We start from the raw sequence: 243,793 nt of genomic DNA, 5'->3' as shown, positions 1-243,793 counted from the left end.
TGCGCGCGGGCGACGAAGCGCGCGCGAGTTCCTCAACTCGCAGGGAGGCGACGAGCGATTGGCTGCGAGGCGCGGCAGGAGGGCGGAGTCCGAGCGCCGGGCGTGGGGGGCTGGGAGCGCATCCCCCGGAGCGGACCCGGCTGGACCGTTGTGGCCTGAGGCGGCTGCGGCGGTCCCGGGGGTGCGGGGGGCGGGAGGGGGAAGCCTCTGTCCAGCCTAGTTTTAGAGCTGAAGGCGAGGAAAGCAGCGCCGCGGCCCGGAAGGAAGGGCAGGGCAGCTGCCGCCGCCGCCGCCGCCGCAGGCCTGGGTTACCTGAGCAACTGCGTGTCAGGGGCCCGTCCGCCGGCCGGTGGCTGCGCGGGCCACCCCGGGGCGCGGAGGAGAGGCCCGGGCCTGACCGTTGGCGCAGGAGGGGCGTCCTGGCCAAGAACCAGGGCGGACCGGGGGACGCCGGCAGAGCCCGCCGGGGACGGGGCGGTGGGGTGGGCGCCCCAACAGGTTATTCCGGGCTAACCCCAGGGCCCTGGGGCGGGCCCGGGCGGCGTGGGGCGGGCCCGCGGGAGAGCACGCCTCCGCCTGCCCCGGGTCCGCCCCGCGCCGCCCGCCCGCCCGCCCGCAGGGAGCCGCTGTCCCGGGCCTGGCCCGTGCGCGCCCGCCTGCTGGACCAGGGCTCCGCCGGCCGCCGCCTGGGCACCGGGCTGGCCGAGGGCGCTGACCTCAGCCTAGAAGGCCTTAGGATCCTGGAGAGGCTCGCGCGTCCGGGGGCGGCCCTGCGAGTCGCACGTCCTCGGGGCGCGCTGGTGTCCCTCGCTGCTCGGCGGGGCGAGGTCAGGTGTCCTCCGCCTTCTGTTTCTCTCCTCCCTGCTCTCCTCTCCCTCCCCCGACTCCTGTGACCGTGGGAGTTCCCGCCCGCCCCCTCCTGCAGGGGTGTAGCAGGCTGCGGAGCTGACAGCGGCCCCCGCAGCCACCCTTGCCCAAACTCTCCGGAAGCGGCCCGCGCTCAGGCCGCCACCGCTGCCTCGGCGGACCCACCGGTTGGACCCCGAGACGCCGGCCCTTCTCCCCGCATCCAAACTTGGAGCACTTGACCTTTTGGCTGTCGGAGGAGGAGGAGGCAGGTCTGCAGGTGGCTGGGGCAGCTGCGACGAGGTGGCGAGGGCATCCTGCCTGGAGATCGGCTGCTCTCCCGGACTCGCGGCTTTTTGCCTCCGGGATCCCAAGGTGTACTGTCATAGGCGCATGTTTGACTGAGACCTCGAGTCATGGATGTGAGCGCCCGTCTGGCCCTGTGGCTCCTCTGGGGGCTCCTGGTGCATCAGGGCCAGAGCCTCAGCCACAGTCACAGCGAAAAGGCGACGGGAGCCGGTCCCGGGGCGCCTTCGGAGGAGTCCACTGCAGCAGGTAAGGCTGGCCTGACCCGACCGATCGTGCCGCCCCGAAGTGGGCAACTTGGAAGCCAAGTTTGGATGGGAGAAATTGGCAGAGTATCTGCACATGGCACTGCCTGTTCCCAGTAGGCCAAGAAGTTGTTTGTGGTGGAGAGTCTTGGCGAATGCCTCCATCTCTGCTGAACAACTCCCCCCTCATTCCTTCTTAAGATGTCTTTAGGGGCACTTTGACCTTTGAGAGCCGCAAGGCGAGGGAGGTCCCGGCTCAGGACGACTTGTGTGGAAGCATGGCCTAGCCGGATGAGGAGTCCTTTGCCGTTAGCCAGCCAGTTTCAGCAGTGTGCAGCGTAGCCAGGGGAGGGGGCTGGGGAGGGGAGACAGAGCTGGCCACCTCCTGTTGCCTGGCAGTGTGGGGTTCAGGTGTGCCGCCTCTTGCTAAAGCCGTGGGAACGCTCGGCCCGCGTCCCTCCCTTCCCTAAGGTGAACTGTCTCCCGGCTGTGGCCGCTGAGATAGCAAGGCAGCTCCTTAGATGGAATTCTTATTTACCACCAGGGAATGAAATGGCCTTTTCTTGACATAGGCATGATGCGATTCTGACCACACATTGACCCGTTTCTTCCGACTGATGATGTTAAGATTCCACGGTATTTCTGGTGCGTCCTGCTGCTCCCCCGCCCACCGCGCTCTGGTGGAACCTTGTCACAGAGCAGTAAGAAAGTTACACTTTTCAAATCAGGCTGTTTTAGGTAAGGCTTAGAAGGAACTCAGTTCTCTTCTGCTGTTTCCCTCGTTGATCCTGACCCTGACCTGCCCAAAGCCGTGGGCTTGCAGAGTGGGGGGCGAGTTTCTAGCTGAGCGCTCTCTGAGGATAGGGAGCCCCGAGGAGGGTTGGGCTCAGTGATACCTGCTGATACAAGTTGGAAAAGGAAAGGCAGGTCAGCTGTGAGTTCCACAAGGGGCTAGTTTCCAAGTGTGGCCAAGGTTTCCCTGTATACAAGATTGGCCTCAGAGCTGTTGCTCCGAGGGAATAGTCAGTCTTTTAGCGTTGAATCCAGTCTCTCTGAGGGGAGGCTCCTGAGCCCTGAAGCTTGCTTCCCTTTGGCCTGCGATTGCAAAGACTGAGTTGCCAAGTGTGCCCGAGGGGGCATCTCTGCTATTCCAGGGATATTCCTGTTTATAAGGGAATGTGTGTGTGTGTGTTTAATTCTAAAATACGAGTAACAAAAAATACACATTATGAGGTGACATATTCTGTGTTTCAGACACAAGGCAAAAAGCATGACATTTCAGATTTTAAGCTTGAATGTATGTGTGTGTGTGCATGTGTGCATGCTTGTGCCTGAGGTAAAAGGGGTCCAGCACCTTCAAGACCATGCCGTGACTTGAGCTGAGGGAGACAGAACTGCACAGCGCCTGCGAGTGTTTCAGATGACGGGCCACAATGATTGAGGCCTCTCTTTCTCAGTCTTTTTCTCCTCTCAGTTCATAAATTGGTTTCTGTTATTATAATGGATTCCACTGCGGAGAGGCTCACGGAGGGACAGACCCCGTGTACTGTGATTTGGTATGCTTTGTGAGAACTCAGGGGTTCCCCTATCATTATTCTGCTACATTGTCCTCTTGAGTCTCTTTGCATCTTTTTCTCTGACTCACACGCATTTATTTTTGCAAAGAAGCAGCTGACAGATTGGCCTCTGCAAAACAGGCTTTGGAGAGAAACTTTCTGTGCAAGCAGGAACTCGAGCAGCCTTTGTGGTACCTCTGTATCCCCAGAACTCGGGAGTTTTACTTCTTTATTTTTTGCTCTTCTTGTTGTTGCTTTTTATGATCAGATTCAACATGCCTGGTCAGTTTACGTCTTCTCTACAGTTTATGTTGTATGGCTAGAGCTATCTGACTTTTTCCTGTGGAGTTGTACAGCCCAGGTGGCGTTGCCCCTGTGGCTCCTGTGCCCAGCCTCCCAGGCAGGCCCTGCTGACGCTGGAGCTGAGAGCCAAGAAGAGGGCTGCCCTTTCTCCTCTGGCAGTGTTTTGCAGGAGTGTAGGGGTTTGTATCTATCTATCTTTCTTTCTTTTTTTTCCTTTTTTAAAAATTTTTTAATATAAACACCTCTCTCTCAGCTCATTAAGGAATTTGATTCTAAGATTTAATTCAAATGTGCATGGCTTTCTCCTGCACATGCTGAGCAGTCCTGAGTGCCTTACCTTGCAGTAAAGGCAAGTGCTGTGCTAGGAGGCTCGTCTGTGGGCAGTGGGGAGGCCATTCCTGTCACCTTTTGACTCCTTAATACCTGCACGCTCAGCCTCGCCAAGTTACTTTTTAGTAAAGATCTCTGCTGTTGTAGGGCCTGCCTTGCTTAAAGCTGGCCTGAAACGGGTGCTTGGAACCTCCCTTAGCTGCTGGACTACCTGCCTGCAGACACTCATAATGAGTTTTTGTAGAACATGTGAGGAACTTCAAGTGGGCCTAGAAATGTGCCTACCAGTGTTGGAGACATTGAGGGTCTCTAATCAGGAACTGTGGTTTGTTCAGTACAACTGGCACAGGGCCCTGGGAGATAGACATATAGACAGTGAACAGCGTGCACACGGTTTTCAGTCAACCCCCGATGGAGTGGCAGGCTAGAGCCCTTCCTGACCACCCAGCTAGTTGCTGCTGCCTCCAAGGCTATAAATGGCCTGGCCATCTTGGTAGCTATGCTAATTTTAGCTGAGGGTGGCTCCCGGAACTGGGCTGGGACCAAGAGCAGGTGGGTGGGGTTTGGCTGAAGCTGATACTGGAGACTTGGGGAGAGGGACATGCTAATCCTAGGGCAGCCAGGGCAACATCTGCTGTGAAGCCTCAGTTCTGACAATCAACCTTAGCTAGGATAATTGATTCAGCAAACACAGAACAGTGACAGCTCATGTACTATTTATTCAGCAAGTATTTGAGTGCCTGGGTCAGGTACCATGTAGGCTTCCTATGCGGATTTAGAGAACTTCCTTATGGAGGTTATACTCTCCCTGGGGAGAGAAAAAATAAGCAAATAAGTATATTCCCTTCCGGTGAGTGCCGTGGAAACAAACCCACAGTGCTCTGATGGAGAGCGAGAGGGGCATAGATTGCTAGTTAAAACTAAAACTTGGTGTCTAATAAGGCAGATTAATGTAGTAACTATTATGAATAGTAATAATAGTAATGAGCTTGAAAAAAATTGTAGTTCTGAGGTATTTGCTCATATATATATGCTAACATGGATTGGCAATATATATGCTTTATTTTTTAGCTTGACCTTCTAGTAAATCTTTAGCTTTATTGAATTTGGCTACTATATAAGAAGATTCTACTTTGGGTGACTTAAGAGTGTAATTTGTGATTGTGCTTTTATTTTTCCTTTCCTGGCAGTAGGGCTTATACCTAATTTAATGCTGCTTCTTGCTTTGTCATTTTGTGTGAATGAATAATAGCCAGCACTGAAGGCTTTCCCCATGCGTATGCTTTCCTGTGTGTGTGGTAGACTTGGAAAAGCTTGCTTTACTGGAGGTTCCATATGCTTCATGACTTGGAACACCTAAGAGACTACAAATTCTGCAGCAGTCCAACTGCTACCACTGGACTGGCTATGGCTTGGCCTTAGCTCTCCTGCCTTCACTGGGAGGGCGGTGCATCCCGGTCCAGCGGCCAGACCACCCAGCAGGTGCCTTTTCCAGAAAGTGAAGGGAAAGAGTTGCCAGCAGCAAGCATAAGTAGCCCAAGTACAGGCATCCAGTGGCAACAGTGAACCTTTCTCATGCTTACTCTGTGGCAGGAGCTATTCTAATCATTTTGTTTCAGTTAATTCTTAGAATTATCTTGTGTGATAAATATTATTATCACCCTTTTATAGGTAGGGAAGTTAAGTCATAAAGACGTTAAACAACTTGCCTGAGATTACACAGATAGTAAGAAGAGCCAGTGTTGGACTCGGACAGTCTCATTCTGCTTTCTTGAACTTCAGCTGCTGAGCTATACACTCCCTGAAAACTTTGTTATAGATGCTGAAATGGAGGTATAATATATACATATGTGGGAATTCCAAGGGAGCAGGTGACTAATCCAGCTGCCTGGGAGAGTTGGGGGAGGCTTCAGAGTTTCCTCCATACCTTGTCTCAGACCTGGGGAAGATGAAAAGTGGCTGTGTAATTCAAAAATGAAGAGAGCGGGGCACATTATTTGGTTTAATCTGCTTACTTTTACAAATGAGAAAACTTATGATGGTGGAGAGGCATTAAGTAGAGGTTTCATAGTAGGTTATTGATAAAACTAGACAAGGATATTTGAGTCATAGGTCCTAACTTAATCAGTTGCTCAATTTATAAGTTAGAAGAAGGAATACTTACTGCTAGCTTTGCATTATGGAGCGGATTTAGGACTGCCAAAGAAGTTAAGTCTAGTAGGGCTCCATACAAGGGTATTTCAGAAAGTTTGTGGAAAATGTCTGTTATGAAAAAGCTGAAACTGGATTTGACATATTTTTTGCACGGGGAGGACTTTGGGTCTGGATGTTAAGATGCCAATCAGGATGCCTGGGTTTTGCTATAGAGTACCTGACTGCAGCCGTTGCCTTCAGCTTCCTGCTAGTGTGGGCTCTGGAAGGTAGTGGTGATGGCTCTCATCGGCGCGTTCCTGCCACCCGTATGGACATCTGGCTTGTGTCTCTGTCTCCTGGTTTTGGCTCTGCCCCAGTTCCAGCTGATGTGAATGTGAGTGAACCAGCGGGAAATTTCTGTCTATCTCTGTATGTCTCTTTGCCTCTCAGATACATTTTTTTTTAAAGATTTATTTTTATTATTTTTTGATTGGAAAGGCGTATATACAGAGAGGAAGATCTTCCGTCCGATGATTCACTCCCCAAGTGAGCGCAACGGGCTGATACTATGCCGATCCGAAGCCAGGAGCCTCTTCTGGGTCTCCCACGCGGGTGCAGGTTCCCCAAGCTTTGGGCTGTCCTCTACTGCTTTCCCAGGCCACAGGCAGGGAGCTGGAAGGGAAGCAGGGCTGCTGGGATTAGAACCAGCGCCCATATGGGATCCCGGGCGTGCAAGGCGAGGACCTTTAACCACTTGCGCCACCGCGCCGGGCCCCATTTTTTTTTTTTTTTTTTTTGCACAAAACAAGCTTGTCTTTTAAAAAAAAATATTTATTTTGATTGGAAAGGCAGATTTACAGAGAGAAGGAGGCACAGAGAAAAAGATCTTCCATCCTGTGATTCACTCCCAAAGTGATCATAATAGCTGGAGCTGAGCTGATCCAAAGCCAGGATCCAGGAACCTTCTCCAGGTCTCCCACACGGGTGCTGCATCCCAAGGCTTTGGGTCATCCTCCACGGCTTTCCCAAGCCACAAACAGGGAGTTGGATGGGAAGTGGAGCAGCCAGGACACAAACTGGTGTCCGTATAGGATCCTGGTGCATGCAAGGGCGAGGACTTTAGCCACTAGGCTACCTCACCGGATCCAACAAGCTTGTCTTAATTCTGTTTTTCACAAACTTTTTGAAGTTATCTCTTATATCTATGTAATGTTAAATACAGTATTAATGTACAAGTCTAATTGATGTGAAACTCAAACAGTATAGATTCTATAACCTAAGAGTGTGTGAGTTGGAATAAACCAAGGTGCTTGGGGAGGGGCTTTCTGGAAAAAAGAGTTGGGTGGAGGTAGGAGTGAATCAGCATCTGTGGGAGAGCAGAGAAAAGGGAGTGTTGTGGAGGTCCAGGTGGCTTGTGTGAACGCGTGGGGTCGCTCCCACTGTTGACCGGACGTTAAGTAGGCAGTTGCCTCACTGCGGGCCGCTCCCTCCCATCAGCACATGTGAAAGGAAGATTGCAGTCATGTGTGGTCTAGCAGTGGTTCTAATCATCACTATCATTTTGAAGCCATGATAGGTATAAATAATATTTTGAGATATTTAGAGAGATATAATTGATATGAAAATATCTATGAGTTATGTTGATGAGAAAATCACAAGTGCTAGTAGTAATTTTATGGTTGGTTTTCTACATATATAGTTGAAATAGATGCTAACTTTTAGTAACAGAATGTTGAAAATAAGGATACAGTCTCTTTTCTAAAGTTCACAGGCTGCTTAAAGTAAAGGCGTTACAGGGACGTGTGGTGAATTCCTGCTCTTTAGCCGGGAGGGGATGAGTTCTTGTTGAGGGGAGTGGTTTCCTAGGTCTCCACAGGGCTCAGCTCTGAGGGGCCCTTTTGGTTTCCTGCTGTGTGGCTTTGAGGTACATCTCTGAAGGCCTTTGTGGGCTTGCTCCGAACGTTTCCCTCTGTGGAAGATGATTCTTCAGGAAACCCAGTAGCTCTGGCTGTCAGGCTTTTAGGGAGAGAAAAAGATACAAAACTGGACCTCCGACAAGGCTTTCTTTCTTGTTGTTACTGATAGGAAAAAAAAATAATGAAACATTAAGATGTACAACAGAGGATAAAGAATAATAAATTGACTACCCATGTGCTTGCAACACAGTTTAAGAAGTGAAGTAAAAACAATACAGCGCTGCTTTCTTTATTTCTTCTTGGATACTTGTAAATTTCTAATGTAACACATGCACATTGTATCTGTGTTTGCTCCCTCACAAATATAAGATCTTTGCAGAGGAAGGGAGAAATTGTACTTTTATTTATCTCTGTTTTTATTTTATCCAGCCTTCTTCTTTTTTTTTTTTTTTTTAAGATCCAACTGATTTTTATTTTAAAAGCAGATACAGCGAGCAGGAGAGACAGAAAGATCTTTCACCCGTTGGTTCACTCTCCAAATGGCCACAATTGGCTGGAGCTGAGCCAGTCTGAAGCCAGAAGCCAAGAGCCAGCAGTTTCTTCATGGTATCCCACATGGGTGCAGGACTTGAGCTATGTTCTGCTGCTTTCCTAGGCCATAAGAGAAGCTGGGTGCGAAGTGGAACAGTTGGAACACAAACTGGTGCCCATTTGGGATGCTGACAGTTCAGATGGAGGCTTAACTTACTATGCAGTGGCACTGACCTCTGTGGTCATACTTAAAAAAAATTATTTACTTTTATTTGAAAGGCAGAGTTGCAGAGGAAAAGAGAAACATAGAGAGAGATCTCCCATCTACTAATTTTTTTTTAAAAGATATATTTTTTTTAAAGATTTATTTTTATTATGTTTTTCTTGGAAAGGCGGATATACAGAGAGGAGAGACAGAGAGGAAGATCTTCCGTCCAATGATTCACTCCCCAAGTGAGCGCAACGGTTGATGCTATGCCGATCCGAAGCCAGGAGCCTCTTCCGGGTCTCCCACGTGGGTGCAGGGTCCCAAAGCTTTGGGCTGTCCTCAACTGCTTTCCTGGGCCACAGGCAGGGAGCTGGAAGGGAAGGGGGGCTGCTGGGATAGAACCGGCGCCAATATGGGATCCCGGGTGTGCAAGGCGAGGACTTAACCACTTGCGCCACCGTGCTGAGCCCTACTAATTTACTCCCCAAATGACTGTAACAGTTGGAGGTGGGCCAGTCTGAAGCCAGGATCCAGGAGTTTCTTTCCAAGTCTCCCAGGTGGGTGCAGGGGCCCAAGTACTTGGGCCGTCCTCTGCTGCTTTCCCGTGCCAGTAGTTAGTATGGAGCTGGATTGGCTGTGGAGCATCCAGGTCTCAATCTGGCACCTAAGTAGGATTCTGGAACTGCAGGCAGAAGTTTAACTTGTTAGTTATGGTGCTGGCCCCAACCATCTAATGTTGAAGAGTTTTGGAAGAGCTGACTCAGGAAGGCCTTGATTCAGGGCCTTTTTGAATGTATCTCACTTTTTTCCCCTTCCTTTCAGACTGTCACATATGTCTTGGTTCCCATTCTGGGTCTTCCCTCAGTCCTTGAAGGTATTGCTTCTCCCAAGAACTTCCTCCCTCCCTGCCTTTTTTTTTTTTAACCTCAAAATGAAGTTTCATTTAAGTTCAGATCTCTTTCTGTTTTAATTCTCTTAGTTGAACTTTTCCTTACTTTGTTCATTTGAAAAAGATGAGGAAAATGTAGGTAAGAAATTTGTGTTCTAGATCACATTGCTAAAAAAGTGGCAGCATCAGAATTATAATTCTGGGGATCTGTGTGCTAAGCATGCACATACTCAGTCCACGTTACCTGTTGGCATGTCCCAAAGGGACGGAACATGTCACTGATGTAATACTGTATCCTCAGAGGCCTGGTTACAGCCATATTAACAAAGATGTTTAGTAGTCACCCATTACAGAGTGGTGCTGCTCTGCAGTGTAATAGGGGCTATGGTGTTAACAACCATTTCACGGTCAGAATTACTTCTTTATGTGCTTGTCTCCATTACTGTGTGTATGTACCATAAGCTCCTACTGGATTAAGGTTCAGATATTCAACTTTTTACTCCAGCTCCTAGCAAAAAGCTGTATATGTAGTATCCTTCAAATGCTTTAAAGTTTGTAGAACTGAGCTGAAGGGGATTTATTGTCTGGTTCTGATTCTACTGTACTTTACCTGGGTACCTGACTGGCTTTAATTAATTAATTAAAAATTTTTTTTTTGCTATTGTTGGAAGGGACTAGATAAAGTTAGGGTCCTGGTACAGTGACTCAACTGGCTAATCCTCCCTCTTCAAGTCCCAGGACCCCATATGGGCACTGGTTTGTGTCCTGGTGGCCCCATTTCCCTTCCAGCTCTCTGCTTATGGCCTGGGAGAGCAATCAGGCACAGCCCAAAGCCTTGGGATCCTGCATCCACACGGGAGACCCAGAAGAAGCTCCTGGCTTTGGATTGGCTCAGCTCCAATTGTTGTGGTTACTTGGGGAGTGAACCAGTGGATAGAGAATCTTTTACTCTGGCCCTACTTCTCTCTGTAAAAATCTGCTTTTCAGTAGGGGGTTAAAAACAGAACCAACCCAGCAATTGCAACCACCAGCTGATCGGGGCAGTGGACTGTGCCCCGCCCTGTACTTGCTACCACATACAAGAATCTGGTTTGAGAACACCTCAGGCAAAGTTTCTTTGGAGATCTCCCCAATCGAAATGCCGAACTCAGAACCCACACCAAGAAAAGTGAGAAGACAGAACAGGGCAACCAACCATCTCAGCTATATCTTGGCAGTGAAATACGGGGCAAACAGAGACTCTATGATGGATTAGGTCAATCAGTGGATTCTTCAAAGACCTCATAGTGCTTGGAGTGGCAAGATTGGCAGCTATTCATAACTGTTGAAATACCAAAACCTCTTGAGCAAGAACCTCAGAGCATACCCTACATCCGGGACCTGGGGAGGGTGGGAAATTGGGTGGTCCTTCTCCCTTAATACCCCCCTTTAAACATGAAGGAAACAATATGGGAAAAATAATAGGCTTACCCACGTTCCTGTAGCCCTTGAACCTTTTTACCCTAATTAACTATGTAACGATTGTCAAAATACAATAAAAAAAAAAGATAAAAAAAAAGAATGAAAAAAAAAAAAAAAGAATCTGGCCTGGGAACACCTCAGACAAAGTTTCTTTGGGGATCTCCCCAATTGACCTGCCTGACTCAGAACCCTAACCAAGAAAAGAGAGGAGACAGAACAGGTCAATCAACCACCTCAGCTATATGTTTGCAGCAAAATACTGGGCAAATGGAGATGCTATAATGGACAGTGTCAATCGGTGGATTCTTCAACGACCTCATCGTGTTTGGAGAGGCGAGATTGGCAGCGATTCATAACTGGTGAACTATTGAAACTACTTGAGTGAGTGTCTCAGAGCATGCCCCACATCAGGGACTTGGGGTGGGTGGGAAACTGGGTGGTGCTTTTCCCTTAATATCCCCATTTACCTCAGATACATGAAGGAAACAATATGGAAATAATAATGTTACCCACTTTCCTATAGCCCTTGAACCTTTTTACCCAAATTAACTATGTAAAGATTGTCAAAATAAAAAAGTGAAAAAAAATCTGCTTTTCAATTAAAACAAACATTTTAATAATATAAGTTAAAAGAATAAATTTAGAGGCTTATGTTGTGGTGTAGCCAGTAAAACTGTTGCTTGCAATACTTGCAACACATATGGGTGTCGTTTATATCTTGGATGCTCTACTTTGGATCCAGCTGCTTTCTAATGGCCTGGAAAAGCAGTCAAAGATGGTCCAAGTGCTTGGGCCCCTGCTGTCTGTGTGGAAGACTGGAAGAAGCTCCTGTCTCCTGACTTTGGCTTGACCCAGTCTGGGTATTGTGGCTGTCTGGGCAGTAGCCAATCCAAAGCCAGGTCTCCCATGAGGGTCCCAAAATCTTGGGCTGTCCTTGACTGCTTTCCCAGGCCACAGGCAGGGAGCTGGATGGGAAGCGGGGCTGCCAGAATTAGAACTGGCACCCATATGGGATCCCAGTGCGTTCAAGGCGAGGACCTTAACCACTGTTGCACTGAGAAGCTTAGATTTATTTTTATTTATTTATTTATTTATTTTTTTTTTTTTAAAGATTTATTTTTATTATTTTTTCATTGGAAAGGCGGATATACAGAGAGGAGAGACAGAGAGGAAGATCTTCCATCCGATGATTCACTCCCCAAGTGAGCGCAACGGGCCGATACTATGCCGATCCGAAGCCAGGAGCCTCTTCCGGGTCTCCCACGCGGGTGCAGGTTCCCAAAGCTTTGGGCCGTCCTCGACTGCTTTCCCAGGCCACAGGCAGGGAGCTGGAAGGGAAGGGGGGCTGCTGGGATAGAACCGGCACCAATATGGGATCCCGGGCGTGCAAGGCGAGGACTTAACCACTTGCGCCATTGCGCCGGGCCCGAGAAGCTTAGATTTAAAGGGGGATTGTTGGCTTTGAGTTGACCACAGTTAAGAGACCTAAGGGTCTGATTAGTATCAAGGTTTAGGGTCTGGTGTGGTAGCCTAGTGGCTAAGTCCTCACTTTGTATGTGCTGGGATCCCATATGGGCATTGGTTTGTATTTCAGCTGCTCTACGTCCTTCCTAGCTCTCTGCTTGTGGCCTGAGAAGGCAGTGGAGGACGGCCCAGAGCCTTGGGACTCTGCACCCGCATGGGAGACATGGAGGAAGTTCCTGGCTCCTGGCTTCAGATTAGTTCAGCTCTGGCCGTTGCGGCCGCATGGGCAGTGAACCAGCAGATGGAAGATCTTTCTGTCTCCCCTTCTTTCTGTGAATTTGCCTTTCTAATGAAAAATAAATAAGTCTTTAAAAAACAAAGTATATCGGTTTAGAGGAGGCTTTATTTATTTATAAATACTTGGGTTATAATACTTGGGTATTATAAATACTTGGTTATCCTCTGTTGCTTTCTCAGGTGTATTAGTAGGGAGCTGGATCAAAGTGGGTCATGGGGACTGGAACTGTTGCTCACATGGGATATTGGCATTTAAAAGATAACCTAAGTTGCTACTGTATAATATTGGCCCCGTGGAGGAGGCTTAGAGTTCTAGCTCCTTTCCTTAACTAGTGTGTACCTAGTGGAGGCTAAGTCTCTTAAGTTGCCTCATCTCTTTAAACCTTGCTTTTTTTTTTTAATTTGTTGAAGTTTAGTAATCTTAATGAATAACTCTGTGTTGAGGATAAAGTGAGATAACACTTGAAAGGACTTTATAAAATATAAAATGCTGCATAATTTGGAGTAGTTGATTGCTCTTAGAGTTTGCTCTTTGCGGGTCTGAGAAACCTCTGTCACAGTCTGAGTATCTGTTTATGACAGCACCACTGTTAGGGCGGTTGCATCTCTCAGTTGGCTCTAATTCCATAGACTTATTATTTCCCATGTACCTTTCCAACATGTACAGTCTAGGTGTGGCCAGACCAGGCTTTTATTCAAGGCATACTCTAGGCCTTGGGGAAGATGTTAATGAAGAATGGATAGTAATATATATCTTATTTCCAGCATGCACTCCCTTCCTTTTTCTGGGTATAACCACTTCCCCAGACACACCTGCAGTCTTGAAACATTTGAGCAGATGGGCCTGTCCCCCATCTATATTGGTTATTTACTAGTGCATAACAAATTATGCCCAAACTTAGAGGTTTAAATTAGTAAGCGGTTATTATCTCACAGTTTCTGTGGGTCAGGAGTCTGGGTGCAGCTTAGCATAGTGTGTCATGCTCAAGGTCTCTTAGAAGATTGTAGTTAAGTTGTTGACCAGGGCTGAGGGTACAGTCAGGAAAAGATTGTATGCTTTTAAGCAGATTTACATGATTGTTGGCAAAATTTGGTCCCTTGTCACTTGGGCCTTTAGGCTAGGCCACCTCAAGACATGATGGTTGGCTTCTGTCAGAACATGTGATCTGAGGGGGCCCAAGATGGGCAACAATCTTTTCATCAACTGATCTTAGAGTTGATATTACTTCTCCCGTATTCTCAAGTCAGGAGAGGAGATTATACAAGGATGTGAATGCTAAGGTGGCAAGGATCAGCTATGGGAGGCAATCATCTTATTTTTTTTAAATATTTTATTTTTGGGCTTGGTGTGATAGCTCAGTGGCTCAATCCTTGCTTTGCAACTGCTTGGATCCAATGTCGGTGCTGGTTCATGTTCTAACTGCTCCGCTTCCTATCCAGCTCCCTGCTTGTGGCCTGGGAAAGCAGTCGAGGATGGCCCTGGGACTATCCTTGATACCCTTACCTGCATGGGAGACCCAGAAGAAGCTCCAGGTTCCTGGCTTCTGATTGGCTCAGCTCTGGCTATTGTGGCCACTTGGGGAGTGAACCCTAGACAGAAGATCTTTCTTTCTGTATTGCCTTCTCTCTGGAAATCTTCCTTTCAATAAAAATAAATAAATCTTATTTATTTATTTATTTTTAGAAAAGCAGATTTACAGGTAAAAGGAGACAGGGAGAAAGATCTTGTGTCTGGTGGTTTGTTCCCCAAATGACTGTAATGCTTGGAAGTGAGCTGATCTGAAGCCAGGAGCCATGGGCTTCTTCTGGGACTCTAACATGGATTTGGGGGCCAATCCTCTGCTGCTTTCCCAGGCCATAGCAGAATGCTGTATTGAAAGTAGAGTAGCTAGGGCACAAACTGGTGCCTGTAAGGGATGCCAGTGCATGGAGGTGGAGGATTAGCCTATTGAGCCAGGGCATGAGCTCCTGTTGGGGGCATCTTTAAGGATAAGGATGTCTCTGACGTCACTCTTAAGTGATAACTTTCAGGTGCTGTGTCTTTTCAGCTTTCCGTTGACTTCCTTTTTCTTTTTAAACAAAGATTCTTTACTTAATTATTTTATTGGAAAGGCAGATTTTACAGAGAGCAGAGACAGAAAGATCTTCCGTCTGCTGGTTCACTTCCCAAATGGCTGCAATGGTTGGTACTGAGCCAATCTGAAGTCAGGAGCCAGGAACCTCTTCCTGGTCTTCCACACGGGTGCAGTGCCCAAGGGTTTGGGTCATCCTCTGCTGCTTTGCCAGGGCACAATCAGGGAGCTGGATGGGAAGTAGAGCATCTCGCACACAAACAGGTGTTCATATGGGATCCTAGTGCTTACAAGGGAAAGATTAGTCAATTGAGCCATTTTGCTGGGTCCATTGACTTCCTTGTTTATTTCCTGGAGTCCTTTTTTATTTATTTATTTATTTATTTATTTATTTATTTATTTTTGTTAAGGTTCATTTATTTTTTGTATTGGAAAGAAATTTTACAGAGAAGGAGAGACAGATTTTGCATCCGTTGGTTCATTTCCCAAGTGGCTACAACAGCCAGAGCTGAGCTGATCTGAAGCCAGGAATCTGGAGCTTCCTCTGTGTCTCCCACGTGGGTGCAGGGTCCCAAGGCTTTGGGCCATTTTCCACTGCTTTCCCAGGCCATAAACAGGGAGCTGTATGTGACATGGGGCCACTGACACATGAACTGGTACCCGTATGGGATCCTGCGCATTCAAGGCGAGGAATTTAGCCACTAGGCTACTGTGCCAGACCTGATACCTTCGATTTTGGGGCATCTTGTACAGCCATTAAGTTTGAGTCCTTTAGCACTACAACTTTTGAAAGTGGTATTTGTCTCACACAAGAAATGAAAATCACTTTGACTTTTTTAGGCCTTTTTGTTAGGTGATGGAACTTGGCCATCTCATATGTTGCAGCTGCTTGATGAGAAGAGCAAGTTTATCAGTTTATATATATATATATACCAGCTTATATACATATACATACATATATATATATATAGAGAGAGAGAGAGAGAACGAGAACGTTCTTGAGAGACAGAGACAGCGATCTTCCATGTTCTGGTTCACTCTCCAGATAGCTGCAATGACCAAGACTGGGCCAGGCTGAAGCCAGGAGCTCATCCAGGTCTCCCACATGGGTGGCAGGACCCCAACCACTTGGGTTATCTACTTTTTCTAGGCACATTACCAGGGAACTGGATTCGAAGTGGAGCACCTGGTCACAAACCAGTGCCCATATGGGGTACTAGCTTTGCAGCCAGTGGCTCTATCAGCTACACCACAATGCCAGCCCCTTTTGTGACCTTTAGAACACACTGTTATTTAGATTGCTTCTCATTAGCTTTGGCTTATTTATTTTCCTCTAAGAATGTTTTTTTTTTTTTTGCTGTTTTCCTTTATTTCTGCTTAATCTTTCAGTCCTCTGTGAAGTCTTCCGTGACCCCGATACGAGCCATAAGATACCTTTCATCTCAACCAGACTCTGGTAGCATTCACTATCTGCAATGCTCTGTGTACTTGTCACTCTACTGACACCTCTCACAGTGAGAGGAAACTTGATAGAGTATCAAGAGCACTGGGCACTGGCTTGAGTCCTGGCTGACAGGATGACTCAACTGCAGGTCTCTCACTTGAAATGTAAAGTCAGTGTTTTGAAAGTTCTGTGTAGATCCTAAGGCCTTTATGATTACTATTTTCTGTTCAAATTTTCCTCTCTTGAGGCAGAAGCAGTGTCTGGTTTGTATTGTTCTCACTGTCACAGTGCTGGTTACTCAGCATGTGTCCAGTAGATACTGGCTGAGTAAGTGAATCAGTAACAATGGCTTGATCCTTGGATTGAGTAAATAGGGAGGGAAGGTGTCAAGTAAATTGACGTCAGTTCCAATGAAAAGCTTAAGCAATTGTGCTTTTAAATTAAGAGTAGAGTACACATGGTGGGTTTTCTGAGGGGTTTTGTAGGCATGATTTTTCTGCCTGGCGTCGTAAATTCTATCTATTTCTTGAACATCTGGTGAAGCCATGTTCAGTGATAATCAGTCAGTGATCTGGAAATGACTTAAGCTATTGGTTTTTGTTTGCTGTGGCAATGGATACTGTAAGCAGGCGGCTTGTACTTTGCTTGTGGAAGTCTTGAGACCTGTGGACAAGGCTTAACATGGGTTCTGCTGTGTCTTATATTTAATTCTATGGCTTTACATGCTTACTTCATGTAAAACTTGAGGCAACTGAATGAACATTAAATGCTTTTCTTAGCCTGCCTGTGGGATGTAGGAGAGAACTGCTGGGCTTGTTGTGCGTGCAGCAGGGAGATGGGGTGATGCTGTGCAGACTGCTGACTTTGAAAATGTTATCTCTGATGTGGAGAGCTCCAGCCTGAGTAGCCATTACACCAGCTTTCCTTCAAGCACTTGGGAGGGGAAATTGGTGGAGGCAAAAGTTAGAAGTGACTTAACTATGTTCTGTGTGTCAGGGCAGCCAGGATAAACCTGTCCCATTGCTCTGTTCGTCATATTTACAGAGCTCCTGCTTTATGTTGAACTCTGGCCTAAGAAATTACCAGAAACTCACTGGTAAGCAGGCAGGAGGCAGGCAAGCGGGCAGGTTGGCAGGCTTCTAAATCTCAGGTGCCTCAGATTTTTCTAAGTGTGATTCAGTAGCTCTGCTGCTGTTTGGCCTCTCTGAGTTATCTCAGGTCTCTCAGGAAGCTCTCAGAACTCTCATCACCACAGTGTATGCTGAAACAAATGTGCTTCCGTTTGCCAAGTTGCCAGAGTCAGCTTCTCAAACACAGTGGGCAGGAGATATGGGTGCCCTTCAGTTTTACTATCTACACGCCCTTTATGCTTTGTATTTGTTGCTGAGTGGTCAAACTTGCTTCAAGAAACTTGCTGGGAAAGAGAAATGTTGCTTGAACTTGTACTTTGTATCTCTGAAAAAATGTATGTATAATTAAGACAACTCAAATAACTTAAATGATAAGAATTATAATGGTAGCTATTATTTGTTGGACAACCCAGTAGGTGTTTTATAACTGCAGATGGATATTATTTCTTTTGGCACATGAGAAATTTTTAAAAAGATTTATTTATTTTTATTAGAAAATCAGATTTACAGAAAGAAGGAGAGACAGAGAAAAAGATTTTCTATCCACTGGCTCACTCCCCAAGTGGCTGAAAAGGCTAGAACTGAACCAACCTGAAGCTAGGAGCCAGGAGCCTCTTATGGGCCTCCCACATGGGTGCAGGGTCCCAAATCTTCGGGCCGACCTCTACTGCTTTCACAGGCCACAAGCAGGGAGCTACATAGGAAGATGAGCTGCTAGGATACAAACCTGTGCCCATATGGGATCCCGCTGCATGCAAGGTAAGGATTTAGTTACTAGGCTGCTGTGCCAGGCCCTGGAGGAGTAACAATTTTTTAAAAGATCTATTGGGCCTGGTGCATTAGCCTAAAGGCTAAAATCCTTACCTCGCACACACTGGGATCCCATATGGGTGCTGGTTCTAATCCCGACAGCCCTGCTTCCCATATAGCTCCCTGCTTGTGGCCTGGGAAAGCAGTTAAGGATGTGGCAAGGCCTTGGGACCCTGCACCCTTGTGAGAGACCCAGAGGAAGCTCCGTACTCCTGGCATCAGATCGACTCAGCTCCAGCCATTGCAGCCACTTGGGGAGTTAATCAGCGGATGGAAGATCTTCCTCTCTGTCTCTCCTCCTCTCTGTGTATCTGACTTTCCAATCAAGAAAAAATAAATCTTAAAAAAAATCTATTTGTTTGAAAGGGTGAGTTACAGAGAGTTACAAAGAGAGAAGGGATATATACAGATCATACATCTGCTGGTTTATTCCCTGTATGGCTACAACAGCCAGGGTTAAGTTAGGTTGGAGCCAGAAGCTTTTCCCAATGGGTGCAGGGGTCCAAGTACTTGTACCATCTTCTGCTGCTTTCCCAGTTACCTTAGCAGAGAACTAGATTGAAAATGGAACATCTGAGAATTTAACCAGTGCCCATAGGAGATGCAGGTGGTGGCTTGACCTATAATTCCATATTGGAACTATACCATAATGCGTGTCCTAGATGAAGAAGAAACTTTTTTTAAAAAAGATTTATTTATTGTTATTGTTAAGGCAGATTTTACAGACCAGGGGCTGGCTGGGAAGCTGGGCTGCCAGGATTAGGACTGGTGCCCATATGAGATCCTGGTGCAGGGAAGGTACACCAGGACTTGAGCTGCTAAGCTGCTGTACTGGGCCCCTATTGTTTGTATTGTCAATGACTTCTGGGGAGGAAAAGAAGAACTATCTGAGGTTAGGTAGAGATATGCATCTTGATGAAAGGAGAAGTGTGCAGTTTATAGGAATATTAGTTGTGTTTGTGTGTTTGCTCACTTAAAGGATCTCAAATTTAGCAGGTTGAAGGGAAGTCAAGAAGGCTGGATTTCACTAAGGAATTCTAAGTGGGTAGCACCACATTAAGTGAAGTGTCTAGCTGAAGAGTGGTGTATATTCAGTTTGTATCTTCCAAAAACAGAGCCTGGGTAAGTTGTTCTGGATATAAGTTTACAAAAGCTATACCTGTGTTGTATTCTTTGTTCCCAAATATTTAACATATTTGTTATGGGCTATTTGACAATTCTTTCTTGGTAGAAAGACTCAGTATGAGAGTTAAGATGTATATCTAATATTTCTTATTGTAAGAACTCCTCTATCTATTGAGTATCTATTCTGCATCAGAATGGAGCTAGTTACTTTCCAATATATAATCTTACTTAATCCTGATTAAATAAGATTTAAATTTAATAATAATAATTTAAATTAAATAATAAATTATAAATTGGCAATGCTTATGCCACTATATAATTGTTGTTTCAGGGCCAGTGTTGTGCCATAATGGATGGGTAAAGCTGCTTCCTGCAATACAGGCATCCCATATGGGTGCAGGTTGTGTCCTGACTATAATATTTTTGATCCATCTTCCTTGTTAATAGCTTGGTAAAAGCAATAGAAGTTGCTCAGAACAAGTGGGGCCCTGTCACCAACCTAGGAGACCTGGAATAAACTTCGGCCTGGTCTAGCCTTGGCCATTGTTGCTCTCTGGGGAGTGAACCAGCAATGAAAGCTCTTATTGTCTCTCCCTCTTTGTAATCCTGATTTTTAAATGCATAAATAACTTAAATAATTTTTTCTGTATTGTTTGTAGACTATATTTAGACACTGTATCATTCAAGAAATGTATTTTGTTTGAAAGCCAAGGAGATAGAAAGAGAAACAGAGACACAGAGAGGTCTGTCATCTGCTGGTTCATTCCCCAAATGCCCACAATAGTCAGAGCTGGGCAGAGCCCATATAGGAACCCAAAAGGCATTCTGGCACTGCTGCACGGTAACCAGGCACTTAGCTACTCAGGTCGTCACCTGCTGCCTCCCAGAGCGCACATCAGCAGGAAGCTGGAATCAGGAGCAGAGCTGAGACTCCCAACTTAGGAACCCGACTGCAATGCCAGACCCCTGCCCATTTTTAAAAAGTATGTATTGATTTTATTATTTGAAAGGCGGAGCTTGGGAGAGAATAAAGAGAGAGGAGAGAAATAGATCCCACTTGCTGGTTTATCCCTCAAATACCTTCAACAGTTAGGATTGGTCCAGCTGGAAGACAGGAGACTGGAATAGGTGGTAGGTACTCAACTATGTGATTGTCACCTACTGCTTCCTGGTTGTGCATTAGCAGGAAGCTGAAATTAGGAGATCGGTCTGGACTCCAGCCTGAGATGTGCGTGTCTTAACTGTTGTGCTAGTGGCTTTATAATTAATTATACAAGCAGTCTCGTCTCCTTTGTGCTGTTATGGCTACTGATGATTCTACTGGGATATGATATGTCTCAGCTTGGAGAGATAAGAACCTTGTGGAGAAGGTAGCTGTCTAGTCTTCAGGTAGTTCAGGCAGAAATGGAAGGGTGAGGGGAAGTATTCTAGTGAGAGAAAATGTCATAAGTAAAGGTATGGAGTGACAGGGAGTGTTCATGCAGGAGAGCACTAGAAAGTAAGGTCAAAGAGATGAATTAGACACGATCATCTAACGCTTACATGTCAGGCTAGAATTTAGACGTCTGTAGGTAATAGGTAGTTCTCACATGTTTGGAGCAGGGGAGACTTTGACCTGAGTTTCACTTTAGGAAGATTCATCTCACAGAACATGTATAATGCCTGTTGGTGATGATGAAATTATAAGCAGGGAACCTGCAATTGTTCATGAACAGAGATCAGGGTCTGTTGTGAGAGCAGAGTTAGTAGGACTTAGTGTTTGTAGAAAGGGAATAAAAGAACAAGAATAGAAGATACACCAGTATTTTAAATGTGAGTAATGAGACTGGTGGTGCTACTAATGGAAAATATATGGTGATCAGAAGGAGGGGAACTGCTCAGGGGAGATGAGTGGTGGCATAGGTGATTGTTTGAAGTGATATACCCATAGTATTCCAGGAACCAAACAGTTTGTCCTATGCTTGTCTCACATCATTTTTTTTCTTTTAAAGATTTTTCTTTAAAGATTTATTTATTTGAGAGAGAGAGAGAGATATCCTCTATCCTTTGGTTCACTTCCCAGAGGGCCATAACGGTCAGGAGGAGGTCAGGCTGAAGCCAGGATCTTGCGGTGGGTGGCAGAGGCCCAGGTGCTTGGAATATCTGCTTCTGCTTTCCTCAAGCCATTAGCAGTGAAGTGGATCACAGTGGAACAGTTGGAACATACACTGATGCCCATACTGGAATGTTGGCATTACAGGCGGTAGCTTCACCTGCAGTGCCAGCTCCACATCACTTTTTTTTACAAATGAGTTTTTGGTGGCTCACAGAGATGAAGTGCTTTGCTTAGGCTTACACAGTAACTCTGTAGCGGGAGGTAAGGCTGAGCATCCAAATGTTTTCGGTTTTTAGTTGTGAAGCTTCCCAAGAAAGCTGAGCCTTCAGTCTAAGAAAGTCAGTCTTGGGAACAAATGAACCTGAGATTAACTGTAAGTTTTGTCATTTTCTGTTTGTGGGACCTTGAACAGCTTGCTTTTTTTCTCTAAGCCTCAATTTTCATATTTGTAAAAAAGAGAATATTAATTTCTACTTCATGAAGGCAATGGAGGCAAAAGTACTTTGTAAAAAAGTGCAGTGCTAGGATGAGGATGTTATTCCAGGAATGTGGCTTGGGTTGCAGTCATTGTATATTGGGGGTAGTTTGATCAAATAAAAGTGGGCTTATTAATCTCACCATTTTTTCTTTTCCTTTTTAAAAAGATTTATTTATTTTTATTGGAAAGGCAGATATACAGAGAGAAGGAAGGACAGAGAAGAAGAGCTTCCATCTGATGGTTCACTCTCCAAGTGGCTGCAACGGCTGGAGCTGAGCCAATCTGAAGCCAGGAGCCTGGAGCTTCTTCCAGGTCTCCCACACAGATGCAGGGTCCCAAAGCTTTGGGCCATCCTCGACTGCTTTCCTAGGCCACAAGCAGGGAGCTGGATGGGAAGCGGGGCTGCTGGGTTAGAACTGGTGCCCATATGGGATCCTGGCATATGCACTGAGACAACTTTAGCTGGTAGGCTATCGCACTGGGCCTAACCTCACCATTTTTAGTATATGTGCTGCCGAAGCGAGCACCTAACCTCACCATTTTTTAAAAAGGATATGTTTATTTTTTATTGGAAAGTCAGATGTACAGAGAGAAGGAGAGACAGAGAGAAATATTGGTGGTTCACTCCCCAAGTGGCTGCAGCGGCCAGAACTGAGCAGATCCAAAGCTAGGTCTCCCATGCAGGTGCAGGGTCCCAAGGCTTTGTGCCATCTCTGTTTTCTCATGCCATTGGCAGGGATCTATCTGGAAGGGAAGTGGAACAGCCAGGGTATGAACCAGCATGCATCTGGGATCCTGGCACATGCAAGGCAAGGACTTTAGCTACTAGGCTACGTACCAGGTCCACTGTTTTTTGTTTTGTTTTGTTTTTTAAATAGATGCTTTCTATACTTTAAGCTGTCTTAGGGTACTCACTCATCTGCAGCTGAGGGTTTCTGGTCTGGGAACATATTCAAGTTTTTCGTAGTCACACATCTCCAGTTTTCTAATGGGATATGACGTTGCTGATGCAACATCATATTTCAGCTCCTACTCCTGACCTGAAAAAATGAAACTAATATTTCCCCCCAGGTCTTCTCTCAACTGTCATGTTACTTTCTGCCACATAACCTTAAGATGTGGGGGCAGAGTCATAGCTGAATTGTGTAGATTGGGGTTGTTCTTCCTTCTAGACCATGGCTTGGGAAAGAAGAACTGGAATTTGAGCTGCTGGTCAAAGCTAGTGCTTGGAGTCCTCCTGGGGTCATCTTTTTGGTTTGTAAGTTCACACAGTTCCACCCTTGGCAGGGAGGAGAGGGGGAGAGTGATTTGCTTAGACAGGTGTATTGTCAGGTAGCAGAGCTGTGGTTGTGCCAGTTCTCTCATGGAGCATGCCTGGCTTAATGTTGGGCTTAATGTCCAGTCACGTAGGAGGAGTATGAGCAGATTTTCTGATTGATAACATAGCTGCCCATTGTTTTGTAACATCTGTTTTTAAGCATTTTCCCCCATACATTTGTTTGAAACTTGTTTTCCTTTTCTCTGCCTAGCTGGGTTCTCTTGAGTCTTCACAGCTTTCCTTGTAGACTATCTAGCTTAATACATCATAAAATACAAGTGTTACTGTGTGGAGTTAACTCCTGAGCTAAGGAGCAGAGTTCACTTTTTGTAGCTTTTTCCTATAAATTAGGTTAGGATATAGCCACTGGGAGAAAGGTGGAAATAGGACCCTCAGTTGGGAGTTGGAGCCTGGCAAGAGGCAGTTCTGTCAGCTCCTTTTAATTCTGTGGGAAGGGTGTCAGGGCCTCAGGGCATACTCTTGTGACCCATACCCAGCTGCTCTTCCTGAGTTGAGCATGTGCCTGTACTCAGCCAGAAGTCAGAACCTGGAGAGCCTGGAGAGCCTGGAGAGCTTGATTCTCCAAAGAATTCTGTGATAAAAATTAGGGCACTTGAACAGGTCTAATTGGCTAGAGTATGAAGGGCAGAAGTTTTCCCTTAGGGTTCTTTTTAATCTCCTATGGTTATAGACTTTTAAGGTTGGACTAATTAAAGTATGTTGGCAGCTGGACTCTGTATTTTGCCTGCTCTGGGTCTTGATCCAGAGAGCTCTAGTACTAGAAGTTGGCATGGGCTTGTCTTTCCTGGCTGAGGAGTGGGTTTCTATTTCCTCATCCTCTAAAGGCACAAATGATGTGATATTTATGTAGAGTGTGCTGCCAAACATCTCATGGTGTAGGAAATGTATGCTAAGACCTGCATATGGCCTGGATTTGATACTCTCCAGGATCATAAGGTGCCTTTTAATGTTGATCTTTTTGTTGTTGTTGTTGTCATTAAATTTTTTTTAATGATACTGCTCCATAGGTTCAGAGATTCTCCCTCCCACCCCCTGTCCCTCCACATTATTACAATAGTATAGTCCTTCAGCAACAGTTACAATTCAATATTCTGTTATTTAAGTATATATCAAGGCAAGTATCCTATTGTCAAGATACATTTAACAGCTTTGTTGGGAGTCCTTTTATTAGTGTATCTTTACTTCCTGGTATGCTAGTTTCCATTTGATGGTTTATTTGTGAGAATATATGTTCATATGTGTTTATTTATATATTTATTTCTATTGTTCTTGGGTGTCCTTCCTGCTGAAGAAATAATATTTAGTAGGTGTCCCTGTGTGGCAGGTCTGGGCAGTGTTTTACACAGCTGTCTTTTGAGATGTGTATCATAAGGCCCATTTTACAGGTGAGGAGACACATGTACATGTAGATTCAGAGTACGAAATAACTTGTTTGTCATTTTGGCAAAAAGCAAGTGAATGAGAATTGAAATCTAGGCCTCTCCCAAGATGCTGGCTACTTTCCTAAAGGAGTACAAATGATATGTCATTTTATGCTGCTAACTCTAACCAAGTTCCCACCTCTAGAAAATCTTCTCTAGTCCCCTCGGCCAGATTTCATTTTGTCCTTGGTTTTCACAGCACTCTGTCCTGTCTAATCTATCTGATACTCAAGTCAGTGAGGCATTGATCTACCTTCCTCAAGTAGCTACTTCTCTTGCAAGGTGTGCTCCTAAGGGTATGTTTGTTAAAGAACTGAATGGAACTGTAATGTTGAAATTTTAAGTGTCATGATAGACTAGCAAAGGTAAGGGTTTTGGGCAGAGTCTTGGCCAGCTCTTTGAGTAAAGCTGGGTCTAGGGGTGGCTTGCGCAATGGCCAAAATCCTTACCTTGCATGCACTGGGATCCCATATGGGTGCTGGTTCGTATTCTGGCTGCTCCACTTCCCTTCCAGCTCTCTGCTGGTGGCCTGGGAAGGCAATGGAGGAAGGCCCAAAGCCTTGGGACCCTGCATCCATGTGGGAGACCTAGAGGAGGCTCCTGGCTTTGGATCAGCCCAACTCCTGCCATAGCGACCACATGGGGAGTGAATCATTGAAAGGAAGATCTTCTCTGTCTCTCCTTTTCTCTGTAAATCTGTCTTTCAATAAAAATAAAAAAAATTTTTTAAAGCTTGGTCTGTGTCTCCCTAATGTTCAGTGTGTTGGTTAAATTGCTGACAAAGAACTGTCTAGGCCAGATTTTTTTTGGTTCCCCAGGAGCAGCTGTCTCTTTCATTAAGCCATTTTTTTTTCATATCTGCTTTAGAATTTTTTTGCTTTTGGTCTCTTTGTAATCAGACTGGAATAGAGTGATGTGACAAAACCCTCATCCTGACCTTGGTTGCTAGAGTATTGCTGTTGACTGTGACACCTGTTTGTTTTGTTTTTTCTAGGAACACATTGAGTTATTAACTTTTCACGTGGAGCTTATACTCTCTGCAGCCTCTTCCTGCTGCTAGGTGTCATTGCATGAGAGAAAAATATTTTCAGGCTTTTCTATTTCAGTCCTTTTTCTATGCATATAAATGAATATGTTTGATATCTGACATAAAAATTTTGCTGCTTTGGGAATAAATGACAAATTAGAAAATAATGAAATGCAATTAAAATATATTTATGGGAAAATGTGATAAAATAGTAATAATCAAAATAAACTCCATAGTAGGCTGAAGCAGAATGATTTGTTTGATACAATGGGAATTCTAAAATACCTTGATCAATCAGAATGAAGGAGCTAGTGATATACACTCCTTTTGGCTTCTCTGCTAGGAAGAATCTGCTATGAAATGTTCTTAGTACAAAGGGAGATGGATGCATTCTGAGACTAGCAGAATTGTGCTACAGCTCTTGTCTTCTATACAGTTATGTCCTTGGGAGTAGTAATTAGCTTTCTGGGCATCTGTTTCTGTACCTGGTAAGTAAGAATAATACATATTTTGTCCAATGTTCCGAGGATTAAATAAGATGATAAATGTGAGGGGCAGGCATTTGTGGCGCAGTGGGTTAAACTGTTGTTTGAGATGCTGCATCCCATATTAGGGATATTGGCTTGAGTCCTGCAATGGCCAGAGTTGTATCGATCCAAAGCCAGGAACCAGAAGCTTCCTCCAGGTCTCCCACATGGATGCAGGGTCCCAAGGCTTTGGGCCTTCCTCCTTTGCTTTCCTAGGCCACCACCACCAGCAGGGAGCTGGATGGGAAGTGGAGCAACCAGAGTAGGCAGTGATGCCCATGTGGGATCCTGGCACTTGCAAGGAGAGGATTTCGCTACTGAGCCATTGCCCTGGGCTCGACAGTTGGACACTTTGTGAGCAGCAACTGAAAAGGGATTTTTTGTGAGCTTCGGTGTGTATTTATTGAATCCTGCTTGGTGGAGTAGAAAGAAGCACCAGTAGCTGTCTATGGAATTATCTTGGTTTGGAATGGAAACAGCATAAAGACAAAAGTTCATGTGTATTTCATATGTTGCAGTCTATATATTTATCCAGGAGTGGTACCTGGTATGTTTGTTGAAAGAAAAGTTATTCTTTGGGCCAAAGAGTCTTGGTCCATATTTATATAAGTGAATATTTCTCCAGGTTGCTCAGTTTCTTCACTTACACTATTGGAGTAAGATTAGTTATCATACAGGGTTATTGGGGCAATTAAAAAAAAAGCTAAACACTTAGAAGCCTTTTTTTTTTTTTGCAATGTCTAACATATAGTTATTGCTCAGTGCAAGATGAAAGATAATCTTTTGCTTTGCTCCCTTTTGACAGTTCAATGGAAACACAAAGGAAGAAGCAGTTAAAGCAGTTTAGGGTGGCCTAGACTATGGCTTCACAGGTTTGAACTGAAATGTTTTCCTTATGTATAAAATTGGAATTATTGACATATTGATACTTTATTCCCATAAAAGGAACTTTTTGGAATTAAGCAAAGGTTTTGGAATTGTTATTTTTGCTTTTCTTCATTTTCCACAGTCTAGGTAGAAGAGCTGACTGTTGATTTTTTTTTAATATTTATTTTTATTTATTTGAAAAGGAGAGAAAGCTTATATTTGCTGGCCTGCTGCCCAAATGGACATAATGAACTAAGGCTGAGCCAGACCAGAGTCAGGAGCAAGGAACTGCTTCTGGGCCTTCCCCATGGGTTCAGGTTCCAAGGACTTGGGCCATCCTCTTCTGTCTTCCTAGACATAACAGCAAGGATGAACTCACCTGCCACACCACCAGCTTCTAGCTCTTGACTTTCTAGGCGGGATCACTGTTGCTCTAGAGCCCTGTGCAGAGATTGTTGCAGAAGAAGCATCTTCCACTGGAGCTGCTTTGGATTGGGCTTTTATAGCAGCCATTGCTCCCCACCCCCGGCCCTTCAAACGTCTCCATAATTGTTCATTATTGCTGTGAAAACAGGCACTCAACCTGACTTCTGTTCCGGATCAGTTGTAAATTCTCACAGGAGGTAGAGCAGAGTATGTTCACTTGAGTTAATCAGGTATTTATGAGTTGACCTTTAGTAACGAAAACCCAGTTTCCTCCTCATGCCTGAGTAGCTCTAGTAGACTGAGGGCCTTGTGTGCCAGCATTCTGGGAACTGTTGAAGTTGCAGCAGGTTTGCCTGCCATTGTCATAAATTCGCAAAGGTCAGTGGGATTTATCTACCTTTCAGCTAGAGTCCTCAGAAACTCTTCCTTGAAAAAAATTATGTATCTATGTATCTATCTATCTACCTACTTACCTAACTATTTATTTTTTATTGAAAAGTCAGACATACAGTGAGGAAGATCTTCTGTCTGATGATTCATTTTCCGAGCAGCCTCAATGGCTGGAGCTGAGTTGATCCAAAGCCAGGAGCCAGGACCTTCTTCTGGTCTCACATGCGGGTGCAGGGTCCCAAGGCTTTGGGCCATCTTTGACTGCTTTCCCCAGCCACAAGCAGGGAGCTGGATAGGAAGCGGGGCTGCTGGGTTAGAACTGGTGTCCATATGGGATCCTGGCTCATGCACTGAAAGAACTTTAGCTGAGCCCCAGAACCTCTTCCTTTTATCCTATGGTTTGAGATCTTGCAGCTTTATCTTCTAGTTTGGTTTCTTGAGAAAATAGCTAGGCAGAGAATTGTTTGGTGGTAAGTCAGGTAGAAGGAAGGCTTTTTGCTTCTGAATTGAAGCTATGTGACAAGAAGTGAGTAAAAAACATAATCCTGGATGGAGTGGTCAAGTACTGCATTAGTTTGAGTGAGGCCTGGTACGAGTAGAGTCAGTAAGAACTCTGTCATGGCCTCTGGGTCTTCCTTTCAGAGCTAAGCATTAATAAAGAGGAAGTCTCAAATATGGCCTGGGGAGTGGGAATGGAAGAGGCATAAAGAAAGGAGAGAAAAAGAAGACAGGGAAGCTTTACTGAACTGTTTCTCTAGTCTAGGTACGTTATTCCAGCTATTTCCTGTTTTTATTTTTAAATATGGAATGCCTCACAAATTTGCGTGTCATCCTTTAATCTTCACAACATCCTTGTGAGGTCAGTGTGTCTACTCAGAGGCAGAACCAGGATTAGATTTTCAGACCTGCTGATTTCTGGTTTGGTGTTTTGTGTATGGTTCCTGCTATATTTGTGTGTTTTGATGTTTTTTGCTTTCTTGCCTTCAAGGGACAAGACATCTCCATCGTGCCTTGCAAGTTTTCAGGAAGTGGCTTGGTCGGGGACCAGGGAATGGTGGAGTAACCCAGATAGGGATCTTAGAGGGCTCTCAGTGGTGTCAAGTGTTCTGCCATACTGTTGCCTGTGAGAGGTTCTGCCCTTGTGACTATGAGGAATAATGTGAATAATAATCATTGTCTCATGGGAATCAGGAATTAGGTAAGATCTATGGACCTAGACAGTTTTGTGCTGTCTCACTGTTTACAGCTTTGGAAGAAGTTAGATTAAGGTTTGAAATTTGTTTATTTGCCTCACGATCTTAGGTAAATAATCTGTCTAAATCCTATGGCTGTTGTGAGAATGTATTTAATGGCTCTTTAAAAAGAGGTGGTGTGGGCCCGGCACAGTGGCCTAGTGGCTAAAGTCCTTGCCTTGAATGCACTGGGATCCCACATGGGCACCAGTTCTAATCCTGGCAGCCCCTCTTCCCATTCAGTTCCCTGTTTGTGGCCTGGGAAAGCAGTCGAGGACGGCCCAAAGCCTAGGGACCCTGCACTCCTGTGGGAGACCCAGAAGAAGATAGATCCTGGCTCTTGGCTTCGGATCACCTCAGCTCCAGCTGCTGCGGCCATTTGGGGAGTGAATCATCAGATGGAAGATCTGCTCTCTGTCTCTCCTCCTCTCTGTATATCTGATTTTCCAATAAAATATAAACAATTATTTATAATAAATCAAAAAGAGATATTTGTGGGATTTTTTTTGGAGTGTGTCAGTATTAATTTAAGTACAGGGTGCCTGAAGGACAAGATAAACGGAATAAAGTTCTGATGCATGCTACAATATGAATGTACCTTCAAAACTCTGCTGAAGGAAAGAGGTGAAACACAAAACTCACATATCACATGATTCAATTTTTTCAGACACCCAGGATGTAGAAATCTAGAGACAAAATGCAGACTGCTGGCTGCCAGCAGAATGGAAAGATGGGAGGGAGGAGCAACTGCTTAACAGGTCTGGATTTCCTTGAGAGTGATGAAAGTGCTTTTGAACTAGAAAGAGGCGGTATTACCCATCACCATGAATGTACCAAATGCCACTGAACTATGCATTAAAATAATTTTTTTCATGATATAATTCCATAGGCCCAGGGATTTCCCCTTCCACCCTCCCTATTTGCCTTCCCCCACTCTGTTCCCTACACTGTTATACTAATATAGTCCTTCAGCAACAGTCACAAGTCCATCATTCTTCTGCTTAAGTGTATCATGCCAGGTATAGGCAATGGTAGAAAGTTTCACATCCTGTTGTCAAGATTTATCGAACAGTTTCATTGGGAGTCCTTCTTTTTTTGGGAGTAGAAATGCATACTTCAATGTGACTTCACTTCCTGGTATACTAGTCTTCCTTATACAGTTCCTCTGGCTGAATATATGTTCATGCATGTTTACCTGTATATCTGTTGATCTTGTATTTTGTGTGAAGGTTGCCTTATATCAGAGAAAACATATTTTGTCCTTTTGAGATTGGCTTATTTCACTGAGCATAATTAACTATGCATTTTTAGTTTGAAGGGCAGATTTTACAGAGAGAAGGAGAAATTGATATATGAGAATTATAAATATTTATGAGCTACCAAGTGATATGAGAAGGCAACAAAGCATGATTCAAGCATTTGGGCCCCTGCCACACACATGAGATACCCCGACAGAATTCCTGCCTCCTATCTGGCCTAATCCTGGCTACTTTCAGTATTTGGGAAGTAAACCAGAAGATGGAGGAGCTCCCTCTCTGTGTCTCTCCCTCTCTACCATTCTGCCTTTCAAATAAGTACATAAATATTAAAAACAATGAAAGATGACATAAAAATGTAAGAAAGATGCCTATAAGACCTTTAAAGCTGTTCAAATGGCTCTATAGCAATGTTCCAAACTATACAGCATCTCTGTTTACAACCTAGGTTGTAATAGGAAACTGAACACACACCATCATGTTTCCTGTAGTGCCGATAGCAAGGAAAAGGAAGTGCTCCTTCCTTTAAGCATTGCTTGTTTGGAAAAGTTGATCTCCTGGGACATGGCTGGACATACATCTGGCAAACAAGATCTAGCAAAAGCTTGAACCCCGCAAAAGCATCTCAATCATTCCACCTTGCTGGGTTCCAGGGCTGAAAATAGCCCCAAATGAAAAACAAGCTGTGTGGACTACTTATCCAGTTTCATGCAAAGGCAGGCCTTAAGCTAGAACAAACCCCTTATTCCTTAACAAGCAAGGCTTCAAGGCCTCACCTGTTTCTAGCCCCATAGCAACTAACATAGCTCTGGCACCTCACAAGCCTCATCTTTCCAAAACAGCAATTAAACAAGTGCAGAACCAGGAAGAGGCTTCTTCAGTCAGCCCAGTACTGCTTCATAGCATGGTGGGAAAAGACATTTCTAAGTCTGAATATGAAATGAAAGGTCCCCAGGCCAGTGCCATGACATAGTATACTAACCCTCAGCCTGTGAAGCCAGCATCCCATATTGGTGCCAGTTCATGTTCCAGTTTCTCTACTTCTGGTCCAGCTCTCTACTAATAGCCTGGAAAAGCATCAGAGGATGGCTCAAGGCTCTTGGGCCCCTATACCCATATGGAAGACCCCAAAGAAGCTCCCATCTCCTGGTTTTGGTTTGGTCCAGCCCCAGCCATTTGGGGAATGAACCAAAGTATAGAGGATCTCTCTCTCTCTCTCTATTTCTCTATTTCTCTATTTCTCTATTTCTCATTGTGGCCATTTGGGGAGTGAACCAGCAGGTAAAAGCTCCCTGTCTTTCTTTTCTGTGAATCTACCTTTCCATTAGAAATAAACAATTTTTTTTTTAAAAAAGGGAAGCAGACAGGACTCAAACTGGCACTGACATGAGATGCCAGCAGTACTGACTTAATTTAAGTTGCCCTAGTGCCATCCCCATGTAGTATTTTTGCTGTGCTGGGGTGAAACCTTTTAATTGTATCCAGAAGTGTTCTTGTAACCCTCCCTCTTTTATTTATTTATTTATTTTGGAAAGGCAGATTTCCAGAGAGAAAGAGAGACAGAGAAAAATCTTCTGTTCCACTGGTTCACTTCCCAAATGGCCACAATGGCTGGAACTGAGTCCATCTGAAGTCAGGAGTTAGAGGGCACAGGGTGCCAAGGCTTTGGGCAATCTTCTACTGCTTTCCCAGGCCATAAGCAGAGAGCTGGATGGGAGGTGGAGCAGCCGGGACACAAGCCAGTGCTCATATTGGATCTTGGCATTTGCAAGATGATTATATAGCCTTTGAGTCACTATGCTACTCCCTCCCCCTACCCTTTTAAAACATTTATTTATTTACTTGAACAGCAGTATGAGAGAAAGGAGAGGATGAGGGATAGAGAGAAAGAGAAAGAGATCTATTTGTTGGTTCACTTTCCAAATGAATGCAGGAGGTAGGACTTGCCCAGGTTGAAGCCAGGAGCCAGGGACTCTGTCCAGGTCTCCCACATGGATTATAGGGGCTCAAGTATTTGAGCCATCTCCTGCTGCTTTTCTAGGTACATTCTAATATGTACTGACATTCTAATATAGGATGCTGGTGTTTCAGGGAGCAGTTAAGCTGCTGGGCTGCAATACCAGATCCACATCTTTAATATTTAATGTGCAGACATTTAATTTTTTTTAATACAGAGACAATTACTGAAACATTGATAAATATTCTACATATGCTTCCATCATAATAGTTAAGATTATTAACTATCAGTGGTGGATTTACTTCTAATTCAGAGTTCTTGCTACTTCTTAATAGGTTCCTTGGAACTGCTAGTCTTACCAGGATTGATTATTTTACATGTTCAGAGCTCAAGCTGATAGATGCAATGCTCTGAGACAGTTTTTGTTACCAGTGTCCTAGAGATAAGCAACATCACTTTCTATTTGCCTTTATCAAGACTCTTGAGAGTTTGGTGCCTTGGTTTGACAGTCACCTAACCAGGTACATGTGCCTTGTTTTTAGTGTTTTGGGGGTGAGTGAGGCTAGTCTTGAGTTTTTTCCAAGTCAGCAAGGGGGTATCGTTATCTAGGCTGGGTGCTCATAATACAGATAAGGGTAAGGCAAGGTACATAACCTTGAAGAACTGTTGAGTGGAGTTATATATGAACAGGTGTTAACAGGACAGTAAGTGTTAAGGAAGCTGTAAAAGCAAGGAGGGACCCTTATACTTTGTCAGGGGTGTGTTGTTGGGTGGTGACTTTTACTGAGGCCTCAAGTCTTGTCTTCCTTGCTTTCCACAGCTGTAACTACTTGTTCGAGTCTCTCTTTCCATTTGACCATGAGTGCTGATTTGTGAGTCTTACCTTTTCATCAAGAATGCTAATCCTTGAGGTCAGATATTCCTTTTTTTGTACTTCTTTTGAGGTATCTTACTCAAGCCATATCACTTACCCCCTCTGGACCTCACTTGTTTTATATGTGTGAGATGAGGTTGGTGACAGGCAATTGCAATCTGAATGCAGGGGACCACTCAAGGTGGTGATGTCTGTGGGTCCACCTGGTTCTCTCAAAGCTGTGATTTTTGTGACCAGTCCCTGATAGTTTACATACAGGGTTATATGTCCAGGAGGCTTCAAGTTTGTGACAAGAATTTGTTGTAGGTATTTGATACCTCAGAAGTTTTTAGAGTTTTTCTACAGCAAAGCTGTACACCCACAAACCCTGACAAAAGCTTTGGCTTTTACTGGCTAGTCTCATGGACTGAATCAGTTATCCCAGCCTGGTAATGAGGGTTTAACTGATGTTTTCGGCTTAAGAGTATGTTGTATTTAAATGTATTTTCTGATGTGGTTTCTTTTATTAACAGCTAGGTCAATTAGAAAAACTGCTTCCTGATTTTGTTTCTGGAAGGCATTGTTTGAGCACTGGGATTGAACTCCACCTTTAGGACTTTTACCTGTCTAAGTGGTAATGCACCCTGTCAGCATGAGCTCTGAACCTGTAAAATCATCAACCTTGGAAGACCAGGGGTTCTATGGAACCTATTAGGAAGTAGCAGGAATTTTGAATTAGAAGTAAAAGCACCACTGATAGTTAATAATGTGAACTGTTATAATAGAAATGTACATAGAATACATATTGATCAGTGCTTCAGATATTATTTTTTTAAATTTTAGAATATTTGAAAACATGATGGAATATCTTGGGGATGGGCCATGATCTAAACATATTTTATATATACCTTATACACATAATCTGAAGATAATTTTATATAATATTTTTAGTGCAACTGTATTTTGATTATGACCAGTTGATTATGTCATAAGTATTCAAAAAATTTTAGGCTTTCAGTGTTTTATCTTTTGGGTTTTTCGATTAGGGAATGCTCAACTTATGCAGGTATAGCATGAAGTTAAGAACAAAGTTTAGTTCAAATGTTGATTCCTCTTTCAACTAGTTTTGTGATGTTGGCCAAGTTATCCAACTTTTTCAAAAAATATTTATTTCTACTGAAAGTCAGATTACAGAGAAGAAGGAGAGACAGATAGGAAGATCTTCCATCCGCTGATTCATTCCCCAAGTGGTGGCAACAGCCAGAGCTAAGCAATTCCAAAGCCAGGAGCCTGGAGCCTCTTCGGGTCTTCCATGTGAGTGCAGGGTACCAAGGCTTTGGGCCATCCTCAACTGCTTTCCCAGGCCATTAGCAGGGAGCTGGAAGGGAAGTGGGGCTGCCGGGATTAGAACTGGTGCCCCTATGGGATCCTGGTGTGTGAAAGTTGAGGACTTTAGCTTCTAGGCTACCGTGCCGGGCCCAAGTTATCCAACTTTTAAAATAAATATGTTTAAAGTTCTTAGAATAATAGTGTAGTGCCCAGCACAGTAGTCTATTGGCTGGGGTCCTTGCAGGGAACTGGGCCAGAAGTAGAGTAGCTTGGACTTGGACTGATGCCCACATGGGGTCCTGCCATTGGAGATTGTGGCTCTGCCTGCTATGAGATAATGCCAGCCCCATTTTAAACATTTTAACAGGTGTAGAAAATAGAACATTTACCTATAATAAAGGTATCCTTGCTTGTGGTTTCATTTATGCCAGTATTCTGGGTGAATACTAATTTGCTCATGCTAATTGGTTCTTTGACTAGAGTTGATAGCATCATAGGAGGTAAACCTGTCCAGTCAGTGAGTGACCTTGGACACAAGTATAGAGCCAACACAAACAAATGGCAGCAAGGTTTAGTGCTTTAATATCCGTGTGTTTGCTTTTACTTTCATGCTTACTGGTGATGTTGGCTCGTAGCAATGTTATGAAGCTTTGGTAATGGTATATGGTTGGTTAAATCCTGAATCAACATTTTGAAAAGAAGTAGTGGTAATAAACACAGCTGAAAATGTTGAATTATTTCTCAGTAAATTAATTTTGTTTATAGACAAAATCACTCAAAACATGAAGGATTGTGAAGGAAACAGTGTTAATAAAAAGGAAATGTTCCATTATTTCTGAGTACCTATTCTGAGTTCAGAATAGGTAGTGAAGATTTGCCACTTATATAAGCTTTCTCCCTTTTTATGGTTAGCTTTCATCACAAATGCCTTTTACTTACTGTTGTTACTTTTTTTTAAAATTTTTATTATTTTTTTATTGGAAAGGCGGATATACAGAGAGGAGAGACAGAGAGGAAGATCTTCCGTCCGATGATTCACTCCCCAAGTGAGCGCAATGGGCCGATACTATGCCCACGCGGGTGCAGGGTCCCAAAGCTTTGGGCTGTCCTCGACTGCTTTCCCGGGCCACAGGCAGGGAGCTGGAAGGGAAGCGGGGCTGCCAGGATTAGAACCGGCGCCCATATGGGATCCTGGGCATGCAAGGAGACTAATTTGGAGACTAATAGTCTGGGACTAATAGTTTAGAGTTCATGATTCTAGGTTGAGGGTACATTTTCAAATCAATTTCTATTTCAATCTTACCCCAAGCCCCCCAGCATAGACACTAGAGCTCATCAGGCATTCAGGAATTTCCTCCAGGTGAATTCTAATTATTGCTGTGTCTTATGTTTTCATAGCATATTTACATGTGTTTGTTAAATATTGGAAGATCTCCCCCTCGTACTCTTCAGTGGGAGCTGTGACCAAGTAGGGGAGTTGCCCAAGTCCCTCTAACCCGACCACTCTCAGCCCTGGATCTCATGCATGCGAGCAGGTGCTGTGCCCTAGCACAGCCTGGCCCACCCTGAGACCCAGTTCTCACATGTACCAGTGGGTACAACAGCCTTGCCCAGGCCAGTCTGCTCCTAGCTCCAACTCCTGTGAGTATCAGTTATGTGGTCATGCCTAGCTAGACTGATTACGACCCTAGCTCTTGTGCAAACTGTTGGGTGCTGCTGTCCCACTGGGGCGAACTCATAAATTCCCTATAGAATTCATCCCCAACTCTGGTTCTCTTGTGTTCTAGTGGGTGTTTCGGTCCAGATTGACGTGGCCCACGCCCTGCTCCAACACTCATGAGCAAGGTACTGTGGCCTAGCCCAGCCAGGCATGCCCACCAGTACCAGGTTTTGCATACTGGAGCGGGCAGTGGGTGATGTTATTTAGCCCAGCTCAGGTCTCACATGGATGGCTGATTTTCCCCAACCTGGACAGTTGATGTATACTTGGGTTATTTTTATTTTTTGGCTATTGTGAGTAGTGCATGGCAGTGCAGATTCCCTTTTTTGGGGGCTCTGCACAATGACTCAATGGCTAAATCCTCATCTTTCAAGTGCCAGGACCATATGGATGCTGGCTTGTTTTCTCGCTGCCCTACATCCCATCCAGCTCCTTGCTTATTGTCTGGGAAATCAGAGGAGAATGGCCCAAAGCATTGGGACCCTATACCCATTTGTGAGATTTGGAGGAAATTCCTGGCTCCTGGCTGAAGTAGCCATTTGGGGAGTGAACCAGCAGATGGAAGATCCTTTTTCTGTATCTCCTTCTCTCCGTAAATCTGATCTGCTTTCCCAATAAAAATAAATTTAAAAAAGTAAATTAAAAAAATTTTCTTTTCTCCACATTCTTTTCACGCTTAACCTTTTCATGATAGCTAATCTAACTGGAGTAAGATGAATTTGTTGTTGTTCTTTTTTTCCCCGAAGATTTATTTATTTTTATTGGAAAATCAGATTTACAGAGTGAAGGAAAGACAGAGAAAAAGATCCTGTATCCGGTGGTTCACTCCCCAAGTAGCTACAGATTTGAAGTAGCTAAACAGATCTGAAGCCAGGAGCCAGGAGCTCCTTCCAGGTCTCTTGCGTGGGTTTCGGGGTCCCAAGGCCGTAATTCCATCCTTGACTGCTTTCTCAGGCCACAAGCGGGGAGCTGGAAGGGAGGTGGAGCTGGGACACGAACTGGCATCCACATTGGATCCAGGGTGTGCAAGGCGAGGACGTCAGCCACTAGGCTACTGTGCTGGCCCCAAATGTGTTGTTTTGATTTGTATTTCTCTGATAATTCATTATGTTGAGTACATTTTTTCATGTACTCCTTGGCCATTTTTATGTCTTTGAACAATTTTGGTTCAGATACTACCCATTTTAAAATTAGGCTTTTAATTTTTTTCTGTTGATTTCTTTATGTGTTCTTTACCTAGATTACTAGGTTCCTTGTTCCTAGTATTAACCTGGCCCAACTCTGGATATTGTGGGTATTTGGGGAATGAACCAGTCTCCAGAGCCAGCTCTTACACTCGCCGATGGGAGCAGCGGTCTAGTAGAGGATTCTCTCTCTCACCAGGTCTACTCTCAGCCTCAGGTCTGTGTGTGCCAGTGGATGCTGAAACGCTGAAACTTGGTCTGAGATGACCTTCCCCCAGACTTGGCATTTACCAGCCAGTGCTACAGCCTAACAGCCTGGCCCACTCTTATTCGCAGCTGTTGCTTGTAGGTACAGCAGCCTAGCCCAGCCTGACCCATCTGCTGCCCCAGCCCTCATGTGAACTGGCAGATGTATTCCAACCAGGCCTGACCTGTACTCCATTCTGGCTCTTACTCATCCCAGTGTATGTGTGAGGACTGGTTCAGCTTACCCTAGCCTGGCCTACTCCCAACCCTGGTTCTTGCATTTGCCAGTGGAAGCTGTGACCTAGCCCAGGACTTCCCCAAGTTCCCCTATAAGACCCACACCTAGCTGCAGATCTCTCATGTGCCGGCAGATGCTGCAGGCCAGCCTGCTGTGGGTTAGTCTGATATGGCTGGCATGTAGTCCTGGCACTCAGTGGTGGCTACTGCGGCCTAGTTTGACTGGCCCACACTCATTCTGGCTCTTGCCTGTGTATGCTGCAGCATAGCCCAGCCTAGCCCACCACCAAATCTGGCTCTCATGTAAACTGGTGGGTGCTGCAGCCTAGCCTGGCCCACACTCATTCTGGCTCTGGAGTCTAGCCCAGTCTGACCCACCCTCAGACCTAGCTCACATGCACACTGATGAGTGCTGCAGCCTTGCTTAGTCTGTTCTGTCCACAGACTTGCCTCTTGCACTCCCCAGTGGGAGCTGCAGCCTAGCAAGGGAGTCCCTGAAGTTCTCCTACCAGGCCTGTATCGGCCCCAGATCTTGTGCATGCTAATGGGTACTTTAATCCAGGCTGACATGGTCCACCTGCAATCTCAGATCTCACTGGTGGGTGTTTGAGCCTAGCCCAGCTGGACATAGCCTACACCATGTCCTGGATCTCATGTGTGCCATGCTGATTAGTGCTCTGGCCTAGCAGGGGAGTTTACCATGTTCCCCTACCAGGCCCAGGATATCACATGAGCTGGTGGGTGCCACAGCCCTGCTTGGCTTGGTCTGTCCTCAGTCCCGGTCTTTGCATGTGCTGGTGGGTGCTGCAGCCTGGCTCAAGTTGGCCTCCTCTCAACCCTGGTTCCTGTGAGTATAGATGAATTCTGAGGTCCAGCCTGACTTGACCTGTCACCATCTCTAGCTGTCACACAGACTGGTAGGTGTTGCAGTCCCTCAGAGGTGCTGCAATTCCCCTACAGAATCTGTCTCCAGATCTGGTTCTGTTGCATTTTGGTGACATAGCCCACCACCTGTTCCAGTACTTTGCAGGTGGGTACTGCAGCCTAGCCCAGACAGGTATGTCCTCCAGTGCTAGCTTTTGTGTGTGCATCAACATGTAGCAGCTGGTGCTATTTGTCTTGGCTTGACCTAGATATATCCTCTGGTTGTCTTCCTCTAAACCACTCAGGCTCAGCTCCCTCACCTACATGCAGGTTCAGTGGCCAGGTTCATGGAAGCCCCCCAGAAGTCATTTCTCTCTTAAACATGCCCTCAATGCTTCCTACTCCAGTGTGTCCCCAAACCCCCTTCCTGGGATAGTCTGAAGCCCTCCACCTGGGAGCTGGGGTGGTGTGTCCTGGCCTGGCATTCCTGCCTTTTCCACATGTTGCAGAAAAAAAAAAGTAAGCAGATGTGCTGGCATACTGATATAGTTAACAAATTAGTCATTAACCACACTCAGAATGCTTTTTGAGCTATTGGCTGCTTTTCTCCCAACAGTGTAACACTCACCTAAATACAGGGCAAATTAGGCAGTTGCCTACAGCTGGAATATGCTTCTCAATAGATATAATTTGAAAAAGAGAATGTCACTATTTAAATATAAGTTTTGAGAGCCTGACGTGATAACCTAGTGGCTAAATCCTCTCCTTATATGTCCAGGATCCTATATGAGTGCTGGTTTGTGTCCTGGCTGCTCCATTTTCCATCCAGCTCCCTGCTTGTGGCCTTGAAAGCAGTCAAGGATGGCCTAAAGCCTTGGGACCCTGCACCCAAATGGGAGAAGCTCCTGGCTTCAAATCAGCTCAGCTCTGGCTCTTGCAGCCACTTGGGGAGTGAACCAGTGGACAGAAGATCTTTTTCTCAGTCTCTCCTTCTCTCTGTAAATCAGACTTTCCAATAAAAATAAATAAATATTTTTTATTTATTTATTTTTTTATGATTTATTTTTATTATTTTTTTATTGGAAAGGCGGATATACAGAGAGGAGAGACAGAGAGGAAGATCTTCCGTCCGATGATTCACTCCCTACGTGAGTGCAACAGTCGATGTTATGCCGATCTGAAGCCAGGAGCCTCTTCCTGGTCTTCCACGCGGGTGCAGGTTCCCAAAGCTTTGGGCCGTCCTCGACTGCTTTCCCAGGCCATAGGCAGAGAGCTGGAAGGGAAGCGGGGCTGCCGGGATTAGAACCAGCGCCCATATGGGATCCCGGGCGTGCAAGGCGAGGACCTTAACCACTTGGCGCCACCGCGCCGGGCCCAATAAATATTTTTTAAAAATAAGTTTTAAAAGTACTGGATTGTTGTGATTCTCCAAAAGTAGCAATTATGCCAGGAACCAGAAACTGTGAGTTAGGGACAGTGACGGTATCTTTTAAAGACTTTTAAAACCTCTTTGGGCCCAGCACAATAGCCTAGCGGCTAAAGTCCCTGGCTTGCGTGAGCCAGGATCCCATATGGGTGCTGGTTCTAATCCCAGAAGCCTCGCTTCCCATCCAGCTCCCTGGTTGTGGCCTGGGATAGTAGTCGAGGACGGCCCAAAGACTTGGGTCCCTGTACGCGAGTGGGAGACCTGGAGGAGCTCCAGACTCCTGGCTTTGGATCAACTCAGCTCCGGCCATTGTGGTCACTTGAAGAGTGAATCAGTGGATGGAAGATCTTCCTCTCTGTCTCTCTTCCTCTCTATATATCTGACTTTCCAATAAAAATAAAAAATAAATCTAAAAAAACAAAAAAACCCTGTTTTACTTTATGGTGTGAGTATGCATATTTTGATATATTTGTTTTTATTAGAAAGGCAGATTTACAGAGAGAAGGGGATACAGAGATAAAGGTCTTTCTTTTACCAGTTCACTCACCAAGTGGGTGCGACGGCCAGAGCTGAGCTGATCTGAAGCCAGGAGCCAGGAGCTTCCCATTGGTGTCCCACGTGAGTGCAGGGTCCCAAGGCTTTGGGTCATACTTCTTTGCTTTCCCAGGCCACAAGCAGGATGCCTTATGGGAAGCAAAACAGCTGGCACATGAACTGGCACCCATATGAGATCCTGGCAAGACATTGCCTCATGGACTAGTGGAGATGATTGTATGAGATGAACGTGTTGCAGGGTAAGACTTTAGTAGTCAAGAAAAGATAAACTCTACGGGTTCCTGTATTGTAGGAGACTTCTTGGAGATGATGTTATTTAACCAGTCTCTCAAACTTTGTTTAGTGTTTATGTAATGCAGAAGTTCAGGGGTGAAAATGACTTGAATGCAAATATGAGTGATCAGAGAGAATGGAATGCTCGGGAGAAGCTGGTATCCATGGGCCACTGCTGAGGGGGACATTTACTGCGCAGCTGAGTAGCGTTGCTCGGATAGGGGGTATGGGGAGAAAATTGTAAATAAGAACAGAGGGAGAAATTGAGCAGGTAGCTATTAATACTGTGGCTAGAGGTAAAGGATCATTACGTGATGAGATCTCTGGGAGCTGAGTTCCTGCCACCTTCACGGGAGACCTGGGTGGTGTTCTGGCTCCCAGTTTTGGTCCAGTTCAGATATGGCTATTATAGGTATTTGGGGGTGTGAACAGTGGATGGTAATGTATTATCTCTTTATTTTCCCCTCTGAAATAAATAAAAATTAAAATGAATAGCATGTTTGAAAGCTAATGGATTGAAGAATGTGAAATGGCAAAGGGAGGGGCAACAGTTTACATCAAAAGCTATAAGTGGTGGAAGAACTAAACATCTGGGTATGTTGACTTATGATAAATTTTTACCATGTGCCAGCTGCTGTGCTTAGCATTTTTAATACTAATCAGTCTAATGGTCCTTATTATTAACTTACTTTGTATTAGTTTATTTCCTTTTTTAAAAAAATTACTGAAATGGCAGATTTACAAAGAGAAGGAGAGATAGAGAGAAAGATCTTCCATCTACTGGTTCACTCCCCAAGGGCCTGCAATGGTCAGAGCTGAACCAATCTGAAGCCAGGAGCCAGGAGGTTCTTGCAGGTCTCCCATGTGGGTACTTGGGCCATCCTCTTCTGCTTTCCCAGACATTTGAAGTAATGTGTTAACCACTGTTCCAAACACCTGCACACTTGTTTAATCTTCCATTAATATTTTTTAAAAAGTCAGAGGGGAGAGAGAGAGAGAAAGAATAATTGTTCATCTGCTGTCATTCCATTCCCGATAGCGATGGCCAGTTCTGGCCCAGACTGATATCCGGAGCCATGAACTTCTACCAGGTCTCTCATGTGGGTGATGAGGGCCCAAAACCTTGATCCACTTTCTGCTGCTTTTCCCAGGTCACTAACAGGGAACTTGGTTGGAAGTGGTGCAGTTGGGACATACCTGTGGCCTATTTATTTAGGACATACCTGTTGCCCATGTAGAATGTCTGTGTTGTAGGTGATTGTTTTACCTTCTGTACCACAATGCTGGTCCCTTGTTTAATGTTTACATCTGATGAAAGTAGGTATTATTATTTTATCATTTTACAGAAAAGAAAACTGAGTACCAGAAAACAAAAATTACGTACTCAAACTTACTTGATTATCTTGTATTCAGACCTAGGTGATATGTTTCCAGTCTTTGTTCTTTATCACTGTGTAATAGATACAGTTTAAGGAGGAGAAGCAATCATGTATTTCTACATTTCACTATGTAGAAATTTTGTAAAAGATGAGTGCAGGGCAATTTCCCAAAGGGCAAATTGAGGGCAAGCAGATCAACCACAAGCTATTGTAGTAGCAGTCATTCTAGTTGCTTTTGAAGGTGTATAGAGGTCTTAGAATTATTTCACACATTCTTTCCTCTGATGGATTTGGCAGTTGCCAGTCTTCCTTGTAATCTCAAGCCATTTTAGAAATCACTTTCCAAAGAATTTTAATCTTAAGGAAGATCTCTCTCTATTGAACAGACTGTTCCAGGCAGAGAGGCCCCAGGAATCAGGTTAGGAATGGCTTCTCTAGGTTCCAGGTCCAAGCAGGATCTGGAAGCATTTTTAAGAGGAGTTCCTGAAGCCATTGAGACTCTGTATTGCTGTCAGAGTTAGACCTTCTGATTCAAGAATATTATTCCCTGTCAGGATGGAGAGCAGATGGGCTGGGTATAAAGTTGTAAAGGATTATAGTCTCTGTACATGAGCAACCCATAGATTATTGAGAAGATAACCATATAAGCAAGTCAGCACAATATAATATCACAGTGCTACAGTAGAGGGACACAAAAATGTCCTGGGAGATAGACAAAAGCAGTCCAACAGTTTAGCACTAGGTGGGCAGGGAAGGCATCGAAGCTGTTTAAATAGGATCTGTAAGTTTTACCAGAAGCGTACTTGCATTTCTGGGCAATATGAGTTTAGAAGTGCATTGTATATTCAGTGAATGGTGAGTTGTTCCTCAGGCTGGAATTGGTTGCTTGGAGGGAGAAACATAAATTTGGGAGTAGGGGACAGGTCAGAACCTGAATTTAAAGGCAAAGAGTTAAATCTTCTTGTGGCTGAGAACTTTACTATGGATATTTAAGGTAGGAAGTGTTATGATAGGAGTGATTTTTAAAAATTATTTATTGTTTTATTTTGCTTTTTTAAAAAAAAGATTTATTTTTATCAGGAAGGTGGATATACAGAGAAGAGGAGAGACAGAGAGGAAGATCTTCCATCTGATGGTTCACTCCCCAAGTGGCCACAATGGCTGGAGCTGAGTCAATCCAAAGCCAGGAGCGAGGAGCTTCTTCTGGGTCTCCCACGCAGGCGCAGGGTCCCAAGGCTTAGGGCCGTCCTCAACTGTTTTCCCAGGCCACAAGCAGGGAGCTAGATGGGAAGTGGAGCTGCCGGGATTAGAACCAGTGCCCATATGGGATCCTGGCAGGGGCAAGGTGAGGACTTTAACCACCATGCTATCGCACCGGGCCTTATTTTGCTTTTAAAAAAAAAGACTATGTATTTTATTTTTTTATTTTTAAAATTTAAAAAAAGATTTATTTTTATTGCAACATCAGATATACAGAGAGGAAGAGAGACAGAGAGAACGATCTTGCATGCAATGCTTCACTCCCCAAGTGACAGTAATGGCTGGAGCTGTGCCAGTCCGAAGCCAGGAGCCAGGAACCTCCTCCAGGTCTCCCACGTGGGTGCAGGGTCCCAAGAGTTTTGGGCCAAACTTGACTGCTTTTCTAGGCCACAAGCAGGGAGCTAGATGGATAGTGGAGTGAGCTGCCGGGACTGGAACTGGTGACCATATGGGATCGCAGCGCGTTCAAGGTAAGGACTTTAGCTGCTAGGCCACTTCACTGGGCCCAAGACTATGTATTTTTAAAAAAATTAAAAAAAATTTTAAAAGATTTATTTATTATTTTTATTGGAAAGTCAGGTATACAGAGAGGAGGAGAGACAGAGAAGAAGATCTTCCGTCCAATGATTCACTCCCCAAGTGGCTGCAACGGCCAGGGCTGAGCTGATTTGAAGCCAGGAGCCTCTCTGGGTCTTCCACTCAGGTGCAGGGTCCCAAGGCTTTGGGCCTCCTTCGTCTGCTTTCCCAGGCCACAAGCAGGGAGCTGGATGGGAAGTGGAGCTGCCGGGATTAGAACCAGTGCCCATATGGGATCCTGGGCGTTCAAGGCAAGAAGGACCTTACTACTGTGCTATTGTGCTGGGCCCAAGACTATATATTTTAAAAGCAGAGTTATACATACAAAGATAGAAGGGTAGAGAGAGAGCAAGAGAGATGTCTTCATCCATAGGCATTCTTCAAATAGCTCAGTGGCTGGAACTGGGGCTGCACCAGGATGAAGCTTCCCCACTTCTTCCCTTCGTTTGTCCCTCCTCCTCCCTACCTGCTTCCCTCCATCTATTCTTCCCCCCACCCTCTCCTTCCCTCCATCTGTCCCTCCCTTTCTAATTTCTTCCTAATCTCCTTCTCTTCTTTCTTTCCAATTTCTTTTTATAGATTTAATCCCCCCAATTTGGGGGGTTCACTCTCTAAATGAATGCAACAACCAGAGCTGAATTGATCTGAAGCTGGGATCCAGGGCTTCTTCCAGGTCTTGTATGTGCACAAAGGGGTTCAAAGACTTGGGCCATTTTTCACTGCTTTTCCAGACCATTAGCAGGTAGCTAGATTGAAAATGGAACAGCCAGGACACGAACAGGTATCCGAATGGGATGGCGATGTCACATACAGTGGCCTTAACGCACTATGCTACAAAGGCTGACCTAAATAGGGTGATTTTAGATCAGTGTGATTAGTGAAACAAAGGGAATTACGAAACATGATTAACTAGGTGACTTCAGGCAAGTCATTTTCCTTTGCATATTTACTTGGCATAAAATAGAATCTGTTTTACTCATTTCTCTATACCAGGTATCTAGCATGTGACCTGAATTCAAAGGTGTCCAGAAGAATTTGTAATGGATCCAGTTAATTTGGTAATTTTTTATATGAGGAAACTGGGCATTTTTATTTATTCATTTATTTAATTAGTTTTATTTGAAATGCATATTTAAAGAGAGAAGGACAGACAGAGATCTTTCATCTGGAGCTGAGCCAATCTGAAACCAGGAGCCAGCGCCCACATGGGTGCAGAATCCCAAGGACTTGGCCATTCTCTACTGCTTTCCCAGGCCATAAGTAAGCGGCTAGGTGGGAATTGGGGCAGCCGGGACATGAACCATACCCATAGGGAATATTTGCACTTGAAGATGGAAGATTAGTCTGTTTAGCCACAGCACTGGCTTTGACCTTTTGATTTCTAAGTATTTTTCTAGTCCAAAAGTTTTTTCTGAAGATATTTTAATTACATGATAGTAACTGCTGTCCCTTGTTTTATACCAACTATTTTCTGTTTTTAAAAATTGTATAAATTATATTTTTGATTTTTTTGCATATTGATTAGGATGATTAGGGTCAAGGACTGAGGAAAGTGGGTGAGAACATTGTTTTGATATTCTCTTTTTTCCTTTCTGCATCTGGGGGAGGGGCGAGACAAGGAAAGAAGCCACACGCAGCCTCTCAACCATCCAGGGCATCTGATATGGGGGGGCGTGCTTTGAGGGTCCTGCTCAAGTGGTTTTGATAGTTCTACAGTTCTGTTTTGTTGTTGATCTTGACACCACAATTGCAATGAAATCTCTCCAGACTCCACTGGCTGACATAGTCCAACTTAGAGTTTCCATTTGCCCAGGTATTGACTGCAAATACCTGGGGTTTTGGCTGGGGTGGTTGATCAGTTTGTTCTGTCCTCCGTCCTCTGTTGTGGTAACAGGTATCCTCTGCACAATCCAATGTACTGCCATATCCTCCACGTGCACTTGGATATGCTATCCAGTGCTCTAAGCCACTGCAGAGGCACAGCTTTGACATATGCACTGCACAGCCAGACCTGCAATTCTCTCCATGGTTGAGGTTCTGAGTCCAGTAATTCAGTTGAGGGAATCCCAATAGAAACTGCATATGAGGTGATCCCAGACCTGAATCTAGTATGTGCTTGCCAACACAAGGCCTGGCACAGTTTGTCACCCCGAACAGATTATGCACATGCTGGTGGTTGCAATTACTGGGTCAATTCTGTCTCTGGCTCTCTCTTACACAAACCAATGGATGCTGCAGCCCAGCCTGATCCTGCCTGCCACAACTCGACCTTCTCAAACGCTAGTGGGAGCTGCATCCTAGTCAGAGCAACCCACAGGAACCCCCACTAGGCCCGCCCCCAGCCCTAGTTCCCATTCTTGCCAGTATATACAGCACACTGGTCCAGTTTATCCCATATCCCATTCAGCTCTCATACATGTCAATAGTTCAACCCAACTAGCCCCGCTATCCATCTCACTCATGTGCTGGTGGGTGCCACTCTCTGTATAGTCATGTCTGCCTCAGTCCTGGTTCTCATGATTGCCGGTGAAAGTGGTAACCCAAGAGGGAGGTGCCCACGGTTTCCCTACTGGGCTCACTCCCAATCCTGGATCTTGCATTCTCCAGGTGGTTCTGCAGTTTAGCTTGACAGAGTTTCCCCCTGTGCCAGCATCTGCCAGCTGATGCTCTCTCAAAGCCCAACCAACCCACTCACTCTGACTTATGCATGCACTGGTAGGAAGAGTCAATCCAGCCTGGCTTTCCTCTGGTCCAGCTCGCGTGAGGCCAACAGGTGTTGTAGCCCTGCCCGACCTGGTCTGTCTGCAGTCCCAACTCATGCTCTCCAGTGGGAGTGGTGGTCTGGCAGGGGAGACCTCCACATCACCCCCTACTGGGTTTGTCCCTTACCCCTTGGGTCTTACATGTACTGTTTTGGTGCTGTGTCTCAGTCTGGCATGGGCCCACCTCTCCTTGACGTTTTCCAGTGGATGTGGTAGCCTGGCTGGACCCTGCCCACCCCCAGTTCCAGCTCCCACGGGTGGGGGCTATAGCCTAGTCCAGCCCATCTGGCCCCCCATGCTGGCCCTCATGTGAACTGGCTTGTATTGTGACCCAAGCTGGCCTAACCTACACCCCATTCTTGAGCTCAGCTTCACCAGTGGGTGATATGAACTGGCCCAGCCTGGTTTGCCCCTGACTTGCACCAAATGTATGCCAGTTGGTACCGTTCCCTGGCCTGGTCCATGCTGCTCCCTGTTGTGGTTCTTGTGCTCACCTGCAGGGACTGTGTCCTGACAGAGGAGTTGCCCAAGCTCTTCCATCAGAACTTCTTCCAGTGCCAGAAATCACACACTGTTGGGTCCATGGGTCAGCCCTACTTAGCCCATCTCCTGTGTTAGCAGGAACAGTGGCATTTCCTGACCTGCCCTTATGCATTCTGGTTCTTAACTGTTGCGTGCTATACCTAGACACAGCACACACATGTTTCAGCAGGGGCAGAGACCTAGCTTAGCCCAACCTACATGTACCTTGCTTCTCAATGATCAGCAGTGGGTGCTGTAATGTAGCTCAGCCTGTAGTGCCCCAAACCCAGTCCACACCTGTGCCGAGGACACTGTAGCCATGCCCAGCCTAGACAGCCACCCCCCACTCTGGCCTTCGCACTTACCAGTGGAACCCACATCCCAGCCAAGGTGCCCCTAGCTCCCCAACAAGGCCTGTTCCTAGCCACAGATCTTGTGTGTGCCAGTGGTTGCTTTGACCCAGTTTGGCATAGCCCCTCACCTGTCTTGGCCTTTGCCTTTGGATGCTGCAGCCTCACCTGGCCCAGCCTGCCCTCAGTTCCAACTCTAAAAGGCGGGTGCTGGAATCTGGCCCTGTTCAGTCTGCTCTCATCCCTGGCTCATAGGTGTGGCAGTCTAGCCCAGCATGAGTTACACTTCATACTGATTTCTGCACTTGCCAGTTGTTTGCTTGCCCCTGCCTGGTCTGCCCCCTTTCAATACCAACTCTCACACTTGCCAACGGATGGAGCTACCCTGCCCAACCTGCCCAACACCCAGGCCAGGACCATGTTCTCACCAGTTGGAGCTATGACCCACTAGGGGAGTTTCCCAGGTTTCCCCACTTGTGCCACTCACAGACCCAGATCTCACACATGCCAGCAGGTGCTTGGCCATTAAGCAACATGACCTGCTCCTTCCATCCTGGTTTTTGTATGAGCTGGTGCAGTCCTGCCCCCCTCCCCATCCCCTTTTTTAGAGTGCTCATGCAGGTGTTAGAGGCTGCACCTGCCCTACTTTTTTCCAGCCCCAGTATCCCTGAGCAATGGTGAGTTTCATGCTCATGCCTAGGTCAGCCCATCACCATCCCTACTCTCAAGCTAACCAGCAGGACTTGTAGTTCTGTAGGTTTGGGCCCACATATCCCCAACTGAATCCACCCTGAACCTGGTTCTCTTGTGTGCTGGTTAGTGTCATGGCCTAGTCTAATGTGACCCATCCCCTTATCCGATACTCACTGTCAGTTACTGGGATCCACCCCTGCCATTTGGGCCCCCAGACATATCTTGCATTTGCGTGGTATGTGGTGGTGGTCAGCCATGTGCCTTGCTAATAAGCCTGACCCAGGACTTCCATGTGGGCTGGTGCATCAGTCTGACTCAAAGATCTTCAGGTCTCTCCACTCTGAATCACCAGGTTCACAGAAGCCCTGTCATTGGGTGTTCCTCAGGATTCATTTGTTGCCTACATGTACAATGGCCTTATCCATGGATGTCCCTGTGCAGTAATTCTATACCCCCAGGGTCCCAGAGCTTGCTGCTGGTGGCCAGCAGGTGAAGCCCAGAAGCCCAGGACCCTCTCCATGCCTAGCAAGGTGGATGGGGAACTAGGATCCCCAGCAGGAAGCCTGAGCCAGTACGGATACCCCCAGCCACAGCTATGTGACTGACGGATACCCCCTGCCACAGCTACATGGCTGGCAGATCCAGACATCTGCCGCTGCTCAGACTTAACTAGACTCTGTCCACCAACGTGGCGGCATTGGGCAGAGCTTTCTGAGATCTGTCCCCAGCATGGTTGCTGTGGACCGAGGAAATTCTCTGACCTCGGGTTTGGACAAACCTAGGACCCTTCCCCAACCTAGCAGAGGTGGATGGGTAGCTAGAATCCCCAGCAGGAAGCCTCGGCTAGGGGTACGCCAACCATAGTGACATGACTGGGGGATCTGGACCCGCGTGCTGCTGCTCAGACTTAACTGGACTCTATATCAGCTCTTTTCTAGATACTATGTAAAGCTCTCTATGTGTTTTCTTAAATTTTATCTTGATTAGGTGATTAAAGTTTTAAATATTTATTTATTTTTATTTGAAATGTGGATTTTATATATAGAGGAGAGACACAGAGAGAGGTCTTCCATCTGGTTCATTCCCCAGATGGCTGCAACAGGCAGAACAGCTGATCTGAGGCAGGGAGCCAAGGTCTTGGGCCATCCTCTGCTGCTTTCCTAGGCTGTAAGCAGAGAGGCAGATTGGATTTTATCTAGATTGTCTAGAAATATTTTGTTCCTGTGGCTATCAATTCCAAGGGGACAGTACCTGCGATCCCTGCGATAGACCTTGTGTTGAACACAGTGTTTGGCTTGATGGACAAAGGGACAAATGCTTTACCATTCATAAAGTAATAGTTCTGTAGGTTTGGTATGCTTGGCCCATTCAGTGGGCAAGGAATTTCAGGTCTTAAGTTTGTGGGTTGAGTAAATAGCGGAGAATGAGATACAGATGCAATCTACCCTTAAAATTGGAGCCTTTACCAGTTAACACCACAGTGTCTTCACTTACTTGATATTCTCTTTAAAATTTGAAAGGAAGGGAGTGATGAGGAATGCAAGAACAGAAAGTAAAATTTTATTGATGGATGGGGCTTAATTTAGAAGTTGGGCCCTGAAATTTGATAGTTGGCAAGTGTCTCTAAAACTTAAGGAAAAACGAGAGTTATAATAGCAATTACTGTTCAGTCAGGATTTAATTTATTGAATATTTTATGGCATTCATAGACTACTTTCATGTTTCAAATTATCACCTATTAGCAGCTCTCAAATTTGTGTTTCTAGCTCAGACTTTTCCCTTAAATTTGATGTATATCTATATAACCTCTTCTTTGACATTTTGAATGTCAAATAGGTATTTTAAACTTAAATTTCATTTGTCAGCAGGTTCTGTTGAGTCTACCGTTAAAACATATCTAAATTTTTATATGTTTTTTTTTTTATCACCTGCACTCTTATGATTCCAATTACTACCATCTATTGCTTGGTGAGGTAATAGTCCCTTAACTGGTTTCCCTGCTTTCATTGTTGCTTGCTGACAGTTTGTTCTAAACAAAGCCACAGTGAGCCTTTCAACATGTAAACCTAAATTTTGTAGCTCTTTTTGCAGAATTATTCAATGGCTTCATGCATTTCTGAGAGAAAAAGATGAAGTCCTTTAGGTGGTCATATGTAATTTGACTTGTGGTTACCTTTATTTGATACGGTTTATTTAAAAGATGAAGAACTCAAAGACACATGGGCCATTTTCAGAAATAGAGTGGGCAGAGAGGGGCAAAGGTGAGAGAGATGTTTCTACTCATCTTGTGTTTGCAAGAGGAGAACATCTCTCCCCTTTGCTTGATTTCCTATGAGCCTGAAGGGAAAGTGGTTGCATGATACCGTCCCCAAGTATTAGGTGAGGAGGAGTACCTTCTGGAGAAGGGGTCATTTGATTGACAGTTGCGCAGAGTATTAGGTATTGTTGGGGAGCAATAACTCAGTAACTTCCAATTTGTGACTCTAAGCTAGCTACCTGTATGTCCCATTTTGTTCTCCACTCAGAGATTTCTGACCCTTATTCTGTTTTTATTTTATTTTTTATTGAAAAGTCAGATGCACAGAGAGAAGAAAAGACAGAGAGAAAGGTCTTCCAACCAATGGCACTCACCAAACGGCCACAATGGCCAGAGCTAAGCCGATCCAAAGCCAGAAGCCAGGGGTCTCTTCTGGGTCTCCCACGTGAGTGCAGGATCCCAAGACTTTGGACTATCCTTGACTGCTTTCCCAGGCCACAAGCAGGGACCTGGATGGGAAGCATGACTGCTGGAATTAGAACCCTGCAATCATATGGGATCCTGGTGCGTGCAAAGCGAGGACTTTAGCTGCTAGGCTACCATGCTGGGCCCTCACCTTTGTTCTTAATGGTTGCTGAGGGATGTGGATTTATTTCATTTCTGTAGCTACTTCCTGATGATAGGGATGTAGACCTTGCATATTTCCAGTTCAAAAATCATTCCCCATTTCATCTAATGGGTTACTCTCATGAGCCAGAAAAATTCTAGCTGGTGCCAGTGGCTGTGTGTCTTGCATTGCCATTGCCACTCTGAGAAGCTGTTGACCTCTTTGTCTTTTGAAGCAGAATCTGAAGCCTTGACTGATTCATAGGAACAGGCTGACTCATTGTTTGTGTGCACCTGGGCATGTTCCTCTCCCCTGCACAGGAGTCAGCACAACATGCTCTGTGTGTTTTGATTGCCAGGACACCTACTCTTGGACGCTTGTCCATGAGATTGTAGATCCTGTTGCATCTGAGACCAGCTGGACATGAAAGCCCTGACCTTAGCAATGCCAAAGGCCATCAGTATCTCCTTGCCTTTAGGACCCCAGCCTCAGGTCCTTGGCCTATTTGTGGAGGTGTCATGGGTGTGGCCTGCCTGGGACCTGTGAGGCCCCAGCATGCCTGTTCCTAGACTGGTGCATGGCACACTGCAGGTGCAACCTGTTTCTGTGGGGCAACACCCCATGACATGAACATCAGCATCCTGGTCTAGTGCTGTGTTATGCCACAGAGTGGCTGCTTGGGACTCCAGTGTGGGGTACCTGGCCTGCATGCTTCTAGAGTGGCACTCTGCCACTTGGAAGGGTTTCTTCCTGTTCAAGCTGTTGCAAATTTAACATGAAAGAATAAGCAACCATACTGGCTCATTGATATAGTTGATATAGAGATAGCATCAAATGATGCATAAGGCCAGCCAGTTATTGACTTCTTTTCTCCCAGCAGTGTAACACTTGCCTAGGTACAAGGCAACCTAGGTGGCTGCCAACAGCTGGGGGTTACCTGTCTCTGTTTTATTTCATTTTATATTGTTTGTTTTAATGTTTGCATAGTTGACAAGGATACACTGCATGCCCATGAGGACCACTGATAAGGATGGTGAAAATTGAGACGTGAAGGAGGGTGGGTGGGGCAAATGCTTCTACTTTTCCATTTCTTCCCTTTTTTCCTGTATCTGGGCAGGGGAGGTAAGGAGGAAGACCACTCCCAGCTGCCAAATTACGTCAGTATCTGGGGACAGGGAATATCTACTTAATGTCATCTTAGAAACCCCAATGTGGAGAAGAATGATCCAGGGGTATTGCATGAATTGTTTTGATGGTTTTAAGATACTGTTAGTTTCATTGCTACAAGGTTGAGAAACTGGTTGTCTACAATACTGACATAGCATATATTTAGTAGTAAGTATTTTTAAATGCACTAATGGGTGAATTAGGACAAACTTTGTGCCAAGTATTTGCTTAGGCACGATATATATATATTTGTTTCGTTTTCTTCACAGTGACCCTATGGGATACTAACTTGTCATCCAAGATTGCATGGTTAGACAGTTGTAAAGCCTTGGTCAGACAGCTTAATATATTGTCAAGCTTAAATAGAATGCTATAAAAGGATGACATCTAAGTGTTATTGCTTTGCTGCCAAATGGAGTGTGTAAATCAGAGGCTTGGGAACCAGAATAAACCTGAAATCTGAATATCATGAGTTGGATATTGCTTAGTCACTCACTTGGAAACACAGTAATATCCGTGACTTTGTCACATCTGGAAACCTAGAACACACTTGGAAAAAGGACTTTGTGTAAGATCTTCCTGTGCACTATGTAACACACATTTGGCTTTTATACGTAGAAAATAAGAGGAATTTCATGAAATTTTTATTTCCCTGCCCCTTTTACAAGAAACATTTTCCTGGTTTGGGAGGGATACTTTTAGGGTTGTTTCAGGCCAGTTGCTTTGTACGAGTTTTCTTTCCTCAGGCTTAGTGTTAATCAAGGCCAGAGTGTATACCATCCCCAGGAGATGGGGGTATGACTCTATCTGTGGCAGAGTGTAGTGACTGGTGAGGCCAAAGCCAGAGCTGTTCTCCAAGTCAGGCAAACTGATATCAGAGAAATTTCCTGGATTTAAATACAGGTAGGTCATTCCAGGATTCTGTCAGAAAGAAGAGGAAGAATGGGATCAGTTCCAACCCCTTGGATGAGTGCAATGTGAGTGAAATACATTTGCTTCCTAAGAGCCAGGTACCAGTAACTTTGGGGGTAAGATCCCTGATAAAGTCCAAGGATATATAAAATAATTCAGAGAAGAGAAGAAATAGATGTATTTAAGATAAGATCATTCCAGGGCAAGTGTGATAGCTAAATGGCTAAATCCTTACCTTGCAAATGCCGAGATCCTTTATGAATGCTGGTTTATGTACCAGCTGCTCCATTTACCATCCAACTCCCTGCTTATGGACTGGAAAGTTAGTAAGATGGCTCACAGCCTTGGGACCTGCATCCATGTGGATCTGAAGAAGCTTCAGGCTTCAGATCAGCACAGCTCCAGCTGTTGCGGACATTTGGGAAATGAATCAGTGGGTAGAAAATCTTTCTCTTTGTTTCTCTTTCTCACTGTAAAATCTGATCTACCTTTCCAATAAAAATAAATAAATTTTTTTTTAAAGATTTATTTTTATTATTTTTTATTGGAAAGGCGGATATACAGAGAGGAGAGACAGAGAGGAAGATCTTCCATCCGATGATTCACTCCCCAAGTGAGCGCAACGGGCCGATGCTATGCCGATCCGAAGCCAGGAGCCTCCTCCAGGTCTCCCACGCGGGTGCAGGTTCCCAAAGCTTTGGGCCGTCCTCGACTGCTTTCCCGGGCCACAGGCAGGGAGCTGGAAGGGAAGCGGGGCTGCTGGGATTAGAACCGGCGCCCATATGGGATCCCGGGCGTGCTAGGCGAGGACTTAACCACTTGCGCCACCGCGCCGGGCCCGAAAATAAATAAATTTTTAAAAAAGATCATTTGCACAAACCTAACAGAAGCATAAGATTAAGAGGTGAAAAAAAAATCATCCTGTGGTATTAGAAAGTCAGTGACACAGCCAGAGGATAATGAGTTATGAAGCCTGGATCAGAAAGGTCCCCAGAGTGAAATGAGAATGGGATCATGGCCATTCCCAGAGAATAATCAAAATAGACTGCAAACTTTCCCCAGTGTGAGTTAGGCCTTAGAGAAATGTGTATGGAATGATGATACCATTCTCAGGGTATGAGGAAGAACAATAGCCTGTTTGAGCAGCCATGCATAAGAAGGGAAGCATGAAAGGAAAGAGTTTTGTGGCAACCTGCTTAGGAGATGCGGCTGAGGAAACAAGCAGATGCTGGGTTAGAGACTTGTATATTTTGCTAAGGATTTGAGGCTTTATTTCAGTCTAATGTCCCTGGAGGCCTGTGATCTGTATTTTGCATATCATCTTTTCAGCAAAAATTTCTCTATGTTTTTACTTATGCTTTACATTTTGCTTTGAATGTCTTGCTATCTTTTTCTACCTGGTAAATGCCTCATCTTTCAGTGGTCAACTATAGTGTCACCATTTTTGAAAGATTTTTAAAGTTTCTCTGCCCATAGGCTATTATACTTTATATGTCCCTCTGTTGATTTTATCATTCCCTTGTGGTTGCTTAATGTGTGTATGATTGCCATGAGAGACTGGAAGGTTCTTCTTCTTTTTAAATGATTTATTTATTTTTATTTGAAATCAGATTTACAGAGAAAAGGAGAGACAAAGAGAAAGATCTTCCATTAGTTGGTTCATTCCCCAAATGGCTGAAATGGCCAGAGCTGAGGTGATCCAAAGCCAGGAACCAGGAAACTGTTCCAGGTCTCCCATATGAGTGCAAGGACCCAAGGACTTGAGCCGTCCTCTACTAATTTTCCAGGCCAAAAGTAGAGAAGCTGGATGGAAAGTGGAGCAGCTGGGACATGAACTGGAGCCCATATGGTATACAGGTGCTTGTTGGTACAGCATTAGAACAGTGACACTTCGCTCCAGCAAGATTTTTTTAATTTATTTACTTTTATGGAAAGTCAGATTTACGGAGAAAAGGGAGACAGAGAAAGATCTTCCATCTACTGGTTTACTCCCCAAGTTGTCGCAACAGCCGAAGCTGAGCCACTCTGAAGCCACTATCTTCTTCCAGGTCTCCCATTGGGAGATGCAGTGGCCACAGGCAGGGAGCTGGACATGAACCGGTGCCCATATGGGATTCTGATGTGTGCAAGGTGAGAATTTTGCCACTAGGGTACTGGGCCTGGCTCCCCAAGGGGCTTTTAAAGGCAAGGACCCATTTTTTCTTTCTTTATCCTTGGCCTACTGTTGCATAGATAAATCTTATTTTTTATTTTAAAAAATATGTATTTTAGGGCTTGGCACTGTAGCCTCATGTCAATGTCCTTGCCTTGACACGCCAGAATCCCATATGGGTGCTGGTTCTAATCCCAGCTGCTCCACTTCCCAACCAGCTCTGTGCTTGTGGCCTGGGAAAGCAGTCGAGGATGGCCCAAAGCCTTGGGCCCCTGCACCCATGTGGGAGACCTGAAGAAACTTCTGGCTCCTGCTTTCAGATCGGTTTAGCTCCAGCTGCTGCGGCTATTTGGGGAGCGAAGAATCATTAGATGGAAGATCTTCCTCTCTGTGTCTCCTCCTCTCTGTATATCTGACTATTCAATAAAAATAAATAAATATTTGAAAACAGTATAATTTAGTGGCATTTAGTACATTTATAGTATTGTACAACCAGCATATTTATTTAGTTTCCAAACATTTCCAACTTTCCAAATGAAAACTCCTAACCTACCAGATATTTTCTCATCATTTTTTCATTTTTCTGGCAACCACTAACTGGCCTTACTTATTCTGTATATTTCATGTAAATCATGTCATATGTGAATTTTTGTATTTGACTGCTTTTTTTTTTTAAAGATTTGTTTATTTGATAGGTCTTACATCTTCTGATTCACTTCCCAGGTAGCCATAATGGCCAGGGTTGTGACAGGCAAAATCTTCAGCTTGGTCTCTCATGTGGGCAGCAGGGGCCCAAACACTTGGACCACCTTCTGCTTTTTTTCTTAGGTAACCAGGTGATAGCTGGATCAGAAGCTGGGGCACAAACCACCACTCACGTAGGATCCCAGCTTTGTAGGAACTGGCTTAACTTGCTGTGCCATGACGCTGGCCTCTGTAGTTGAATCCTTGGTATAGTTTTTGGAACAATTATCTACATTTAGCACATATTAACACTTTATTTCCTTTAAAAATGTATGTATTTTAAGATTTATTTATTTTTATTGTTGGAAAGTCAGATATACAGGTGAGGAGAAACAGAGAGGAAGATCCTCCGTCCGATGGTTCACTCTCCAAGCGGCCACAACAGCCAGAGCTGAGCCAATCCGAAGCCAGGAGTCAGGAGCTTCTTTTAGGTCTCCCACGCAGGTGCATAGTACCAAGGCTTTAGGCTGTCGTCGACTGCTTTCCCAGGCCACAGGCAGGGAGCTGGATGGGAAGCGGGCTGCTGGAATTAGAACCTGGCAACCATATGGGATCCTGGCGCGTTCAAGGCGAGGACTTTAGCCGCTAGGCTACTATGCTGGACCCCAAAATATTTTTAAAAGATTTATTTTTACTGTAAAGGTGAATTTACAAGAGAAAGAGAAATAGGGAAAGATCTCTTGTCTGCTGGTTCATTCCTCAAATGGCTTAATGGCTGAAGCTGAGTTGATCTGAAGCCAGGAGCAAGGAGCCAGGAGCCAGAAACCTCTTCCATGTCTCCCACATTTCAAGGACTTGGGCTATCCATCTCTGTTTTTCCATGTCACAGTAGGGAGCTTAATTGGTGGATTGGAAGTGAAGCAGCTGGGACATATACTGGTGCCCAAATGAAATGACAGAGACTGCAGGGCCTGTCGAATTTTGGTGTTGGCCCCTTAAAATGATTTTTTAAAAAAGATTATTATTATTATTATTATTATTATTATTATTGGAAAGCAGAGAGTAAGAAAGGCAGAGACAAAGATCCTCTCATCTGCTTGTTCATTTCCCAAGTGGCCACCATGGCTGGAGCGGAGCCAATCTGAAGCCAGGAGCCGTGAGTTTCTTCCAGGCCGGCAAGGCTTAGCCTTGTAAAGATAAACACACACATACACGCATGCATAAAAGTATACACAATATACTGTATTCAGGCGTTCATCGATAGACGACGAGCTGCTTCTACATTTTAACTGTTGTAAATAGTTCTTTTATGGACATGCTTGTACTTGCACTTACTTGAATACGTGTTTTCAGTTCTTTTGAATCAATACCTAGAAGGGGAATTATAGGGTAGTCATGTGGTCACTAGGTAAAGGTTTTGATTTCTCCATTTCTTTGCTGATACTTGTAATTTTTCATTTTGTTTTGTTTATAATTATGGTCATCCTGGTGGGTGAAGTGGCATCTCATTGTGGTTTCCCTAGTGATTAATGATGTTGAGCATCTTTTCATTTGATTGTTGGCCATTTGTATGCTTTCTCTGGAGACATTTTAATTGAGGTTCTTTGCTCATTTAAAATTAGATTGTCTCTTTGTTTCTGAGATGGGAAAATAATGCATTTTGTTTTACTTAATGTTTTTAAATTATCTGGTTGTCTCTTCCATCCTATAGGTTGACTTTTCACATTCTTGATAATATTTTTTGATGCATAACAATTTAAACTTTATGGAGCAGAGTTTATCTTTTCTCTTGTTGCTCCTGCTTTTGGTATTATATCTAAGAAGGCATTGTCAAAGCCAAGGTTATATATGTTTTCCTTTAAGAATGTTAAGGTGTTAGCAAAAATATTTAGGCTGATGATTTATTTTGAATTAATTTTAGAGATTTTTTAGAAGTAATTCTAAAGATTTATTTATTATTTGAATGGCAGATTTGCAGAGAGAGAGAGAGAAAGAAAGAGGCAGAGAGAAACGTTCGTCCACTGATTCGCTCCCCAAATGGCTGCAACCGTAGGAACTGATCCAATCTGAAGGCAGGATCTGGGAGCTTCTGCTGGGTATCCCGTATGGATGCCAGGACCCAATGAGTTGAGTCATCCTTCATTGCTTTCCCAGTTCCTAAGCAGGGAGCTGAGTGGGAAGTGGAACAGCCAGGACTAGATAGAACTGGTGCCCCTATGGGATGCTGGCACTGACATGCAGAAATTATTAGCTTTTTGAACCACTGTGTTGGCCCCTGAATTACTTTTTTTAAAAGATTTATTTATTTTTATTGGAAAGTCAGATTTACAGAGAAAAGGAGTGATGGAAAGATCTTCCATCCACTGGTTCACTCTTCAAATAGCTGCAGTGGTGATCCAAAGCCAGTAGCCAGGAGCTTCTTCCAGCTCTCCTATGTGAGTGCAGGGGTCCAAGGCTTTGGGCCGTCCTCGACTGCTTTCCCAGGCCACAAGCAGGGAGCTGGATGGGAAGTAGGGCTGCCGGGATATGAGCCTGTGCCCATTTGGTATTCTGGCGCATGCAAGGCGATGACTTTAGCCACTAGGCTAATGTGCTGGACCCCGAATTAATTTTTTTTTTTTAAATGTAATGTGTTCTCATGGAGTTTTAAATCCTTGAAGAATCTGTTGTTGAAGTATTTCCACTCAGCAGTGATTTTTTAGGTGTTCAGATATACAACAGGCAGTTTGGCTGTTTTGGCTACTGTTCACTGAAGTCAAGATTCTTAATGTAAGTGTATCTTTAAGACATACTTTTTTCCTCAGACCCTAAGAACTTTATTGAGAGGAAGGCTGCTAATTTTCAGGACTGCCAGTCTGCTGAATGACATATTCTTTGTATTTACGTGGAATGCTATGTCATGCGCTTGTCTCTATCAGCCTATAAAGAAAGGCAACAGGGAGAGGCCTGAGTGAAACTGGGCAAAGCTGATAGGGGTCAGAGGAGCCATGTAGGCAGGTAGCACACCTGTCCTGAACCCAGCCAGTTGCCAGCTCTGCATGGCTTGCTGAGAAATACACAGAACAATAGCCAATAGTGAAAAGAAACAGTTTGGAGACAAGCCTTGATTTTAAGATGACTAAGTGACCTTTATGTGAGTACCGACTTTATCAACCTGTTTTGATTTTGAAGATAAAATGGGGCTATCAATGGAAAAGTGATTTTGAAACAATAAAATGCTGTGTTCAGTTGAGAATGCAACCAAAAATCAGAAAGATTGAGTTACCTAAGAGCTAATTTTTAAAATGCTTTTTAAAAATTCTTTTTTCTGAGAAGTTTTGAAGTTTATTAATCTTTTTTTAAAAAAAGATTATTTATTTTTTTACTGGAAAGGCAGATTTACAGAGAGAGAAGATGCAGCGAGAAAGATCTTCCATCTGCTGTTTCACTCCCCAAGTGTTGCAGAATGACTGGAGCAGAGAGGATCCAAAGCCAGGAGCCAGGAGCTTCTTCTGGGTTTCCTGGGTCACTGTGCAAGAGGCCACAGTGGCTAGAGCTGAGCCTATATGAATCCAGGAGTCAGAAGCTTCTTTTGGATCTTCCATGTGGGTGTGGGGTGCTGACGCTTTGGGACATCCTCCTCTGCTTTTCTAGGCCACAAGCAGGGAGCTGGAAGGAAATGAAGCAGCTGGGATACAAACTAGAGCGCATATGGGATCCCGGTGCACGAAAATGAGGACTTTAGCCACTAGGACATGAACTGGAACCCATACGGGATCCCAGCACTTGCAAGATGAGGTTTTAGCCACTGAGCCATTGTGCCACAAACAGGAAAGCATTGTGGGAAAGCAGTCAAGGATGGCCCAAAGCCTTGTACCCACTGGGAGACCGAGAGGAGGCTCCTGGCTCCTGGCTTCGGATTGACTCAGCTGTGGCTGCTGTGGCTGTTTGGTGAGTGAGACATTGGTTGGAAGATCTTTCTCTCTGTATTTTCTTCTCTCTGTAGGTCTGCCTTTCCAATAAAAATAAATACATTTAAAAAAAAATAACTGGTTATTATTGCTACTGAAAGATAATACTTCTTCCTTAAAGTTGCTGGTAGCCATGAATATGATTTCTCTTGGGCCATGTGCCCACCTTAATGTATTCACTGTGGCCAGGAGAATGCTAGTCTTTGATTGATGAACAGAGTTATATTCTTTTCATGGAACTCAGGGTTCATGGTCAGCTTCAACTATTTGGACTGACAGTAATGGATAGAATCATTCTGTGAGGGGTGAAAATCAAGGCGTATTTTCTGAAATAAGAACCTCGGAGCAATTTAACAGTTTAAATTCATAGATGTCAGGCCTAGCACAAGGCTTGACTGACTAATCTTCCCAAGTTCCAGGATCCCATATGGGTGCCAGTTCATGTTTCAGCTGCTCTGCTCCCATCCAGCTCCTTATTTATGGCCTGGGAAATTAATAGGGGATGGCCCAAAACTTTGAGACCCTGAGTTTGTGTGGGAGACCCTTGGCAGGCTCCAGGCTCCTGGCTTTGGGTTGGCTTAGCTCCCTGGTCCTTGGGGCCACTTGGGTTTTGATACAGCAGTGGAAGATCTTTCTTTCTGTTTCTCCTTCTCTCTGTAGATCTGCCTTTGCAATAAAAATAAATAAATGTTAAGAACTCAGATGTCTGCTTACAACTGGACCACTTTTTAATAAAAAGAAGTATGTTTCAATTATTTAAAACTAACAGAAGCAGAACTACCATATTGAGGAAGAAGGTGTTATCTCAGAAACAGGCAGGGAGTAGGTAAAGAGGAAGAGTCTACTGTACAGTCTGTTTATGCGATAAATAAATGCTGGAGATTGTGTAGTGCTTAAATTCTTCCCTCCTGTATTTCTGGTTTGTTTGTTTTTGTTGTTGTTGTAGAGGTTGTGCTTCTTTTTGAATCATGAAGAGTTAAGTAGCAGAGTTAGTTATTACCTGGTGTTGACAATGCTTTGAACCTCTCCTAGTGTTCATACCAAATTGTCTCTTTTTAAAAGAAGTCTTCAGTCTATCTTATTTGAATAGGAACTCAAAAGAAGAGGAAGAAGTTGTTTTGCAATGTATTGGTTAATGTGAGTGATGAAATGTATTTGTATTCTATGCTTTTTCAAGAACTGTACTTGCTGGAGTATATACAGCTTTGAGCTTGATTCTGTGTGGTAAATTGGGTGAGGTTGAAAGCTATCCTAACACACCAGCCAGTTTACCAGGCAGTTATTAATTTTCAAAAAAAAAACTAAACTAAATATAAAGCATTTATAAAATAAATTTCGATTTTTCCTTCTGTACTTCATTAGAACATCTTGTACATCCCACTTTGTAGACCACTAATAATATATATTATTTGTGTAAAATCTTTCTAAACTTGGAATATAGGTATAATCCCTAATCATAAGGAGTGAGTTTTAAGTTCAGCAAAGACTATACCTTAGTGGACAATTAGTGTTAGCAGGTGCAGGCCAAGCAAACAAAGATTGACGTACTTGCTTTACTCAGTTCAGACATTCCTCCCACTTCCAGTAAGATTTTGTATCTATAGCTAATTAAGCTAAGAATTTAACCTTAGGGCCTGGCATGATAGCATAGTAGCTAAATGCCTTGCAACTGCTGGAATCCCATATGGGTTCCAGTTCATGTCCTGGCTGCTCCACTTGCCATCCAGCTCTCTGCTTGTGACCTGGGAAAGCAGTAGAGGGTGTACCAGAGCTTTGGGACCCTGCACCTGTGTAGAAGATCCAAAAGAAACTCCTGATTCCTGGCTTCAGATAGACTGCTCTGGCTTTGTGGCCATTTAAGGAGTGAACCAGTGGATGAAAGATCTTTCTTTCTTTATCTCTTCTCTGTAAATCTGCCTTTCAATAAAAATAAACCTTAAAAAAAAAAAGAATTTAACCTTAAAATGGGGGACTGACAATATGGCATAGTGGATAAAGCTATTTATTACTTGCTTTGTTAGCCTCTGTGTGCTATCTGCTGCACTTCTGATCCAGCTTCCTGTTAATGGCCTGGGAGAAGCAGTGGGAGATGACCCAAGCGCTTGCGGCCATGCCACTAATGTGGGAAACACGGCTGAAACTCTTGGCTCCTGGCTTCAGTTTGGTGCAGTACTGGCTGTTATCATCATGTGGGGAGTGAATCAGTGGATGGAAGAAATCTCTTTTTCCTTCTCTGTCTCTCTCTTTATCTTTGTCTCTGTAACTTTGGTTTCTAAACAAACAAATAAATAAATCTAAAAATGGGAAGGATATAGTACTGTCTTTGTGTTAGTAGTCTGTAACCTACCTATAACCTTCAGTGAGGAAGGCTACCACCTAGAAGGCATTGGTAGGTGGGGATTTACTTTGAATTGTAGACTGAGTTCACTGGCTTCAGATTCTGAGCTCTTCCTATTTCCTTTCTTCTTCTTTTCTTTTTTTTTTCTTTTCCAATGTGAGTTGTGTAAGCTTAAATTTTTTTTAATTATTATTTTTTCTTTTTATTTCATTTTATGACACAGTTTCTTAGGCTCTGGGATTCCCCTAACCCCTCCCCATGCCCTCCCCCCATGTTGAATTCTCCTACATTGTTGCAGCAGTACAGTTCATATCGAGTCATGATTCCTTCATTGCGGACCTCTTCCTATTTCTAGCAGCTTATTGCTAGGGGAATGAGTACTTAATCACACTATGTCTCAGTTACCTCCTATGCTAAATAGGGGATAAAACTTCTAAGACTAATGTGAAAAATTAGTTAATTCATATTAAGTGCTTTGACTGTTATCTGGCACACACGAAGAATATGTGTAGTGAATGCTTATCATTGCTTAGCTTTCTGGAGGCTCAGATTTTGTTAGTGCACTGAGAATACTTAATCTCTTTGATCACACTCATGTTAACTGACTTCTTGAGACCAACGTGATGAAGTTACAGTGCCAAGTTGTAAGTTTACTTCAAGAAATGGAACTGTCACGTATGCTAGAATACCTGTGGTAGTATGACCAGCACATTTGGTACATTTGGGTGGCACCAATGAATAGTATATCCAGATTATAAAGGTTATAATAATCAAGATGTCTTAGTTAGGATCGCTAACCAGATGAATCTAGCGTCTAGTGTTTTATATATTGCCAAAGTGGTTAAAATGAATACTTGTGCTTAGTACCCTTTCCTTTATTTAACAATTTCCTTACCTAAGAAGCCAAATATTTACTTTCAGTCTCTCTCTTTTTAGCTTGGTCTAGGTTCTTTTGATCTGATTCATGCACCATACGTTTTGACTCTGAACTGGTTGTGATACAGAGAAGCAAGGGTGGTGATGGTTCTGGGATAGCAGTGACAGTGATTTTATACCATTAGAGATAGTGGATGTCAGCAGTGGAAGCAGAAGTGTCCTGATGGCAATAGTTCTGCTCTCTGGTTTTTGATGTTATTCCTGGCAGCTATCCCAGGTTTTCCATTTCTCCAGGTGAGTTATACTTTCTTCTTTCTTTTTTTTAATGTTTATTTATTTATTTGTTCTCATATGGCCCCATTGTGTGGTGGGTGCCTGCTGGTTGAGAAGGTGGCTCCTGCCAGCATGCTGCCTACTCTGTGTCTTATTTATTTCAAAGGCAGAGTTACAGAGAGAGGGAGACATACAGAGAGAAGTCTTTCATCGGCAGGTTCTTTCCCTAAATGGCTGCAGCAGTCAGAGCTGGGCCAGTCCAAGCTAGGAGCCAGGAGTTTTAATCTTTGGTGTGAAATACACCCTACTCTTAAATTCTTTGCCTCGGGCCGTAGGTTGCCAAGTTTACAGGCTGTGGTCCTGTACATTTGGATCTGTGAGTAAACTCACTCGGTCTGAAAACTCAGCTGTCCCTCTGCCCCTTCCCTACTCCATCAGCCTGCCTATTGATAATTTCTTCAGTGCTCAGATTTCTGGACAGAGAATGGAAACAGGGCAATTTGCCATTTCCTTTTAGGAAGATGTAGAAGACCAGTTTTGCTCAAGTAGCCTCTAGTCTCACGGATCTCTGGGCTGCATCAGGTCAAATGAAAACAGCATTAGGAGGAAATAATATACTCATGTCCTGGGTAAGATGAAAAATAAGTGTGTTGGATCTTCATTATTATATAAGGTGCTTTGTACATGATGCCTAAATCTTCTCTATAACCTTGTGAGACAAATATCATCCCCATTTTATAAACAGATTGGTAAAACTCAGAAAGATGAACTAAATAATTTAATGTCAATATTTGCATCTAGGCCTTCTGATTTTGTTCTTCCTGAGTGGTAGATTCTCTGTTTATAGCCTTCTGTAATGAAATTGGGATAGGATAATTTCGAAGGCTACCTTTAGAGGGCATTTGTATTATTGAGCTGTCATATATGGCTTAGGAAAATGGGGGCAAATCAGAAGGGAGGGATGAAGTTCTTTTAGTTTGTGGGCAACAAAGGGAACAAAGTGGGTGGATGTAGTGGGTGATTCTTACTATAGGTCCATGTGCCTTTAATGAATTCAAGTTAGTGGCTGCCTGCCAGTTGGTAAACCATATTCCTTACCATGGCATACACAACACTCAGAGGTGGTATTTCTGCTTCATAAGCCTACTTTATCTCTCCTTTATATTACACAAACTGTTTTTTTTTCTGCTCACCAAATCTGCTGTTATCTTCTGTGTATAAGCATTTGTAGGTTCTATTAGTAGTCTAGCAGAAAACTATTGCCAGCTTGGGGCTGAGCAGGCATTTTTGAATCCCAGCTACCTCTGAATGATGCTGGGATGAGAGCTCTTTCCTTCTTTGTTTGGTATCATCCTCTCTTTCTCCTCTCTTCTCTTTATTTCCTTCCTTTAATGCAGTCATTCTTGTGGTATATTGGGCACTACCTCTGCCAGATAATTCACTAGGTCCTGGGAATCAGTATAACAAACAGGACAGAGAAGATTCTTGTTCTCCTAGAGCTTACGGGAGAGGCAAAATGGAAACAATGACAATTAAATATGAGCATCTTGAAATATAACTAGGGGATTTAATAAGAGAATAGGTACAACAGGGAAACTTAGTGCTTAGTAATGTTGGGAAAGACCTGATGTTAACTGAAGAAGTGACATTTAAGTTGTGACCCCAAAATTGAGAAGAATTAGCTAAATAAATAAGATTAAGAAAGTTAAGTCTAGGCAGGAGAAAAATTACATCGCAGAGGTCTAAAGGTCAAACAGTACAAATAAATGTCTGTGTTGATTAATTTATTCAACAACCATTTACAGCTGATGGGTCATATATGCAGTATATAGTAAATAATGAGAATATAACAAAATTACATATGGTTCCTGCATTCCTTGGAGTAAGGAGTAGTGACATCACTCTTGGTAACTAGGGTGCTAAGGTCACCCTAGATCTTGGATTCAGTCTGCTGGGCTCCATATGACAGGACTTAACACCTTTAGAGAAACGGCTCGTCCTTGACTGGCCCAACTGTCAAGCAGAGAGAACATGGACCTCAGTTGGAAAGTTGTAGCACTTGCTCTTCTCCCTGGCTTCAGACTTACCAGACACGTGATTGCTGGAACTCTGCTATTTGTCGGCCCATGCCTTTCATGTCTTATGCTGAAATCTTAGCTCCTGATGTGCTGGTGTTAGCAGATGGTGCCTTCAGTAGACAATTAGGATCACCAGGGCAGAGCATCTCATGAACTGCATTAGTGATCTTATAAAAGGAACCCAGGTTCTTTGCCCCTTCCAAAAAAGGTGACTATGAACCAGGAAGTGGACCCTCACCAGACACCAAATCTATTGGTGCCTTGATTTTTTTTTTTATTGTTGCTTACATTATATTATGTAGTACAGTTTTATAGGCGCTGGGGATCCCCCCCACCCCTCCCATACCCCTCCCCCCATGGTGGATTCCTCCACCTTGTTGCATAACCATAGTTCAAGTTCAGTTGAGATTCATTGCTTGCAAACACATGCCTAGCATAAAGGGTGCCTTGATTTTGAATTCCCAACTTATAAGACTATAAGAAATAAGTATTTGTTGTTTAAATCACCCAGCCTATGACATTTTTGAGTACAGAAACCTGACATTTTTGTTAAGACATAAATTAGTACAGAGAAATGAGACAACAAATATGTGAAAACGTGGAAATGTCTTTGGAAGTGGTTAATGATAAAGCCTGGAAGGGTTTGGGGATGTGTTTTAGAAGAAGCATATATTGCTATAAACAGACCTTTAAAGATGATTCTGATGAAAGCTCAAAAAGATCTATAGAGAAACTCTCAGCTTTATTAGACAACATCTCAGTAGTGCTGAACAGAATCTTTTTAGAAATGGACAGTGAAGATTGTTTTGTTGAGGGTTCAGACAGTAATGAGGAATATGACACTGGAAGCCAGAGGAAAGATAACTGTTGGTATACATTGGCAAAGAACTTGGTTGAACTGTGTTCATGTTCTAGTATTTGGTAGAAGGTAGAACTTGGGAGTAATGAAACATTTTTCTTTTTATCTTGAAAATGTTTTATTAATGAAAGTGGATATCATGAATTACATGGGTATAATTCTTTTTAAAAATTATTATTTTTATTTTTGAAGATTTTTGCATGACTAATTAAGGTGATTAGGGTAAAGGGATACAGCAAGGTGTGTGAGATCATCATTTCCACATTCTCTTTTTTTTCTTTCCTGTATCTGGAGGAAGGAGCAGGCAACGAGAAAAACCACACTCAGCATCTCAAATGCCTCTGCATCCTGGGATGGAGGGCAGCCACCTGACACCAATCTAAGGTCCCCGATGTGGGACATGTTCTGAGGGTCTTGTACATGAGGTCAATTCTGTCTCTAGCTCTGTCTCTTACACAAACCAATGGGTGCTGCAGCCCAGCCTGATCCTGCCTGCCACACACTCGACTTTCTCAAATGCTAGTGGGAGCTGCATCCTAGTCAGAGCAACCCACAGGAACCCCCACTAGGTCCCCCACCCCGCCCTAGTTCCCATTCTTGCCAGTATATACAGCACACTGGTCCAGTTTATCCCATATCCCATTCAGCTCTCATACATGTCAATGGGCATTGACACCTAGTTCAATCCAACTAGCCCCGCTATCCATCTCACTCATGTGCTGGTGGGTGCCACTCTCTGTATAGTCATGCCTGCCTCAGTCCTGGTTCTCATGATTGCCGGTGAAAGTGGTAACCCAAGAGGGAGGTGCCCACGGTTTCCCTACTGGGCTCACTCCCAATCCTGGATCTTGCATTCTCCAGGTGGTTCTGCAGTTTAGCTTGACAGAGTTTCCCCCTGTGCCAGCATCTGCCAGCTGATGCTCTCTCAAAGCCCAACCAACCCACTCACTCTGACTTATGCATGCACTGGTAGGAAGAGTCAATCCAGCCTGGCTTTCCTCTGGTCCAGCTCGCGTGAGGCCAACAGGTGTTGTAGCCCTGCCCGACCTGGTCTGTCTGCAGTCCCAACTCATGCTCTCCAGTGGGAGTGGTGGTCTGGCAGGGGAGACCTCCACATCACCCCCTACTGGGTTTGTCCCTTACCCCTTGGGTCTTACGTGTACTGTTTTGGTGCTGTGTCTCAGTCTGGCATGGGCCCACCTCTCCTCGACATTTTCCAGTGGATGCGGTAGCCTGGCTGGACCCTGCCCACCCCCAGTTTGGCCATTCAGACATCGTGCCGGGCCCTAAAAAGGATTACTTTTTAATATTAAGATCATGGACAATGGAGGATGCCTTGTTGGATTTATTGTAGGATTTGTTACTCTATTTTTCGTTTTTATTCCTTTTAGTATAGATATCAGCCTATCTCATCATTATAGTTAGAAGCACATAATTTTTTTAGTTTCACAAGTTCACATCTGAAGGGCCATTTGCGTGCTCACTTCGGCAGCACATGTATACTAAAATTGAAGGGCCATTTTCCTCAGGATGTGTCATATATTGAGTCTTACCTAGATTTAGATAAAAATTGGATAAGATTTTGGAACTATAGATTTGATGGTGGAACCAGTTTATACTTTTGGTGTAGTTGGGATTTAATAAATGTATTTTGCATGTGAATGAGTGTTGTAGCGTACAAGTGAGATCATGTCAGACAAGTCTAAGGTTTATTAAGGAGCCTTTATTAACCAAGCTTGGTGATAACAAAGCCCACTAGAAATAGCAAATCACAAGTCTATATAGCAATCCAGTCAATTGAAACCCCAAGAGGAACAAATGGTCATTACCCTGAAGTTCATCTGTTAAGCTGAAGACCTATGTCCCAGCTCCCCAACAATATAAATTATCCTAAGAGACATGCAGCGAGCAACCTGGACACACAAAGCTGCAGACATTCACCTTTCCCTGGCATCTCTGCCCATGTTCTGTTACTGCTAGGCCTCAGCTCTACTGTCCCACCCAAGCAGTGAACAGAGGGCGAGGAATACAGACATACAGGGGCCATGCTCAGGGGTTACCTGTCCTCAGTCTGTCCTTGGAAAGGCAGAGAACAATCAGGTACTGGGAAGGCCAGGAGTCGAGAGTGGCAGAGCGATGCAGGCAGATGACCAAGAGAGCCAGCCCCTCCCTATCGTGGACCCTTATAGGGGCTTGTGAGGGGAGTGGTTACACAACAGTACAATACTGCCCCCTCTCAGGTTCCAGGTGATGGTAGGAGAGAATCACAGCTTGGCAGGAGGAAGCACCTAGGTGGTCGTTGGGGAGTGGCTTCCAAGCTTGTGACCCTGGACTAGCTGCCTATCCTACCACAAGAGATATAATTTAGGGAAGTAGAGCCTGAGTAGTTTGCATACTCCTAATTTCAAAATTTATATATTGAAATTCTAGCTACCAGTGTGATGGTTTAGAAGGTGGGGTCTTTAGGAGGTGACTGGCTCTTGATGACAGAAGCCTTTTGAATTGGTTGTCCTATAAAAGATACTTTGGGGAGCTCCCCCATTCCTTCTGCCATGGAAGACATAGCCAGAAGATAGCCATGTGTGAACCAGGAACTGAACTCCTGCTAGACATCAGATCTGCTTGATCTTGGACTTCTCATTCTCCAAAACTAAGAAATGAATGTTTAAGCCACTATTTGATGATTCTTTTTGCATTAGCAGCCTGAATGTTATTATTAGTGATTATGTAATCTCAGACCCAACTATTGTCCTGAACTCCTCAGGTGCTATTTTAGCTGTTTTTCTGATTCTGATACTGCTCATAGAAGTCTTAGTAGCTGGTTTAGACTGGGCATTATTCAAAATGCAAGGTGTGCTGTGTTGTAAGTGGAGCCCTAATTGCCCAATAGTGCAACATTGTGACCCTGTGTGCCTTAGGCTAGATGGTTTAAATTCTTTACTTCATCTCATGCTTTCAGTAATGTTGTGAGGTAAGTGCTATTATTGTCCTTTACAGTTGAGGAAGCTGAAGTTCAGTGAACTAAGAAAATAAATAGTGATATGGATTAGAACTTCGGTCTAACTGAAGTGTGTGTTTCTCTTCTACTCCTTGCTGTTTTCCAGCCCACGTCACTGCTTTCTTTTTTCAGGTCACTGAACTTTAGTTCAGTGTATCATTTAGTTTCCATGGCTTCTTTGGTTTTGTCTATCTTGACTTCTTTGCTTGGCCTCTGTATGTCAGTAACTTAAGGTTTTCTCAGCTTGACTGAGGCTCTGGAATGTGACCTGCGTAGGAGATAATCTGGAGTCATTTTTTTTCCATCTAAAGTTTATTTTTGTGTTTAGCATGAAGCAACAATATAACTATAACTGGAGTTATTTTTAAAGAGCAAGTTAGTTTTGGATCTGTTGGGCTAAATTTCTTTATCTGGTCCCCTCAGCAGTCCCTGGAAGAAAACTGGATAGAGTGTCTTATTAGAAATTAGAAGACGTGCATTGAAATGGGGCTTATTTGGGGTTGGAGTGGGGGAAGATTCCTTTAGGCTTTCTGAATCAGAGAGCTGCTAGGATTGGTTAGATCTTTGTAAATTAGAACTTGCTGCCCTTTTCCCATAGATCTGCAGTTCTCCTTTACTTCTTTCATAAGAGGACCTGCCATTTCAACTGGAGAGTCAGGAACTGACTGACTTCAAGCCTTGGAGTAGGGAGGATTTTTTTTTCTCCTTCCCAGAGTTGTTAGGGATGTGTATAGGGTGAAAGAAGGCATTTGTATCAGGTAGACTGTGGGAAGAGGTGGAGAGGAGATGGCGTGTGCATTTGTGCCTTTACTTGATTTTCAGTACTCCCTGCACTCCCTTTCTTTTACCCTTGCATCCTTCCTTGGAGGTTTTGCAGTTCTTTTTGAGAAGCAGGATCCTGAATAATACCAGGCTTCTACACTCACCCATTCTGTGATCCAGCTCTACCAGAATGCATGTTGTTCCTGAAGCATGGCAGGCTTTTTCATATCTCAAATTTTTATGCATTCTGTAACCTCTGTCCGTAATGTTCCTTCCCAAGCTCCTTATCCTGTATATACTCATCATGGTTTCACACTACCTTTTCAGTGACACTTTCTTTGATCTCTTCTGTCTGGAGGCAGTCATACCTTCTTTTGTGTCTCCATAACCGCTTAGGGCTTTGTTATACTGTAATTGTTTGCTTAGCTGTCTTCTGAAGAGCAAGAGCCCAAGTTGATTTCATCTGTCTTCAACGAGTACAGGGTCTGAGAGTGTTGATAATTGCGATAATTGCTGAACAGCACATCAGTGTACTCATACCCAAACCAGAGTAGATGATTGTAGAAAACCACATCTTTTGCACTTCCTGAGTAGAGGATTTTCATCCATAATTCACTATTTTGTGTTACTTCTCAGGCCCTGTAGCCTTTCAGAATATGTGATAACTGACTCCTGTTTTTGCTGTTTTTTTTAAATTAAATTTTATTTCTTTTTATTATTATCATTTTATGATCCAGTGCCATAAGTCCTGGGATTTCCCTTATCCCCTCCCCAGTTCCTTCCCCCCTCACTGAATTCCCTTATATCATTACTATAATGTAGTTCTTCATACTCAGTCATATGTCCATCATTGTAGTCATGGGCAGTGGCAGAGTCCAGCATCCTATTGTCAAGATATAATAAACAGTTTTATTGGGAGTCCATCTTTGTCTAGAAGTAGAGATGCGTAGTGCATTGTATCCTCACATCTGGATATGATAGTCTCCATTACATAGTCACTAAACATCCCCTTAAATGAAAAGCCACAAAACATAATCAGCAACAGGAAGAAGAAAAAGAAATTAACAACACCATCAAGTTAAATAACATGCTACTTAATAGCTAATGTGTTGCTGAAGAAATGAAAAAGAAAATCAAGAACTTTCTTGAAGAAAAATGATGCTGCTGTATGATCTATGAGTCATTGACTTACTTAATGCGAAAGAAAGTGTTTTGAAGAGATGAAACTAACAAAGAAAATAAAAATCCCTAAAATATAGTTTCCGCTGATCTTTGTTGGTGAAATGTGTCTCCAATAGGCAACAAATAGAAGGGTTTTGTTTTTTAATCCAGCCTACAAATCTGTGACGGTTGATGAGTTTAAGACATTAGAATTCAGGGTTAATATGAATTGGTGGTAACTTTGTCCTGTCATTTTAGCAATGGGTTGCTCATTGATTTAGTCTTCTGTTGTCATTTTATTGGCATGTTCTTCGCATTTGCCTTTGGTTTTGGTGGTTGCTATTCCTTTTCTTTGTCAAGAGAACATCTTTAAGTATCCTTTGTAGGGCAGGTTTGGAAGAGGCATATTCTTGTAACTTTTCTTTACTGTGGAAGAATTTTATTTGATTTTCAAAGACAAAGGAAAGTTGCTGGGTGTGTTATCGTGGGCTGACAATTTTTTCTTTTAGAATATGGAGTATGTCACTGCATTCTCTTGTGGCCTATAGAGTTTCCTGTGAGAGATCTCCTGTGAGTTTATTTGGCATTCCTTTATATGTGTGTTGATTTTTTTTTCACATGCACATTTAAGGATCCTTTCCTTTTATTTGATTAAAGAGAGCTTGATTATCCTGTGTCTTGGTGAAGATCACTTTTGCTCAAGCCTGTTGGGAGTTCTGTGCTCCTCCTGGATGTTATTTCTCAATTCTTTCTGTAGATTAGGGAAATTTTCCCTTATTATCTCATTAAACACATTTGTAAACCCAGCTTCTCTTTCCGTACCTTCTGGGACTCCCATAACTCTTATAATTGGCCTTTTAATAGTGTCTTCCAATTCTCGAATACTTTTTTTTAGCCTGATCCAGCTCTGCTTCCAAATTTTTGTTTGTTTCTCCCTGGTGACAGGAAATATCTTCTAATTCTGAGATTCTTTCTTCTGCTTCCTTCATTCTATTTTGGAGACTCTCCACTGTACTTTTGATTTGCTCTATTGTACTCTTCATTTCTAATATATCTACTTTCATTTGATTCATTTCTGGTGTGACATATTGCTTGAATTCCTGCTTTATGTGCTTCTCATTGTTAATAAGAAGTTTTATAACAAGTATTTTGAATTCTGTATCCCCCATTTTCTGGATGTCTTCCTTAGTGAACTCTGAGATTGGCAAATGATTTTGTTCCTTTGCTGGAGAGTCTTCAGTAATAGTCATTGTGCCTCTGTCTTTTTGCTCTTGGTCGTTGAGCTTCTGGTTATCAGAATCTTCTCCTTGGGGCAGGTTTCTAAGCTGTGTCACCCACAGGTCTACAATGCGATTTTACTTATTGCAGTTGGTTCATGGCTCTTTGTTTGCAATGACTGTGCCACTTCCTCCAGTGAGTTCCAGGTCTGGATTCTTATGTTAGATTTCCACTGTGGTCTCTGTAGCCCCAGCTCTTGGCTCAGCACTTCCCACTTCCTGTGATGACGTGCTGAGGCTGCACTGTTGTCTGTACAACCTTTCTCCCATTTCCGGTTGGAGTAGGTCCTAAGATTAGGGAGATACCAGGTGTCCTATTTATCTAGGTTGTTGATGATAGTTATCTTTAAAGATTTTTGTTTAATTATTTTTATTGGAAAGGCGGATATACAGAGAGGAGAGACAGAGAGGAAGATCTTCCGTCCGATGATTCACTCCCCAAGTGAGCACAACGGCTGATGCTGTGCCGATCCGAAGCCAGGAGCTTCTTCCGGGTCTCCCACGTGGGTGTAGGGTCCCAAAGCTTTGGGCCGTCCTCGACTGCTTTCCCAGGCCACAGGCAGGGAGCTGGAAAAGAAGCGGGGCTTCCGGGATTAGAACTGGCGCCCATATGGGATCCTGGGCGTGCAAGGCGAGGACCTTAACCACTGCACCATTGTGCCAGGCCCAATGATGACGATACTGATCTTGCTGGAACCTGTTGGCCATTAGGTCTGATGGCTACATGGACCTATTTTGACCCATACAAATCCATAGTCTGTATTATTTTCCTGTGGGACCAGTGCAATCCACAGAATTCAGCAAGTTCTGCCTGAGCTCAGTGGATGCTCAGCTCAGCACTGACTCCACAGACTCAAAGCCCTTGCCACTCTGTACAAAATGGCACCTGATGCAACACTACTAGAGTTCTTAATCTGTTGGTCATCAGGTCTGACGGCTACCCGGACTAATCTTGGGTGGAATCTATAGGATGTCACGTTGTTGCAGTTCACTGAGCCAGGAATTAGTTCATTCTTGTCTCAGTGCATGTGCAGTCCTGTCCCATAGCCCTTGCCTACTCAAACAAAATGGTGCCTTATTCAGCTCTAGGAGGCAGACTGTGCTATGAAATCCACCCTGTTCCTACACCGCCCATCTGGGACTGGCTGCTTTTTCTTTGCTCCAGGGCAAATCAAACAAACCAGCAGGTCGGGCAGTTCTTTGTCTGGGTTCACCTCTGGAGCTCCCAATAAAGGTCCCTTCCTACCTTGTTGCTCGTGGAGTTATGGCTGCTGGTGGAGTTCAGATCTCTGCTTGCTGAATGCCACTGGGGTATGAGTCACTGCAACACCACACCACTGTGTCTGCTACTTTCCTGTGTCTGTCAGGTATCCCTCTGCTGTTGTTCTGTCCTCTTCTGTTTCCTGGAATATGCCCTCTCTGCTTCACACTGAATAATATTTTTCCATCTGTTTAAACGTGTCCTTACCCTGTTCCACCATCTTGATTCTCTCTGGTAGCTGACTCTTAGAAGAGAGCACAGGTGTCATTTTTGCCTGCTTGCCCTACCTTGCTCTTTACCTCATAGTTTAGTCCTCGGCCCCTGGACCTGACACAGGGATTGAGTAGGGAAGCAATGCCAGAAATGAGCCAGTGTTGGCCTTGTGACTGTTTGGTTAACAGGTTTGGCTCTGTAGAGCAGTGAAAGGCAAGACAATTGAACTAAGTTGTTTTCTATAATTGCTGCTGAAAGGGATCACCACCAGAGTGTTATTGCCAGTATGTTGCAGCTGCTGTAATGAGTAAATCCTCCCCTGCATTGTGGATCTGAAAATTGATTTTTCTTCTAGGCTGGCTCATGTGTCTTTTTCTGAAATTTATCATTGGCCTGAGAATCTGGAACAAGTCATTTTAGACCTATGTTTCTACCATTATCAGGTTACAGGCTTTGAGATTGTTCATTGTTATGCCTTCATTTCATAGATGGGGAAACTAACCAAGGTTCACAGTGGATGATGGACTAGCTTGGTGTGGTTTTGTGAATGTCTGCTGGGATTGGACATTAGTTTTCAACTCTTGTCAGGTGATTTTTTTTTTTTTTACTAACTTTTGCTGTCTTCATTTTTTTTTAAGATTTTTTTTTTTATTGGCGAGTCAGCTTACAGAGAGACAGAGAGAAAGATCTTTCATCTGCTGATTCACTCCCTATGTGGCTGCAGTGCCTGGAGCTAAACCTGTTTGAAGCCAGGAAGTAGCCAGGAGCTTCTTCTAGGTCTCCCATGCGGGTGCAGGGTCCCAAGGCTTTGGGCCGTCCTTGAGTGCTTTCCCAGGTCACGAGTAGGGAGCTGAAGGGAAGCGGGACTGCCGGGACAGGATCCTGACGTATGCAAGGCCAGGACTTCAGCTACTAGACTGCTGCGCCAGGCCCCCTTGCTCTTTTTGATACCATTTTCTTTTTTCTGTTTTTATTACATGTAGATAAAAAATGTGACGAAAGCAGAATCTTCAACACTGCACACAATCTTTGTGCCTTATGATTGCTTCTACAAAATAATGAGGTCTGATTACTTATAGGCATCCTCAGATAGCCTAAGTGTGGTGTTTCCTCCAAGTTTTATTACAGACTTGTATTCCACTACACACTCCTTCCTGTTCCGGCAAGTTTGCATTTAACATTGGGAAAATTAAACCACAAAAAGAATCAAAGCACTGCTTGTGGATTAAACATTTAAAAAAAATATATATATATATTATTTAAAGGCAGGGAGACAGACAGGAATCTTCCTTGTGGATCACATGCAAAATGTCAGGTCAAAGCCAGCAGCCCAAAACTCAGTTTGAGTCTTCCACTTGGTTGGCCTGGGCACAAATACTAAGTATTTGCTCTTTCCCAGACTGCACTTTAGCAGGAAGTAAACCTAAACACAGGAACTGGTCATTGAATCAGACACTCTTATATAGGATGCTGGTATTTCAGGATTCAAATGCTCTGTGAAACACTTCTTCTGTATTGTATGTGTGTGTGTGTGTGTAGACTTGTGTTAGGTTTCTTTTAAAGTTTATTTATGAGACACAGACAGATGGAGAGAGGGAGCTGTTCTCTGTTGAGTTACTCCACAGTGCTTGCAGTGGTCAGGACTGGGCTGAGCCAAAAGCAGTGTCTGGGAATGCAGCCCAAGTCTCCCGTATGGTGGCAGGAACTCAATTACTTGACCATTACTACTACCTCCCAGAATGTGTTTGGCAGGAAGCTGGGATCAGGATTTGAAGTTGGGGGTTTAACCCAGGTACTCTGATGTGAAGTGAGGCTAAATTCCCAAACCTTGAGCCTATATTCACAGCTACTTTCATGTCTTAATCTGGGGTAGAGCTATTGTAATTATTTGTGACCAATAGGATTATGGAGTTAGATGACATATACACAAAGTACTTTTGTGGGAAGCAAGAAACCCAGTAGTAAATACTGGGGAGGGAAGAGACAGATATCTCCAAAATCAGATGGGATCAGGCATGTTCAGGATGGTCTGGCCATAGAGAAGAGATAACTATATCAGGACCCAAATCAGGCAGGGCTGTGTGGTTTTTGCACAATTTTTGCCTCTTCAGGCTTGTGAAGAATCTGATGGACTAAGGAATCTTATAGCAAAATTTCCAGTATAATATAATGTCTGAAATAGGGACTAGTTCCTAGATTCACATAACTGAGATGCAGAAATACAGAGGTTGATGAGAAGAGATGGTATAGTATGATGGTCTCTTATGTTCTCAGAGTAATCCGTGTAGTTGGCCGCAACCAGTTCTGAACACAGCATCATAGGGCAATGTGAACAGACCGAAATATGGATAAAGGATATAGCCAACATGGAGACAAGCTTTGAAATCTAATTATTATTATTTTTTTAAGATTTATTTTATGGGCCCGGCGCGGTGGCGCAAGTGGTTAAAGGTCCTCACCTTGCCGCCCGGGATCCCATATGGGCGCCGGTTCTAATCCCGGCAGCCCCGCTTCCCTTCCAGCTCCCTGCCTGTGGCCTGGGAAAGCAGCAGAGGACGGCCCAAAGCTTTGGGAACCTGCACCCGCGTGGGAGACCCGGAAGAGGCTCCTGGCTTCGGATCGGCATAGTATCGGCCCGTTGCGCTCACTTGGGGAGTGAATCATCGGACGGAAGATCTTCCTCTCTGTCTCTCCTCTCTGTATATCTGCCTTTCCAATGAAAAAATAATAAAAATAAATCTTTAAAAAAAAAAAAAAAAAAAAAAAAGATTTATTTTATTTCAAAGCGAGATTTACAGATAGAAGGAGACAGAGAAAGATCTTCCATCCACTGGTTCACTCCCCAAGTGGCTACAACAGCTGTAGCTAAACCAATCCAAAACCTGGATCTGGGAGCTTCTTCTGGGTCTCCCACATGGGTGCAGGGTCTCAAGGACTTGAGCCATCCTCTGCTGCTTTCCCAGGCCTTTAGTAGGGAATTGGAAGGGAAGTGAAGCAGCCAGGGCACAAACTGGAGCCCATAAGGGATACCTGGAAATCTAATTCTTTAAAGAGGACTTGGATACATCGAAAAGGCAATGTAGGGGTTAGTATAGTGACATGGCAGGCATCAACCCTCAAGACTTTGGGCCTCTTCACCAATGTGCGAGACGCAGAAAAAGCTCCTGGTTCATGGCTTCAGATTGGCTCAGTTCTGGTCATTGTGGCCATTTGGGGAATAAACTAGTGGATGGAAGACCTCTCTCTGTCTACCCTTCTCTCTCTATAAAATATGCCTTTCATATAAAAATAAATAAATCTTAAAAATGTAATCATTGGGGCCCGGTGCCATAGTGTAGTGGTTAAAGTCCTCGTCTTGCACATGTCGGGAGCCCATATGGGCACCGGTTCTAATCCTGGCAGCCCCGCTTCCCATCCAGCTCCCTGCTTGTGACCTGGGGAGTACAGTAGAGGACGGCCCAAAGCCTTGAGACCCTGCACCCACATGGGAGACCCAGAAGAAGCTCCTGGCTTTGAATTGGCTCAGCTCTAGCTGTTGTGGTCAATTGGGGAGTGAACCGTTGCATGGAAGATCTTCCTCTCTGTCTCTCCTCCTCTCTGAATATCCATCTTTCCAATGGAAATAGTAAATAAATCTTAAAAATTGTTCATGCCCTAGAAAGTTTGTTGTTAGAAGATAAAGCCAACCTTTTTTTTTCCTTTCTTTTATGGGTTCAGAAAACAGAGCCTTACAGGTGGGGCAGTATAGTATATTTTATTTATCAATTTGGAGTATAAGTAAGGCCTAGGTTGCTTCAGTTTCAAAATTAGTCTCTTGAGGGGCTGATGCATTGGTTCAATTGGCCAACCCTCTCCCTACAAGCTCCAAAATCCCATATGGGTGCTCGTCCATGTCCCCTCTGTTCCACTTGCCCTCCAACTCCCTTTTTGTGGCCTGGGAAAGCAGCAGAGGATGGCCCAAGTCATTGGGACCCTGTAACCTGCATGGAAGACCTGGAGGAGGTGCCTAGCTTCAGACTAGCTCAGTTTGGCAATTGTGCTATTTGAGGAGTGAACCAGTGGATGGAAGATCTCTCTGTGTTTCTCCTCTCTCTGTAAATCTTAAAAAAAAAAAAAGAAAGAAAAAAAGAAATAGTCTTTAAAAAGCAACAAAAACAAAGTTAGTCTCTTGAATCAGTATAAAATTACCTGAAAATTTAGTGTTTCCCTTGAAGACCATTCTTCAATATTCTTTTTTCTGAAAAAGTCAAGAATTGCAATGTCTCATTGATTCTCTAGCAGTCAGGCATGCACACAAATAGAGAACCAGAGAGTCTTACCTATCCTCTAATGGATCCCATTTTTTAGCTGCTGCTAATGCACCAGTGTATGACTTATGTATGCATCCGTGTTTCATATTTTTGATGTTGTTTACATGGTTGAGAAGGATCTGTGCCCATGAGGATCACTGATTAGGGTGGTGAGAGTTGAGTTTTGGGGGAAGGTGATAGGGACAAATGCTTCCAATTTTTCTCCCTTTTATTCCTTATTTAGGGAACAGGGGAGAGAAGAGGGTAAGGGGCTTTTCCAAGCTGCCAAACTACATCAGCACTGGGGGATGGGGGATGGCCACTTGATATCTCCACTCATGTGTTCCAAGGGTATTGTTGAGTGATTTTGATAGTTCTGAGATGTTCTTGGTTTTGTTACTCTGAGGTTGAGAAAAATCTTTCTAAGGTATATTGGCTGAAAAGTCCACCTTAGTGCATATACTTGCCCAGACACTTGCTGCCAAAGCTTGGCAGGAGAGTGGTTCAACCTTTATTACTTTCCATATTCTGACATGGCACTTGATATTCTCTGCAGGCCTGACTGAGCTGGCTGTCGTGTGCACCATGTGTGTCTGGGCATGCCATCCACTGGCAGGCATCAGCAATAGAGGAAGCCCCGTCCTGTACATGTACTCCAAGGTTCAACCACAAATCCTTTGATTGTCTCTGTAGCTGGAGCTTTGAATTCAGTGATGTAGTTTGGAGCTCCCCCAAGAAACCTCACCTGCAGTGGTCCTGCATGTAATTCATGTGTACGTCAGATAGTACAGGGTCCTGTTCAGGTTGTCATCAGCATCAGCCTGTGCACACACTGGTGATTGCAGTTCGCCTGGTCAGTTCTGTCCACAGCCTCAAGTCCTATGCAGATTGATGGGTGATGCAGCCTATCCCAGCCCACCCTGCCACAAACCTGGCCCTTATGAACACCAGCAGGAACTGCAGCCTAGTTTGGGCGAGCCCTAACAACCTCTACCAAGCCCACCCCCATCCCTATTTGCGCCGGTATGTGCAGCAGACTAGCCTGGTCCATCCTGTATCCCATCTGGTTCTTATATACACTTATGGGTATTGTGGCTTAGTTCAGCCCACATTACCCCATGACCCAGCCCCCATGTATGCTGACAAGTGCATACTTTTTTTTTTTTTAAAGATTTGTTTATTTTTGGGTCCTGTGTGGTAGCCTAGTGGCTAAAGTCCTCACCTTGCATACTCTGGGATCCCATTTGGGTACTGGTTCTAATCCCAGCAGCCCCGCTTCCCATCCAGCTCCCTGCTTGTGGCCTGGGAAGGCAGTGGAGGACAGCCCAAAGCCTTGGGACCCGCGTGGGAGACCCAAAAAAACCTCCAGGCTACTGGCTTTAGATTGGTTCAGCTCCAGTCACTGCGACCACTTGGGGACTGAAGCAGCAGATGAAAGATCTTTTTCTTTGTCTTCTTTCTGTAAATCTGACTTTCAGATGAAAATAAATAAATCTTAAAAAAAGAGTAAGGGAGTCATACCTCAACCCTCCCCAGCCTAGTTTGAGACCCACATGGGATTACATCCCTCTCAACTATGTAAACAATGTTAAAACAGGGGGGGTAGTGGTGGTGGTAAGAATGTCAGAGTGTCTCTATTCCCAGGAGAACTTTGTTCTCTAGGCATGTTTGTATTCATTTTCCCCAGCTTTGCATACCAAGGGGTATTGAGTATAGTTTTTGCCAAGTTACAAAAGATCCCCATTGCATTCTTTTATTTAAGGGCCATTTGCTTTATGTTTTCTGTTAAGGAGGACCTCTCAAGAACAAGGGTTTAAGATGGGCATTGTGGCATAGTGAGTTAAGTCACTCTTAGGATGATCATATTCTATATCGTATTCTCAGTTAAGGTTCCTGTCTCTCTATTGCCAATAGAGCTTCCTGCTAATGCATTCTGTAAAACAGCAAATGATGACTCAAGTGTTTGAACCCAGTCACCAAAGCAGTAGACCTGGATGGAATTACTGTTTTCTGGTTTCATCCTGGCTTAGCTCTGACTGTTGTAGGCATCTAGGGAATGAACCAGGCTTAGCTCTGGTTCTTTCTTTTTTTTTTTTTCCCTCATTCAAGTAGGTGAGAATAAATAAGTAAATAAGCATTAAAAAAAGAACAAGGCTTATAAAAATATACATACACATATATATTTAAAGATTTATTTAATTGAAAATCAGACTTTGACACACACACAAACACACACACTGGGAGGAGGGAGATATATTGATCTACTGATTTATTCCCAAAATGGCCAGAATGGCCATGATTAGGCCAGTCCAAAACCAGGATCTAGGAGCTTCTTCTGGGTCTTTCACATGGGTACAGAGACCAAAGTACTTGGGTTATGTTCTGCTGCCTTCCCAAATGTATTAACAGAGTGTAGATTCAAAATGAATGAGCTGCTCTCTCTCTCTCTCTTTAAAAAGAATTATTTATTTTTATTGGAAAGGTATGTTTACAGAGAGAAGGAGAGAGGAAAAAAAGATCTTCCATCTGGTGGTTCTCTCCCCTAGTGGCCACCATGGTTAGATCTGAGCTGATCCAAAGCCAGGAGCCTTCCACATAGGTGCAGGTTCCCAAGGCTTTCAGCCATCCTCTATTGCCTTTCTAGGCCACAAGCAGAGAGCTAGATGGGAATTGGAACAGTCAAAACACAAACTGGTGCCCATATGGGATTCTGATGTATGCAAGGTGAGGATTTAGCTACTCAGCCATTACACTGGTCCATCAGTTGGTTCCCAGTCCATGTCCATGTGGAATGCTGGTGTTGCAGGCGATTTTGCCTGTTGTGCCACAACAATGCCTTCTGCTGTATTTCTTAATGAGACTACTTTCTAAGTGAGTAAGGATGGTAGAAGATATGAGAAGGTGCAATTGGATTGCAGTTTAAACCTGGGTCTTAAAACTTCTATCTGTCTGGAGGGACTCTGATAACTATCTCCACTACTGTCATGTTATTAGCATCAGTAAGGCATTGCTCTCCCTTTGTTAGCTATGTATTTCCATGTAACTAAGTCCTGAAAGATTGTTGAGGTAAGAATTTCCTAAAAGAACAGATAGCAATAAGAAAATAGTGATTGAAGCTGATAGTTTATAATATACTGCATGATCTCTGCAGCTCTCAGAGGGTCGAAAGGTAATGCTATTGAAATCATCTACAAGAGAGATGAGAGAGTATGAATTAGAACCATTTGACTTCTAAAGACTCTTTTAACTCTGAGGCTCTATGATTCTTCTAGATCTGAGAGAACTAAAAAGGCTAGAAGTGACTTTGTGCTATGATTTCTGGAACTTTTACAAAAGTGAGGTCAGATAAGTGGGTGAGTAGGACACAGTTGAGTAACTGTTGATCTCATTTTTACTCTTTACTCCAACTACTGCACTCCCCGTAGGCCGAAGAAATACAGGTATAAATGTAGCCTGTTTGTACCCTTTTTATTTTAACCGTAATTAAAAAAATCAACTAAGCCTGGCTTTATTATTTGTACACAGTGCTCATCTATCCATTCTTAATTGTTCTTGTCAGCATCTTGTGATATGGGTAAGAAAGTGCTTATTGAGGTCATTTTAAAAATGAAAAAAATTGAGGCCCAGAGAAGTTAAGTAATTTACCTTTCCTGTTTACATAGTAAATGAACTAGTATCTTGCGTTCTCTCAATGTTTATTGAATAGCTGAATGAATCAGAATTGGGGTCCAGACTATGTTTTTATGGCTGTTGTTTTTCTTTCTGTATTGTCCTGGGCTCTCTGAGGGCTTTCTGTGAGTACCTGTCTAACTGGCTATTTGTTATTGACCTTCTTGATGGGATTCCCTCATTTTGGAGCTGAAACTGTGTGTTTGGTAGAGATCATGATCCCAAATGTGTTCCCTACAGAGTAGGATGGGAAAAAGCACTCCACCCACTGTAATTCCTTTTTTGTTACTTGTTTTCTGGGATCTTCATATCATTGCTTACATGAGTGACTCATTGATTTCACTATGCAATTTTTTTTTTCAGTTAAGAGAGCTTTTTCCTTAGCTGTAGAATAAATTAGTTAATAGTTACATGTGACTCAGGCAGTTATTTAGCTTTTTTACCCAAAACACAATAACTTTATCTTCTAGCTAGGCCTAGACCTATCAGTTTGGTGTGGTGAAACTCTGCAGTCACTGCAGCATGCATTGTGTGCCATTAGGGGAAGTCATTGAGATGAGAAGGTAGGAACCCAGATTCTAGCTAGTCTATGAGACACATAGAAAAATATTTTGAAACAGTTTTTAAATAAAAAGCAAAATAAACTTGTGTACCTATTATTTCAATATGGGGAGCAGATCATAAGGAGCTTATGAGGTAGGTATAGTGGGGAGAGCATTTGGGCCATTGTGACGTTAATCTAACTGAAATACTTTTTCCATATTTAAAATGGGGCTAATAGTAGCAACTACACAGAATTGTGTGGATTTAATGAGTAATCTGTATAAAACATAAATATAGTGACTGTTGCATGCAAGGTATTAAACTGTTGGTAACTACTCCCCTTCCTTGTGGAGCTAAGCCAGAAAGATTGATTAGCATTTGGTGGATGGAAAGTCATGAATGAAGGGGCAGGTCATGGAGGTTGCTGGTCTGGTGGGAGTGGAGGGTATGTGGAAAAAACAGTGGAAATAGAGTTAAAGAGATAGAGCTTGGATTGTATTTGATTTTTTTTTAAGATTTATTTTATTGGAAAGTCAGATATACGGAGAGGAGGAGAGACAGAGAGGAAGATCTTCCTTCAGATGATTCACTCCCAAGTGAGCGCAACGGCCGATGCTATGCCAATCCGAAGCTAGGAGCCAGGAACTTCTTCTGGGTATCCCATACGGGTGCAGGGTCCCAAAGCTTTGGGCTGTCCTCAACTGCTTTCCCGGGCCACAAGCAGGGAGCTGGAAGGGAAGTGGGGCTGCTGGGATTAGAACTGGCGCCCATATGGGATCCTGGGTGCGTTCAAGGTGAGGACTTTAGCTGCTAGGCCACACCGCCGGGCCCTGTATTTGATTTTTTTAATGGGAAATATTTTAATGCCATATAACTATATGTTTAAATACATATGAAAACTCTTCTTATGTACGGTGTGGTATAGTAGCTAAGTTTCCAGAGTGAGACTACTTGTCTATAGATGTTATTAATTTATCTTTTTGTACCTATATTTCTTTATATTTATTTCTCTCTATATAGAGATATATAATCTTAAAAATATTATATTCATTTATTTGAAAGGTGAATCAACAGAGAGAGAAACACAGAGTTCTTCCATACCCTGGTTTACTCCCCAAACGTTCATAACAGCAGGCTGGGCCAGGCCAGAGCCAGGAGTGTCATCCAGGTTTGCAATGACTTGGGCCCTCCCCTGCTGCCTTCTCAGGTGTATTAGCAGGGAGCTGGATCACAAGTAGAGTAGGCAAGACTCAAACTGTTAGTGGATGGGATGTTGTTGCAAGTGGCAGCTCAACCTTCATCACCATAATGTTGGTTCAGACTTAGATGCTTTAACAAGCATGTGTCCATGTTAAATTATCCAAGGGAATGAATTATTTATTGTACTTAAAGCTAATTCTTGATACAGTTAAGCAGGAGACATCTGAACTTGGGTTTAGCATTGTAAAGAACCTAAGTTCTGGTGAAGTAATACAGCAGTCTTATAGCAAATGGTACTACCGTAGTAAAAGCACATGTATATATTTTTGAAGGAGTGAGTTATTATCTAAATTCATACAGAATGATCACTGGGAACTGTAGAAGGCAGGAAGGGCCCTTTGGGCTTTGTAAGTAGAGTAGGATTTAATGATTAGGGAACACTGAGCAGGTAAGAATGGGAATGGTGTGTTATCAAGATAGTAGCCAACTCATTCCTTTAATCTGTTTTCTGAGTTCCAATGAGTTTGTCAGAGATATACTCCTTAAACCTAGACATGTACAGTCTAGGTTGCATTTAGCAATTTTATGATGTGAGTGACATAATTGTAGTCTGTTACTGTTTTTTTTTTTAAGTTCTATGCATTTTTATTAACTGCATCACTATGATTTATTAGGCTTTTGTCCTTTATTTATTTAAAGATTTCTTTATTTTCACTGAAAAGGCAGAACCACAGAGAGAATGAGACAGAGAGAAAGATCTTCTGTCCACTGTTCACTCCCCAAGTGGCTGCAATAGCTGGAGCTGAACAATCCAGAGCTGGGAGCCGGGAGCTTCTTCCGGGTCTCCCATGGGAGCGCAGGGTCCCAAAGCCCTGGATCATCCTCAACTGCCTTCCCAGACCACAAGTAGGGAACTGGATGGGAAATGGAGCATCTGGGTGTGAACTGGTGCCCACATAGGGTTCCAGTGCATGCAAAGCAAGGATTTAGCCACTGAGCTATCATGCAGGGCCCTCACTATAATTTAATATATGTGATTACCTATGGTAATATCTCTTTAGGGCCCGGCATGGTGGCCTAGTGGCTAAAGTCCTCACCTTGAACATGCTGGGATCCCATATGGTCGCCGGTTCTAATCTTGGTAGCTCCTGCTTCCCCATCCAGCTCCCTGCCTGTGACCTGGGAATGCAGTTGAGAATGGCCCAAAGCCTTGGGACCCTGCACCTGCGTGGGAGACCCAGAAGAGGCTCTGGGCTCCTGGCTTCGGATTGGCTCAGCACCGGCTGTTACGGTCACTTGGAGAGAGAAACATCAGATGAAAGATCTTTCTCTCTGTCTCTTCTGCTCTTTGTATATCTGATTTTGTAATAAAAAACAATCTCTTAAAAGTTTTATATAGGGTGAACATATTCCGTGCATTTCATATATGCATATTTAGGAGCATAGTGATACTTCCCATCCCATCCTCCCTTCTGTCTATACTTCCACCCTCCCTCTTCCTTCCTTTCTTACTTTTCCTTTTAATTTTTTTCAATGACATACTTTCCGTTTATATTATAATCACAAGCTTAGACTTCCACTAAGAAGAGAATTCAACAAATAGTAGAAAAGCAATCACTGTTCCTCAAAGACTGTAGACAATGGCTGTAAACAATAATCAAAGCTCAGAATGTCAATTTTGCTTGTATACACTACATTTGCAAAAAGATTTACTTACTTTTTATTTATTTGAAAGAGTTACGAAGAGGGAGGGAGAGACACAGACTGAGGGAGTAGTGAAGTGAAGATAGATAGAAGGAGAAAGTCTTTCATTTTGAGGTTTACTTCCTATTTGGTTGCAATAGAGCCAGGAACTTCTTCCAGGTCTTCCACATGAGTGGTCACGGTTCAAGTACTCCACCATCTTCCATTCTTCCACTGCCTTAGTGGGTACAAGATTGGAAGGAGAGCAGCAGGGGAATGAAGTAGTGTCCACATGGGATGCTGATGTCATAGGCAAAGGTTTTATCTGTTATGTCACATTACATTTTTTTATATTATGTATTAGTTACCACATCATGGGAAACATATTTGTTTTCTTTGGGGCTATTTTGTTTTGTTAAGCATAATGGTTTTTAGTTGCATCCATTTTGTTCCAAAATACAAGGTTTTACTACTTTAAAAAAAGATTTATTTATTTTTGTTGAAAAGTCAGATTTACAGAGAAGGAGAGACAGAGAGAAAGATCTTCCATTCTCTGGTTTATTGTTTAAGTGGCCTCAGTGGCTGGAGCTGAGCTGATCTGAAGCCAGGAGCCAGGAACTTCCTCTGGGTCTCCCATGTGGGTGCAGGGTCCCAGGCTTTAGGCTGTCATCGACTGCTTTCCCAAGCCACAAGCAGGGAGCTGGAAAGGAAACAGGGCTGCTGGAACAGGAACCGGAACCCATATGGAATCCTGGCTCATGCAAGGTGAGAATTTTAACCACTAGGTACTGCACTGGGCCCTTAGGGTTTCATTCTTATAATTTTTTTTAAAATGACTTATTTTGTTTGTCAAAAAGGCAGGTTACAAGAATTGAGAGAGGGAGGGACGAGAGAGAAGAGATGTTCCATCCACTGGTTCATTACCCAAATGCCTGCAATGGCAGGGCTAAATCAAACTCAGGAGCCAAAAGCTTGTTTTGGGTCTCCCAGGCACTTGGGCCATCTTCCACTACTTTCCTGATTGAATTAGCAGGGAGCTGGATTGAAAATGAAGCATGCAGAAACCAGACTGACTCCTGTATGGTATGCTGGTGTTGTAGGTGGCAGCTTTGCCTCTTATCCCACGATAGTGTCCTGATTTCATTCTTTTTAAAGGCTGAGCAGTATTCCATAGTGTTTATACTGCATTTTCTTTATCTAATCACTGGTTGCTAAATATCTGGGTTCATTTTGTATCTTTGCTATTATTTATTTTGCTGCAGTAAACATGGGGCTATGCTTACCTCTTTTATACACTGATTTAATTTTCCTTGGATAAATTCTCAGGGTGGGATGGTTGGATCATTTGATAGGTTTATTTTCAGATCTCAAAGGAATCACTGTACTGTCTTTCATGGTGGTTGTACTAGTTTATATTCCCACCAGCATTGGATTAGGGTACCTTTTTCCTGACATTTTTATCAGCATTTATTTTATTTTTTTTATTTGAAGAGCAGATTTTGCAGAGAGAGGAGTGACAGAGAAATCTTTTGTCTGCTGATTCACTCCCCACATGGCTGTAGGGGCCAGCGCTGAGCCAATCAGTTTGAAGCCAGGAGCCAGGGGCTTCTCTCTGGCTTTCTTTTTGGATGATACTCATTCTAGCTGGGGTGAAGTGCTTCTTACTTGCATTTTCTTGATGGCTGGTGATCCTGAGCATTTTCTCATGTGCCTGTTGTGCATTCATATTTTGTCCTTTGAAAAATACTTGCTCATTTCTTTTTTATTTTTTGAAGATGTATTTGTTTTTTATTAGAGAGTGAGATATACAGAGAGGAGGAGAGGCAGAGATTCCGTTTGATGATTCACTCCCCAAGTGGCTATAATGGCTGGAGCTGAGCTGATCCGAAGCCAGGAGCTTCTTCTGGGTCTCCCATGCGGCTGCACAGTCCCAAGGCTTTGGGCTGTCCTCAACTGCTTTCCCAGGCCAAGAGCAGGGAGCTGGATAGGAAGTGGGGCTGCCAGGATTACCAGGGAACCGGTGCCCATATGAAATCCTGGTGTATGCAGGGCGAGGACTTAGCCGCCATGCTACCGTGCCGGGCCCCCGTTTCTTAACTATATTGCTTGTTGTGTGGCTGTTGAGTTTCCTGACCTCTTTATAGATTCTGTATATTAATCCTCTATCAGCTATATCATTTGCAAGTGTTTTCTCCTGTTATGTCTGTAGTGTTTGAATGACACATTTCTAGCATCTTTGTAAATTTCCAGATGCCACAAGGCTAGGCTGAGCAGGCATTCTCTGATGTAGGATCAAGGATGGGAAAGCTACCATAGGCAGCTACCCTTTTTAAATGGCACAATAAATAAATAAATAAATAAATCTCTAAAAATACAATAAATGCTGACAAAAATGATGTTTGAGTAGGATGGCAGTGACTACTGGATTTTAGGCTTCTGATGAATGAATTGTGGCTTGGCATGAGCCATTTGCTTTCCTCTTTGTGAAGCACTGAGGAACTTTTATCTTCATTTTTGGCCATCTCCAACTCAAACCCTCATAGACTGATTGCAGTGGCCCATTTCTTGTTTGGCTGGTTAAGCCTCAAGTTTGAAGGTTATTTTTGGTGGTCTCTACCAGCAGAATTCTTTGTGCAGTAAGGTGACTGTGGCTCTGTGGAAGCTAGTCTACAAGGCTGAAAACAAAAGTGTTTCGGGGCAGGACTGAAGGTTTCCTGAAAAGTCTCAAGCTTGTGCTCAGCAGGTCCGTAACAGTTTAATGAACTTTATCTGGAGAAGATGCTCCACAAAGATATCATTGCTAAAGCAACCACTGCAATAATGTATTTTTTTTACTCCAAGGTAACTCTTCTGTTAGGAGCTTCAGATCCATTATTCTGGTGTTAGAGACCTCAACGGTCTTATCTGTGTAGACTCAGCATTCTAGCCTCTAGATGTTCCATATTTTTTGAGGCCAATCCCCAAGAACACTTCCCTGGAAACTTTTCCTTGAATCTTAAATGGTGATGTTACTTCCATAGAACCTGATAAATTGAGTGTAACTCTCTTCTCATGTCCTTATTTACCTGTCTTTACTACTGGATGGTAAAGATGATACTCTGGTAAGCACTCTGCCCCCTGCCCTGTAAAGCTATTATACATTGATTTTTAAAACATTATTTTCTACTAAGTATATTTTTCTACAAAAGAACTAAGGGTCTATTCAGAATTTTTTTTTTTTATTGTTGCTTACATTGTGTTATGTAGTACAGTTTTATAGGCACTGGGGATTCCCCCCACCCCTCCCATACCCCTCCCCCCATGGTGGATTCCTCCACCTTGTTGCATAACCATAGTTCAAGTTCAGTTGAGATTCATTGCTTGCAAACACTTGCCTAGCATAAAGTTCAGCGTCTTATTGTCCAGATAAGTTCAGTGGCCTCTTGGGGAGACCTTCTATGGTCTGAAGATAGGTCTAACAGAGTAAAGATCCGGTCAGTTAAAAGCCCCAACAAGGCCTCAGTATCAATATACAACATTATGGAATTAATTGACATAGTATTGGGTAAACAATATGTTAAAAATAATGAAAGTTCCCTTCTTCGAAACATCTGGGTTGAGACAGTATCAATGACAGGTTTAAAAAATAACAAACAACCAAACAAAAAATTACAGGTTAAATCAAGGCAAACATGTGGTATCTAATCTTTTGGGATTCGCTCATTTCCCTTAGCATTATAGTTTCCAGCTGGGGCCTGGCGGCGTGGCCTAGTGGCTAAAGTCCTTGCCTTGAAGGAACTGGGATCCCATTTGGGTGCCGGTTCTAATTCCAGCAGCCCCACTTCCCATCCAGCTCCCTGCTTGTGGCCTGGGAAAGCAGTCAAAGACGGCCCAAAGCCTTGGGACCCTGCACCTGTGTGGGATACCTGGAAGAAAGTTCCTGGATCCTGGCTTTGGATCGGCATAGTATCAGCCGCTCACTTGGGGAGTGAATCATCGGACGGAAGATCTTTCTCTCTGTCTCTCCTCCTCTCTGTATATCTGACTTTCCAATAAATAAATAAATCTTTAATAAAAAAGAGTCATTTGGAATAAATGGAAAAATATACCAAGAAAGAAACACAACTTCCCTTTTACTCCTGTCACACGTGGTAAGGCTAGGAAAAAACAAGTTAACACACACACAAGATTGATACAACAAATGGATTTGTCAGGATGGTTCTTCATCTATAATCAAACACAAATGAAAAAAGTTATCTTTTTTTGGAAACAGATATTTTTTAAAGTGTACTGCTATAGCATCTAATATGGGTTACATACATTGACAGTATGAATGGATAAATATAATGAATGGATAAGTATAATGAATGGATAAATTAATGGATTAATGATGGATTTTAAGTGCATTTTTCCCCTTATTAGGAGCTTAGGATCCCAACTGAGATGATTTTTGTGGGTGGACCTTAGGCTGAGGTCAAAGTTAATGCTCTCTCTGTGGCAGACTTAAGATAACATGGAATGTTCTCCACTGGTTGCATGTTAATCATGGTCCTTTCCTTTTTTGGCATTCTTCTGTTCTCTTTAATTGCCATTTAAAGATCTGTATGCTGTGGATGAGCTGATGGAAGGAAGTATTTCCCTGAGGACATAGTTTTTCACGGCAGCCAAGACAACGTGTTTGATTAGCCTACTGATTGAATCATGACCTCTGGAGACACTAGAAGGGAGTGAGAATATATTTAAGAAACCAGAATTCTGTATACTTGTATGGTAAGAGTGGGGATGGGAGTGATGTTACAATAAAAAGAGAGAGTGGTCAGATAATTCTAGAGTTTTAAAATCTTTCTCAATACCGTGTTATAAATTTCCTTTTTGTGATACATTGAGGTTAGTGTAATAGAAAGGGCAGAAATTAAGACTTCTTTTCCATTTCGAAGTCATTATGACTTTTAGGACAAACCACTGCTTGTCTGATGGTGTCTTTATTTATCAGTTGGGATCAGGAATCTCTGCCGTTTGACTCCATGTACTATATTGAGGAGTGATGATGTACGGATGAGAAGAGATGACAGTGCCTTGAGTGGGAAGAGTATGGCACGATCTTGGTTACCATTCCCTCTTTTCTCACTAGGGGCTTCCTGTCCCTGGAGGCAATCAGCTATTGAAACCCTGTTGTGTATGCTATTTCCTTTGACTTTCTTGTTCTTTCTACTCTATCTTGTCACTCCGCATTATATAAGATGGGTGACCTACTAAGGCCAGTTGTCCCGGAGCATCTTCCATAGCCTCTGACTTTCCTGTGACAGATCACTCACCAGCATGCCTTGCTATGCTTTGTTTGGCAGTAGCTAGAACCTGCATTTGAAATAGTACTTCCTCAGTTTACTTGCTGGTGCTCTTGAGCAAGATACTTAATCTCTCTGTGCCTTAGTTTCCTATCTATAAAATTAAAAGAATAATAGTAACGACTTCATTGGCTTTTTGTTAGAATTAAATGAAGCAGTGTATGTGAAGAACTTAGAATAGGGCTTTTCATGTAGTAAGCATTCAGAAACATATATTTTGCTATTATTTGTTTCTTCCCTGATTGACACTTCTTTAGGCCAGGGGCAGTATTTTTTTTTCTTTTTTCTTGTTTTAAAACTTATTTATTTCATTATTCAATGAAACAGTTCCATAGGTTCTGGGATTTCCCTTCCCCATTCCCAAATCGTTCCTCCCACCAACTTCCCTCATGTCATTACCATGGTGTAGTCCTTTACAATCAGTTATAAGTCCATCATTCTGCTATTTAAGTGTATCCTGGTGTTGTAGGTATGGACAATGGCAGAGAGTCTAGCATCTTATTGTCAAGATACACATTGTATCTTTACATCTGTATGTGATAGTCTCTACCACACAGTTCCTATACTATACATCTTATGCCCCTTAAATGAAGGGCATAAGACAAAATCAACAGCAGAGAAAAAAAAATAGAAAATCTCACGTTCTTCCATTAAGTAATACTACATCCTGTTGAAATTCAGAAGGCCTGTGGTTCTAATGTAATAATGAGCCTCAGTGTTTTTTTCTTGCTTGTTTCATAGTATTCCTTTTTGTACTATATTTTAGGGAAAACAATTTGATAGGCTTCAATTTTGTAAAGAAATTATATATTATATATCCTTATCTGAATTCCAGAAAAGCTGTTCTTATTTATGTCTGTAAATTTTCTTCAATGAAATAAATACTTTAGTGGAAAATTAAAAAAAAAAAAAAAGGAACTTAGACTCAGGGCCAAGCACTCTATTAGGGGATGTGGGCATCCAAGTGACAACTTACCCAGTAGGCCAAATGCCTTCCCTGGTTTGAATTTTTTGAATAAGAGTATACATTTGAGTATTGAGTCTGCCACATACAGTACTAACTTACGACTCTGAACAAGTTAGTTGCCTTCCTTAAGCTTAAGTTTTTGCATCTGTATAATGGGAACTGTAGTCCTTGATTTGTGGAACTAACGTGAATGTATGTAGTTCAGTGTGTAGCTGTGGTTCCCCCCCCAATAGCCTCCAGCCATGTGACTTGTGGGGCTCAGTGGTCTGCTAGTGACTGGAGTAGTCCTTTAGTGGGCTGCTGAGCCCAGGAATGCTTCTGAGGGAATGTTTCTGGATGGTTGCGCTCCTTGGGATTGTTCTCCCTGGGATTCTAAGTTCCTAAAATAGGCAGAGTATTTTTTCTGCCTCTTAGTTTTCCGAATGTCTTCAGCAGCCAGAAGCACTTTTATTTTGGCTTCTTTTAGGTTGACTCTGTTTGGTCCTTGTCATTCTTCATTAGCCATGAACATATCCTGCTTATAATCAGTTTCCTAAGCTGATATACTTTTTCCAAGGTGAAAACATCACCTAGTTAAATTCTAGTTAAAATACTTATCTGGTTCATTTTAACCAGGGGGAAGCACCCTGGCCTGTGGGGTATAAGACTTGGGTTCCAGAACTGACTGTCACCATCTGATTGTGTAACCTTGTGCAATGCCAAGGCTTTTCTTGTCTGAGTTTTAGGTTTCTCATTATTAAATGAAGGATTTGCTCAAGACAGGGGGTTTTCAGCATCCTTCAGTTCTGTTTTAGGGACTCCTAGTTTCTTTTCTTGTAAACCTAAGCAGATTGGCCTAAATAATTGATAAAATTTTATCTAAGCCTGAGTATTTTCTTCTCATTTTTTGGGTGTGTTTCCCCCCCTCTGATTTGTATTGCCTTTTGGAGCATTTCTGTGACAGTTAACAGCTGCAACAGGAAACCTTTGAACACTTCTAACTTGGCAAAGGTTGCTGCTCCCTCTGAACCTCATCCCAGCCCATTTCCTGTGTTTACAGCCTTTGGGTTTTGCACTTACTGACAAGGTCTGACAGGTCAGACTGTAGTTCTCTGTTCACAGCCTGGTTCAAGGTAGATTAAAATGAAAATGAGCCCGAGTTTTGGAGTCAAAAAGCAGGATTTCAGTCTCAGCTGTGTGGCCTTAGGCAAGTGATTTTTCCTTCAAGCATTCATTTTCCTCTGTAAAGGCAGAGTATCTAACAAATAATACTGGCTATGCTCCTGCAGAATATGAACATTTGTCTCCTGTTTATTCTTCCTATTTAGCTTACATTTCTACATATTTCAACCTGTAAGAGACTTAGTGTAGTTCTCCTTGCATTTCCTATATGAGACAAAATAAGAGAAAGAAAGGAAGCTGGAGAGCTTTCTCAGTCCCAGACTGGCAATGGAGAGGATCTGAGGTGTGGAGCTGGGGTCACACAAAGTGCCCAACAAATTGACCATGTAGTTGGTAACTAGGCAGACACACCGCTATATATTTATGCTTACTTAGTACTCTGGAGAGCACAATGCTCTTGTACCAGTTGTGCCTTCACCATTTTTGTGACTTTAGGTAACCCGCTTTTTGTATCTGGACTTCAATTTTCTCTTGTTACATTGGTATAAGAAAATGACCAATCCATAAATTCTTGGAGGCAGGCTGTGTGTAAGGACTCAACATAGATCTAGACATGTTAATCTTCCCTTTTTTTCTTAAACTGTTACAGTGTACAATTTTGTTCTTTTGGGGAAAGCAAAAAGGCACCTGAATCTTTTTTGGAGGGGGTCATCACCAAGCTGGGGGCAGTTCTATTGTGGCTAAAACAACCCTTTTGAGATGGCATCTTTGTCAGCTGAGGCTCTGTTCTCTGACCTCAGAGCAGGGAACTCATGGAACCTGGAATAGCTATAAGGAAGGTTCCTAGTAGCAAACAGGGTTTTCTCTGAGCCTTGTAGGGTCAGAAAGCCTTAAATATGAATAGGAAGAAAAAGTCTAGGTTCCTACTTAATCTTTCTCAAACGCTAGTACTTTGTTGAGATCACTTTCCTATGTATCTTCATCTGTCTTCATCTAGATATTGTCTGAGGGAGAAATGTTTAAAAATTATTTAAAATTTTTTATTTTTAAATATTTTTTACATAGTTGAGAGGGTTGTATGTCCATGTTGGCCTCTGATTGGGGTGGAGAGATTCAGGTATGGAGGAAGGTGGGTGAGACACATATTTCATTTTTTTTTTCCTTCTGAATTCACTAGGGAGGAAGGGAAGAAGGCTGCTCCTTGCTGGCAAACTATATCAGCACCCAGGGATTGGGAACAGTCCTTTGATGATGCCACAGAGACCCTGATGTGAAGAATGTTCTCAGGGTGTTGCTTGAGAGGTCTGGGTAGACCTTAGTCATCAGTTTCGTTACTCCAGGGTTGAGAAAATGTGTCCAAGGCCTATTGGTTGACAAAGTCCACCTTAGCGCATCCACAGACCCAGAACACACTCCATAGCTTGGCTAGGAAAATTGTCCAACATGTTCTGCTTTCCATTTTCTATTGAGGCAGTTGACATCCCCTACTGGTCTAGATGAGTTGGTTGTCATGCCCCTTGCTTGCATCTGGGCATGCTGTCCATTGAACATGCATTAGCAACTGAGGAGGCCCATCCCTGAGGTTCAGGTACTCCAAGGTCAGACTATACATCGTCGATTTTCCCTGGGTCCAATGGTCCAGTGTGGAAATCCTCCAAGAAGCCCTGCCTGGGGTGACCTCAGACTTAAACTCTTAGGTGTGCCAGCCAGTACAGGTTCAGGTGTGGTCTGTCACCTGCACCAGCTAATGCACATATGGGTGGGTGCAGCTTGGTAAAGTTCCACTTTAGCCCCATAACTTACACAAACCAATAAGTGCTAGAGCCCAGCCCATCCAGCCTGCCACAGACCTGGTCCTCATGAATACCGGTGGGTGCTGGCGTGATCCCCCAATAGTGCCCACCAGACCTGTCTCCAGCCCTTGTGTTTGCCTGTGCCAGTCTTTGCTGCAGCCTAGTCTGGTCTAGCCCAGCTCTCATGTACACCTAAGGGTACTGAGGCCTATCTTAGCTCACCCCACAACCAGACCCAGCCATCATGTATGCTGACATGTGCCACTGCCTTGTCCAGCCTGGCCTGCCCCTAGCCCTGATTCTTGTGCCCACTGGCTCTAGGTACAGCCTAAGAGGGGAGTGATGGCAGATCCCCTGCTAGGCATTTTCCCAGTCCAGGATCTTGTACCAACTAGGGGGTACTGTAGTCCAGCCTGACATAATTGGCACCCAGTCCTAGCACTTGCCAGCTGGTGCTGAAGTCTATCTCAGCTGGCTTGTATCCATTCTGGCTTTTGTGTGTGCCAGTGGGTGAGCAACCTAGCCCAACTTAGCTCACCCCCATACTGGCCCACTCCTGGGCCCAGTTCTCATGCTCACCAATGCACCAGCCTGGCACAAGGGAGTCTTGCATGTGCCAGCAGGTGCTGAGACCCAGTTTGAGTGGCCTGCATAAATTCTTTTTTTTTTAAAGATTTATTTTTATTATTTTTTTTATTGGAAAGGCGGATATACAGAGAGGAAAGACAGAGAGGAAGGTCTTCCGTCCTATGATTCACTTCTCAAGTGAGCGCAACGGGCCGATGCTATGCCAATCCGAAGCCAGGAGCCTCTTCTGGGTCTCCCACGTGGGTGCAGGGTCCCAAAGCTTTGGGCCATCCTCAACTGCCTTCCCGGGCCACAGGCAGGGAGCTGTAAGGGAAGCGGGGCTGCAGGGGTAGAACCGGCACCCATATGGGATCCCGGGCGTGCAAGGCGAGGACCTTAACCACTGTGCCACCGCGCAGGGCCCTCATAAATTCTTAACAGAAGAACTGAAGAAAAGGGAGATTCCTTCTTAATGAAATAATATTTGCTATAGACAAACTGGTTTTACTTTATCAATGAGCTATATAGTTTGCTTGTGTAGTCTTAAATATTTCAACAACTGCATTATTATGCCACATTTTACAGATGGGAAAAAATACCTTCAAAAGGTTAAGCAACTTCTCCAGTTCGGTATTAACAAATTACGATGACAAAACAAAAGAGCCCTGCATATAATTGAATTTGGCTTGAGTCATCTTAGGAAATATGAATAATTTAGCAGTTCTCAGTTGTACTTATTCTTCCAAGTTGTAAGTCTATAGCAGTCAGGGTCATATTTATTTATTTATTTTTATTTGTTTATTTATTCATATATATATTTATTTATTGGAAAGTCAGATATACAAAGAGGGGAAGAGAGACAGAGAGAAAGATCTGTCCGCTGATTTACTCCTCAAGCGGCTGCAATGGCTGGTGGGAGCCAAGCCAAAGCCAAGAGCCAGGAGCCTTCTCCGGGTCTCCCACATAGATGCAGGGTCCCAAGGCTTTGAGCTGTTCTCGACTGACTGCTTTCCCAGGCCACAAGCAGGGAGCTGGATGGAAAGAGGGCTGCCAGGATTATAACTGGCACCCATATGGGATCTCAGCGCATGCAAGGTGGGGACTTTAGCTGCTAGACTACCCACTGGGCTCCTCAGACAGGATCTTTTATCCTTTTCTTCCAGAATTTTTTTTTTATTTCTATCTCCAACTGACACTTCTTGTTCTTAATAGTAACTCTTAAATTTTCTAAATTTTTACTTTTACCGTTGATTCACTCTACCTTCCTACCCCAACCTTCCATTCCTTAATTCTTTCCCTAAATCTTTTAACAGGCATCTACTATATGACAGACTAGAGGTGAAAATGCAAATAATAATTCTTCCTTGGATCTTTCAGTGTAAGTAGATAGATAATTACAATAAAATTAATATCATAATAGTTGATGCTTACTATGTGCCAGGCTATCCCTGAAGCCATTTATGTGTCTTAACTAACTTAATTCTCACAACTCTGAAGTAGAAATTACTTCTTTCTTTTTAACAGATAGAGCAAAGGCATAAGGAGCTTAAGCAATTGGATCAAATTTGATAGAAATTTAAGAGAGGGTCTTAATAAAACCATATTATTATTATTACTATTAAAAGATTTATTTACTGTTGTTGGAAAGTAAAAAAAAGATTTACAGATATATGGAGATACAGAGAGAAAGATCTGTCTGCTGGTTCATTCCCCAAGTGGCTGCAATGGCTGGAGCTGAGCTTATCCAAAGCCAGGAGCCAAGAGCCTCCTCCGGGTCTCTCACATGTGTGCAGAGTCCCAAGGCTTTGGTCCATCCTCTACTGCTTTCCCAGGTCACAAACAGGGATCTGGAAGGGAAGTGGAGCAGCTGGGATATGAACCAGCACCCATATGGGATCCTGATGCATGCAAGGGAAAGACTTTAACCATTAGGCTGCCGTGTTGGGCCCAATCAAATCATATTATAAGTACCAATTATAAGGAGGTTTCTAGAGGCATTAGAAAAAGCCTGAAATTAGAAACCTGAGTAAACTTATATCTCATAAATCCATATTCTTTCTGCAGTCATTTTTTAGTTTGTGGATATTGAATCACTCTTTTAGGAGTTTGGTAGCTTTGTAGATTTTTTAAAGTTAAAAATTTTAGTAAGTAGTTATAAATTTACACAGAGTTTTAAGAAATTATATGAAGATATCACTAGTTTTCTCCAAGTGTAAATTTGAAAAAATCTGTACTGTAATATTTTCTGTTTTTGTTTGCTCAGTTGTGTACATGTGTGGGTGTGTCTAATTTCCATCCAATACCACAAGATCCTTTCTGTCCTTTTATAACCGTCTCATCATTCCCCCCCCCCCTTTTTTTTTTTACAGACAAAGGGTTTTATTATGGGATAGAGTCTAATAGACTGCCCCCTTGTGGGAAACAGCCCAGGGCCACTTCCATATGTTGGGGTGACCATGTGAGTGAAGCAGTGCCCAGAGTGTACAGCACTTGGCTTTTATATAAAAATCTGGGGTGTGGGGGATGGGAAAAAGCAGCAGCTCAGTTTGTGATCTGTAGCACAGAGTACTCATCATGGCTGCTGCTGACTTACATAGAGACAAGGTTAAGTTGATTCAGCATTCCAAACATTCCTGGATGGGAGTGTAAGCTTGACTTCCAGCAAGTTGGTGGAGTTACTTGTGCTCTGCTCAACCTAACATTTCCACATTTTATTTGGTGATATTGGTGGGCACTGTTTGGAGCTAAAAAGGGGGGTTTCATGGGGGAGGGTTGGGCCAGAACTTGGGTAAGCAGAGGTTGTGGCAAAGAAAAATGCTCCTGGATTGTTACATGCATGTATACTAGCAAGGAGCTGTGGGATGGAATTATTCTGACCTGCTTCTAGTCCTGGGTTCCCTCATTCTCTCTCTCTGTTTAGGTAAACTCTGGCTATTGTCAGGAATTAGGGTAACTGTTCTGGCTTTTTTGAGCTGAATATGAACAAAGTAGGAGGCCTGTGGTCAAGCCAGAACTTCAGTAGAAGGTGCCCTTTGGGGGCTGCAGTGCCAACTAGCAGAAGCTGTTTCTGAGGTTTTACATGCATGGGCACTTGAGTTTCAAGTCCTGGAGGATAGATATCCAACAAATATTAAATACACAAAGTCCCAAAGGATAGAGTCATTAGAGGATCCAGAAAAGCTCTAATACTACCCACATCCAGAAGTTTCCCTATTGAGAGGTGAATAGAAGTGGACAGAAAGGATTTGATAATTGGGTGGGTGTTAAAGCCTGACCAAGTATATATGAGGCCCAGGCCTATCTATCTCTTCATGAGGGGTTCTGGAAGAGACATCATAAGGGACGTGTGAGACTCTTCAGGGCATATATCCCATGACTCCCATTACGTGGCTGTTCTGAGAGGATAGCTGGGCTGAATAGGAGGCTAGTACAGAATAAGCAGTGTTTCAAGGTGGACATGTACAGCTTTACCTGTGATGTTGTTGACCCTAGGCCATCCCCTCCATATAGTGATGGTTGTTTTGGAAGCTGGACGATGTATTTCAGCTAATGGCCTAGCAAGGTTTTTTACCCATGAGACTTAGAGCCGACAGGTCAGTTCTGTTTCCAGTGGCCTGGCTCTTGGCAGAGCTGACAGGGTTCTTTGAGATCTGCTTCTGCCATGTGTAACTGTTTGCCTGATTATCTGCCTTCTCACATTGCAAGCACGTACTAGTTGAGGGTGGGCTGGTCTTGCCTGGTCTCCTTGAGAGCAGATTACTGTATAAAGCCACATTAATGGGCCTGTTCCACCTCCCCAACCCCTTCTCTATCTAGAATATGTCTGACCTCCATTCTTAAAATTTTGTCCATTCAAAAATGTTATAGAGGGCCTGGCACAGTAGCCTAATTGTTAAAGTCCTTGCCTTGCACGCACCAGGATCCCATATGGGTGGTGGTTCTAATCCTGGCAGCCCTGCTTCCCATCTGGCTTCCTGCTTGTGACCTGGGAAAGCAGTAGAGGATGGTCTAAAGCCTTGGGACTCTGCACACATGTGGGAGACCTGGAGGAGGCTCTTGGCTCCTGGGTTTGGATCAATCCAGCTCCGGCCCATTGCGGCCACTTGCGGAGTAAACTAGCGGATGGAAGATCTTGCTCCCTGTCTCCTCTCCTCTCCGTATATCTGCCTTTCCAATAAAAATAAAATAAAAAGGTTATAAAATTATAGAGTATGCAAACCTTTAGGGTTAGCTTTTTTCAAACATAATTTCCTTAAAACCTTCCAAGTTCTAGAATTTAACTGTTCTTCAGTTGAAAAATATATAAATGGATTCTAATTTTTTGACTTACAAGTAAAGCTTCTATTAACATTTGTGTGCAGGTAAAGGAGTTCATACAGGAAAGTTAACTAACCAGATTTGAAGTTCAGAAAAATGCTGACTTCTTGGTAGATGAAGAGTTTGAGAGAAATCAGAGCTGAGTCAGATTAATCAATCAAGAAAATGCTGTAGTAACCTAGGCAAGGGATGTCAAGGACTGAAGTAAGTTCTCTGTGGATTGGGGCATGCTTTGCCTTAGAGTCCTTGCCATCTGCATCATCAAGCTTGTATAGACAAAGGTGCAGACTGGGGAAACTGTGCTATAAGGAGGTCTGGTATACTTTATTCTGGATGGTCTCCATCCAGGAAGGTGCTGTGCTACCATAGCTGAGAAAGGCAGCCGATAAGGAAGCTTCAGAAGGGAAGCATCAGAACCTAGTTCTTAGATTGCTCATCCAACTACCAAGTTGCTCAGGAGATAGACTTGTTCTCTTCTCCCAAGGAAAGAAGAAGGGTCAATTATTTCTTTTATTGTCTTAGTGGGGGATTATGTGGAGCAGAAAGGTAATGAGAAGCTCTCTTCTAGTTCTGGACTGTTTTGGAGCCCAGGAATGTGTTCTCCAGTAAGCCCGCCAACAACATGCCTGGGAGGTTTGAGCCATCCTCTTGTTGCTATGGAAATAGAAATTCACATTATTTTTACCTCGTGTAATGGTGTGCCTGTCTCCTCAGTGTTTATATCTTCTGGCACTCATCACTGTGTTTTGGGGGCTGTTATTTGGACTGATTGTTGGGAGAGATAGTCTCATTTCTGAACCCAGAAGGGTGCAGTTGTAGAGTATCACTGTGATGGATTTGGCATCTTCCCTGGGAATTATGCAAAGCCCCTCCCTGGGAATAGCCTTAGGTATTGACCTCAACGTTTTAGGAAATTTTTCTTGGCAGGAGGTTGCTTTGAGTTGTCTATAATTACTTTTTTGACATCTCACACCCTGAATGAGTATTGGCTAGGGCACAAGAATGCTTGTGTCAGGCTTTAAATTAGAGAATTTGGGGTGGCTTTTGAATAAATGTGTGTTGGTTTAATCCCTCTGGAGCTGTCTTGCTTCTTGGCACAGTTGCTTTAGAATATAAAGGTTTACAGCATGTACTACCCCAAAACTGGGAAAGCCAACTTCAAAGTTTCCTTATAGCTTTCAGTGTGTCTTTTTTTTTTTTTAAAGAATTAATTTAATTTATTTGAAAGGCAGAGTTATGGAGATAGAGAGTTCTTCCATCCACAGGTTCATTCCCCCAAGTGGCCACAACAGCCAGAGATCAGCTGGTCCCAAACCAGGATTCAAGAGCTTCTTCTGTATCTCTTACATGGGGGTAGTGACTCAAGGACTTGGGCTATCTACTGTTGCTTTACCAGGTGCATTAACAGGGAGCTGGATCAAAAGTGAAGCAGCCGGGAAATGGAACTAGCACCCATATGGGATATTAGCACCCCCAGCACTGGCTCCTCAGTGTATCTTGAACAGATACCGTGTTACCCAGCACTGGGCTAGCCTAAGAGTGACTAGACACAACAGAACACCAGAAAAGTCAGACTCCTCTTGATACATATAGTTGGGACAATGGGATTTTTCTGGTAAAGCGAAGAGTAGAGGGAGATCTGACAAATGACTATTCAGATAAGAAATCTGTCCTTAATAGTAGTAAGTATATAAGAAAATTTAAATTTAAAGGTCCACACCTGTTACCCGTGAAATTCAGTATATATTTCAGTAATGGAGAGGATTGGGAGACAGGAGTAGAGAGGATCCTCCAAGTATGTGTGTGTGTTTAAGATTTATTTATTTTTATTGGAAAGGCATATTTACACAGAGAAGGGGAGACAGAGAGAAAGATCTCCTACCTGCTGGTTTACTACTCAAGTGGCTGCAATAGCTGGGGCTGAGCGAATTTGAAGTCAGGAGCTAATAGCTTCTTCTGGGTCTTCCACACGGGTGCAGTGTTTCAAGGTTTGGGCCATCCTCTACTGCCTTCCTAGGCCACAGGCAGAGAGCTGAATGGGAAGTGGAGCAGCTGAGGCACAAACTGGCACCTGTACGTGATCCCAGCATTTGGAGGTAGAGGATTAGTCACTTGAACTGTTGCACAGGGCCTATAGTGGCTTCTTTGTGTGTGTTATTTCCCAATGCCATTGGCTGCTATAGTCTTCAGCTATTAGCCACTTGAAAGTGTTAAATGAGTGTTGAAATGGATGTTGTATCATAGGAACACAGAACATTTTAAATTCAATGGAAGAAATAAAAGTGCAGGCAAAAAAGTGTGTTTAGCAGAATGCGTGGCTCTGCAGGAACCTACGGAGGAGGCATAGGGACTCGGAAGAGTTAGGAGGCGCCTGCAGTAAAGCGCAGGTGTTAGTGATTCAGGCCGTGCTTGGTGGAGACTAACTTCAGGGGTGAACCATTTTGTTCCAAAAGGAGGCTTCTTGTGAGATCAAAATTTGATGAAAAACATGCTTTGAATTGATGATGGTAAAAATGGGACACAAGGAATAGCTAAAGGTTCCATTGTGAAGAGATGGCTAAAGATATTTCTTCTTTTCTGACAGGTGATTAGATTTAATTCGCTTTCACAGAAGTATATTGTTTTGTTCTTTTTGCTCCTGTCAGTACAATGTACAAGGAACTCAGAGTTACCTTTCTAGTCACACACACACACACACACACACACACACACACACACACACACACACACGTATTTATGTGTGTGTGTATATGTGTGTATATATAATTTTATTTATTTTTATTTGAAATGCAGATTTACAGAGAGGAGAGACAGAGAGAAAGGTCTTCCATTTGGACTGCAACAGCCAGAGCTGAGCTGATCCAAAACCAGGAGTCAGGAGCCTCTTCTAGGTCTCCCATGTCCAAGGACTTGGGCTATCCTGTATTGCTTTCCCAGGTCATAAGCAGAGGGCTGGATCAGGAGTGAAGCAGCTGGGACAAGAATAGGCACCCATATGGGATGCAGGTACCACAGGGAGAAGGATTAGCTTGTTGAGCCACAGTGTCTGATCTTTATAGTTTAAAAAAGAAATTATTTATTTGTAAGATTTATGGTGGGATGAGGTGAGAGTGGGGTTGGGTAAGAGTTGAGGGGAGAGGAAGAGAGATTGATCTTTATTTGTTAATTCATTGGAGTGGCCACGGCTGGGCCAAGCCAAGCCAGAAGCCTGGAATTCCACCAGGTCTACATGTGAATGTCTTCTGCTCCTCTCCCCGGTGCATTGGTGTGAAGCTGGGTTTGGAAGAGGAACAGCTGGAATTGAACTGGTGTCCATACAGGATACTGGTAGCCTCACAGGCAGCACCCCAATGCATTACACCACACTCTTAGCTTCTTACAATGATTTCAAACAAGCAAACAAAACCCAACGAAAGCTGTTGCCAATCCTAATGATAATGGGCCAATTGTTACTTTTGTTTTTCTTTTGTCAGTGAGCTGGAGAAAATGTAAATTAAAGGTAAATCCAAAAAGTTCAATGTTGTCGCAAATGGGGACTAGTACAAGCCTAGTTAGGGCTTCTTTTGTCTGTTTTTCTTTTTTCAATTTTTATCTTTGATGTTATTGTATGTTTTTGAAGAACTTAGTCAATCTAACCCTTTTCCCCTGCCTGATGCTCAGGGCTGGCAACTTGGGGACAGTTGCCCAGGTGCCCTGCAGGGGACCTACCTCCCTAGTGACACCTGTCCCGTCACCCCAATAAAGAACCCCCACCTACCCCTTGAACTAACCAATGGTGTAAGGGTCCCATACTAATGAGGGATACTAAAACTAACCCCCTGATTGGTTGATTTTTGTATAAAAACCCTAAGATTTAGAGGTTCGGGGGTCTTCGTCTTCGGGGACCCGGGCATGTTCGAATAAACGCTCCTGTCGACTCCTGACTCCTGGTGATTCTTCGGGGAAGAGCGGCGACGGCGGCGACGGCGGCAGCTGCGGCAGCGGCGGCAGTGGTGACCGAGACCTGATCTCGGCGACCCCGGCGCCTGCCTAGGGGGTGCGGCGGAGGCGGTAGCAACAGAAGCGGCAGTGATGGCGGAGGGAAGAAGCGGAGACCACAACCGTGACCACAGTGAAGAGGCCACGACGGTCGTCCCTGTCGTTAGAGCGGCCCAGAGCTGCACGCGGACCGGCCAGCTGTTGGCTAGTGCCGCCGAGCTGTAACACTGTTCCAGGCCCTGCCTGGTCCAGACCGAAAGAGCTGAAACCTCTGCCCCACCTCCGCCTGCTCGTGGCCCACCTGCCTGGCTGAGCCCTTGTTAGGGGAGCCCCGTTCGCTTGCCGCACCCGCTTGCCGGCCAGCCTGGGAACAGGATCCATCCAGCTACCCTGTCTGGAGTGTCGCCACAACATTTTTAATGTATATTTATTTGATGAGATTTTTTAAAGATTTTTTTTTGATTTTTAAAAATTTTTTTCATTGGAAAGGCGGATATACAGAGAGGAGAGACAGAGAGGAAGATCTTCCGTCCGATGATTCACTCCCCAAGTGAGCGCAACGGGCCGATACTATGCCCATCCGAAGCCAGGAGCCTCTTCCGGGTCTCCCACGTGGGTGCAGGTTCCCAAAGCTTTGGGCCGTCCTCGACTGCTTTCCCAGGCCACAAGCAGGGAGCTGGAAGGGAAGCGGGGCTGCCCGGATTAGAACCGGTGCCCATATGGGATCCCGGGCGTGCAAGGCGAGGACCTTTAACCACTTGTGCCACCGCGCCGGGCCCCAGTGTATATTTATTTGAAAGGCAAAATGACAGAGAGAAAAGAGAAGGAGAGAGATCTTCATCTACTAGCTCTCTCTAAATGGCTGAAATGACTGGGCTGGGCCAGACTGAAGCCAGAGATGAGTACTATTGTCATATATAGGAATATAGAGGAGGGGAAAAATTCAGTATATGAAGAAATATTACAGGAAGCAAAAGTATATACTAGAGCTGAGCTTATACGGATAGTAGGTACCACTTCACTGTGGGTCTTGCAGATCACATTAGGAAATTTAAACTTTATCTTTGAAATAATGAGAAATTTTTGAAGGATGAGTGGGAAGTGAGTGGGATGGTGTATACATGCGCTGCCTGTAGTAGCATTCCTGTAATTGAGTATTTGGAGTATCTTCCCTGGGATTCACAGATTATGTGAAGAATATGATTTGGAATAGTTAAGGAGTATCAGGCTAGGATTGGTGATTGATTAAATGTAGAGGTGAAGGAGAGTGAGATGTTAAGTGTCCAACATAAGCAAGAATTTGGAGATTTAAGAGAAGATTAGCTTATATTTGGAAATCTAAATTAAAGTTCAGGTGCCTGAGAGATATCCATGTAGAGATGTCTTCTGGTAATTGGGTTCTGTAGGTTTTTGTGTATCAGAAGTGAAATTGTAGCCTGAAATATAAATTTGGTAGTTTGGTTGCTAGTAATTTCTTTAATTATTAATTGAAACTACAAGAAATGATGAGGTCATTTTAGGAAAGTGTACAGTATGGGAGAGGAGAGCCAGAGCTGAACCCAAAGATGTGATGTTATGAGTTTGTTCAAGCATGACATTCATTCATTCAGCCAGCATTTACTAATTTAATGCTTAACAGGGCAAATGTTAGAGGTCATACTGGGTACTTGGGGATAAAATGAATTATGCTTTGGACCAGTTTTGTGGTGAACAAGTTTAGCCTCCATTTAAGATGCTGGCCACCCAAATAGGAACTGGTTCATGTTCTGGCTGCTGCATTCCCTGCTATTGCCTGAGAAAGCAGCAGAAGATGGTCTGCGCCCACATGGGAGACTTGGTACAAGCTCCACTCCAGACTTTGGCTTTGGCCTGGCCTCCCCATGGCCGTTAAAGCTATCTATAGAGTGAACCAGTGGATGGAAGATTCTTGCTCTCTGTCTCTACTCCTCTCTCTCTAACTCTGCCTTTAAATAAATAAGTAAGTAAGTAAGCATTTTAAAAAAGTGAGTTATACTTGGTTCTTTTTTTTTTTTAAAAGATTTATTTATTTATTGGAAAGTCAGATATACAGAGAGGAGGAGAGACAGAGAGGAAGATCTTCTGTCCGATGATTCACTCCCCAAGTGAGCGCAACAGCCGATGCTATGCTGATCCAAAGCTAGGAGCCAGGAACCTCTTCAGGGTATCCCACACGGGTGCAGGGTCCCAAAGCTTTGGGCTGTCCTCAACTGCTTTCCCGGGCCACAAGCAGGGAGCTGAATGGGAAGTGGGGCTGCTGGGATTAGAACTGGCGCCCATATGGGATCCTGGGCATTCAAGGCGAGGACTTTAGCCGCTGCACCACCATGCCAGGCCCAAGACCATTTTTTTTCTAAAGATTTGTTTATTTATTTTGTATTGGAAAGTCAGATTAGCCAAGAGAATGAGTGACAGTGAAGAAGATCTTCTGTCTGCTGGTTTATTCCTCAAATGGCTGTAGTGGTTGGAACTGTGCCAATCTGGAGCCAAGAGCCAGGAGCTTCTTCTGGGTCTCCCATGTGGGTGCAGGGTCCCTAGGCTTTGGGCCATCCTTGACTGCTTTTCCAGGCCACAAGCAGGGAGCTTAATGGGAGATGGAGCAGCTTGGACACAAACTAGAGCCCGTATGGGATCCTGGTGCACAAAAATGAGGACTTCAGCCACTAGGCTATTGTGCCGGGCCTGAGACCAAAAAATTCAAAAATCCAATCTAATGCTATTGTATTTCTATAGGATTTTTCCTCTTTTTCCCTCCCTCTTTGCCTTCCTTCTTTCTTTTTTTCCTTCCCTACTTGCCTCCCTATCTGTATGCCTCCCTCTCCATTTCTGTTTTATTTGAGAAGCAGAGAGATAGGGTCAAATGTTCACCCCTCAGATATCTGCAGTGGCCAGCCTGGCTTGGCCTAGGTTGAGTCAAAGCTGGGAGCCAATAACTCAGTCTAGGTCTCCCATTTGGGGCACATGAATCCTTGAGCCATCACTTGCCTTCTAGGATTAGGATTAGTAGTAAACTGGAGTCAGGAGCTGGATAGTGAACCCAGTTACTGTGACCTGGGATGTGTGTGTCTTAACTGGTTTCTAATCTGTTAGACCAAGTGCATACTTCTGTAATGTATCATGTATTTGATCCTGTAATTTCTGTCTAGGTAAATTCTACACCTAGTTGCTGGCATTGATTTAGAAAACATTTACTGACCATCTTATAAAGAGCCTGATTCTTTGCTTGTCAGTGTGGACATGGCATCAAGCCCTGGTAGAGAAAACACATTAAATAGAAAATTGCAGCATAATATGTGATATGATTAATAGCACCTGAATGTTGTAGAAGTAAAGGCTATCATGAGAGTCAGCAAAGAGCTACTTGTCCCTCAGATACACAGACACACACAAATATGGAAACAATGGTCTCACCCACTTTCCTGTAACCATTGACCTTTTATTCCCTAATCAACTATGTAAAGTTTATCAAAATTTTAAAAATCATTAAAAAAAGTAAATATTTATTCGTAAAAGAAAAAAAGAGCTACTTGTCCACTTGTCAATATAGGACTGGCTAGTATGATTGAACTTTAGTTCCTATATTTTATTCTTCATAATCCGACAGGGAAGGTGACTAAGGTCAGCAGAAGATGGAACTATTCATTTTTGCTGCTCTAGGAAGAAGGAAGAATTCTGCAAGTGAATATCTGGTTTTGGCTTTAAGCTAGGTGTTTTAACAGATGCAGTGTTACTTAATTCTCACAAAAAATCTAGGCATCAGATTATGCTCATTTTGCTAAAGAGACATTGGAGGCCCTGAGAAGTTAAACAACTTGTCCAATGTCATGTGGTTTATAACTGGTGAAGATGAGAATTTTGACATATGTGTTCTGACTCCTAGTCCAGGGAATCTTTCATTGCAGCATAAATATGCAGCTAAATGGGTGACTCCCCTAAGGTGTTTCCAGATGGCTGTGGGAAACCTTGCCAGCCTGGAATGTGGACAAAAAAAATAGCAAAGGTCTCAGGAAGGAAGGGGAGACAGCTTGGAAAATGTTTGGTTGAAAGAGTTATTTGTGAATTTTTGATGACTGAAATTTTCATGTCAGGAATCTATGGCCATGTTGGACATTAGGCTTTTGTACTTTCAGTGGATCTCTTTAATCCTTTTCTATACCTGATGAAGTCAGAAGCAAAACTTAACTGTCTGTTTGATTAGGTAAAGAGCAGAGCATAGTGTTTGAAATGCAGACTTCTAGGAGATAGGCTGTTAAAGCACAGGGCAGTGGTGCCCAGCCTGGAGAACTGAGGTCCCTTGAGCTTTATGAACTGTTTCCATTTATTTTTTAAAAATGTATTTGTTTCATAAGCAGAGTGCCTGCTTTAATTCTCAAATGTATGCAACAACCTGGGCTGGACCAGACCTAAGCCAGGAGCCTGGAATTCTGGGACTCCCACACAGGTTGCAGTACTCCACGCACTTGGGCCATCACCTGTGTAGGAACCTGGATAAGAGTGAAGGCAATTGATTCTGTGCACCCTAATATAGGCATCACAAGTGACAGTTTAACACTTCTTCACCACAGTGTCTGCCTGTATTTTCTTTTTTTTTTAAAGATTTATTTTTTATTATTTTTTGTTGGAAAGGCGGATATACAGAGAGGAGAGACAGAGAGGAAGATCTTCCATCCAATGATTCACTCCCCAAGTGAGCGCAACGGCCGATGCTATGCCAATCCGAAGCCAGGAGCCTCTTCTGGGTCTCCCACGCGGGTGCAGGGTCCCAAAGCCTTGGGCCGTCCTCGACTGCTTTTCCGGGCCACAGGCAGGGAGCTGGAAGGGAAGCGGGGCTGCTGGGATAGAACCAGCGCCCACATGGGATCCCGGGTGTGCAAGGCGAGGCCTTAACCACTTGCGCCACCGCACCAGGCCCTGTATTTTCTTATTTAAGAAAAAGGCAAAACAAAACAGAAAAACAAACTACTAGAAGTTATACTTTACTTTAGATCCTGTTTGTGGATATAGCCAATGAAAAGATTCAATTTCTTTCCTTTAAGTCATTAGAAAACTTTTTTTTTTAAAAAAAGTTATTTATTTTTATTGGAAAGTCAGATTTACAGAGAGAAGGGGAGAGAAAGATCTTCCGTCTGCTGGTTCACTTCCCAAGTGGCAGCAACAGCTAGAGCTGAGCCGATCCAAAACCAGGAGTCAGGGCTTCTTCTGGGTCTCCCAGGTGGATACAAGGTCCCAAGGCCTTAGAGTGTCCTCTACTGCTTTTCTGGGCCACAGCAGGGAGCTGGATGGGAAGTGAAACAGTTGGGATATAATTTGGTGCCAGTATGGAATCCCAACACATACAAGGTCAGGACTTTAGTGATTAGGCTCCTGTGCTGAGCTGTTTTGTTTGTTTGTTTTTTATTTGAAAGGCAGATTTTACAGAGAGAGCAAAAGAGACAGGGAGAAAGAGAGATCTTATCCTTTGCTTCACTCCCTAAATAGCCTCAACAGCTGGAGCTGGGCCAGTCTGGAACTAGGAGCCTGGAGCTTCTTCCAGGTCTCCTACGCGGGTGCAGGGTCCCAAGGACTTGGGCCTTCTTTCACTGCTTTCCAAAGCACATTAGTTTACAGGGAGCTGGATTGGAAGTGAAGCAACCAGGACTTCAGCTGGTATCCATGTGGGATGCTGGTACTTCGGGTGGAGATTTAACTTACTGTGCCACGATACTATCCCCTAGAAAAGTATTAATGCAGTGTGATAGGTGGGCTTCCTATGATCTGCTGGAATAGGGGAGATGAGTTCAAACAATGACTATGGACCGAATATAGATGACTGCCTGCTTTTGTAAATAAAGCTTTATTAGAGCACAGACGTACTCAGTTATGTTTTGTCTATGGATACGTTTCTGCTACAATGACAGAGTTAAGTAGTATAATAGAATTATATGGCCCATAAACCCCAATTTATTATCATTGTCTCTATTCAGAAAAAATAGCTAACCCTTAGTTTAGTTTTCTTTCTTTCTTTCTTTCTTTCTTTCTTTCTTTCTTTCTTTCTTTCTTTCTTTCTTTCTTTCTTTCTTTCTTTCTTTCTTTCTTTCTTTCTTTCTTTCTTTCGCTTTATTTATGTTTATTGGAAAGGCGCATATACACAGAGGAAGATCTTCCATCTGATGGTTCACTCCCCAAGCAGCCGCAATGGCCAGAGCTGAGCCAATCTGAAGTCAGGAACCTCTTTCCAGGTCTCCCATAAGGGTGCAGGGTCCCAAAGCCTTGGGCCATCTTCAACTGCTTTCCCAGGCTGCAAACAGGGAGCTGGATGGGAACTGGGGCTGCTGGAACTAGAACAGGCGCCCATATGGGTTCCTAGCGCGTTCAAGGTGAGGACTTTAGCCACTATGCTAGTGCGCTGGGCTCTAGTTTAGTTTTCTTTCAAGGCATTTCTTATACAGCGTTTGAATTGTTTGTTTCTCAAGCTTTTTTTTTTTTTCTTTGAAAGGCAGTTTTACAGAGAGAAGAAGAAATAGAAAATGTCTTCCATCTATTGGGTCACTTCTCAAATGGCTTCAATGGCCAGAACTGAGATGTTCTGAAGCTGGGAAGCAGGAGCTTCTTCCCTATCTCCTACTTGGGTCCTGTGGCCCAAGTTCTTGGATAATGCAAAGTTGCTTTCCCAGGACCTAAGCAGAGCACTGGGTCAGAAGTGTAGCAGCCATGACATGAACTGGAGCCAATATGGAATGCCAGTGCCACAGTAAAGGGGATTGGCCTGTTGAACCATAGCACCACCAATTTTAAAAACAAACACACACACAACAAATGAATTTATTAATTTATTTTGAAACTCGGAGTTACAGATAGAGGGAGAGAGCAGGTATCTTCTATCTGCTAGTTCGTTCCCCAGATGGATAGTGCTGAGTCAGGCAGGAGCCAGAATCCAGGAGTTCTGTCTGGGTCTCTAACATGGATTACAAGGATCCAAGCACTTGGGCCATCTTCAACTGCTCACCCCAGGCCAGTAGCAGGGATCTGGGTCAGGAGGAGAGCAACCGGGATGTGCACTGTTACCCATATGTAAGGCTCGTATTACCAGTGGCCACTTTACTTGCTATATCAAAGTACGGGCCTCAATCTCTTGTATTTTAGCTCATAAGAACAAAGATAAGATCTGATTTCTATTTTTATGCCAGTTGTAGGTCTGACGTATATAAAGTATTTAGTAAACATTGCTTAAATGAGCAAATCATATGCAGACCTGAAAGCTCTGACATGCAATTGCTTATGCTTCGAGTTGGTAGAAGAGTATTGTTGGTTAGACTATTATCACCATCTTTGTGTTTTTTTTTTTTCTGTGAAAAAGTTAATTATTACTCATTGCACTTTTTGGATTAAGGTGAATAATCATTTTAGACATGAGTTTCATGAATAAAGCGATTGTGCCACAAACTCTTGATAAGAAAGAAACTATGCTTAATCTTTTGGTATTCTACTCTCTCTCTCAGTGCCCACTCCCCCTCCATCTTCAATGCGGTGTAAAAAGACAATGGTAGAATATAAGATTACATGGTGCATTAGACTACTTTTTGTTTTAAGATTTATTTAATTTTCTTGGAAAGGAAGATTAATAGAGAAGAGAGATATAGAGAAAAATCTTTCATCTGCTGGTTCACTCCCCGAATGTCCACAACTGCTGTGGCTGAGCCAGTCCACAGGCACGAACCAGGAACTTCGTCTGAGTCTCCCATGTGGGTCCCGTGGCTTTGTGACATCCTCCATTGCTTTCCCAGATGATAAATATGGAACTGGATGGGAAATGGAGCTATTGGAACACAAACCGACACCAATATGGAATGCTGACACTTGCAGGTGGAAGATTAATCAGTTGAGCCATTGTACTGGCCCCTAGGAAAAAAGTCTCCCCCCACCCCACCCCCCAGCATTTAGTTTGGAGATTACAGTTAAGATTTCGGCAGGTCAGTAGTCTGGCATCTGTGGAGGTTGCTCCTGTTCAGTGTGAAGCACAACCACGTGGGGATCTAGGAAGCAGAGACAGCACTAACTGAACTAGATCTCAAATAATGATCATCCCTCGAGTGATAACCAAGTTGAGCACATGCCCCCAAAATAAACATCTCCTGTGTGCCCCCATCTCTTTTTATTTTATTGAAAAATTTTTTTTCATGCTACAGTTCCTTAGGCTCAAAAATTTCTTCTTCTACCCTTCCCATCCCTGTATCTATCCCTGTATCTATCCCTGTATCTATGTTACTCTTCCTTTCAAAGAAAGAAGCAAACTTTTTTTTTCTTTAATTTAAACCAAAGACTCTTTATCCTGTCCTTGCCTTCTCTTCTTTGATAGATTCTTCTATTACCTGGGAAGTCAAGATATAGTCTCTGTTCTTTGGGGCATCTGAAGACTCTTTTTCCTTGAAAATAATTATCAATACACAGATCAAAAGAAAATTAATTTTTTTATCATCTAGGAATTGGAAGGAATGTGTTTCAAAAAGTTTGTGGAAATGGAATTAAAATGTAAGTTTGCTATTATTCAAAAATAATGCTTTTTCAAAAATAATTTTTAAAAAGATATTTACTTGAAAGGCATAGTGACAGATATGGAGAAAGAGGGAAAGAGAGAGAATGAAAGGATGAGACTTAATCTTCCATCTGCTGGTTCATTCCTCAAATGGCCACAGCCAGGACTGGGCCAGACTGAAGCAACGAGACAGGAACTTATATGAATCTCCCATGTGGGTATAGGGGCAAAAGCATTTGACCTGTTTTCTGCTGATTTTTTTCTACCTGTATTGGCAGGGAGCTGATTCTAAAACAGAGTGATGAACCAGTACCTGTATTCTATCTTGATGTTGCAGGCAGTGGCTCAACCTGCTGTATTACAATGTGACCCCTCCAAAATTTGAAGAATTTTCATGTCTTGAATTTAGGTCATTGATCCATCTTGAATTGAGTTTACTCTATGGCGAAAGACATGGTTCTATTTTTTTTTTAAAGATTGATTTATTTTTATTGGAAAGTCAGAGATACAGAGAGGAGGAGAGACAGAGGAAGATCTTCTGTCCGCCGATTCGCTCCCAAGTGACTGCAATGGCCAGAGCTGAGCTGATCTGAAGCCAGGAGCCAGGAGCCTCTTCCGCGTCTCCCACATGGATGTAGGGTCCCAAGGCCTTGGGCTGTCCTCAGCTACCTTCCTAGGCCACAAGCAGGGAGCTGGAAGGGAAGCAGAGCAGCTGGGGTTAGAACTGGCACCATATGGGATCCCAGTGTGTGCAAGGCGAGCACTTAAGCTGCTAGGCTATTGCGCCGGGTCCAGAATTTTTTTTGAAATATTTATTTATTTTTATTGGATAGGCAGATTTATAGAGAAGGAGATACAGAGAGAAAGCTCTTTTGTCCACTGGTTCACTCCCCAAGTGAGTGCAATGGCCAGAGCTTAACTTATCCAAAGCTAGGAGCCAGGAAACTTTCTGGGTCTCTCATGAAGATGTAGGATCTCAAGGACTTGGACTGTCCTCCTCTCCTTTCCCAGGCCACAAACAGGGAGCTGGATGGGAAGTGGAGCAGCTGGGTCATGAACCAGCACCCGTATGGGATTCCGGTGCTTGAAGGGAAAGGATTAACAAATTGAGGCAGCGCACCAGACCCATGAACAATTAGGGTGTTCAAGCATTGTCCATGAGTGACAGAGTTCAGCACATTCTCTGTACAGTTAAAGGCTGGATGTGCAAGTAGCTGGTTAAGTGCCTGTGTAAGGAGAGAGATTCTAGAAATTAAGGATGCCAACACAGGTTGGTAATAAAGGCAAGGTGGCAGCTCTGAGTTATGTTTTCACTTGCTTTTCCTGTACAGAGTTTTGCCGGATTGACAAGCCACTGTGCGACAGTGAAGATGAGAAGCTCAGCTTTGAGGCAGTGCGAAACATTCACAAGTTGATGGATGATGATGCCAATGGTGATGTGGATGTGGAAGAAAGTGATGAGGTGAGCTTTTTCCTTCTAGAGTTCTTGTTTGTTTCAGTGTGAAACAGCACCCGAAAGTTTCCTAAGTACTTTCAGAGGGATGCTCTCTTTCTAGCTTGTTCACCGGGAACTCATCCTAGCTAGGGGACCTGGTTTTCAGCAGAGCAGCCTTTTAAAAGCCAGCCTGTTAGAGTCCAGACTTTGAATATGCTGGATGGACTCTCACGTACTGCTGGCTGGTGGGACAATTCTGACTGCACTGTGTTGTTTGGGAGAGAGAGGGATCCCTGAGGTTGGTGTGTTTGCTTCTCTCCATCCTAAATACAGTCCTGCTGTCCGTGGAGGATGACAGTGTATACTCAGCCCGATGATGTCACATAAAAGGGAAGGCAAAACAGAGCCTGCCTTCTGGGAATGTATACTATATTTGAGAGAAAGAAAAAAGTCCTGAAATAACCCTTCCAAATGACAAGCTTCATTTGTTAAGAGCAAGTTGAGTGGTCCAGATAGTAAGAGCTAGAGGAACCTCTGTTAGGGTTGGGGAATGTCCAGCCTATGTGCCATATAAGCTCACAAATTATTTGATCTGACCCTTCCAAAGCAAATATAGGCAAGACTTAAAGTTCAATAAATCCTGAGTCTGGAGTGGAGGCTTAGTGAGTAAATCTTCTCCTACATGCACTGGGATCCCAATATGGGCCCTGGTCATGCCTCAGCTGGTCTACTTCCCATTCAGCTCTCTACGTGTAACCTGAGAGCGCAGTAGAGGATGGCCCAAAGCCTTGGGACTCTGAATCCATGTGGGAACCTGGAGGAAGTTCCTGCGTCCAGACTTCAGATCGGCTTAGCTCCAGCCATTGCAGCTACTTGGGGAGTGAATCAATGGACAGAAGATCATTCTCTGTATTTCCTCTCTGTGTATCTGCCTTCCCAATAAAAATAAATAAATCTTTTTTCAAAAAGTCCAGTAAATCTATGGCAGGCTTTTTAAAAAATTTATTTTTATTTCAAAGACATATATACATATATACATATATATATATGTATATATATATATGTATATATGTATATATATATATATATATACACAGAGAGAGAGATAGAAAGAGAAAGAGAGGAGGAGAGACAGACAGAAAGATCTATTATCTAATGATTCACTCCCCAAGTGACTGCAATGACTGGAGCTGCGTTGATCCGAAGCCAGGAGCCAGGAGCTCATCCAGGTCTCCCACACAAGTGCAGAGTACCAAGGCTTTGGGCCATCCTCAACTGCTTTCCCAGGCCACAAGCAGGGAACTGAATGGGAAGCGGGGCTGCTGGGGTTAGAACCAGCGCCAGAATGGGATCCTGGCGTGTTCAAGGTGAGGACTTTAGCTGCTAGACCACCGCTCCAAGCCTGGCAGGGTGTTTTTAAGTTGATAATTTTGTATGGCCACGAATGATGTTGTGTATATACAGATTGTCCTTGGTAGAAGTGGCAATGTCCTGTTATTTTTTAAATCTATTTTTAAAAGGTTTATTTATTTTTTATTGCAAATAAAAGAAAGGAGGAGAGACAGTGAGGAAGACCTTCTGTCCATTGATTCACTCTCCAAGAGGCTGCAATGGCTGGAGCTGTGCCAATCTGAAGCCAGGAACCTTGAGCCTTTTCTGGGTCTCCCACACGGGTACAGGGTCCCAAAGCTTTGGGCCATCCCAGGCCACAAGCAGGGAGTGGCTGGGAAGTGGGGCCGCCAGGATTAGAACCGGCACCCACATGGGTGAGGACTTCAGCCAGGCCCTTATTTTATCTTTTGATTTTACTGCATTGCTTTCTCAACAGAGTGAAGAGTAAAATGTTATCAGGTGTGGAAAAAAGGATGTAAAGTTTGTTGATTTCAAGCTCAACGTGAGCTATCAATCTGGTGAAGCTATGAAGTTATACCAATCTGTAGTAGTGCCATAGTGTATAAAGGAGGAAATCAGCCTAGTCTATTTTCCCTATTAGTTTAACTGCTTTTGATTTACTGTTTAAAAAAATTCTTTTATTTTGGTAATCTTTACATAGTTGATTAGGGCACAAAGGGTTAAGGGGTACAGGAAAGTGGGTAAGACCATTGTTTCCACATTAATATTATTTTTTTTCTGTATGTGGGGTAAGGGAAGAGAAGTCCCATCCAGCCTCCCTCCCATCCCAGGTCCCTGATGTGGGGCATGCTCTGAGGGTCCTGCTCATGCAGTTTTGATAGTTTAACAGTTCTGAATTGCTGCTAATCTCGCCATTCCAAGAACGATGAAATAGCTGCAGAATCCACTGGCTGACATAATCTCTTTATTGTTGGGGTTCTGAGATCAGCAGTCAGTTGGATGGATCTTCAAAGAAACTTCATCTGAAGCAATTCCAGACCTGATTCTTGTGTGTGCTTGCCAGTACAGGGTCTGGCACAGTCTGTCGCCCCAATCAACCTATGCATATGCTGGTCATTGCAATTACTGGGTCAGCTCTCTTTCCAGCCTTGTCTTCCACTGGAGCCATTGGGTGCTGCAGTCCAGCCTGATCCTGCCGACTTCATACTCAGCCCTCCCACAAACCAGTGGGAGCTACAGCCGAGTTGGGGTGACTTTCCATAAACCCCGCCAGGCTTGCCCCTACCTGGCTCCCATGTTTGCCAGTATGTACCATAGACTTACTTGTTCAGTCTGTCCCACATCCCACTTAGCTCTTGTATATGTCAATGGGCACTGAAGCCTAGTTCAACCCAATGAACCCTACTATTCAGGCCCACACACATACTGGCGGGTGCTGTTCTGTCTAGCCATCCCTGCCCCAGTCCTGGTTTTCATGCTCTCCAGTGGGAGTGGTAACCCAAGAGGGATGTGTCCACTATTTCCCTAGTAGGCCACTCCCACTCCTGGATCATGGACTCCTGGAACATGGAGCATGGACAGGTGGTTCTGCAGTCTAGCATGACAGAATTAGCCCCCAGTGCCAGGCTCTGCCAGCTGATGTCGCGGCTAAGGCCAGCCAACCCTCACCCACTCTAATTTTTGCTTGCACCAGTAGGAACAGTTAGCCCAGCCTGGCTTTTCCCTGATCTAGCTCATATGAGGCCCACAGGTGTTGTAGCCCTACCTGGTCTGGTCTGCCCCCATCCCAGTTCACACTCTCCAGTGGGAATGGCTGTCCAGCAGGAGAGCCTTCCACATTCCCCCCACTGGCTTTGCCCCCTCCCTCCCTGGGTCTTAGATGTACTGGTTTGGTGCTGTGGCTCAGTCTGGCACGGTCTGCCTTTCCTTGACATTTGCCAGTGGGTGTTGTAGCCTGGGCTGGCCTGGACCACCCCCAATTCCAGTTGACACTGCTGAGGATTACACCCTAGCCCAGCCCAGCAGGTATCCAATCCCAGCTGTAATGTGCACTGGTATGTGTTGCGACCAAACTTGTCTCGACCTACACTCTGTTCTGGTGCTCGGATTCGCCAGCGGGTGATGTGAACTGCCCCCAACCTATGCCAACTGTATGCCAGTGGGTATCTTTCTCTGACTTGGTCTGGGTTGCTCACTATTGTGGTTCTTGCGCTCATCTGCAGGGACTGTGACCTGCCAGAGGTCATCAGAATCTCTCACTATGGCAGATCTTGCATATGCTGGTGGGTCCATTGGTCAGCCCTACCTAGTCCACCTCCTGTCCTGGCAGTAACAGTGGCCTTTCCTGACTGGCCTTCAACCCATTCTTGTTCTTACTATTGAATGTGTCAGCCCAGGTAAGGCTCGTCCATACCCAGACACTGCTCACACATGGCTCAGTAGGGGCAGAGACCTAGCCTAGTCATTCCTACTTCTACCCAGGTTCTCTAGAGCACCAGATGGTACTGGAGTCTAGCCTGTCTTGGTGCGTCCAGTTTCAGTCCACACTTGTGCCAAGGGAGACTGTGGCCTTGTCCAGACCAGAACGCAGCCCCCACTCCAGCCCCCACTCCAGCCCCCACACTCACCAGTGGAAACCCAAACTAGTTAGGGTGTCTTCTTAGCTCCCCAGTCGGGCCTGTTCCCAGCCATAGATCGTGCACATGCCAGTGGGTACTCTGACCCAGCGTGGCATAGCCCCTCACCTATCTCATCCTTTGCCTTCAATGCTGTGGCCTAGTATCCCTGGATCATGCAGACCAGGCAGTGTAAGAGCCTAGATGGGCATGACCTATGCTCCATTCTGATTTCTGTTCTTCAGTGTGAGTTTAAGTTTGCTCAGCCCTGCCCGGTCTGCCCCCTTCCAGTTGCAGTTTGGCTCACCCCACATCCTGTTTTAGGATGCACATTCGGGTGCTGCTGCCTTGACCTGCCCTGACTGTTGTTGGTTCCTTTATCTGTAAGTGATGGCAGGTTCCATAGTCACACCTAGCTCAGCCCATCACCACCTCAATCAGTGGGAATTCTCTTTCTACTTGTTGGGCCCACACTTCCCCCAAAGAATTTACCCCCAGATCTGGTTCTCTTGTGTATTGGTTAGTTTCTTGACCCTGCCAAGTGTGACCCATCCCCTGTTCCGTCACTGTCAGGTACTGGTACCTAGCCCTGCCAGGTAAGACCCCATTCATAGCTTTCATGTGGGCTGGTATATGGCAGTCAGTGATGTTCTACACTAATAGCCCATCTCAGGATTCCCATGTGGGTTGGTGAATCAGTCTGGCCCAAATAGAACTTATGGACTCTCCCCTCCAAACCCTCAGATCTCAGTCCGCATGCTTGCAACCAAGTTCCATGACCCCATCTCTAGGAATTACACAGAATTTATCCCTCACCTACACTCACACTAGTCTTATCCCTGGATGTGCCTAGGCAGCAATTACATATCCTAAAAACCCTAGAGCTCGCCACCAGGTAGCCATTAGGCAGAGCCTGGCTCCCAAGGGTGCCCACATCCTAGGACTCTCTCACCGTGTGGCGGCAGTGTCCTTGGGCCGAGTCCGGAGCATTGGGTTTGACCTTGCTCGCATACTCTCTGCAAGCGGGTTGCCGCCCCTGTGGAGCGCTGCTGTCATCCAAGCCACCAAGGTTGAACTCCCACCCCGTTTTCCTGCTGCCACAAGGTGGTGGTTGCAGGGCAGGGCTAGAGGCCTTAATACCATCCCAGGATTCCCTTATGGTGTACTCACCAAGGAGGGAGAAATCTCTCTCCAGCCTCCCAGCAGCCAGGACTCGGTCACCGTGTGGCAACAGTACCCATGTGCTGAGTCCTGGGCATTGGTTCTGACCTGATCGTGGACTTTCTGCAAGCGGGTCGCCACCAATGTGTAGGGCTGCTGTCACCTGAGCCTCCAGGGTCAAACTCCTGCTTTTGATTTTCTTGTAAAAAATATTTATTTGAAAGGCAGAGTTAGAGCGAGGGAGGGAAAAAGAAAGAGAATGAAAGAGAGAAAGAGAGAGAGAGATCTACTGGATTACTTCCCAAATGACCACACAAGACAACAACTGGGGCTAGTTCAGGCTGAAACCAGGATCCAAGAACTCCAAATGGGTCTCCATGGGGGTGGCACGGGGACAGTTGCTTCAGCCATCTTCTACTGCTTTCTCAGACACATTAGCAGGAAGCTGGAGGAGTCAGGACTTGAACTAGCACTCTGATAGAGAATGCTGGCATCCCTGGTGATGACTTAATGTGATGTGCCACAACACTGACCCTTACCTTTGAGTTTTTGTTTCAGTTTTGGATTTCATGTTGTCAAGAGGATTTAAAACAGTGAGAACTGACTGATCTTACATGGTTAAATGAAACGAAAGATGGATTATACATTAACTATTGAGTGAGGAGCATTCAATTCAGTTAAATAATACTGATTAAATATTATGCCTGGATGCTGCTACTGTGGCACTGCAGGTTAGGCTGTGGCAGTGGCATCCCTTATGAGATCCAGTTTGAGTCCTTGCTGCTGTGCTTCTGATCCTGTTCCCTGCTTATTTTCCTGGGAAAACAAAGGGAGATGGCTTAAGTGCTTGGGCCTCTACCATCCATGTTGGAGACTTGGATAGAGTTCTAGGCTATTGGCATTGGCCTAGCCCAGACTCGGCCATTGCAGCCATTTGGAGAGTGAATCAACAGATGGAAAATCTCTGTGTCTCTCTGTAACTATACTTTTCAAATCAATAGACTAATGTTTTAAAAAGTATCTATGTGGGATGGTATTGTAGTATAGTGGATAAAGCTATCCCCTGCAACATTAGGATCCTATATGGCTTTATTGCGAGTCCCAGCTGCTCCATTTTTGATCCAGTTCTCTGCTAATGTGCCTGCAAAAACAGTAGAAGATGGCCCAGGAGATTGGACCTCTGCTATCCTCGTGGGAGATCTGGATGAAACTCCTTGCTGCTGGCTTCCACCTGGCCTACCCCTGGTTATTGTGGCCATATGGGGAGTAAAATTAGTTGATGGAAGATTGAAAAATCTCTTCCTCTCTCTTTTTCTCTCTGTCTCTATCTCTGTCTATCTCTGTAACTTTGTCTTTGAAATAAATAATTATTTAGAAAAATATATGTGTGGTACATTGTTCTAGGTGTAGAGATAGACTAGTAAATACAGCCTGTGTTTGTGTAATTGATTGTCCAATCTCATAATTTATAGCCTAGTGAAGAAACCTTACTCTAGAGGAGACTTGGGTAATGTAATTTCTACCTTCCAATACATAAATGGAGAAATTAGACTAAAATAACTGTGATTGATAGTAACCATGAAAACCACAGCACCTGCCTATCATTTATTGAATTCTTTCTGTATGACTGACACAGTATAAAGCTGTTTGCATAGTTACTCTTAATTTTTTAAGTAAGCTTATGAAGCTGATGTTATTAACTGAGACTGAAGTCTTAGAAAGGTTAAGCGTTTTGTTCAGGGACACACTGGCTATGTGCTCAAATCTAATTTCAAAGCTCATGCTCTTAAGTACTGTTGTATATTTTCCTTTTCTAAGAATGGAACCAGGACCAATGTGAAGAAAGGGGAAAAAAAAGCATATTCTTTTAGAATGAATTATTGCCTAATAGAGCTAACTTATAAAAGAGGCTTCCTAGGTAGATAGTGACCTCCCTGTAACTGTACATGGGATCAAGAGAGAATTGTTCTGTCAAAATGAGCCAAATAATTTCTTAGAAGTTCAAAGAAGGAGAAAAAGTATTTTCTTAAGGAAAAATAAAATTTGGATAGAATGGAAGGAGTTGGACTTCCTCAGTGGTGGAGAGCTATGTATAGTGAGAAGGAAGGAGGAAGCATGGTGAATTGTTTTGATTAGACAGATACTGTGGTAGAAATCATAGAACAAAAAGTTGAAAAGGAAAATGGGATCAAGATAACCAAATTGAGATATGTTGTCTTGTTGAACCAGGCAATGATAGGTTCTTGGGCAAGGACATGACCACTATAAAAGTATCTGAAGTTTTTGTTACATGTGAAAGTGTCACTGAGATTCAGAGGACCAAAATTTTAATTGTTTGTGGTGAGAATAGAGTCATGTTCCTAGTAGTGAATGAAGCTAGAGGTGTCCTGGTCATTGTCCTGGGTCCTAGCCACAGGATTGGAGAATAGGTGGCATAATAGTTAAAATGGTGACATAGTTCAAAATCTACAAACTCTTAGATATTTTTGTTATTCACTCCTCATTTTTTTCACATTCTGCAGAATTGCTTTGTCAATGAGGGGAAGAAGAAAATGTTCTTTTTAGAGGAATGTTACCACAACAAAAAGCCCATCAGCACAAACTGTTCTAAAATAACACAAAAGCTGTCACCCCGTTCTTCTCTGCACCAGTGGTGAGCTGTTCTTTTTCAGCACAGCTTCTGCCTTGCCTTGACTTCTCTTTTACTGCTCCCCCTGCACCCTTAGACCTCTTGTGGTTAGTGAAACATGCTTGTCTGGGTTTTCACAATCAATCTCAAGCCACTGTCTTTGAGAGAGAGAAAGAAGCAAAGTGTGTGTGCTTCCATCAGTCTACACATAACTGATATGGCCTTGCAGTTCAGAATCTAACTAGAAAGTTGGGTAGATACTTCAGGACTTAAAATACAGAGTTATTGTTGCTAACAATCCAGGGATGAAATCCTGGGTTCGCTGATCATGAAGGACCTGAGATTTTTCTGACCCATCCCAAAGCATTGCTGATTACTCAAGAACTTTAGTAGAAATATGAAATGATATTCTATTAACACTTGATTTATTCAATTTCAAAACAATGGAGCTTTCAGATAGCTAATCTTAATTGAATGACCTACTTTGGTACTAGACATTTTTCTAAGTCATTTTTGAAGTTCAGTTTTTTCCCTTATATGGTGACCAGAGTGTTTCCTTTCTTTGTGCAAATCAATCTTCAGGGCCTGTTACATTGTTACCCCAGGACTTAGGTTTCTTTGTGTACTAACTGGTTGCTTCCTATAGTTTCCTCTTCTTTGATTCATTACCACTTCTAATTGCTCTTTTTACTGTGAACTGTGAAATTAGTTACAGTTACTTGAGACTCAGCAGGCTTATATAGATGTAAGATACATATTGTTTGTATTTGGCTGTTTAAGTGCTTCTGTTCTATATAGAAGAGATTGGGTATAGTGGGCCATTCAGATGTTCCAGAAAGTGCTACTGGTGATGGTATCTTGCAAAGTTGGAAGGAGGTTCTGCCATGCTGGCTTTATGGGAATTCATGACCTAGGGTTCTGTTTAGACCTCTGGTAGGAACACTGTCAATGGGATTTGCTCCAGGAGGTAATACTGTCAGGTTTTCCTGACAGTCTAATGTGGGAAGAAATAGGATCTGCCTACAACCATTGACCCCTTGATTGGACTAGGCTCTTGGGAGATCGTTTTTGTTTTATTTTCTGGACCTTACATGGAAGACTAGGGCATTTGTTCAATTGTTAAACAAATTTCTAATGGAAACGTATTATATGCCAGGTACTGTTCAAGAGCTAGAGATTCCATAGTGAACAAAACAGGTAAGATTTCCTGCTCTAAGGATGTGGCATCAGTTATTAAATTATAGTTGTTTTTTTAAAAAAGGCTTACTTGAAAGGCAGAAAGGGAAAAAGAAAAATATTTTCCAACTTTGAAACTAGGCAGAATTGTGATCAGATTATCATTGGTTGGTGGTCTTTCTCGCTTTTTTTTTTTCCCCAAAGTAAAGTGGTGATTAATAATTTCTACCCTTGCAAGGTTGTTGTCAGATTAGGTAAAAAAAAAAAAAATGCTGTTAAAGGTTCCCAACAGAGAGATGGCATCCCAGTCAGAATGCTGGCTTAACTTCCAGCTACTCCGTTTCTGAACTAGCTTCCTACTGTGTCTTGGGAGGCAGCAGGTGATGTCTCGAGTGCTTGGGACCTGTTACCCATGTGGAGACTCAAGTGGGGTTCTGGTGGCTCCTGAGTTCTGCTTGGCTCAGCCTTGATGGTTGTGGGCTTTGAGAGGGAACTAGTGGATGGAAGATTTCGCTCTTGTTCTGCCTTTCAAATATATGAAAAATAAAAATGAATAAACATTTTAAAAAGTCCCCAGCACAAATTTAGAACTCGGAGAACTTCATAATATGAAACAAGCAACTCACTTTTCAAAAAATGGAGCAATATTTGGACAGAAACTTTACCACAGAAGATAAATGGATGACAAATCTGAAAAGATGTTCAGTAAAGATAGCTACTAAGAAAATGTAAATGAAAGCCACAGTGAGATACTACCACATACTTGTTTGAATGGCTCAAATTTAAAAGTGGGGGCCAGCACGATAGCGTAGTGGTTAAAGTCCTCGCCTTGCCTGCTCCAGGATCCCATTTGGTTGCCGGTTCTGATCCTGGTGACCTTGCTTCCCATCCAGCTCCCTGCTTATGGCCTGGGAAGGCAGTTGAGGACGGCCAAAAGTCTTGGGACCCTGCACCTGCGTGGGAGACCTGGAAGAAGCTCCTGGCTCCTGGCTTTGGATTGGCTCAGCTCCAGCCATTGCAGTCGCTTGGGGAGTGAACCATTGGACAGAAGATCTTCCTCTCTGTCTCTCCTCTTCTCTGTATATCTGACTGTGCAATAAAAATAAATAAATCTTTAAAAAAAAACCAAATTTGAAAGTGGACATTGCCAATTGTTGGATTAGAAGGAAGGACTGTTAAAACTTTGGCTAATGAAAATGCAAGATGATACAGCTACTTTGGAAAAATTTGATAGTTTCTTATAAATTTAGACATAGTTTATGATATGTTCCATTAATTCCAGGTATTTATAATTGACAAAACTGAACATAAGCCAAATGTCTTTCAGTATATGAATATATAAATACATTATGGAAAATTATTCAGCAATGAAAAGGAATGAGCTACTGATACACACAGTAAAATGAAGCTCAAAGATAGTATGGTGAGTAGAAAAAGCTAGTCCCCAAAATTATGTTGTATATGGTTCCATTTATAGGATACTATAAGAAGGACAAAACTAAAGGAATGGAGATTAGACAGGGGGTACTAGAGGTTAGGAGTACATAGAAGATTCAATTATAAAGGGAATTTCCTTTGTTCAGTTTGTGGAGGTAACTATAGAAATATAATTATGTGGGCCCAGCATTATGGCTCAATGACTAAATCCTCACCCCGCAAGCACCACAATTCCATATGGGCACTTGTTTGTGTCCCAACTGCTCCACTTCCCTTCCTGCTCTGTTTCTGGCCTAGGAAATAGCAGAGGATGGTCCAAAGCCTTTGGGACCCTGCACCTATGTGGAAGACCCAGACGAAGCTCCTGGCTCATGGTTTCAGATTAGCTCAGCTCTGGCCTTTGTGGCCACTTGGGGAGTGAACCAATGGATAGAACATCTTTTTCCTTGTCTCCACTTCTTTCTGTAAATCTGTTTTCCAATAAAAATAAATATATCTTTTTTTAAAAAAATTTGATTATGTATCAAAGCTCATAGAAATACATGTTTTAGTATTTGACACATAATTTGAGCTCAGAAAATGTTACTTTCTCTTTCCCCTGTATTTCCATGAAAGTGATCTGTATCTGACAGTTGTTATTTCTATGTTTGTTTATTTGTTTCTTTCACCAAATTGTAAACCCCTTTATAGTGAACACCAAGGGCCTGGCTCAGTGGTTCAATGGCTAATACTCCCCTTGCAAGTGCTGGGATCCCAAATGAGCGCTGATTCATGTCCTAGCTGTTCCTCTTCCTATCCAGCTCTCTCTACTGATGGCCTGGGAAAACAATAGAGGATGGCCCAAAGGCTTTGGGCCCTCCACTTGCTGGGAGACCCGTAAGAAGCTCCTGGCACCTGGCTTCAGATCAGCTCAGTTCTGGCTGTTTCAGTCACTTGGGGAGTGTACCAGCCAATGGAAGATCTTTCTGTCTCTCCTTCTTTCCATAAATCTCATCTGCCTTTCCAATAAAAATAAAATGAATTTTCAAAAAGAAAAAGAACAGTGAACTAACCTGGTTTGTCATTTTCCCCTATTGTTCAGCTGAGCCTGTTAAGAATATGTGCCTAGGGATTGGGAGTTGAGCCTAACACCACAGTATCCACGTGCCATAGCAGGGCATCTGGGTTTGAGTCCTGGATGCTACTCCTGGGAGGCTCCAGTGATTTATCAAGTACCTAGGTCTCTACCACCCACATGAGAGACTGGATTGACTCCGGACCAGTCTTGGCTATTGTTGCCATTTAAGAGCTGAACCAGTGGGTATGAGTTTTCTATGTCTCTTAAATAAAGAGACAAAATTTATTTAAAAAAAAATTGTACCTAGTCACTTTGTTTGGGTGACTGACCAATGGTATAGCAGTTTGGTATTGTCTGAAATGGCAGTCCTGAGTCAGGGTTTGTTCACATATTTTGAAGGGTGAGAATAGGCAGGTCACAGTATGAGCTCAGGAAACTGCAGGTTTCACTCAGTGGTGTCTGGCAAAGGCTTAGACTTTGTGTTCTGGAGTCACAGACCTGACTCTGCCACTTACCAACAGTAAAAACTTGGAGAAGTTACACAATGTCTTGGTTTCTTCACTAGAAATTGTAGAATTAGTAGGTACTTCATAACGTTCTTGTGGAGATTAAATTTATTTAAAGCCATTAATATAATGCTTGGCACGTAAGAGAGGCTAGATAATTTTTGTGGTCATTATTATTGCTGATGTGGGTATCATTGTAAAAAACATACGTTTTGATGCAAATAGGCCTGTATTTAAAACTTGGCTTTGCCATATATTAGTTTTATACTCTTAGGCAGCTAACTTCACCTCACTGAGTCTTGATTTTTTTCAGCTGTTGGGGAGGATGATTCTTTGTAGAATTATTGTGACAATGCAATGCATACAAAGCTTCAAGCACAATGCCTGGCACATGAGAGGTGTTGAATCTGTATTTGTCCCTGGCTCAGTGAGATGGTACAGATAAGTGAGTCTAAGCCTGTTTAGCAAGAATTCCAAATTGGTGTTCTCAACATCCCATATCACCGCAGCATTCAACTGTAAGAGCCAATCCAAGCAGCATGGCCGATTTGACTAGGGCCAGGATACTACAAAAGGTAGTTTTATTTTAACCCTAGTGGTTGGTAATAAAGGAAAGGAGTGTGATAGAGTAGGGTTATGCATTTCTAGGGACTGTGACTCCTTTGACAATTTGTTAATTGTCCTACCTATACCTGTGTACTTCATTATTACCATTATTATTTACAGATTTATTATTCTTTTATTGGAAAGGCAGATTTACAGAGAGAAGAACAGACAAAGAAAAAAATCATCCATCTGCTGGTTCACTCCCCAAGAGGCCCCAGTGGCCAGAGCTGAGCTGATTCAAAGCCAGGATCCAGGAACTTCTGGACCTCCCACGTGGTTGCAGGGTTCCAAGGGCTTAGGCCATCCTCGACTACTTTCCCCGGCCACAAGCAGGGAGCTGGATGGGAAATGGGGCTGCTGGGATTATAACTGGTGCCTGTATGGGATTCTGGCACATTCAAAGCAAGGACTTTAGCCACTAGGCTACTGCGCTGTGCCTGGCAGTTTTTTAAACCAAAAATTTCTTTGTTGTGGGGAGCTGCCTTGTATGTTTTATGATGTTTAGTAGCATCCCTAGCCATCACAACGATGCCAATATCAAACCTTGCTTCACCACCCAGTTATTTAGTCACTTGCCCTGTGGAATAAAATTATCTGGAGTTGAGAATTACTAGCCTAGACTAGATACTGTTTCCTTTAAGAAATCTTGTTTGTTCCTCTGTAGTGGGAAATAATTCTTCCTCTCTCATGTTCCAGGGTCTTTTGTGGCCCCCACGTTTGGCAAGTTGCTCTACTCAGCATTCTGATTCCTTGGGCCCCTCCTTATCTGTTTGACCAGATTGTGAGTTCCTCTAGGGAGCAGTAGTCAGATTTTTTTCAACATTGTTTCTCCCTCTAAGCGGTGCCACAGTGGCTTACACATAACGTCTAAGTTAAGGGTTTTGAATGAAGGCAAAGAACCTGTCTTGATAACTATTTTGTGCCCCTTTGGTTGCTTCCCTAAGTCCAAATTAGATTTGACTGGTAAATGGTAGGAGGACTTGGAGTTCTCTTCAGGATAGAAGGTGAGTCAGTGTTAGGTTTTTTCTCAGGAGGCCATTTGATCTGGGCTCTAGGCATGTTAGTGTATGATCTGGGTATTTGATCTCCTACCCAGCTGTGTAGTGTGTGACCTCGTGGTCTGATTCTTCTGAGACCCAGGTGTGTTAGTATATGATGTGGGTGGCTGATGTCTGGAATCCCCTGTTTTCTTCTTTCCTGTGCTTGAATTGTGTGAGGAATCTTGATAGAGATCAAGTTACTCTCACTCTCTGTTTAACGACTTATATTTTTTTGAGAGACAAATTTACAGAGAGAAGGAGAGACAAAGATCTTCTATCTGCTGGTTCACTCCCCAAATGGCTATAATGGCCAAAGCTGAGCTGATTCAAAGCCGGGAGTCAGAAGCTTCTTCTGGATCTCCCATACGGGTTCAGGGTCCCAAGGCTTGAGCCATCCTCTGCTACTTTCCCAGGCCACAAGCAAGGAACTAGAGGAGAAATGGGGGTATCCGGGACATGAACTGGTGCCTGTATGGGATTCCGATGCATGCAAGAGGGAGGATTAGCCAGTTGAGCCATCGTATTGGGCCCCTGGTATCTTTTTTTTTTTCTTTTCTTTTTTAATACTTAGAGAAAAATACATACTGAAGTGGCATAACTGAAGAAGAGAAATACAGCCATACTAAGAGTATTAAAATGCTGTGTGGTTAAGTACAAATATGCACTTTGACAGCAAGAAACATACTAGGTGTACTTTTGCTAAAAATAGTTGTATGACTTTAGAAAATGTCTTAAACACTGTGAGCTTTCATTTCTTGCAAGTAATAATAATAACTATTATGTAGTATTTCCTGCCTTAAAGGATTGTGGCAAAGGTAAAATGAAATCATGTGTATAAAGTTTCCTCTTTGTAGTATTCTGTTCCTGTTTTCATTGCTATAATCTTGTAGGCTAAGTCTGTATTGGGTATTCTTATATACATTCTCATATGTCATCTTTTCAAGAAATCTATAAAGCAGACGCTGAAGCGAGCGTGGTGATGCAAGGTGATATGTTGGTACTTGGATGCCTGCATCCTATTTTGGAGAACTAGTTTGACTCCTAAATGCTCTGTTTTTTTATTCAGATCCCTGCTAGTGTACCAGCAGCAGTGGGGGATGACTAAAATACTTGAGTTCCTGCCATCCACATGGAAAACCTGGATGGAGTTCCTGGCTCCTGGCTTTAGCCTGGCCCAGCCCTAGCTTTTGTGATCATTTGTCACTTTGTCTTTCAAATAAAGAAATAGATCTTTTTTTAAAAAAAGATTTATTTGTTCCCCCACATAACCAAAACGATTGAGTTAGCTCTTACCCTTTTTTTGAACTATTGCAACTCATCACACTGCCAGCAAAGTTCTGAACTTTGATTGTGGTTATGGTTGCACCATAACTGGTATGTGAGTTATCTCTCAGTGAGGATGTTTAAAAAACAAAAACAAAACAAAAAACACACAGTGCTGTTTCCTTGGTTAGAGTAGTAGTCATCTCCCATTTGCCTTTCTGTAGCTCAATCAATGGGAATCCCCGGGGGCTCTTTAGAAAATACTTTGAGAGCTGTGTTGATTTCTATTTCCATTTCTTATTCCTATCTTTGACTGAGATGCAGTGGTACTTCCAGGTCTGAAGTGTTATGGTTCCTGGAAGCAAAAGTCTCTGGTTAACAATCTGGCAGCAAGGTTGCCTGTGTTTCTAGGCAGATGTAGATGATTTTGGAGGATAACAGACTGAAGAGTCCTAGGGCATCCTATGTAAAGAATCAAAGCAGTCCCTTATTTCCTCCATTGTAGTTGGTATTGCTTCTGGGGAAGCCCAAATATGAAAGAAGCTGTGAGGAAACTGATTGTAATTTCCTCTCACTGTCATTTCAGGGACCCGGGTTAGTTTCTTGATCCAGCTTGGGTGGGAAGTTGTTGGACTGTGCTCAGGCTCTCCTGCTGATTCTCGGGGCTGCTATATCACTCCCAGAGATCATATTGGCCCTTGGGAAGCAAAGCTTTCCCTTTGATCTCTGGAGTCAATTCTGAATGTAATTCCTATTGCTCCCTCTGTAGTTTTGACCTTATTTTTTTTAAAGAATTTTATTGTGTAAAAATGAATTCTGTAGGCTTCCTTTTAACGTTTTCTACTTTAAAAAAAATTTTTTTTAGAGTTTTTTGTTTTATTTCTTTGAAAGAGGGTAAGAGCTATAGAGGGACACACACACACGCACACACATGCATGCAGTGGAAGGGAGATACCTGATTTACTCTTCAAAATCTCTCCCAACAATTGGGGATGGACCAGTCTGAAGCCAGGAATCAGGAACTCAATTTGGGTTTCCTACATCAGTTGCAGGCACCTGATTACTTGAGGTATCACTACTGCCTACCAAAGCTAAAATCAAGAGTGGATCTGGGCCTCTGGGCCTCTGGGCCTCTAACCAAGTGCCTCGATATGAGATACGGGCATCAAGCAGTATACCCACTATGCCAAACACCTGCTCCTATGTAGGTTTCTGATATATTTGTTTCTGTGTGCTGCAGTACTTCTGTGGCCTTGGTTTGGAGAGGCACTTCTCTGCTTTCTGGCTCCCTGCCTCTCTGTCTGTGTCCTCATGCAGTCACCTTCTTATTTCATAGCTCATGGAACATTCTTACCCTCTGCCCTGATTTCAGGCAAAGCACAGATGGACATATTCTCAGACCTCAGATGAAACTGGCTCCTTAAGCCAAAAAAGTCCTAGGCCCATTTTTTCTTGTAAATAATTGTAGAATAGCTGAAGTATTCACTGACCAAGAGTGGTTTATAATCAGTTTACACACTGCAACTTCTGTTGCCCTGCTAATGTATTCACCTCTGTTTCTGTGTGTCTTAGAATAAACTATTTGTATACTGACTTTTTAAAAGATTTATATATTTTTATTGCACAATCAGATATACAGAGAGGAGGAGAGACAGAGAGGAAGATCTTCCATCCAATGATTCACTCCCCAAGAGAGTGCAACGGCAGGTGCTGCACTGACCCAAAGCCAGGAGCCAGGAACTTCCTCTAGGTCTCCCACACAGGTGCAGGGTCCCAAGGCTTTGGGTTGTCCTCCACTGCTTTCCCAGGCTTCAAGCCGGGAGCTGGATGGGAAGTGGGGCTGCCGGGATTAGAACTGGCGCCCATATGGGATCCTGGTGCATTCAAGGTGAGGACTTTAGCTGCTAGGCCACAGCACCAGGCCCTGTACACTTTTTTTTTTTTTAAATCAGTGTACACATAGTACATTGCATAAGCATAAGGCTCCTTCCTGAGATACCTGTGGACCACCTGAAAGCAAAGATTCTTGGAATCATAACACAGAAGTAAACTTGATTGGCATAATTTAAAGCTAAATGGAAAACCCTCAATGATACCGGGTTTTGCTACTGCAAATAATATTGCCAACCTGCAAATCAGTTTATTGAATAATGATAAGATAGATTGCAGGAACCCAGCTTCTTGGGAAAATGAGGAAAAGGTGAATCTGGAATATTAAAGAACTTAGGACACTCTGTGAGGAACCGTAGGCTGCTTTGGATGGTTTGACCAAAATACAGGTAAAAATGCAAAAGCTGGCTGCAACTACCAAGGGAGTGGTGAGTTAGAAAATTACCACTATGGGGAGCAGAGTCAGTGGCCCCCTCAGTTTTACATGTGGCCTGTAGTCCATTTCTGTGTGATTTCCTTCAAGCTTTCTGACTTGTGCAGGCAGACACTGTTTCCGAAGTGCACTGTGGCTGAAGACCTGACACATAACATTGGTTGGCAACCTCACCCTGAACTACTTGTTGATGTGCCTGTACCAACCCTATGTGGGGAATGACAGAAAGCTGCACTGGAAAGCATGCTGCTCGAAATGGGACACTGAGCACTGTGACCTCCCAAACTGGCTTTGCATAAACGTTGACTCCTGGCTCCAGACTCCAGGCTGCTGGCTTCTTCCAGACTGCCCAGATGGCCTACTGCCATGCCCCAACAATGTGCCTTGGCTCTGGTGCAGCTACCTAACAGCTTTCTGTTAGGTATACTGGAGCATTCCACCTGCTTGTCACAGCCTCTCCACGCCTGCCTAGCACTGTTGTAACTACCCTCCATGTGGTGCCACCTTCCACTTAGTGTGATCTGCCCTCTTGTGGATCTGTCACTTGAGTTTTTGAGTTCCTAAACAGAATGATTGAATGATCTGGGTTTTGCAAATTAGATCACTTTTATATATTACATTTGTGAAGAAAATTCTTGGTTTCATATTTTATATCTTATCTGTATTGCTTAAATTTTTAGGCTAATATATTAGTTTTATCGTTGCAACTAATGCTAAAATCCCATAGAGTTGGAGGCTGGTATCATGGTTTATTTAGTTTAATCATGAGCATCTCAAATGGGCACGGTCTGATCCAGCTTCCAGCTAATGTACTTAGGAAAGCATTGGGAGATGGCCCAAGTGTTTGGGCCCCTGCACCTCTGTCAGAAACCTGAATGAATCTCCTATCTCCTGCTTTCAGCCAAATCCGGTCCTCACCATTGTGGCCATTTGGGGCTCTCCCTGTCTCTCTCTCTTTCTCAAATAAAAAAAAGCCCTAATTTTTAAAAAAATGTATTTATTTATTTTAATTGGAAAAGCAGAGCTACAGAGAGGGAGGAAAGAGAGGGAGGGTGGGAGAGAGAAAAGGAGAAAGAATTTTTCATTTACTGGTTCATTTACCAAATGGGCTGAAATTGAGAGGCAGGAGCTTCTTCTGAATTTGCCACATGAGTGCAGGGGCCCAAGCACTTAAATTATCTTCCACTGCTCTCCCAAGCCATAAGCAGAGGGCTGGATCAGAAGTGAAACAGCTTGGATTTGAACTGGCATCCAAATGAGTTGCTGGTGCTGCAGGTGAAAGATTAGCTTGCATACCAGCACATTGGTGTTAGAGAGAGAGAAAAAGAAAAAATACATGCAAACACACACATGAGAGAGAGATTGTCTATCTACTGATTCACTTCCCAAATGCCCGCAACTGTGTGAATTGGGTCAGGCTGAAGTCAGGAGCCCAGAACTCTTCAGGACTCCCATGAAGGTAGAAGGGGCCCAGCTACTTGAGCCATATTCTGCTGCTTTTCTCCATGCATGCAATAGAGAGGTGGATTGGGCATAGGGCAGCTGGAACTCAATCTGGCCCTCACATGGGATGCTGCTGTCTCAGTAAGTGATTTAATCTATTATGCTACAACACCAGCCCCAGCCATTATATATTAAAGAAAAACCTTCAGTTTTATTTTCTTAAAAATTCTTAATTATTTGCATTTTATTTGAATGAGAGAGAGAGAGATTCTTTCACCTTTTGTTACATATGCCAGATGCCTACAGCAGTCAGGGTTAGGCCGGGACTAGGCGAGGAGCCTGGAGCTCAAACTGGTTGACTGCACCCAAGTGGTAGAGCCATCAGCTTCTTCCTACCCTGGGTGTGCATTAGTAGGAAGCAGGATTTTAAGTGCAAGAGGCAAGGCTTGAATCACGCACTTCATAATGGAATGTGGATATCTCAAATGGTGTCTTCACCACTGTTCCAAATATCTGCTGAAACAATAGTACATTTTAAGGGCTGTACTGGTGGTATTTTACAGGGGACTGTGGGAATTTCAAGAGGAATCAAGCTATAATGATTTAATATGTACTGATGTAGCAGAAGATCATATTATTAGCTAGCATTCAGGCAAAGGTACAGTTTCCAGATGAGCCGAGTTAACACATGACAAGAGTATGCATGGTTTGCAATCTGTCCTCTTGCCTTAGCCAGTTAGAGGATGAGGCAGCAGCTCCCCCAGATGGTGCCCCTTATGTTTCCAGGAAAATCCAGACTGGCTTGCTTTGACAAACTGGGAAATTCTTTTTTACTAAGCAGTCTGTTGTTTTTCTTCTTCCACTTTGTTGTTGAATCTGCATTTTCTATTCTGGATAACAATCGTATTGATAATAACAGAACTTAATTACACTTGTAAGGCTGTGTTTATGTTTGTAAATGCCTATCTGTGCCTTTGTGTTTGTGCTTCTCTCTATGTTTTTTATATATTGTTTTGTGCTTGTTTGAGTATGTATCTTTCTGTATTTAAATGTGTCTGTGTGTAGAGCAAGAAATTGAGGGAGGGGGAGAAATACTGAGCCAAAGTAGGGGCTGTGAAAAAGTCCATTAATTAGGTCAGGGTTAAGGAGAAGTTTAGGGGTAAAGGTTAGGCCTGCAGTGTATAAGACCAGAAGGTTGAGGAAAAAAAATAGCAAAAGATATAACCATAACCCCAAAGATGCTGTTTGTCAAAGCAAAAACTGGACCTGTAAAGTGCAGGCAATCATATTTAGCAGCCAGGAATAGCAGAGGAAAAAATTCAACTTCAGGCATTCAGCTTCTGATTCTTCAAAAGGAAAAGTCAACAGCTGGTGCTGAAATCTCTGCTGGCTTTTGTTTGTGTATTTACTCAAGTGTCTGTATGCATGTCTTTATCTGCATGTGTACACATTCAGTGTGCTTCATGGCATTTGGAAGAGTTGGTTTCCAGTGTAATCGCTGATTCACTTGAGAATAGGGGGATTCACTTCACAGGGGATAGATGACCTTCCTGATACCCAATCTCTCTCTTTTTTTTTTAAAGATTTATTTTATTTATTTGAAAGGCAGAGTTACAGAGGGTCATGGAGAGATAAATAGATCTATTGATTGATAGGTCTTCCATCCTCTGATTCACTTCTCATAAGGCTTGCAGTGGTCATAGCTGGGCGAAACCAAAACCAAGAGCTGGCAGCTTCATCTATGTCTGCCATGTGGGTGCAGGGACCCAAGCAATTGGGCCATTTTCCTCTGCTTTCCCCAGAAGTATTAGCAGGGAACTGGATTAGAAGTAGAGCAGCAGGGATTTGAACTGGGGATGCTGGCTATGCGATAGCAGCTTTATCCATTGTGCTATAATGCCAGTCTCCTGTTATTCATACCTGTGTTCTTTGTCTCATCTTCTCCAAATGTTTGTTCTGAATGGAGTGCTGGATATAGAAGACAGAAAAATTTCCTAGTTTCAGAGGTCTCATATATCACTGAGTCAGAAAGACAACACATACCCAATCCTGATACCCATTGTGACTAGAGATGTACTCTCTGGATGCACTGAACAGTTGACCTCCATGACGATGTTAGGAAACAATACTCAGAAGAGGTGATATCTGTGGTGGACTTCAGGCGATGAATAGAAGTCTCTGTCTCTATGGAGATCATAGAGCTGTGCAGAGATTTCAGTCATTCCTGGATATGCCAGATAAGCTAGATAAACTTCTAATTTCCCGTTGGTACCCCATGATGCTAGACCCTCCCAGATACAGGTTTTCATGGGTCTGCACTGTAGAGACTGATTAGGTGAGAGCCAAGCCCTCTTGCATCTAGCTACTGGCATTGTGTGGAGGAAGAGCTAGGATTTAGTTACTTGGACTCAGAGGCTGAGTGATGGTTTTGTCAGAATAAACAAAGATCTGTAGTGTGAGATTTTGTGTCAAGGGACCAAGTTTGTAGTAGTCAGATGTTTATAAGGCATCCTAAGCATCATGATGGATTGTGCCTCAAACTCATTTTCTTCGCTGTAAATATGGAGTAGTTTGTATTTTGTAGGCTGCAGTTGACAGAGTGATAAGTGGCTTAGTTGATATTTGATTCTATGTCTGTAGAATTGTATTTTTATGAAACACTTCAAATGTTTTCTGGTATCTCTGTGTGGTAAGTTCCCTGTTTAGTTGAGAATGGAATCTTGAGATCTCAGGCAGGATAGAGGCGAAAAAAACTGCAAAGACAGTTGCTTGACCCTTTCTTCAGGATTGTAAGATAACATTTTCCTCCACATTGAGAGACAGATCTTCCATCTGCAGGTTCACTCCCCAAATGACTGAGACTGGGCCAGGACAAAGCAAGGAGTCAGGAGCTTCATCTGGGCCTCATATGTGGGTATAGGAACTCAAGCACTTGGGCCATCTTCTACTTTCTCAGGCACATTAACATTGGAAATGGAATGGAGCAGCTGGGTCTCAAGCCAGTACCCATTTGGGATGCCAGTGTTATAGGTCACAGCTTAATCTGCAAATCAGTAATTTCAGCCCCAGAATGAATGCTTCTTAATCAAGGCTTTCCTTTCTTTTCTTTTAATTTAATAAAGGATTTTATGGACCAGGATTGTGGCACAGTATGTTAAGCAGCTTTTTGTGATGCTGGCATCCCATATTGGAGTGCTGACTTGAGTCTTGGCTGCTCTGTGTCTGATCTAACTCCCTCTTAGTGCACACGGGAAAGCAGCAGAAGATTAGTCAAGAACTTTGGACCCTCAGACCCGTGTTGGAGACGAGGGTGGCTTTCTGGTTCCTTACTTCATCCTGCCCATTGCCAGCCTTTGAAGCCATTTCAGGAGTGAATCAGCAGATGGAAGATCAAGTTTTCCTCTCTCTCTCTCTTTCTCTCTCTCTCTCTTCCTCCCCTTCCCTCTTTCTCTCTCCCCTTTCCAGTCTCCCTCTCCTCTTGCTCCCCCTCCTTCCTTCCTTCCTGTCAAATACATAAGTCTTAAGGAAAAAATAAAAATAAATTGGTGTTTGATTTTGGTAATGGAGTCTAGGAGGTTTTACTGCTTTTAAGTGCTTGCATAAGTTTGCTAGTTTCTCAGGGTCTTGGAAATCCTTGCAAGTTTAAGCATAAGCATGTAATGTGGGAGAAAACTAAAATAGAAATCAGAGTTGCCTCTTGTTTATGGGGATTGAGAGAGAGAGAGAGAATTTCTCTAGTACGTGAAGCCAGAATAGGATTAGGTGCTGGTCTAGGGGTCAGAAAATTGTGACTTCCTGGTTTTTTTGTTTTTTGGTGTTTTTTTTTTTTTTTTAAGTATAGGCTGCAGACTCAGGAAATGTAGTGGTTTTATAATTTTAAATAATTGAGAAGCGGAATCTAAAGAATTTCATGACATGAAGCTTGTAAGATTCAGATTTCAGTGTTCACAAAGAAAGTTTTATTGGCATTTATTGTCATAGTGTCTATGACCGGTTTTGAATAAGAACAGCAGAGTTGAACAGCAGACATGGGAAGCAATGTGTGCACCACTAAGCATGAAATATTTGTTGTCTGGACATTTACAGAAAAAGTTTACATGACGTTTCATCTTAGCTATCAGCTATTTTAAATAGCTTAATTGATGTGCAATTCTTATATCATTCAACTTACCCACTTAAAATTTAAGATTTAGCTACTTGAATAATACTTTGATGCCTTCCAGGAATCACATTAGCAGGAAGCTAGAATTTGGAATGGAGCTGGGACTGAAACACAGACTTTCCGATATGGGATATAGGCGATACAGGCATTGCAAGTGACGTGTTAACCACTGCACCAAATGCACACTGCAAAACTCAGAATTTCCATTGCCAGAGTTAACAAGGATGCAATACAACAGACTCTCACATGTTACTGTAAGATTATCAGTTTGCAAAACCATTTTGGAAAGCTTTTGTCATACTAGAGCAGTTGAAGCTGCATATATTCTTGAATTGGTACTTTAATTCCTCTTCACGTCTCCAAGAAAGACTTACATAGGTACACAATGAGACATTAAAAGTGGTGATTCCAACACTGTTTTTAGTTACAACATTGTTTTCATTGCCATGGCAATGAAACATCCTTAAACATCAGTAAACTAAACTGTAACTGTATGGATGAATATTTTGAGCAGTTGCTAAATGCATAATACAACCATATACAGTAAGTATTTTGAGTAAATGAGGATATTCTAGTCATAGGAAGGTCAAAGTCAGGCAAAATTAAACTGAAATATACATTAAGTATTGATACCTATGAGATAAAATAATGGGGCAAAATAGAGGGGTGATTAACACCTAGTTCTTGAGAGTAGTTCTAAAAAAAGAGGAAGGGTAGAAACAATTGTAAAAGACCTCCCATGGGGTTCATGTTAATATTCTGTTTCTTAACTTGAGTGTTGTCAACACTTAAGAAAGTTTTGATTTTGAAGCCCATTTTGTTTTATTTTTGCTAGTCATGCTTTTATACTTGATCTTAGCCAAAAGACCGAGATTAGTCATGATTTTGATAGCTTATCCAAGAACCTATTGTTAAGTTCAAGGTCATGATTAATTATTCCTGTAATCTCTTTTAAGATTTTAAAGATATCTGCAGTGATACCAGACTGAATTATAAGTATCATTTCAGCCAGTATCTGCTCTCCCTCAGTGTTTTTCATCTCACTAGGAGGGACTCCACTGTGTCAGTTGCCTAGGGCAAAACATGTCCTAACTTACACACAATTCCTCTTCTATATCATGTAGACTGCTAAATCCTTTGGATTCTACAACATATACAACATATACCCAAGTCCAATAATGTGCCAGGATCCCATATGGGCACTGGTTCTAATCCTGGCAGCCTCACTTCCCATCCAGCTCTCTGCTTGTGGCCTGGGAAAGCAGGAGAGGACGGCCCAAAGTCTTGGGACTCTGCACCCATGTGGGAGACCTGGGAGAAGTTCCTGACTCCTGGCTTCAGGTCAGTGCAGCACCTGCTGTTGCGGTCGCTTGGGGAGTGAATGATCAGATGGAAGATCTTCCTCTCTGTCTCTCCTCCTCTCTGTATATCTGACTTTGAAATAAAAATAAAAATAAATCTTTAAAAATGTATTTATTTTTATTTGAAAGACAGATATTACAGACAGACAGAAGGGGGGAGAGATAGAGATAGAGATAGAGAGAGAGATAGAGAGAGAGATAGAGATAGAGAGAGAGAAAGAGTCTTTCCATCTGCTATTTCATAGTACAAATCACCGCAATAGCCAGAGCTGAGCTGATCTGAAGCAAGGAGCTTCTTCCAGGTCTCCCACAGGGGTGCAGAGGCACAAGGATTTGAGCCATCCTCAGCTACTCTCCCAGATCCTAATCAGGGAGCCAGATCAGAAGTGGAACAGCTGGGACATGAACAGGCATTGATATGGGATGATGTCACTACAGAGGAGTAGTGAGCTATGCTACCACATTGACTCACATTATGATTTTTTTTAAAGATCTATTTAAAGGGTAGAGTTAAGAAGAGAGGGAGAAGCACAGAGAGATCTTCCATCAGCTGATTCACTCCCCAGATTACTCCAATACCTGGGAATGTAATACCAGGTTTCCCATGTATGTGCAGGGGCCCAAGTTCGTGGGCCATCATGTACTGTTTTCCCAGGCATATTACCAGGAACCTAAATTGAAAGTGGTGCTGCCAGGACATGAACTGGCACTCATATGGGTTGCTGGATCACTGATGGTGGATTTATCTGCGGTGCCACAGTGCTGGTCCTGAAATAAGGTATTTTTAAAAATACCTTATAATCTTTGAATTCTAGCATTAAATCATTTATTATTGTATTGTATGTATGTATTTTGATGGGTGTTTCCACTTTAACCAGCCTGGCCTGCCCCAGCCCTGGCTCTTATGCTCACCAGCAGGATAGTGCCCACAGTTCTTCTCCGGGTGTGTTTGCATCCTTGGATGTTGTGCCTGCTCGGGGATATTGTCATCCTGCCTAATATAACTTGCACCAACTCCTGGCACATGCCACCTGGTACTGTGGCCTAGCCTAGTTGGCCTGCAACCATTCTGGTTTTCATGCATGTCAGCAGGTGTCCTGTGACCAGATTTGAGCCCACACAAATGCTGAGGAGTTCTGTAGCCATATCTGGTCTGGCCCAGCCTCAGCACAGCTCCCATAGGTGTCAGGTCAGTTCTGCAGTCCATCTAGGCTTAACCTGTCACTAAACCACAGCTGCCTTGCAAATCGGCAGATGCTACAGTCCCACAAAGGCATGCCTACAATTTCTCTACAGTTCCTCTACAGAAACTACACCGAGATCCAGTTCTCTTGCATTCTGGTAGGTGCAGTATCCTGACATGTAGGTATAAATAATGGCAGAGAGTTTAGTATCCAATTGTGAAGATATATTTAACAGTTTGATTGAGAGTTCATCTTTGATTCATTTTATTTTATTTTTCATGATGCAGTTCCATAGGCTCAGGGTTTTTTTTTTGTTTGTTTGTTTTGTTTGTTTGTTTTGCTTTGCTTTGCTGTTTGTGAGTGGACCAGGTAAGCAGGGAAGGGAGAGGGAAAGAGAAAGCACCTGAGAGAAAGCTGGGAGATGGGGTGCCTCTAAAAGAGGGAGGGAGAGACACCAAAGTTTGAGGAAGTATCTTTGGCTATTAAGCCTTCCCTAACCCCTCTTTGTTGGGTGGGAACCTACAGGTAAAATGTTCACCATTTGTGTCTCTTAATGAATTAGGAAATGGTTGGGCAATGCTTGTACCATTCAGTTGAAGGCTTGGCCAAGACCTCAGCAGACCTGGATGACCTCAAACCTCCCTCTTGAAACCCCACATCATATTTCTGTAGGGGTAAAGGGCAACAACGTCTTCTGGCTACTTGCTGTTGAAACAGGACATCATTTCAGTAAAGGGACCCCTGGAGGTGTGGGATCCAGAGAGAGATGGTCTGGGTCAACCAAGCTGCTGTGGCAGAAGTTGGTTATACAACCAACCGGAGTCTGAAGGCCCTTAATTGGGAAACAACACAAGATAGTTAAGAATACAACGGTCCAAATATAGTAGACTTTTGAATACCATTTCCACTAAGCACTTATACCAGACACTAACAGCATCTGCTCTCTCAGGTGTGATATTTTGGATTGTAGCCCTGTGATATGCAGTTTCTGGTAATGAAGCCAACACTTTGATTGCTAAACTTATTTGGCATGTGCCTTTCTGAAAGCAGTTTCAATCCTGCAGTGGTTCATAGGCTGGTTCTGGAGAATACGGTTGACTTGGGGTTCTGATCTCAGACTATAGAGTCGATATCTACCTCAGAGGAAAACAGCCTTGCATGTCAGGAGCTAAGACTAAGCCTACAAGAACCATAACCAATGTATCTCACCCCCATAAAGGGGCCAATGTCTCAAGAATGACTAGCGTGGTGGAAGTGGAGATCTTCTTAAGTCCAGGCCCATGCCCAGAGAAGCTGGCCAGAGATGTCTGGTATAGTTACTTTTTAATGGATCTTGACCCAGGAGATAAAGGCAAGGCAGAAAATCAACCTGTGTCTAGTAAGAAATTGGCTTTCTGAGAATTCACCATCAGGGAGACCCTAGGCTCCTTAGTATGAATGCAACTGGGGTGGTGGAAGCCTGGATAGGAGGCCCCAGAACTCGTCACTGGGGGTCCTGCTCAGCAGATCCCTCCTCCCTCCAGAGCTGGGGTAGTTTGATTTCCAGTGATCCCCCTTGCAGATGGGACACGATCCCAGAGGAAACCCCTGGCCTTTTGTTCAAGGGCACTCCCGCCAAAAATGGCCTGGCTTCTCACAGCTGTAGCAGCACCATGGGCCCTTTTTCCTGAGGCGGATAAACTCATAGTGGCCAGCATTTCACTATGGTGCCTATCTTTCCTCTTTCCTTCTCTAAGTCTCATAGTAAACAGCATTGAAGATATATCTAACAGTTTAATTGAGAGTCCATCTTTGATTTATTTTATTTTTCATGATAGAGTGACATAGGCTCAGGGATTTTTTTTTTTTTTTTTTTTTTGCTTTGCTTTTCAAAGCATTATTTTGTTCAGTCTGCAAAAATGTTTACATTCAGTTCCTGGTGTCTGTGATTTTTTTCTGTTTTCAGTTTTTCAGTATGCATCGTCTTTTACTCTTTCTTTGCATATTTTGTATTTCTGTTCTGAAACTGATCATTTCTGATGACAACTGTGGCAACTAGCTCAATATCTTTGGAGCTTTTTGTTTGCTCATTTATTTGATTAGTGACTTGTTAAGTTATGCAGTGATGGTCCTCCTTTTGTGCACCCCAGTATGAAGTTTCTGATGTTGCACCTGATAGGGTGCAGCCTTGGGTACTCCCGTCGTCACTTGTGGATGATAGTTGCTTTGGCAGGGAGGACTCCTTATCCTTCTCCTTCCCTGGTCATGTCTACCTTTAAGTTCCATGAATTGCCATCTGATTGCTTTCTTATTTTCAGTACTGCTCAGGGCATAGATTTTTTTCCCAGATTGATCCAGTTATATTAGGACTCCCTTGAAGGAATAGTTTCTAAGGTCAGTGTTTGAGACATGTTCTTACCCCTTGACAGATCTTTCCAGCTGTTTTTTTCCCCCCATAATTCTCTCCAGTTAAGTCACTAGCCTACAATTTAGTGTATTCGATAGACTCCCTTACCCAAGGTTTTACTTCTTATGTTATCCCAGCTCAGCCATGGTCCAAAAATAATGAATGGAAATTTCCAGAAATAGTTTATATGTTTTAAATTGTGCCTCATTCTGAATAGCATGATAAATTCTCAGGCCACCCTGCTCTGTCCTGCCCAGGATATGAATCATTCCTTTGTCCAGCTTATCTATTCTGTATATGCTGCCTACACCTTCATCACTTAGCAGCTATCTTGGTTATCATAGTGACTATTGTCATATTGGCAGTGCTTGTGTTCAAGTAACTCATTTTACTTAATAATTGAAAGAACATGAGTATAGATGCTGGAAATTCAAATGTGCCAAGAAGAAGCCATAAAGTATTTGATTCAAGAGAATAGGTGAAAATTGTTAACTCATTAAGGAGAAGAAAAGTATTATATGATAAAGTTGCTAAGATCTGTTATCAGAATGAGTCTATCTGAGGCAGGAATGTGACACAGCAAGTTAAACTGCTACTTGAGATGCTTGTATCCCATATTGGAGTGCTGATTCAATACCCCGTTACTCTGCATCCCATCCAACTTCCTGCTGATGTATCCTGGGAGGCAGAAGATGATGGCTTAAGTACCACATTGGAAGGCCTTGTGCGGTAACCTAGTAGCTAAAGTTCTTGCCCTGCATGTGCCAGGATGCCATATGGGTGCTGGTTCGTATCCCGGCTGTTCCAATTCTCTTATAGCTTCCTGGGAAAGCAGTAGGGGACAGCCCAAAGCCTTGGGACCCTGTACCCACATGGGAGACCCAGAAGAAGCTCCTGGCTCCTGGCTTCAGATTGGCTCAGCTCTGGCAATTGTGGCCACTTGGGGAGTGAATCAGTGGATGGAAGATCTTTCTCTCTGTCTCTCCTCTCTGTAAATCTGCCTTTCTAATAAAAAAATAAGTAAAAATAAACAAAGTACCATGTAGGAAACCTAGAATGAATTCTGGGATCCTGGCTTCAGCCTGGCTAAACTCTGACTGCTGCAGGCATTTGGGGTGTGAACTAGTGGAAAGAAGTGTATATGCTCACTCTTCATGTCTCACAACCTTCCTCCTGTTCCCCTTTGTGTTACACTGTCTTTCAAATAGACACAAATAAACAAACATTTTAAAAGGACTAAATCTATTCAAATATTTATATTGAAAAAATAATCATGTTAATTTTGCTAGTGCATCCCCAACTATAAAGCTTATACTCAGATGTGGGCAGAAGTGGTAGAATATATAATTTGTTTATTTTTATTGGAAAGATAGATCAGATTTATAGAGATAAGGAGAGACACAAAGATCTCAGTCCTCTGATTCACTGTAAATTGCTGCATCACTGGAGTTGATGCAATTAAGATGCAAGATCCCAGGATCTAGGAGATCTTCCAGATTTGACACACAAGTGCAGGGTTCCAAGACCTTGGGACATCTTCTACTGCTTTCCCAGGCCACAAGCAGGGAGCTGGGTGGGAAGTGGAGCAATTGGGACATGAACCAGTGCCCATATGAGATCCCAAGCCAGAATAAAAATAGTAATAATACGTATTTATTTATTTATAGGAAAACTGCAATGAGTAGAAAAGATACAATATGTTTTTTAATAGTAAAAAAAAAAAAAACCCACACACAGAATATATAAGGTTCCATAGTATCACAGTTTCCATTGAGTTTCTTGGAACATATCTGCCATAGATGAGGGGCCTACTGTATCTCCATTGAATGTAGAAATCTTTTTTAAAATGCATTTTAGTACAACTTGCACTTTTCATCAGAGGGCCATGGTTGTGAACTTTACTCTGTTGCAAGTAAAGTAATTTCCTTTGGAAAAGATTTGCAGCTCTCTGGGTTTTTCCTTCCTTCCTTCCTTCCTTCCTTCCTCCCTCCCTCCCTCCCTCCCTCCCTCCCTCCCTCCCTTCCTTCCTTCCTTCCTTTTTTTCTTTTCTTTTCTTTTCTTTTCTTCTTCCTTTCCTTCTCTTTCTTTCTTTCTTTCTTTCTTTCTTTCTTTCTTTCTTTCTTTCTTTCTTTCTTTCTTTCTTTCTTTCTCTCTCTCTCTCTCTCTCTCTCTCTCTCCTTCCTTCCTTCCTTCCTTCCTTTCTTTTTCTTTTTCCTATTAAAATGTTTTCCCCTTCAAGCTCTCCATTTCACAATCTACGTCTTCCCCAGGAAAATCTTTGAATCATGATTTTTGGAGCTGTGACTGGGGACAATGACATGTTTCTCTCTGAGTGACACTTTACTTCAGAGGTTGGATACTCACTGGAGGATTTGCAGGTGTTCTTGGTTTGTCTCCTAGAGTATACTCCTATCACTGAGGCAGGTAGTGCATACTCTTATCTTTGGAGCAGGCTAGTCGAAGTTGTGGCCCCTGGATCTTTTTTTGTATCAAAGGTATAGCTCCTCTCCTGAGTGGAGGTTAGACAGAACAAAGGGAGGCGCACCTTTTGGATACCATCAGAGAGGCACACTTTTTGGATGCACTCACCAAAATTTAGTCATCTGGGGGCAAGATGTACAAGGTTGATGTTCTGCCTTTTTCTTGGGCAGTTAATGCTTGAACTGGAAGCTTAGTGGTGGGAGGAATCTCTGTGCCCTTGACTGTACCATTCTGAAGTAGCGCTTCTGTCTCATGGGATTGGGAGAGGGGAGGAAGGCAGCAGGTTTTAGTTCAAATACTATAGTCTCTTGCTGTCCTTATCAAATTTTAATACATTCTCTTTAACAGTTGTTTCTGCATTTGCCGTATGCCCCCAAGACCACTTCTAGAGAAGTTTAATGGTTGTTTTTGAAAAATGATCTTCATCAGAGTCAGTAGAAACTCAATGCAGCTTCTCTTGCTTCAAGTTTGAAGTCCTAACGCATCAATTTTTATAAATGTCATTTCTTATGATTCAGTCTACCCAGTGCCATGTGTTCATCCTATGTAAATGTGATGGTACTGGCCCTAATTTAAAAAAGCATGTCTTTGGGGAAATATGTTCTAATTAGTGATATATTTCTGTCATCTTATGAAAAGACAGAGGTTTTCTAGCCAGTAGTTTTTGGCTAGTTTGGATACTTTGATCTAGGTTGATCTAGGTCTTTATTTTTTTTTAAGATTTATTTTATTTGAAGGACATAATTACAGAGAGAAGGAGAAAGAGAAAAAAGAGAGAGATTGGGCCTGGTGCCATGGTGCCCTAGCGGCTAAAGTCCTTGCATTTAATGCACCAGGATCCCATATGGGTGTCAGTTCTAATCCCGGCAGCCCCACTTCCCATGCAGCTCCCTGCTTGTGGCCTGAGAAAGCAGTCGAGGACAGCCCAAAGCCTTGAGACCCTGCACCTGCATTGAAGACCTGGAGGAAGTTCCTGGCTCCTGGCTTCGGGTCAGTGCAGCACATGTTGTTGCGGTCACTTGGGAGTGAATCATCGGATGGAAGATCTTTCTCTCTGTCTCTTCTCCTCTCTGTATATCTGACTTTCCAATAAAAATAAAATAAATCTTTAGAGAGAGAGAGAGAGAGAGAGACCTGGGCCAGTCCGAAGCCAGGAGCCTGGAGCTTTCTTCAGATCTCTCATGTGGTTGCAGGGGCCCAATGACTCGGGGCAACCTCCACTACTTGCTCAGGTCATAAGCAGGGTGCTGGATTGGAAGTGAAGTAGTTGGAACTTGAAGCAGAACTCATATATTTTTTTTTATTAATTACATTGCATTATGTGACACAGTTTTATAGGTACTGGGATCCTCCCCACCCCTCCCTAAACTCTTCCCCCCATGGTGGATTCCTCCACCTTGTTGCATTACCACAGTTCAAGCTCAGTTGAGATTCTTTCATTGCAAGCATATACCAAGCATAGAGTCCAGCATCTTATTGTCCAGATATGTTCAACGGCTTGTTGGGGAGACTATCTCTGGTCTGAAGGTAGAACCGGCAGAGTATCATCCTGATCCATTAAAAGCCCCAACATAACATCAACAACAATTTATAATGTTATGGACTTAATTGACATAGTATTGAGTAACCAATATGTTAAAAAAAAATGCAAGTTCTTACCCACATCCTGTGACTTCTTCATTGACATTTCAACTTTAGTTTATATACAACCGGGTTCTTTACACCTTAAAATGGCTATAGATTACTATTCAGCTGTCTCGTGTCTATTTTCATTATAGTATTTAGCATTTCATAGCGTTGAAGCATAATTTTGCTGAACCTGGCTGTTTTTCGGGTAGTCTAGACTGGCTTATAACTCTAACAAGACATATGTCAGCAGTTTAGGTGCAGAACAATTTTAGGAGGGGTGTGCAGAGAAAACCAGCACTCATTATGTTGTGCTGGCTCTTTTAAAAAATGTTTAGAGATTGTTTATTTGAAAATCAGAGTTACAGAGTTAGACACACACACACACGAGAGTGGGTGAGAGAGAGATGTTGTCCATCCATTGGTTCATTTCCACTGATGGCTGCAATAACTGGGGCTGGGTCAGGGCTAAGCCAGGACCAACTGGGTCTCCCAAGTGGGAGACAGGACCAGTAATTGGCTAGACTGAATTTCATCCAGGTCTTCCACATGGGTGGCTGGGGCCCAAGTACCAGGGACATCTGCAGCTGCTTTTCTCAAGCCATTAGTGGGGAGCTGAGTAGGGTATGGAATAGCCAGGACAATAACTGATAGCCATGTGGGATACCCAGCATTGCAGGTGATGGGTTTATTTGCTGTACCACAACATCTAAGCTATCTATACGAATTAACTCACTAACAAAACTCCCAATATGAGGATATGATGAAGTCTTTATTTTTTATTACTGTTATTTCTATTTTACAAATTATGTGCATGATACATTGAAAGTAAGTAGTAGCCATAATGATTCAAGCCCAGGCAACTTGGTTTTAAAGTAAAAATCTCAAACCATTGTTCTCTATACTGAATCTAAGCTAGTATAACCTTTAGCTACTAGCTGGATGTCTTTGTTTTATATTGACTATCAGTTTGGGGGCTATTTATTTATCTATCATTCTTGTAGGTAAATTTTCTTTTCATTTCCTTTTTTTATTTTTTAAAATTGTTTTTTCAATTTATGATACAGTTCCATAGGTCCTGGGATTTCCATTATCCCCTCCCCTAAATTCCCAAATCCCCCCACCCACTCAGTTCCCCTATATTATTACTATTTTATAGTTCTTCATAAACAATGATATGTCCATTGTTGCAGGTGTGGAAAATGGCAGAAAGTCCAGCATCCTATTGTCAAGATATAATAAACAGTTTCATTGGGAGTCCATCTTTGTCTAGAAGTAGAGATGCACACTGCACTGTATGCTCACATCTGGATATGATAGTCTCCATTACACAGTTACAATAAATCGCCTTAAATAAAAAGCCACAATATAAAACCGACAACAGGAAGAAAAATAGCATGCTACTGAATGACTAATGTGTCGCTGAAGAAATGAAAATAAAATCAAGAACCTTCTAAAAGAAAATGATGCTGCTGTATTATCTATGATCCAGTGAAAATTTTAATGAGAAGGAGTTTTGAAGAGATAAACTAAATTAAAAAAAAATCAGAATCCATGAGATATAGTTTCCACCGATCTTTGTTGGTGAAATGTGTCTCCTGTAGGCAACAAAAGAAGGGTTTTGTTTTTTAATCCAACCTACAAATCTGTGACATTTGATTGATGAGTTTAAGACATTTACATTCAGGGTTAATATGAATGGGTGGTAATTTGGTCCTGTCATTTTAGCAATAGATTGTTCATTGATTTAGTCTTCTGTTGTCATTTTATTGGCATGTTCTTTGCATTTGCCTTTGGTTTTGGTGGTCGCTATTCCTTTTCTTTGTCAAGAGAACATCTTTAAGTATCCTTTGTAGGGCAGGTTTGGAAGAGGCATATTCTTGTAACTTTTCTTTACTGTGGAAGAATTTTATTTGATTTTCAAAGACAAAGGAAAGTTGCTGGGTGTGTTATCGTGGGCTGACAATTTTTTCTTTTATAATCTGGAGTATGTCACTGCATTCTCTTGTGGCCTATAGAGTTTCCTGTGAGAGGTCTCCTGTGAGTTTATTTGGCATTCCTTTATATGTGTGTTGATTTTTTTTTCACATGCGCATTTAAGGATCCTTTCCTTTTGTTTGATTAAAGAGAGCTTGATTATCCTGTGTCTTGGTGAAGATCACTTTTGCTCAAGCCTGTTGGGAGTTCTGTGCTCCTCCTGGATGTTGTTTACCAATTCTTTCTGTAGATTAGGGAAATTTTCCCTTATTATCTCATTAAACACATTTGTAAACCCAGCTTCTCTTTCTGTACCTTCTGGGACTCCTATAACTCTTATAATTGGCCTTTTAATAGTGTTTTTCAATTCTTGAATACTTTTTTTTTTTTAGCTTAATCCAGCTCTGCTTTCAGCTTTTTGTTTGTTTCCTCTTGGTGACAGGAAATATCTTCCAATTCTGAGATTCTTTCTTCTGCTTCCTTCATTCTATTTTGGAGACTCTCTACTATACTTTTAATTTGCACCACTGTATTCTTCATTTCTGATATATCAACTTTCATTTGATTCATTTCCAGTGTGACATGTTCCTAAAATTCCTTAAACTTTTGTATTATGTACTTCTCATTGTTGATAAGAAATTTTATAACAACTGTTTTGAATTCTATATCCCCAATTTTCTGGATGTCTTCTTCAGTGAACTCTGAGATTGGCAAACGGTTTTGTTCCTTTGCAGGGGAATGTTCAGTAATATTCATTGTGCTTCTGTTTCTTCTTTTGTTCTTGATCATTGTACTTCTGGTTAGCAGAGTCTTCTCCTTGGGGCAGGTTTCTTTCTTTCTTTTAAGGTTCATTTATTTTTATTAGAAAGTCAGATATACAGAGAGGAGGAGAGACAGAGAAGAAGATCTTCTATCCAATGATTCATTCCCAAGTGACTGCAACGACAGGTGCTGTGGTGATCCGCAGCCGGGAACCAGGAACCTCTTCCGGGTCTTCCACGCAGGTGCAGGGTCCCAAAGTCTTGGGCCGTCCTCGACTGCTTTTCCAGGGTACAAGCAGGGAGCTGGATGGGAAGTGGGGCTGCCGGGATTAGAACTGGCACCCATATGGGATCCTGGTGCATTAAAGGCAAGGACTTTAGCCACTAGGGCACCATGCTGGGCCCTGTCTCCTCTTTCTAACCTCTTCAAGTTTTCCAAATTCTAGTTAACCTGTTTTAGTTATCTTTCCATAATTTAAAAATTAAGAGAAAAGAATTTCTAATTCATATATATATACATATATATGTACATATATATATGTTCATATATATATACATATATATATAGTGACATGTGCAAGAACAGGTAGTCTGCTTGGCAAGTCAGACATATGCTTATGGGGGCAAACCATGAATGATAAGATACACTTGTTTGAGTAGTTAGAATGTATGTGACTGGTTAACTAGAGGCATATGACCTGTATGTTGATCTTGATGGACTGGCTCCCAGTTACCTTTTGTGACTTGTTTGCTTTTGTCTTGCAGTTCCTGAGGGAAGACCTTAATTATCACGACCCAACAGTGAAACATAGCACTTTCCATGGTGAGGATAAGCTCATCAGTGTGGAAGACCTGTGGAAAGCATGGAAGTCCTCAGAAGGTAAGAGGCAACCTGTTTGTCAATCCTAGTTGCTACAAGGTTCAGAGAAGAAAGAAGATGGGTAGCAGCTTGGCTTTAAAAGGTGGTGAATATGAAATGCTTAATAAAGAGAAAATTATTGAAATTATTCTGTAAAAAGTCACCAAATAAGACTGACTATCATTATGAAGCCAGGAATGGGAGAAGGTTTCCCAGTGACAGAGATATTCTTCGTCCAAATGTGTTTGAATTAGGTGCTGTGCCAACTCTTCTCAGCCTATCCCCTCTGCCATCTGAGTCCCCCAGCTTCACCTGCTTCATCTCCAGTGGTAGGGAGGAGGAGCTCTTGAGGCACCCTTCACTGCTTCTTACTTACCTCCGCTCGGCTGAGTGTTGAACAATGCAAAGATTAGAAATACAGAGGAGTTTTTTCCTGAGTCTTTGTCTTTTCTCAGGTAAATTGTCCTAGTTCTTCAAAGGAAACATTGTCTCCTTCTCCTTCTCAGCATGATTTCCTTACTGTAAACACATTGGTTAATGCCTTTTTCAGATCCTGGAGTTGGACACAGATTCCCAAGTGTGACTTAGTCATTAGAATACAATTGTCAACTTTTTACTTCTTAGCCTGTATATCTGCTATTGCAGATAGATAGTGCCTTCAGTATTCATATCATTCTGCTAACTCATTGTGAACTTAATGAAAACTATAGATTTTTTTTATATTTAAAGCTGCTAAACCACAACTACTACTTTTTTCCTAGAGCATTTTAAAAAAAAAATTCTGATTGGAACATCGTGTGTCGTTGTATGAGACGTGTTATAGAAGGAAAAAGCAGACTTTTAGCCTTCTCTCCATTTATCTCTATGGTTAATAACTTTTTTAATGCCAACAAGATTGGAGACAGGGTACAGCATTGTAGAGCAATAAGTTAAACTGCCACCTGCAACCCTGGCATTCCATTTTGGAGTGCCGGTGGGAATCATGGCTCCTTGCTCCAGGCCCAGCACCCTGTTAATGAACCTGGGAAAGCAACAGAAGATAGACCAAGTACTTAGGCCCCTATCACCACATTGGAGATTCAGATGGAGTTTCCAGCTCCTGGCTTTGACTTGGCTCAGTAATGGCGATTGCAGTTATTTTGGGTAGTGAACCAATGATAGAAGACCAGTCATACTCTCTGTCCCCTTTTTTTTCTCTGTGTAACTGCCTTTCAAATAAATCGTTTTGAAGATATATTAGTGTAGCTCCTGATACTAATGAGTTAAATATAAAATTACCACAAGGGTTCCTGGCTTTCAGATGAAGAACTTTAGGTCTTGACTTACAAAGTTATTTTTTTAATGTCTGCAGTAAGTAGTGCCAGGATTTAAATGTGGGCCTTCTGCTCCACAGGCCAGTGCTTTCTTAGTTGAAAGTACTGGTCTGATAGTAGAAAAGACTGCTGCTTAGGTTCTTATTTAGGATTAAAAAATTTTAGGTTTCAGAGGAATTGTGTGTAATGTGAGTAGTAATCACTAAATTTGAATCAGGAATGCCTTATATACAATTTTTTTAAAAATTTATTTGAAAGATAAAATGGTAGAGTGAGCAGGAGTGAGCAAATGAGAGAGATCCCAACTGGTGGTTCACTTGCCGTTGCCCACCATAGTTCCCAGACGAGGATCTGAAAGTTGGAGCTGGAATTCCAATCCAGGTCTTCCACATGAGTGATAGGAACTCAGTCACTGCTGTCTCCCTGGATTTGCACTAGCAAGGAGTCAACTAAGAATCCAACCCAGGCATTCCAGTGTGAATGTGAGTGTGTTCACCTCTAGGTCAAATGCCTAACCCACTAGCATTCTAATCCTAGCACTGCGATGAGCAGGCTGCTTCTTGTTAACTTTGTTTTATCAGTTTAGAGGACACATGAGAAAACTGTGTGTGTGTGTGTGTGTGTGTGTGTGTGTGAGAGAGAGAGAGAGAGAGAGAGAGAGAGAGAGAGAGAGCATGAGCGAGCGAGCTTCCTGGAAATCTTTAGAGCCAAGTTTTTTGTGGGGGATTTTTTTTAAATAGTTCTTACACAAGTCAAGCTGTCTACTAATGAGAGCTGAGGGAGTGACATGCACTTTGGAATTAGACCAGCACTGCCAGGCAAAACTTTCCATCAATGCCACTTAATTTTGATTGTCTTCTTGTTCTCTAATGACATGAGGATAAGATGCCTGGTTTTTGAGAGTTGATTTCGTAAGTAGGGACTTAGAATGAAATACGGCAGGGAGTTCATTCCTGGCCTTTTCTGAAAGTTCACACAGAAGTAGCTGGGAAGGGAAAGTGACCAAGACAGAAATAGAGGGACTAAATCATGATGCTAGAAAACAACTGCAGGCAATTTTCTGGTTAGAACTTTATTTCTGGACTCAACAACTATTTGGAACACTTCCAGTGTATTTTAAGTTACAGGGAAATGGAAGTCAATTGAGTGAAATTTTTGGAGGAAGAGGTTCCCATTAGCTATGAGAAAAAAAAAAAAAAAACATCTTAGTGCACAGTAATAGTGCTTACAGGTGAGACCTGGGAAGTGTTATTTGTATTTATACACCTTTTTAGTTTTTGTTTGCCATGTGTTATACCTGATGTTTAGTGTTAATCTTGTTTTCTATTCTTCCCAATGGTTTGCTTCATTATTCAGAATAAGGTTCCTAGTCTCTCGTGAGGTGATTTATGGAGCTACAAAAAGCTTGTAATATCTTGGCACTAATGCAAACTGGCTTGCTTGAGTTTAGCTAGATGATGCAGATATGAGCAGTGGTCATTTGTCTTTGGAACATTGCATTAGCTGGGTAATGTTAGTATCATCTGGGTGATTAGTGTTAACATTTTCTAACTAATGTTGGGGAACTAGTTTTTTTCTCTCTGGTATTTTACTTAATTTTTAAAGAGTTACTTATTTGAAAACAGAGTAAGAGGGAAGTAGGGAGGAAGAGGGCATGAGGGCAGGAGAGGCAAAAGGAGAAGTGGAGACAGAGGAAGAGAGAGAGGAAGAGAGAGACAAAGCTTGCTACCATCTATACTACCATCTAGTGATTGCCTTTCCAAGCAGGCAGAGAAGCCCATTCTGTCCAGGTTGCAAGAACCCAATCCCTTGGCTCATTTTCCACTGCTTTCCCAAGTGCATTAGCAAGGTCCTGAGCTGGAAGTGTAGCAGACAGAACTGGCATCTATATGGGATGCTGGCGACACAGCCAACAGTTTAGTTGTTTATGAGATAATGCCAGCCTTTTTCTCTGTCATTTAGATTCTGGCAAATAAAACCTATTAATCTCTACATAAGCCAGCTTTGGACCTTAATAATAGAAACAATTGAAACACTAGCATCCTTGTTTAATATGTAATAGGAACTCTTCTAGGTCTTTTAGTTAGATTATCTCATTTAACAGAAAAATATTATGAGCTGTAAATATTGTGATTATCTCTATTTAGTTTGAGTAACATGAGTAAAAGAGAAGTAACAAATGCATTTTTGTCATAAACATCACTGATGTCACACTAAAGGGCACAGTTCTCAACAAGATTGTCCTTACTTCATATACTAGCCGTGGCTGTATATTCCAAGGTCACCTGCTTTGATCAGTTGCCTATGCATCTGAGGATTCCCATGATCCCTCAGGTTTAACAATTTGGCAGGACTAGAATAAAGATTAAAAAACAAAACAAGAAAAACAAAACAAAATAACAACAACAAAAAACAATTTGGTAGGACTTCCCGGAGAACTCAAGAAAGCCCTCTATTTGGGATTGGATCTTTATTTAAAAGTGCAAATCAGGACAAGCTATAGACTGATGTAGTGAGATCTGGGAGGGTTCTAGATGTGGCACTGCTGTATATTATGTCTGTGGAATGTGAATGCAGCATGCCACCGACACTAGAGAGCTCCAAACTTAAAAGTGTTCAGGATTTTTATTCAGTTTGCATCGTATAAACACAGTTGATGGAATCATTGGCCAAATGACTTAACTCAGTCATCAGCTCCATATGTTTTTCCAATGCTTGTGCTGGTATCATCAGGTTCGAAGTCCAATTATTATTTTTTAAAATCTGGTTAGTTTTTCTAGTTACTGGATCTCATCCTGAGCAATCTCATTATTATGAGCTTGAGAGAGATTCAAGGGAACCACCCTGAATAAGAAAGATAGTTTTATCACTGGGAACATTTGAAGAGTTTAGCATTTACCTCCTAGGAAATGAAGACAAAAAGCCAGGCAGATCTTTGTTACACAATGTTAAGTGACTAGATAGGGAAGAACTGAACAAGCAGGATGGAGAAAGGACGAGAACAAGAAGCCTGCTACTGTCTTGGGGCTTGCTTGCTTCTCCTGGGCTGTCAGATGAATTGTCTCCATTTAGTTTTTCATCCATTTGTGTCTGTGCTGAAGATTAATATATGGCTAGGTGAGGGAAATGCAAGAAGAGAATAAATTGGCGTGGTCTTGATCTCCAATTTACATAGAGTGGTGATTAGTGGGGATGCAGATGGGGTTGAGGTTGAGGGTTGGTAAACTGCTACAGTTTTCAGTCTTAGACTTCGAACTGTGTGTAATAGAGTGGCAGTTCCTTAAAGAAGTGACTTAGCCTGGTTAACTGTGTCAAGATTGTCAAAAATATAATTTAAAAAAATAAAGAAAAATTGAGAAAAAAGAAGTGATTTAGTAGAATATTTGAAAAGTAGAATCGTTGCATATTTGAGCCAGTGGAGTCAGTAACTGCGTGTTTGGTGGTGAGGGATGGTGGATGGCATTGATCTAAGGTGATTTCTCTTCTGAAAAATAGCTTTCATTTCTTCTAAACAAAATGTCTTGGTTGTTTTTCATTCCTTTTTCTATACATAGATTTTAAATGGTGCTATCTGCAGAAATGTGTTTCCTAAGCAATAGTTTATTCTCTATTTTTATGTGTCAAAGACATCTCAACCATTAATCTTTGGTTCTAACTAATTAATATGATTCCAACTAAAAGCAAAGTAACCTGGTTAGGTTCACATGTGCCTATGAGCTATGTAATGGAGCTCCCAGATCCCCATTTCCATCTGTGCTACTTCTTGGAGGACAGAATTTTTCTGCGGGAGGCAGGCAAACAATGCTGGAGGATCAGGAGACTTTTGGCGAGGAAGCCCAGCAGAACTGGCGTTTCCGTTGATCCACACAAGGAGGTCAGATAGCATCAGACTTTTGTCTAAATCATTTCTAAAGTTAAGTCAACATGAAAGAGTTAGTGCTCTATTTTTACTTTTGCACAGTCTAATGAGAGATAAGTTTATTCTTTTAGCCCTTTAGAAGTTAATAGTCTAAATGAGCCTTCAAGTGGTTTTAGTTAAAAACCTTCGTTGTCACAGTTTTTGGAGAAAGATGCAATTGTTCTCCTCTTCCCCTCCATTTATGTTCTTTCACATACTTCTCTAACAATAAAAATTATAATCTGTGCAATCATTTGACACTTATCAGAGTAATTTTAAGATTTATTTATTTTAACTGGAAAAACAGATTTCCAGAGACAGAGAGAAAAGACAGACAGAAGAACCTTCTACCCGCTGATTGACTCCACAAATGGCTGGAGCTGAGCCTATCCCGAGCCAGGGACCTTCTCCAGGTCTCCCACATGGGTGCAGGATTCCAAGGCTTTGGCACATCCTCTACTGCTTTCCCAGGCCACAAGCAGTTAGCTGGATGGGAAGTGGAGCAGCTGGGACACCAACTGGTGCCCATATGGAATGCCTGTGCTTGCAGGTGGAGGATTAGCCCATCAAGCCATGTCACTGGCCCCATAGTAATTTTTTATTTAATTTAAATGGCCACTTGAAGATTAAAAATCTTACTTGTACAGACATTTAATAGATAAGGAAGTGGAGTATTTATTTGTTATTTATTTTTAAGCAGTTCTATATTTTTTGTGAAAGGCAGAGTGTTGGAAAGGGGAAGAAACATTTTTAAAAATTCTGTTTATTTGAAACAAAATATTACAGAGGGGGTGGGGATAGAAAGAGAATGAATGAAAGAGAGAGAATCTTCTATTTGCTGGTTCACTCTTTAAATGGCCATGATGGTCAGGGCTGGGCCAGGCTGAACCAAGAGCCTAGAACCCTATTTGGGCCTCTTACATGGGAGGCAGGGACCCAAACACTTGGGGCATTCTCTGTTGCTTTCCCTGGCACATCACCAGCAAACTGAATCAGAAGTGGAGCAGCCAGGATTCTGACTTAAGCCACTGTGATATAGTACTGGTCCCGGACAGAGAGATTTAGACTCCTTCCATCTGTTGACTCATCTCCCAAATGTCCACAAATACCAGGGCCTTTAAAGTAGGCCAAAGCCGGGACCCAGAAACTCCATGTGGGCATCCTGTGTGGATGGCAGGAACCCAAGCACTTTAGCCATCATCTGCTGCCTCCCAGGCGTATTAGCAGGAAGCTGGATTGGAAGTAGAGGTGGAAGTAAGACTCAGATACTCATGAGATGCTGGTGTCCCCAGGGCTGCTTAACCTGTTTTACAACCACATCTACTCCTTTCTCACCTTTCTATGAGAATCTTAATTATTATATTTATTCAGTATGTCCTAGGTAAATCTCGTTAGCTCAACTTTCTGATCCTTTCCTGAAGGTTTATGGAACTGTAACTGAGAAAAAGTATAAATATTTAAGGTTTATTATTTTTAAAGTTTTTTCATATTTAAGTTATGAAACCACTGTTACATTATTGTGAATACATTTGTCACCCATAGGTTTTCTTACAGTCCTTGGTGATTGCTGCCTCCCAGTTTCTTCTCTCACACAACCATGGATCTGCATTCCACCACAGATTATTTTGCATTTTCTATAATTTTATTTAAATGATATAATATGTGCTAATTTTAGAAAAATCTGGCCACTTTCATGAGACATAATTATTTTAAAATTCAGTCATGTTTTGTGTATATAGTTGCTTCTTTTTACTGCTGAGTGTGTGTCTATTATGGAAATATACTACAATTTATTTGTTCACCTGTTGACAATCATATGAGCTGGGGTTGGTAGTGTGGCACATCAGCGAAGCTGCCTCCTGCAACACTGGCATCCCATATAGGGGCTAATTTGAGTCCTAGCTGCTCCACTTCTGCTCTAACTCCCTGGTAAGGTGCCTGGGAAAGCAGCAGAGGATGGCCCAAGTACTTGGGTCCCTTCACTTGTATGGAAGACCCTGAAGTTCCTGGCTCTTGGCTTCTGTCTGACCTGATCGTGGTTTTTGTAGACATTTGAGAAGTGAACCAGCAGGTGGAACACCTTTTTCTCTTTCTCTCTTTGTAACTCTGCTTTTCAAATAAATAGAGTATTTTTTAAAATTCTGTTTTACTTCAGAGAATTACTGAGGGAGGGAGAGATTGAGAGGTCTTCCATTTGCTCTCAAATGTTCTCAAAGTAGTTGTATTATTTTATATTCCCATCAGTAGTGTGTAAGACTTTTACTTCCTTTATGTCCATTAGAACTTGTTTTAGAATTTTAGCTAATATGATAGAGTTTAGAGGTATCACATTGCAGTTAGCTTGAATTTGCCTGATGACTATTCGTGTTGGACATCTTTGTCAATCCTGTGCATCTTTAGTGGAATATCTTAAATTTTTTTCTTTTTAGTTTTGAAAGTTGTATGTTATTTATATAAGTTATTTATCAAATGTAGTTAGCTTTCCATATCTGTGGATTCCACACTCAAATTCCATCAATAGTGGAAGGAAAATATTTGGAAAAAATTCCAGAAAGTCTCAAAGAGCAAAGTTTTAGTTTCTCACACACTGAACTAAACACACACATATGATGCGTGGGCTTCCTTGCTGTGTCTTCCCACAATTCCATTTGAGAGAATATCTCAATCTCTCCAGCATTCTGTTTGAGTGTTACATTCCTTACATTATGTTCTTATACTGTGTTATTAGGACTACAATGCTTGGATTTTGAGCTGTACAATACAATATAACAATGATTTACCTTTCATTGTGTTAGCTATTTTATACCATCTTGAAATGATTTAAAGTATAGAGAAAGATGTGTTATACAAGTATGTAAATATTCCTACACCGTTTTATACAAGGGACAAGAGCATCCATAGATTTTGGTATGGGGAAGGAGTGAGAAGTTATGGAGCCAGTAACTATTAGAAATCACAGGATGTCTGTAGTTGCTTTGCAAAGATTTTTTCCTAGTCTGAGATTGTCTTCTTTTTCTTCTTTTTTCTTTGTAAAAAGCATTTAGTTATGGGCCCTAGGTGATTAGCCTAGTGGCTAAATCCTCATCTTACATGCTCCGTGATACCATTTGGGCACTGATTCATATCCTGGGTGCTCCACTTCCCATCCAACTCCCTGGTTGTGGCCTAGGAAAGCAATCAAAGATAGCCCAAATCCTTGGGACCCTGCTCCTCCCAATGGGAGACCTGGAAGAAGCTTCTGGCTCCTGACTTCAGATCAGTCCAGCTCCAGCTGTTGTGGTTACTTAGAGAGTAAACCAGTGGATGGAAAAGCTTTCTGTCTCTCCTCCTCTCTGCATGTTTGACTTTTCAACAAAAATAAAATAATTTTTTTAAAAGCATTTATTTGTTTTTGAAAGGCTGTGTTACAGGTAAAGATAAGAGACAAGGCATCTTTGCCTTATCTAAGATTAAAGAGTTTTTTCTGAAGGCCAGCATTTTGGCTCAGTGCCTTAAGCCATCATCTGCAGCACCATGGTCCCATATAAGCATTGGTTCAAGTCCCAGCTGTTCCACTTCTGATCTAACTTTCTAGTAATGCTCCAGAGGATGGCCTAAGTGCCTGGGCTCTTGGCACCGATCTGTGAGATCAAAGTTCATGGCTGCAAGCTTTGGCCTGGCCCAGCACCAGCTGTTGTGACCATTTGGGGAATCAACCAGAAGATGAAAGATCCATCTGTTTCTCTCTCTGTGTGTAACTCTTTCAAATAAACAAATAAGTTAAAAAATTTTTCTTCCATCTTTCTAGAAATTCTGTAGTTGTAAGATGTGTGTTTTGGTCTTCAATTTGTTATTTGTTTTTATATATGGTGTGAAGCCTGGATGCTAGTTCTCTTGTGCTTTTTATGTGTCACAAATTATTCTAGAACAGTTTGTTCAAAATGGCATCCTTTATCCACTACATTATCTCTTACCTTTTGTCAGAAATCAGTTGTCCTTTAGGCATAGGCCTATTCTGAGACTATTTTGATCCACTGAATTGTTGGTCTTTGTACCAGTACCATGCTGTTTTGGTTACCGTAGTCTTACTGTCATCCGTCCTAGCCCTAGTCATATGGTTCTTGTCCTGCAATTTTGTTCTTTTTCAAATTGTTTGTGGTATTTTAGATCCTTGCATCACCTTGTTAATTCTTTTGGATTCATTATTTTTTATGTATTGTTGTATCTTTGTTGGCTTATTAACTGTAATGTTACTTGAATTGTTGCCTTTAGGAGGTAAAATATGCTACAAATATATAAACCATATAAATATTTCTTTCCATTTTCCTCTCAACATTCATTTCCTCTGTTTTTACTGTGCCCAGGATTTTCTCAAGGCCATACACTGGGGTATTTGTTGACTTGCCTCATTTGTTTCCATTCCTCAAAGACCACTCTACTTTGGAGGCTGATGTCCAGCATCTTGAAAATCATTGTTTTTGTTGTTGTTGTTGTTGTTTGTTTTGGTTTGTTTTCTAGAAGAGAAGATTGTTTCAGGAGAGTGTACAGTATATGCCTTTTCTTGACTTAAGGCAGAAATTTTCTGCTTAAATATCTTTTACTTGAATCATGTAGTTGGCCTAAACAAGTTCTACTGTAGTATTTGCTTAAGTTGGTTATAGAGAGAGCCTTGTAAAATAAAATCTTCCCAGTTTCTGCTTACATTTTTCAGTGTTCCTCCAATGCCTTTTTAAAACAATGGGGGCTGCTGCCATGGCATAGTAAGCAAAGCTTCCACCTGCAAACTCCAGCATCTCTTATGGTCACCAGTTCAGTTCTTGGCTATTTCATTTCCCATTCAGCTCCCTGCTTCTGGCCTGGGAAAACAATGGATGATATCTCAAGTACTTGGGCCCCCACACCCACATAGAAGACTGGAAAAAGTTCTGGCTCCTGAGTCCTGGCTACGAATTAGATCATCTCTGGCCATTGTGGCTATTTTGGGAGTGAACCAGCAAATGGAAGATATCTCTTTGTCTCTCCTTCTCTCTGTAACTCTGCTTTTCAAATATTAAGGAAGGAAAGAAGGAAGGGGAGGAGGGAGTAAGACAGGAACCAGGGGTTGGCTATGTGGTGTAGCACGCTAATCTTCTGCCTGTGGCACAGGCATCCCAAATGGGATGATGATACTTGTCCCGGATACTCCACTTCTGATTCTGCTCCCACATAATGGTCTGGTAAAGCAGTGGAGGATGGCTGTTGCACCCACATGGGAGAACCAGAAGAAGCGCCTGACTCCTAGCTTTGGACTGATCCAGTTTGGGTCATTGGAGCCATTTGGGAAGTGAATCAGCTGATAGAAGTTCATCTCTCTTCCTCTGTCTCCTTCTCCCTCTTTAGCTCTTCTTTTCAGATGTATAAATACATTTTTAAAAATTAAATTAAACATTAAACATTATAAAACAGCAAATTGCTGGATAGACATTTTGAAATGGAACCTAGAGAAATATATTGTTAAAAATGTGTATAAATTTCTTTAAGATTTTCTGTTGTAAATGTATGTTATTTTGAAAGGATAGATACTGGCTTTTTCATTAATCAGGTACACACTTCTAGAATTAACTGTCACCTTATATCACTACCATCTAATTTGAGATTCAGTAAAATAAGATATTGAAAACTTAGTGATTGTTGAAAAATTAAAACGTCAGTGATGTTTTTATATTTAGCCATGAAATGTTAGCCATATTTAAATCAAAGGTTCACTGTAGTTTTGCTGTAAGATTTATTTATTTTATTGGACAGTCAAATATACTGTATTTATTTATTGGACAGTCAAATATCACTGGATCTTCCATCCAATGATTCACTTCCTAAGTGGGCACAATGACCAGAGCTGCGCCAATGCTAAGCCAGAAGCCAGGAGCTTCTTCCGGGTCTCCCACATAAACGCAGGGTCCCAAGGCTTTGGGCTGTCCTTGATTGCTTTCCCAGGCCACAAGCATAGAGTGGATGAGAAGCGGGGTTGCCAGGATTAGAAACGGCACCCATATGGGATCCTGGTGCATGCAAGGCTTTTTAAAAAGGTCTTTGCAATTTATTAATCCCCATGAAAGATTCTCACAATCTCTATAGATAAAAATTACTGCAAAATGTTTATTCCTGGGCCCAGTGGAATGGCTCTAATGGCTAATCCCTGCAAGGGCTGGGATCCCCATATGGGTGCTGATTTGTTTCTCATCTAGCTCCATGTGCTATGGAGTACTGCTTAAGTTTTGCCTACAGTGCTGACAGCCCATGTGGGTGTCAGTTCTAGTCTTAGCTGCTTCTGTTCTGATCCAGCCTTCTGCTAGTGTGCCTGGGAAAGTGATGATGATGCATCAAATGCTGGCCCATGTGGGAGACCTAGAGGAAGCTTCTGGTTTGGAACCAACCCAGTGCCAACCGTCACAGCCACTGGGGCAGTGAAACAATAGATTGAAGATCCCTCTGTCTCTCTCTTTCTCTCTCTTTCAGCTACATTCATAAATCTTTAATTAAAAAAAAAAAAGCTTTATTCCTTTGGCTTTTTGCCAGCACCAACGTTAGTCTTGGTAGTCCCCCTGACCTTTTTCATTCTGTTCTTGTGCTCTTTTTGCTGTTTTCTTAAAGCATTTTTTTCTCATTAGGCCAAAGATTGCAAGTCTATGTTTAGGTTCCTTTTCCTTAGTATAATTCAAGGAATCATAAATCATGCCAAAGCTCATTGTCTTGCTACCACTATAATGAGCTCATTTTGCTACCACCATTTGAATTCAACACCAAGACAACAGTGGGAGTGGTCTTGTGTATTTTGGCTACTTTCCTCTGAATTTCTGTCTTAAGTGCTGTTGCCTTCCCAGGGAGGAGAACACCAGTGACCATTTGTTTCCTCTGAAGTAGTTGATTAGTTATGAATGTCCTAGTCTGCATCATCACTGTGTCATGATGGCAGTCAGCCCTCAGGCAGCCAAGGAGGAAAGGAGTGAACATGATCTTTAACAGCATGTCCTGGGGGCCTGGGAGACCTGGTTTCTGGCCAATTGCCTGGTGGATTTATCACATCAGGCCTAGACCCAGTGGCCACATGGTATTTAATAATGAAAGACTGAATATTCTCTCCCTGACTGGGAACAAGGTAAGGATGTCAGATCTTATTTAGCATAGTTCTAGAACATTTCATTCAGTGCAATATGGTGAATAAAGAAAATAAAAGATACCTGCACTAGAAAAGAAGAAATCAAACTTCCCTCCTTCTGCAGATGACATGATTGGTTGTTTAAAAAAATCCTAGGAAATCTAAAATCCACCTTCAGTCTTATAAAAGTTTGTGTAGCAGGACTGGCACAGTGCTGTAGTAGGTTAAAACTTTGCCAGGGAGAGCCGCAATCTTGTACTGTTGCCAACTCATATGCTGGCTGCCCCACTTCATTTATTTATTTATTTTTAAATTTTACTTTTTATTATTATCATTTTATGATATAGTTTCATAGACCCTGGGATTTCCCTTATCCCCTCCCTGATGGTTTATAGTGATGGTTTAGAATTTGATATTTACCTTATATTGACAAATTAAGACCTCTGTCTTGCTCTACACCTGGATAACAAGCTGTTAGTGAAAGACAGAGGGAGACTACTCAGAGATAAAACCACAGTTCAGGCTATATACTAAATACTCTACACTGCCCATTGTTATTCAGACTACACAAATAAGAAGTTAGGCTTTATGAAACCTTTTCCGGCCCACCATGAGTTACTTTTCTGTTCTTACATCAGACCTCACTATCTGATCTAACATTTATCTTCCATATACTCATTTATTTTCTAAGGATACAGATTATGTAGAAGACAATAAAACTTTCTTATGACAGAATGCATTAATGGTGACAGAGGTAATAGCTAATTTTTCTTTACCACTTACCATTTGTTAGGAGCTTTCCCCATCTTCCTTATATTCATATGAGAACACTGATTTTTTCCCCCACTATTTTATGGGTGACAAAAATGCGGCACATAAAGGTTAAGTAGCTTCCCTATAACCTTACATCTAGTGATTGGGAAATCTCAAATTCAAGCCGGGGCATCTGGTTCCAAAGCCCATTTTCTTAAACTTCTGGCCACTAAGTGGTATGTAAAGGAGAGGCAAAGTAGGCGCTAGAAACCCTCCTGCCAGACATAGTTATCTTGGTTGGGTTTAAAACCAATGAGGTAGTTGAGGGCTTTATCTGGAGGCATCACAGGTCAGTTGTGGGAAAGAGATACTGACTCAGGAGCCCATTTCTTTTTTCTTATTTGTCCTCTGGCAAAAGAAAGGACTGGCTAAGGCCAGTACTGCCCTGGCACGTCCTTGCAGATATCACTATGCCTCAAGTGCGGGGGAGCCATGCTTACTGTCCCTTCTGCCTGGAATGCCGTTTCTCCACTATCCATGTGGTTCACAGCTCCATTTCACTTAGTGCTCAAATGTCACCTCACTAGAGAGGCTTTCCCTCATCTGACCTTTTACCCTTGAATTGCTTACTTTTTATTCATTGTACATATCATTACCTGACATATAATTATATATCTGTAATATTTTGTCCTGTTTCTCACGGAAAGAAACATGGGCTCTGTGACTCTGTGCTATATACTCTTACTTACGCTGTTATATTACAGGCTCTTAGAGGGTGATTCACTAGGTGTAGGTATTCAATAAATGTGTTTCCCCCTCAGTGAATAATATATTCTAATATATTTTGAAGTTTCAGGCCCCTTGCTTTCAAGGACCTTCATCATTTGGCTGTAGCAGTACCTCATTCTGCTTGCTTCTGCTTGTGACCCTTGGACTCTAGACAACCTGAGACCATTGTTCACTGATAATGCTCCAAATTTATAGTTCTCTGTCTTTGCTCACATCTCTTTGTTCTGATAAAGCTGCATCTCCTGTCTACCCAGATTCTGACCAGTTCTTAATATCTGCTGCTTTTGTACTGAATGTATTTATGAAGATACAATGATCACCAAATGTGTTAAATCCTAAATATTTTCATGCATATTGCTAGATTAGAAACTATACAGATAGGAATCTCATTTTTCTTAAAGATTTATTTATTTGAAAGGAAAAATTGTAGAGAGAGGGATGCTTTCACATAAACATACACACACAAACCGCACTACAACACAACACAACACAACGCAATCACAGATTTCATTTGCTGATTTACTCCCCAGCTAATCATAACAGAAGGGGTTGGGCTGGGCTAAAACCAGTAATCTGGAACTACACTTGACATTTGGGTAGCAAGCACCCAAGTACTTGAGTATCTTCTGTCATTTTTTTCCAGGTGCATTAGCAGAAAGCTAGATTAGAAGTGGAGTAGCTTGGGGCCTGATGTCGTAGTCTAGTGGTTAAAGTCCTTGCCTTGAATGTGCTGGGATCACATATGGGCACTAGTTCATGTTTTGGCGGCCCTGTTTCCCATCCAGCTCCCTGCTTGTGGCCTGGGAAAGCAGTCGAAGGACAGCCCAAAACCTTGGGACCCTGCACTTATGTGAGAGACCCAGAAGAAGCTCCTGGCTCCTGCCTTTGGATCAGTGTAGCTCCAGCTGTTGTGGTCACTTGGGGAGTGAATCAGTACAGAGGGCTTCCTCTCTATCTCTCCTCCTCTCTGTATATCTGACTTTCCAATAAAAATAAAAAATAAAAAAATAAAAAAATAAGAAAGTGGAGCAGCTGGGTCTGATTTGGTAGCCTAGTGGGTAAAGTACTCACCTTCCATGCACCAGGATCCCATGTGAGCGCTGACTCATATCCTGGCTGCTCCACTTCCCTTCCAGCTCTCTGCGTGTGGCCTGGGAGCGCAATTGAGGATGGCCCAAAGCCTTGAGACTGTACTGTGTGTGGGAGATCCAGAAAAAGCTCCTGGCTCCTACCTTTGGTTTGGCTTATCTCTGGCCATTGTGACCACTTGGAGAGTGAACTAGTGGATGAAAGATCTTTGTCTCTGTCTCTCCTTCTCTTTGTAAATCTGACTTTCCAATAGAAATAAGTAAATGTTAAAAAAAAAAAAAGTGGAGCAGCTGTGTCTTGAATTATTGTCCCTATGGGATGCTGTTATCTTAGGCTTCAGCTTTGCCTTCTGTGCCACAATGTGTTCCAGAAGATCTTGTTCTTGATCAACGTTTGTTTTCTAGTGCCTGACACAGAGTAGGAGAAAATATGTGCTGAATGACAGGGTGAGTGCTTTAAAGAAGGGGAAATTTGAGTTCATAGCAGTGAAGTGATTTTCTCAAACTGATTTATGATAGGATGAAAATCAGTCTTCCACCTTCAAACTTAAGGCTTTCTTTAAAAAAAGAAAAAGGTGAATTTATTTGAAATGCAGAGAAAGAAAGAAAGAGGGGGAAGGGAGAGGAGAGAGAAACAGAGGGAGAGCGGAGCCAGAGGAGAGAGAGAATGTATCTCCTATCTACCGAGGGCTGGCTCAGGAACTCCATCTGAATTTTCCACACGGGTAACAGAGACTGAAATACTTGGAGTATTTTCTGTTGCTTTCCCGGATGTGTTAACAGGGAGCTGGATTGCAAGCAGAGTAGCTGGAATATGAAATAGTACTCTGATATGGATGTGATGTTGTAGCTACAAGCTTAACCTGCTGTATTATAACCTGGCTCCAAACTCAATGCTTTTATAAATACTTTCTCTGTTTTAAATCTAGTATTCTAAATATACAGGAATTTATCAAGCTATAGTAACTTTTTCCATAGTCAGCTCATAGCAAATCAAGTTTTTCTTAAAAAGCATAAAATCTGTGAAACATAACGTAGAGGCCAGAGTGTTTCTTTTCCTTATTTTTAGCTAAACATAAAGTATAGGTGCCAAGTGTCTTTTACATTGCCTTTACCTTCATAAGAAGGCTGTGCAGTGAGTGATGGTGTTAGTAAGCAAATGAAATGCAAATATTGATGGAAGATACAACCCACAGATTGCTATTGTTTGTTCATTAGAAGACAGTAATAGGACCCGGCGTGGTAGCCTAGTAGCTGAAGTCCTTGTCTTGCATGCGCCAGGGTCCCATTTGGACAACAGTTCATGTCCAGCAGCCCTGCTTCCTATCCAGCTCCCTGCTTGTGGCCTGGGAAAGCAGTTGAGGATGGTCCAAAGCTTTGGGACCCTGCACCCTTGTGGAAGACCTAGAAGAGACTCCTGGCTCCTGGCTTCTCATTAGCTCAGCTCCAGCTGTTGCAGCCACTTGGGGAGTGAATCAATGGATGGAAGATCTTCCTCTCTGTCTCTCCTCTATATCTGATTTTCCAATAAAAATAAATACATCTTAAAAAAAAAGGAAGACAGTAATAGAGGTCGTATTTGTACTATAATTTTATTCATCCCTTAATTTTTGTGTATGTTTTTTAGTATAATGTTAGTGTATGAATCTAATTTAATTTATAATCAGGTATATGCTCAGTTATTGTTTTACAGGTAGATTTTATCATTACAAAGATTGGAGGCTGTACAGTTAAGTTGTGTATCTCTTATATGGAACTGCTGGTTGTAAAAAAACTCTAGGCATTGGTCTCCTCTGATTCTGTGTAGCATTGTGGGTCATTTTGCTTAGACATGTAGGTTCTGATCTGACTATGGCTTCATATGCAGGTTCAGGAGGAATGAGAGACTCAGGATTTAGGACCATGTCTTTCGCTTATAGATGCTCCTGGAATTGGAATGTAATCTATGAGTCATTTGTAGACTGTTTCTGTATTAAGCTCTGTTTGCCAAATTCTGTAGCCTCTCAGTGACAGCCTTAGGGATCTTCTCCACTTCTCTTTTGGAATGAGAAAACAGAGTAGGATTTTGGTCTTTTAGGTACTTGAACCTTAGGGATAAATGGCCTTCGTGTCTCAACTGGACTGTTGAATGAAGTCTTCATGTTGGGACTCGGGTGTGCTGGGATACAGAGACTGCACAGGATGCAGATCATCATAACCATTCAGACTGCACCGACTCTGGGTAGAAAACACTATCGCGACAAAGCCTACTGGATGGTGCATCTGCCTAGGTAACAGGGACACATAGAGCTGAACACAGACAATCAAACTGCCTAAAGGTTTTGCCTGACATGCTTCAGGACAATATCTTGCCCCTCCTCATCTTAGTCATATAGGGATTCCCACTCAAGTGTAGTGGCTCCCTTAGAGACCCCCTGCTTCACTTACAGCAGCGTTTAGAGCCCTGGCTCTTCTCAGTAAACAACTTTGCGCCCTCCTCCCAAGACATGTTTGCTATTCCAAGTGACACCAAGCATAGACAGACCTATAGATTCTAGGGATATTGTTAAATATCCTGTGGGCACAGGACAGTCCCCAGGAGTGATCTCATGCAAGTCTTACTGGTGCAGAGGTGAGAAACCTTGATGTGACTCCTGCCTGTCTCCACTGTGGTGTTGAGTGTCAACAGGAGAGTTCCTCCATGCCAAGAATCTATGCCTAGGCTTGTTTCAAGGCATCCTCCTAGTAGACAAAAGGCTCTTGAAGTACCGCGGGCCTGAGGCCTTTCTAGCAGTGAAAAAGATGGCCTTGTTTCCACTCTACACATCAAGCAGAAAGGCTCTATTGTGCTGGATGAGGCTGAGCAACTTTGGCAACAGTGGAAAAAAGAGTATGTTGTTCTCTGTACCTTACAGGCTAGCACTTGTCTGTCTGCCTCATGTGTGTGTCATTCTCCTAGACCCTCATTACATGACACTGCGCACCAGAGTAAATGACCACATTTGTAACATGTTTTAATATATATTCATTTTCAGGAATGATGGTTAGTGCATTTTACTTTCCTCAACACTTCTTTAACCTGAGCTCCGTCATCCTTTTTTCTCCAAGCCTAGAATTTGAATGTTTGTCTTAATTTCTCTTTTCCTTCCAATATGTTCTAGTGTGGGAATTAGAGATTTAACTAACTAGCAATTAAATAGGCTCTCTCCTAACCCTTTAATGTCTTGTTTTCCAAGATGTCTCTTGTCTCTGAGCATGTTAGACTTGCCTCAATCCTTGTCCCTGCCCTGGATGCCTTTCCATTCTCACCTCCCTGCCTCTGCCAACAATATTGTCTACCTCTAAAACCACTCAGCTTCACAGCTTTCCTCCTAGACTCTAGCATCTGATTGTTGGAGACTGGAGCATTTTTTCCCTTCAACTTTGCTTCATTCAAGATGTATTGTCATGTGCTGTGTACATTATGTGCTAGTCTCTATTTTGGGGAGAAGAAAAATGAGAGGAATGACCCCAGTTTTCCAACTTTATCTTATGTGAGAATGGCAGAAGCAACCTAAGATGTGAACTATGCCTACCAGAGAAGCCTGGTTTCTGACAAACATTTTGAAAGTTGTCCGTTAACATGGACTACGTATGTTTCAAAGAAGATTTTGTTGTTTGGAGACTCACTCTCCGTTTAGAGCTGTCATTTTTGGGGTAAATTCTGGTTGATGCCACTTATTTATGCAACTCTTATTTTAGAAACAGGAGATGGACACCGATGAATAAAATGCAACTAGTACCTAATTAGAAAGCATTCTCACAAAAGGCAGTTTTTTGTAGAAGTTTTTGGATCTTAAGAGAAAAGGGTGATGAACCTCATACGCCTCGCATTGTGCTTCAAAACTTTTCTGGCTTCTTGTTGCTCATAGCAGTGATTAAAGCTTGAGGAATGTAAGAATTCCTTTTAAGGGAAATAATTTATCTTAGATCTGCAGTGCTGACAAATTATTTTTATAAGTTATTTAAGTATGCACAATAAAGTTGAAATTTAAGTTGCTATATAAAATTTGTGTACAAATACATGCAAAAACAAAAAAAAAATTTTTTTAAAGATTTATGTATTTTCACTGCTGGTTCATTCCCCAAATGGCTGCAGTGGCTGGAGTTGAGCTGATCTGTGGCCAGAAGCCAGGAGCTTCTTCAGGGTCTGTCACACGGGTACAGGGTCTCAAGGCTTTGGGCTGTCCTGGAGTACTTTCCAAGGTCTCAAGCAGGGAGTTGGATGAGAAGTGGAGCAGCTGGGACTTGAACCAGCGCCCATATGGGATACTGTGCTTGGAGGTAGGGGATTATCCAACAGAGCCATTGTGTCAGCTCCCTAAGCAAAAGCAAATTTATTCTTTAAGTAGAAATCAACTTAAAATCCAATAAAATACCTTTTTGTTGAAACTTGGTTACTCTCAGGCTGTTTTGGTTTAGCATATCAGTATTACTGAATACCATCAGATGACTCATTCCTCATTATTTTTGTGTATTTAAGCTACTCTGAAATTCTGATTTGTCTAATATGTTATGATTTCATTTGACCATCATCTGTCTGAAACATATTCCTTCAGTCTTAAGTTCACATCAATTCCTTTATAATAGACTTTCAGGAAAGTATAGAGATAAATTTACTTTCTGTATGTCTGATCACATAAAATATTAAAATCATTTTAGGGTTTGGCATGGTAGCCTAGTAGTTAAGGTCCTTGCCTTGAATGCCAGGATCCCATATGGGCACTGGATCTGATCCCGGCAGCTTATGGCCTGTGAAAGCAATAGAAGACAACTCAGGTCCTTGGGACCGTACATCTCCCCGTGGGAGTCACAGAAGAAGCTCCTGGCTGCTGGCTTCAGGTTAGCTCAGCTCTCGCCATTGCAGTCACTTGGGGAGTGAACCAGCAGATTGAAGATCTTGTCTGTGTTTCTCCTTCTCTCTGTAAATCTGTCTTTCCAATAAAAATAAATAAATTGGGGGGGGAATAAATCTTAAAAGATTTGGATTCTCTTTCACATGATGGTTCTATTAGTGAATTAATCTATATGAGTTGCTTGAAACAGTACTTTCATCTAATAACTACTATGTAAGTGATGGCTTATATTAATATTATTGTTGTTATTATTAATATTATAGTTGAGGATCCTTTCAATCCAGGCACCAGTACAGTGGAAGAGTGTGCCTTTCCTTTCAGGTTAAGCACAGTTCCTGAAATTCAGTTTATTCAGCCTTGATCTGAGTTGTCTGTTAATCCCTGAACTGAGTGCTGTTGGCAGGAGCAAGGAATGCACTGACTGGTTTGGTTTTGGTTGTGTTCTCTAACCTTGAAAGTGCTTTTAACTTTGCCTGAAGCACCTTAGCTGCAAAACAGGGGGAAGTGGTATCTCTAATACATATTCGGAGTAATTGTTGCCACCAAAAGAGGAAGTGGAGTTTAGTGCCAAAATTACCCATGCCCAGTATGGTGCTATCAGATAGGCTGTATTAGCTGATCATGTGATACGTTACTATCTTTGCAGATGCACCAGTTGCAATAATTCTTAGAAGTTTGTATCTTTAGTAACATTTGTTTTGAAACTTTGAATTGCAATTATGAGAATGTATTTTATATAAAGACATCCATTTTGATCTCTGAAACTTTTTGTATTACAATAAATTCAAAAGAAATTATTTGTATGCAGTACATTACATCCTAAAAATTCTAGCAAATATTTTCTATAATAACTGTTTTGCAACACAATTATCAACACAAATGCAATGTGGATACTGAACTTGATGATTTGGTTTTCTGAATATTTTCTTACTTTTGGCTTATCTTCAGAATAAAAATATAAATATGAGACATTGTTTTAGTACATTGGTTTGACTGTGGTATCTGATAGAACTTTCTACAATAATGGAAACATTTTATAATTTGTGTTCTCTGTTGTGGGAACCACTAACTACATTAAGCTGTTGAGCATTTGAATTATAGTTAATGCTATTAAGGAACTGGATTTTTAAAATTTAATTCACTCTTAATAAATTTATATTTAAATACTACTTGTGGCTACTGGCTAACTGCTGTTTAAACAGTACAACTCTAAATACCAATTCTAAATGAAAGAATGGCTGCCAAATGCCCAACATATTGTATACCAAGTACACACACACACACACACACACACACACACACAAACAGAAGACGAGAGGTATACATTCTGATCTTCAAGGGACTAGACTGGCTTAATATGCCGGAGTAACCCAGGCTGGCTCATTCTAGAACAGTGCTGGAGCTGTTTTAGCCAAATCTTGGCCTCAACAGGCTTCTGCTGCTGCCTTCCATTATTCTATTCTCTATGCACATTGAATTTTACACCTTTGTACTTGTCTTCATTCAATACAAAATGCTTTCTTGCTGTACACTGATGAAATCTTTTAGATGAGGTTCTCCTAAAATTTGCTACAATTTATCACCTTCTTTGAGGCTGTTCCTGAACTCTAGGCAGTTAGTCCCTTTCTTTTTTATGCTGTATGTATATTTCCTTTTTAAAAGATTTTTTAATTTTTATTGGAAAGGCAGATGTACATAGAGGAGGAGATAGGGAGGAAGATCTTCCATCTGATGATTCACTCCCCAAGTGACTGCAATGGCCGGGGCTGAGCTGATCTGAAGCCAGGTGCCAGGAACTTCTTCAGGGTCTGTCACACGGGTACAGGGTCCCAAGGCTTTGGGCAGTCCTTAACTACTTTCCCAGGCCATAAGCAGGAAACTGCTGGATTAGAACCGAAGCCTATATTGGATCCCAGCATGTTCAAGGCGAGGACTTTAGGTGCTAGGCTATAGTACTGGGTCTTGTATGTATATTTCTTTATTAGAGTCCGTGCTTCACAGATGTTATTTAGGTTTTAATCTCTTGCAATGGATAAGGAACTAATTTCCTGTAGCTTGGCACAAAGTGAGCCTTTTATGAGTGCTTAGTTGGATAGCTGGGTGATAAGACAATGATTTCTAACCCTGGTAACTTTAAAAATAAACAAAATTTTGAATAAACTTCATTGAGGCATAGTTTATGTACAAGAAGATGCACCTTTTAAATGCATCTTTTAAATGTACAGTTTGATGAATTTTGACAGATGTTGCCATTCGTGTAACCACTATTGCAGTCAAGGTATAGCATATTTTCATCACCCCAACACATTTCTTTGTGCTTCTTCCCGGTCAATCTGGTCAATCTGGTCAACTGTTGATCTGCTTTCTGTTGTTCTAGATTTACCTTGTTTAGGCCTTTATATAAATAAATTCATATAATATATGCTCCTTTCATTCTCAGTATTTTGTTGGGCATTCGGATGTCAAATACACAAATATATGTGGTAAACATTAAGATCAATATAATTATAACATAAGTGCAAGCAGTGCTTAACATTCTAGAGTCATGACTTTGTTTCTATGCTTGTTTCTTTCCACAGTATACAACTGGACCGTGGATGAGGTGGTACAATGGTTGATCACTTATGTGGAGCTGCCTCAGTATGAGGAGACTTTCCGCAAGCTGCAGCTCAGTGGCCATGCCATGCCCAGGTCAGGAATGGACTTGGTTTTTCTTACTTGAGGGTTCAAGGAAGGGCTGGGGTGGACCTGCCTTCCAGTTCCCTGGTGAGTAAATGAGATTATGACCTCTTGATGATAAAATCTATAGATATCTCTTCATCTTGCATCTATTATGTGCTTGCTGCAAAACGTGATGGACACTTTACATCCATTGTCTTATTTAATAATCTGACCAATCCTTGTAATACTATGAATAGTTACCAGTTATCCAGTGCTTAATATATACCAGGCATTCTGTTCAGCACTTTAAATACAGTTTCTCATTTAATTGTTACATCAGTCCTGTAAGGAGGGTATTATTATATTTAATCTTTCCCTGCAAGGGTTTTCTATCCAGTAAGTACTGTGTATGTACAGTCTGCCATGTTATTATGTAGTGCATCTGCTTTTGAGCTTCGGTGAAGGGATAATAGGGCAGGTGAGCTTGCAGCCACAGAGCTCCTGGGCAGTGCTTTTCAGGCCTAGCTGAGCTGGCTGTTCTCTCCTCTGGTGTTTGTAACCTCCTCTCCATGTTGTCTTTCTACTCTGGAAGAGTGATGTTTACAGTTCTGGAAGGAAGGAGTTACCATACCAGCTTTTAGGTGAACAAACTGACTTTCAACTGCTAAATGGGCCAACTGTGATTTGAACCCACGTCTGCCTGGTTTAAGTGCCCTACTTTTTCACTGCCATCTTTCTCTTACACCATATAGTTGAAGAAAGACTTTCTGTCAGGTCAATGTAGTTTTATTTAGCTAAACTTCCCAAAGCACCTACTGAGTATGTGCCAGGCGCTCTGCTGGGCCCTGAAACAAAGAAGTGCATTGAAACTGACCCCTGTCTTGATAGTTGGCTATAAATTTCCAAGACTTAATTTTTTTCTCCTGTTACTCATGGGAATAGCAGCATTTCCTGAAGCATTGCATCGTGAGGAATGGCTGTGGCCTAGATTTAAATTGGAAGGCATAGGATGTTGGTTCTTAGGCTATGAGTTCACTTAGCCTTTCTGTGGCTTAGAGCCAAGAACAGGTCCAGCCAGGCTGGGCAAAGTAGAAAATGCCAACCTGTGGCACTTTAGTGACAGCAGGAAGAGTGGACCCTTCAGTGCATGGAGTAAACTGGGAATGGTTCTAATTCTGACACTAAGTAACATGGCATCATGGGAAGAACCTAGCAGACTTGAGTTCATATCCTGGAATTGCCACTTATTTTTGTGTAACTTTCAGCAATTTAACTCTAAATTTCAATGTTCTTATCTATAAATTAAAGCTGATAATAGAATTAAGAACTGCATTCTTAAGGTTGCTGTAAAGACTAAATGAGGTATTGTGTGCAAAATACACAGTAGTCCTTTAGGAAATGCCAGCTCCTTTACCATTTCTCTCATAGCTTTGAAGTAGAAAGCATTCCCATTTATAGGTGCCTTTGGGAAATCAGCTGTAGAAAATATAATGATGCTTGTTTTGATCAAGTTCAGCATACCTGGCAGAAGCGTAGTAAAATGGAACCATCGTACCTTCTAGGCTTGTAGGAAGCATCTGATTTGAAATAAGTTGATTCACAAAGAAACTGCGGTCTTAGGGTAGGGAGTAAGCAGCTTATGATCGCACAGGTAAGTCACTGGTAGCGTGAGGATGAGAAGCTGATCAGTGCCTTGCTGCCTCTGTAGTGGGTGGATTTGTTTGCTTTCCAGGCCAGTGAAGGTAGTAGTTACTTTTGCATGCTCAGACTAGATTATAAACCACACTTTGTAATGTCAGATATTTCCTTTTTACCTGGGAAAATGAAATAATGCATCACAAAAAAACACTAAATTCACAGCTAACATGAGTAAAGAGCATCATGACTCTGATGAGAGGTTTTTTTTACCTTTCATATCTTGTACACATCTGCTCATGTGCTCACTGTGCACCAATAGAACAGAAAAAAAAGTCCATTTTTCCTGGGTCATTTTCTTGTTTACAGGCTCTCTCTTACTAAAGTTTAAAGTTACCATTAACAGTGTGTTTAAAGTTCATAAAAATTGTAGTCATTTTATTGGGAGTAAACTATGTTGCAGTGACTCAAATACGTATTAGCAGAACTAGTTTAACTTTTGTCATCAACAGGCTTATATGTCATGACAATAGGTTAGGATTAGGATAATTCAGAAGTCTGCAGAATCACTGGGTCTTATATCATTTTGATCTGAGCTGGTCAGGAGAATGCCCTCACAAATGTTGGAAAGTGAGGACAAATATGTAGAGATGAAAAGCCTTGGAAGGAGAGTCACGGTGAGAAACTTGCAGTTACGTGTGCAACTGGTCATAGGTGGATTATCCCTAGAAGGCAGGACACTTCAGTGGTAGGTATGGAATGATAGGGTGGTTAAATTCTTGATAAATATTTGTGTCCCTCCATACTCTGTTGAGATACCTGTGTCCAAGAATGCAAAGTGGAGCAATTACCAGTGGCTAAAATTGTTTCTGCAGGAGGTGGGTAACCCTACCAGGATTCTCCCTGACTTTGCTGGCTTCCTGATTCCCTGCTCATTGCCTCAACAGGTTAGCTGTAACCAACACCACCATGACAGGGACTGTGCTAAAGATGACAGACCGGAGCCATCGACAGAAGCTGCAATTGAAAGCCCTGGATACAGTGCTCTTCGGGCCTCCTCTCTGTGAGTCCTATGTAGAGAAGGGCTAGTGTCAAACCTGTTGGCATGGCTGGCTAAGGTCCTGGGGCTCTTAGGTACTGCTGCAAGGCAGCACCTTCATTATTTCCACTGGGATCAATATATGAAACAGTATTATATTTTAGTTCAGCCATATGTAAATATGCATTTGTTAAGTAAATGAGGAAAGTATCTACTTTGTGCTAATTATTGTACTGAGTCCTGTAGAAAGACATGAATGGGGCCCGGCATAATAGCATAGTGGTTAAGGTCCTTGTCTGGAACACACTGGGATCCCATATGGGCGCCAGTTCTAATCCCGGCAGCTCCACTTCCCATCCAGCTTCCTGCTTGAAGCCTTGGAAAGCAGTCGAGGACAGTCCAAAGCCATGGGACCCTGTACCCGCATGGGAGACCTGGAAGAAGTTCCTAGCTCCTGGCTTCGGATCGGCGCAGCATCGGCCATTGTGGTCACTTGGGGAGTGAATCATTGGATGGAAGCTCTTCCTCTCTGTCTCTCCACCTCTCTGTACATCTGCCTTTCCAATAAAAATAAATAAATCTTTAAAAAAGAAAGACATGAATGAATCAGTCTATATGGATATAGGGATCAAAAGAGTGTTCCAGATCAGGACATGGTGTTTTTAAGGCCCAGAGGACCAGAAGCAGCATCTTCTAGTGGAGGTGGCATATGAGCACTGGCTTTAAGTGTGGCTTTAAGCTTTGATGCATGCATGTGGTAAAGAAGACATTCTAGATGGTAGGAAAAACTGGAACAGTATTACAAAAACTAAAATACAAAGATATGCTCTGAGACAGCAAATAATGTCTAAGGGGTTGACTGTTGTTTAGCTAATATCTGCTCTCATGATGTAGAGAACTCTTACTGTAGGAACTGCTTACTGAGTATCTTTGTATCTGAACAAGCAAGGATAAGCAAGATAAGTATCTTTGGATAAATGGGCTAAAGTGATAGAGGCATGCCCAGGCCTAAGAGAGGTGTTCTCAGGTCAGCTAAATCCTCACCTTTCATGCACCCAGATCCAATATGGATGCTGGTTTGTGTTCTGGCTGTTCCACTTCCCAACCAGCTCCCTGCTTGTGGCCTGGGAAAGTGGTAGAGGATGGCCCGGGGCCTTGGGACTCTGACCCCACATGGGAGACCTGGAAGTTGCCAGGAAGAAGTTCCTGGCTTTGGATCAGCTCAGCTCCAGCCATTGTGGCCACATGGAGAGTGAAGCAATGGATGGAAGATCTTTCAGTCTCTTCTTTGTAAATATGCCTTTCCAATAAAAATAAAATAAATGTTAAAAAAAAAGGTGGTTTCTTTAGCTAGGGCTAATTGAGAGAATTAGATAGTTCAATCTCTTCAGATCTTCATAGTGGGAATGACTGACATTGCCATCTTTTTTTTTTTTGCCTGAAAGTTGCCTTTGTTCCCAAGGGGGAACAAAAGTGATTAGATTTCTTAGAAAATCTGCCTTAACCAAAAGGCCCTTTTAGCACACAGGGAGCACCTGAGTTGGTTGTGGATGTCAGTAGCAGAGAATGAGAGAGCCAGGAGCCAGTCTGTAGAAAGTGCTGGAAGCCAGAGGTGGTACATTCCTTGTCTATACGTGTAACTTGTCAAGTGCCCAAGCTGATGAATCAATACAGGTGAATCAAGAATAGTGTGGAAGATGGTTGTCTGTACCTTTGATATCTTTTATGGGGAATAGGTTGGTTAGTATTAAATAAATGATACAGTGAAGGGCTCTATTCTTTATATAAGGCCTACTTTCCATACTAAGCAATGACTTTTTATTTGCTCTCATTTACTGAACACTTATTGTATATATTTACAAATGTCAGGGTATCTGCACTCAGGAAGTTCAGTCAGCCTAGAACCTGTATAAGGCCTGCAAAATGATTTGGTCTGGCCCTACCAAGGCAGATATGGATAAGGCAAGAAATTCAATAAATCTGTATAGCAGGCTAATTTGGGGGAAAGTTTTTATTTACTTATTTATTTGAAAGGAAGAGTAAGAGAAAGAGAAAAATTTACCATCTGCAGTTTCAGTCCCTAAGTGGCCACAGGGCTAAGAGACAAGACTTTGATCCAAGTCTTCTACATGAATGCAAGGGCCCAAGGCCTTAGACTGCCTTGTGCTGCTTTCCCAGGCACATTAGCAGGAAGCTGGATAGGAAGTGAACGGTACCCACACTGCAACTTAACCCATTAACCACCATGCCACCCCCATCAGGCTAATTTTTAACTTGATAATTTTGTATAGCCTGCAAATGATGTTATAAATATCCAGATGGCCCTTGACAGAAAAAAGGTTCTTCAACCCTGGAAATGGAACAGAGTAAATAGTCAACAAATATAGTAAGTGTTTATAGCTATTATGTAAGACTTTCAAGAGTTCACATGGGGACACTAAATAGGGAGATTTCCTTTTGGAGTTCAGGAAGCTTTATGGGGAAGATGATTCTGGAAAAATGGAAAATGTCTTATTAAATGCCCCTGATCAACTGCTTACACCCCTCATTGTGTATACCAATAAGGACACTTGCACCCGAAGATTTATAACCAATGGTAAAAACTAGGCTATTTCTGCAAAAGTTCTGGTCTGTTCCTCCCCAGCAAGGGATGCTCTCAGCAATCTGAGTCTTCCTTAGCCTTCCAGTGTGTATTGTCAGGCTGTTATGTGTTATATCAAAATGGGATTTACCATATCTGAAAGAGTGCGTTGGAAACTACAAATTAAAGCAGGCAAAGATTTTATCTGGAAAAGTCAGTTATAGGAAGCAGAGTCTTGGGCCCATGGTGTTAAATCCAGTAGATCATTTCATGTAGTGTATGTACTGCATGTGATCTAACCTAAGAATGGTCAGAGGGGAAGCTTTGTTAATAGGAGTACTACAGCTAAGAATGTACTTCACACTGAATAGATAACAGCAATAATAATAATAACTATAATGAGTGTTTCTATTTATTTTTTTAAAACATTTTATTTTTGTTAGAAAGGCAGATTTACAGAGGCGGAAAGACAGAGATAAAGATTTTTCATCCACGGATTCACTCCCTAAATAGCCACAAATGACCACAAATTCCTGGAGCTGAGTTGATCTGAAACCAGGGACCAGGTGCTTCTTCTGTGCAGGGACCCAAGGCTTTGGGCCACAACAGGGAGCTGGATGGGAAGTAGAGCAGCCAGGAGATGAACTAGACCCCATATGGGATCGTGCCACATGCAAGGTGAGGATTTAGCCACTGAGCCTTTGCTTTGAGCCCTCCATTCACTTTTTAAGTGCTTCTGCTGAAAAACTGAGGCTCAGACGGGGAAAAATGAATTTATAGAATGCTGTGATTGGAAGTTGAGCCATTGTGCTGGGCCCTGTGGTAGTCTTTTAAAAATAGAAAATATGTATTGGCAATAGTGTGGAGAAATTAGAGTCTTGTACATTGCTAGAAAAAATATAAACTGGTTCAGCTAGTGTGGAAAATATTGTAACGGTTCCTTGAAAGTTAAACTCAGATTCGATTCACTGTGTAACTCAGCAATTGTTTACATATATAATCCGCTGCATTGGAAACAGGGCCTCAGATAAAGACATATGTATGCATGTTCATAGCAACACTAGCCGAAAGAACCAAAAGATGGCAACAAATGTTCATCAATAGATGAATGGATAAATGACTTATGGTACATACATGCAATGGAATGTTAATGTGCCATAAAATGAGATGAAGTTTGGTTCATGAAAAAATATGAATAAACTTGGAAAGCAGTATGCTACAAGAAAATGGCCAGTAAATTTCGGATATTGTATGGGTCTATTGATATGAAATATCTAAAAAAGGTAGATTTGTGTAGAGAGAAAGCAGATGGATAATCAATAGGTGTTGGAAAGAAGGGAGAAATAGCTTAATGCATGATTTTTTTTTCTTCCTAATGCTAGAAATGTTTTGGAACTAGAGAGTGAGTTTAATGACTGCATACTTTGTGAATGTATGACCTTATTTCAAAAAAGTTGTAGAAAATGAAATTAGCAATACATTTTTTAGTGGAACAATTTTTGAAATTCATAAATTTTTTTAGTATTTTTCTATAAACTTTCTACAAATACTCCATACCATATGCTTCTAAATTATTCTCTTTAAAGTGGCTAATTTTGTATTAATTTTTGCCTCAGTAAATTGTTTCTTTTTTTAAAGATTTATTTTTATTATTTTTTAATTGGAAAGGCAGATATACAGAGAGGAGAGACAGAGAGGAAGATCTTCTGTCCGATGATTCACTCCCCAAGTGAGCGCAACGGTCGATGCTATGCCGATCCGAAGCCAGGAGCCTCTTCCGGGTCTCCCACGCAGGTGCAGGGTCCCAAAGCCTTGGGCCGTCCTCAACTGCTTTCCCGGGCCACAGGCAGGGAGCTGGATGGGAAGCGGGGCTGCTGGGATAGAACCGGCGCCCATATGGAATCCCGGGCGTGCAAGGCAAGGACCTTAACCACTTGCGCCACTGCGCCGGGCCCAGTAAATTGTTTTTTAAAAGATTTATTTATTTTTATCAAAAGGCATGCTTACAGAGAGAAGGGGAGATAGAAGAATCTTTCATCCTCTAGTTCACTCCCCAGATGGATACAATGGCTGGAGCTGAGCCAGCCTGAAGCCAGGAGCCAGAAGCTTCTTTCAGGTCTTCCACATGGGTGTGCACAGTCCCAAGGCCTTGAACCATCCTCTGCTGCTTTCCCAGTCCATAAGCAGGGAGCTGGATCAGAAGTAGGGTAGCTGGTGTTTGAAAGTAAAGGGTTAGGGACTGGCACAGTAGCTTAGTGGCTGAACCCTTGCCTTGTATCCACCAGGATCCCATATGTCTGCTGGTTCATGTCCCAGCTGCTCCACTTCATATATATATATATCTCCTTCTTTCTGGATAACAGTCTCCCTACCTGTCTTTTACCCTTTTGAATTGGGAGCTCCTCGAGGGCAGAAATGGCTTTGTTCATTTGTCATTAGCCTCAACTTTAAGACCCAGCATGGGGCCGGCACATTAGCCTAGTGCCTAAAGTCCTCGCCTTGCACACACCCAGGATCCCATGTGGGCACTGGTTCTAATCCCGGCTGGGCTGCCCTGCTTCCCATCCAGCTCTCTGCTTGAGGCCTGGGGAAGCAGTCGAGGACAGCCCAAAGGCTTGGGACCCTGCATCCACATGGGAGACCCAGAAGAGGCTTTGGGCTCCTGGCTTCAGATCAGCACAGCTCTGGCTATTACGGCCACTTGTAAGATAAATCAATGGATGGAAGATCTTCCTCTCCGTCTCTCTTCCTCTCTGTATGTCTGACTTTTGAATAAAATTAAGTAAATAAATATTCTGAAACAATGACCCAGCAGGGAAGAGGAGGGAAGAAGACAAATGCTAGCAGTTGTGCTTGGGGAGAGTGGGCCTTTCCAGACTACAGGAGAGAAACTGCGAGAAGAATCTGGCCCAGGTTGGTGTTGGGGAATTGCTGCATATGTAGTGTCTATGAGAACTGTTGGTTTATGACTAGAAAGGAGGAGGGCCAGTTAAACAGATATTCCCACAAAAAGGGCAACATAAATACTAAAAGGAATTCCCAGCACATATTTTGGCAGTGAGGAATGACTATCTGCACCTGACAGCATGTCATGGGCAGTTGAGAGAATGGAGAGAGTTGACAGGGAGAGAGGACTCAGGGATGCTGTAGTGATTGGAGGCCCGCCTTCTCAGTGCTAAGTGATACCTGGAAATTATTTGTATTACCCTGACTGTTAACTTGTCAACATTTCATTTATCTACATTTATTTCCCCTGCGTTAGGCCTGAGGAAGTTAATATTTGACCTTGTTTGCAGAAATTTATTTGCAGCATTTAGATTGGGAATCCTGCCATGCTCTCCCTTCCTGCCAGCTTCCCTGGCTGAGCTCTCACTCACCTAGCCAGCCACGTGAGCTCTTCCCAAACCCCAGTGGCCGCTGTGCCTTGGCTGTGCTTCCTGGATATGAGATAGATTATGAGGGCTGAGTACATGTAAGAGCTACACAATTCATGTGCTCACATCTTCTTGTTCCCAGGGTGGACGCTTACTCCTTATATGTACTTGGTTTGTACTCTACTTTCCTGCTAAAACTTCACTTCATTCTTTGTTTTTTTCTTCTTCCCACCTTTGCTAAGCACCTACTCTAGGTTAGACTTTATGCTAAGTACAGGGCTACAGAAATAAACACTGTTTTTCCTGCCCTGAGAAACTGGTGGACCACCAGATGTGACTGACATGAAAGCTCAAAAAATACACAAAACAGTTTCTCAGATAGGAAGAAATTGCCTGTGTTTCTGGGCCCAAAGAATGGGCTGGTTAGGGAATCCTGACTCAGAGGAGGAACGATCTGTGTGACTGTAATAGGCTGGGAAGGTGGTAGGAAATGAAAGATGGAAGGAGGATTATCGTGGGTTCATCATTCTTCTTCTTCTTCTTCTTTTCTTTTTTGGAAAGGCAGACATACTAAGAAGGGGGAGAGACAGAGAGGAAGATCTTCTGGCCAGTGGTTCATTCCCCAAGCAGCAACAGCTGTAGAGTCAATCCGAAGCCAGGAGCCAGGCACTTCTTCTGCACGGGTGCAGGGTCCCAAATATTTGGGCTGTCCTCGACTGCTTTCCCAGGCCATAAGCAGGGAGCTGGATGGGAAGTGGAGCTGCCTGGATTAGAACCGGCGCCCGTATGGGATCCCAGCACATGCAAGGCGAGGACTTTAGCCGCTGCACTATCATGCCAGGCTTGGGTTCATCATTCGTAAGACAAAGATAGATTCTTTCCTTTCCTTTTCTATTTTAACTTTTTTTTAATGTTTAATTCAAAGGTGAGGTCCCAGTCATTCAATATTTTTTTTTTTTTCGGTATTCGGTGTTGGGACCTGAATGAGGGTATAAAGCTGAATTTAGCACAGAATTGATCTCTTTTTAAAAGAATTTATTTATTTTATTGAAGAGTCAGATTTACAGAGGGAAGGAAAGACAAAGAGAAACCCCTTCCATTTGCCAGTTCACTTCTCAAATGGCCAGAGTTGAACTGATCCAAAACCAAAACCCAGGAATCTCTTCTAGGCCCCCTTGTTGGTACAGGGTCCTAAGGGCTTGGGCCATCCTTCAGTGCTTTCCCAGACCATGAGCAGGGAGCTGGGCAGGAAATGGAGCAGCTGTGACATGAACTGGCACCAATATAGGATGCTGGTGCTTGTAGATGGAGGATTAGCTGGTTGAGCCACAGTGCTGGTCCCACAAAATTATCTTGACAAGGTAAAAGAGATTAAATGGAGTAGCTGAGCCCAACCTGCATAACCATTTAAGAAACTTGTAAGTGTTGGAAGTAATATCATCCATATGCCCTGCATATTGGCTTTCCAAGGGGTTGTGACTACTATATAGCTTTTTGTCAAACTGTGGGCCTCAGCTTCATACAATTTCTAACAACCTATGTTTTTCCTGGAGTGTGACACCCTTCCTCAGTCTGGTAGCTTGACCTGGATGTTTTTGTTCTTCAGCTCCATGTCCTGACCAGGCACTGGAGTCCTTCCAGTATTTCTTCCTTATCCTTGAGGAAGACTGCAATCTGCTGTGTGCAGAGGGTCCCTGAGCCTGATTGAGCTCTCGCTGTTCTTTCCACAACTTCTGGGCCCACAACGTAACTCAGCAGCCCTGTTATGAATGTCCCCTCCAAGTCCACTGTGCTGTGCCCAGGACTCAGATCTGATAGACTAGGGACAATACAGACTCGATGAGTGTTCCTGTTTGGCTAAGTTCTTGAGATGTGACTTTTGCTTTATCTGTTGGTGGGCTTTGGAGACTAGACATTGCTTTAAACCCTAGTTGAAGCCTTAGGCCCATGAACTTCACTAAGTTGTTTCTAGACCTTCTCTGAAGTTAGGACTTCCCCTAAGCTTCTTACATGTAAACCAGTCTATCGATTCTACTTTTGTTTTGCTGGTATCTGGACTGAGTGACAGCCTAGAAATGTTCTCCTCAGATTGAGATTTTAAGATGAACTGAGCTTGGACCTTGTGCCTAGAGTGGCCTGGTAGTCTTAGAGGAATGGCTTCTGCTGTGTCCTTGGTCCCTTAGCCAGAACTCAGGCTCCATGGTGTTGCTCTGCTTCAGCCTCCACCCCCCATTTTTTTAAAGATTTATTTATTTTTATTTGGAAGGCTGATTTAGAGAGTCTTCCAACCACTGGCTCACTCTCCAGACAGCCACAATGGCCAGAGCTGAGCCAATCTGAAACCAACAGTTTCTTCCAGCTGTCCCACATGGGAGCAGAGTCCTAAAGGCCTGGGCCATCCTCTACTGCTTTTCTAGGCCATACTGCTTTTCTAATTCACTAGGGAGCTAGGTGAGAAGTGGAGCAGCCTGGATCCATTTGGGATTTCAGTGCTTGCAGGAGTAAGATTAGCCAGTTGGGCCATTGTGTGAGTCCCAAATCTGTTCCCATTGTAATAGCTGTTTCTTGTAGCAACTTAGCACTGCTTTCCCTGTAGAATGGAGCTGTTGCATTGGGGCACATAGGTTCATCCAAGCCAAGTGATGGCTTGGGATGTGTTGAAGATGCTCCTTTTCACCTGTTCACTCCACCTTAGGAAAGCCTGATTTAGTAAGGTTCCTATAAGGCCTTTCATCTTTTCCAAACTGGGCCTTGACCAGCAGAGAGACTGTCAGCAGAGCTTACTATAATAGCATATGGCAAGGATGTGTCTAAGAAGAAACGCTAACTCCTTGAGTAGGGAAGTTTCTTGGTCAGGGAAATTCATGGAGGAAGGAGTATTGGGTCTGCATGCCTGAGTGTGCAGTGGGCGTCCTTGCTCACCATGCTCTCCCTCTCTGGCAGTGACTCGCCACAATCACCTCAAGGACTTCATGCTGGTGGTATCTATCGTTATTGGTGTGGGCGGCTGTTGGTTTGCCTATATCCAGAACCGTTACTCCAAGGAGCACATGAAGAAGATGATGAAGGATTTGGAAGGACTGCACCGAGCTGAGCAGAGTCTACATGACCTTCAGGAAAGGTAAGGTCCTGTCCTTTTCCATCAGCCATGGTGTTGTCAACTCTCAGATGCTTGGATTGGAGGCCACGAGGCTGCCCAGGCTGAGCCATCTTTCCACAAATGTACTGGGATCCCAAGGGCCTGCTCTTCCTGTTGCCCTGGACAGTTATTCTTCCTGGGATGAAGGGTATATCCATCTTACCTACAAGCCTCAAGGGAGAAATGTGTTCCTGTCAGAGGTTGGCTGTGCATCTCCTTGGTTGGATTACTTGTTAGGGCTCATTCTATCCTTTGTTCCTCCTCTGGACTGCTTCCCTTCCATATGGACAGGAGCAATGACTGTCCTTTACTTTTCATCCTTCCTCCCAGGATTCTCTTGTGTGCCATCTGAATTTTCTAAGTACTGAGTTGCAGGTAGGATGGGGCAAGTGCTTTCCCTTCCAAACACTGAATTCCTCATTAGTAATGTGAAGAGACTGAATTAGGAGAACACTAAACTCATCTCAGAGAACTCCTCTCAGCTCTGATGGGCTGGGATTCTGTTGAAATGAAAATATGACTTAAAAATCGTGGCCAAGGATTTAGCTGTGAGAAAAGGAGAGCAGTCAGTCACTGAGCCAATCAGTCCAAGTACTCTGGCCATCTAGGAACCAAGTTTATTTTGATAATCATCTGGAATGCACAGCTCCTTGGGCATACCCAAGGAATGTACCCATAGGAAGGAGCAGTGGGCAGATGCTTAAAGCAGACTCTGATCAGCCTGGGGAGAAAGAACTAGAAGGGCAGAGAAGCAGGAGATGAGCAGATGTGGACTGTGAGCTATGTACAGTTATCTACCTAAATGTGTTGGCACTGTTAATCTCCACTACCTTTTCAAATCTGAGAACTCTAGTTTAGGGTTGAGGAAATGAAGGCTCAGAGAGGATGAGCATTTTGCCGAAGGTCATGCCGAAGGAGTGAGCTAAGAATTTCAGCACTCGCAGAACACTGTTTTTACTGAAGCTGGGGCCTTGCCAGACTTATATACTGGGGCTGGCTTCTCGGAGTGAGAAGGATTTGATCTCTAAGCTGATTCCTAGCTACTCTGTTGGGCCCCTTGTTCCTGGGCCTTTTGCCAACTAGGGGCTAACTGCTGCTGTCCGAGCAGTCCCCATTCTTCATTTGTCTGAAAAAATATGTACTGTTTTCATTCCAAAGGCAAAAGAATTTAGGCAGGAGACATTCCAAGTTTGGGGATAAAACCAAGCTCCCAGCCTCCCTGCTCCCCCAGGCCTTCAGAGCTAAATGAGCACTGTAGCACTTAAAGACAGACAGAGTACCGCTTATCCACCCCCGAGACAGGCTAGAACACTCACATGCGCGTTCCCTCTGACTGTTTAGGGCCCATATACCACGTTGACCTTTTCACTTTCACAGGCCTGTCCGTCAGCCACCATAGTTCTTTTTCATAGTTTTTTTTTTTTTAATGATTAAATGTAAGGCTACCTGTACATTCCAGTAGGATTTCATTGGATTTCAACATAATTCTTTGAGGCAGGTAGTAATTTTGATTCCTATTTCACTGTGAAGAAACAGGCAAAACTTGTTCATAGTCACATTAACTACTTAGAGTCATGATTTAGAATCAGGCTGCCTAATGTTCTTATTTGTAACATGAATCGGTTGTGTCTTGGGAATTAGGCAGTGCTTAGTTATATTTGCTCATTTCTGTACCAACAGTGTTAATTGATCTCCATTTCTTCTAGACGCTACTGGGACTGTGAAAGTAGGGCAAGCTTGATTCTACTTCAAGTTCTTATGGTGCAAGGGCAGAAATATAGTACTGGCTTTTCTGGAGACTTCTTTCTAAGAGGACAATATTTAAGTAAGGATTGAATCTATAATGGTACAATTCTACGTAGCTGATCATGGATAAGTGCAGTTAAGGATACTCAACAAGAGCTGTGCGAAGGTTTTGTTTTAAGGCTGTGCATGTAGCGCCACCTTGTGTTTATCCTGAGATGTTCAACTCCCTTTTTCTCCAGAAGCAAAGTATAAAAAGAATGCAGTTTGTCAAGCAGGAAGTTTTCCATTTCCCTCCCTGCTTGTCTCACCACATCTTTTGAGGCTTAGCCACTGATGGCTCTGGAATTGGAGGTTTTTTGTTGTTGTTGCTTGTTTGTTTGTTGTTGTTGAGTTCTGTTTCATTCCATTTTGCTTCATTTACTTAATCAACTCAGTGGTCAAAACTTTTCTCTGTGGGCCGTTCCTCTTGTATAATCTAGCCTTTCTTTTCTGTACTTCATCTTAACCATGAGTCTCTTTTCTTCTTCATCGTTCTTTCTACCTCTTTGTTCCCTGGCAACCTGCTTGTGACTGTTAGGGTAGAAGGACCTGACAATAGCTAAGTCCTTTATTTTTTCCAAAAGAAATAAACACTGAACTCCTGAGTTTGGTCCAGGCCTCCCCGTCTGTTATTGCTTTCTGGCAGAGTGGATAATTCCATGCAATGGGCTCACCCAACACTGGATGCCTGTCTCTATTACAGAACCCAGTGCCCTCCATATAGTTATCTGTTTACTTGCCTTTGTTGGACTCAGTCTTGATCTTTTCAGTGTCGAACAGTTTTCTGATTTACCTCCACATATTTAGGTAACATTTAGGCAACTGACAAAATGAATGGATCATTCATTTTATAGATGGATTTGTGGAGGTAAGGTGGACTGAAAGAAGGAGACTTATTTAGAAGGAAGGCTTTTATTAGTTCATGGAGGGCACAGGTGGGTGGGTGCAAGGATAGATTTTTTTGTTTTACAACTGAAACCTTTGAGGTCTTACCCACTGTAACAGATACTTAGGAAAGAAACTCAGGGCTTGTGTAAGCCAGGAATTGTTTGGATTGAATTTCATTTTTCTGTATTTCTGGGAATAGGTACTTAGGAGCCTGAAATATTCAGCATTGTAGTTCTTTTTCATCTTTCAGCCTTCCTTCACTCAGTCATATCTCAACCATTAGGTTTCTCCAGGGATCTTTGTGTGGTTTGTGGGGTGTGCTGCCTTTATTGAGTCTTCCAGGTAATTTGATATAAGGTGAAATAGTTATGAATATTGGAGTGACATATATTTGAACTCTTATCAGTTCCTCTTGGAAGTTACTTTCCCTCTCTGAGCTTTCATATACACATCTCTTTCAGGCTGGTACTTACACTATCATATCATCCTCTGCCAAGAGCACAAATGTGAAATGCCTTGTCAACTGGTAGTTGCTATGGTTTTAGTGTGTGACATACTTTAGAGGAGTGATTCAGATGCCTGGCAACCTGGATTCATAGCCTTGATTACTACCAGGAAAATGATGGCCAACAGAAGAATTAGGGTAATGTCTGTGGTTTCTTTGCCCTGAGCTAGCTCAGAACCAGTCAGTCAGCAGAGTAGGACAAATATATGCTGAGGGCTGGAGTTCTGTTTCTTCCTTGCTACCATGAGTCATGGCGTGTTGGCTGGCACCCGGCTGCCTGGCCTCCTGCAGCTCCCTGCATCACCCCCAGGCTGCACAAGGCCCAGGAGGAGCACCGCACAGTGGAGGTGGAGAAGGTCCATCTGGAGAAGAAGCTGCGTGATGAGATCAGTCTCGCCAAGCAGGAAGCACAGCGATTGAAGGAGCTGCGGGAGGGCACTGAGAATGAGCGGAGTCGCCAAAAATATGCAGAGGAAGAACTGGAGCAGGTAGGAGAGTCTACAAACTCCTGGCCACCCCTGGGGATGGGTGCAGGGCGAGGGCCCAGGGTCTGCTGGAAAGTTTAGTGTGCAATGACTTCAAAATATGGCTCAAAAATTTTTTTGTAGAGGCACTAGACTCTCACTAGAGGTAAATTTGCAAAAAGGGGTCACAGTGATTTTCCAAGAACAACAAATAACAGGAGATAACAATTGTTTGTTCCTTTTTTATTGAGATATTTATGTACAGATGGTAAGTTTTTGTGTAAGCATGTATCTGTGTAATCACCAGGTCAACATGCAGAGCCCCAGAAAGCTCACTTTTGTTCCCTAATAAGTATTTTATTTAAAAGATAGTTACCATGAACCAAATTGCTGTTGCCTGGTTTTGAACTTTATATAAATGGTCTTATATAGTATATACTCTTTTGTGTTTGATTTTTTCATTCAACATTGTGCCTGTAAGAATCATCCATGTTGCATAGCAGTGATAGTTTTGGTTATTGGAGGGCGGGGGGTTGCTGTACTTATATTTTAAAGTTATGTAAGGGTGAGTTCTAAGGAGGGGGGGTGGGGTGTGGGGGGGTGGGGTTTCGGTTGTTGAGGGGGAGGGTATTATTGAGTGGCAGGTGGTGGGGAAAGGTGGGGATTTTTTTTGGTGAGGGGGATGAATGTCAAGAGAGAATGATTTGGTGGAGATTGTGGGTGTGTTTTTTGGGGGTGTAGTGAGTTCAGGGGGGTTTGGTTGGGTACGAGATGTGAGAGGGGAGGGTGGGGTGGGGGGGTGGGGGGGGTGTGGGGAGGAGGGGGGGAGGGGGGGGGGTGGGGGGGGGGGGGGGGGGGGTTGTGGGGGGGGGTATTGGTGGTGTAGTGGGGGTAAGGAAGAGTGCGCGGGTGCGCTGTGTGATGGGGTTTGTTTTTGTGTAGGGGGGTAGGATGTGAGGGGTAGTGTGTGGGTGTGAGGGAGGTGGTGGTGGGTGTATTGGGGTGGGGTGGTGGGGTTGGGATGTGTGTGAGTGTGAGAGTGGTGTGGGAGGTGGTGAGAGAGGGTAAGTTGGGGGGGTGTGGGAGTGTGGTTAGTGGTATGGGGGGGTTAGGTTGTGTGGTGGGGGGTGGGGGGGTGGTGGCGACATGTGGGAGGTGGTTAGGGGGGGGTATAGGGGGGGGGGGGGGGGTGTGTGTGTGGGGTTTAGGGGGGGGGTTGAGAGGAGGTGGTGTTATATAGAAGGGAGGGGGGTTGTATATTTACTTTAATGTGGGGAATTTGGGGGGATGAAGTGAGGAGGAGTTTGGGTGGTTGGAATGGAGTTATTTAAGGTTGGGGGTGTAGGGTTGGGGTTTTTTATGGAAGTGTTTGAGGGGGTGGGCTGGGGGAGGTAGGGTTAGGTAAGTTTTTGGATTGTTACTTGGGATTATTTGTTGGAATTAGTTGGTGGTATCTTTATTTCAAAAAGTGGATGAACTGTTGTTTCTGACTGATTTGTGAGAGTTCTTTATGTATTCTGGATGTGAATCTTGTCAATATATGTTCATATGTATTATAAACATTTTCTTCTAGTCTGTCTTCTTTTGTGTGTGTGTGTCTTGCTTGTTAATACCATCTTTTGATAAACAGGAGAGACAAAGAGAAAGATCTCTGTCCACTGGTTCACTCCCCAAGTGCCTGGAGCAGCTGGAGCAGCTGGAGCTGAGTTTATCTGAAGCCAGGAGCTTCTCCCACGTGGGTCCAGGGTCCTAAGGCTTTGGGCCGTCCTCCACTGCTTTCCCAGGTCACAAGCAGGGAGCTGGATGGGAAGTAGAGCTGCCGGGACACAAATTAGTGTCCATAAAGGATCCTGGTGCATGCAAGGCAAAGGCTTCAGCTATTATGCTACTGTACTGGGGCCCTAAAATTTATCTTTATTCTTATTGAGAAGGCAGATTTATAGAGAGGAGGAGAGACAGAGGGAAAAAAAGATCTTCCATCCTCTGGTTCACTTCCCAAGTAGCCATAATGGGCAGAGCTGAGCTGATCTGAAGCCAAGAGCTTCCTCTAGGTCTCCTATGTGGGTGTAAGGTCCCAAGGCTTTGGGTCATCCTCCTCTGCTTCCTTAGTTCATAAGCAAGGAGCTGGAGAAGGGAAGCCTCTATGGGATCCTGGCACTTGCAATGGCAGGATTAGCCAACTGAGCCATTGCTTTGGCCTCAATTATGATTTTTAAAGACTGGGTCACTTATGAAACTGCTTATTTTCCCTCCTGATTATTGATTTTATTTTTCTGCTTCTTTTCAATAAAATCCTGGCTAGTATGTAGAAGAAGTAATAAAAGCTCCAGATGATTCTGTTTTCATTATGATATAGAGTTTCTTCTGTGGAGTGTAGGGTGAGGAGCTGATTATCTCAAGTCAATAAGAGACTGAGCTGCCTTAGAGCTGGATAATACATCCAGCTCCCCACTTGTGGCCTGGGAAAGCAGTAGAGGATGGCCCAAAGGCTTGGGACCCTGCACTCGCATGGGAGACCCAGAAGAAGCTTTTGGTTTCTGACTTCGGATCAGTGCAGCTCTGGCTGTTGTGGCTGCTTAGGGAGTGAATCAACAGATGGAAGATCTTCCTCTCTGTCTCTCTTCCTCTCTGTATATCTGACTGTCCAATAAAAAATAAAATAAATCTTAGGGGAAAAAAAAAGAACTGGGTTATAGTTGAACTAAGACTTAGTCTAACTGGTTTGCTTTGATGAAGATGCGTCCCCTACCCCTCACTTTTTATTAAGAGTTGGTAGGTTTATTCTTCTCAGTGCTGAAAGACTGGAAGAGAGTTTTTCAGTTTTGCTGTGTGCACTGGACTGTTGGCTCTGTGCTATGCTGGAGCCTTTGTGCATGGAGCCGTCCTTATTCCCTTACCTAGAATCACCCAGAGCCTTCATGGAAGGCTTTGCCTTAGAGAGGCTTTTGCCTCTCAAGATTTTTAGTTCATCTACTCCAATGGTTTTCAGACTGTTTGGTCTCTGTCAGGACCCTTGTAGAAATTATCTAGGGGGAAGTTATATGGCATAGTCGATGCAGCTGCTGATGCGGGGTATGCTTCCCATACTGGAGCACCTGAGTCCCAGTCACTTTACTTCTGATCTAACTCCCTGCTAATTCAGATTTGGAAAGCAGCAGATGATGGCTCAAGTACTTGATTCCTGCCACCCCCAAGGGAGACTAGGATGGAATTTTAGAATCTTGACGTTCATTTGTCCCAGGCTGTTGTAGGCATTTGGGGAGTGGGTTAACAGATAGAAGCTCTCTCTGTCTCTGTCTCTGTTGCTCTGCCTTTCAAACAAATATAAATAAATAACCGTTAAAAATATTTAGAGGGGGTCTGTATTGTGACGTATCAGATTAAGCTTCAGCCTGATTTGCTGACATTCCATATCAGAGCACTGTTCCTGGGCTTATCTACTCCACTTCAGATCTGGCTTCCTGCTAACGTGCCTGGGAAAATGCTTGGGGCCCTGCCACCCACACAGGAGACACAAATGGAGTTCTGGATTTCTGTTTTGCTCTGTCCCAACCCTGGTTATTGTGACCATTTAGAGAGTTATGCATCAGATGGAAGGTAAATGAATAAACTTAAAAATTGTTTAGGACTGGGCCCAGCTTATAGCCTAGTGGCTAAAGTTCTCACCTTGCATATGCCAGGATCTCATATGGGCATTGATATGGGTTCATATCCTGGTGGCCCTGCTGCCCTTCCAGATCCCTGCTTATGGCCCTGGAGGGCAGTGGAGGACGGCCCAAATGCCTTGGGACCCTGCACCCATGTGGGAGACCTGGAAGAGGCTCCTGGCTTCGGATCAGCACAGCTCTGGCTGTTGCAGCCACGTGGGGTAGTGAACCAGCAGATGGAAGATCTTTCTCCCTGTCTTTTCTCTTCTCTGTATATCTGGCTTTCCAATAAAAATAAACAAATCTTTTAAAAAATTGTTTAGGACCTCAAAGAACATTTTTAAGAAAGATTACCTTTCTAAGTGCACTAGTAGAAGGCTGAATCAGAAGTGGAGCAGGCAGAACTCAAACCAGCACTCTGGTACAGGATATCAGTATAGAGGATTAGCTCACTGTGTCCTGATACCAGCACCTCAAACAACAGTTCTATGGGAAAAATACTGCCAATATTTACCCTGTTAAAACAATTTTTTAAAAGTGAGTATTAAAAAGAGCCACAAAAATGTCTTGAACATTAAAACAAATATGAAAAATGGCCATGCTTTCCAAAAGTAAAAACAATTCAATGGCAAGAGTGAATTTTTATAATTTTGTAAATCTTTTAAATGTCTGCTGCAGTGAGCTGTTAATGTATATAGTTAGCCTGTTGAGAACTCTGCATTTTGTGTGTGAAAGAGAGTGAAAGATGTAAATAATGTCTCAGCATTGTTATAAAGATAGTTTTGACTTCCCAGTTGCCCTGACTTGACCTTGGGAGTGCCCAGGCCAGTTTGAGAGTTGCCAGCCTGCTGTTAATTGCCTCCACAGCTCCCTGATGTCTTTGAAAACACAATTCCTGCAACAGAAGTTGTGTTGGATCAGATTGTTTTTCCATGATTTTCTGCATCCTACTGGGATTTTAAAATCTGGAGCTCTGTGGTTATTTACTTTGGCTGCGTATAAGACTGACTGGAAAAGCTTCTAGAGACTTCTTCATGTTCACACCAATACCCCAGATCAATGACATCATAATCTTTGGATTGGGTTCTGGATATTAGTGTTTTAAAATTCCCATGTGATTCTACTATGGGACAAGGTTAATAGTGCTATAGAATGAAAGAATAGGACCAGTGAGTTTTAACTTGTTCTTCTGTTGGGCCTATCCTCCTCTAGGCATTTGTTACTTAAATGCAGTAAGATGTGTCTGTCTCTGTCCCTCTGCTTCCCATTTCACCTGTTCTCTATTTTGTAGTGATTCCTCTCATTCAACAGCTTTTTGAAAAAATAAAGACTTTTTTAGTTTGTAAGTCAAAATTACAAAGAGGGAGGGAGGGAGAGAGGAAGAGAGAGTTTATCCACTGGTTCACTCCTCATATGGCTGCTATGGCCAAAGTCAGGTTGATCCCAAGCTGGGAGCTAGGAGCTCCTTCTGGGTTTCCTATGGGGTGCAAGGGCACCAGCACTTGGGTCATCCTCCAATGCTTTCGCAGGCCATAAGCAGAGAGCTGGGTCAGAAGTGGAGCTGCTGGGATCCACTCTAGCACCATTTGGGATGCCAATGCTGTAGGTGACGTTTGTCCCTCTACTCATGACAATGGCCCCCATTCAACAGCTCTTCAACCTGCTGGTCAAGACCTTCTGTAGGCCTTCTTGATTTCCACATTTTTTCCTTCATTTACTCTTTTTTTGTCTTCTGCATCTATTTTCCCCTTCTAAGTCTACCGCATTCTTTAATTTTTAATGTATAACTTAATCACAGATTTTTATGCTTGGTGCATTAGTTTCTAAGATTTCTCTTCTTCATGTGAAATCTATAAAACCAGGATTGAACATTTAATAACCTTCCTTTTAAGGAACATACACCAGGCATTAATTGCCTTTCAAATGAGTAATAGTGTTCTGTGCTTAGCCAGAGGCCCCTCTGCTCTACCTTCCACTGTGGAGAAGCTCTCAGGCTTGCCGGGCATGTGACTAAAATCAGAAACAGTGTGCTCCTAATCCTTGCTGCCTGAAATGAGGGGGTTGGGGATCTCTTGAACTGGTATCCTGAGTGAAGCAGCAAGGAAAGAAGTGTTTTTAATGCTTGTGTACGCTTGGATTTTTCACACTTGAATACTTTGTTACTGCTTCATTGTGTGTTTCCCACAACTGTGTTCCTCCATTACTTGGCTTCTGTTGACAGTGCTATTGCTAGATGTGGAGATATGGGAAAGATGGTATTTTTTAAAAGCCTGCCTTTCCTGGTTAATAAGAGAATCATAGGCACAATATTCTGGTTAAAGAAGACTTTGAAGATGATTGAAGCCAATGACTTAATGTGTACCTTTTTGACATCTTTTTGAGGAATCTGTGACATAAGCTGTTTGCATGCTTTGATGATAAGGAAATCACGGTCTCCCAAGATCCCTTTACTAATAATTGTTCATGTGTATGTGGGTCTGTGTATATTATTTATTAAATGATTATAGTGGCTGAGATTGGGCCAAGCCAAGGCCATGAACCTGGGACTCCATCTGGGTCTTCCACATGAGTTTAGGAGCTCAAGTACTTGGGTCATCATCTTTTTTTAAAAGACTTTATTTACTTATTTGAAAAACAGAGTCTCACAAAGAAGGAGAGACAAAGAGAGAGCTCTTCCATCTGGGTCCACTCCCCAAATGGCTGTAACAGCTGGAGCTGTGCAGTCCAAGGCTAAAAATCAGGAGCTTCTGGATGTCCCACTTGGGTGCAGAGGCCCAAGCACTTGGGCCATCTTCCACTGCATTCCCTAGGAGCATTGTCAAGGAGCTGGATCAAAAGTGAAACATCTAGAACTTTAACTGGCACCCCTATAGGATGTCCTATAGGATGCAGGCAGAAACCTAGCTCACTATATCACAGTGTGGGTCCTCAGTGATTTAGATTTGTGTGAGAGAAAGTCCTCACAGTGAGTCAAGATAAGCTATAGGAAGCACAAGGTCACACAGCTAGTTGAGTGGCAGAACCAGATTTCCAGATTCTCAACTGAATGCTTTTTTGCCACATTGTGATTTCTTAAGGTCCAAGTAGAGACTGTAACCTAGTAAAGTGGTGATGCTTCACTAGCTGTTTCTGAAGGGATGACAGAACTTGCTGAGCCTAATTGCATGATTGGGAGAATCCGCTGGTATAATGGAAAGGAGTGTGCTAGTTTGAGAGCAAAAATCTCCCTTTGAAGTCTATTGACTATGTTGCCTTGAGTTGGTTATGGTCCTCCTCTGAACTTGCTTCCATATGTATAAAGACAGGAATTCATTTTGGCCTTTCTTTTTCCCTACAACAATTATAAAGCATATAAGAATTCCGAATTCTGAAGCATCATTCAGGGGTGTTAGAGAGGGTCTTTGCAGCAGTAAATGAACTCAGATTCTTTTGGTGCACAGGTTCGAGAAGCATTGAGGAAAGCAGAGAAAGAGTTGGAATCACACAGCTCGTGGTATGCTCCAGAGGCCCTGCAGAAGTGGCTACAGCTGACACATGAGGTGGAGGTGCAGTATTACAACATCAAGAAGCAAAATGCAGAGAAGCAGCTGCTGGTTGCCAAGGAGGGGGTGAGACCTATCCTCCTGTGACCTTCCTACTGTCCTCTTTTCTCATCCTCATTGCCCCCTGCCTTTCCTCTGCCCTTCTACTTCTCTGCCTCTCCTTGTCCTTCTGTTGGACAAAGAGATATCCTGGTGGTAGGTTCTATTTCTTTTTCTAATCTGAACCTTCTGATAACACCCTCAAGTTCCTCAAATAGGGGGTGAAGGTGTATGGATATTGCTACCTGTCTTCTGGAAAAGATGGAACAAATGGAGGCAGATAGAAAAAAAACTCTACCGTCCCATGCTGCCAGGCACAGAGGCCTCCTTGGGCAGAGGGACTTTCAGAGAACTTCTTCTCTTCTCTCACTTCTTCTCCCTCCCCACTACTTCCCATCTCCTTGACTTCCTTTTGTCCTTTCTCTTCTTTCTCTCTGTGCAGCCTAAGCTGTACTAGGAGAAGACCCAGTCACAAGAAGGCACTTCTCATTTTTGCCACCCTCTAATTCCTGCTTTCTTTAAGCTGGGGCCTCATCTTTGCAGGCTGAGAAGATAAAAAAGAAGAGAAACACACTCTTTGGCACCTTTCATGTGGCCCACAGCTCTTCCCTGGATGATGTGGATCACAAAATCCTAACAGCTAAGTAAGTGATACCACTCTAGCACTGTCCATCTCCTCCTTGAAATTTGCCTCCAGCTCCCATTATTTCCTCACTTGAAACGTAACAGTTCTGATCTGCTCTGGCCCTGATTGGTCTCCCTTCTCACTATGAAGCCTTTGGGTTTACAGGGTTTTTGTCCCCCCACCCCCACACATATACACGCATGTCCCCCGACTTATGCCTCTGGAATGAGGCCAAATTCTTACTGGGGCTCACACCAAGTGCATGCTTTGGTTCTCTTTTTTTCTATCTTTAGGCAAGCTCTGAGCGAAGTGACAGCAGCACTGCGGGAGCGGCTGCATCGCTGGCAACAGATTGAGATCCTCTGTGGCTTCCAGATTGTCAATAATCCTGGCATCCACTCACTGGTGACTGCCCTCAACATAGATCCCAGCTGGATGGGCAGTACACGCCCCAACCCTGCCCACTTTATCATGACCGACGACGTGGATGACATGGATGAGGAGATTGTGTCGCCCTTGTCTATGCAGTGTAGGTGACCTCTTTGGTGGGGATGAGGGAAGGAGTGCTTGGTGGATGAATTCAATCTGTGGCCTCTGCTGTGCTTAAGCGGTACATAGGGCAGATACCCAGGAAGACAGTTCAACTCATGAGTTTCATTAATAAGGCACAATTTGTGTCAGGAGATTTCTTTATAGCTGTGCCCCTATTGTGTAAGTGTATCCCTCTTTATTCTTTATTTTTCTTTTTCCTGTCCCCTTCCTACCTTATAAAAATGATCTCTTTTAGTGATTCGCAATGTAAAAATGGTATTAATTTTGACTGTTTGTTACATGTGTTTATTTTCATTTTATGGTCCTTATTTTTAATTGCTAAAGTAGCTGAATTGAGTTATCTTATTTTTAATTGCTAAAGTAGATGAATTGAGTGATCTCTGTTTCTCTGTGCCATTTTGTCTAAGTCTCAGTAGGTCCTTAAAGTGACCTAAAGCTTTCAAGCTGGAAGGGCGTCTTGCCCAGGAGGGTTCTTCTGCACAAGTGTGTCTGGCGTTCCACATGATTCCTTGAGCCTTCTTGCCATCTGTCCTGGGTCTCTCCTCTCCCTCTGTCCCCTGCAAGTGATGACAGTTAAGGAGGGCAAAACTGAAAGTAACAACATTTGGGGAATCCACTAATGACAAAAGGGATTTTTCTCTTTCTAGCTCACAGTTGAATTTTTCCTTGGATCAGAAGGTGTTGCACAGAAACAGTTGAAACAGTATAGTGAAGCTTGTGTCTTGGTTAAATAGCCTGTCGTTCACCCCACCACAAGCCTCTCCCCTCACTCTTCACTCCTTGAGCAGAGAGGAAGCAAAAAGACGGGATTGGGTTAGGAGCTTACTTTCTCAATGCTTTACTCAAGCTGGGTTCCTGCTCCAGGCAAATTATTTTTTTTTAAGGGCTTAATTATTTTTGTTGCAAAAGGCAGATTTATGGCAGATGAAGACGGAGATACAGAGATCTCCCATCTGCTGGTTCAATCCCCAAATGGCCACAATTACTGGAGCTGAGCCAATTCAAAGCCAGGAGCCAGGAGTTTCGCCTGGGCCTCCCACATTGGTACAGGGTCCCAAGGCCCTGTGGCATCCTCTGCTGCTTCCCGAGGCCATAAGCAGGGAGCTTGATGGGAAGTAGAGCTCCCAGGACACTAACCGGTGCCCGTAGGAGATCCTGGCACTTACAAGGGGAGGATTAGCCAACTGAGCCATTGCACTGGGCCCTCCAGGCAAACTTATTTACGAATTTCCTCAATGATTCTTTGCTTTTGGCCAAGCCTCTTTGTTTCTCTGCTTTAATATTTTAGCCAGGACTTCAGACAAAGGCCCAATCAGGTTCAGGCAACTTCCTAGCAGCACTTGATCCTTTGTGATCTAACAGCTCTTTGTCTCCAGGTTGGGAGGGACCTTTGCTCCCAGCCTTTGCCTATCCCATTGGTGGATAGGCTGAAGCCCCTCCGTAAATTAGATTCTCTTCTTTTGGCCTGGCTGTTGACCCTAGATGCTGCCTGGCTGATGGGGCGTAGGTTCAGTGATCGCTCTCTCTGCTCTGCATCCGTCGGCTCGGATGATCAGTCCCTCTGGAAATACCCGGGTTTGAGGAGCCCCTTTGGGGCTTTTGTTTTTCCAACGTTTGGGACTAAACCACACTCCTACCCCATGGGCACCTTCTCCTGCCTGTCTCACATTCCTTGCCTGCATCCTTCATCCCCTCAGCACTGTCCCTACTAACTGCAGGGAGAGGTTCGGGGGTGAGAAGAATCAGCCTGCTCAGCTGGGGGGCCGGAGGGAAAGCATTCACAGTGATGGGAAACTTGGGGCTCCCCACAGCCTGGTGACACAGACATCCTGGTAGCTCTTCCTCTGCCTGGGAGAGGAAGAAACAAGTGAAGTTCATCCTTCTTTTCTTTTTTTTCCTGCTTCTTTTTTTTTTTTTTTTCTCTTTGTCTCATCCTTCTGTCTCCCTCTTCTCTTTGCAATTCCAGGCTTCCTCTCCAATCTTCTCATGCCTTGAAAGCCACCAGCCTTAGGAGCCCTATCTGCCTAACTCTCCATCACTATTGAACTATTCTTTCTCTGGTGCCTTTCCAAGACTTCTGCTACTTTTGTAACCTGACCCTTTCTCCCATTTTCAGGGAGAAAGTAGAGTGATCCATCTATCAGAGTAGGAGTATAAAGGTCTGCCCCTACTTTTCAATTGGAGCTGGCAGTGATCCCAAAGGGGATGTTCTGGCACATTCTTAAGTTTCTTAATACCACTTCTGTGGGCACAGTGGCCATCACCAAGCATTGGATCCCTGTGTTTTATATTTTTTGAGGCAGTTTGAATATTATCCTAAAAGCTATTCATAGTCTCACCATATTTGAATAACCATTCTTTCAGTTTTTATGAAAACAATTTTTGAGGTTAAGATAATAATGACCACTGTAATTTATTGAGTTGTGCTAGGTACTTTGAACATGAGCTGTGTTAAGTACTCTGAAACAGTATTTTGAATAGTCAGAGCAACTCTCTAGGATTTTATAAAATGGGAATTAAAATGGAAAGTAAGTTTCTCAAGGCCACAGTTAGAAGTAGAAAGGCCTTGTTTCCTCCAGTGTTTTTGTTTCAGAGCTACAGGCTAAGAGACATCATCTTATATTCCTGTCGCCCTGAGAATTTAAATAAGCACTTTTTGTATTTTTAAAATCTCCAACTATCAGTTTTAATATATCTACAGGTGTATTTTTTCAATAGTAGGATGTATTATCATTTTCCCATTGTTTTACTTTTGTTTCCATACAACATATTAATAATGGTGTTATAACACACTTCTATATAAGTCCTTGACTAAGTTGTGAATTATATTTTGAAGTGGGCTTCCTGAAAAGGCTGATTCTTAGTGCTCTCCCGGACCTTGCTCCAAGCCCTTACCCTACCCTGCCCTGCCTGTGTCCTACTAACGGCCTTGGCCCCTCCCTTTTATAGTGACCTTGCCCTGTGTCTCCCTCCGTTGGAGTTGCCACGAAAACTGACCCAGACACCTTTCCAATTCCCCTTCCTGTCAGGAGTCCTGGTGGGAGGACGTGGGAGGAGTTGCCCAGTTTTTCAGATTGGGCATGAAATAAAGGCCCAAAGTAGCAGGCAGTGTTCAATGGGTTTCTGCCTGCTTGCCTGCCAGCTCAAAGTAGGTTGGCCCTTTCTTACACTTTGTTTGCTCTCCTTGCAGCCCCCAGCCTGCAGAGCAATGTCCGGCAGCGCCTGACGGAGTCACAGCATGGCCTGGGATCTCAGAGGTTGGTAGAGGGCGAGGCTGGCCACTTCTTGACAAGCCGGGTATCTCTGCGGCGAATGCGCAGCCTCTCATCTGGACAGTCTTTCAGTTCTGAAGGCCACGGGACCAGTCCTCCATCCACCTCTGCTTCTTCTTCCTGCTCCTCTTCCACCATCACTACTACCACCACCGCCACCACCACCACCACCATCACCACCGTCCATGTCCACCCTGTTTATTACCACCACAGCACTTCCTATTTCCTCCAGATGGAGCCCTACCCTGACCCACCCCCTCCTGACAGCACCGCTGTGATGCCTGGGCATTCAGAGAGCTTGGGGTATCAGCTGTCTCTCTTCTCTTTCTTCCTTCCCCTTCTGCTGCTTTTAGCTCGGCTGCTGCCTGCTGGCTCCTGCTTGGTCAACTCTGGGGAAGGTGGGGCATTGTGCACTGGGAAATCTTCTTACCTACCCTTTCTAGCTCTGGGACTCCTTTTTAAGGTCAGCATAATCCTCACATTTTTCTCACCTTCTCTGTTTGGGTTTTGTTGACTCTAAAAATGAACAGCACTCCACTTTCCTCGTGATTTTATGCCACTTTTGCCTAAACTGCTAGTTCTCTCAGTAGGGCCTCCACTTCCTTTACTCCTTCAGTAAATATTTATTGATATCTGCTCTGTGCCTGGCTGTGCTGGGCATGGAGATTCATAGATAATAGCTGGGATTCTAAGAACTACAGTCTGGTCTGGGAGAGGTCCACAGTAATAGAGTACTTGATAATTGCTATAGGGGCGTCAAGGAAGAAATGACTAACGTGTGACTGGTAGAATGTTTCACAATGCTATCACACTACGTGCAGGGCAAGGGTATTGAGTATTCTAAGCAGAGGAAATATTATGTGCAGAGGCATGAGGTTGCAAGACCCGATGAAATACTTGTGGTTAGAACATCGGATATATGCTGGTGGGAAGTTCTCAGAAGCAGATGAAGTTAGAATGATGAAGGGATCTGAAGTGCTATGGCTGTGGCCTTTAGAGGTAGAGAACCGAAAGAAATTTAGTCAACCACATTTGCATCTTAGAATAACAGTTTAAGCTTCTCTATTCAGAAAGGAAAGGGAAAACTACTGGAGTTTTAAAAGTCATACCATAGACCAGTAGGGGCGGTAATGTAGGGATAGAAGAGAGTTGATTAATCCGGCAACTTTCTGTGGGCACGAGGAAAGAGAAGGATCTTGTAGACAGGTAGATAACTGAATGAATATAGTATCCTTTATAGAATTAGAGAACAGAAGAGATTTGGGGTTTTGGATGAGAAAATGTATAGAATAGATGTTAAAATATTCATTTTCAGAGTAGAAAGTTAAGGTTTTGAAAGATGAAGTAATTTTACCCCAGTTTCAACAGCTGAACAGGCAAGACAAAAACTTGGCTCTTCATTCTAGGATACTATTGGATATTTGTAAATCCTTCTATATGATCTCAATAAATACGCAGGAAAATAATTGGTAAAAAGCTTTCTCCCATAGTATAGAAGCTTCAGAAAATTTCCCTGTTGATACTTTATGATAGGCCAGGGTCAGAGATAGTTATTCTTGACCTTGGCTAGAACAAACTCAGAAAATCCCTCCTTTCAAGAAGGACCAGTCAGTCCTTGCCCTTGGGCTGCAGCCTGCTTACTCTGTTGCTTTCTTTGAGTGCTGTTTCATTGTGTATCCATATCTGTAGTTCTGCTCCTTGAGCCTCTGGATAGTTATCCTTGAGGGATGTTCCTTTGTATTCTACAAAGGGACTGTCCTGACCAGGATCTACTCAGCAGAGCTGTTCACATTCATTATCATCACCATTTTCATCCAAAATCCTAGGAAGGGAACCTGTCCTCTCCAGTACATATGGAGAGGTCTGAAATGGGCTGTGGAAACTGGTGGCTGCAGGGAATCTCATGCTGTCAGGAATAAGTTGAGGGCAGTGGGGAGGGAACGGGGGAGGTACCTGCATCCACCTGGTCCATTCACTACTTAATTTTCTTTTATGTCATGCACCAGAGGATCATCTCTAAAGACAAACAGGCTCTCTAGTAAGGTTAGTAGCTTGGGATGGGAGTTCAAGGCAGCCTAGCCTTTGGGGAAGCAAACTCATGGTCTCAATGATGTCATTCAGGAAGAGGAAGTGAGCCTGCCTCAGTGGGTATTTTCCTCTCTATATCTACCCAGTCTTCCCCTCAGTCCTCATCTTGCCTTGGCAGTGTCAGCTTTTAGTTGGTGAGGAAAGTACAGGAGGATGGAAATCAAGGCTGAATGGGGCTGTGATTCAGAGGTGAGACTCAGAGGGCTCCAATCTCTTGACCTCTCTTCCCTGGTGTCAATAAGGTAGGGTCCTAAGGTCCTTAGCTAAGAAAGCTCCCTTTTGTCAGTGTGGTTGCTCCCCAGAACTTCCTTGGCACCTTATTCAGTGACTTACTGTACATGTGGAGAAGACCAGATATGGGGAGGACCATTTTTAGGGCTTTCGTGAAATAAGAGCACATTTATATGGAAGCCTGGACAGTATCAGACATGAGAAACCAAAATCGAGACTGAGCATCTTTAAGCCGTAGCGTCCCTGACTGAGACAGTATTTGTAGTATAGAAACTAGAGCTGAAATTATTCTCTGTTACCTTCCAAATCCAGGAAGGTTCTAGCCCATGATGTATCTGCTTTTTCAGGTGACTTAGACTGTAATTTAGACCTGCAATAGCTAAGACATACTCTCCTGCTTTTGCTTGTTTCAGGGACTTGGCTGCCACCCTAACTTCTGACTCTCAGCCTCTCCCTTTCTAAGTCCTGTGGTGCTCTCCTCTCCTACTCATGACTTTGTCTGGTTAACTCCTTGACTCAGATGTTTAAAAGTCCCTTAGCCCTCTCCCCTGCCTATGCTGTGGGTTCTTAGGCTGCTGGGAAAACATAAGGATTCAGGATTGGAATGAGACCCCAAAATCCTTCCTTTTTTCTGCAGAGGCAGGAGCACTGGCATCAAGAATTGGTTCATGGTTCTTGCTATGAATAGCCAGCCTTTGAAGAGCCTCCAGTTCTTGGACTGCTAGCCTTTGTGTGTGCATGTCCAGTGTGCAGTGGCATGTACCCACAACTCAGCCTTGCAAAGAAACCTCTGGAAACTGGTCCCCATATTAGCCTTACAGATTGGCTGGCCTCATAATTTTCATTCCCAGAATACTTTCTATATTTCCAACTCCCTTTCCCACATATTTGGTCCTTTAAATAGTCTTGCAGAAATGATGGAGTTGGTATTATTTTGTTTCATTGGGCAAAAATGGAGGCTCAGCAAAGTTAGATTTGTTGAAGATCACACGGAAGACTCTGGTGTTCTTTTGAACTACTTCTCTTTAGAGGCCAACATCCTGTCTCTCTACACCTGTTCCTTTTCTCCCTGTCAGCAAAACTCTGAAAGTGACCCCACCCTTCCTGCCATCACCGCAGACTGTGGCGTAAACTCTGCAACACTTCTTTATGACTTTTGTGTCCTGTGAAAGAAATGATTGGAAGAGACAGAATCCTGGCCTTCTGGGGGTGGGTGAGGAATTGTTTGCAAGGCTGTTCTAACCACCTCTACTCCCCCAGTCTGGGTCAGACCCACTGACTGCATGTGCCCTGTGTCTTGGGGTCTGGCCCACAGTGGATGCATTCCCTGTTGACAGGTGTTAGTTGGGGAGGAAGAGACGGAAAGTTATGACTGACAGTATAGCTAGGTTCTGTGTTTGCCTGAGTGGAGTCCTAGGAAATCTAGCCAGTTATGGGATAACAGAGCTTTTATTGAGGAGGATGCCTGTGGAATTTGAGCTTATAGTTGTCAGTTAAGACCCTGGGTATATAGCAGGGATGGGTGCCAGGCATTGGAAAGCCCTTTGCTGGACATATGATGGTATACTGACATTTGTTTTTGTTTCTTGTTATCTTTCTTTTCTTCCTATCACTTTCTCCTTTCTGTCTCTCCATGGTTGTTCTTATTTCTACCTGATTTTCTTTTTGCTTTTCTTTCTCCACAATTCTATTCTCCTTGGTTTCTTCTCCAATCTGTCACCATCTCCTAATCCTGTTCCCTCTTTTATTGTGCCTTTATGGCTTACTCAACTTCTCCTGTCTTTTCATTTCTTTCTCTGCTCCCACCTCCCTGTTTATCCCATTTCTCTCTCATGCCTATGTACCCCCATTTTCCTATCCTGTCCTTGTCTTATTATGTTATCCCTCTCTCTCAACTCCTATATCCTGGCTATGTATATTTCTCTCTCTTTTCTTCTTTCCTTCCTTTCTCTCTCTCTCTCTCTCTTTTTTTTTTTTTTTGTCCCCTGTCTTGCAGGGATTTGACCCATTCCGATTCGGAGTCCTCCCTCCACATGAGTGACCGCCAGCGAATGGCTCCCAAACCTCCTCAGATGGTCCGCGCTGCAGATGAGGTTCTCAATGCCATGATTTCCAATAGCAGCCACCGGCTGATTGAGGGGGTCCACCCAGGGCCTCTGGTGGAGAAACTGCCTGACAGCCCTGCCCTGGCCAAGAAGACAGTACTAGCGCTGAACCACGGGCTGGACAAGGCCCACAGCCTCATGGAGCTGAGTCCCTCGGCCCCGCCTGGTGGCTCTCCTCATTTGGATTCTTCCCATTCTCACAGCTCCAGTTCCCCAGACCCAGACACACCATCGCCAGCTGGGGACAGCCGAGCTGTGCAAGCCAGTCGCAACACACGCATTCCTCACCTGGCTGGCAAGAAGGCTGTGGCTGAGGAAGATAATGGTTCAATTGGTGAGGAGACAGACTCCAGCCCAGGCCGGAAGAAGTTTCCCCTCAAAATATTTAAGAAGCCTCTGAAGAAGTAGGCAGCATGGAGGTGGCAGTGGTGGAACAGCTTGTCCTTCCCTGAGTCTTCTGCCTCTTCTTCCCTCCTTTCAAGATATCTATGCTAGAGTGGGGTATGGAGGGTCTGGCTCAGGGGCCTGGGCACTGTAAAAATCCACCCCCTCATCCTTGGGTCCTTCATCATTATTTATTAACTAAACCACCATGGCCTGCCTGCCCTGCCTCCTCCCACCGTGGGCTGCTGCTGCCACCCTTCCCACTTCAGTGCATGTCTTAGTTGCTGTTCCCTCAGCTCCCAGCTCCACCTCTGGGGTCCAGCTTCTGTCTTTGCAGTCCCAATTTTGAGGTTTGATTTTTTTGTTGTTGTTTTGTTTTTGTTTCCCGCTTTCAGGCTTTTACCTTCCACCACTCCCCAACTTCCCCTAGCAGTTTCAGGGAAGATAGGAATAGTAACTCTGACCTCTGTGCCTCTGATCTGAACCACCCCACCCTCAGTGGTTTCTTTTGCCACAGACTGGGACCTAGGGCCTAACCTTTGGGATTTGTTCTTCAGGAGTGTGGTGGGCCAAAGCTAGAACCTCATCTTGGAGCTCACTTAGGCCTCCCAGCACCCATGGGAGAGTGAAAGCAATTCTCAGAGAACAAGCCACCAAAGAATTTTGAGAGGCTTGGCTTGGGACTGCATTGGGAAGATGTGCTTTGGTTAGTGGATGCCAGAGCAGTAGGCTATGAGGCAGTCACCCTTTGTTTTCCTGCCCACTCCTGCCTCCCTCTACCCCTGCTCTGCCATACTGCAGAAGGGTTTGTCTCTAAGAGGTGCTGCCGTAAAGCTCCCCCAGAATCAATACTCAGAGTATTGGCTCCCCTGGCATGAAGTCCATATCTGTGACACAGGGCTGTGAAGGAGCTCTGGGTATGTTGCTTTTGAGCCAAAAGATAGAGTTTAAATGTAAGAAAAGAAATATCCTGAATTTCCCAAGTGCCTGCACCACATACTCCTCTTGTCAGACCCCATTTTTATGTTACTGCATAGCCTGGGCCAGAGGCTTAAAAGTGACACAGTTGGTTTGGGGAAGGGGTGTCTAAGGAATCTGGTGTAGGTGAAGGTGGCTGTGTTACTTCCCCCTCCCGCTCCTCTAGCCAACTCTCCCTTACCTGTTTTTGCTATGGCTGTAAAGGTATTTTCCCTCTGCCCCACTCCCTGCCACGCCTTTACCCGGGGATCCTTTTTTTGGGTCTGGAGTGGGTGCACCTGGGGCTGGTTTTCAGAGGGTGCTGGGCTGCAGACTGCCTTGTACTCTCTGGAAACCTCACATGGGTTTTTCTGTGTTAATTCATAAGACTCTTTGAAGTCCAATAAAGCATGTAGGAGATTTTAACCTTCGTTGGCTCTGACTCTCATTATATTCTTTCTGTAGTTTAACAGACAGGGGTTGAAGAAAAGACTTACTTCTTTTGCCAAGGCAAAATAAAACTTGAATGCACATGCCCAGAGCTTTTCTGGATTGGGTTACATAATAGCCTAATTAAATTTGAGTTTCAGATAAACAGTGGATACTTTATTGCTATGATTGTGTCTCATGCAGTATATAGGGCATTTAAAAAAATTCACTAAATCTGGTATTTTTAGTTTTGGGCCACTTTGATGCTGTTGTATAGCTTCACGTATGATCTCCATGGATTTTAGAATGCTTTCACTGGGAGTGGGTGTTGTGGCATAGTGAGTGAAGTAGTCACTTGGAATGTCCTTATCCCATATCTGAGTGCCTGGGATTTTAAATCCTGCCACAGCTCCCTACCAACACTCACCTGGGGAGGTAGCAGGTGATGGCTCAAGTTCTTGGGTACCTGCCATGCAAGTGGGACACCTGGATAGAGCACCAGCACCTGGTTTCAGGCTTGCTGTTGAAGGACTTTGGGAGTGAACCAGAGGATGGGAGATCTCTATGTTGCTTTACCTTTCAAATAAATACATGAAAAACTTAAAAGCCACAGGAAGCTTGGGCAAACATTTGGAGGAAGGCAGTGATGAGGAACCAATGAAGTTTTGAAAGGTTTCCTGGATGGTGATGGTTGCCGTAATAACCTGAGCATGGTGGAACTTGCTTTGAGCTGAACCTCTTGCTGCATCCCAGAAGGACGGAATTCTGGCGGGCACCTGAGGCAGTGAAATCACCGCTCCACCAATGAAGGCCCAAAGAGACCCCCACTTAAGCTTCCATGTCAAGAGGGGTTTAAGACCCTCATGCTGGTTCTTCCTGGTTCTTTCTCCTCTGTAGCCCTCTCCTTCAACATCTGTCTTTTTGCCTCATGGGGAAGGGAAACCTGTGACCGTGGTTCCCTGGAATAAAGACCATCTAAATTCTCTTTTTATATTCAGCTGAAGTATTCTTTCCCTGGTGGTCGGCAAATCTTACATTTGGTGTTTGGTGAATCTAATTGGCACAGATGACATTTTGTAAGGATCATTTCAGGTAGCTCAAATCAGACTCTGCATTAGCCTGGTACATTAGGAACTCTCATGTCTTACTTTTCATATGCAGTCAAGTCCATCCTACCTCCTCAGGTTCACATAAGTGCCTATTGCTGCCTCTGCCCCCATCCACTGGAGAACTGTGAAAGCAAACAAATCATGGTTCTGCCTTCTTGAAATTCACAGGATTCCTGTATTTCAGTCAGGAAAAAGTCTAACATTTTTCCAACACTACTAAATGTCAGACAGTGATCTCTAGCTGCACCATCCCAGGACAGAATCCATATCACATAGCAAACTTGGGAGTTAGCATCCCAAAGCAGTCCAAACAAGAAATGGGAAGAGGCAGGATTGTGTCACAACAGCTTGTGCCATCGCTTAGGATGCTTGCATCCCATTGTGGAGGTCCCATCCATTTGCATCTACTCAGCTTCCCAATAACGTGCCTCTTGGGAGATTGCAGGTGATAGTTCAGGTATTTGGACCCCTGCCATCTAGTGGGAGACCCGAATGGAGTTCCAGGCTCCAGGTTTCTCCTGGACCCAGTGCCAGTGGTTGCAGCAACTGGAGAGTGGATCAGCGGACCCATGATCTCTTCATTTCCTTGTTTCCTTCCTTCCTTTTTGTTTTTCTTTTAAAAGAGATGTATTTTTATAAGAAAGGCAGATTTACAGAGAGGAAAGAGATTTTGCATCTGTTGGTTCACTCCCCAAATGGCTGCAACGGCTGAAGCTGAGGTGATCCGAAGCCAGGAAGCAGGAGCCAGGAGCTTCTTTCTGGCTTCGCATGCGGGTGCAGAGTCTAAAGGCTTTGGGCCATGCTTTCCCAGGCCACAAGCCGGGAGCTTAGTTAAGTGGTGCAGTCGGGACACTAAGGTGTGCTCTTATAGGACTGCGGCGCTTGCATGGTGGGGATTTAGCCATTAAACCGTCGCGCCGGGTCTCTCTCTCTCCCTCTGCATTTCAAAGAAACCTTACAAGGAAAAAAAAAAACAGGAAAAGTATTCTGGGTGGCTGATCTTTGTCTAGACCAGGGTTGGGTCTCCAAAGGCGAGGGACCAGGCCTGGCGGGCTCCGTCAGCTTCGTCAGAGCCGGGAGGCGGGGTTCGGCTTTACCCACACACAACATGGCGGTGCAAGCCTACCGTTCCTGGGAGAAGAGGTTCAGTCTCCTGGGCCTTGCCCATACTCAACATGGCGGCGACGGGTCGTGGGTGACTTTGTATAGTCCTGCCCATTTTCCGCTTGGCGCTGGCACTTACGACTGACGTCGCTGGAGCTGTCGCTCCGCTGTGTGCGTCACGGGTGGCGGGAGCGCGAAAGGGTTCGGATTGTCGCGCGTCTGCTGTGGTGGGAAAGTGCCTCCTGCTCCCAAGTGCAGTCCCCGCGCCGGATCAGCCCCGGGAGTTCACCCGCCGCTCCGCGTCCCGCAGGCGCCTGAGAGCTGCAGCTGTGTCTCGAGTCGTCCGGCGCCTCAGCCATCAGCAGCGATGCATGTGATCAAGCGAGGTGAGGGGCCCCTGACGGGCAGCAGGGTGGGTGAGGGGGCCGCGGGGCTGCAGCTGCGCCAGCCGAGCCCAGGCAGCCGCCGGCGCTTCCCGCCCTCGCTGCCCTTCCCGCCGCCGCTTCCCGCCCTGTCAGCAGCTCTGCCCCGCTCCACCTCCTGGCCGTCCGCTCTGCGCCCCCCTCGCCTGGGTCGGCCGGCCCGCAGACCGCCGAGCATTTTGTAGACACGCTTTAAAAAAAAAATTAGCTCCACTTCTCAGATGCCTAAACTGAGGCCAGTGAGGTTTCGGTGACTGACCCAAAGTCACCCAGCTGGCTGATGGCAAGGCCAGGCTTTGAACCCCGAAGCTGACAACGGGGTTTTCTCTCAGAGCCGTGGGATGAAAGAAGGGGCTCTGCCCTACACGGGCGCACCTCATGTTCCACAGCTCTTTTGTGGGGGTTGAGGGAGGGATGTGGAATGAAAGAACCAACCAACAAACTCAAAACAGATAAGCGAAACAAACAAACAAAACCAGGTCCCGGACCTTGACAACATGTTGGGGTTTGCTCCGTTGCCCCGAGCTTGGGGCAAAGACCAGCCATCCACCAGCTCCCATCTGCCCAGGGGCAGAGATTGCTACTGAATCAAAGCAGGTGGCTTATGGGGACTGGCGAGTGCCAGAAACTGTATGCATACCTCGTGACTTTTCAATCTTTCATTTCTAAAAGACGATTATTTTCATTTTGCCTGAGAGATCCTCTATCTACTGGCTCACTCTCCATAGAATCTTTTTTGTGTCCACCCGTTTGCTTTGTTCTGTGAGAGTCTTAAGAGGGGACAGTCCCTGGTCTCCTTTGGAAGACCATTTAATCAAGTAGGAAAAGTAAGAATGACAGTAGCAGCAAATGAGACAAGTACAGACAAGTTTTGAGTGCAGTCAATTCAAAATGATGGCGATTTCATAACTACTGACCGGATTGGTTGACTGACTGTTTCTGCTTTGTCCAGTAGGCTGTGGGCATTTCAAAGACTCAGACTGCTGCTGATATGTAGCATTGTGTCAGCGATGACTAAGTGCTCCAACAGTGCATGGGAGGAGTTAAATCAAGATGTAATAGGATGAGTGCTGTGGTAGGCACACGGAGTTGACTTAAGCCAAGGGCTGGAGAGGTAGACAGTGGTGTTCCTTCTTGTTTTTAGTAGCTTCAGAACATCCTTTTCTAAATTCCCTTCCCCTCCTCCCTTTTAGCTGTTAGGCCAGAGGCTGAAATACATAGTGAACTCTGACTGAATTACTCCTGTGGGCAATGAGTGTCCTGTTTTAAGCCTTAGGGAAGGAATGTTGAGCAGGATCTTACGGTAAGTCAGTTACAGTTGAACTGAAAGCAGGTAGTAACCCTGCGTTTGGTTTTTGACCTGTGGGATCTACTCTGGAACACTGTACTTTAAAAAGGACCATCTAGGGCCCGGCGCGGTGGCGCAAGTGGTTAAAGGTCCTCCCCTTGCACGCCCGGGATCCCATATGGGCGCCGGTTCTAATCCCGGCAGCCCCGCTTCCCTTCCAGCTCCCTGCCTGTGGCCTGGGAAAGCAGTCGAGGACAGCCCAAAGCTTTGGGACCCTGCACCCGCGTGGGAGACCTGGAAGAGGCTCCTGGCTTCGGATCGGCATAGTATCGGCCCGTTGCACTCACTTGGGGAGTGAATCATCGGACGGAAGATCTTCCTCTCTGTCTCTCCTCTCTGTATATCCGCCTTTCCAATTAAAAAAGAATAAAAATAAATCTTTAAGAAAAAAAAATAAAAAGGACCATCTACACGCTGCTCTGAAGCCAGAGTCGTTTTTGTTTTTGGTCCTTTCAGAGGATGTCATTTGATCCAGAGGGCTTATGCTCCAGATTCTGCCATTGGAGCCTTCAGCAAAGTTTAATATTAAAAATGTTAGATTTGTTTATTTTACCTTAGGCGCATAGAATGTCTTATGTTTGGCATATTGAAGTAGCAGCCTAACTGCTGTGGTTTTTTGTTCATTTTAGTGTAAGTATTCAGGAGGTGGCTAGGAATTGACTGTCAAGGACTAGCTGCATTTGATATTAACATGTTGTGCAACATTGAAGAATAAAGGGAGAAGATAGCTGTATGTTAAAATTGCTCAAGTTTTAGGAATTATTCACATGAGAAGAGAGAACAAATGGGAATAATGGGTGGGTTTTTCTCATCTGCTATCTTGAAATACTTTTCTCTAATGGGACATTTTCACTACTCAAAATTAGGTTTTTAAAATTAGGTTTTTGAGTTAGGGGCAAGTACCATGGCTCAACAGGCTAATCTTCCACCTTCAAGCACTGGCATCCCATATGGGTGCTGGTTTGTGCCCTGACTGCTCCGCATCGCATGCAGCCCCCTGCTCGTGGCCAGGAGGAAGCAGTAGAAGATGACCCAATGCATCCATGTGGGAGGAAGCTCCTGGCTCCTGGCTTCAGATCAGCTCAGCTCTGTCCGTCATGGCCATTTGTGGAGGAACCAGTAGATGAAAGATCTTTCTGATCTCTCCTCTCTGGAATTCTACCTTTCCAATAAAAATAAATAAATCTTTATGTGTAAAAACAAGAAAATTATGCTCTAATGAATGGGTAGGGAGAGTCACACTATACAAACGTGAAAATAAAATACAGCAACAGATCAGATGGTGACAAATGCTACGGAGAAAGATTTGTATAAAAGGGGAAAGGAACTATAGAGAGTAAGGTTATGTTGGGAGAGTTGTAACTTAAAGTAGGTCATCAGGGAAAGTTTTATGGAAAAGGTGACAGGGAACAAATACCTAAAGGAGGTGTAGAAGCAAGGAGGCTACCAGGGTAATAAGACAGAAAGGTAGAAAGAAGAGTAAGAGGTGAGAGGCTGGTGTGGTGGTATTTCACGGTGATCCTTTGCCTGCCGCACTAGCATCCGTATGGATGCCTGTTCTTGTCCCAGCTGCTTCATTTCCTGTCCAGCTCCTGGCTATTGGCCTGGGAAAGTGGCAAAGGATGGCCCAAGTCCTTGAACCCCTGCAGCCACACGGGAGACCCAGAAGAAGCTCTTGGCTCTGCCTTGTGATCAGCCCAAACCTCACTAGTGGAGCCATTTTGGAAGTGAACCAGTGGATGGAAGATCCTTCTCTCTGTCTCTCCCTCTCTCTGTAATGCTGACTTTGAAGTTAAATAAGTCTTTTCTTGGTATGAGTGGGGGTGGGGAAGAAGTGTAACAGGGCTGGTTGGATGGAATTCTATGGGCTAACTTTGGTAATTAATTTGACTTTTGTTTTGAAGGAGATGGGATACAACTGTTAGACATTTTGAGGAGAGTAATGAAGGATTTTGACTTAAGTCTTAAACGATGGTTCTGATTTCCATGTTGGTAAAGATAGGGAAATATTGTTGGGAAATTACTGCAAGAATCTATCTGATTACAACGTAAGGAAAGAGAAGAACTTAAGAGTGCAGTCTGATTTCTGAGTGCAAACAAAATCCTCTCAGTCTAGTGGAGTCCAGGAAATAGCATTTCACATTAATTACATTTGATCATTACATGTTGCCATCCTATTAAATGCTGATATGAATTGTATGGTTTCGTTCTTCAGATGGCCGCCAAGAGCGGGTTATGTTTGACAAGATCACGTCTCGGATCCAGAAGCTTTGTTACGGACTCAATATGGACTTTGTTGACCCTGTAAGTAAATCTTGGTATTTTGGTTTTTCTTGAGTTTCTTTTTTTTTTTTTAAGATTTTACTGATTTTTATTAGAAAGGAAGATTTACAGGGAGAAGAAGAGACAAATATCTTCCATCTGCTGGTTTATTTCCCAAATGGCCATAATGCTGAAGCTGAACTGATCCAAAGCCAAGAGCTGGGAGCTCCCTCTGGGTCTCGAAGGGTTTCAAGAATCTGGGTCATTCTCTGCTGCTGTCCCAGGCCATATGCAGGGAGCTAGATGGAAAATGGAGCAGCTGGGACATGAACCAGTGCTCATATGGGATCCAGGCTCTTGAAGGGGAAGGATTAGCCAGTTGATTAGCCCCATTGCACTGGGCCCGTGTTTTTCTAGAATCTTGTCTTTCAAATCTGCTTTCCTCATGGATTCTAATATCTAAGAACTCTTTTTCCAAACTTACCCATATTGCTGGGTACTACCATAACAACCCTGTTGACCTCATAGTTTTAACTACATAGTACAGAAATGGTCTGTCTGTCTTAGAGTTGAGGATGGGCAGTATCTTATGCTTGTGACAGCCACAGTGTTTGACATGCATTTAATCAGTAAGCTGATAAATGTTTACCGACTAAAGTAAACTTCAGTCAAAATAATTTTATGCAACTTTAAAATGTGGTTGTTAAAAAATAAATAAAATGTGATTAGTGTAAATTCTTTTTTAGACTTTCTTAGCAAATAGCTAACATTGAATTAAAGTTGAGTGAGAGTTTTAGAATGAAAGGTCAAAGAAAAAAGGGAGTCATTTGTTTAGTGGGAATGCAGGAAGAAAAGCCCATGTTTCTCGACTCCTAAATGTTCTTTTGGCTAACAAAATACCACATTTCCAAGTGTAGATATGGTATGATGGACTCAACTTCCTCGGGTAAAATCTATTGAGAAAGTCTGTATGCTGTTAGATCTGGCAGAGTTAACAAACTGATGTCATTTTATTCTAATTACTTACCTTGTAGCCCCAGAAGCATTTTTATACTTAATAAAATTATTTGATGTATCTATGAAGAAAAATCATAAGGAACAAAATGGGCTTAGCTATATTCTAAAGAGAAAAGATTAGAAGCTATATAATACTAGTTTATCTTTTTGAGAAGGGTACACTTTGATCAGATGAAAAAATTCAGTTCTGCTTATTAAACTATTTTCAGATATTCAGGAAACACAACATTTGATTTGTTAAAAATAAATGATGATGACTTGGGCATTGTGTGTTTTAAAAAGTTATTATTTAGTCTTGAAAAACAGTGAAATGCAGTGAGGTTTGATGGAATTTGGAGCCAGCAGACTTGGGGAGTGTGTTTCTCAGCTTTTCATCTCTGACATTTTTTAGGTAGATAGTTATTAGGAACACCATTTGAGATTCAAGAGCACGACTCTGGCTGAGGTCTGGTGAGTGCCCTCTCAGGCTGTCACATCATGGCACATAGCACTGGGTGGACTGTGTGTGGGCAGAAACTGCTGTATTTTTAATAAGAAGCCAAAGGGCTGAGTTGAACCAGGCTCAGCCATTTCTATCCATCTTTCTGGAGAAATACCTTATTGTTTTTCCAAGAGCAACACCCTCAGTCCAGCAAGGACTTCATGCTAGGTAGGTTTCTTGTCTTAAAGTTCCTATGCTCTTCAACACTGCCATGGCAACCAAGCTCCCAACCCATGAACTTTTGGGGCCTCAGTTAAACTATATCCAAACCATGGTAGTGTTATCTTGGGCAAGTCTCAATAACCTGAGCTTTAGTTTCCTCATGTAAAGCGTGAATGTAATACTACTCAGTTCACAAGATGTAAAACATCAAAGATTATTAGAGTAGAAATATTTATAATTTGTGAAGTGTTTAAGAGTAGTTGGGGCCAGTGTGGTGCATGGGAAGCTGGTTCTTTACCTGAAACATCAGTATCATATGGGTGCCAGTTCATGTTCCTGCTGCTCCCCTTCTGATCCAACATCCTGCTTGTTGCCCTGGAAAGCAGCAGAGGATGGTCCAAGTCTTGGTCCCCCTGCATCCACTTGAGAGACCTGGAAGAAGCTCCTGGTTCCTAACTTTGGATGGGCTCAGCATTGGCCATTGCAAATGAAAAATCTGTCTCCTTCTTTCTCTATAAAATCTGCCTTTCAAATGAAAATAAACAAAATCTTAAAAGAAAATCATTCATTAGATTATCAAATTACTTAATTTCAAATATATTTCAGACCTTCATCTCCTTAATTGGAATGGCTAAAATTCTATTTGTTTTCTTGTACTTGTTCATAGGAAGAATTTAGGGGAAAGTGGGTGAGTATGCAACTGGCGGCCTCATCACATTGGGAGAATTTAATTGGAAGATGGAGGAATGCTTATAGAATCTTTATTCTCTTTTCAGCTATTTCCCTGTGAGACCTAGTTATTTTAAAATATTTATTTATTTTCATTTTATTTGAAACACACACACACATCCACACACAGAGAGAAAAAGACTGAAAGATCTTCTATCCATGGATTTACTGTAGATGTTCACAAAAGCCAGAGCTAGGCCTGGTGGAAATTAGGAGCCTGACAGTTGAGCTGGGGTCTCCCAGGTGTGTGAGGTGTGCTGCCTCCCAGAGAGCACATCAGCAGGAAGCTAGATTGGAAGCAGAGTTAGCTGCCACTCCAGATGGATATTCTGATGTGGAATGAGGGTGTCCCAAGCTGTGTCCTTACTGCTCTAGTAAAACCTGCTCCAAGACTTAATTTTTACACTTGGTTCTAATTTTAAGTAATGCTTCAGTGTGTGTGTTGTGTACCCTTGCTGGCAGCTCTGTTGGTTTCTGGATTCTCATTACCCAGTTCCTGCAGCTTGCTGTTCTGACTAGCCATTTTCAGGCAAAGAAGCTGTCTGTTTTATGATGATTTAAATATGATCCTTTCCTTACTTGTTCCTTTCAGGAAGCTGTTGTTTCTTGGGAAATTTACTTCTTAAACTTTTGCATTTGTAGGCTCAGATCACCATGAAAGTAATCCAAGGCTTATACAGTGGAGTCACCACAGTAGAATTGGATACATTGGCTGCTGAAACTGCTGCAACCCTGACTACGAAGCACCCCGACTATGCCATCCTGGCAGCAAGGATTGCTGTCTCCAACTTGCACAAAGAAACAAAGAAAGTGTTCAGCGGTGAGTCTGGAGTGAAAAAGTTAGGAGGAACCTAGTATTCCCAGAAAATGAATAAGGGTAATGGAAAGCAACCTTGGTTGTCAAAAGGAAAGTTGCATCTTGTTTCAAAAAGCCAATGTGCAAACTAATGTACAAGGCCAGACAGGAACTTTTTTCCTGTGCTGCTGACATGCTGCATGGAAGGGTCAGTAGAGTCTTGGTCTTTATGCTTTTCAAAGTCCATCTTTAAGCAGATGGTGCTTAGTTTGGAAAGTATATCTATGGTCAAATTTAGGATTAAATAGAATGTTAAAAATTTATGTTTTGTCATTAGTAGCCAAATATTTCCTTTTCCACCCTTCATTTTGTAACTCGGGCAATGTGGGCAAAGGAGGGTTAACTGTTTTTTACAGTCTCTAAGAAACCAGTGAATAGATTAGAAATGTTTTGGCTGTCAATCCCAGATCTAGTCGTTTGGACCTAAAACCTTACATCTTGGGTCAGGTGCAATGGCTCAGTGGCAAAATCCTCACCTTGCACACACCAGGATTCCAAATGGGTTCTGGCTTATGTTCCAGCTACTCCACTTCCCATTCAGCTCCCTGATTATGGCCTGGGGAAGCAGTGGAGGATGCTGAAAGTCTTGGGACCCTGCATCATATGGAAAACCAGGAAGTAGCTGCTGGCTTCTGGTTTCAAATCAGAGGAACCAGTGGATGGAAGATCTTTCTGTCTCTCCTTCTCTGTAAATCTGCCTTTCCAATAAAAATAAATAAATGTTAAAAAAAAAAAAAAACTTCTTCCCTCTTCAGTAGATTTATTATTCATCAGTAGATTCAACTTGGTCCCAATCAAAATGCCAGCATTAATATGGATGTAAGGCTTATTCATGCATGCAGAGGGCCCAGTATTGCTATGGTGTCTTCAAAAAGAGCAGAGGAAGAGAGTTTGCTAAATAGATATTTATAAGAGTGAATTGCTTAGGATGAGTTTTAAGTTGAGTTTCTGTTATGTTAGAATAAAAAACAATTAAAAGAGATTGCCAGCTTTGCATTTTCTTACTTTGATGCTATAATTTTCAGTGAGGGTGGATGTCAGAATCACCTGGAAATATTTTTCAAAAAAATTATTTTTTAGTATTTGTTTTATTTACTTGAAAGAGAGAGAAAGAGACAGCTCCCATCTACTGGTTTACTCCCAGGTATCCTCAACAGCTAGGCTGGGGCCAGGAGAAAGCTAGAAGCCAAGAGGTCCGTGCAGGTCTCATGTAAATGATAGGGGACTGAGCATCGGAGCCATCATCTGACTTCCCTGGGTGTGCACTGGCAGGAAGCTGGATTGGAAGCAGAAGTAGGACTCTTTCTCAGCCATTCCTATATGGGATACTGGCATGACAAGAAGTAGCACTTCCTGCACTGTAACACATATCCTTGGTAATTTTTTTTAAGCTATAAAAGCTAAACTCACTCTAACTCTGAAATTGCTTCCTTAAGTGAAACATTATATATTCAACATGCACATATTCCTATGCTAGATTGGGATGAGTTGGAATGAAAAAAACGGTTTGAGAGCTACCAATTTAAACTTTTGCCTGAAAGTTGAATTACCTGCTAAGTGGTTTTGTTATTTTAATTTGTTGTTATTATTTTGTAGATGTGATGGAAGACCTATTCAACTACATAAATCCACATAATGGCAAACACTCCCCCATGGTGGCCAAGTCAACACTGGACCTTGTTTTGGCCAATAAAGATGTATGTCACAGTTTTGTGGTAGAACTTTTTAATAGATTTTTTTTTACAGTGAGTAACATGCTCATTTAAAAAATCTAACAATACAAAAGCTATAGGTAAGAACTAATTCTGCCTAGTCCTGATCTCTAGAAGCAACTTCATCATTTTAAAATGATTCCATACATTTGTGTATGTTTGCATGTGGTTACATATATCTTTCATTGGTAGTTTCTTGTCCATTTTTTTTCTCATTGATAGTTTTTAAAGATTGTTTTATATTAGCATGTATTAATTTACTACATTCTGACAGCTACAAAGCTTTTATAGCTAAGTCATTTTATATACTTGTAAGAATTCCTTTAGTGAATTAATATTTGTTTTCCATTTTTTTACTGTAGCAAATATGCTTGCATGGCAGGTGTTTATAAACATAGCCAAACCTAGTTACAGAGTGGATGTTCAGATGAGGTTTTGAAAGATGTCTGCTTAGTAACTTGAAAATTATCAGTTTTGTTCAGACGCATTAATGCATCTCAGAGGAAAAAAATGATTAGGTCCAGCTAGCTTGCTCCTCCTTTAGAGTTTTAAAGACTTTGGAAGAGAGAGTTACAGAGAGAGATAAAGACAGAGAGAGGTCTTCCATCTGCTAGCTTACTCCCTGAATGGGCGCAGTGGCTGGGGTGACTGATTTTTCCTCTCTCTCTTTTTTTTAAACTAGCAAATGTACTATATCCATAATAGTGAAAGTTTGGAAAACTTTTATTTCTTTTATTTGTAATTTGTATCTTTTGCAGCCTATGTCAATTTTAGTTCTGGAGTAAGGGCTAAAAGATACTAGATTTTGTGAAAATAAATTTTTTTAAGTCTAATTATTTTAATTGTGGGTTCTTTTTCATTCCATTAGCGCCTGAATTCTGCCATTATCTATGACCGAGATTTCTCTTATAATTACTTTGGCTTTAAGGTAAATAATGGGTTTCAAATAAGTGGGGATTCCTCCTTAGATTAGGAAACACAGTGTCTTGTTTATATTTGGTGATAGAGTTATAAAAGACAGTAAGTTGTTAGACATGGATTATACCTGGGGAATATAATGAAGCTAAGGTGGGAGGTAGTGGTGGTTTAGTTAAATCAAAGATATCTTATCCGTTTGTAAGTTTTGAACATTCCAGCCTTTTGGATTACCTGAGGAGTTACATAGATATTGACCAAAAGTTGTTTCATATTATTTTACTGTTTATGTGACAGCTGTTTCTTTTCTACTGTATTAGTGTTTTTAAGTATCTTTTTGTGGTAGTATAGTGTAATGACTTAGAACATGAACACTGAATCTTTGTGCTTCAGTTTCTTCATCCTCAGAATGGGATAATAGAAAATTTCAAGAACAAATTCTGTTGAGGATTATATGAGTATATGTGCTGCTGAGATCAATGCCTTGTCTGTTGTAAGTGCTAGCCATTCTGATAATGATGTGATGCCTGTTGTATGTACAGAACTAGACTTTTCTGGGTACTTTCTCACATTGTTTTTACTACAACAAAACTATGAATTACTAATATTCCAACTGAAATCTAGGAAGCGCAAATGGGTCATTTTCATTTAAAATTGTGTTAAAACTAAGAAGATTTAAACAGACCACTTAATTGTGAATGATATATTCACTGTATCTTTAAAAACTACTTTAGAAATATTTTTGTTACTTTCCTTTTTTCTAGACATTGGAGAGGTCCTATTTGTTGAAGATCAATGGAAAAGGTGAGAAATTAGGACATTTGTGTGCTGTGTTTTCTATTGATTTTATTAAGCATAGAATGCTGAACTGCTAAGCTTATTTAAAGTCCAAGTATTCTTTTGAATTTTAGATTTAGCTTTTAAATAGTTGGTCTGCTTATTGTATTAAGCGTTTCTGATTTTCTCTTGGTGTTGGCCTTGCTTTAATTCAAATGCATGTTTCAACCTAGTTTTTCTGGCATGTACTGTAATGTGAAAACGCCTGTTTTGTTTCTAGTGGCTGAGAGACCACAACATATGTTGATGAGGGTATCTGTGGGGATTCACAAAGAAGACATTGATGCTGCAATTGAAACCTATAACCTCCTTTCTGAGAGGTGGTTTACTCACGCCTCTCCCACTCTCTTCAATGCTGGCACCAACCGGCCACAGCTTTCTAGGTATGTGTCATCTGTAATTGCTTTTAATGGAATTGTGGTCCTAGGTTTGTGCCTAAAGGTGTTCAGTAATTTGCATAGCAACGTTGTTGTGGCAAATGAATTGGAAATAGTCCAGATGTGTATCAACAGGCACATGGACAGATGTTGATGTAGGTGTGCAGTGGAATGCATTTCAGTTATGAAAATAAACATGAAGGTTACATGTGTCAAAAAATGAATCTCAACGATCTACCACGTCCCTTATGAGACTGTTTTTCACAGATGTCTTCATACCTTCATTAGAAAGTGTTTCATGCTGGTATGTTTGGTTACCTCATTTTGCTTTTTGTCTAAGATTATGAAAGCTCATAGGGATATTAGAACCATTTTCTGAGTCATTTCCTCGAGTCATATTCCAATGTTAAGATGTTAAGATGTTAAGATATATTATAAATATCTGCAACCAGATCATTTCAAGGCTTGATAAAATTTTTAAGTCTGTACAATAATGCTAAATCAAGTAGTGTAATGAATTTTGAGTTGAGAGAGTTGTTGGTAACATGTGATGTATATTTAAAAAAAAAGATTAATCTCTAGAGCAATATTGAGTTAAAAATAAGTTATAGAGCAATAAATTTGCAATTAGGAAAATTTTGAATGTGGAACAAATAAAATATCAAGCCTAAAATGGATGAAAATACTAAGAAATTGCTTCTAGGCTGCAACGGTAGTGTTTTATTTTTTGAGGTGGATGACAAATACAGAGTTAGTCCTGTTATTTTTGGTCTCTTTCTGAGCATATGGTATCCTCATAGAAAAAAAAAAAATTAGTCGTTAGAATCCATTTGAGTGATTGACCCTTCAAGACAGCGAAGGAATTATTAATATGGTACGATTCCTGAGGGGAGAAACAGGATGAGATCCAAGTGTGAATAAGAGGCTATCTTTCAAAAGAACTGTTAGGGAGCTGACATTTTGATGGACAGTTCAAAGAGTTGTTTGACTTTCAGATAGATTTTTCTTTTTTCAGAAATGTTTCAATTTCCTTGTCTGACTAAGAAGACAAGTAATAATGGCACATTTGCAGTATGGTGAGATTGTGAGCTAGTATTTTGGACTTAGCTAAAAGACTCCTTCCCAGGCCTCATATCTAGGGTAGGCAACAAGATGATTTGCTGAAATGTTCCATTGTGCCATTCTAGTAAAGGCCTGCTTTTCTTCTCCTAAAGCCACTTAGAAACATTATAAACTTCAAATTGTTCATTGGTCTGATTTCCTGTTTTAGGGGTTTGGAATCCTTTTCTGGCCCTGGCTTCTTGGGTTGTCCCAAGTTGTAACTTTGCTTTCCCCTTGCAGTTGTTTCCTTCTGAGTATGAAAGATGATAGCATTGAAGGCATTTATGATACTCTAAAGCAGTGTGCGTTGATCTCCAAGTCTGCGGGGGGAATTGGCGTTGCTGTGAGCTGTATTCGGGCTACTGGCAGCTACATTGCTGGGGTAAGCTTCTGTTGAATGAATGGCTTTTATAAGAAATTCAGGTCCGAAGCAAGCAGGCTTGTGGTGAAGAGGGCATATGCCAGTGTTTGGGAGAGCTGGGTCTTTCTTGATTACCCATGTATGTGATATGGAATGTCATTTTGCCTTTTCTGTTTTTCTTTGTCTTATGGACATTTAAATTAGATTAGATTAACTACAGAATCCTTTTTGGCTCATATTTCAGAATTTTTAACAATAGTACAGATTGAACATCCCCAATCTGAAAATCCAAAATCTAACTTTTGAAATACCAACATTATGCAAAATAGAAAATCCCACACCTGACTAAATGTTACAGGTTACAGTTAAAATGCAGGTATATTGAAAATGTGTGAGATTACATTTGAGGTTAATTGATTGAGATTACATTACTTGAGGCTGTGTGTATAAAGCATATATAAAGCAAATGAATTTCATTTGTACTTGAGACCCATCCTCAAGGTATCTTGTTATATATGCAAATGTTTAAAAAATCTGAAAACTGAAATCAGAAACACATCTGTTCCCAAGCTTCTTGGATTAGAATACTCAACCCTTAATTCCTACTCATTGTAAATTGCTTTGAATTTCTTTGTAAAAAAAAAAAAGGCAGTTTAGTATTTTTACTTTTCTACCCAAAGAAAATAGTTTAAATTTAGCTACTTGATTTTGGATTCTTTTGACCTGTAATCATTACATTTTAGTAAATGCCATGAAGTAGCTTCCTATATGTGATTATATTTTATTAGCAAGATACTTTTGTAAGTTTTTGGAGGGGTTTATTTATGTTTATTGGAAAGGCAGATTTTATGGAGAGACAAAGATCTCTCCCCAAGTGGCCTCAATGGCCAAATTTGAGCTGATCTGAAGCTGGGATCCCGGAGCCTCTTCTTGATCTCCCATGCAGGTGCAGGGTCCCAAAACTTTGGGCTATCCTCACCAGCTTTCCTAAGCTCAAGCAGGGAGCTAGATGGGAAGTGGAGCAGCTGGGACACGAATTGGCGCACATGGGGGATCCTAGAGCATGCAAGGCGAAGAGTAGCCAGTAGGCTACTGTGCTGGGCCCTAAGATTTATTTTTAATTATTTGAAAGGCAGAGTTGCAGAGAGAGGAAGAGACAGATCTTCCATTTGCTTGTTCACTCCCTAAATGTAGTAGCCAGAGGGTGAGCCATACATAAGCCTGGAGCCAGGACCCTCTTCCATGTCTCATGTCATGAGTGCAGGGGTCCAAGTACTTGAATCATGTTCTACTGCTTTTCCCAGGCCATTATCAGGGAGCTGGATTTGAAGTGGAGTAGCTGGAACTCAAGCTGTCACCCATATGGAGTGGTGGTACTGCAGGCAGCTACTTTACCTGCTGTGACACCAGGCAAGGCTCTAAGCAATGCTTCCTTATTTTTTTTATGGGCGTTATGTTTTGACAGCAGAGGTAGAGGTGGAGAGCAGGTAAAATTTTATGGATTTCCATATAGAAATTAGACCCATAGCTTATGGCAGTCCAGACTCAGAAACTCAAGGTAGGTTGGCCATGCACATGGCAAGAAACCAGTTACTTGAGCCATCATTGTTACCTTTCAGGACATCAGCAGATAGCTAAAGAGTCAGATAGGGAACCTAGGTAATTCAATATGAGATGTAAGTGCCTTAAACACTATACTCTGTGCTTGCCTCAGGGCACCCTTTTTAATGGAAGACAGTGGTATGTTCACTGTCCGGCTGTTTTGTTATTATTCTTACTAACCCTTCTGCATTTCCTCCAGATGCTTTAATTCTTGGTTTCTCTTTCAGACAAACGGCAATTCCAATGGTCTTGTACCAATGCTGAGGGTGTACAACAACACAGCTCGATATGTGGATCAAGGTGGAAACAAGGTATGCTCTGTTCATCAAAAGTGTAGGTCATGTACATTTTAGAAGATGGTTCAGTTATGTAGTTTCTAGGTATTAGTCCTTTTTTTTTAACATTTAGAATCAATTTAAAGAAGTTAAATGTATTTGACAAATGTATACACTTGCATTGTAATCACATCGATCAAAATGTAGAACACTTTCATTACCCCCAATATTTGTTCATGGCCTTTGTATTCATTACTCCATCATTCCCTAACCCTTTCTCCCTCCCCTATATGTTCATCCATGGCTTCAGCCAGCTACTGATCTATCATCTCTTTTATGTGACAGTTTACTTATAAGAATTTCCCAGCTGGTATCATGTTAATACTTAACTTTAAGAAAGGGCTGTTATGTTACATGTTTTCCTTTTTCTTTCTTTCTTTCTTTGTTTTTTAAGATTTATTTATTTTTTATTGGAAAGTCAGGTTCACAGAGAGGAGGAGAGGCAGAGAGAAATATCCCCCATCCTCTGATTTACTCCCCAAGTGGCTGCAACGGCCAGAGCTGAGCCAATCCGAATCTGAGAACCTAATCTGGGTCTCCCATGCTGTTACAGGGTCCCAATGCTTTGGGTCATCCTTGACTGCTTTCCCAGGCCACAAGTAGGGAGCTGGATGGGAAGCGGAGCTGCTGGGACATGAACCAGCACCCATATCGGATTCTGGCACATGCAGGATAAGCCCTTTAGCCATAGCCTACTGTGCTGGACCCTCTAAGTTTTTCTTAAAACAAAAACCAAAACAAAACAACAAAACCCCTCTTTACTTTCTGTTTTTATAGAAGGAATAGTGAAGTTAAGATAATGGGTTTATCTGCTGTTACCAGCAGGGTCTTCTGTGAATAAAGTCTGCATTTTATGAAGCACACTGATCACCTGTTAATTTATTAGGGTTGATCAGACTTTATCAAGACTGAGCACCATTTTTGGCTGGCCGTTAATAAGTGCAGAACTTGTCAAAATTAGGGCCATTTCTTTGGGCTTTACGTATGTATTACATGATGTAAAATGAACTACAACTGAGTAGATGGTCAGTTATAGTTCACTGTGCCACTTTGGGCAAAGCTGTTAATCCTTTTTGTTTCACATTTTCTTTATACCATACCAGTTGGTTTTTATTCCTAGAATTGTAACAAAAATGTTACGACTTTGTGTAGTACTTTTGTTGTATTTTACTTAGCTCATTAATTATAGTGAAGATCAAAGAAGACAGTTTGAATGAGCTTTGAAGATACAATATTTTTTTGTTTCATTCCAACTCTGAAAAGATCGATTTCTTTATCATTAGCGTCCTGGAGCATTTGCTATTTACCTGGAGCCTTGGCATTTAGATATCTTTGAGTTCCTTGATTTAAAGAAGAACACAGGAAAGGAAGAACAGCGTGCAAGGGATCTTTTCTTTGCCCTTTGGATTCCAGATCTCTTCATGAAACGAGTGGAGACTAATCAGGTGAGAGAATAAGTGCTTGCTGGTAGTAGCCGCTTGATTTATGTGATGTTTTTCTTGTGCAGTTATCTTAAGTCATGCTCAGGAAGGCAGTCAGTGCCCCAGAAGGCATTCTGATCTGAAAAGTAGATTCTGTCTAATCTAAAGTTGAAAAGGTCCAAGCAGGTAGAACTAGATGGTTGGACCTAAGCCCAAAATGATTATTTGCATAGAAAATTTCCAGAAGTGCCTGCAAAGCCATCCTCCTTCTTACCCTTAAGTGTTTCTAGTGTGTTATGGTTTTTCCTTTGGTGGGTTATTTGAAGTTTCTTATTTCCCTTTGTAGGACTGGTCTTTGATGTGTCCAAATGAGTGTCCTGGTCTGGATGAAGTCTGGGGAGAGGAATTTGAGAAGCTCTATGAAAGGTATGGGGAAAATGTGGATGTAATAATGTTTTAACTGCAGACTGTCTTATTTGGGGCATAAATGTCGGAAGTATGTAAGTCTTTAGCTCCTTTCTGGGAGTTTTTAGAAGTATCTAGGTGAGAATGTCTTAATAGTTTTAAATTTGCCTTTTGACTCCTTATCAAAATTGGTCTCTGCTTTCTTTCTTAAAACTTTGGAACATGTAAATAAATAGGTACTTGGGCTTTTAAATTGATCTTGCAAAAGCTAAGTTGAAGACTAGCAGAGCTCTTATTTTACTTTGCTATACAGTACTTTTAAGCTGTACTCTATATTAATATAGAAATCATGTGCAGTTAGAATACATGTATCGGCAGTTAATTAAAATCAGCACGGTATTGAGTGGTTTGGCTACTTTAGTTTTTATTCCTTTTCGTTATGGAAAATAGTATTGATTTGGTGGGATTAGAGTGGAACGGGTCTAAACATTTTCATAATTTTGTATCTTAGCATGTTTGTTCAAATTGCCTGCAATAAGGACTTTTCCTAGGGAATAAGTATTAAAATATCAGCTTTGCTTTTCAGTTATGAGAAGCAGGGTCGTTTCCGCAAAGTCGTGAAAGCCCAGCAGCTGTGGTACGCTATCATCGAGTCTCAGACGGAGACAGGCACCCCCTACATGCTCTACAAAGATTCTTGTAACCGCAAGAGCAACCAGCAGAACCTTGGGACCATCAAGTGCAGCAACCTGTGCACAGAAGTCGTGGAATATACCAGCAAAGATGAGGTAGGTAGAAAAATTTCTTCCTGGGTAGCAGTTATTGTTTGTGAATCCTCCAATTCATTTCATTAATGAATAAATGGAGTTTTCATAGGTGTTTTTTTTTTTAACAAAGAGCTAAGAAGACACGTGATCCATAGCTATAAATATGTTAGTCTAAGCCAAATAGAAAAGACTGTCAGTGTATTATTATTATTATTTTAAATATACATCATTATAACAATATTTACTTGAAAAATAGCAATAAACAGTTCTGGTGGCTTAGGACCTACACAGAAATGTGTTGGAATGCTCATTCAGTTTGAACTGCGTAAGCGCCTTGAGAAGCCCTGCTGTGAATGGTGTGATAAGCTTCTAACACAAAGTCAAGGCTAGACATGGGGCATATATTTTTATGGTTTAGGAAAAGAGCTCCCCATTCGGGAAGAATGGCATGTATAAAAGACCAGAAAGAGAAGGCTAGGTTTTAGGCGTGTCAAGTTGTTTGTTTTGGTAATGTAAATAGGTTGAAGCTTGGTATAGAAATGGAGGAAGGGAGATAGAAGGTAACACATGTCACAGAGGCTCTTGCAGGTTTCTGACATGAAACTATCAAAATGCTAAGATGAAAGGTGGTTCTTGTTTTCCGTGATAAAGTTATCGTGGTGTAAGTAGAGGCGAGGGGCTGGCCTAAAGGGATTGTTGCAGTAGTAGGATGGCAGAGTGGTTGGATCTGGGGTGTAAAATAGTAAAAGAGGAAAGCAGATCTCCAGTTCTAGGACTTTTAAAAGTAATTACAAATGAAACATCAAGAAATAAGTGGAAAGTGCATTGAATATACTGATAAAGTTGCAGTTTAATTAAAAATGTATTGATCACCAACTATGTGTAAAACACTGTACCAAGTGTTCTGGTAAAATCAGTGACTATACCTCAGTTGTTGCACTTTGGAAGCTTATACTTTACCCAGAAAAAAATGACATATATTCAAGTAACTATTATGCAAAACAGTTTATGTTACAGAGGCTAGAATGACCCTTTGTCAGCAAAAATCTCATCCTGTTATCTGACTACAAAACTATCCCTCTTTTGCCTGCCAAACTAAGTAGAGTCCTTTTTTTAAAATGAGATATAGTTTATATACTATAAAATCAATCCTTTAAAAAATGCGTAGTCTGTTATTCTAGGATGTTTTCATCACCCTAAAAAATGAAACCCGGTGCGCACTGTGCATCACTAACTGCTCCCCACAGCGCCAAGGCCGTAACAGCCACTCTTTTCTATCTGGATTTGCTGTGTGGATACTTCCCAGAAATCAAATCCTATGCTGTGTGATCTTTTGTATCTGGCTTCTTCACTTCTAACGCTTCCAAAGTCTAACCTATGTTGTAACGTGTGTCAGTACTTTATCTCTTTCCATCCAAGCGTGTTAAGATCCCTGCCAGGTCCTTCGTGTCCAGAGACTCTCTCCTCATCAGCTGCTTTCCTCCTGCTCACTCTGTCTCAGCCCTTGCTGATTTCTTGGTGTTCCTCCAGCATGTCAAGCATACTCTTGCTCTAGGATTTTTGCTCTTCACCTTGGGGTTCAGCTGCTCTTTCCCGGATATACATGGCTTGCTTTCTAACCTTTCAGTCCTTTGTTTATATCACATTCTTAGTGAGGTCTTTTTTGACAAATCCATTTAAAAATGTCATCGCCTCCATCCTTACCCTCAATACTGTTGTCTGCTTGCCTTATTTTCCTCCTAGCATTTATCAGATTTATGTGTTTAAAGATACATTTTTACATTTATTTATTTATTTATTTATCTATTTATTTGAGAGAGAGACACAGAACTCACATCTTCTGCTGTATTCCCTAAATGTCCGTAATGGTCAGGGCAGAGCCATGTGAGCGGTAGAGATCCAATTAGTTGAGCTTTCCCTACTGCTTCTTGGAGTCTGCATTAGCAAGAAGCTAGACTAAGTCAGGAGCTGAAAGCAGACAGCAAACTCAAGGCACTTTGAGTATGGGATATAGGCATCTCAGCCAATGTCTTAAACATTGATCCAAACACCAAATCCCTCCCCACCCCTTGAAGGTATGTATATTCAAAGTTACAGAGAGTGGGAGAGACAGATGGTTACAATGACCAGGCCAAAACCAGGAACTAGAAACTTCAGCCAGGCTTCCCTAGTGGGTACCAGGGGCCCAGACATTTGGGCCGTCTTCTGCTACTTTTCCTAGGCTGTTAGCAGGGATCTGACTGGAAGTGGAGTAACTGGAACACCAGCTGGGGCCTATAATGGAATGTTGGCGTCACAGCCAGTGGCTTTGTCTGCTATACCATGATGCTGGTCCCTTGAAGCTCTCTATCTTTTCAAAAAGGGGAGAGAGATTTCAGAATGGAGTAGATGTGAAGGGCAATCGAGAATCCAGTGAGGAGATAATTCTAGTAGCCTGCAACAGGAATTATGACTTTGAATTAGGACTGTCATAATCAATATGGAAAAAATTATATTAACTTAGATATTACCAACTATTCACTGTATGTAGTGTTGCACTAAAAGTGTAAAGATAAATAGGATGATTACTACCTGAAGAAACACTATATTGTGGAATGTAGTTGGGAGTTCAGCTGAAGAACTTTGCACAAAATACACGAATTTGGGCTCTTTATTGTGAAGAGTCTGTCAGAATATCAGTGAGGTTCAGTAAACGTGTCTACCTTGGGAGAACTTCCTGGGATTCTGAAAGTGTCCTGTATTTTGTGACTGTTTAATAGTCCAAATAGGATTTGTGCAACTGAGACATTTAATTTAAATTAAATAGCTGTAGATAGAGTTTTTGGGCGCTGTCCTGGCCAGTAGAATTCTCTAGAAAACTAACATGTAGATCATAGAATCCAGGTACAGCCCAGTGTGGTGTCTGCTGATGGAGCGATGCATGTGCCATGGGATGCAGCACTTGCATCTGACTGGTTTTGTTGATGCATCCTGTGACTCGCATGAGCAACTGGGGCTTGAAGAGACGGATCAGTGGGATTCAAAAACGGACTGACAAAGGATAAAGAGGGAAAAGTCAGAGATAAATATTAAAAAATGTTATTGTCTGAGGGTGTTAGAGTCTTCCACGGTGTTTTCTCTGACACGAGGAGAAATCAAACCTGGTGATTCCTGACCTTTTCTCTTTGCGTTCCATCCAGGTTGCAGTTTGTAACTTGGCATCCCTGGCCCTGAACATGTACGTCACGTCAGAGCACACATATGATTTTAAGAAGCTGGCTGAAGTTACTAAAGTTATTGTCCGAAATTTGAATAAAATTATTGACATAAATTACTACCCTGTCCCAGAGGTATGAATGGTTCTTTTTGGAGGGGGGGGTTATTAATGATTAAAATCCAAGATGGAAGAAATGTACCTGGTCTGCAGATATTTTCAGTGCAGAATGCTGCTTTTTCTGTTCTAGAATCTAACAAAAAAAATTTTTTTCTTTTAATCTATTGATACTAAGGCCTGCCTATCAAATAAACGCCATCGTCCCATTGGAATTGGGGTACAAGGTCTGGCGGATGCTTTTATTCTGATGAGATATCCTTTTGAGAGTCCAGAGGCACAGTTACTGAATAAGCAGATTTTTGAAACTATTTATTATGGAGCTTTGGAAGCTAGCTGTGACCTGGCGAAGGAGCACGGCCCATATGAAACCTATGAGGGCTGTCCAGTAAGCAAAGGAGTAAGTATATGGACCAACCTTATTTTTACTTGTGAATTGCCATAGTGATTGGATGTTGGCTCCCCAAAGGATATATCCACATCCTAATCCTTGTAACCTGGGAATGTCACTAATCTGGTTCAAAAAAGACTAAGGGTTTGGAGAGGAAGAGATCGTCCTGGATTATCCAAGTGAGTTCTTAGTCTGCTGACAGTTAACCTACAAGAGAGACACACATATAAAAGAAGCAACATGACACTGGAGGGAGAAGTTGGAGAAATCTAACATCAGTTCTTTAAATCTGTTGACACTAGCCCCGGGATGCTGAATGCCAATGGAAGCTAGATGAGGCAAGGAGCAGAACTTTCTCTAGTTCCTCTACACGAAGTACAGTTTTGCCACATCCCCCACATGGTTTTGAGCTAAGATTTATTTATTCATTTGAAAGTTAACAGATAGGTAGTCAGTGACCCACATATAGAAACTCTTCTTGTCTCTCTCTTTGTCCACTCTCCGCTGGTTCACTGTCCAGATGACTGCAGTGGCCAGAGCTGGACCAGACCAAAGCCAGGAGAGAGGAGCTGCATCCAGATCTACTGCATGGATCGAGAGAGCCCAACCACTTGGACCATTATTCTACTGCTTTTCCGGGCCTTTGTCAGGGAGCTAGACTGGAAGTAGGGTGGTGATGTTGCACGCAATGGCATTACCTGCTACACCACAACACCAGTCCCCATGTTTTCTTATTTTAAGCTCCAAAATGTATGGTAATTTGTTCCACCAGCAGCTGGGACACAAAACACTGCCCATATGAGATGCTAGTACTTGAAGGCAGAGAATTAGCCAGTTGAGCCATCACTTTGGCTCCATACAATTCTCTCATTTCAAAAAGGATCATTCTTAGTGCTTTTATTAAGTCAGGACCACCCTGTATTATTGCAAACTTAACTGCATGTCGCAGAAAGCCGTCCCCTGTTCTGTGATGCTGGGAGTGATACCCATCATATCCCCAGATGTGATCTGCCCGCAAACAGAGGGAGTTGGTTATCCATGGCAGGTGTACCAGAGGGCTTGAAGCTGGAGAGCTTTGCTAGAACTCTGCCTTCCACCTTTATGATTGGTAATGTCAGTGCGATTCCCGGTGACATAAAAGATGTTCATTTAGCTTTGACATTCAGCAGAAACATAGTGTGTGGTTGTTTGAAAATAGGTTCTTTCAGCTGAGTTGATTGGCAATGAAGAAAGATAAGGTCAGAGCAGCACTGTTACTGTTAAAGAGAATGTATCTTAGCAACGTGTTCATGAATGGTAGGATTTGCTGGTTTTTAGCTATGATGTGGGTCTCAGAGGGTCCCTCCAGGCGTGAGGGGAAGAGGAAGCTTTAGCTGGTTTTCTTAGCCTGTTTCTGAACAGTGTGACTACATGGCAGATGTGTTCCTCACCTAAATTGACTAGCAGAAACCATCGTGGAGCTTGAGAACATGGCAGTTGATCTTTTGTTTAATTCTAGTTTTAAATTATCCCAGTGATGTCATACACTTTGGCGTTTTGTTTCTTAGATTCTTCAGTATGATATGTGGAATGTTACTCCCACAGACCTTTGGGACTGGAAACTTCTTAAGGAGAAGATTGCAAAGTAAGTAGATATAAAGTAGCTTTAAAAACAAGCTTGTTTGAGTTCTCTGCCCTTCAGATGTTATGCTTGTCATTTTATCCTCTTCTCTCTCAAATGGACTAAAATGACCCACCTCACAGAGCTATTTTTAGAAAAATACTTTGTAAGATGATGTATGGCAACTGCAAATTGCTTTCTGTTGAAATTATCTCATTACATGGTATATATTATTATTATCAACTGATCTTGTTTTAGGGTTTAACTTCTAGATTAGATACTTTTTCTCCCTAAGCTTTAATTTTTCCAAAATGGAATTGTTTTCTTAATTTTTTTATTTCCTAACCCCATTTGCCTTCTGCAGGACCTTATTTGAGTTGTAATAGGAGTAATTTAGGGAATTTGGAGGAGCTTTGGAAGGATATTGCTTTAATTTTGAATGAGAGAAAAATTAGAAATTAGGTGTTTGTAGGCTTTTTCAGCTAAGGAGCGAGTACTTGTGTGTGACACTTGTCCTCATTGCCTCTCTGGTTAGAGATTTCTAGAACATGTCTCTTAGGCTGAGCTTTGAGGAATGAGCCTGGAGCAGTGGTGAAAATTTCTGTGTAGTACACGGTACGTGCTTTGTTAGATACTCCTCTTGGTACTGAATAGAATCAAAAGATGTTAGCCTTCTTCTGAGTACTTCAATAAAAGAAGTCAGGAATATATATAATAATGTAAATTGTCATCCACATACTTTTTGAACTACCCTCATAAAAATTAGAAGATTAATTTATTTTGGTGCGAAAAAATTAGAAATTTATGTGTAGTTTTTTTCATAGTATAGACTTTTAATTTTTTTTTAAAGATTTATATATTTTTATTGGAAAGTTAGATTTACAGAGAGAAGCAGACACAGAGACAAAGATCTTCTATCTGCTGGTTCACTCCCCAAGTGGCCACAATGGCCGGAGCTGAGCTGATCTGAAGCCAGGAGCCAGGAGCTTCTTGTGGGTCTCCCATGTGGATGCAGTTCCTAGGCAGACAGCTGGAAGGGAACAGGAGCAGCCAGGATATGAACCAGTGTCTGTATGGGATCCTGGTGCATGAAAGGTAAGGACTTTAGCCACTAGGCTGTCATGCTGGACTCCATAGTGTGGACTTTAATAAACTTTTTGTTTGGAGACTCAGTCTCAGAGAGAAAGATCTTCCATCTGCTGGTTCATTCTCCAAGCGACTGCAGTGGCCAGAACTGAGCCCATCTGAAGCCAGGAGCAGGTGCAGGGTCCTATGGCTTTGGGCTGTTGTCTATTGCTTTCCCAGGCTACAAGTAGGAAGCTGGATGGAAGTAGAGCAGCTGGAATATGAACTAACACCCATATGGGCTCCTGGTGCATGCAAGGCCACTAGGCTACTGCACTGGGCCCTTTTTGGGTAAAGTTTACTTATTTCAGAGGCAGAGTGACAAAGGTAACAGAGAGACATAGAGAGATCTTCCATCTTTTGGTTCACTCCCCCAACGGCTGCAACAGCCAGGGCTGGGCCAAAATGAAACCAGGAGCCAGGAGCTTCTTACAGGTCTCGTGCGTGTGCAGGGGCCCAAACACTTAGGTCATCCTGCACTGCTTTCCCAGGCACATTAGCAGAGAGCTGAATGGGAAATGGAACAGCTGGGCCTCTTACCAGTACTGCGTTTGGATTAATGGTCTAGCAGGCAGCAGCTTTAGCTTCTGTGCCACAATGCTAGTCTCATGTGTAAACTTTTTTGAAGTACCCTCATACTTTGAGCATTATTTTTTTCTTTTCATCATGTAGTGGAGAAGTGTAGTGCTGTCCATCTGGTGGTAATTACTTTCATGTCATTACCTTTCCTGAAGAAGCCTACTTGTGGTGATCTGTAGAGAAACTTGGAAAAGCGAGGATTGAACTGGTATACCCTGGGAAGGCAAGAACTCTGCAGCAATGATCTCAAGTGTTTTTCTGGGCAAAACGGTGTGCTGCATGTTGTGAATCTAGGTGCTACAGTGTATGCACTATAAGCTGTGATGTGGCTCGGATTGTCAGCAGTAAACATATTGCTAATTCTTTGAGGGAGTCAGGCATTTAAGACAAAATAATAATAAATGGATGAACTGTCGCATTCATACTGTGGGATTGCATCATGTTAGGATTTATTTCAGAAGTCAATGGAAAAATTAAAAGAGTGTATATGTATATGATGTTATTCCCAGTGACTTAAAGTAACTGCGTTCCTGGCTGATGATAGCTTTAGGACAAGAATCTAATAATCTCCTTCTCCTTAGGTATGGTATCAGAAACAGTTTGCTTATTGCTCCGATGCCTACTGCTTCCACTGCTCAGATCCTGGGGAACAATGAGTCGATTGAACCTTACACCAGCAACATCTATACTCGCAGAGTCTTGTCAGGAGAATTTCAGGTGAGGAGTTTACAGCCAGACTGATAGGAGGATCTTTCCCAAGCTTAAGGGGAGTACATGCTCACTCCTACTTAGTATGTCCCTTTTTTTAACTTGGGAGATCAAGCCTTGATAAAGAGAGCTATCATAATGTCATTCTGTTATTTCAGCATGTAACAGGCATTTGATAAATGTCTGTTGAAAGAGTGATTGGGTCTTCAATATGGAATGCCTTGTTGATATTGCAGTTATGCGTTATTTAACTATTATATAATTATAATGATTTCATTGAAAGATAGTGGTTCTTAGACTGACTGAGGTAGATCGGGAGAAAGTGCTGTCTGTCTGCCTGCATGACCCACAACTCTGGAGTAGGGGCCGTGCCAGCCTCCCCAGGACCAAAGCAAGGAGCCCCAGGAGCCCCAGGAGCCCCAACACCCGCATCTTCCACCCCAGTGCCACAGGCATCAGACTGAGGGGGTGGCCACGTCGGCGGCCTGGGACCCCCAGGGAAAGGCCTATTCCCGCTGCTCCTGCCCCCTCCCCAGTGCCTGCACAGTGGGCACTCCTGGGCCCCTACCGCCATGGCCCAGGGGTTCAGTCCCAGCTTCTGGGCTAGTTCCAGGAAGGCTGGGAGCCACAGGTGGTCCCGAATGCCTGGACTAGACTGTCTTTAGCAGAAGCCAGGAACTCAGTCCAGGTCTCTGACACTGTTTTTCTCCGAGCCTGCCTGAACTGGAAGCTGGAGCTGGGATCCATAGTAGGGTACTGAACTCCAGTGTGGGATGCTGGTCCTTAACCAGCATCTGAACCGTGAGGCTGAACTCCCACCCTCCAAATTTTTTCTTTTAACATAAGCAGTCATTGTACCTTCATTTAGATAAAAATAAAGGATTGTTCCATATAGATTTACTCAATTTAGGCAACATCAGTTCTTTGCGCTTTTTGCAAATACCATTTCTTACTGTAATTCAATTTCTTATAGCTTTATTGACAAGAATTGCATATATCCAAGGTGCATGATGTAATGCTTTAGTATTAATATCTATAACAGATATTAAGATATTAAATATATTTTTCATATATTTGTGAGATACTTTGAATTTATTTAAAAAGCATAATTTACCAAAAAAACAGAATTTACAAAGCAACCTAATGCTAACTAGTTCTTCATTGATCTTATTTATGTAACGTTCCAGAGCTGTGTTTCTCTGTGGGTCTGGCCATTGTTATTTATTACTTTACATCTTTCTTGCTTTTCCATTTAGATTGTAAATCCTCATTTACTGAAAGATCTTACTGAGCGGGGCTTGTGGAATGAAGAGATGAAAAACCAGATTATTGCGTGCAATGGCTCCATCCAGGTATGGCAAGGAGCTGAGTTGGACATTGGGATACCTCCTGCTTTAGCCCAGAAAGTGGAAGGGAAACATGGCTGTTTACTGTGGATTTATAGGCTGTGACTCATGTGGCTCTGTTCACCTCTGCAGTGTTGTGCTAGGATTCTGCATCTCATTAGAGAGTTCTTGTGTAAGAATGTTAAGCTGGGGTTCCCAACAGGTCTGGGTTACTGGGGAACTTTGAAAATCCTGGCACTCATTGCCACCTAAGAAAGTCTGGGAATGGGAACGAGACATTTACCAGTATGTTTTGAAGTTTTTTGAAGTGATTAAAAATGCATCAGAATTTGGGGATCACTGATACAAAGTCTGAAATTAGAGAGTCAGACTTAATTAAACATGGTGGAGACATGTTTAAACAGTTAATTAGAGGCCTGATACTCCAAAAGACAGAATCATGAATATTATTTAATAATCAAATGAAGCTGAGAATGAAGAAGTGTTCTTTTGTAGTTAGAGGACTTCGGCTAAATGCTGTTGTATCTGGCGACATAAATAAAGAGTCCTGTAACATTTCTGTATTTGGTGACAAAAATGTTGCATTATCTAGTCTGTGTGTTTTATAAATGCAAACTAACCCATGACTTAGGAGAACGAATTTGTGCTCCAAGTAGAGTTTATTGAGGCCAACCTGGATTTTTAAGTGTCTTATTTCTTCCCTTGATAATGTCCATGGGAGTTACGGTCCTAAATATTTGTGTATTCTGTAGAACTCCAGGATGGTTTATTGCTGCTTAGCTCTTACTTTTCCCCCCACCCTTAAGTGCATCTAGAAGAGCGAGTGTTTTGGCCATGAGTCAGTCAGAGAGGGATACATAAGTGACTACCACCAGATTGATATCTGACTGCTTAGATAGGATTTAGTTGGTCTTTTATTGGCAAACTTGGCAAGGATCATGTATGGCAAGATCAGATTTGGCAGACTGGCTGGACCCTTGTGTCATTCTGCTAATCATACTGTTTTCCTTAAGTGGAGTAGAGTAAATATTTGATTTCCTTTCTTCAGAGCATACCAGAAATCCCTGATGACCTGAAACAACTTTATAAGACTGTGTGGGAAATCTCTCAGAAAACTGTACTCAAGATGGCAGCCGAGAGGGGTGCCTTCATTGATCAAAGCCAATCTTTGAACATCCATATTGCTGAACCCAACTATGGCAAACTCACTAGTATGCACTTCTACGGCTGGAAACAGGTTTGTAGAGGAAGTTCTTCCACTTAAAACCCAATGTGCTAAAACTCACCCATGATTTTTTTTTTTTTTAAAGATTTATTTTATTATTTTTTTATTGGAAAGGCAGATGTACAGAGAGGAGAGACAGAGAGGAAGATCTTCCGTCCGATTATTCACTCCCCAAGTGAGCGCAACGGGTCGATACTATGCCGATCCGAAGCCAGGAGCCTCTTCCAGGTCTCCCACGCGGGTGCAGGTTCCCAAAGCTTTGGGCCATCCTCGACTGCTTTCCCAGGCCACAGGCAGGGAGCTGGAAGGGAAGCGGGGCTGCCGGGATTAGAACCGGCGCCCATATGGGATCCCGGGCATGCAAGGCGAGGACCTTTAACCACTTGCGCCATTGCGCCGGGCCCTCACCCATGATTTTTAATTAGATTAAGCTCCTTTTAGAATTATTTCATTCCTCGGTTTAAAAATGCGGGTTATTTATGATTCTTTCTTTTCTCTCCATGCTGTTACTTACTGCTGGTTGTTCCTTTGTACTGGTTTTTGAGAATTTTCTTACTATCCTATCATCAACAATTTCTAGCTGATTTTTTTGCTATAGTGTCTCTGCTTCAGGCTGTCTTCTGCAATACAGCCATCCCTAAAATGAAATCAACTCACTCTTCCTCAGCATCTGCCGTGTAAAGGACAAGCTCTTTAACCTGATCATTTTCATCCAGGAAATACTCATGGACCATTACACAGAGACACAGTCTAAGCCTCTGAGTCAGTTATAATTTAAGTCAGACTTTACAGCAACAGTCTTGACAAACTTGGAGTTATACACATAAAGACAAAAGCAACATACTTGACATTTCTAAAGAGATAAGGATATTTTGGGAGTGAAAAGAACAGATTGTAGATGTCCAACTCCAAGCATTTTTGATCCTATTTCCTGGTGGAGCTAGAATTGCACACATTGAAAACAATTTGACCCGGTTTATGAGAATGTAGTGCCTTCACAAATCTCGTGATGTTTGTGTTTACTTTGCTTGTAGGGTTTGAAGACTGGAATGTATTATTTAAGGACAAGACCAGCAGCTAATCCAATCCAGTTCACACTAAATAAAGAGAAACTGAAAGATAAGGAGAAGGCATCAAAAGAGGAAGAAGAGAAGGAAAGGAACACAGCAGCTATGGTGTGCTCTTTGGAGAATAGAGATGAGTGTCTGATGTGTGGCTCCTGAGAAAAGACACGAGAAAAGACCAGTGTGTCTTTGATAGCCAAACTACTTCTTCAGGATAAATAGGCATGATAGGTTTGTTTGAGGAGGTAAGGCTTAGCTAAACCTTATTGCAGCAAAAGCAATAATTGATAAAGTACTGTTTCTACATAGCATGAAGGTAATGATTTGGAAAAAAAAATTGGCATGGGAATCAAAGTAGAGTTTTAGGAATGCAAAAGAAGTCATCTTGCAAATAGGGAATGAATACGTAAAGTCTCATCACCCCTTTTCTGATGAATTCTATTTTGGTAAACGAGACTTAATTTTGCAACTTTGGTGAATCCTTAGAAGCAAAACTGAATGAGAGGCACTGATAAGACTTTTATCTGTGTAAGGTCCCTAGGGCTTACTGAAATAAAGATAAACATTTCTAAGTGACTGTGTGAGGTTAATTTTGTCATTTATTTTCTTACATAGGGCAGATATGGAGAAAAACTAATTTTTTGATGGTCCAGGAGGAGTTTTTAAAACGTATCTGTTTTTATTGCTTTTGAAAACTAATGGAAGTTTTAACCAGAGCAAAAGAAGGAAGTAAAAGACAAGAGAAGGAAGTAAAAGGCCTATAGATAGGAAAGGAGGAGTCAGATTGTCTGTGGAGGAACTAAAAAAATTTCACCAAGGCGCCATTAGAATTGATAAGTTCCGTAAAGTTTACAGAATATAGATACACACAAAATCAGCATTTTTATATGGCAGCAACTAAGTTGCTGAGAAAAAACTGAGAGCTACTTCACAAAAACTACCTTCGGTAAGTTTAAACAGGGATGTGAAAGACCTCATTAAAACTTGCATATTAACCAAAATGATTTATAGATTGATGGTATTTCCCACCCAGATAGTAATGACATTATTAACAACTTGAGCAACATATCCTAAAATTCATATAGAACATGAAGGACCTCGAGTACCAAAAAAAGTGCAAAACTGGAAGCATCACAATAACCAGATTTCTTAACTGTGTAGTTATTATAGCCAAAATAGGATAGAAACAGGTATACAGAACAATGAAACAGAATGGACACCCTAGAATTAAGTCCACACATCTACAAGCCAACATGTCTTTGACAAAAGTGCCAAAACCTGGTCTAGGAAGGAGCAGTCTTCATTAAAAGTTACTGGGAAATGGGATTTCCACACATTAAAAGATGTAAAGCAAGACCCCTCCCTCTTACCCCATAGAAAATGGATCAGAGATCTGAATGTAAGACCTGAAACTGAACTACTAGATGACAGCAAGGGGAATACTTAAAAGACATTGGCATCAATGATACATATATTTGATGGAGGTTGGGGAAGACCCCCCAAAAGCAGACGATAAAAGCAAAAAACAAACGTCTATACAGGAAAAATTGAGAAGACACCTGACAGACACATATATGTAACCTGTGCATCTGATTAAGGATTCATATCAAGAATATGTGAGGAACTAAAGGAATTCAACAATAGAAAATCTAGGTTAAAAATGGGCAGAGGGTCTAAAGAGACATTTTAATAACAAGTGACCAAAAGCCAAATGCATGAAAGAGTGCTTGGTATCACTGATCATGAAATGCAAATAAAAACTTCAATGAGATCATTCACTTCAGTTAGGATGGTTATTGCCATGAAGACAAAAGTTAACAGTGCTAGCAGAGATATGAGGAAAGCAGAGCCCCAGTGTACTTTGGTGGGAAAGCAACTTAGTGCAGCCATTATGGAGGTCAGTTTGGAGGTTTCCCCAAGCAACCCAAAATACCATATGACCCAATTATCACGCTTCCAGGTTTATAGCAGAAAAAACCAAATCATACAAATAAAGAATCAATCCAGGTTCCTGTTATATGAATAAATGAACAAATACATATCATGTATATTAGAATTCTTTGGTTTTTAGATCAAGCTTTATTCTTATTTTATTTGAAAAAAAGATTGTTCTTCCTTTCACTGGTTCACTTTTCAAATGCTAGCAACAGCTGGGGATGGTCCAGACTGAAGCAAGGAGTCCATCCAGGTCTACCTCACCAATGGCTGGAAGCCAGTTATTTGAGCCAGCATTTGCTGTTCTCCATAGTGTATATTAGCAGAAAAGTGAATCGGAAGTCAAACAACTTAGACTCAAAGCAGACGCTCTGATATAGACGTGGGTATTGCAAGTGACTTTTTTTGGTTCCAAAGGCCAGGAACAAACCACCAAGTGACAGCTTCACCATTGTGCTGGCTGTTCACCCCCAACTCTGCTTTTAATATAAATATATTTTTTCTTCTTTAAAAATGCAGATGTGTATGTAAGTTCTGCAGTTTTGTCCATTTTTAGATGAACAATTCTGTGATAGTAATTACATTAACAATGTTATATGTTCAGCACAATTTCCAGAACTTTTTATCATTCCACACAAAAATTCTGTACCCATAAAAAAACTACCTGTTTTCCTTTTCCCTCAGTCTCTAGTAACCTCTGTTCTACAATTTATAAATTTGCCTATTGTAGGTGTCACCTACAAATGAAGTTTGTCATTTTCTTTCTGGCTTATTTCATTAAGCATCACATTTTTCCTTCCATCCACTGGTTCACTCCCCAAATGGCTGCAACAGCTGGAGCTGGGCCGGTCCAATGCTAGGAGTCAGGAGCTTCTCCTAGGTCTTCTATGTGGGTTCAGGGGTCCAAACACTTGGGCTATTAGCAGGGAGCTGAATGGGAAGTAGCAACTGGGACTCCTGCAATGCCAGTACTGCAAATGAAGGCTTAACCTGTATATAGCACCAACCCCTATTAGCTTTTTTTTTTTTTTCTCTTAAGAGAATTGTTCCAGTGTATTTGTTAGTGACTCCAGAATAGTTTCTGGTCTTTTATTTTGTTCCTTTGAATGAACTGTTTTTCTGCTTGTATGTATGATGTGGAAGATGGGTCATTTTCATGTTAAGTTCATTTTCAGTTAGCTTACAATGAATCAACTGAAAATCAGATTTTCTCCAGGATCTCAGAATCTCTAGGTATTTTTTTTTTAAAATGGTTCAGCCACTTTATTTATTTAAGGTTTATTTTTATTGGAAAGTCAGATATACAAACAGGAGGAGAGACAGAGAGGAAGATATTCTATCCGCAACTGCTGGAGCTGAGTTGATCCGAAATCAGGAGCCAGGAGCTGCTTCTGGGTCTCGCACGCAGGTGTGGGGTCTGAAGGCTTTGGGCCATCCTTGACTGGTTTTCCAGGAAACAAACAGGGAGTTGGATGGGAAGCGGGGCTGCTGGAATGTGAACCAGCACCCATGTGGGATCCTGGTGCGTGCAAGGTGAGGACTTTAGCTACTAGGCTACAGCTCTGGGACGGTTTTTTAGTTTGTTTTGTCTTAATGGCTGCAGCATTCTGTTTGAAACTTTCGAGCAGTTTTTGAAAAGCCTAATTGTCTTATGTGTGGTTACTGAAACCTCCGTTTCTTTGGCGCACGTTCAGCTAATGTTTCAAAAGAACTTTGCTCTGTCAAGAGAACTGTGATGGTTAATGTCACATGGTTAAGCCACAATACCCGCATATTTGGTCAAGTATCAGTTTATTGTCAAGATATTTTCAAAGTTGGTAGTAATGTCAAAATTGTTAAGAGTTTGGATAGAGTAGATTATGCTCTATTATTTAAGTGACCTAACCCATTCACTTGAAAGCCTTGAAAACAAAGATAGGGGCAATTAAGATGAGTGATTTCTGTCTCTATACTGTGGTAGATTCAAGCTGCAACATGAACTCTTCTGCATCTCCAAACTGCTGGCTTGCTCTGCTGAGTTTGGGCTTGCTGGCTTCCAAAATTACATAAGCTATTTATGTATTTACTTCTTTAAGATTTACTTATTTTTATTGGAAAGGTAGATATACAGAGAGAAGGAGATACAGAGAAAGATATTCTATATGCTGGTTCATCACCAAGCAGCTGCAGTGGCTGGAGCTGAGCCGATCTGAAGCTAAGAGCCAGGAGCTTCCTGCAGGTCTCCCACACAGGTGCAATGTCCCAAGGCTTTGGGCTGTCCTTGACTGCCTTCCCAGGCCACAAGCAAAGAGCTGGGTAGGAAGTGGAGCACTAGGGATGCAAACCAGCACCTGTATGGGATCCTGGCATGTGCAAGGTGAGGACTTTAGCTACTAGGCTACCGTGCTGGGCCCATAAACCAGTTACTTAAAATAAATGTCTATATATTCATTTGTTTGGTTCTATTTCGCTGCAGAACTCTGGCTAACATAGATTTTGATGTTAAGAGGAATCTGAGAACGGAATATTAAGGATGAGTTTTCTGAATTGATGGAGTTGGTTCTGATTACAGCCTGTGATGATTGTTTCAAGTAACACTGATGGTCCAGGATGTGATATGCAAAAGAGATAGCAAATACTAACATTCAGTACTTGCAATCAAATGCTTTTAAGAGTCAAGATTCTAAGTGATCACAAATACCTTTGAACATTTTTGTCTAAGTACCCTGGGAAAAATTAGGGAAAGAAAAGGATGAGCATAGGAATTTGAATTCTCAGCTTGAATGCTACAGAGAAGATTTAAAAATGTATGTATGTTTTAATAGAAAATTCTGTTGATGACTGCAGAGTTGAGACTGCTGAAAACCAAATGTAGAATCTTCTCCCTCAAGGGGCAACTTGAATCCCCAGTTCTGTAGGGTGTCTACTGTTGCCAGGAGAACATTGAGCATAAATGGGATCCTGAAGATTGGAGTGGGAATACATGGGATGATTCTGATGGAACTGGGGGCATCAAACCCCTAAATTCTGCTGGGTTCTCACTGTCAGTTCAGTCAGCTGTTCTACTCTCCTCTGAGAATTGACTGAAGAGAGTAAAGGCACTCTGCCGATTGTCCTCAGGGTCCACCCTACCATTGACTCAAGTTCTAACAGGCCCTAGAGGTAAGCTACAAGATCTGCTCCGTGGTGACACGTGCTACCTTCCAAAAAGGCTCCATGGTTTTTCCATTTGGGAATATATGTAAAAATGGGTGGTAATGTAATGGTGGAAGGAAGGTAAGACTGGATCATGCTGAATTTTTTGATGTGTGCTCATAAATAGAGTCTTGATTTAATGTTGTAGTTTGGAAGATTAGAAAGTATCATAATAGTCTGGTTAGTTGATTGAGGCATGGATGAAAAGGTGGCCTATGGTAAGTGAAGTTGGAATGCCACAACTACTTTGGTATATGAGAACACTTTGAAATGCTTGTGGAGAATAGAATTAAGAGTTGTTTATTTGGGTACCAAAGTTGAAATCTGTACATAATTACTAAAATACAGGAGGTGGTTCAAAGACTAAGGGGGATTGAAATGTTAGGGTGTGTTCATCATTCAAGAACTCAATTCACCAGAAGTGTGAGCAAGAAATGTGAGGGGCACCTCAGCATTCGTGAGGACCTCTATGATTACTTTTCTTCTGTAGTAAAACTGCAGTGGGAGCTGTTGCCACTGAACTGAACATCTTAAGTTCCGCAGAGGCACTTGGTCTGGAGTGGCAGGAATGTAGCAAGCAGAACTATCTAGTTTAGTTTGGCTAGATGATCATGGAGTTCCTTGAAGTGAAATAGGTGGGAAGTCTATTAGATTTCTGCTTGATCTGTATATGCAGGCAAAAGTAATATAAAAAAATCATGCTCCCTCATTCAATTTCCAGATTTGAGTCAGGTTATAGATTTAGAACCATTTAAATGAAGGGGTAACCAAGTCTTTTTAAGGAAGGGTATTGCAACACTCCCAAAGTTGTACACCGTCTGATCTCCAGCCTATAGCCTTTTAACAGGTTAACTTCACTGAGGAAACGGGAGTAATCAAATCCTTTGAGGATTCTGGACATAGACTCTGAACTGACACAAATTCCAGGGAACTTAAAATGTTACTGTAGCCCATTAGAGTAGCAGCTTAAGGAAGTCAGTTGGTCAATGGCATTTTAGCTCAGGTACATCTCAAAGTGGGTTCAGTAGCCTCTAAAACCATCTTGTGTTTATTTTTTCAGTTCTCAAATACATAATTGGAATAGACAGACACTGGCAGAATCCCTGCACTGGTTCTGTTATTTGTGCAGTGACGGCTCTTTTGGTGAGAAAGACAAAGTGAAATCTTCTACAACTGCCTCTACTTAGCAAAATGGAAAATCAAGATTAATAGTGCATTCTCGGAGGATGATAGAGATTAGTTCCACCATGCAGGGCAGTTAATTCCCATATCACTCCTGTTCAACTCATCATGCCATTGAGAAAACACAAATCCTGGAGAACGCAATGGATTATTGGAAGCCTAGTAAGCTCGTGATCGTCACCAGCTGAGATTCTAACACTTGAGCAAATCTACCTATTCTCTGGTTCACAAGTTGTGGGTCTGGCAAATGCTTCTTTTTCCATACCTTAGTAAAGAACACCCAAGCAGCTTTCTTTCAGCTGGCATGATCAGTGAAACACCTTTACTGGCCTGCTTCCCAGGTAGAGCAACTTGCCAGCCCTGTGTCATAATTTAGCTCACAGGTTTATTTTTTAAGATTTATTTTTATTTGAAAGGTAGATTTTATAGAAAGTGAGAAGGAGAGAGTTTTCTATCCTCTGGTTCACTCCCCAAAAGGTTGCAATGTACAAAAGGTTGCAATGTACAGAGCTGAACTGATCTGAAACTGAGAGCCAGGAGCTTCTTCCAGGTAATTTTTGTGTAAGGTAATTTTTGTGTAAGTGCAGTCATCTTTGCTACTTTCTATGGCCATAAATAGAGAGCTGGATGGAGCAGCCAGGGCATGAACTGATGCCCATGTGGGATGCCAGTGCCACAGTGCACAAAGATACAACAAAATACAACAAGGTATCATTCTGGTCCAATTCATTGTATTGATTAGGTCTTATGAGTGAGGAAATAGCAAGTATTCTGGACTTATTAGTAAGATGTTTGTGTGTCAGAGTGGGAAATAAATTTCATTAAAATTCAGAAAACCTTCTATGTCAAAGATCCAGTGGTGTGAGGTATTTGGGATATACATTTTAAGATGATGGATAAATTGTTGTTATCTAACTTACAAACCAAGAAAGAGGCATGACATCTAATTGTCTTCTTAGGAACTTGGAGGCGATATTCCTCATTTCATATGTCACTCGAGACTTCTTTCTGAGTAATCTGAAAAGCTGCTTGCTTTTAGAGAGACGCCCAGAACAAGAGAAGGCCCCAGGTCCAGGATACCGTGCAGGTTGCTCTGCCACTTGCGTCATGTGATCCAGAAGATCCAATGATGCTGAAAATGTCAGTGCAGATAGATGCTGATTGGAGTCATTTGCAGACTTCCGTAGGTGAATCACAGCACTAACTCAGGATTTCAAAGCAACAGCTTGCTCTCCTCTTCAGGTAAGTATTCTTAAGAAATAGCTTTGGGCTTCTAACAGGGCCTCAGTAGAGTCTAAACACTTAACTATGGGCCACCAAATTACCCTGCAACTTTAGCTGCCCATCATAAACTTGCTGTTAATGGAGCCACATAAGCCATAAAATTGAGCATGCTCAGCAGCACTTCATCATCAAATAGGAGCAGTATAGACAAGATTGGGCTCAATGAGGCCTTTAAGGCATGATTAAGTTGCATCTAAAAGTAGCCCAAACACTCCTAATCCTCATTCCTGCTGCACTGCCTTGTGCATGGCCTAATGGGGAGTTACCTATGATTAGCTGACATGGGGAGACAAAACTAAAGGCTTGATTCACAAATGTTTCTGTGTCAAATGTGGGTACTACAACCACCTTACAGGAGCATCCCTGGATGGCATGCCGTTCTATACATGACAGGGAGCTATGGAAGCAGGGTGTAAGCCTTAGATAATTCACATTATTGGATACCATGGGAAAAATGATATGCCTATGGGTTTGGTTCAGATTCAGGTCCAGGACTTAAATCAGGGCTTAGTCTGGCTTTGGGTGAGACTTAGGCTCCAAGGGAAAGACCTTGTATATGCCCGAGGTTAGCTTGGAGGAATTTCCATCTGTGGATTTGTCTTTGTTCCGGTTCCCCAGGGCAGGGCCTCATCTGACCTTTGGGTCATATTGGGACCTAGGAGAAGATCTGGTGTGGTTATCCATTAGCCTGGGATCTCCTAGGAATGACTGGATTTGTTTGCATGGGCTACACTGGAGACTTTACATTTAGGATCTCAAACAAGGACCTCACCTTATATCGGTATTATTGGATTCCAATCTAGAACCCAGCCTTGTAGCTGGATTAGGCTGAACTGAAT

At 42.7% G+C, this 243,793-nt stretch overlaps 2 protein-coding genes and 2 pseudogenes across 7 annotated transcripts; 3 read left to right on the top strand and 1 right to left on the bottom strand.

The window, feature by feature from the left end:
* Positions 1–611: 611 nt before the first annotated feature.
* On the top strand, positions 612–205,866 carry STIM1 (stromal interaction molecule 1). 6 transcript variants are annotated; one of them, XM_040964423.1, is made up of 13 exons: positions 613–1,401; positions 113,428–113,558; positions 148,844–148,958; positions 171,346–171,457; positions 174,010–174,125; positions 183,000–183,177; positions 186,684–186,861; positions 193,925–194,092; positions 194,609–194,709; positions 194,984–195,219; positions 196,725–196,817; positions 198,433–198,499; positions 202,830–205,866. In XM_040964423.1, exons 1-13 carry the CDS (start codon positions 1,263–1,265, stop codon positions 203,344–203,346), a joined length of 2,151 nt encoding a protein of 716 aa, XP_040820357.1. In that variant the 5' UTR covers positions 613–1,262; the 3' UTR covers positions 203,347–205,866. The 6 variants fall into 6 exon arrangements, with proteins under 6 accessions (XP_040820356.1, XP_040820360.1, XP_040820357.1 ...); XM_040964428.1 differs by lacking the exon at positions 196,725–196,817 and adding an exon at positions 200,521–200,557 and having other exon boundaries at positions 614–1,401; XM_040964422.1 differs by lacking the exon at positions 196,725–196,817 and having other exon boundaries at positions 612–1,401; positions 198,433–198,817.
* LOC121145520 lies at positions 130,270–131,475 on the top strand (annotated as a pseudogene).
* Positions 160,660–161,132, bottom strand: LOC121145503 (annotated as a pseudogene).
* A 1,247-nt stretch (positions 205,867–207,113) lies between the features above and the next one.
* RRM1 (ribonucleotide reductase catalytic subunit M1) lies at positions 207,114–235,951 on the top strand. The gene is made up of 19 exons (XM_040964086.1): positions 207,114–207,307; positions 210,907–210,995; positions 213,985–214,162; positions 215,795–215,895; positions 216,779–216,838; positions 217,590–217,629; positions 217,883–218,045; positions 219,381–219,522; positions 221,331–221,414; positions 222,722–222,883; positions 223,206–223,285; positions 223,851–224,052; positions 227,211–227,360; positions 227,520–227,741; positions 229,280–229,356; positions 231,618–231,753; positions 233,001–233,096; positions 234,139–234,327; positions 235,350–235,951. Exons 1-19 carry the CDS (start codon positions 207,289–207,291, stop codon positions 235,536–235,538), a joined length of 2,379 nt encoding a protein of 792 aa, XP_040820020.1. The 5' UTR covers positions 207,114–207,288; the 3' UTR covers positions 235,539–235,951.
* Positions 235,952–243,793: the final 7,842 nt, after the last annotated feature.

This window comes from Ochotona curzoniae, unplaced genomic scaffold, assembly GCF_017591425.1.
Source record: "Ochotona curzoniae isolate NIBS_2020 unplaced genomic scaffold, NIBS_Ocur_1.0 scaffold_3223, whole genome shotgun sequence".
Lineage (NCBI taxonomy): Eukaryota > Metazoa > Chordata > Mammalia > Lagomorpha > Ochotonidae > Ochotona > Ochotona curzoniae.
Note: the sequence above shows the minus strand (reverse complement) of the source record. Positions and strands in the feature narration are given on the sequence as shown.

Bases quoted from the DNA above. Each gene is read 5' to 3' on its own strand.
- STIM1 (XM_040964422.1), top strand. From the start codon at position 1,263: ATGGATGTGAGCGCCCGTCTGGCCCTGTGGCTCCTCTGGGGGCTCCTG. The intron at 1,402-113,427 runs GTAAGGCTGGCC...TTTCCTGTACAG, and splicing joins GGAGGAGTCCACTGCAGCAG to AGTTTTGCCGGATTGACAAG. The intron at 194,710-194,983 runs GTAAGTGATACC...TTCTATCTTTAG, and splicing joins CACAAAATCCTAACAGCTAA to GCAAGCTCTGAGCGAAGTGA.
- RRM1 (XM_040964086.1), top strand. The intron at 218,046-219,380 runs GTATGTGTCATC...TTCCCCTTGCAG, and splicing joins AACCGGCCACAGCTTTCTAG to TTGTTTCCTTCTGAGTATGA. The intron at 227,361-227,519 runs GTATGAATGGTT...ATTGATACTAAG, and splicing joins ATTACTACCCTGTCCCAGAG to GCCTGCCTATCAAATAAACG.